The 243,793-nt window shown below is 32.1% G+C and overlaps 10 protein-coding genes, 1 long non-coding RNA gene and 1 other non-coding gene across 21 annotated transcripts; 9 read left to right on the top strand and 3 right to left on the bottom strand.

Annotated features, from left to right (window-relative positions):
- The first annotated feature begins 4,193 nt into the window (after positions 1-4,193).
- On the top strand, positions 4,194-51,444 carry LOC130903969 (probable G-protein coupled receptor 158). Of its 5 annotated transcripts, none has more exons than XM_057816436.1 (11): positions 4,194-4,389; positions 9,436-10,005; positions 15,634-15,767; positions 20,085-20,247; positions 22,388-22,456; positions 24,277-24,477; positions 28,335-28,550; positions 35,995-36,243; positions 40,572-40,790; positions 43,209-43,229; positions 48,050-51,444. In XM_057816436.1, exons 2-11 carry the CDS (start codon positions 9,478-9,480, stop codon positions 48,212-48,214), a joined length of 1,965 nt encoding a protein of 654 aa, XP_057672419.1. In that variant the 5' UTR covers positions 4,194-4,389; positions 9,436-9,477; the 3' UTR covers positions 48,215-51,444. The 5 variants fall into 5 exon arrangements, with proteins under 5 accessions (XP_057672419.1, XP_057672420.1, XP_057672417.1 ...); XM_057816434.1 differs by having other exon boundaries at positions 4,200-4,389; positions 35,995-36,270; XM_057816437.1 differs by lacking the exon at positions 43,209-43,229 and having other exon boundaries at positions 4,198-4,389.
- Positions 51,445-57,006: 5,562 nt separating this feature from the next.
- Positions 57,007-96,996, top strand: LOC130903971 (uncharacterized). Its single transcript, XM_057816439.1, has 5 exons — positions 57,007-57,271; positions 86,621-86,959; positions 90,945-91,203; positions 92,978-93,168; positions 94,944-96,996. Exons 1-5 carry the CDS (start codon positions 57,220-57,222, stop codon positions 95,210-95,212), a joined length of 1,110 nt encoding a protein of 369 aa, XP_057672422.1. The 5' UTR covers positions 57,007-57,219; the 3' UTR covers positions 95,213-96,996.
- Positions 96,997-98,879: 1,883 nt separating this feature from the next.
- Positions 98,880-108,622, bottom strand: LOC130903966 (transport and Golgi organization protein 6 homolog). The gene is made up of 5 exons (XM_057816428.1): positions 108,287-108,622; positions 105,994-107,981; positions 103,873-104,071; positions 101,550-101,701; positions 98,880-99,202 (listed from the first exon to the last, which is right to left on the bottom strand). Exons 1-5 carry the CDS (start codon positions 108,342-108,344, stop codon positions 98,906-98,908), a joined length of 2,694 nt encoding a protein of 897 aa, XP_057672411.1. The 5' UTR covers positions 108,345-108,622; the 3' UTR covers positions 98,880-98,905.
- A 93-nt stretch (positions 108,623-108,715) lies between these two features.
- LOC130890986 (U4 spliceosomal RNA) lies at positions 108,716-108,856 on the top strand. The gene has a single exon (XR_009058814.1). It is a non-coding gene; the product is annotated as a U4 spliceosomal RNA (small nuclear RNA).
- Positions 108,857-110,880: 2,024 nt separating this feature from the next.
- On the bottom strand, positions 110,881-112,555 carry LOC130903976 (NEDD8). Its single transcript, XM_057816443.1, has 3 exons — positions 112,412-112,555; positions 112,227-112,357; positions 110,881-111,081 (listed from the first exon to the last, which is right to left on the bottom strand). Exons 1-3 carry the CDS (start codon positions 112,427-112,429, stop codon positions 110,991-110,993), a joined length of 240 nt encoding a protein of 79 aa, XP_057672426.1. The 5' UTR covers positions 112,430-112,555; the 3' UTR covers positions 110,881-110,990.
- Positions 112,556-112,769: 214 nt separating this feature from the next.
- LOC130903974 (histone deacetylase complex subunit SAP18) lies at positions 112,770-113,531 on the top strand. The gene is made up of 2 exons (XM_057816442.1): positions 112,770-112,918; positions 112,976-113,531. The coding sequence occupies exons 1-2, from the start codon at positions 112,862-112,864 to the stop codon at positions 113,387-113,389; spliced, it is 471 nt and encodes a 156-aa protein (XP_057672425.1). The 5' UTR covers positions 112,770-112,861; the 3' UTR covers positions 113,390-113,531.
- A 43-nt stretch (positions 113,532-113,574) lies between these two features.
- LOC130903973 (ubiquitin-conjugating enzyme E2Q-like protein CG4502) lies at positions 113,575-122,913 on the bottom strand. Its single transcript, XM_057816441.1, has 2 exons — positions 122,564-122,913; positions 113,575-120,485 (listed from the first exon to the last, which is right to left on the bottom strand). The coding sequence occupies exon 2, from the start codon at positions 120,421-120,423 to the stop codon at positions 119,689-119,691; it is 735 nt and encodes a 244-aa protein (XP_057672424.1). The 5' UTR covers positions 120,424-120,485; positions 122,564-122,913; the 3' UTR covers positions 113,575-119,688.
- A 5,335-nt stretch (positions 122,914-128,248) lies between these two features.
- LOC130903972 (SPRY domain-containing SOCS box protein 3) lies at positions 128,249-134,987 on the top strand. Its single transcript, XM_057816440.1, has 4 exons — positions 128,249-128,400; positions 129,677-129,845; positions 129,900-130,062; positions 130,915-134,987. Exons 2-4 carry the CDS (start codon positions 129,732-129,734, stop codon positions 131,409-131,411), a joined length of 774 nt encoding a protein of 257 aa, XP_057672423.1. The 5' UTR covers positions 128,249-128,400; positions 129,677-129,731; the 3' UTR covers positions 131,412-134,987.
- A 1,112-nt stretch (positions 134,988-136,099) lies between these two features.
- Positions 136,100-137,384, top strand: LOC130903977 (uncharacterized). 2 transcript variants are annotated; one of them, XR_009060798.1, is made up of 3 exons: positions 136,100-136,587; positions 136,648-136,905; positions 137,240-137,384. It is a non-coding gene; the product is annotated as an uncharacterized LOC130903977 (long non-coding RNA). The 2 variants fall into 2 exon arrangements; XR_009060799.1 differs by having other exon boundaries at positions 136,106-136,587; positions 136,718-136,905.
- Positions 137,385-140,610: 3,226 nt separating this feature from the next.
- On the top strand, positions 140,611-181,634 carry LOC130903968 (venom dipeptidyl peptidase 4). 3 transcript variants are annotated; one of them, XM_057816431.1, is made up of 16 exons: positions 141,017-141,138; positions 142,176-142,579; positions 156,390-156,615; positions 166,434-166,525; positions 168,308-168,382; positions 170,267-170,507; positions 171,979-172,148; positions 172,427-172,521; positions 173,391-173,520; positions 174,160-174,392; positions 175,351-175,574; positions 176,424-176,607; positions 177,383-177,577; positions 177,710-177,870; positions 178,962-179,173; positions 180,278-181,634. In XM_057816431.1, exons 2-16 carry the CDS (start codon positions 142,487-142,489, stop codon positions 180,377-180,379), a joined length of 2,433 nt encoding a protein of 810 aa, XP_057672414.1. In that variant the 5' UTR covers positions 141,017-141,138; positions 142,176-142,486; the 3' UTR covers positions 180,380-181,634. The 3 variants fall into 3 exon arrangements, with proteins under 3 accessions (XP_057672416.1, XP_057672414.1, XP_057672415.1); XM_057816432.1 differs by having other exon boundaries at positions 141,058-141,138; positions 142,053-142,579; XM_057816433.1 differs by lacking the exons at positions 141,017-141,138; positions 142,176-142,579 and adding an exon at positions 140,611-140,808.
- A 1,028-nt stretch (positions 181,635-182,662) lies between these two features.
- LOC130903963 (uncharacterized protein C05D11.1-like) lies at positions 182,663-190,631 on the top strand. Its single transcript, XM_057816422.1, has 13 exons — positions 182,663-183,112; positions 183,310-183,551; positions 183,605-183,814; positions 184,080-184,202; positions 184,263-184,517; positions 184,759-185,025; positions 185,249-185,677; positions 186,276-186,693; positions 186,754-186,997; positions 187,415-187,598; positions 188,280-188,581; positions 190,255-190,407; positions 190,468-190,631. The coding sequence occupies exons 1-13, from the start codon at positions 182,941-182,943 to the stop codon at positions 190,526-190,528; spliced, it is 3,060 nt and encodes a 1,019-aa protein (XP_057672405.1). The 5' UTR covers positions 182,663-182,940; the 3' UTR covers positions 190,529-190,631.
- A 2,027-nt stretch (positions 190,632-192,658) lies between these two features.
- Positions 192,659-208,251, top strand: LOC130903964 (uncharacterized protein C05D11.1-like). Of its 3 annotated transcripts, none has more exons than XM_057816423.1 (14): positions 192,659-192,785; positions 192,976-193,140; positions 195,271-195,512; positions 198,112-198,321; positions 198,410-198,532; positions 199,652-199,906; positions 201,431-201,697; positions 201,750-202,178; positions 204,496-204,913; positions 205,448-205,691; positions 205,826-206,009; positions 206,418-206,719; positions 206,872-207,024; positions 208,082-208,251. In XM_057816423.1, the coding sequence occupies exons 2-14, from the start codon at positions 192,990-192,992 to the stop codon at positions 208,140-208,142; spliced, it is 3,039 nt and encodes a 1,012-aa protein (XP_057672406.1). In that variant the 5' UTR covers positions 192,659-192,785; positions 192,976-192,989; the 3' UTR covers positions 208,143-208,251. The 3 variants fall into 3 exon arrangements, with proteins under 3 accessions (XP_057672406.1, XP_057672407.1, XP_057672408.1); XM_057816424.1 differs by having other exon boundaries at positions 192,749-192,803; XM_057816425.1 differs by lacking the exons at positions 192,659-192,785; positions 192,976-193,140 and adding an exon at positions 193,996-194,176.
- Positions 208,252-243,793: the final 35,542 nt, after the last annotated feature.

Genomic DNA, 243,793 nt, shown 5'->3' with positions numbered 1-243,793 from the left:
ATTGGGAAAACGATGAAAAACTGATAGATAGTGTCAGGTACTTTCCATATTTTTATGACAAAAAGGACCCATACAGGAAATTTCTATTGGATTATCAGTCATTTGTAATTAACCATAATTTACTGGATAAAAAAATACCACCACTAAAGTTTAGCTTCATTTAGAGTACGTTTTTTAATTGATGATTATAAATAATAAAATTGCATATATTATTTATGTGTTCGTAAAATCTGATAAATCCATAAAAATCTTTCAAGCCCTCAAATCAATATCTAGTCATAAAACGACAATAAAAATTCATTAACTAAAGATATGATGCTTTATTTCTTTATTGTCCCTTATCGATCACAAATTATAAAAAAATATGGTTCGAATTTACCAGATAACATAATAAACAAAAAAAAAATTTTTGACTCATATTTTAGTAGATTTAACAGACATGTACGCACAGCTAGGTGTGAAAATTTTTGTTTGTAATAATAAACAATCCATGATCAAGAAATTTATAACATGTTGAGTATTCCCTAATCAATTTTAGAAACTATTTTCATTTTTCACACTTCTTAAAAAATTATAATTAACAATTCGAATTATTAGAAATTTAAATCTTCTTATTCAATCATTAATAAATATCTATTTTGATTTTCGAAGTGGGATTGTGGCAAAATTAAACACCAAAGTGTACTAAATTTAATATATTCCGAGCTTTTGAATACTTATGTATAACAATAATTGAATTTACTCACAATCATTAGATTTGCGGCGGTTTCAAACTGTGCTATTTCTGTAAAAAGCATTAAATTCAATATTCAAAATTAATCGATTGGAATATTCAAATCGTTATAAATTTTCATTGGTTAGATTATGAATGACGTTGAATTTTTATAGGTTAAGTCGTTGTAAGTGAAGTTGAACTTTATAGGTTAGGTGAGGTTAAATGGTTGTCAAACGCGTTGAATTGTTTTTTCAAAATTTAAAAGAACAGTATAGAATTTTGTCAATTCATTGAACCAGGTCATCTGAAACGAAAGATTTGCATCCTTGGCCCCCTCCATCATGCCAACTTTAAACTTTCAACACCATCACTCATGAAGTTTTCTCCATACACACGACTCATTCTCTGATTTATTTCTGCATCACTATGGCCTTCAGCCTATAGAAAACGAATCACACTTGGCGGACATGTTTACGTAGCTGTAGCACAACGCCGACTGACGCTTGAATGTCAACGATAGGGGAGTGAGTAGGACGAGAGCTTCGCAGTCGCCTACAGCGCAAGGATAATTGGATATATGTATCAAAATAAAAGATTTCGACTATTCACCTCTGAAATAATTTCGAAATTCAATATTTCGAAAATGTATTTCGCCGTTTTTTAAAGGAGAAAACAACTACTTTCCTGGCTAATGCCTCGACCTTTTTGTCGATATTAACATCCCCAATGGATCGCAATTGCAACGAAAGATTGTAGCTACTGACTAGTTTCGACGTTATTACGTCTTATCACAGTAGTTTAACAACCCTTCGTTCGGGCTTGAGACACGAACTGAAGATAACGTCAAAGAGCGTCGCTATTTGGTGTTAAACATTCCTCAACGAACGCTATTATATGTATTTGAAATCTAGAGATCAAACGTTCCAAAAAGCTCAATTTTAATATCAATTATAGTGAAAGATTTATTTAATTTGCGTTTATTGAGAAATGAAAGTTTATCAGACTAGTAAGACATGGATTTTATCAGGTAAAGGTAGAGTATATTTCATATTTGTAAATCAATTTTATATTATTATTTTAAATTAAATTAGATTCTCAAAAAACTATAAAGTTACGTTACTAAAGTTTAGATTATTTGTTCGAATGTCATTGCATTTCAGATTTGAGACATTACTTAATGTATTTCTATTGAGTTAATTGGGTTTTCCATTAAATCACTTGTTTGAGTAACAAGCTTCTTTAAAAAAAAGATAAAAAAGACGCTAATGTCCACTTCAGACAAGCAGCACGAGTATCCTTAGAATTATCCTTTTTATATACGACAATTACAAAAAAGAAACTTCTGTCATTACATTCACTGTACGACGACTGAAGCATTTTCCTCGTCTCTTCATGTGTAAATAGCCGTTGAAGTGAAAAATTTCTTGTTTCACAACAAAAAAACAACAACAACATCAAGGTATTTTAATTAATTTAAGCGAGCGTTTTCGAATCGAGATGGTTACTTAGTAAAAAACTAATCTCGAGTTTAACGTTATTACAAACAAGGGAGAATAAGTAAAATAGTATATCTTGTACGAGAGATAACATTATTTTAGGAAAAAAAACAGAATAAATAGCTTGCGGAATTCATATTTTGATAATGAAGCTGATACTTGTGGGATTGTGGCAATAAAATACCAAAGTGTACTCTTTGTTTGATAAATATTCACCACACAACAAATCATAGTTTCGCCCTAGGTGCTAATCAGTTTGGGTGTTTAATACACACTTCTCTGTGGGTGGAAATCTGGATTTCTACTTTGACTACAGCAGTAGTATATTTGGATGCGATTATCTAAAATATCAAAAGTGAGCTGCTCAAAGATAAGTCACTGTTACACCTTTTTGAACGCACCCTTGAAGCACAATTGAAAAAACTTGATTAGACGCTGACTGGCAGACTGGTCCTTCAACAATGTAAGACGGTAAGCACCAAAGAGGAGCTGCTTGACTAGAAATGTTTCATTAAACCCCCGGAGCAAAAAAAAAACAATTTCGTCAGTGGTGTCACTTTAGTTTTGTGCCACACAAATGTGTTTTGAGGATAAGACAATAAACTTACTGAGATATTGTAAAACATTGACCAAAATTCAGCGAGCGACTGACCGACGAAGTTTATTCACGACCACGTCGAAAGTCAAATATTGACTGGATTCAGACATCAGTGATTATCACCCCATCCCTCAAGAATCACTTGCAGGTTGCAAATGCTTCAAGATCGATGATGAATGCCAATCAATGGATTGGTGGGAGACTTCTTCGACTTAGGAATAGAAAATCTGGCTTGAAAATTTTGTTTAAAAAAATGGAAACTATGTTGAAAAATAGATAACAATGTGAGTTGTTTAACGATATTTAAATTACCATAAAGCAAGTTTCTATTTATGCGACTACAAGAAAAAATTGACAAATCGAAACGAAATCAATTCTGTGCCAACATATGAGGCATAATAATTGAAACAAATGCAGTAAAAGGAAATGCACGTATGGAAATTCTATCACTGTATATCGAAGTTTTATTTGTTTTATCAAAACCAATAGATTTCTGCTGACATATAATTTTTCATTAGTTGTAGTGTTTGTTTGATTTGAACATTCCAGTTCTCTTGTTCGTGTGTTAAAAATCCAGCTACACGGTGTTTTTTGGTTAATTGAGAAGCAGTTTCAGCTACATTGGTAATAATTTCAGTATTTCTTCAAATATTTCGCACGGTTTCTGAAGTTACTTTTACGTTTCGAGCTTCAACTAAACTCTTGTTGAAGCCTTTACATGTCTTCTTTATCAAGCTTGCAGTTTCAAAAATCTTTGTTGTTGTTGTCGACGGTCGATCTTGCACTGACCTTCTACCACATCTTCCGGTCTATTTACATCTCGCAACTACCCGGAACATTTGGTGGCACAGTCTGGGAATCGCCACTTGAAAGTTAAATGCACTTCCATGTAATCGGTCCAAAATAACGTTTTGTTCGAATATTTAGGAACCGTACTTCTCAGAGCGATTCCCACAGAGAGTAAGTGACTTCAAACTTTTCTGTGTCTATCGATATTAACCTGGATACATCGGTCCTTGAGAAAGCTACTAAGTCAGTCGATAAGTTAGGACGACAAACCGTACGAATTTGTTGTCGTGCCAAACCTTGTCAAAAGCCTTTGATATTTCAAATAATCAATTTAAAATGCGATTAAATTTTTTAAATGAATGTATATTAATATAAAGTCTGAATAATTTTCAACTAATTCTGTAACTAATCTGGAATCATTGTAACGGTGTAACTGGTAAAAAATTAAAGAAAATCTTAGACGTTATCCTGTCCTCTTTGGAAACTTTCGATGTTTTTCCGTTAATTGGCGTTTTCCCGCCGGTAACTATGACGACGCGAGGTCGATTTGCGCAGAGCTTTTCCATATCCGATCGCTTTCCCAGATGATCTCACCGCACACACTTCGAATTCAGATCACGAATACACCGCGTCGTTTGTTAGTTTTCCGTCAAACGTTATCACAGTATGATACTAACGTGAGTTTAAGTTCTAACGATGATTACGACGGGGAAATACATTGACGTTATGTGATGTTAGTGCGACAGTGAAAATCGAAAACTGTCGCTTTTCTCTTATTGGTTTCTCTTTAAGTGAGTACTAGTTTTTTTTAACCCCTTCTCCGAGATCTTTCGCCCTAGAACGTAGAACTTTAAAATAAACCGCGTATAAAACATGCTGGGAATTAATATCTCATTCAATATATTTAGATTATTTTGTAACTTGGATTATATACCGATTTAATCCGAAATGAATAGAAGGTAAACAGTTACGTTATTGAAGATGATAATTTCGTTTACGAAACGAGTGTGGTATATAATATCCGATTCTAGAAACTCGAATTAAAGCTGGGTGTTAGTTTTAAATAGACAAATCTTTCACTGTATACAATTTTTAAGGAGATACTTTTGTTTTTTCCAGCAAAATAAACTGAAAGTGTTAAGTTTATTTTCAATTAAATTGAATAATTACCTCGTTTAAATAAGTTGAAGTATCTATGAAATTTCATGGGCATAAAGCAATATTAAATCTTTTATTTGATTGCAATAAAGATGTTATTGAGTTTCCACGCACACATGACTTGAATTGCATTATTTTTTTCTTCTTCTTTTATAGTTGAAATCCGTTAAGGTCTTTACAATATTTTCAAGGCGATTGAACCGGATTATACTAAATTTAGAACATCAACTCGGGTTATTTTTGTTTTTAATACATAAATTTTTATTCATCCATATAGAAAATAAATTATGTTTGTTTTGATTATTTTGTGTTAACGTTTCTTATTTCTTAGAACCCTTTTAAATGTTTTTGTTGCTGAATTGATGGTTCAATCTTGGGTATCTTCTGATCAATACAACATGTAAAAAATTGAAGTCGATCTTTATGTAACTCAATGTTTGCTGCAGATCTATTAATCACACATCGATAGAATGTCCAGCCAATGTCTTCTTACCAACGGCGTCCCGTCAGGAATCCTGTTAGTCCTTACAAAGATTACCTTCTCTAGTTATAGCTGTACATTATCCTAGTGACTAGTTTTACCCCCATATACCTTACGGTGTATGATGAAAATTCCTTTTTAAATCAATTACGTATATTTTTGTATGGTGTTTTGACGCCATTAGTTTCAACAGCTTAGTTTTGACGTAATTTTTTTCTCAAAGCTTAACTTTTTCGGTAAAGTTTAGTTAATTGATTTGTTTAATAACCTAATTAACAAACAACCTGTGTTGTCTCAAACATTCGTTTTTTTACTGAACTTAATGTTGATTAATACTACTACATTTATTTGTTTGAGGAGCGTTTTGTTAACCTAGTTGTCGTCTTCAGAGAATAAGACTTTTTATTATAATGAGTTAATGATATTCATTAAACCGATAGGAATTTATTTTAATACATTGCGTATTCATGTCAATATAATTTGTTTCAATTTTATTTATGTCTATGTTTAACAATCGTTTTTTAATATAAAATAAAGATTGTATCTACCATAGAGCGATATATTGATATTTGCCGAGGAAGTCAATAAATCGTGGAGGTTTACAATTAGCAAATATATATTCAATATAATACAAGACTATTTCATTTTTCATATGTCGAACAGGAAAATAAAACATATATAGTATTCACGTAGATGATAAAGATTTTCACCAAATATGGAATTTCTATAAAAACTGTTTCAATACTTACATGACTTGGAGGGCTTTTACATCGTTTACAGAACATGAAAGCCTCATAAATACCGAAAAAATATGCTACAACTAATGGACAATGTTAATCAAAGGTAGGTAGATCAGCGCAATTCTTTTAAACATGGGGTATTTAGTTTCAAAATTTTCTCGAAAGCTTCATATTAGTATAAGCCATAGAAGACATTATACATTATCCGAATATTTCAAAAAACAATACAATTACAAGTGCCTTGTACTAATATTGATGCTGTTTACATAGGGCAGACATCTCAGTATTTAGAAAATAGATTAATAGGTCATCAATATGATAAAAAGAATAAAACTTCATTAACGGACCGTGAAAAATAAAAAAAGATTCAAAAATTCTTGGAACGGAATATAATACATGAAAAAGAGAATTTTTATAAATATCTCACAAAGAAAAAGCTATAAATGATAAAAAAGACCTTGATAACTTCAGTGGAATTCATAGTTCTATTTTGTAAATTCTAATAAAACTAAAAATAATTTAATTGATTACAGCTATATATTTGAGATGTAAGGACTAAGGAAAATTCATTTTTCTTGTCAGAACACAGTTTTAGTTTGATTTTATTCTTATTTTGAAATTCATGATTTAAGTGATCTATTGATTAATATAAATGTACAAATTGTCAGTGTCAATTTTAAAACAGAAGTGACCTAAAAACGAGAACATTTAGAAGCATTATTATATCAAAAGGTCTAAGAAATAAGAAACTTGTACTATTATCTGTACCTAAGGATGATTTACTAAATCTAAATACTTTTGAACCATATTTCGACAAATAAAAACCATAACGGATCCTCTATGATTCTTTGAAATAGGATTTACATCTAAAGTTCCTCCTGTTTTGCGCTGAGATCAGTTTCCAAAGAACTTAAATTATCCACCTCTTCAACAGTCTATTATGCCCTTATTGAGTCGCAGCAGGGTTCACTGCAGGGACTTCTTAAAAATTCATCTTTGAATCCGTCTGCCTAATTCGTAAGCACGTTTCTCCAATTTCAGAATTCCACTCCACGTTCAGAATTAGTTAAGGGCTCAATATTTTACAATACAAAAAATGCACAATCACTTGCCGATTGAAATCAAATCGATACCATCTTTTCCCGCGTTCCGCAATAATTTAAGGGCATATTTACTGGAAAGTCTATCTTTCATTACTCGAAACAGTGCAGGAAGTTTTTTGTCAGTTCCTTCCTTTGACTGTAAGAAAGAGTGCAATATTCGGCAAATAAGATGGGTGGTCCAACACTGGGATCTTGTAATTGGTTAGAAACAGATTTTGCACTATACTCACGTTAAAATTATCATGTAAAGTTCACCGCACAGATTATTTATCAAACTTTTTCGATATTTTCATCATTTCGTCCATCTTGAAAACGCCTAAGCCACCCAAAAACACGTGGTCCCGACAAACATTCATTACCACACACTTTCCATAAATTATAAGTTTCAGCTGCAATTTTTCCAAGCTCCAGCTCAATCACTTCGGGCAAAACATAAAATCGACGGCAACGGCTACACTGATTTGTCTATAAACACGGTCGACATTGCATTCGAAAGAGTACCCTTCAGCTTAAATAGCTGAAAGTCGTTAAAATGACGAAAGACCCTTCAAAGTACTGAAATATTGTTAAGGATTACTGCGATTTCCAAATATCTAGACAGTTATAAAATTTGCAGGGAAAAGAGATATAACTCAAAGGCGATAACTTGATTATAGACACAGATAATGTAATAGTGAGTGTAGGTTTAGTGGTAGTAGTAGAGCAAGAAGTTATAAAAGAAAATTAGTACGAGGAGGCTATTAACTCAATTCAGAATAATTTTCCTACATTTTCTCATCCTCCCTACTAACAAACATACATCCGGCGATAATTATATTGTTACCAATCCACGTGTATATTTAATTCAATTATCAGTTGATTTCCACGCATTTTTAACGCTGGAGGATTTTACTGTTATTATATTTGCAAATAGTATCGACAATAAGTTTACATTAGCTGATATTTTTCTATAAGTTTATTGGCATCGTAAAAATTCCTTTGATAAAGAGACTTTACCATTTTTTCATTCTGTTACCAATATATATATAAATAATAATATTTTATAGAAAAGGTGCACGAACGGGAAACGCGCGGTGATTGAATACTTGCGTTCAAAAGACTTGACCTTGACACAATTTCAAAAAAAATTGGGGAAATCTGCAGAATGCCATGATGGGAAGGTACCTGTGAGTTTAAATGTTGTAGAAAATTAGTTGAATTGGTGAAAAATTTCTAAGAAACAGTTCAATTTGGTGAAAATTTCTTTTTTTTTTATTTAATTTAATGTTTTGGTCAAAAATTAAATTTTTCATGACTGATATTGTCAAAAATTTGCCTTTTGGTAATGTCACAAATTTGTGTCCTTCTCATAGTCAAAATACCGATTTTCTATATTTAATTTGGTCAAAATCTCAGTTAATTCTATATAAATTGGTTTTATTTTATTAAAAATTTGTTCTATTCAGTCCATTTTTGCTTTACTAAGATGAAAGTATCCAAAATAAGATACTGAAGTTCAGTGTAGGCAAAATTCCCGGTCTCTTGTGTTTAATTTGTTCCAAAATGTGTTTTTCTGAGTTAAATTTAGTCAAACAATTTGCGAATTTAATTTACTATTCGTTAAGTGTAAGTGCTAAGTAATTTTTTTAGCCACATCTTTAGCAGCGTTATTTCAATTCAATCAAAAATTTGAAAGCTATAATACGTGAAGGCATTCCTGTTCAAAAAATTTGAGAGTCACTCATTCAACGTGGTCGACCGCAGTCACTACGATCGAAAATTTTGAAAATGTAAAGCTGTAATTTTGGTAGATTACCTACAAATGAAAAGAATTTGCACAATGCAACAACAGCTCGATTTAGTTGGGTTTACAGGTTTTTGAGAAAATCTGCGTGGTACACGATTTCATTAGTATAATGATGATATTTGGTGTAAATTATTGGTTAGTAAAATTTTTTCTTCACAAATATATTAGAGAATTGACGGAAAAATGTTTTAACTTGAAATGATTCTTAAAATTTGATTCTATGTAAATATTAAAATAACAGAAAAACAAAAGTTCCATATTACGATTTTTTATATTATTTTGAAAGAAAATTGGTACTTTTTAATGAATAAAGGGGTTAATTTCTAACGAAAACCCGGTACGAATTGCGGTGTATTCGCATAGGGTGGTAATAAAAAAATGTGTACAATGTTATTAATCATTACGGCTTCTTCAAAACGCTGATGGGTAATAAATCATTTTCCAACGTGTATAATTATGGAGGGTGTGGTATAAGGAACTCGAACTATTTGTTTTATGTTTCAAAAGCGTTTTCTTTCATGTAAATTTACTTGAATATCTAATTGATCGAACTGTAATTTTTGTTTCAGATGTTCTCTGGATTGATGAGTCACCTTTGAAATAATGACGGAATGAATGCAATCTTCTTCTACCTTCCGCTTTTTTTGATATCGGCTCGCGGCGAATATCCCAATAATCATGATCATTGCCAAAGCCGAATTCTTCCTAACCCAACCATTCCAACCCGACTGAACATAAACTTAAATTATCTTCTAGTAGATATAAATAAAAAGTTTGGGAAACTGAATAATATAACAGCGTTGTCTAGAGAAATCCTCCAGAACGATAAAGTACTGGGCGTTATTTTTTTCTCTAACGCGCATAATTTGTTGGCTTTAAACGTTTCGAAGAGACTGAAGATTTTCTATAATAGAACTGCAGAGACGGAAACATTTTGGGAATCCCTTAATGTTACGAAAAATGGATGGGGGAAGGCTTTTAAAGACTGTGATTTTTTGAAAACGTGGGTTTACCCGTTTACCTTAACAACTTTCAATACAACTATAGGGTTGTTTATACAAGTCGACTTAAATCAATGTGATGATGGACTCGCTGACATATTTAATGGTAGTCATAACTGTAATAGAGAAACAATGCTAGTAAGTACCGAAATTTTTGTCATTCTATACTTTTGTATCATCGGGCATAGAGCTGAAGTATATAAATCTTACTTAGTCGTAACAAACTGTTGTCTTTATTCCAACAAATCTTAAAATGTGTGGCTCAAATCGAATAGACCCCAAGTGCATTGTAATTCATAAATATACAAATTAAGTCGAAGAAAAAATACGTAATGTCAAGATTCCCAACAACTATAGGCAACACTGTACTAACTCAGTTGGTAAAATAAGGATGATTAGCGAAAATTTGAAGCGTTGTCTTTGAAATTGATTTTTATTTGAAATGAGGCGTTTGGTCAGCATTCGTTTTTATTATTTCGCTGATATATTGAGGGTAACTTCCCTTCCAAATTAGGTACTATCTAAACGTCAAGAAAAAATTGAACCATAAAATTTTCCACGTGTTAAACTAATATCCACGTTAGGTTTAGAAAATCAATTTTATTAGAGACAATCCAGATAACTTCTTGGGAGTCATAATTGGGGGTAAAGCAGCTACTATAGTCAAGAATATTTGTGAAAACTTCAGTCTACAGGCAATTTGTTATTTATGGAATACACACATATAACAAATATTCTTCACGATTCGTCGAAATTTTCCATCCCCATTCTGCATAAATGTGGTTGAATATCGTTGATCCTAGATTGTAATTTCGAATGACTCCATAGAAAGAAATCTAATTGTGTTAAATCCTGCGATCTAGGGGACCCAATTCTGATCACTGAAACGAGAAGCTACACGGCCTGGAAATACGGTAATTTTGGCAAAATCAGCCTCATTTTCGAAAAAGTATGATCCAATTATGCCTCAAGTCCAAAATGCACATCAAACAGTATTATCAGAATCCTAAAAACGGCGAATTTGACGATTAACAACGTTATTTTGCTTGAGAAGTCAGCTTGGTGATTAGGCTTCAGTTGTTATGTCAATTGCTGTTTCAATATTAATATTTGAAAGACTTCTTTTCGGTGAGTGGAGATTACGCATTGGTATAACAGCTCTTCCACTATTTAAACATGATATTGATGAAATGAATTACGTCTAGTAGGTGTACAGATGATATACCAGTTCTAATATGTCATTGATCGTCAATAGTATCCAAAATAAGTTTTTGATCTGGCATATTTATTCAAACAGAACGTTCTAGATTCACATTAGGCTCTTACAAACCTATCAAAGAACCTTTCTTGAGTACGGTGATGATTTTGCGCGATAGAGATTACGTGTTCCATAAGGAGATTTACCTTTATAGGAACGATTCTGTTTTGTGTTCCGATCGTTTCCGGGACGGTCTTTACTATCATTTAATATCATCTTAACACTTCCTAGAACAGTTTAGCTTAGAAGATTGGTAAAAACTAAGCCAGCTCTTGACTAATTTTGTAAATAGCACTGTTGAAATTACCTTCAGACTCTGAGGATGATAATTTGGTTATCGAAACGCATGTTGAGTAGTTTAAGTTGAAGAACTGCTGAGATAATAATTTATTTCGAAAATTTTGTTCCTACTTTGAACCCCAGTGACTCCTCAAAGTCCCAAAGTCTCGTGGATGATACCCTGTATATATATACTCGATGTAGTCGAATAGCCTATGGTACACTTCATAAATTTTAATTAGTTTTCTTATTATACAAAAGAATTCGGTGCTGTATAAATTAATTACTCTTATTTACATAAGAAAGGATGGTTTTATGGTCTCGTCGTACTAGTCTAACAAACCCCTTAACTGACTCTAACCTAACCTCAAATATGGAGATTAGTATCGATTTTTGTTTGGGTTCGTTTAATTGTTTTACATTCCCTCTGGATTGAGCGGAAAACTCGAAAATCCTTTAGAGAAAGAATTTTATTATAAAAGTACTACTAATCAAAGGAATAATCACATCTAAAAATATTTTATTCGTATCTTAAATCATTGTTTTACATTTATAGTAAAAAATGTAAAATCTAGAAAATTTTGATTCGGATAAAAGTTTACCTTTTGACTTTAATTAAATTCATAACGAAAACTGAAATAAAACCCACGCTTACATAAGAATAATGGTTTCAATTAGTTACGTACAAACAATTTTGAACACAAACACATTTCTTTGAAGCTTTCAAAGCAACGGTGTGATGATTTTGAAAATATATATTTAACGGAACCTACCTGTTAATAATCGCGCACGGATTTCCAAGTGTAATTAGCTGCAGTTATAAAATGCATACGAATATTTCACAATGATATGTAATTTTAGATTGCCCCATTCTATTTATAGACTTAAAACAAGCTGCAGATCCCAAAAACATTGATAGAGCTCACCAGAATGATGATGACTGAGTGTAAATCAGAGGGACTGCAAGCTGCTAGGTAAAGTTATTACTAAATACGTCCAAATATGAAGAACCTCTTGAAAATAGAATAGAAAATAGAAGATGAAGACACAGTTCATCAATGCACTTTACAGCGTTGATTTAATCGTTTTTATTGTGGAGATTTGAGGCTTCTAGTTCGTCCTCTACCTGGATGTGTTATTGAGGTTATAAGGAAAGCAGTTTTCCAACATCTTCCGATTTCTGAGCTGTTAGTTTTCTCTCCTGCGTTTCCTTATCTATGTCCTTTCTTCGGCTTCTTCGTGGTAGTCCTCTTCATCTTTTCTCTTTAAATATTGATCTTTCCAAACATCAGAAGCTCCATATACTGACGCTTCGAAATATGAAGATAATCGTTCAGTTGGATCGTCAGTGGTTGGGGCAACTGGCTACAGAAACTCTTGTCTACATAAAGAGTAGTTCTAAATCTGCTCTGGTTCACTGAGCGCTATAAAAAGATCTTTTCTATCTAACAGTGAATCTTGAGGGGCCCAAAATATTCTGATTTCCATCGTCTATAAATATCATATCAACAAAAATTAAACAAATTTAGATTGAACAAAATGAACGAGGATGTGTCTGAGCATTCCATAATTTCCGACCTCTAATTCTATGCAAAAATATTAGTAGACGTACTAAAATAAAAGTGTACAAAACAGCAATAACATCAACAGTAACATATAGAGAAGAAACGTTGAATCTAACAAAACCCGATGAGGAAAAACAAAAAATATATGGACGCTGAAATTAGAGAAATCTTAAATGAAACTATCACCAGATTTGTAAAATCGCAGCGAATACGATGCCTACTAGGACACAAAACGAATGAAAAATAATAGTTAAAGTTAAAAGAATAATAAAATGGAAACCCCGAGGAAGTTCAAAAAGCCAATGGGAAAGTTAAGTAGCAAGTGATGTCTTATATATCTAGGACTTTTTTATGTAACAATGAATCTTGAGGGCCCAAAACTAATTCGGCATAGTCATAACAACATTCTGATTTCTATAAATGTCACATCAACAAAAACACGCAGCACTTTTCATATTTCCATCTGTATATATTCGGATTGAATCGAAATAAAACTTTTGAAACTACAAATTTTACATAAATAATGAAATATGTCGAGGTTTTACTCCTTTTTAGTAATTTATTTTTACTGTAGAATTCTCGACAGTTTTAAGATTTCTTTATGAAAATTTATTCGTTATACCGACCCACAATAGCGGAAATACTTGGTTGGAAGATCTATATGCAGAAAAGTTGAAAAAATATACTTTCAGGTACGTTAGGTTATAACATCGAGCATCACGGTCTACTCGTTTATGAAACTTCAACTAAAACAACTCATAATTATACGGGAATATGTTTGATGGCATTTTCTAGTATCTGCTTTGGATTGAAACAATATTTATCAAATTTTTATTAATATATCAAATATCCAAAGAAACGTGGTGCTCTTAAAAAATCTGTACATCGTATAATAATAAATAATGTAATACTTAATAATGAGTGGTTTGCCGTTTGTTCGTTTGCATAAAAAAAAAGATGGAGAATTCATATCATGACCGATATTTTCTCTCTAGCCTACTTGAGAATTATTTATCGGTATATCCCTACAACCCGAGAGAATCGATCGATACGAGTAGCAGGTTTGAATAGATTCCTTTCTATTGTTTTCACACCTCTTTTGAAAATACCCAAGCGAAGCCGATAATTTTTCATACAAACAAAATTTAAATCATTTTGACAATAGCTATTTTCGGCGATAGGGAGTTTCATGGAAAATATCACAAATTTTCGATCATTTTTAAATTTTTGAATTCCTAAAAAGGTTTATCAACGCAATTTCTATAAACTTGATGAATGTTTTGGACTATCACCTCCAATACCTTGTTTTTATTTGCAGAAATATTTCTGAAAAAACAATTTTTTGATGTCTCATTTATCAGTGTTTATATTCACCAGGATTAATTTCGAAGATCATCTAGGAAAGATTCCTTATTGTAAAGGAGCCTAGGTGAAAACTATAGCTCACATTTTTCGCCTAGCTCAAACAAAAAGAAAAGACACAATAGGTAATTAAAGTCGCAGTGCTTATACAGATTTATTTCAATTCATTACCTACTTGCAGCAAAAAAAGTACGTCCAAAGCAAACGTTTTCGGTCTATTTATATAAATCTTCAAGTTAAATTCAATGTATAGTGTATTGGTTAGTGATTGTGACCAATTGTTGCATCTGCAGGCCAATTTCGTCTGGAATAGGCCTCTAGATCTGTTGTACAAGACTTTTCTTGGCACTCACTGAGATGTTCGGCGGTTTTTTAGAGCTAGCGCGTAAGCATACAAGCTCTTCTTCTTAGCTAATCTTTGCTTGATAAACCGCCATTTTGTACTAGTTGATAGAATGAGAAAGCAATATCTTGATGAGTTGATGGCTTCTCGAGAAACTTATGAAAGGCGTAGACTCTAGAAAAAGAGTTATACCGCGTTTTTTCATCATTTCTTTTCACTCCAGTGTGTCCGTCATATTATATTGACTTTTTTATAAAGCATATGAGAATCATCACATCCATGGACACCTTACATTATTTTAAAATACTCAGATGTCCATTAATGCTGCTGGAGTTCCTGTTCTGTTCTTTGTATGCTTTTATTGTCCACTTTACTGATTCACTTCCTATAAAAAATCTTCAGGTCTTCCTTTGCAGCTTATCTACGGTTGTTTTCCTAATTTTGGTTTTGTTCTTGATCATCGTATTAAACCTGCATAGCTTATGGGGTTAGTTCAATCCCGTTCATTTTGAGGGGTCTTGAATGTTGAGGGACCTATGCTATGTTAGATAATGACCTTGATGGATGTATCAGAGAAATAATTTACCCCACGTGTGAATATTGATATACCAATCTAATCTAACAGATCCGTACAACGATAATAAAGAGATTCAGCGTTGGACTGTCTTGTTAAAACTTCAATACGAATCGCGGTGCTGGGGATATACTTCCCTGTACTTAAAGAACGTAGAGGTCCACGTAGAAGATTTCCCATTGTGCATGTAAAGAAAAAAGCCGTGTGATCTCAACGTTCAGTTTGTAAACTCGAGTTTTTCTTTCAATTTTGATTCTTGTGTGAACATTTTGTTACGATTTTGGAGTTATAGAAGTGTGTTTAGCTCTGAAATACTGGAAGAGATCATTTATCAGAAATTGAGATTTGCATTAAGATTTTTCGAATCTTTTTGTTTATTTTTCAGTGTTTACGAAATGGACCTCCAATGGAAAAGAATGGAAATTATCGATGCGTTTGTCGAAAAGGATACTACAATCGCAGAGATAATTTTTCGTGGAATGGTGAAGATATAGAAATCAGAAGTATTGATATTCCTCGGTAAGTATAGTCACAATCACTGTTACATTGTTCTAATCGTTTGTTTTCCATAAGTTAATTATAAAAGTTTTCTTGAAAATCACGTCACATCCTTCGTGCAATAAAAACTATCACGAACTCATGGTTAGATGGATCGTTTTCTAATGTCCTTGGTACTATGGAAGTTAAGAATTATTAACAGGATTCCTTCTTGGGTACTGAGGCTAAATATCAATGAAAATATTGTCAATTGTTGTCAAGTAGATCTCTAATTTCCTTCCTTCCTTTAATTACCGAACCATCTTCAGATGAATTCCATTCTTTTGGTTTTCTTCGATCCTATTCCAGACTTATTGAAACTGTGCTTCTTTAGCGGTAACAATTTGTTGACTAAACACCATATTAATGTTCAATGTTTAAATTATATTCCTAAAATAGTTCAATTCATTTTGAGATATGAAGAAATCAGTGATGGCACTTCAAAATATTAGATTTGATAGAGAATGTACTTGAATATTGAAATTTTGCTTGGCTAATATAATTGAGAAAATCTGCAACACTTTGGATCATTTAGACTATCAATATCTCACAAAAGGCATATTACCATAGGAATAAATGTTTTTCTAAGCTTCGAAATCGAATTTACGAACGCATTTTCATGAATTATCACCTCCATTATTGTCAAATCTATTTTTAATTATCCACAGGAAGTGACCCTGAAACGTAATTACCTAAGGTCTCCGAGAAGCTTGCGGAAAACGATTATAACAACACATAATACACTATAAATAGCTGAATTTCGGAAAAAATATTCAAAATATTTTTCCTCTCTTAAATATTTCAACGGCTCTTTCAAGCGATAAAGAATTTATCGTGTTCAGCGACAAATATTGTAGACATGATTAATTATAAATTCTAGGTTTTTATTGGTCAAAATCTTTTTATTGCAATCCGTTGTAGTAGTATTATAAAATGAGCAATTAGTGGTCTTAATAGCTATTAAATGCAAATTTTTTATTAGTACATAAATCTCATTATAAAAACATCAATCGCTATAATTTAACAAACTAAAAATGAAATTAATCAGTCCATAAAATCATTTGTATTCTAGCGAATTCAATTATTTATATAATATTTTGATATAATCCACTACTGGGTTTTGATTTTGATTGTTTTTATTAGTACAACAGCTAGGGGGGTGGGTCTCGTAGACATCTCGTACTCCCCACAGTTTTATAATGTTTCCTGTTTTTTGACGAGCGAGTTTAATCGATTTTTCGAGCACAAATCTGGTCGGGTAATTTGTTATAGCTATAACTCTTAAATAAAGAGAGATATGAAAAAAAGTTACGGATAAAATAGTTTTGTTTTAAAAAGTTCTATATAAAAAGTATCCACAGTTTTTTGCGAAAAATCAATATTTAAAAAGTTATCGTCGATATAATGCAAAATTGACGTTTTGTCTCACTTCATCGGTTATTACTTGGTTCCTACATGATGTAAAAAGATTTAAAGCAGCTCATTTTCAACGCTAAAGCTTAAGCTTCAAAATGAGATGTAGTAGACCTTCTAAGTATCATCTATTCAAAAATTCCAGAAGTTTGAATGTACAAATTGTCATGAAAAAAGCACCGTTACTTGTTTATAAGGGTGTATAAGCATTTCTACCACTTCCAATTATGTTTTCGATCCTTTTAAACTGCGCGGTCAGAGACTGAAGTGCGCCTCCGCGATTACTTCTTTACAGCAAGTTTATGGTCTCCAAATAGATTAATAATAAAATATATTTAGTACTTCATTGTTTTCATAATCTGAGATAAATTATGAGGATTATGTTTTGGTGATGGTGAAGAATTGACTCCAAATAACCCTTAAATCGATAGCCGGAGTAATCCTTTGGGACAGAAAACACAGTTCCTATACTAGACATTCCTGAGGTCAGATATAGTTAGATGGATACGGACGAGAAGACGATGGAAGGCATACGTCGACAGAATGCATCCAAGAAGAAACCAACCACCAGAAGGTCAACAGGCAAACCTCTAAAGAGACGTACCGGAGCATTAATATAGAGATTGGAGAATTGAAGAATATAGAGCAAGCTCTAAAATAAGTGGAAATATTTTTTCTATTTTCTCAATTTGGTTAATCCATTGAATTCTACCTAATTCCAATATTTTCCGAGTCCTTTCCTAATTGATGTTTAATATATTTTCATTACAATTTGACTGTTTTTTAAAATTTCATTAATTATAGTTGTTTCATTATTTCTCTTTCATTTTCGTTTCCGTACTATTTTCATCAAATTCTTCATGTCAATTGCTTCAATCTAAGTACCGTGCTATCTCTAAATCACCCAGTTGTCTTTTATATGTTTTTTCTAAAATATATTAGATATATTACATTTTTCTTTTGGCCTAGGATCCTTAATATAGTTTAAAATGTGATAATTAGAATGTTTAAATTTAAATTTGAATTCGTAATTATCAAGATGTTGGGTATAATCGATGAGGTTGACAATTATGATGTATTCTAATAAATAGTTTCTGCTTTTCTATAGTTTTTGGGGGCTTCAATTAAAACGAATATATGGCACTGTAAATTCCAAATTACATATTATCTAATATAAATAAGAAAATGTGTAATAAAAATTATTTTATTCGATAAAATTCAGAATGGTAGAGCGGATAAAAATTTTTAGTTTATACGTAGTCATTATTGTCGTTTTTACCAGCTGATTTCGATGTAACTAGCTATAAAGACTAAATGTACGGAACATAATGGTTCTGTAAATACATTTATAATAACGTCGTTTTTTGTGACGTACGAGGCGGCGTTATTGGCATGTTGGGGGATGCTAAACATAATAGGGCTTCTTTTTTTCTTGTTTTTTTTACGGGGTTTTCCGATTATTGCACAATTTTTCACGTCAATATCAGTAATAAAATTTAAATATAAAGTATCCGGACGAAAAAAAGAAGAAGAATGTGCCATATTGCGATGAAAATGACAATTATGGACAAAACTACCAAAAATAAATTATTTGGAAATATAGATTCAATCTTCTAAATTATTCCAATTCTTCTTCATTAAATGAAAACATTTTATATCCAAATATTGTAAATTATTATCTTGTGTACAAAATAGAAGCACGAAGATAGAATTTTTGAATCTGTAAGTGAATATACTACGAGTTTATCTTCAAGCAAGGACCACTCTGGATCTTTTGACTGTATAACCATCAAATAGTGACCCCGTACGGAGAAAATAGTAACTAGAGTGTAACTTCACACAGTTCCACATGTCTTAGTATCCCAAGGTCCACGCGTACGGGTCCTACAACCCTTTGAAGTCCTACCTTTTGATCTAACGATATAATTTTCTAGTGAACTTGGGGCTCTAAGCTCGCAATGCTGAATAATGCATCCACCTGATGTACGGATGACTCCAGGTTGGCTGGAGGAATATCTGTAGATTTTCTTGGAAAATACACTACAAATCGATGTAATGTCATGTCATGTATGTTTTAAGCTTGTAATGCTACTTGTTTTGGTGCCCAGTCAATAAGGCAACGAACATAACAAAGAGACTATCAGATCTCTGAGAAGTCCGCTCGACAGACAGTCTAGATGGATAGGCGGTCTTTTAATTGGACATGGTCCTTCAAGACACTATCTGAAACTGTAGGCATCAGGAATACCGACGACTTTGTGTAGCTTCAAGTTTTGACCACCCATTTACTCAACTTTGACCTATGGAACTAACTCGAAGCTCAATACCAGTGTGTAATAGACATCGTGTCCTGATCATTTTATTCACTCTATAATTGATGTGCTTCGATTTCTATTTCTACGAGTAGATCCTAGCAAGTATTTCTATCATAATTTTATTTTCAAAATTCAATTTTCCAGCATTATAGGAAACTACATGGAATTAACTATTGAGATATTCCTTTTCGTTTGTTTCCTTACAAGGACTTTTCCAACAACTATTAGTGTAAGTTGTAAAGGACATAAATATTTCATTGGAATCTAAAACACCACAAAGAAAAGGACGTACATAGGATAAACATCTCAATATTTAGAAATTAGATAGAAAGATCATCAATACGATAAAGAATATAAAAACATTAGCAACTCACAAATCATCATACGTCCAATTTTAATAATTTGAAAATTTTTGAAATTATTTACGTCGAATCAAATTTTATAGGTCGAAACGTTAATTTTTATACATGTTTCAAAATTTCAAAAAACACCTGAAATCAAGACAATTTAGGAAGATATAAAAAGATCGAAGAAACGAGAAATTGAAAAAGTTTATCATCTATTGTTACAGATGTATACCGTGTCCTGAAGGATGTCAGTTCTGCGATCCATCCGGAGTTTGCGGAACTCGACAGGACGTTTATTTGAAAACCGTCATCTTGTGTATACAACTCATCTGCATGGCAATTACCGTCATTTTGGGCTTGATAGTGTTTAAGCAACGTAAAACGAAGGTAAAGGTTTGTTTTTGAACTTAATACGACGTATCTACATCAGTTTTAAAAGAAATAGAACTCACAGTTTATAGAAAATTGTACAATCTGAATAATAATTACAAATAATGTTTACATCAGATATTAACTATGTAATTGTTAGATATGTAATCATTTACAAAGATACAGCTTTACTTAATTCATTAGTAAGAAAATCTCATCAACAACTAACCTCGTATATCAATCAGTGATTCGATGCATTAACTAATAATCCTTCAATTATAATCTGCAAGACGTGTTCTAACAAATACAAGATGTAATTCAGCAACCTGGGGTGATTTTCTTTCGAATTTCATTCTTCGGTAGAACAAAAGGAATAAGTGAACGTCAGTCAATAAAGGATGTTTGTTCAGGATTATTTCTTGAGTGAGAGAAAGTACAGCGTAGAGAACAATTGTGTTTTGTTGATTATTCGTCCGAATATAAAGGCTATAGAGCTGAATTAATCATCATTTGCTGAAGTTTATGGTACGAAATAGTATTTTGTTTCATTAAGAGTAGTGATGAAGAAAGTCCAACAGAAAACGGATGTCTCAGAAAAGTTTATTTCACTTCACAGATTAAATATCTCCATTTTGTAAATACCAATTACATCGATGAGAACCAAAATTTTTTCTGGTGCAGCGGTTGAAATAAGAAAAAAGGTGCGACTAAGCAACAGTTACGGAATGGTCGATAAAAAAATGAAAATCCTGCTCTACCGATGAGTATTTCAAACTATATGCATGACAACAAAGAAGAGCCCATTAGATACAAATTGGAACTAGAAGGTCAAATAATACAACAGAGAATGAAATTGGAATTGACATAACCAGTCATGGGGATGTAGAAGACAAGTAGGCAGAGCAAATAAGGTGGATGTCTTCAGAACTTCAGAACATATAAGACAAGGAATAAAAGTACGAATTTACAAAGCAACAATCATATCTTTATATCGGAAATAATGCTGCAACATTATCTCTTGGAGATCACAAAAAAATCGGAAAGATCTAGGTGAAAACGTGGACGTGGATAACATTAATGGATGGCTATCAATAGAACTAACTTGTAAGTCGAAAGACAAACAATTGATTAGTAAAAATAGCTTGGAATAATCTCTAATTGGTGCAAGGGGTACGAAAGAGGTAAAGGGACAACTTAGATCCAGGATGAGGACAAATATAAAAGAAGGAATAGAAGATTATGGCGTATTATGGGAAAAATAAGAAATTTCAGTTTATATTTTTGGCGCCATGTTCGCCAATAGTCGTTATTACAATAACATCGATAGAGTTAACGATCCTGATTTATTTTGTTATGTTTGTGTTGAATGAATATTGAAAAATTAGCTTAGAATGATTACAAACACTGTGAGTTGTTTGTATTTTATTTTTTCGGTACCAAGATGAAGTGCTAGTGCCTCATAGTTTGTTCAACACGTGCAACAAGGGTTAATAGTGCCTATAGTATATAGCGTGGGAATCAACAATCGACATATTCTAATATTGCCTCAACAGAAAGAAGACCCTTCTAATTATTCAGAAAATGTTGCAATACCAGTTTCTCATCAGTTGGTGCAGCAATCTCAGTGGGAAGAAACTGAAACATTTACTTCTTATTAAGTAGATAATGACTTTGAGTACTGCAGGTAATCACCATTTCCACAGAATGACCTCATCAGAAACTTTCTAAGCAACGCGCTGAGTTGCAAGTGTCAATTATCGATAATCTTAACTGTCACTTAGACCAATTCCAACACAAATTAGAAAAACTAAGCAAAAAACGTTTTCACCAAGACACAAGAAGAATAGATACCAAGGAAAAGATAGCTGACTATTGCTATGGAATCGTAGGAGATTGTCCAAGGCAGTTTTATGCGGAAAAATAATACAAACGACAATTTCTTGATGTGCAACGTATCTCGAGAAACAGAATCAAGAGATTCTATGCTTACATGCTTACCAAAATGGTTACAAACCAGTGTAATTAGCTAGATTGTACTTTTCTTAAGGTAATGGAAATCATTTTCAGAATGTAAAAAAAGTTTACAATTCTCTAGTCAAAGTGGTATAAGAGATACACTCTGTATATACAAAATGTCTCATATAAATTTTATTTACAGGCTATTGCTTCTAGTATGTGGAAAATTCTAGAGACCATTCTATTGGGTATCTTCATATTATATGCAACGGTAAGTTGAATGGGTCTGAAAACGATGTCGCATTTGAATTTTTTAACGATTACGTCACCAGCGCCGATCGAGTTTCGCCCGCCAAACCACCCCACGTTGTTTTGTTTTACCAAGATGTCGAGGAGACAAAAATGTATCAATATCACTTTCACTGCACCATAATTCCAATAAAATCGCAGTTGAATCTGCTAATATATTTATTTAAACTTTAACATTTGGTATCTCATTATTAAGAGGTTCTGTGCACATAAAACTTCCTGTTTTTACCCCATGAAAGTCATTGTATCAATCTGTCTATTCTTGTGGTCTTTGGGGCAAGTTTCCTGAAGAACCCTTGCACAATTTCTATCCACAAATCAACTCTTTGTCATCAAAAGTCACTCTTGCCAATAGGATTTTGTTAAACAGGTCGCTCTCCTACACAAACGGCGCTGATGACGTAATACCTATTTGGAACGGATCTCGGATCTCCAGACTTCTAAACTTTGTAAGTTTATTAATACTAATTCTATCGTATCGTCATTGTGTTTGTATTCTCGTAGAATACAATTAAAATGACATTACATGAAGAATTTCTTTTCTACTTTATTAACAATAAATAATTTGAGATATTTGTCATCATTAAAATAAATCACCAGTCAGTTTTGATAATAAAAAATAATTTCCTCGCCTAAAACAATCAATTTTATCACCAGAACTAACTTTACTCAGATGAAAATTTTTAATCAAAATAAATTGTCAGATTTATAAACATCCAACTGCCATAAGAGATGTTTTCGACGAGGCAATTAACGGTTTCTATCTCTTTCCGTTCCAATCTGAAACTTCCGATCCTTAGAGACTGATACCAAAGAGCCTTTCGAGATACTGTTTTTTTCCTGCCGACTGCGCCAATCAAGAAGTGAGTCATTGTAAAAACGAGCGATGATGACTCACTAGATTTATGGTGTCGAGAAACTTCTTCGCACCGACAAAACGTATACGGTATAAGGAATTTGTTACAATCTGAGATATAAATAAACTTTATTTTTAATATTTATTAATATCGGGTTTGGAATATTACATAATGCGCCATGTATTTATATTTAAATAAAACTTTTAGTCCAGTCATTTTAGGATTTATTTGCAAAAAAATTCCTTGTGAACTGAATTTTTTTTTGGGCGAAAAATCGACATTGATGCACATCAATGCCCTCGGGAGATTGTCCTTCATATTATTCAAACTAGTTCTAGTACTCTAAACCTCACAAATACCGTGTACATCCTCAATAGGATCGTTGGGTTACAATTCCTTCCTGCGAAGTTTCTGCACGCCATCAGGACTTTTGTGGCTTCAGTGGTTATCATATTTGTTTCAGAGAAATTTCCTTTCTACTGTTAGTTCCAGATATTTCCCCTTTATTTTCCAGTCAATGTCTTGACCATTTTCTTTTGGTAGTTACCATCCAGTAGATGCTGCACGGAATAGTTCTGTGGTAGTTGAAGCAAGAATTAGCTGCAGCAAACCATATCAAGTTTCATTCTTTGCTATGGGATCCAAATAGTCCAATTTTCTTTTTTGGATGATATTATTGATCTCAAGTTGAGGCTTTATAGTTCTTATGAAGTATCAATCATTTAAATTATATAAATATCATAAAAGTCTTATAAAATTAACACGTTCGGATGTCAATGTCAATGTAACCTAACCTAACTTAATCTAACCAATCACGTATCTCAAATTTATGCCGATGAAGTTAAATTAAAAGGAATCAAAACTTAATTTACAATCGATATTTTTCTTTGAAATTGTGTATTATATATTTTGTATTGAATTTCAGGCGGTAGTTAAATCATTCGAGCCGTCCGTTGTGCAATGTCTTTTGGAACCGTGGGTTCGAGAAGTTGGTTTCATCATTTGTTACGGCGCTATCATTTTGAAATTATACCGACATCTGATAGAATTCCGAACGAGAAAAGCTCACAGATGGGTAGTCAAAGATACAGATCTACTCAAGTATCTTCTCATTATGAGCATGTCGGTAAGTCAAAATGCTTACAACTTTTAGGTTAGTTTAAATAGTATAACGTCAAATTTCAAAATAGAATCTTCATCCCAAAGAGAATGCAAGCAAGATCATAAGCGATTTTTCAAAAATCTAAGTATTGAATTCACTACAATGTGGTCGATAATCAAATCCAAACCAAAATAGGTTTTGGATCATAATTTAATTTACGTGTAGGTACCAGGCATTGAAAAATAACTTGGTGATAAACCAATTACTAGCGATACAAAGGTTAACTTCAAGGGCCGCTCCTGTCAGTGTTAGTTACTGAACCTCGACAAGAACAAACCACGTCATTTAGCTTGTGGTTGATAGTCATTAATAACAGACTATCTCGGAAATGCTATGGGAAAGTACATCTATATTTTTAATGGTAAGTTAGTAAACGTTATGTTAAAGAAAGAAAAACTGTTAAAGAAATGCAAGATATAGTTTTGATTGATCCATGCATATAAATTGAAGAGATTGTGGAAGTTATAGTTTTGTCTTGCAATTCAATGGTTTCAATTTTGTATAATCATTTGGGTATGAGAAAGCTTAACCTCAAGATATGTAAAGCGAAATGTTTTCCATTATTCAAGTGCAGTTTCGAAGAGTTTCTGTGGCATTTCGTCATCGTGACCAGACACTCTTTTGTTGAGTTCTGTATAATCCACATTGACTACATTTAGAAGCTCAGAACAAAAGAATGACAGCATTTAAACATGTGAAAATTTTTTGGTATCACAAGCGTGCACAGCAAGACAATAATATATCTTCTAATTCAGTCTTTAGAGAATATTTTTTGTTTTAAAACGTAAAGGAAAGATATTTCACCCTAATCATCTCAGATTTTTCAATGACATCGACAAATTTTAATGTTTCCAGAGTGATAAACAATTTCTTGAAACTAAGCACAAAATTTATGGAACTAAAAGAAAATTTTATTGGAAAAGAAAATAATTTTTAAATAAAATAACCTTTATTTCATTCAAAAAGTCATCTACCATAGATTAAAGTCTTCTGAAATAAATTTGAACGTAAATAAAAAATATCTAAATTAGTTTTTGATACAGAAAAAAAATGTGTATTTACTTATTGCAAAGTATACGACAGAATGAGATTTCTATCGATTTCCCGGTGGAACATGAAATTCTATGGAGAACGAAACGATGCTTTGTCGATTTGTTTCATGTTTGAAAGGTTTTGTTAGGTAAGAGATTGCATCACTGGCTCAACTTAACGTTATTGGATTCAACAATATTGTTTTTCATCGGGAGCAAATGAATTTGCAATAAAAAGTAACGTAAGATGGGAAAAACGGAAATATTAGACAAACACGACAATCGAACGCTGAGAAAAGGAAATAAATTACACTGAAATTTTGATGAGTTGGGATAATTGTATGAACAAGGTGACAACAAGTGAAACATAGAGAGGAATTGGATGTTTTTTGACTGATTACATACCATGTTATGCAAAAAACTAAATAAATAAGTTGTAGAAATATATCACAAATGAAAATATCGCAATTAGGTATTTCTAAGATACAAACTTCTCTTATATACAAAGTTTCAATGTGAGAATGGAAATATATCCAATAGAAAAGTGTTTTTAGGGTGATTTTCAATAAAAATAAAACCAAAATGAAGTGAAATATTGACTCTTATCTAAATTTAAATGCCTTCTAATCATCTTTTTAGACTTGAACGTTTCTTCTTAGTAATTGTTAATAAATATAATAAAATTTTGATATTTTCATTATTTAAATTAATGGGATTGAAATCGTGTTTTCATCCGAACAACTGTCAGAAGAAACAACAAAAAATTTGAGGCAGACTGATCAAAAGTAAGCATCGGCTGGGGTGGCCTCCAGTACCGTTCCCGAAGCAAATTTTTGGCTTTTTAAAATAGAAAAAAAGTGCAAACTCGACTCGATGATTCCCCTATCGTCAAAATTGTGATGGAATGTGATGACACGGTTATAAATCTATGACTTATTTGCAAACAAATACAGTCGTTCATGAATTGTATTAAATAGTCGCATAAAAATGGCCAAAAAGTACTTTTCATTCACCTTGACTTTAGACCCACTTTGACAGGGCTTCTTCGACTCATTTTTAGTTAGGTTAGATTCTTTAGATTGCTGAAAAATTCTTAATTGTTGATGAATATAGATCCTCTGCTACATTATTAAATATATCTATTGCAACCTCCAGTGTAAACAAAGAATTGAAATTATCGTTGAAAGAACGTCATCTCATACTTTAGCTTCAACTTTTTCTTGGATTTTAAACATTTTTTGCGAGTAGTTTTTCCTTTTTCTCACATTTCTTTCAATTTATTTACTACATCAGCCGGTTCATCTCTTCTTTAGACCTATTTCCATTATATTAATTTTCTGTGTCTCTTACAAATTTGCCTTCTTGTAATTTTTATAACAATCTTCGGTTTGGGGCAAGTAAGACGGTCCTTATGGTAATCACATACTAGCTGCCTCGACCTTAATAAACGAACATCGAGTTGATGTCAATAAAGTACTTATGGAAACGCTTTAATCCCGAAAGGTTACACCAAAAGCCCGCTTGTATCATCAAACTGTGATTAGTAAAAGAAAAAAGCTGGATGTTCGTAGATACTTTAGAACGTGAACTGTGGTTCTATAAATCTATTGTGGGAAGCATCATCACGTTCAAACTGGTAACCGAGGGCACAATCACTGACTAGACAAAAAGTACTCGGCAAATTACAAAGGCAGATAAGCGGACTATGCAGGTGGCAGATCCAATTGCAAACTGACGATTTTATAAATCTGCTTCGCATTTTCCGGTCACCTGGTCATAATACGCATAAATTAGATTAGTTAACAATATAGAGGGAGTTGTCCTCTCTATTAGAGCAGAGCTATTGTGAGATTTCCCGGTCAGTCAACAAACGATGGCAGTTGAGGATTAGATTGCTACAATAATCGACGATATGATTTGAGAAAGCTCTATGTTTCTCTTGAAAACTAGACGTAGTACTCAGAAAGATAGAGGGATTTTTTAAGACGTTTTTAGGTGTAGAAACGTCTTAAAACATATGTATATATAAATTTGAGATCTCGTATACACCCAACGGATCTATTGTGCGATATTGGATAACCCAATGTTTATCGCCGATCTGTTAATCCCACTCCTTTTGAGAAACCTATAATGTGGGATGGTTTCCAAGCGCTCCCAGGTGCAGTGCTCAGGAGTTTCTTAGTGTTTCAAACCAAACTTCTTCAGGTGTTTGTTGAAGTGACAGTGCCCCCATAGAACTCCTGTTAGTATCCGTAGATTGTTCTTACTTAGACTGATACGTTCAGCAGATTTACTCTGGTTATAGTTTCCTAGAAGAGTTTTTGCCTGTCTCGGCCCCTGTAGGTTGTCCCAATAATTGGTTTTCCTCCTATCTACCTTCTTTTCCCGTGCTTTTCCCATAGATCTGTAGTTGATACCGAATTAGGATTCGAGTCCCATGAAGGGTTATTTTATTTTTTTTTGCCTAGCTAGTTTTTCATGATATTGGAACTTAGAGCTCTAATTACTGCTTCAAACTGTTTGTCTCCGGGCCTTTTCAATCCTATTCCGTTTCCGACTGCTCAGTATTATAAGAAATCCTAATTCTTTACGTCTATACTGTGAAATCTTGAATCATTTTTTTTTTTTTCGGTTATGATTGATTTTCTTTGTATTGGAAGAGCTTTTCGAATAACGTTTTTAAAGCTCTAATTGTTCTATTTTTATCCTTTTTTAATAGATATTCGTGGCACGTTTTTCTCTAATTACTTCCACTACCGTAATCCTAATGATTATACTTTTTATTTCCAGGTTCTGGCATACATGGCCGCATACACGTCCATAACTCTCAACTTTATCCAAGAGAATTATAGTCTCCTGTTTCTAGGAAGGACTTTACATGGAGAGCGTTATTATGCTTGTAAGTCGCTGTGGTGGGATTACGTAACGGAAATCGGAGAACTGGTTATATTAATATTCGGTATACATCTCAGCTATGCCAGCAGAAATGCTAGAACTCAGTTTCACGTGAGTTTATTCCACTTTTATTACTTTATTTAACGTCATAAATATCTGCTAGACTGGAAAATATACTATAAAACGAATCAAAAGAACATATTTATTACTTTGCCACGTTTTTTATGAAATTTAGTTTAATAAACTCCTCAATTATTAGGTTAATTCAATTAGTATCGTATAGGTTATGTGAGGTTAGGTTAAAGATCACTACTACAAATTTGAAATCTTCTACTACGAGTTAATGAGTTGCTAAAAATAAATAAATGAATCAGAAATCATCTCGTGGCCGTCAAATAGTATCGTGAAATCAGAACTTTGAAAAAACGATCAATTATAAAAATATGATTCGATTGCTATTTGGAATATCAGGGAAACTCAACTGAAATATAGAAACGAAATTAAAAGTTTGTCGCAAATAATAGATTCATTCAAGGTTTTAAAAGAGGTGCTTGAAAACTAGTTTGAAACTTTTAGAAAGCTGATACAGCGATCCAAAGTAAAAGTTACAAATCAATGTGGAATTCAAGCTATAAATTTCTTTTGAATGTACGTACCACCACAAGATATTATTTTTGACGTTTTCAGTAATTCTGAATTCCATTTAGGCAGGGGGATTTCCAGCCAGAACGGTTTTCAATAGATTTTTTAATATTTCCATTAGATATTTCGAGCTTGCACGTGTCGGGAACGTTATCAATATCCTTTTCAATGGTAGGATTTATTATTATTATAACAATATTCAGATATTTGTTATAGGCGATTTTCCATTTATAAAAAACTAAAATTGTTTCTCAAAATAAATGATCCATATCTCCTCATCCTCGGCTCATTTTTTTTGGTCAGGTATTTTGACCTCCTCCTTAACTTTATCGTCTTATTTTTGAAGTCCTTCTCTATCATATGTGGTTTGTCCTATCTGTATTTACATATCCTTTATAATTGCAACCTTGTCTTTCGTTCAAACCCATTATGGGTTGTGCTTATACCATCAGTCCTCAGTTTCTACTTTATAGTATTTGCTAATGTTTCAGTGTTATATTGGACATACTTTATTATTTCTTTCTAGGTTCTTTCCCTACAAGTGCCTGCCATCTATGTGTTTAGTTAGTTCTTCATATTATTTACAGAGTCGACATCCGGGATCTACTTAATCTACTTAACCAAATGACTGTCTTTCCTCCTCAATTTTCGTCAAAGATATGTAAATATGTCTGCTCAGTGCTTGATCTAGCTACTTTCATGATTACGCCAGCTTAGAACATTGTCTTATTTATCTAGCTAAGATACAAAGTACCAAAAGGATCAGGCTCATTCCATGATGATAAACTTGCTCACTGTGTGGCAAGCATTTAATACCATAGCCTTCTGGATGTCGCCGCAAGTGATTAATCCGCGAACTTGACCAGTTTCTTCTGGTATTTGTTACGTCGACAAGAATTGACTCTTCTATCAACCACTTCAAACATCTCCTGCGGCTGATTGAAAAGACCGAGTTTGTTGGCCAGTTTCTGGTGAATGATGTTGTACACTTGATTATGCTCCTGCAGATAGACAGTACTAGCTAATATACTACAAGCAGGCTGTACATGTTGAGTGGTCTCAGATGTTTGCTGTCACTGCATTTGTCGGATTGAGTGTTCGGATTTTTAGTCACATTGATAATTTGATCTTGGATAGCCATCATGATGCCTTCGGTCTCTGGAAACAGATTGAGGTCTTGATGATGTTTACCATGCAATTATTTTTCAAATTTTGTGTTGAAATGCCTTCAATAACTTTTACAATTGATCAATTGATATTTTTATATTTGAAAAGATATTTTATACATCGCAGAAGTTTTATTTAACATGACAGTAATTGCCCGAGGAGTTACGAGCAAGGAAATTCTAATCGTCGGTCGTTCAGCAGTTTCTTTTGGATAGCTGAAGTCACGAGACTTCGCTAGTCAAGATCTCCGGTGGATTTTTCCCGAAACGAGGTCGATACGTGACTCGATTTCATAATTAGTAAGTGTTGAATCCTTTCTAATGTATGAATAAACGATTTTACGCTACTAGTCAAATATGGAATTTTATTATTAAAAATTTTGATTCAATAATTTTCGAATTCTTCTTTGATTAACTTTTTTAATCGAATTAATTTACCTTCTCTTGTATTCTCCTTCACTTCTATCTACTTCCAATTCAAATCTAGAAATTTTATTCGAGACGTGAAGCTCTTAGAAAGTTTCTTCATATAATTGATGGGGGTTTAATTTTACATTGATTTATCCATTTAAAATGTTCAAGATCATTATTAATGTGACGTTTACAAACAAGATGTCTTGAGAAAAAATCTCTAAGGGTGGAGAAATTAACAATTTGAAGCCATCTTGTCATTTTATGGCTTCTCAGTATTACTAGCCAACTCTAGACAATTGTGTCTTGTTGTGTTGATAAATCTTCTGTTGCGAAAGCAGTTTCTTTCGCTTTTGTTAACAAATCAGCATATCCGTTCTCCTATTAAATGTGTAAAGCCTTTGCGCTTGGATTTTTCTTGTGCTATTAGACCGTAAACGGAAGTAACTATTTAAACGTTTCGTTAACATCTTCAGAAGTGAAACGAATAATTTTTGTGACGATACATGTAAAATTCGTAATTCATTAAAATAAGTGATTTGGTATCGTTTACACGTGTTTCAATGTTTTTCAATGGTTTAAATAGCATTACATTGAGTATTAGAGCATTTGCTCAAGTGTAGGAGACAATGTCATGGGCTCTTCACCAAAACAATGCGCTAGCACATTCCGCATTGTCTGTTAAAACGTTTTCAATCATGTTTAGCATTCCATTGTTGGACTATACGCAATATTTGTCAGATTTGGCACCGTGTGACTACTATCTCCTTTCCAAAGTGACATATATCTCAAGAAGAATGAAGGAACATATCGAAGGTGAAGGTGAACTGTATTTCGAGCACACGAAGAAGCGCTTTTGTAACAAAAATTGTGTAGGCCAGTGTAATTTTAAAATATCAACCAGTATTATAATGTTTAGTGCAATGTTTTCATGTATATGTTCTTTTTAAATCCGTTCTAAATGAAGAGAATATAGCACAGGTAAAAGTAGGAGGTCGGATTCGTAAAAGGGAAAAAGTATGTTTACTGATACAAACTCGTCACACCATTCGCTGATTTGACAATTTCCCAATGAGGAAAGGGAGATATATGAGAGTGTCGTACACGGAAAATCTTTCGAAGTCAATTTTTCCAATAGGAAATTTAAAGTGCGCACCAAAAAGCACCGACGATCTTGTAAAATATCCCATAGAAAATTGTTCTCGCGATAAATTGGACTCTGAAGCTTGTAAATGTTTTATATTTGAATTCTCGTTTTTGATCTTCAAGTTTCTTGGTGTAATAAAAAAGAATTTAACGATATACGTGAAAATACTGCTCGTAAAATCTTTATGTTTGAGATACCCATAAAGAATAATTCAATTGTGGTTAAATTCTAGCCTATTTAATGAAGATTGGCAGCGTATTTATTTTATAAAAATATATAAATAAAAAACAGAATCCACGTTTGCTTAAATCTCTGTTAATTTAGGGAGTATAATTTGTAGATGATGACTACCGATTTTCAAATACAAATAATCGAAATGATGTGCAGCAAAGACCCAGGCTGCCATTTTTAGAAAGAAACCTGGCACTGAAGCTCGGGATTGAGTCCTGTCTTGACATTGTTAGGCGTCGAAGCTGGGAAAAATATGTCCTGGCATAGCCACGTAGCTGAATTAAATTCTAATTAGGCCCAGATTCATCCATCAACCAGAGTTGACCAGAAACTTTGACAGCTTAGTGTACAGAAGAAAAGTCGCTGATCATCCTCTTGTACCAGTTTTTTAGAAAAAAGATACAAGAAATTCTCGTATTACCTAAATATATTTCCATAATTATCTACATTATTTGATTGTTTAGTTTAAAACAGACACACAAAAGGTCAGACCATGTTCCAAAGTTTAAAGCATAGTTGTCATATCTAGTTTCTTTTCGTATTTAAACGTAATGTTCTATAGAAAACTTCTGTTTTAAAATTTGTCTATGGGCTAGATAGAATTGCAAAAAAGTTCATTACAACCTATTTTTATGGTATGTAGTTCAAATTTTTTGAGAAAAATTCAATCAACTTCTCTAATTTTCACTCAACCTCCCGAAAATTCAACTTGAAGTTCTGCCCGTTTCGAATCCGTGTCTTTTCCTTTGGTTTCTACTTTACGACATCTCGCCTAAGGGTAAGTGAGTTACCGAACTATCAGGATTAGTTTGAAATTATTTTGTAATACGTTTACATTCTCAATGGGATTGTATGCAATACCACATTTCCAGAGATAATCTCCAAAAGGAATTATGTAAGTTTAAATCGATTTTATTATATTTGCTACTACATTAAAATCAAGAGGAGGAAACAAGGAAATAGATGGACTGAACGGTGAAGATATTATTAAGTTTTATAGAATCTCAAACATCCGTACAAGTATAAGTACAAAATATCAATTCCAATGGTGAAATCAAGTGATTTGATCCAAAAAATATCACTGGATGGGTTCCCTTCCCTTTCCTTCCGGGTTAGCTACTTTTTATAAATGAGAAAATATTAAAAAGCAAAAATAGAGACTATATCGCATTTTTTACAGTTAGTTTGTTTAAGTAGATTTCTTTTTTTCACACCTTTCTTAATGTCAGATAAAAATTTGACATTTCGACCTGTTTCTGTCTCCATCAAAATATTATTTGACATGTTTGTCAATGTCAAGTAACATTTCACGTCAACGTCAATATTTGACATTATGTCAAGTAATGTCATGTAATATTGCCCAAAATTAACGTTTCGACATGCTTCCTGTGAGGAAATATCGCCGCTAGATCCCGTTTGAACAGGAGGAAAAAAGAGAAATGAAGAAATTGAGGAATTAGAAAATCGTTAGGGAAAAAAAGGATGAGCGAAATGAACTCACGCAGACAAGGTACGGTTAGATTAAATGGAGAGGGACATAACAAAGTTAAATCCAGTTGTTGATAGAAATATGTATTTAAGGATTATGATTAGTAAGAAAGACAGTAAAGAAGTAAAAGAGAGACAGTTATGAAGAAAATTAGTGGAAACACTGCATCTAATAGCACCATGATAAGAAAAGAGCTACAAGACTGATCCTCCATGATAAATAGATATTGGAATAATATATTTCGTCAGAATATCAATTTATATACATTCCGCCAATTCTTTAAATGTACTTTTAATTTTGATGGAAGCCAAGAGAACCAAAATTTGAAACTACTTTTAAAAAATTGGTGAAAGCCCGAAGTAAATTGGTAGGATCGAGTTGAATTTTTGATGAATGCGCCTGGTACTAGTCAAGTGAGTCGCTAATACCCAATTTCTCGTTTTGTAAGCTGATAAATCGGTTCAATCGGTTTCCATCATCTGCATTGGTGAAAAGCTTCGCAATTTATGGGATTAAATGGAAATGATGAATTAGTTTTTTAAAATAAATTGATTTTTGTATATCCATTTGAACGTTTATAGGAAGGAATTTAAAATTTAAGTGACAAAAGATAGGGAAAAGGTAATTCAATACTTTTATACCCAACTCGTTCTCTTAGTTCTCTCAACGTCGATCCGTCAAAAGGTAAACTACCAGATACGAGCGTGTAAAGGATAATGCCTAACGACTAATCGTCCACTTCAGGATCGTCGTATTTTTTACCCTGTAACGCGAAATTCAATTAATAAATTCATCAGAATTGGTGATTTTTTACATTTATGTATAGAAAAATAATACTTACTTGAAAAAGTTCGGAGGCTGCATACGGTGGACTCCCCCAAAAAGTATCTAATTTATTTCCAGGTGTAAATTCGTTAGAGAAACCGAAATCTGCAATTTTTATATTCATTTCACTATCCAATAATAAGTTTTCAGCCTTTAAATCTCTACAAATACATAAAAGGATAATTAGAATAACTAAAATTACTACAAATAATTCATAAAAAGTTCATTTTTTAAATGAATGAATAAATTTTTCTTAGTAAATATGCTTCAAAATGATGTAAAAGATTGTAATGTTTCTTACTCTCACATTCCAACAATACGTTATGATCTGTAACTACCCTTTTTATGTTTGTTTACAATAATGGGTAACTGATCCTTATAAATGGTCATCTACTTGACCTACCGGTATCAGTTAACCATCAATCGTCAACTGATATACATCTTCGTTAAAAACCAACAAGAATTGTACCTGAAAATGGACACAACAAGTTATAAAGCTGATCGAACGGTCGCTGAACATGAACATGAGTCAGTCTGCGGTTTCTAAAGTTTATCATCATTACCAAAAGACTAAGAAATATGAACTTCAATGATGTTCAAATCCAACAAGCGATCAGAGAAACGCGAGGAATAGCTGTGAGTGGTTGTAGAGTCGTAAGAAGATAGTTAACCTTGATCCAAAAAGGCCATCTAACATCCATCACCAATAAATGTAGAAACTCTTCACTTACAAAACTCGCTGTGTTACAAGAAAAGCAGCATTTTTGTTATTGATTATTCAGCTTACTCAAAGTGCAGCTTTCATCAGTTATTTTCTACAAAGCTCTTAGGGAAGTAAGAATCCAAACTTTAGTTTCTGTTGAAACCTTTTGAATATTTCCTTTTGGTCGATCTATAATGTCAAACTTTACGCGGTCTTGCTGAATCCCAAGTTTGAATTTCTGAAATCAAAATTGCACAAACAAATTCACTTCTAACCACAAACAGTTCGGAACTAACGGCATATGTTAAAACAGTTGAATTATAAAGAAAATCTGCCAAGAACTGAATACTTTTTGAGCTACCAAAATACTATAAATCGAATCTGTATCTTTCGACGTTTTTATTTAGGAATTTAATGGAAATGTTTCAAATTACTTTTGTGTTTGTTGAATTATAATGTAGTCGAAACGGTCTGGTGAAATATTTCGAGATGATAAATGTGATAAACACAAATAGACGTCGCAAAGTTTCTCATTTAGGTAGATATAAATTGGAGTGTCAGGCGACATCCATAATATTTAGGAACATTCACACTCAACCTCGCTATTTCAGCTCTTATTTTCATTATATACATCACTGGCTTTTTTTCCTACTTAACAGAAAATGATTTAATGGAATATTTCAGATGGTTATAGTGGTGTCCCAAGGAAAATTGCAACTGTTGTCTTCAATCTAAAGACTAGACTCTCGCAGATGAATATTGAACTTACAGTTTGTGTGATTATCGACACGGTAACTCTGTACTTCATAAGCAATACATCAAGGACTCGAGAAGATCTAGGGAAAGACTTTGTCCGGTGGTGGAGGCATCACAGGACACGCTCACATTGATTAAAGTTGATTTCTTATGTTTTTATTAATTAATTTATTGGTTTGTTACAGGAACGAACATTTTTATGCGCAGCAATAAGTTTGGAATTAGCTTCTAGTACATTATTCTACGTAGCTCGTATCCTTATCCTGCCCGGGCTTCATCCAGATTTAGTTCTAATAATATATTGTATAAGAACTCAAATATCTCAAACGATGGCGCTGTTATTGATTTTCGTCCCGAAATTCTGGTATCAACAGAAACAAGTTAGAAATTTAGCACAAGAATATTCATGTCGACTTCCTGTGGATGCATTCAAGGTGGGTACTGATATTAGACGTACCACGGTAAGTTGAGAATTAGACACACTTACTTTCTAAAGCTTTATTAATACATAGGAACTTAATCACAACGCTTGGTCGCAGCTTAGCCATCACACTATAGGAATCATTGATAGGTTGGACTTTAAAATCCTGGAACACCCCTCTACAACTCAGATTTGCTTTATATATACACGTTAGGGATGCGGTAGCAAACTAGCTTCTTGATCTGTCAAAAAGCTTTTACTAGAAAGGTATATGAAAACTTGTGGCATGACTAAGAGATGTCAGTATTGTTTTTACAACAATTTGCGGCGGAGTGCCATAATGCAAATCCAAAAAGATCAAGTGGATTCTCGACAATTTCAATGGGATATTTATCCCGTACAAGCCACCATTTTTGAGAAATGAGGACGATGATAATAATGAGTAGTAGAAGTGAAAAATTTGATTCCGAGTTAAGTTTTCCCTTTTGAAATAAATTCTAGTGCCTATATCTGAATTTGTGGAAGTTTTTCTATATTTTTTATCATTATTGAAAGTATTTCGTTCTAAACTTTCTCTGCATTTATATAATCTATATTTAATATTTATTTTTACTACATAAATCTCTTCGTAATCACTGTAGAAAAACAAAATTCATAATACTATTTCTGTTTTATATATTCATTGACGAATACGTAAAACTGCGCCAGTTTTTGAAATACGACCATATTTTTTCCACTTACTGTTTGTGGAAAACTAGTTATAGGTAACGTTATTATTCAAAAAAGTCCCGTCATGCTTCGGCTAGACTATAAAAGAGAAAAATATGTTATTTCGCTTAGATATTCAGCCAGATTTTCTCACGAGTTTCTGTATTATCTTCTGCATTTAATAAGTTTTGTTCTTTCAAGAAGTTTTTAATTAACATATTCAATTTATATAGTGTTTTCATTCAATGAAAACCAAATTTCTGTGTCTACATTAGAAAATAAAGTTACTTCTTAACCCATACTCTATTCTAATAATTGAAATCAGTTGAATTTCGATCTTTTTTGAAACCATAATTTTTCCACCACAACACTCAAGCTGTAACTTTCTCTTCTATGCTAAATACAAATATTTATTGTCAAATAGAAATTATTTCATTCTTTCCTTCATTTTGCTCCGTAGTGTATTTGTTTGTGCACCTCGCCTAAAACTGTTCCAGGTATCATTTTTAAGATACTCAATCTATTCCCGAACATTAAGTGGAACTTACGGCTCGGAGGAATCCTCGTAGTACGAAATATTTTAATGCTAATTCAAGATGTAATCGACTTTCAAGAAGAGTAAAATCAACACCCTGCATTATAAGCAACAAAGCTTGTGATTGGGTATGAAAAATCCAAGACCAAATCGAACAGCGGTGGTTTTACAAGGAATAGAAAATAATATTTTTCTTTGTCTACGTTTTTACCTAGAGCGCTTGGATTTTATCCCTTCAAACATCCTTGGAATCAGTTTCAAAAAACCACGATCTCAATCCATTACCGGAAACTATACAGGAGCCTTAGAAATCGCACAAAATTTTTATGTCAGCTTGGTTGCTTTAATACGTTGGTGTGGGGGTTGCCCATTCAATTTTTTGCATTCTATGATAAGAAAAAAAAGATTTCGGCATTAAACAGTTGAAAATCATATACTCACTATCTATATAATTTTTTGTAACGTTTTTCATATTTTTTGACACTCTATTCGAGGGATGAATTAATAAACACTGTCTCTTACGTTCTTAATTTATTTACACAGTATATAATACACTTAACTCATAATAATTCACTTATAAATAATTTCTACAAACTTTTAAAACACATAAAAACAACAAATACATGAATAGACTTTTCTAGAAATTATTTAGAAGAAATACTTTAAATAAACATCAAAGGCGCGTCCACCATGTATAAAAAGTAGATGAAAGGTGCGTTGCGAATTCGCCAAATTTTAAAATTCCATTGTATCTGGACAGGGCCGGCCTAAGGACTCATTTCACGAACTTATTCGTAACATTACTTCCTTTTATAGTTCCATTTAGGTTTTCCTGTTTATTTCTTTTTTGTCTATGGAAGATCTTAAGAATGCACGCAGTAGATATTATTTTATTTATTTCTGCGTCGACTGTTCTTTTTCTGTATATTGACAAGTCCACGTATTTAATCATTTCGACATGTTCCATGTTTCCTTTGTTTTGTTGCGTTCATCTGTTTAATCTCTTTCCCCATATATACCACTTTTGACTTTGACCAACATTAATCTTGATGTTATTTATTTCTCCCTTCTGCAAAGCAACATTCCGACAATTCTACAGGGTTGAAACCTATAATATCCCATTCTTATTTTCGATATTTACAATGAAAATTGAATTTTTGGAGCCATTGGCGATATTTATACTGAATACACTGTTTAGACCACCACTACACCAACACTCACAATTACACTGTCTGACGTGCGTTTCTATAACCAAGTTATCGTCTTCAGATACTAAAGGTAAACTAAAATCTACTAACTTACTTGTTTTATACTGAATTTTCTCATTAATGAACCTTCTCCCGTGGAAATTAATTCCAGCGGGATTGGGCAGACTAAGAGATCCGTTGTTGTCCGGTTTAAAGAACACATAGCTCATTTGAAATATGGACGGACCGGAAAATTTTTGTCTGAAATTCATAACGAGGTACGTTGGCTATCGAGAGGGAACGTTTTGAAACGTTTCGCGACGTTTTTCTGGAAATGAAAGCGTTTTTCCTTGAGAAAAGCTTTCATTATCCTGAACTAACATTAATAACATTAGAAAACAAGTTGCTCAGGATTCTGAAAGTAGTAGTAGTTTCCGAGCCTGTTGAAGCAACACCAACTCAAAAAAAAACGCGATAAAATATAGGGTGTTTCGTTTAAAATTCCAAAGTTGCAATTAAAGTTTGTTACAGGTTTTGAAAAAAGTTTGATACCCTGTACATACGACTGCTTCCAGAACAGTATATAAGCTTTAAAAAGGCCTTAACCTTTTAAGATATTCATGCGAGTTGTATTATACGTAATAATATTAACTTCAGACAACCAAGGATCGTAAAAAAAAACAACATAATGTCTCTTTGTGTCGAAATAATGTATAGTCGTCGCCTTATCTTGTGTGCGTGTTATAACGCAAGGTTCTTGAGCGTCTTAATGGGCCATTTGTGTCATAAAATCGGGATTCAGTCGAGAAGGGCACTAATCCCATATCTGGTATCTAATTTGTTTCGACTGAAATATATTTATTTCATCTTTATAACTAACAAAAGTCGCGTGGAAAGAAAAAACGCAACACGTTGTTATACATATTAGTATATTTGAGTATCAGATCATTTATAATCCGATTAACTTCGTGACTGATGAGCATCAGACATCTGAACGTTATGTTCTACTTTCGTTCAAGCCATAAACATATCAGTACAGTGCTGTATCAAACCAAAACATCGAAAATCGTAAGATATTTCATTATTTTAATTCAATAATTGAATTATATTTATTTGATATGTTAATAACAAAATACTTATATATAAACATCTTCAAATAACATTGCGAATACACTGTTAACACCAACACTCACAATTACACAGTCTGACGCGCGTTTCTATCACCAAGTTATCGTCTTCAGTGACTGAAGTTAAACTCAAAACCTAATAACTTGACTTACCTATTTAATACTAAATTTTCTCACCAATAAACCTTCTCCGGCGAAAATTAATTCCAACGGGAACATTCATGTTTATTATCTGACTACTAAACTAAAGAGTGGGCTGTAAGGAATTGGCCCTTCGTCCCTATTTAAGCTACTCTTTCATCTAGCAATTTCTATACTTTCAAATGCATCCAAAAATTTATTATTGGATACATTTTTAATAAATTTTCCGGTCCGTCCATATTTCAAATGAGCTATGTGCCCTTTAAACCGGACAACAACGGATCTCTTAGTCTGCCCAATATCGCTGCAATTAATTTTCGCGGGAGAAGGTTTATTGGTGGAAAAATTCAGTATAAAACAAGTAAGTCAAGTCATTAGATTTTAGTTTACCTTCAGACGTTAACTTGGTTATCGAAACGCGCGTCAGACAGTGTAATCGTGAGTGTTGGTGTAAACAGTGTGTTCAGTATGAATATCACCAACAGTTCCAGAAATTCCAACTTAGACCGATCACCTATTTTTGATTTGAGCTATAAAATTGATTTATAATATTAAAAATTGAGCGTCTTTGTTTTTCAGTGTAACCTATAGTGTAAATAAATATTTCCATCGAAGCAGATGGTCCATGATTTATTATTTTCAGGATGTGAATGCGCACGGTCCTCTAACGGGCAACAATAGCGATGTTGAAGTAGGAGAAGTAACCCTTGCCGATATGAGTCCCGACGATATAAGAGCCGAATTGAAGAGGCTCTATCTTCAATTGGAGATATTCAAAAGCAAAACTTTATGCAGGGATAATCCTCACATATCGAAGAGGCGCGGAGGAAGGAAAGCCCAGCATCGAAGATTCAGCCTACAGGTAAATATTTCTCAGAATTAAAAAAACGATTTGTCCTTTGAGAAAACAACCTGAAAGATCTTCGTTCCATAGAACGTCCAGGACCATCAACTACTACTATGCCCAAAATTAACAGTACTGAAACTAACTTGGCAGTGTCCCCATGTGCATGCTAACCAAGTTAACTATCTATCTATCAAATAAAACTTCAAAAATCGATTAGCAGGGCCCAATTTTTTGAAATGTTTTAATAATGATAGTTTGGAAATCGGGATAAAATATTGTACCAACGAAAAAGAAATAGGAATATCCGGGCCAATTAACAACAACAATAATCATGAATACGTTTTGAGCAGATCATACAAAATCCGGGAGAACAAGGTTCAAAAAGAACTTGGAATGAATTCTAAAGAAACTCTGTATATTTTCGTATGTGATTCATCAAGATTATCGCCCGAAGAGTATGAGATTGAGAACAAGCAAATTTCAATTGTGAATCGTCGCACTAACCGATTTGTAGAGACTTCTCCAGATCCGATGGGGCTCAATTCTCTTTGTTCGCTGCAAAAATTAGTGTCTGATATGCAATCACGTACTAGATACAAATACTAACAGGACGCGATATTTAATACTGTTTCAAACAGATTCATTGTACTGTTTATTATTAATCAAGAACACATTTTTGAGCAGATCATAGAAAATCCTGGAGAACAAGGTTCAAAAAGAACTTGGAATGAATTCTAAAGAAACTCCGTATATTTTCGTATGTGATTCAGGTAAATCAACAATTAACTTTCACAAAATTTTTCTACCTGTCATGACAACCATTCTAACTCACCACCAGGTGTTTATCCAAATGTAGAAGCATGCTCCTGACTGTAGGAACGTTGATCAAAACTACTCATAACCAAATACTTCGATGAGAGCTTGAGTTGAGTTAATTAGCCGCATGGGGATGGGTATAATCATAAAGTACTGCATACCTTTACTATGTAAAGCTTTTTGTTTTGAATATTCTCCCAAAACAAGATACGGGATTTTTCGGATTAATAATATTTGTTTAAACTTATCTTTCTTGGATAATCTCGGATGTCACCATTCTATAGACTTCGTTGTTTTGATTCTGGTATGTCCCACATGTTTCATCGGTTGTCACGGAATGAACCTGAAGAATCTCTGGATGGAACTATGTCAATTTTTTTGGAACCCAAAGATAACACAACTTTTAATTAGTTTGAACATTTCACCACCATTTTCTTCAAAACACTTGATCGATAAATTGGGAAAATTGTTCAGTTAATGACGAAATAGTAAAATAATGGAATCATTAGTGGCGGCCACTATTTGTCACATTGTTAACATTAAAAGGGCCATAATCCATTTTCCAACCGCCCCATCACTCTAGAATTATTGTATGCATCAATTTTATTTCGACCATAACTTTCTTAGTTTTTATGCTAGAGATTTGTACTAACCCTCATTTTAAAGCTTGCTAACAGTACTTTAGAAGCGATTACGTGCAATTACCTCGAAAAGTTGACCGTTTTCCCGTTATTTGACGTTGAATTTTAAAAAATTTTCGTTCGATAAAAATATTCAACCTTCAATTAATCATAACTCGGTTTGTATTATGCCTAAAGCAAATTTTAAAAAAACAATCTCTTCAGTTATTCATGAGAAGTCGATTAAAAACGTGTTTTTTTTTCAAGGAAAATCAAAGTTTTCAACTAAAAAACTATTGATTTTTCAAAAAAAAAGGCTAAAAACATTTTTTGCTTAAAATTTGATCCTATATCAATATCCGTGGTTATTTTCAGCATAAAAATGTTCACTCTCTCTTAGGACAAAACCACGCATTGGCGTGGGTGGATTTTGGTTTTTAAGGCATTCCCTACATGCTATCAAAATTTCATTTGAACATATGCAGGCCATGGACAGCCTGAACTACTAATCGCTAACAGCAATAAATCCAGACATATCTCGTACTTGTGTCCAAGAATTGAGTACATTTTAATCTCTTTATTGTAAAAGTATTGAGACTCTAGAAAAAAGTTTTGCAAGTAACGAAAAAACTGATAACCGGATAGATCTGCATCGATTGTGAAACACTTTTAAAAATATTAGTGGAAATGTTTTCAAAATGTCGACGGCGTACCAAATTACTGTACCAATACTAGTATGGTGATTTAATAAATGAAATATTTTATCTTCAACTCAAAAGTAGGTGAAACTATAATAAAGTTTTATTAAGACACTGCAAAGTTGCTCATAAAAGTCTTAAACTTTCTAATACTATGTGGAAAACTTCTCGAAAGTATCAGAAGTTAGGTAATGTTCTAGATCTTCCTGGAAAATATGTATTTACATTTATAAATATGAAAAATGTCTTGAAATAGAATTTTACTAATCAACTCACAATATTCACTTTTTTTCATGCAGAAAAAAGGAAGCAGAGAGAAGGTAAGTCGTCCTAGAATCATTTTTGGTGGATAGAACACAATTAAATAGAAATATTCACAGTATCAAATATAATGTGGAAACTAAAACGCATTTCTATAAACATAATAATGTAAAAATGGATTCGCGATTTGAATATTCAATATAAGGATAATATTTTGATTGTTGAAACTAATTTAAATTTATTATAGACATGCAAATATTTGATTTAACTGCGAAAACCGACAATCAGACAAGTTAAAGTTTCATTGAATGCTATTCATGTTTATTATGGTAGTCATATAATTATTCAAAATACTAGGGACTTGAATAACATTTACCTACTAGTCGAGGACTATTTTACGCATAAGCGTGCTAGCAATCAAGCTTGAGAGTAATAGATATATTAACATTATTATTAATTAATAAGATACTTTTTACATGAAATTATGGATAGATTTCTACGGTTTCTACAGCGCCATAAGTTATTATGTTGAGTGAAATTGACAGGCTACTATCAGAAATTGGTTACAGCCAGATGGATGTATAATATTATAGTTTATTCGTGACTGCTGCCAGAAAATTCAGAAATCAATACTTCAAGGGTAGTGCAGTATCAGAAATCGCGCTTTTTGGGGTACTTTCGAGAAAAATTTGCTGTACGAAGTACCTGGAGATAGTGGTAGCTGCTTGAAAAAGGCTAGTAGCAAACGTTTAAAGTTTGAGAACGCCACGTTTATTAGTATTTGTTTGGCAACCGTTCCATCTGCAAGCAAGGCCATGGCGTCGGTTTTTCGGGATAATTCTATCTTGAGAAAGGAAAAACTATCAACGGCGAGTATTATTGCAAAGTTTGAGAGAAGAAATCAAACAAAAACGGCCGCATTTGGCTAAGATGAAATGTTGTTTCATCATGACAATACACCAGCTCATACATCCGTTATTGCAATGGCCAAAATTATCGAATTATAGTTTGAATTACTACCTCGTGCATCCTATTCACCAGATTTAACCCCCTACGATTATTTTCTGTTCCCAGACTCGAAAAAATGGCTCGGGGGCAAATATTTTCCATAAATGAAGAGCTTGAAGATTCTTATTACAAATAGTGAATCGAATATCGCTGGTAAAAGTTTATGGAGTTGAAAGAAAATTACGTTGAAAAATATTTAGGTACTTCTGGGATCATCCTCATAGCGTAGGTTCCACCATCCTTATAGTGTGAATATTCTATGTCGGAATCCACCCTTTTCATAGATTTCATTTCAAGATCCTGAATTTGTAGTATTTTTAAAAAGAAGTTTGACGTTGTTGTTAGAACAAAAAAGATTTTTTCTATGTTGATAATTGAAAATTGATTAACATAATGTGTTTTTGAACTAAATAAGATACAAATTTAATGTGGTATCGTCAAGGACAATCGATATCTTTTTGGTAATTATTGCTTACGTACTTTAAAACAGTTTTAAAGTGCCTTGGGAGAAAAAAGATAATATTCACTAAACGTGTCATGAAAAAATAGGTTTCTAAGTACAAATTTTACCTAAACGAATGATATATAACGAATGTCAAATGTACAAGGCTTAAAATCGAGCCTAAAATTATGTACTCGTGCAGAAAAATTATAGAGTTTCATTTCTTTCCTAGAGTGATTTTGAGTAAGTGTTTTAATTGTTTAAAAACGAACAAACAACGTGATAAAGTTGAGAAACTAAATTTTAATAACGATTATATTTGATTTCCTTCCTACGTACGCCTCTGGTAACATTTTTAATAAAATTGCGTCCAAATAATGAACGATCAGATGATATTACATTGTAGAAATTACTATCAGGTTGAAAACAATTAGAAACTTGTTCTAAACTTGTAGTGACGTTTTAGTTGCTGTTTGGCCTACTTTATCCACACATTAAGTGTCAGATTTGCTACTCTTTATTATCTGTATCCATCGCACGACTTTTACCGGATGGCGGTGGCTACACGTTCAACCTACGGAGATTTTATCAACTCTATTTATATTCTCACGTAAGAATTGTTAATTCAATAAATTCAAATTCCAAAATTAACACCAATTTCTTGACATACTTAAGTACACCTGTACCTTTCGATATCATTGGGTGCTAAACAAGGAGTGTAGGGCGGATGAACCAACAATTCGTTGTTTTGACTGTCCAAAAACATTTTTGTTTAAGCTGATGTCGTGATGGAAACTGTTCCGACTAAGGAAGACAGAATGGCAACGATTTTTCTATCCTCTCGGTTTTACGTATTACATATATGTCGAATTGACCATTCTACGTTTAATAGAACGCTGGTGACTTGTCCAGTTATACCTAAAAAAAAACAGGCCACCATTTGCGATCTTTTAGATGTCTTTTGAAGTATCCCGATTAAATTTTTTCAGCATTTCTTTGCACCAATCGATACGAGTTTCTTTTTGACCGATTGGTCGAATCATGTGTAATCCAACTCGAACAAATATTTTTGACAGCCAAATGTTCGTGCAATAGTGAATGTATTCAAGTAGAATAAACCCCCAAGTATGCCTCAATCTCACGGTATCTCACATTACGATTAGGGATGAGTCGATTCTCGATACCGATTCTCGATACCACCGATTCTTGGTCATTGGTATCGATTTCGAGAATCGATCGAAAAAAATCGCGAAAATACCGATACCAGTAAATGGACGGAAAAATTAGTTTTTATTCCAGTTTATATTGTTATCAAAATGAAATTATCATATTTTGAAAAATCATTACGGTACATTATTTGATGTATTAAGAGTGGCTTTTATACATCAATGCTATCGGTATCAAGAATCGATAATTGAGAATCGATTTTTTAGGTATCGGTATCGAGAATCAAAAAATTTTGGTATCGACACATCACTAATTACGATATTGAAATATAAGTTTACGCACAGCATCGATGTTTTCTGGTACAACAACCGGATTTTAGATAAAAGTAAAATGGACTATTTAAAACTATTTAAAAATAAAACTGAGGAAAAATGTGCAGATTATAAATGAAAAAATACAAATACAAAGGGAAAAAAAACGTTGTAGTGTAAAATAATTCATTTCGAATACCATTTGAGGGTCTATAAGAAAAGTAAATGGTGAAAATATTTTTTGCTGAAATACGGAAATAAATATTTTGGTAACGTCACGGAATGCTTCAGAGTTTTGGAATTTCAAGGACATTCCAGTGTCCAATTTGATCCTTGGATGGTTTTAAAAAATCAAAATAGAATTCAACAGTATATTAAACGACTAATAGCGTTGAAGCGTTAATGTATTCTGTATGTATACGATCGACGGTGTTTTATACATTATCGTAACGCCTCAAGCAATCACTTTTTAGGTCCTTCTCATATTATAGAAGAGCTCCATTTATGTAACAGTATTACTGTCAGGAATTTCGATATAAAAACGTGTTAAATACGAATTTGCTTTTGAATACTTGCTTGAATGACTGAAAAAATACTAATTTTGTTAACCATAGATTAGATTGTTATTTATACGTTTGCTCCTCAATATGTGTCGATTTTATTTTAAAAATATTATAACCATCATAAAAGATTTAGTCGGAGCTCTCTCCATGGTCCCTCTTCAACTTTTCCATTCAAAATTGAAAAAATACCGAAAGAGATTCTAGGACTCACAAGAAAGCTCCATATTTCACAAGCTGGTACCGAGTTATACATCGAGGACAGCTTTAGAGATGGTTGAGGACCATTTGACAGAACAACAGCCACGACTAGAATGTATAGCCATCAATAATAACTCTTCGCGAAAAGAAAAGACTGTAAACTCTTTGGAGGTGGATGCTTGGTGCTAAGGCGTGTATGTGTGTTACCATCTGCGTTGGCGAGAACACCAGACCTCAACGAATCTCGCACAGATCTAGAGAGAAAAGAATGCGAACAACAAGACGCGATTCACGAAGAGGTCCTGTCGGAATTATAGGTAGAATGTCCTGTTTCACATCCACTTTGTCTATGGGTCAAGACCGTGTGTTTTACCATTTGCGTCCACGAGAAAAGAAGACGGAATCTCCCACAGAACTAGGATGAGACGAAAGAGACTACACGTGAAATAGAGGACGTGATTCATGATGATCTCCTGTCTAAATGATAGATGGAATGTCTCATTTCGCATCTATCCGCGGTCTTTGTCCAGAGGCATTCACGAAACCTTGAAAAATGTAAAACTACTCTTTATTGTTGAAACCAGAAGCTGCAGAAACTGCTGTCTTCTTTCAGGATTATCTTCTAATAATTCTTGAAGGACTGTAAGGATTAAATTAATATACTCTTATGACGCTTTCTATTTTTAATATCCTCAGATATTGTTTGATGATTTCAGATAAACGTTTTCCCTAAATTTTCTTTCTATTTTACCAACAGTTCTTTGGAGTATGGGAAATTTATTCTAAATAGCACTTCGTATACTTATTTTTGATGAAGAGTTTATTTCTTACGAACTAATTTGGTAGAAATTGTATTCCAAGTCAACTTTTCATAACGGACCAAGTTTTGTTATACGATTCCGAGTTTAGAGCAAGTTTAGAACCAATTCTACACTTTCTATGGTTAAAATAATAAACTCGTTTATCTATATACTATATAACCAGCTAACTAAAACCTAATGAGACATTGAATATATTCATATTAATGTCTTAATCAGTTTTTTCGTTTTTGAATGATTCTATTTAAACCATTCTCTGAATATTTCAGATTATTCGAAAATATGTCTTTGACTCATTTGTTTAAATAAAGTTTTCTCAATTTCAAAACAAAGTAAATGATTTTGAAATAAAAACTATGTCTATTTTTACAGAATTTGCATGGAAAACACAAAGAAAAAGATAAATACAAACAACAAGAAGAAATAACCGAAGCAGAACCATCCAGAACTCCTGAAGATTCGGTGTGTAGTAATGAAGGTCCCAGCGCTATTTACGCTGATTTACCATCTGTTACAACACACAGCGATCACAAATAATTTTAATTCTTGTTAACAATATATATATACAGAGTTTTTCTTATGTACCAATTTATGAATCTTCTTTTGTAATATCTTATCCATCCCAAATAGACCTACCAGCAATATTTCGGCTATTTTTCAACGTCATCAGAATTGAGCTCTTCGTTGTTACCAAAACTCTTGCCTAAGGATAGTAGGTGTTAATCTTTGAGGGCTGTAGGATGGATATAAGGCTGTAAGATTGAATATGAGAGACCTCCAAACACACAAAGTATGAGGTACCTTGACATTACTTAAACGAACGTTCAGTTACTACAAGGTGTTGTTATTTATGAGGCGCATGGTTTAATCGACTAGAATTACACGTTTTTGATTAATCATGGCTTACAAGTAATCTTATCACTTTTCTGGTTCAACATGTCACATTTTTTGTAATGTTTCACGCAATATTTTTTACATTCAATAACTGACCGAAACTCGCAGACTAAGAGAAAAGAGCATCTGGTATGAAACGAAAACTATTCAATTAATAAATCTATTACGGCTAATTACGTTCGATCCCTCGATAATTTTTTACGGACAAACCGTTAATATTATGAATCTCATTGTTTTTGTATAACCTTTATTAACATTTACATTATCTTTACAAATTTTTTGAAGTCAAAATATATTATAGAATAAAAGTTATGGTGGAAGGAAGACATCAAGTAAAAGAGCTGCTTGTCGGTGACCAAAATTGCGGCTATTCTGCTTATCCTAAAATTTCGAAAATTAACTTTTTTTATACACTTTTGAAAATTACATTCTATTTTTTCGCTAGTAGAAAAAAAACTATCGAAGCAATCATGATAATCCTAGTTCAATAGCTGGTTAATAACATATTAAAGATGCTGTATAAATTAATAACCCTCTGAAAAGTAATTTTTTCTTTAAATCGTCCTCGTATATGTAGCAGTGAGAATTTTTTTGTAGTTTCGCGCATACAAACTCAGCATTCTTAATCTAGTTGTATTCAGAGAGAAATCTGATTTGATTGACATTATTTTAGCTCAGAACTACCATCAGAGATTTTGATATCAGATTAGAATATACTCCTCCTTATAGAAAAGTTTTTGTTGCCTGAATACTCTGTATATCATATTTATAAAACCTAACGAAATAAAATTATTGTACCTGACTTATTTCTTATAATTTTTTTCTGAAAATTGAACTAATCGATATTTGTTTAGCCTAATATTTTGTATTTTTGTTAATTTCTAGTAAGGTAACAATAATAAAATCCCACTAAAGCTAATTTTTTAAGCAATGTTGCCGTTTTTATAAGTAGAACCATACTTTTTCGGAAACATTGTACGTCGCAAAATACTATGTATTAAATTCCAAGTTTTAAGTATCAAAATGGCTGTCGTTCAATAAAAAATAGTGCTACTAAGTTCGTCATCATCGACTATCTCGTTTTTTTAATTTATAATATTGAAAAAAAGATTCTATTCAATCCACAAATCTATGCCACAACAGAAGCCGGTTAGATGGTCGATGTCTGATGGCCACGGCGTTTCGTTTCATTAACGAAATTTTATTGACGTGTGTTATTCTGTTGAAAAAGGAATTGCAATTGTCAATTTAGATAAGGCAGTAAGATGATTTTTAGTACATCATCACCGTAACCTCGAATGAATACAAGTGATGATCAACTACCATAAAAGATAATGACCCAAACCATCACATCATCTTGCGCACATTTCTCTATACAACAAACCTAAACACCTCGCTCTTCACCTCTTCAAAGAAATAGCATTGCACAGAAGCCGTTCTTTGCACCAGCTCTAGCCTAGGAAACATGTCCTATAGTCAAAGAACGGCGTGAAAAGTAGTGTACGCATTTACCAAATGATTGATCAGCAATTTGAGGTCTGGTGGCAAAACCGTCGCTCAGAGTTAGTCGCTTTAAGCATTTTGTTACGTTAATCAGAAGTAGACAAACAAAATATCTGGACTATTCGGCTTCCATAGAAGGATGAAATATAGAAAAGTTGATTTTATGAAAATAGTGAAAGATAAAACGTTGAAAACACTGATTAACGAGTTGGTTATTTTGTGAATGTTTGTGAGACGTTGTAAAATTGTTTATAATTCCCGTTCTGCTTAAATTATTACTAAAAAGTCTGACAACGTTGTTTGAATGTGACCTCAAACTACTTGCATCAATTTTTCTAGTGTTATACGTTTTTTAAACTATTAAAGTTGATTAAAATCTTTCATACTTATTTGAATATTCGAAATTGCTTAAAATACGTTGATCATCTGGTATTTTTGCTTTCCCTTCAAACAATAACTTGATGGTAGATAAAATCGTAGTTTACTAATAAATTTTGAATAATAGTCACATCAAATCTTATACAAACATTTATGGTGTCACAAATTCTTCGCTATAATTTTTTCTTCATTCCGCTACCTCCTTCTCGTTCTCACTATTTCTGTTCTCTAGTCTTTAATTTCTTCTTCATTATATTTGATTCCCATATTCTTATTTTTCTTGGTTTCATTAGATCTTCATCTTTTGCTCTAAATCTTCTTGACAACTTCTTGTATCTAATTTTATTTTATTCAGTTTAATGTACAAAAGTCGCAGCCAGAGAATTTTATGTCAATTTCTTAGACACTTGTTAGTTTGGTTTTACTTTTATCTTTTAGTACTACATTCCATAGTACTTGCTGAGTTATCTATAAGTACTAGATCATAAGTTTCTTCTAGTACAATCCCGAATAATCGTAAAAAGTATTTTATCACATGGAAACTCTTTTATGGAAAATAATATCATTAATATGTCTTTTTTGTTGCTGTACCTTCTCAAGACACCGCTGGAAATGTTCAACACAAATATCTCTTTTTTTAAACTAATCCCGTGGAAAAACTTTCGAGGGATCAATTTCAAACTTCTGGGAGACGAAGTTATAACACCATTTCTATCATTACGTTTGAAACTAAGTTTGTTAACAAATACATCTGGTCTCAAAAAATTATTAAGCATGTCAGTTTATCAGTATTATTTCTCCTTTTGTTATTTCAAATGCTTTCAATTTCACAGTTGGAGAATCGAATGCTAAAACCAGTTCTGTGGCTTATAAAATGTGCAGTACAGAAGTGCTTTGTTAGTTGCCTATATTTTGACATTTTGGAAAAACAAGGACTTGACCCGTAGATGAAGTGGCAACGTGGCGTAATCTCACAAAAATAGGAAATAAAAGTATAAAAGAATATAAACAATAGGAAGGAACAAAGATAAAACGAGGTTATAATACAATTTTTATGATTACGTTTCTCGGAAAATGATTTCGACGATTTCCATTATATGATTTGACGACTTTTGAAACTGAGTTTGTTAAAAAATACTTCTGATATCAAGAAATTATTAAGCATGTCATTTTATCTATGTGCACTTTTATTAGGGGTTTTCAAAGCACCAAATACCACAGAAGGACGAAAGAAATTTAGGAAAGATACTGAAAAATAAAATTAATCTAAGAAAACTTGAAAATAAAATTTATATTGGAACGATTATCACAAAAATAGAAAATAAAAGTATAAAAGAATATAAAAAACAGCAAAACAAGAAGGAACAAAGATAAAATAAATGAAAATAGGTTATAGAAAAGTACTAATAAATGGAAAACTATTGAAGTGGGATAAACAGCAACGAGAAACTGGGTTTTTAAAAAAAGTTTTTCGTTCAGACAGTAACGACAAAAATCGTTATAAACATAAAACATAAAACAATAGACAAAGAAAAAAGATTCAGGGGTATGGCATATGTAAACATAGTTGAAAATATTGTACCAAACAAAAATATTGTCAATGAATTGAAAAAGTTCACTTCAAACTTTATTTTCATTTCAATGGAAGAAACAAAAAGTTACGATTTTATCTGCTATCAAGCCGAAATTGCTTTTAAAAGTTTTCCCAAATGCTTCTCGATGATAGCTTGAAAAAAAAATTAATCTTAAGCTTAGAAAATGTAGTTGCTTACTACGATTGTCCTAGCACTACTATTTGTTTTTGTAGAATAAGTTTTTTAAAAAAAATATGGGACCAAAATAGTCCTTTATTAAAATGAATGTTATCAATTTGAAAAAATGTGAATTTACGTAAAATAATTATCAAATATACTAAGTTTCCTACAAAATAATAAAATTAATTTTATTTATAAATGCCAAAGTTGTTAAAACGGTTAAAAAGAGGTTCACCGTTCAAACCTGTTCGTTCATATTTATTTTTTCTTCGAATTTAACTACAATTCACATTTTTTCGTGAATAAATCAAACTATTGAATAATATTAATTATGTTTGTAAATATTTGTAGCCCTTGTTGTTGTCCTTTTTATTAAAATAAATTATTAAAACAACTTAATGTCTTTATAATAAAAAATTTTCCATAAACTTTTCCCAGAAGATGATGAGACATAATGTCTGAAATAAGAAAGAGGAAGACTTATATTTTAGCTTCCAGTGTCCATCCCATCGTCTATACATAAAAGACATCGAACTTAACAACTTAAGAAACAATTCTTTTGATAGTAAATTAATTTAAGCTTTTCTGGTTGTCTCTCTTGGGTTCCTTAGCAACAACAAACCTTCTGTTTGTTTGGTTCTTTGCTATAAAAGGATGCGGAAACCATTTACTTTTTAAGTTTCTAGATTTTCTTCTATTTCATAACTACCAGTGCAATTAATAACATCATCTTCATTTGATAACATTGATAACAACTCGATGTTTCCTGTTTATGTCACGTCGCTGTTGCGCTTCCTTCTTTCGTTATCTGGATATGAATTAAAACTAACCTCAATCTTGTAATTTAGATCACACGATCACAAAACCATAGACAAATAAAATAACCAATCAGCTGATCGCATTCATCTATTGATCTACCAGGGTAAAAATTGTTAATATTGATAAACAATATAGTTCTGTGGTCAACCCTGAAAAATGTGTTTCATATACAAAAAAGAAGAAGAGAGCGGGAAGCAGAGTTGACAGACTGAAGGTGGTGTCGAAAGCATGGTCGACAGAGTGAATTAAGTTTTTAGTTATTATTATAAAGAATTATTGTAGTCATTTTGTTCCAATAAATAATTTTATTTAACACACTCTATACAACGCACATTTAAACCTAACAAAAATGATGTTGTCAAACGACTACGAACCGATTGAATCAGTTTCCGAACAGCAATGAACGTGATCCGTGTTAACTCGATCATAGTTTTCATATCATGAATGTAGTTAACTATAAAATAAAAGTATTCGCTACGAAGTTTATACAGTAACCAATTAACTACATTCAATAAATTATAACTTATGTTACTTGCTAAATGTACAAATAAACGTCAGTATTTTTAGTATTATATAACTTCTCATGCATGAAGATACCGTTAGTTCACAAGATGAGTTCTACTTTTGCAAATTGTTGCACTAACCAACTTACACGCTACTTATCTATAACTTATAATTAAACTGAATAGCGTATTGTAACGTTAATCGTTCAAACTAACGAACACCCACTCTTTCAATGTTGCTGCTTCGTCTACATCACATTATATCTGGGTTAATAGACCTTTCATGTTTTATACGAGGTCTGGGTATTAAATAACGAAACTGCGCGCCTAGAGGGCGCTCTGGACGGGCGGGGTATCCAGATATCTTGTCTATGTACGTCCCAAAACACTGTTGTTGACAATTCTCTATGTGGTAAGCGTGTTTTTGAGTAATGTAAGCGCCCAGGTAGTCCCGTGGCTGCTTTAACTCCGGAAACAGTGACCAAAATCAACCGAATTGTGCGTGCAGATCGTCGAATCAGCATCCAGATTATTGCCGAGGCTGTAAACGCCGATAAAGAATATATATTTAGATCTTTGACAAAGAAACTGCGCTATCACGCTTTTCAAATAAACTGCAATCATTTTCAACAGCATGTACAAATAGCTAAAAACATAAATCTTGACCTTGTTAGGAAGAAAACAGTTAAAATCTCGAAGGCGATGAAAAATATCATTCCCTATCATTACGAAGATTATCTTAGCGGACAGTTTATCCAAACCGATGGATGAGAAATAAATAATGACTTGTAAACTTTGATATTCACATTCAACTGAAATTCTGCAACGGTACATTCAGAGATGAGTTAAAAGGAACTCTTATTTTACGTTATTATTTGATATAACTGTTTATATAGGTATGCCAATAGTTTATCGGCGAACTTTTTTTAGTCATGGAGCCACTTAAAATATTGCATATGGTTTTTTTCTTGGAAAGTTATAGTGCAGTAAAACTTTAGTTCAGTTAAATTAGTTGATATTCTATTGTTACTTTAAGGACAGCTAAACTGCCGAGGCGAGGAATGCTTATTTTGGAACAGAAAATTAAAGAAGTTTACTCAGTTATGACATAACATTTTTTTTTGTGAAATATACATATCAAATATCCTCTTAAATTAAACATGTGAGTGGAAATTTATATGTATTGTATTATTTTTCCTCACAAAATTTGCCATATTACCAGAGGTGGTCATAATTTAGAGCCTGTCTACTTCGAAAAAATATTATCACAGAAAGTTTCTTGGGAATTTATTTATTAAAAATAAGCTTCATAATAGACGCCATTTCGAGACGGATATTGTACCAAAGATGTCGATTTATTACCAAAAACTCTAAATTTATCATATCCTCACCGGAAAAAGTCCATAGGTGTTAAATCGGGACTGCGTGTGGACCAATTTATGTCACCTCTCGCGGAGATGAATTTGCCAGGAAAAATTTCAACAAGCTCCTTCCTCCTGCTGGAACAATGTTCTTTGGTAATGACCATTAAAATTTTGCATTTCAAGCAGCACGAAGAAATCGTTTAACAATAAAAGATTCTTGCCGAAGAATCGGACACTGAAATTGTAAGGAAGATTTCTAGATTGAGAAAGATGTCTTTGGGGCCGTTATTTGTCACTATACCGTTTTTCTAAATTGTACAGGATAATAAAAAAAAAATTTTTGGACTTTTGAGCAACAAATATGTCTATAAGTTGGTCAATATTAATACATTTTCGAAACGTTACTTTCAATGCAGAAGATTGTCGAGTAATTCAGGTAATCGTGCAAAGATAGTTTCTTATCATCTAAAGGATCTTTCATCCGAAGCATCTGATACTGGAATTGTAAGGAAAATTTTCAATATAGTCTCTAGATTTGAAAAAAGGCCGTTATTTGTCACTATTAACTTCCATTTTCTTCGACAACTCTCGAATTTACGTCTGCCAATCGTTCTATTCAATCTTCTTTGCATTATTAATCTTTCTGTCGACAATAAACTTTCCATTGCTCAATAATTAAAGCAACAGTACTGCCATGTTGTAAGCATTTACTGGTTTGATTCAGTCTTTCAACCCAAAGGTTCCATAAAATTGTTCATAACTTTAGTTTAGTAAGATGCTAACTTTCTGCCAAGTAGTTCTGCTTCAACTGCAGTATCCCATCTATGTGCTGAAGCACAAAAAACAGCGTACACAAATTGAGCTAAATAAAACTTCAATTGTTTGCAACGTTATTGTCAACCAAGTTTAAAGTGCGCGGTACCTAGAATTCTTTTCTTAACCATTTCAACATTAAAATCATTAGTGAATAGAATCGATCTGGAGAGCCCGAAAATAACCGCTTCATGGCATTACAAGCTTCTAACACTTTAACAATAAAATTAAACAAGATTTAAGAAACAATACAGTAGAAACCTGAAGAAAGAAAACCAATCTGAGCAATGGATATCCTTGCTTGTTGGATCCTTCTACAGTACGCTTATAAATACAAGAGAGACAAATATTTTTACATTTACTCAAGGCCTGGATATAAAAATTTAATTATAGTATTGATACAATTTGTAAATATTCTTTGAAATAGCTCCATCTGGCATGAGGGTTCCTGAAAGACGTCAACGGGGATTCCATTTGTGACCTCTTTAGAACCGTCTCTAATGTTGTCCAGGGTCTTCAAATGTTTTTCTTCCAGCGATCTGTTAAGTCGAGGGAACAGAAAGAAATCTGGCGGGGCGAAGTCTGGGCTGTATGCCAGCTGGGGTATGACACAGATCTCGTTTTTTTCTTCGTTCGTAATCATTGTTTTAATCTTTATAGCACTGAGATATAAAATTTAAAAGTAATTATCAGAAATTGAGAATGTTTTCAACGTTCCTGTCGATATAGGAACGTCTTGTGCCACTTGTCGAGACAATCATCCTCAAAGGCGTCTTTAAGAATTCTTTCCACTGGTGTTTTCTTGAATCTCACGTGAAACTTGATTCGTTTTTCATCACCGCGTTCCACTGAGACATGAACCAATCCAAGCGTTTTCCAGAAGCTCGGAGCTCCTTCTAGCTCGATCCGCCAATACTTTTCACAAAAAGGACTGGAAGGACTGATAAGAAAAATAGGACATGGATCTAATAAAGATCCATGATTTTCTTGAAGACTTTTGAGGTGCTGCGATTCAACAATTCAAAATATTTTTATTATTAATAGTGCAGTTTCTGTAAATACTATTTTTTTCTTTATTTACTTTACTATATCTCCGAATTGATAAAATCGCTTACTACTGTATAATTATGTAATATAATAGCCTATAATTCACCAAAAAAAGTCAAGAGAAAAAAGGCACATGTACAAAAGGGTCGCTTTAATACGACTTTAATGCACGACACTGCAACGAGACTCAAGGAACATCGACCCCACCAGAACACAAGAAATGTTGTAAAATCCAACTGGGATCTCGTGTGCTCACAGTCAAATCCGATTCTACAACCGAGTTGTAAGGTACCATTGCGGTTAACCGAAGTACTTCGTTCGCACGGTTACGAATTATTTCGAATTTTAACAGAACGCGAATACCGTTTTTCTTCGTGTTTGGCCTGGTTTTTTTTTGCTATGAACAAACTGTGAATTGTACAACGTCTATTTTTCGATCTGGTTTTGATTTCAAAACTTTTGTTGAAATGTTTACAATGTTTTTAATTTGTTTATTGCTTGCTGTCGTCAATTCGTCTGGTAAGTATATTCGAGTTTTGTTATCAAATGTATATGTTGGCCGATATAAATCATTTGGAATATTTTTTACATACTTATCTTTTAAAAATGCGTTAAAAATTGAAATATATCCAAGGGATACAAAAATAAAGGTAAAACTTTCTATTTTTCATTTTGTTTATATTAGCCCGCGAAAATTTTATGTCGGCGACTTTCTTCCTAATTTAGAAGTGAAATTAGCTAAGTTGGTATCTAGAAGAACCGGATATTTATTCCATCAAAGAGTAGTAACATTAATACAAAATAAAAAATTGATTTCAAATGGGGCACGAATACGGATTTCCGTGGCGCTAGGATTTGGCTGTCATTTTATAAATCGAGAATAAAGAATAAAATTTCCTGGTATCGAAACCTAACCTTGCCCAAACCCAACGGGACTTCTTGCTTGATAAGCTACAAAAAGCATATTTCTACATTCAATTATCCATGAAATCTTCAAAATATCGCTCAATATTTTTCTTATTTTATAAACGGTACTAAAAAACAATTCTAAAAAAACTATTCATGTGTGATAATAGTTATATATAAATACCAATTTTGGTTCAGCAACCTGTACTTTTTAATATAAGAATATTAAGATAAATTATGTAAAAATTGAATAAAAAACTTTTTGTTTGTCAAATTACACTTAACTTATAATAATTTACTTATAAATAACACTTAAATAATTACTTTTATGAATTCCTTCTTTTTACTACGACTATTTATTTAAAACTAAACTTAATGCGTTCACACAAATCATTTATATACTTAAATAAAGTTCTACAAAGTTCTAGAACAAAATAAATAAATAAATAGACTTTCCTAGAAATCATTTAGAAGAAATACTGTAAATAAACCGCCTATTACTAATAAAATTATAGACGCCGCCTAAAAAGCGTCGCGCGAATTCGGCGAACATTCAAAATTCCATAGTAGCTCGATAGGGTCGGCGTAGGGAACCATTTTGCGAACTTGTTAGAAACACTATAAAGCGAATCTCGAACTAACGATAAAGTTTGATTGTAATTTCACGTGTCGATATTACGAAAACGAAGCGAGATATACAAAAATTTTAATCTTCATTTTGGCCTAATTGAGCTGAACTAATTGCCTTATTGCGGTGCCATGGAAATCGCATTCTCCCCTTAAATTTCTATTCCCATACAGCACTTCCGGACTACTTGTGTAATATTAGGCTGGTTGTAAACATGTTTTGGCTCAAAATTCGTTTCTCATCTCCATGAATCGTTGTTCATTGTGATGCCCCCTAGTAATGGACTAAATGCGACGCATATGGCGTGGTGGTCTCCCCATAGTTCTGTGAGAGATTCCTAGAGATCTCATCGTTTTGGAAAGGTTAGCTTCAGTGGTCTTAATCCCTTGGCGTCGCGAGATAATTCCACAGCTTTTTTCAATTTATAAATATCTTCCAATAAATTAATACGGTCAAATATCTTTATAAGATATCAAATCATCCAATTGTTACAGTTAGGAATATAAATTTAGAGCTACTTACATAATCTATTTCACCTACTCAACCAAAATGGTACCTCAAGTTAACACCAAGAGCAGTTTTAACACGATTGCCGATATAAATAAATACTCAACATTGTTTAGAGACTTTTTCTAAAATTACTAACTAACTTAGGCCTTTGGTAAGTTAAAATTGGTTATAGCGCATCTGAAAATACTGAAGATCGAATTCCAAGTATTTTTTTTATAATTCTCATATTTCATTTAAATGAAATAATTTGTTAGTATGTACGTTTCTTTTGCGATATACTAAAATCTATTAATGACGATTAAACAAACAAAACCACGTAAGATTAAATAAAACTGTGATTTTATTTGAAAAAGGAAGTTCCGAGACATAAAGGAATGTTATAGATAAAGTTGACTACCCTACGTGACCAAAGACATGTGTTTTTTGAAAATATTAGGCAACATTCTACTACTTGATAAATGATAAAAAGAATTTATAACAATTCCAATAAACTTCCATTCAAAAAGATATTTTATGTAATCATTTTATATAATCAGAAGTCAACAAGAATTGTTGAGACTCATATACTGATGTTAACTGCAATTAAGTTTAAAGGCCCGTTTACACGAGTTTCGTGAGCAAGTATTTAGTTAAGTGTTTAGTTAATTTTAGGCTGTGTGAACAGATAGTTTAGTGTTTGGTACCTGTACTGTACCGTGTCTGTTCACACGGCTTAAAATTAACTAAATACTTGCTCACTAAACTCGTGTAAACGGGTCTTAATTTAACGATATTTAGAGACACACTTCGATAACCAGTTGTCTTGTGAGATAAACAAAATACTCGGTAGATACTTTGGATTATTTTATCATGCTTAAACTCTCGGAGTCCCACTTTACAGATTTATACAGCCAGGCACTTCTTGACCAGCTTGATCACAAATTGTCGTGAGACAAACTTACAGTCGAAGCTACCACAAAATTGGCCAATGGAGGCCTCAAAGTTAAATTGATACTTCTCCAAGCACTAGTGGCAACTCGGTTCTCAGAAAATCGTATCCTGTTGATAGATTAGTCACCAGTTAACATTCAATCATGTTCTCGTGAAGCAGTTGAAGGGTAAAACAGACAGAAGGCCTCTAAATACACTTTAGCTTGTTTCTTACCAAGTTTTTGCACCCATCTCCTCAGACTAGTCAGAGATCTCATAGCTTTAGCATGAATTGGTTATGAACTCATTGAGGAATTTTGTTGATCCCTGTTTAACGATAGAATCAACACTTATTGCTAGGTCACATGGTGTAAAATCTGGTAAATAAAGTGAATTTGGAAGAATACGAAGACGTATGAATGACACCTTGTTCAATATCAATGTTTCTTCTGGAAATATGATCTAGTTAAGCGTTTATAGTAGCAGATTGATCATCCGGAATGATTTTAAATTCGTCTCAACTTAAAATAACCTAAACCATATGGCGCGACTTTACCAAAAATCGATACGCGCGAAATAAGTTGATTTATTGTTGTCTCAATTTATATACTTCTTCTCAAGCTCAAAATAATTGACAAATACTAGTGAAAATAATGTATAAATTGTAAAACACGATATATTTTGCAGATTTTCTTTCAAAACTTTTTTCTACGTGGTTTCTTCTTGATTCTAAATTACTATAACTATACTATACTATACAAATCGTTTATTAATGTCATTCAAGAGATTTAATATGATATTAGTATGAATATTTCACCTGAGATGTACCTAATGAACGCCAATGGTGAACTAACTAACATATCATTAGGTATTTCCTCTGTGGAAAGTTTTGTTTTCTTTTCAGTCGTTACTTTAACTCTAATGATACATTAAATAAGCAGTTGATTTTCTCTTTAGAATATTTTTTGTTCGTTCAATTTCTTCGTTATCTACATTATCCATTTTATTAAACAGAATATACAAATAATTAGGGAATTGAAAATATACGCCAAAAAGTAAATTGTACGACGTAAAAATTATTTTTTTTTCAATATTGCTTGTATTCTCATTTTGTAATGCAAATACTCAAATGATTTACTTATCAAAATACACATTTTTGGTATGAATTCACGAAATCTGTGCGGCCGTTGAAAAATTTAGTGAGGTTATGTACCGGTACTATTTTTATATTTTTAAACGCGAATAACTCGAAAACTAAGAGGAATTCCGTAAAAACTTTTCTAATAAAAATTGTAGAGCACAAAATTTTCTACAAAAATGGTCTGTAGTTATTTTTTCGTTGGAGGTACTATTTCTGAGTAAATCTTCCTCAACGCCTAAAGCCAGAGCATCCGTTCGCGAATTTAAACCAAGTGACGTTCCAGGCGTACATGGGAACTGTTCTAACTCTAGGAAAACTACTTCGTTTTCAAAAAATCAAAATGCATCATGATGGTTAAGATCTGTATTTTGTACTTGGGAAATTTTCGAAAATCTTGCGAGTTGAAGAGGTATATTGGCCACAAGTTCACATAAAACAACAATTTTATTACCAAAAGATTGGTACACTTTTCGACATAATCACCGAAGAGATTGAGACATTTATTATATCTGTGGACAAGCTTTTCAATTCCCCTTTTCAAAGAAAGTTACCGCCAAACAGACAAAAGACAAAACAGTGATGGTGAATCTGCTATTTTTTGTCAACTCGTTGAACCAAGTCATCCGAAACGACAGATTTACATCCTTGGACCCCTTTATCATGTCACCTTCACTAATGAAGTTTTCCCCATAGACACGATTCATTCTCCGATGGATTTCTGCTGCACTATAACCTTCAGCCTGTAGAAAACGAATCACACTTCGTAATTCATACTTGGCGGGAGCATCAATAACGGCGAACATGTTTACGTGGCTGTAGCACAACGCCGACTGACGCCTGAATGTCAACAATGTGTAGTACTAGAGTAGCGTTTGCACGGAGCGATCGGAGGTTGAAAAAAAAACGGCCCTCGTATTTCATCACTTGTCATATGAACAAATCCAACGAGAGATTTGTAGTTTGTGTTATTATCAATATTTTTATGTATATAACATACTTTGATTTATTTATCATTTCAATATTCACAGACTTATTAAAAGTTTTTTCTTCAGAAAAATATGGGTACTCATTTTGTGCTCTACAGTTTTGTCTCCGTCACTTTTTTTCGAATTCTACGTAGAACTTTGTAATACTTTATGTATCTTCATTGTAAAACGTTTTTCCCCTTTATAATTTAGTTTTTAATTGTACTCAAATTATATACATACATCACAAGATCCTCTTCAAGTTGTAGCCTTGTTTTTTTTTATTACAATAATAATATTTATAGGTATTATTCAAATGACGTGTCAAGGTTTTCACATTAAAAAAAAAAACGCAGCTATTAAGTAATGCAATGACGTCTGTATTTTGTTGACGATTAATAAAAATAATCACATAACAAGTTTTTGCTGAATAAATTTTAATTAAAATATTTTGTAGGCCAGTCCATTAATATCTCTATATCTACTTCGGGTTCCCTTCAAACGTTTCATCATAATTCAGATTTAGATTTCTGATCAAAATTTGATATTGGTATAAATAATTATTTTGCTTCGTTGGAATTTATTTTAGTCAACGTTTGAGACATATTCCTTCTTATACTATTAAAAACTCTAATTCAATTCTAAATACCATGTCGTATTGAGGTAAAATCAACGTTTTTTATAGATATCTAATTTCAATATTGGAATAACAACCAAGCTTTTGTGGTTGTCCTGTTGAACCAAAATCAAATCAAAGGTTCTCATTGACGTAAGAGATAAGTACAGAGGGTCTAATGTCGATTTTCATATTTCAAAATGTCTAGTCTAATATCTTGCTCTATGAACAGATTTTATGATAAACAAAAGTTTGAAGCAGTTGCGAAAGACAGTGCTTAACTGTAAACTACAAATAATAACCTGGTGGTATTGAAATCTTACCAGCAATTAGTCCAGACCTTGCACCGTCAGATTACGATTCGTTCAGATCCATGGTGAAGTTGCGGGTGGAAAAATTTGAATCCAAAGAAGATGTTAAAAATGGAGTGACAATTTTTTGTGTCCAAAGCCCATAGAATAGTTGGGCTTTCTTTTTCTATGACTATTTAATAAACAAAGTGGACATTTTTGAGACACTCTCTTCGAATCCTGACGCTTTTTACTGGAGCAATTTTTCCCTTTTAGCAGAGTGAAAATGATTATTAAGCCATAAGGTAAACTTATACCATAAGGACTTTTGTTGTTTGTTTATTTTCTCTAGAAACTACAATCCAATTAAAAAGGAGAATAATAGAAAATGAAACTGATAATAAAACTAACATAAGCAATTCTTATTATGAACACCAAACCATAAATGTCACTATAAATTCTCCAAACTATATATTAAACTAATCGTAATTTTTTTTCCATTCTCTTCAAGTTTCATTGTTCAATTAATTCAACTAACGACATTAGTATCGTTTGTATATTTTATTGTTTTTCCTAAATTACTCATACTAATGTCAAACTATTAAATCAAAGATAATTATTTTGCAAAATCCTCTAATCGTGAAAACGACAAGGAAAAGCAGTATAAAATTACATAATTGCGAGACATTAAATATTTTTACTCAATATTCCAACGGAATTATCTTGTTCGATAGCCAAACAGCGATTGGAACTTTGAGCTCCAATGTCTTGCCCTCCACGGGGCACTGTGGTCAATCTCTTTGTACATTTTTTCGTATTGTGAGACACTATGGAACTCCAGAGCATTACACCTGGTAACGTATGAATAATGGATGAAGATCTCTAGCAGCTAAATCCTTTCCACCTTCTGAACTATTAATACTGAGCATTCCGATACCGTAGCAAGAAAAGGAAATGCGCTAGATCCTTAGTACCACCTGCACCATGAAGTATTAACCGTGTTTCGTGTCTATCGTCGAAAATAAAATCGTTTTTTTCCGGAATTTCTTATATTTCTAATGTGTAATATCTACAGGTAGAAAATATTCAAAATCACTTCAACTTTATCAAAAAAAAAAGCTAATTTCTAATCGGTAGAAAGTCTTAAACTTAAAATTCTTAGTTTTGTAATAATAGACGATAAACGTCAATATTTACCTATAGAATTTGTGCAATATGAATCTAATTATACTCCTGTGAATTGTAAAGGTAATTTAAAAGTTCATATGAAACCTTTGGTGTTAACATTTCATTTAGATACTTTCGAAGCAACGAAAGAAAATAATACAATAGAAAATAAACCGGGCGTGCGCGCTAAATCGTGATCGTGGTTGTCGTGAAGATTAGACAACTCGTGACGGAAGATTATGCAGCTCGAGTATTTAATTATAAAATGAACCAAACCTAAATTAATCTTCTTCGGTATGGCACTTTGCTGTACATCCTTCAACTGAGCAGCAACAAATAATTTTGCACAAAATCTATTATTCCAATTTGATAAAAAATGGATAATTTAAACTAATTAGAAATTTTAGGTTGTAATTTTTCGATTTCCTAGCTTCACAAAGTAGATTAGGTACTAAATACCAGGCGATACTCTTAATGAATTCATCACGAGTTATATTATGTACTTGAACTACCTTTTCGTTTACCTGAAATATCCCAGTCACGAGTTTTAGCTCACCCAATAAAACAAACTATAGAATAAAACCCGTTCAAAGAGACATTTATTTATAAAAAAGATTTGGGAAACCTTCTAATCTTGGTGGCAAAACCCAGGATTATGAAAATATCAAACTTTTTCAAAACCAAAAATAAATGAAATTAATTGTTGATCTAATAGATTATTTTTATGGAGAAGCCATTAATAGTGCGTCAATATTTCTTTGAAATTAATTACCGGAGCTAGTTAGAGAGTTAATGATAATCCACAGTTGCCAGATCTATTTTATTTCACAGCATTTGAGTATATGATATGATTAAAGGACCGTGTAGAAGCTACATTACTTTCTGGTTTCCCTACTACTTAGTTAAGGTACTTCCTCTTTTTATTTACAATATCCATGTTAATAAATTATTGACTAGATTTTTGGTGATGGTATTCAAAACTTCTGGGTTAAATAATGAATTCCAACTAAATCTATCCAAAATTGGAAATACCCAATATCCTTTATAATCGATTGTAATAAATCTATTATTATAACTGCACGTGTACCTGGCTTAAATAAAAGTAAACCGTAAAATTTAGTTCGCAAAAGGTCAGTTTTGGGGTTGATAAGATTTATTGACGAATTTAACAATGACAGGGTTAAATATTTTAGGAGAAAAAGTGTTTTAAGGAGGAAGAATGTTTAACAAAAGGTATTATTCGGGTGTTAAACCTGGAATTTTTGAATGAAAAAAAGGTGTTTTTAACAATTTATGGTATGTATGTTACAGAATGTCTTTAATAATTTTATTGTACAGTCAACAGAATGAGACATGGTGAACTTCTCGATGCGTTACGTCGAGGTCTGGGCCAAAGAATTACGAGTCGTGCATTCATAAAATTTTCTAGAAAAAGCAATAATTAGTTTGTGTTCTCTTGATTAGAATTTTTTGCACTAAATTGCAATACATCAAAATTGATACACCACTCCTAAATGTTAGCTTTTACTAATAAAAAATGTGTTAAAGGCAAGAGGCAAGCTACAAGCTACTAAGTAATCAACTGGAAATTGTTTGGAATGGTACGATTGCTCCCTTAGGATTCATGAAGTATAATGAATGCTGTAAACCTGTTACAAAGTTTTATTTAATGCCAAGACATGTTTTTAATGAATTTACCAGTTAAATTTAACGTTCTTAAGCATTGGTGCAGTTTACAAGGAAAATAATTTCCCGCCAGTTCAGTGAAATATTAAAAATATGATTGGCAATATTATGAAATTATTCAAGTCAATAATAATAATAATAATATTCTGATATATTAAAAATAAAGTATAATGATGGTGTATATCCACCGCTTCGCCAAGTTTATTATGGAAACCATGATTTTTTTTTTTTGGTATTTCAAGCTAATAGAAAGTAAAATCTTTTCAAAGACAATAATAACAGTTAGATCAACTCAATAATAGCCGCCAAGCACAAAAAAGATCACAAAAACCCATTAAATACGTACAACTCCAACCTAATATTAATGACCAAGAAAACATTCTGATTCCAGCGTGACGTCATGAGCTATAAGTGTCAAATTTGAGCCGATAATTCAGCATAACGGTGTATGTGTACGATTAAGTTATCTTATACAGTGGAATGTCGATGACTGGAGGTGCAAAATGAAATTAATAATGTTTTACAGGGAATATGACACGTGCTAATAACTGGTTCTTATTCAACTGTGCTGAATTCTATCTGAAGATCATTTAATGTCGTTTGATCCATTTAAAGGATATACCTCAATTTCTATGCACGATATGTTCAGGGGTGTCCCCTGAATGTAAATCAAAGTGGGTGTCGTGGTTTTTGCTAAATATATAGTTGTTCACGATAAATTAAATATTGTGAAAAGTTTGGAGCGCTATAATTAACAACCTATGCGTTATACAAAAAAAAGTTTCAAATCAAAAAGATGGTAAAAATGATTATCTATAAAAATGATATCTACTATTTTTGTCGTACAATGCACGATTCGCGAGATATTCGCCCACTTGGATTTATATTCAGGAGAACCCCTGATTTCAAAAAAATTCCGTTCTCTAGTAACCGGTGCTTGGCCTATGAAATTGAAATGGAGATCCTGAAGCACGAAACAATAAATTGAATCTAATAAAGCACATTTGATTTGTTCACTTACAAATGATGACAAAACTTACGACGAACGAACAAACTTAATTTTTTTCTTTCGTCGTTTGTAAATTGAATAAAAAATTTTTTATACTTTGTATTTTCATTAATATTAATTCATACCTCTAATTAGTTGAACTACTCTTTAAAAATTTATGAATTCGATCTTTATTCAAATACTCAGTAAAAGCGAAAATTAAATATGAAAATTTATGTAATAAAATGGAAATTGTCTACACACATTGACCTAGATGATACAACCCGCTTCATTTTAATGAGATTTCACTCGTGTATTAAATATTTACGATACAAGGTTTTCGCGATGATTCGTTCAAAATTTTATGATAAAATAATGAATGAATTATATCCTGTAGGAAATAGGGGATAGGAGGAAAAATAATAAGAGATCAGAGGATTTCACGGAAAGGATAAACGTTTCTAGTTGAAAATGGGATGAAAAATTTCAATATTTTTTCAAAGAAACTGAACCTACACAACGTTAGTTGACTATGCCGAGCTACCAGCTTCACAGAACGCAATCAGGATTTTCTTTGTTGGTGTGCTAAGCTGCTTCGATTTCTTTGATATGTGAGAGTGTATCTGCCACATCTTCGTCTTATTTGGCGTATGTGTGCTGCCTTAACCATTAGACTATTCAGCTCGCCAGGTGTGGACAGATTATCGTTTTATTGAAGGAATTTCTTCGAAGAAATGTCTACCTGTATTAAGTATTTTCAAATGCAAGCTCACATGGAGTGGTTGCCACAACATCTCATGTATGAAATTCTCGGGAAATTAAAAAAAATAATAATTATTTTGCATATTTGTTCAGAGTGCACAATTTCATTACATTATCGACATATTTTCCTGATAACGAATAAGAAATTTTTCTGGATAACTTTCCTAACGTATAATTAAATAATTGTCACATCGAAAACTCCCGACAGAAAGTATCTACAAGACTTTTTATATAATCATATTTTGATCACAAACTTGTTGTTTTGAAAAACTATGTAGAACAATAACAATAAAAAGTCTGTCTTGAAACTTTTTCTTACTTGTTATTTATGTGTTGAAAACATTGCTTTGACCTTGACTTTGATCTACACAGGATTCGTTTTAATAGAGAAAGCATATGATTCATTCAAGAAAGTTTCCGGCGATCTAACACCATAAACAGAGAAATATAGAAATTGATTTATGACTCGGATTTAGAAAAACGTGAAAAAGTAATTTCTGTAACAATTACAACTCGTAGTTTAAATATATTGTGGACTGTATTCGTCAGTAAATGTACAGTTTGTAATAAGTAACTAGATATACACGGGGATCTAACATAAACTTTCATACAAATGCAATCCCATTCAGGGTGTTGAAACTATCTGTATATGGCAAAATACTTATAGTAAAATCATGAAAATTTCTACATATCGATTTTCGGATACGATCTTTTTAACTAAAATATTTTCGAAGATGGCCGACTTCCGGTTCTACCGGAAGTCGACTATAACTTTGTTATTTTGAATAGAACACCCTGTATATTATTACATTTTTGAAATTTACGTAAAATTTTAGTATACTTTTGTTAGAAAACTTTTTTGGAAAAATGCGTACTTTTTGAGTTATTAATTTTTTTGTAAAAAATTTGACATTTGCAGACCCTTATAAATTATTTTTTTACGATTATACCATTCAAGATATGAAAATGGTTTCTATTCAGTTGCTTTTAGAAAGGTTTAACGTATTTGAATATATGTTGAAAAACTTTACATTCTATACAGGGTGTGTAGAAAAAGTGTTCAAATTTTAACTTCATAAATATCAAATTTCTTTATTTTTTTAAACAGAACCACCCGGTTTTTCTATTTTAATGCATTCAGAGGTAGGAAATAAGTCAAATTCATGTATTTTTCCTATACCTGAACCTTACCGTTATCCAGATATTAAATGTTTTCAGTAAATTGTTAGAGATGCAAGTGTGTTCTAAACTTTATTTTGATACTTTAACTTTTGCTTCAAATGAATTAAAAGTAAATTTACTTAATCTTCGTTATTAAATTGAAAACGAGCAATTTTAACGATTTTCGAAAGTATCAACAATTGATTAATGACAGTTAAATAAGTGTCATTTATTACAAAGCCTACTAAAAGTATAAATAAAAATTAAAACTTGTTAAAAAATATAATAATAATTTAAAACCTCAAATATCTCGAAAACGACTAAAATATACATGAATTTGCCTTATTTTTTACCCCTGAATGCATTAAAATAGAAAACACCAGGTGGTTCTATTTAAAAAAATAAAGAAATTTGATATTTATGAAGTTAAACTTTAAACACTTTTTATACACACCCTGTATAAAATGAAAAATTTCTCATCATGGATTCAAATACGTCTGACCTTGCTTAAAGCAACCGAATAGAAACGTTTTTAATATTTTTAAGGGTATTCTCGTAAAAAGATAATTTATAAGGGTCTGCAACTGTCAAATTTTTTACAAAAATATTAATAACTCAAAAAGTATGCATTTTTCAAGAAAAGTTTTTCGACAAAAGTATACTAAAATTTTACATAGATTTCAAAAATGTATTAATATATAGGGTGTTATATTTAAAATAACAAAGTTACAGTCGACTTCTAGTAGAACCGGAAGTCGGCCATCTTTGAAAATATTTTAGTTAAAAAAATCGTATCCGAAAACCCAAGCGTAGAAGTTTTCATGATTTTACTATGAGTATTTTGCCATATACAGATAGTTTTAACTCGTGAAACACCCTGTATATCCCACTCATTTTATTAAATCACAAACATGGCTGAATTAAGAAGTAGTGGGGCCTGGAGCTAAAATCCACCAGGGCCCCAATTAAGAAAATCTAAAATATTAGTTTTAAATTGAATAGAAATTATGAGTGAAAATCAATTAAAATCTTATTTTCTTAAACTATATAAGATTTGATTTACAAAATTTATTTTTCAATTTATAAGCTCTTTAAAATTGAGAATGACCTTTATGCTTCACTATAGGTATCTGTAGAATCTGTAGAAATAGAAAGCCCCAGGACCTGGGTCTTCAGACACTACCCCCTAAATCCGACGCTGATTACAACCCATTATCTGAAATATAATTTATGTCTCTACGCAACATTGCAATTTTTAATTAGTTTATGGAATAATTATGAAGTTGTAATTAATTTAATTGTTGTTTAACACGAAAAAACTTGAAATTTCAACAAGTTATTGAATTAAATGTTTGAAATGACCTCTCCTGATTTGCGTATAATGATACAACCTACCCACCATTCGTAGTTCACGATACGTTCTAATTTTTTACCAAATAGGATTCGGCGAAACGCAAAATTACTTATTCGATTGCATCCTTCTTTTAAAATGTTTACAATTCCTTAATATCAACCTCCCATGAAGCAAGCTCGATATTGGGAACACAAACAACATTTTCTATATGGAGTAAAGTAAATAAAAACCGCTTTCCATAGAATCAACCACCATCCATCTTATGAATCAATGTATTGGAACAATGAAGGTAACTTTATAATTATTATAAAGGATCCAGCCAACAGAATCTGCATTTTGCACTAAACCCAGCGTCTTCAAGTGTCCATTGTTCTGTGGCTAATACCACATGTCTTAAGAAGGGTTTATCTGTCCATACTTTAGCATTGTGTCCCGGAATCCATTGGAGGTTAACTTTATTTTTCTTATCCAGCTCAATTAACATTCCTAAACTAGCTTGGTACTTATGGCATTAGACCGTGAGTGAGTTTAGTCGAAACAAACAAAAGATTTAGTGTATTTGATTCTAAAACTATTTGTAAACAATTTTTAGTCCTAATATATTTAAATAAACTTTTGTAAACGATTTTTTAGAAGATAATCTTTTAGTTTTTCATTCTTCAATGTGCATTTGTCGTATAAACATAGAAAAAATTGAATTGGAATTTCTGGAACCGCACTTGGTTTCGATAACCAAGTTATCGTCTTCAGATCTGAGACTAGAAAGAAATAAAACAAGTAGAGATAAGAATTAGCATGGATGCAACATGCAAAAAGGAAGAGAAAAACAAAAGTCGAGATGGTTGAGCTAGATGGAGATGGGTTTTGGTTGGAATTACCTCGGTCCATCCAAAACTGGAGTGCTGGTAAATAAGCTGAAGTTGTAAGAACCTATTTTACAAAAGGGCTCCACAAAGTTCTAAATAAAGGTCGTCGTGCGATTGATAATAACATCAATTAACACATAGAAAAATCCGGCGTTATTTCTTTTTTATTTTATTGTCTTATTGTGTTATTTATTTACCGATTTTCACACTTCGTTAATGATGCGTTATAGTTTTGTATATTATTACGTGACCCGTAGATTTATTGTTACAAATATACAGGAGCTTAATCATAAACGATATCTTCTCGACCTAACCATAATATTTACAATTTACATAAAAACTTTGACCTTATTTAGATAGGAATAAACTGAATCGAATAATGTTGATAAACAAAACGAGATTGAACGCAGATGTTTCGTTTCTTTTGATTGACATGTTTGTGTTTCGTTGTTGGGTTTTGATTATCACAAAAATGTGGACGATATCACGAATTGATATAATTAGATTATTGCTATTTTTTACTGGAGGCAAAATATGCTTTTTCATGCTTTTGTTCGAACTTTGTAGTGGATTGTAGTCACCTGTAGAGAGATACGTATTTTGCAGCCCATCGGTATATCATGTAAGCGATTTCGATCTCGATGTACAGCTCCCTTTATTGACCAAACTGTCGGCAACTTCGCGATTCTCTAAAACGTTCCTAGCAACATCCTAATAACTAAGTGATTCAACCTAAAAAATTATAAATGGCGTCCCAAAATTAACGCAAGGTTTGATTAAATAGAAAACAGTTTTTAGTCTTCTGGTTGTAAATTTTTATTGAACCAAAATTTCCCATGATTATTCGGCATAAATCTGACTGAATTTCGTTGATTCTACTCCTTCTTAAATGCACGCAAAGGCAAAAGGAATAAGGTAGTTGTAAGAGGAAAGACAAAAAAGAAATCAGCGGTACATAAATAGGAGAAAAGAAAACTCTTTTTTTCGAAAAAAAAACTGTATCATAATTCGAATCTCTTTTCGGTTGATTTCTTAATAACATTCAAATAAAATGAAGGGCACTGGGGGAAAACGGCGACAGTCCATCCGGACGAATTTGGAGAACTAGTTAGAAGGTAAAATTCAAAGAAAAAAGTCGCAAAAAATATGTTTGTTAAATAATTTGTTCATTATTACAAAAAATGAAAAAACAAATAAACTAGTGGCGTAACAGAAAAGAAAAAAAGTGGACTCATGCCACTTTTCCCCAGCATCAAACTAATCTGTTGGTGGGTCATCCACAAATTCGTCATCGCTCTGTTCTTGAGGTTGTTCAGCAAATGGTAATTGTTGAAAAAACAACCTGGCTTCTGCTGTCTCAAGGAATGATGTCAGATCTTGCAAATCCTTCCATTTGGGCATTTTAACAGGAATGGGACCTTGATAAAGGTTTTCTCTTCCGTTTTCTGGTTTCTTTCTTAGGCTCTTCTTAAGCAGTTTCAGGTCCAACTTAGAACTACTATAAAGGCCCATATAAGCGGGAATTCTCATGAGAAAACTTCAGCATCCTGATAGGCCGAGTTTGGGAGGGGCACTTCGTTGGATAAAGCGGCGAAAAAAACGTACTCCAATTTTGAAAATCAAAATTTTTGCTACAATCAATGACCTCGAATGGTGTAGGTTTCACACGGCAATTTCTTGATTCGTGTTTCCAGTCATCTGGTGCCTCAGTTTAAGCTTTTTGGTTTACCAAACCCTGTCTCCATCGCACTCGAGGTATGAATGTCCTCTGATCGGAAATATTACTTTCACAGTATCAAAACGATTTTTTTTGGTAACCAAGTAATGAAGGAATCGAATAACCGTAAAGTTTTTATTTTGTCCTGAGCACGGATCACAAAAAATTGCTGGTTCTTACTTACTTCCATGGAAAGGATCTTATAAAAGAAGTGATACAGATTTTGAATTTGACAAAATATGAATATTGAAACTAATGAAATTTAGTTGACGTTTCTAGTAAACATTATTGGTAGTGATGTTTGGACATGGCAAATTTTTTTCGAAATCCACGTTGATACTTTTCATAGTCAGAGACTTTGCGGCACTTTTGCGGTGTTTTCGCTCTTTTTCACGATTTTTTTTCGCCAAATTATCAGTTGCTTTCAAAAATTCTTCGAAAACTGTGTTGCGATCAGAATAGATTTTGACTATATTTTGATCTTCGGGCAGGTTATTTTTTTTTCGAGTTTTTCGCCCTTGAAGACTCCCAATGAACTCAATCACTTTCTGTTTTGTGTCCTCTGAAAGTCTGTGAGGTCGTGTGTTGTGTTTTCCACGCATATCGACAGGTGCTTTCCCAGTTAAAAGCAACGACTCCCTTACGTATCTAGCTCGACGCCCTGTGATTCCGTGTAAAGATAAGAAAACCTTCATACATACTGGAACACCACGAGTTATTCCATCTTCAATCAGTCGGACAGGATAACTAAATGAGGCATTATTAATCAGTAAGGTAAGTTGTTTGTTATTGTTACCTGGTTCGTTAAATTCCCGAAGGATTCTACGGCGTTCAGGTTCAGGAAAAACAGTAAAACAGCGAAAACGTTTACACAAACAGTCAGATCCAAGTTCATGGGTAATGGCACGCAAAATTTTCATTACATCTCGCCATCTACCTGTTTTTTGCGTTTCTTCGTTTCTCTGTTTGATGAACCGGCTTCATTTTCACTTGACAAATAAACTGGCTTAGCTAATAATATTGCCAAAATGTAATGCAACAACATTTGCAAACTAACGGCTGATGCAATAAAAACTAGCAGTGAACAGGACCCTTCAAATGTTTTGTGTTTCATCACGATAATTAAAAAATTAAGAAACTGTTGTTTGAAAATATTGTCGTTTCTAGTATTTACGATGTTTTGAATCAGAGACGTATTTTGACGAAAAAAAAATGTACGATTTTTTTTTATTTTGTTTGATCGGACTTTTCCAGCAATTTTATTTAATTACAGAAATTTACCTAACGGCATTTTATGAAGCATCGAGATGGAAATATTGTTGATCATTCTGTATTTTATTCCATGAGAAAAAAGAACGAAACAGTATTCAATAGTACAGTCAATTTAAAAAATTAACTGATTGTTTAAGAAGATTTTGTGAAAAAATTTCTATTGATGAGAATATCAATTGTAATATACCTTTCGTCTAAAATTAACTAACTGCAATTGGAGTTTATTGGCTGTAGACGTGAAGAAATAATTGTTTTGTATTATAGTTATTATTAACACGTTCACATTAACATTTATTTGTAAGAAAATTTTTTACATAGCTTTAACAACAGAACTTATTATATATCTCATTTCTTCCATTCGCTCAGTAGTCGGTTTGTCGGACAGCGTTGCCAGTTTTCATGAGTTTTGAATTAATTCTGGCGTGAACATACTCCCCGCGTTGAAAGCATAAGGATGGCTTTCAAAGGTCAACTGGAAGGGGGCAGATTTTTTGAAAGCTTCTTTTGATGATTTCTCCAGAGGGAGTTCTTATAGAAGCGACCCTAGCGATACCGTCAGGGCCTCTATGGAGCTTGCTGATTCTACCTAATAACCACTGAGTGGGCATAGTGTTCTCGCCTTTCACTAAAACGAGAGAATCTTCTACTAGATGGCCTTGGTTGGACTTCCATTTGGTGCGTCTTTGGAGCTCCGCAATGTACTCAGATTTCCATCTGTTCCAGAAGTGCTGTGCTAATTGTTGTACGAGCTGAAATCTGGAAAGTCGATTCATTTTTATGTCGGTGACATCTTGATCAGGTGCTGCAATTATTGGTCTTCCAATCAAGAAGTGAGCTGGGGTAAGAGGTCCAAAATCGTTGGGATCAGAGCTCAGTGGGCATAAAGGACGCGAATTCAAAATCGCCTCGATTTGTGCGAGAACTGTGGCAAATTCTTCAAATGATAAATGAACTTGGGTCAAAACGCGCCTTAAATGGTGCTTTACGCTTTTGACAGCTGCTTCCCACAAACCTCCGAAATGAGGAGAGTAGGGTGGTATAAACCTCCACTCTATATTCTGAGAGCTACATTTCTCGATTATAGTGTTGCTGCCATGTTTTAGAAAATCCTTTAGCTCTCGCTGTGCCCCGACGAAGCTTGTTCCATTGTCGGACAATATTTTTGATGGTTTGCCTCGTCTAGAGACAAAACGATATAGCGCTTGAATAAATGATTCTGAAGAAAGGCTAGAAATCAATTCCAAAGGGACTGCTTTAGTTGATAAACAAATAAATACGCCAATATAACATTTACTTAAACGACAACCTCTACCTTTCTTATCGTTAATCATAAATGGCCCCGCGTAATCAACTCCCACTATTGAAAATGCACTAGAAGGATTAGTTCTATCGCGCGGTAAGTTGGCCATAATTGGCTGTATGGTTTTAGCATTGAATTTGAAGCATTTCACACAATTCTTAACAGTCTTTCGTGCAAGATTTCTACCGGATATAACCCAGTAATTTTCTCTTATAGTGCTTAAGAGCAGCTGAGGGCCGCCATGCAATAGGCGTTCATGTTCTTGTAAAAATAGTAGCTTTGAAAAATGATGCTTTGAATTGATCAAAATTGGATGCCTTTTGTCAAAGGAGTAATTTGAATGTTTTAGTCGCCCTCCTACGCGTAGCAAACCATCGGGTTCTAGAAAGGGACTAAGACTTAATAGATTACTATGGGAGCTCAAAGGCTTGTTATTTTTCAATGTTTCAATTTCGGTAGAATACGATTGAGATTGACAAATTCGAATGAGACATTTTAGAGAATCACTTAACTCCTGTACTGTAAGAGAACCGCCTCTTCTGCGATTTCTCTGAAGACAATTATCCTTAAATCGTAAAATGTATGCCATTGTTCGTTGCATTCTTGAGAAATTTGAGAAACGTTCAAAGGGAAAACTCAGGGTAGGGGGCGCAACATTGGTCAGAAGACTGGATTTAAGTTCAGGTAAATCATGAACCACCTCCAGCTTGTCATTGGGCCAAAAACTTGGGTCCTTAGCTAGCCAAGTAGGGCCGCGCCACCACAAATCAGAGTTTAAAATTTGACTAGGATATATTCCCCTTGAAGCAATATCTGCTGGATTATCGTGGGTGGGGATGTGCCTCCAATCGGCGTGTTTAGTGAGAGACTGAATTTCTGCCACTCTATGGGCCGTGAATGTTTTTAGCAGATTCGGGCTTGTGCGTACCCAAGCTAGAGTTATAGTTGAGTCCGACCAAAGTGTGAAAGATTTGAATTGAATTTTCAAAGCAGTTTTAGCTTTATCTGTTAGGCGGGCTAGAAGCAATGCTGCGCATAATTCCAACCGCGGGATTGGTATTGTTTTTATAGGTGCCACCTTTGCCTTGGCGCATAACAGGGATACATGAACCTTTTGATCGGAATCAATACTTCTCAAATAAACACAGGCTCCGTAAGCCTTTTCCGAAGCGTCAGCGAAACCATGCAGTTGTAATTCAACAGCATTCTTGCAAATAGCTTGTCTGTTTAACTCAAGATCGTTCAAAATAAGAAGCTCCTTCTCCAACCTTACCCAATTTTCAGATATAGCTTTTGGAATAGCGTCATCCCAAGCTAATTTATTTTCCCATAATTTTTGCATTATCATTTTTGCGATAATAGTACATGGGCTTAGTAAACCAAGGATGTCGAATATTTTTGATATAGTAGATAAAATTGTGCGTTTTGTGACCTTTGTACCTATAGGATTGGTATGAATTTTATATTGAAGCTTATCGTTATTGCAAACCCATATCAAGCCTAATGTTTTTGTTTTGCCATCATGCGCAAATTCTAGTATATCGGATTTTAAATCATTTGAACTTATATTTTTGAGCGCGTTGGTGTCGTTAGAGCACCATTTTCGGAGTGCGAAACATCCCGATTTAAGAGTGTCACTTATCGCTTTACATATGTATTGCGCATGCTCAAGTGTAGGTGCACCTGTTAACAGGTCATCTACATAAAAGTCGTGCTTAATGATTTCGGCTATTTCCGGGTTCATTTCTTGAATATCCTCAGCGAGTTTAGCTAAACAGCGTATTGCAAGATAACTGGCAGAGGCTTGCCCGTATGTAACGGTATTTAGCTGGTAGACTTCCAGGTTATCACTCGGATTTTCGCGCCATACAATTTTTTGCAAATGCCTTTGCTCGGGCGTTATTGAAATTTGCCGGTACATTTTAACTATGTCTGCCGAAACTACATAGTTATATTTCCTAAACCTTAAGACTATTGATAGTAAATCGTCTTGTAAAACGGGTCCAATGACTTGAATATTGTTGAAGGATAGACCGTTGCTAGAGGGCGCTGATGCATCGAAAACTACCCGTAGTTTTGTGGTCAAACTCTCTTCTCTCAAAACTCCGTGATGCGGCATGAAATATTCGAAGCTTGAATCATTGCCGTTACAAATTGTCATATGGCCTAGCTCTTTATACTCGTTCATAAATTGTATATATCTGCTGTGCAGCATTGGATCTCTCCTGAATTTTCGTTCTAATGCATAGAAACGTTTTTCGGCTTGAGCTTTCGACTCACCTAAACTAGAAGGTTGTTGCTTCAAAGGTATAGTGACTGTAAAACGTCCGTTCGCGTCTCTGGTAGTAGTTTTGATGAAATTGTCCTCGCAAAATTGTTCATCTGGAGAAAGTTGTCGCGTGCTAGATATTTCCTCGATTTCCCAAAATTTGGCTATTGAATTTAATAATTCCTGGTTTATACTTAAATTACAAGAAGCCTTTTCAACGTTGTTAGTACTTATTTGCCCAGATACAACCCAACCTAGCACTGTATCAATTAATAGCGGCATATTTTTTCCTAACGAAATTTTGTTATTGCTTAAGATTGTCCAAAATAGGTCCGCGCCAATGAGCATGTCTACTGGTCCGGGAATATTGAATTGTGGATCAGCTAGCTTTAGATCACCTGGAATCGCCCAAGATTGCGTGTTGATTCGACAACACGGCATCACACTTGTAATCTCTTTTAGAATATAACAATTGCCATGCGCTTTAAAATTGGTATGTATAGATTTAAATGAAACCTTACACCTTTTACTGACCTTTGAAATATTGTTTGAAATTCCGAAAATTGAAAGATCTGTTTTATGTGTCGCAATATTCAAACGCTTTTGCAAATCCTCCGTTATGAAGGAAGTTTGAGAACCACAATCTAATAACGCTCTTGCTTTGTGAAAATTATTGAAATTGTCTGAAATGAGTAAACAGGCGGTAGATAATAGCACCTGCCCCGCCGCTGGTACCACTACGCCACTGCTTAGTGCTGCGGAACTTGAGCTCGCGTTGTCCGCTATCTCGAGTTTTTCATGCAAAATTGTATTGTGCCAAGCTTTACACACTTTGCAAGGCCCTAATTTACACTGTTTGACAGAGTGACCCGAACGCAAACAGTTATGGCAAAGATTTGATTTTTTGACAAAATCTTTTTTTTGTGTTATTGTTAATCCGAGAAACTCTGCACAACGATATATTGAATGCTCTTTCTTGCAATAGGAGCATGTATATGTACTTGAGGTCAATGACCTTACTCTACTTTGTTTATTGAATTTATTTTCCTCATTACTAAATTTTGAATCTGATTTATTTAAACTGAGACTGTTCTTTGATTCTAACATATTAAGAAAATTGGAACGTTTTTGTAAAAATTGTAGGAATTTATCTAACTTTGGCAATTCTTCCTGATCTCTATTTTCCCTTTCCCATTCAAGGTTTGAGCTAGTATCTAATTTATTAGTAATCCAAAAAATTAGTAGAGGATCCCAATTAGTTATATTTTGCCCCAATTGTTCAATAGATCCCAAATGTTTGTGAATATCGTCAGCTAAATTTTGTAGTTTTTCAGCTGTCGGTTTTTGTATATTTTCTAATGAAAAAATAGCTCTAATATGTTCATATATTAATTTTTTAGTATTGTCAAATCTTTTTGAAATTGTGGCCCATGCCACTTCATAATTGTCGGCCGTATATTTGATTTTGGAAATGGACGCCGCTGCTGTTCCTCCTAGTGCACTTCGCAAGTAATAAAATTTTTGAATATTATCTAATTTTTTACTATCATGAATAAGGCATTTATATGTGTCCCTGAATTCTAACCAATCTTCAAAGTTTCCACTGAATTTAGGAAGTGATATATCCGGAAGCTTTATACCCTCGTTTTTACAACAAGCTTTGTCTGAAATCACGCTAAGATTTGTATCATTATCGTGATTATTGTAGCTTTGTAAAATGTTTTTAGCAACAGCGATTGCATCATAATATGAATTTTCAAATCTCTCTCGTTCGATTAATTGCTCATCTAAATTTATATCATCCTGTAACTCTATTTCTAATTGATATGATTTGAATTCGTCAAGATAATTTTCGGCATCACGTAACCTATCTTTTAATTTTGTAACTTCTGTTTGGCTTAAATTAGATATAGTTGCAAATTCATTTACCGCTTTTGTGAAAATAGTTAACTGAGCTTTAATTAAACCTCTTTTCTTTATTAGTTTGCCAAGTTCTGCCATTTTATATTGTCAAATTGTTCAAGCACAAACAGAGAAGCTTTGAAATCGCAAATGGAAAGAAAAATTCGGAAATAAATAATTTGGAACAAACTCACTCTGATTTCGGTCGAACTGCCTGATTCTTGCAATTGAACTAGTCGGCCAGTTGAGTTGATGTCTGGTCGCCGTGATATTGTATCGACTACTTGTTTGGTCGATCACTTTGCACTCGTTGATAGTTGCTTGCAGCACGTGGTAAATTGTTTTTGGGTTATAGTTGTTAATAATATATTGTTTATTGCGAATTTTCACTGGTTTTGTTTATAATCCGGCTCGAAGGACCATGTTTTGTATTATAGTTATTATTAACACGTTCACATTAACATTTATTTGTAAGAAAATTTTTTACATAGCTTTAACAACAGAACTTATTATATATCTCATTTCTTCCATTCGCTCAGTAGTCGGTTTGTCGGACAGCGTTGCCAGTTTTCATGAGTTTTGAATTAATTCTGGCGTGAACAATAATGAATAAACCGTTTTCTTGAGGAATCTACAATTTGTACTCCTAATTAGAAATAACAGAAGTAATAAAAAAACGGTTTTATATTCATAAACTTATGTCTAGTCAACGTCTTTCAGTACTGATGCCTTCGATAAATGTAAGGTACTCAATTACGTTGTCAAACATCTCTTTTAGTGAAGTCATTGTATATATATATACATAAGACAATAGTTTTGGGCCTCTATTTCTGTGTACTTTCACTTTGCTCCAAATATTCATAATCCGAAATTTTCAGTTTACTAAATAGAAAAAAATACGATTAGTTTTTGGATCATAACTCCTTCAATTTTGATGATATCACAACTTTTAAAAAACCATTTTAAAGGTAATTTAAAGAGCTACAACTTTTTTCATTACAATATATAGTGAAAAACCTTTTATTTTAAAACGGTGAAGGGTCAAAGGGCTCGGAAGAGACTGTGATTGCGCTACCGCGCGCTTTTTAAACAATCATATTTCTGTCAATTTAATTTTTGTGTGACAGAAAAAAAAGCCAAATTTTTTGTGAGAAAAAGACCTAAATTTTTCATCATCAAACTTTTGTACGTATCTTTCATCATTTTTGAGATATTACGAAAAGAAGATGATTGTTTTAAAAATTCAAAATTTTTTTTTCTTAAAATCGTGATTTTTTCAAAAAAATATGTGTTCTAAAGCAGCCAAACTGCTATAATCTATCAAAATCTTTATATTAAAGTTAATTCTAAACGGAATACGATTACTTTTAATTTTAGTTGAAATGGCACTTATGAAACCCATTATTTTAAAAGAAAAAACCATTAGATGTTTCTCTTATTTGCATTACAGCTCATCCATTTTCCGTGCAAAAGACTTTTAACAGTACTCATTTTAAAGCTTGTTTCAAGCACTACAAAACCCTATTTCATTAGATTGCATAAAATGTATCTGCTCGCCGCTAGATGGCATTGAATACAACGATTACATTTCAGACAAAATAAAAAACGGTTTTGATATTTAATATCTCGCTTAATATTGCACTTAGAACACTTTATAAAAAACCGATTTGTTCAGTTTTTCACCTGCTACAATTTTTTCATCATATAATTTTCGTTAAAATGCATATTTTTGGAGAAATTTGCAAAAAACCGATGAAAAACGTGAACAAATTCCGAATTTTCAATTACCAATAACTTGAAAAGTATTGGGTTTTTTGAAAAACTTTATGAGACTTTTTTTTCTCAAAATTAGACCTTCTATCGATATACGAGGTTATTTTGAAAAAAATTTCACCACCGAAAAAGGGTGGCAACCACCTCCAAGGTGGATGCGGGGTGAGATGAGCTTAATTCTAAAATTTCATGCAAATCGGTTCACAGTAAAAAAAATCAGAGCAATGACTGCACTATTTTGAGGCCTCTCTTCTATTTATATCCAAAATATAACTCCAAATATGTTGAATCGATCCCTAAGAGATGCTGGGGGCTTCTGCTATCTCTTAGATGCGGACACAATGATTTTAGAGCACTAATTCCTCAACTTTTTTGATATTATAGTCGTTAAAAGAGGCGCGTGTGAGTTTTTTATGAAGTAAGTTCACAACCCTCACTGAATGCTTTACACCCCTCAAATACTAGTAGGTTCTCCAAAACATTATCAACAATTCAGCTGAAGACCACAAACTGACCGAGTTTTGGCGCTTAAACTATAAACGAATATCAAAAATGGTTGTACCAATTCAGTGAAAAAAAAGTTACCGATTCGCTTTACGCGTCCAGTTTAAATAAGGAAATTTTGTAAATATTTACATCGATACATCCGTATCATCACACCAACTTCGGAATGTTTAGAACTACTGCAACTACTGCTTCAAAATTCAAAATATTTAAACCACGATTTCTCTGGTATCATTGAGCAAAAACTGTAACCAACAAGAAATGAAATGTTTTTGTTTGATTCTCTACAACATTGAAGTGGAAAATAGGAAGACTTGATCTCTAGTTAAACTACAAATAGTGTTTTACCGATATCAAAATGAAGCATATCTACAAATAAGCTTTAAGAAGTGAAGAAACATTTATAATTGGATATAACTTTACAGTTTCCCAAATCCAAGTCATAGACAATCATCGCGCGAAAATGTTTTAATTCCATTTTTTAACCAAGATGAATGACAACACGTTCTGGGTACGTTCGTCATGTCAAATGTCAAACTTCATTTTGGCACTGTCAGATTTGACCTATTAACATCAGTGTTGTCATATCTCAAAATTTAATTATTCATTTCTAATACTAGAAATAAATTCTGTGGTTCTTTCTTCGTAGCTCTATTTTCTTTGAGTTATTTTATTGAATATTCCTTACTATTTGCATACCTTCATAACCTTTTCTTGTTACTGTCGCTCTTGATATATATACTATATTATAATATCCCTGCAATTTTTAATCTTTGGTTCGACGTATTATTTACTATGGTAGTATACAATAGACAATAGATTTGCTTGTTTTAGTATGTTCCAGTGTCATTTTGATAAAAAATATCTTTATCTCTGCAGTGATACATTTTTAGTTTTCCAAAATTTCTAAATTTGAATTTGAATTCTAATTTTTTTCTTAATAATGTGGAAACATCAGAAAATTGCTTTTGGAATAATCTTTTTTGATATGAAAAATCAACTACTGTTAACGAAGAAACTTTCAGACCTTATCATTCATTGTCTGTCGACAAAACGTAGTCTTCTAGTCTCCTACTAGATTATATATATTTTTTTTTTCAAAATGGGATCTGATATCGTACGAGACAACCGGAAATAAGTCTCAGGTAACATTATTGGGTTTTGAGAACAGTGCTCAGAGTATTTGTCTAAAGATTATCATAAAAATATGACAATTGACAATAGGATTAATTTTAAACAACTCTCACAAAGGTATGATTATAAAATAAAAAAGAAACAATCTTATATAGTTATTATGGGTACACAATAGTTAACGTACCGGAATGCTTTAAAATATACGAGGCATGTTCTTTAAGTAAGTACCGTTTTCAAGTACTGTACATTAATCTTCTTTTCGACGTTGTCATACCGTCCAACTACCATTATAATTTCGTGTTGACTACCACTATAACACAGCCGCTTTGTTATCCTTGTTGTTTCCGTAGCACTCACCGCCCAAAAGCTTTTACAAATAAAGGAACTTATAGTACCTACTGGACGCTAGATCAGCCCTATGGAGAAATTGAGTTGTTCTCTTCGGATTTCTCTTGAGCAGATAAAAAAATCGGTGTCACTAGAGAATTACAGCTAAATAATACTTTTATCCAACTTTTATTTTGGATAGAACGTCGAATTTTTCTGAATATGACATTTTCTTTATGTCCCAAAACTTGATTTTTCGGGATGACGATGTTAAATCTATAGACTATTAATTTTACGTAATAAAGGTAACTTTTTTTCATCAACTACAAAAATCACCGCCTTTTCCATCGTACAACAAAAGGAAAGTGAAAGTACTGCCCACACGTTTGGCCCACGGGTGATTTTTTTGGTACCCAACTTTTCTATCCTCTCTTTCGATAGTTTAAACGTTCGATATACTTGAGAAATTTGTTCAGATATAGACGAAGGGACGTTGTTAATGCTTTCCTTATCAATTGTGTTGATATAGATCTCACGATGATTGTCGATGGCTATTAGACCAGATGTAGGTACACCGACCATAAAAATGTAGACGCCAGATTTCAAAACATGCTTCGAATAATAGCCTTAATGTAACCAAATGAGAAAGTATCATATAATTAATGTGATATACGTTATATGCAACAATCGATCTTCTCCTGAGCACTTTATCTATGTATAAATGAGCTAGCGATTGTTTGGCGATAGAATGCAATGTCATTTGTCAATTTGCGACGCCGCCATTACAGCGTTATTTACGATAACGATGGTATGTTCCAACCTAACCTAAGTCGGAACCTAGTAACTTGAGATAAGTTAGGTTAGGTTATTAAATGACTGTCATTACTATTGTTATCGTGTCCTCTATGAAAATGTCAATATTTTCAGACGAAACATACAATAAAATACTCAGTGTCCATACTACACGAGGTTTTATAGTTTACTTAAATCATAGTTTAAAATACTATAGGATTTTTTTGGAAAATATAAACCGGGTTAAGGTACATCACTTATCAGCTGATTGTGGATCTTAGATTGTGGATTTAGAGTTTCCAAATGTTGGGTTCAATTGAAAATTCATAGTGGTCGAATCTATAATTTAGAAAATATAAGTTCTGATTTCTTCAAACGTCTATAACTCAGAAACGAGAGACCGAATGAACAAAATTTTTTGTAATTATTTAGTTTAGGTTGCATACGCCCTATTTCCTTCAAATTTTAGTAGGTTCTGGAGAAAATTATGCTGATTAATTATTATTCCTTCACATTCTTTTTCGATGATGAGAATTTAGATAGTTTAGGTAAGGTTAGGTTAGGTTAGGTTAGGTTAGGTTAGGTTAGGTTAGGTTAGGTTAGGTTAGGTTAGGTGAGGCTAATACTCAAAATATTGAGCGATTTTGGCGGGATGTTCGTGATAACATACCTCGTTATGAAAGAACAAAATCTCACCATCGTCAGTATTTTGGGGAATTTCTATTTAAAAGACATTATTCATATAAACAAATAGAATTGAAGCATTTATTGAAGAAATGTCACGAATGTATCCGATAGAAATTGATGATTATTTGTACGTGTAAATAAATGATTGTTAAAAATTGATTTGTGTCATTACATTAGTCGTAATTAATTATATTTAATGTTGAAGTATTTACAAAATATCAATTATTCAAGACATTTTCCAATGTTCAAACCATAAAAACTATATGAAGGAATGTTTTCAGCGCCCAACATATTTATATCTACTTTTTCAACATAAAAATCTGTATAATATACTAAAATTTCAAGTAAATCGGGCGTATGCAACCTAAACTAAGTAACCAAATTTTTTTATGTCACAGCAGTATTTTCACGTCATCTACTCATTCTCGGGACACTCTGTAGATACGATCGTGTTGAATAATGTTGCCAAATAATTCATATTTTAGTTATATCACTCTCAGCTTTTGAATATTTCCTTCGTTTTTCTTTAATTTTATAATCTGTTATAAAACTACTTCTTACTTTTGATTTTTTTTTTTACTTTTTTTCCTTTTGTCCGATGCTTTTCCAACAGCCCTCGTAATACACAAAATATCGATAGTTTCGTTTAATATATAATTTATTATAAAACAATATCATTTAAACAGTACGCCAGTGTATAAAATATGGTATTACTGACCCCAGTAATTAATCTTTAGTTAACGTTCAATTGTTTTATGTCAGCTTCATAAATAATTGATCTTAATTACTTTGTGATCTCTAAATATAATTTCTGGTATATCGAGCTTAAAATACACCAACGGTTAACGGCATTTGTTCATTTATAATTACCTGTGACGTTTTTCTTTTGCGTTACCTACAAAGTTAACTAACCATTTAATTAGCCACTCAAGATGAAGTCATTCAATTCGAGTTATTATGAACGTTATAATGTCAAACTTAGATTTTCTTGCATTCTCCATTCTAAAGTAGTCTTCATAAAGATTGCATCATTCATGAATGCGCGATACAAAATTCTTCAAAGCGATTTTAAACGTTTTTGAAAGAAGTGGATGGCCAATTCTCCACAACTATGAACGTTGATTGAACCAGAATTTAAATATTATCACGAATTCATATCTTTTTTGCGCAAATAGAGATAGTAGAGATAGAGAAACTTACCATGAACATTCTAATTCATTGATCTATATGAGTGATTGCTCTAAAAAACAAAAAATTCTTACATATACATTTTTATTTTCCACCTTTTGTACAGAACTGCAAAGTTAGGACACGCCTTAGCTACTAGTACTTTGTCATTAGTTTTTCTTGGTTCGTTGTACTGGTACGTTTACCACAATGGATAATATTGCTGGATCCCTGCAGCAGCTTTGTGTTGGATCGTGTCTATCCTCTCGCAATGGATCTCTTTCTACTCCTCTTGGTACACAACATTAATTTGTTAGGTTAGGTTAGGTTACTGAACATTAAATTGTTAACAAATATTTATTTCTTAATGCGATATAATCATTAGTACTTAATAGCGGCGCCAATTTAATTTATTTCGTCAATAAATCATATTGATATGCCATTTCAGATAGCGATAATAATTATTTATCAATATAATTTATTTATAAAACAAATAATAATACATACAATAAAACCACGATGTCTTCAGAGAATAAATAGTATTTTTCGTTGAGAAAACAAATCCTTTCGCTTTATTTCCATCGCTTTTTGAATTTATTCGCCCTCTTCATTTCCAGTGATGAAACTTCCACTTCCAGTAGCCAAACTTGGTTTGGCTACTGGACAAACTTGTATATTTGAACCTCTTGTAAGTACTGGACATCATATCTCATGCCAGGTATTTCCATTTATCTTTACTGTTTGGGTTTTGGGCTCATTCTTGGTGTAGCCTCACTAGTTCATGTAGGACACCCAAAAGACACCGTTTAACCGTTATACCTCTTATAACAAATCTGCTATAAGCAGATTCGGACTTCTGGGTTTTGTCTTGAGCGCCGATCGCTCTTCTTTGAACCGTTCAAACGTTGATTTCTCTCAACTTGTGAATGAGAGCATGCCATGAATTCACGGCTCTAATGTGAAACCGCCTTTACATATTCAGTTCCATTTCTGCTTTACTAAGTCGCTGTATTTGATAAGTTTATTTAAATCCCGCACCTAGTTTATGAATATAACTATTTTCTTTATATTCCAGATATAAAAAATCTAATGGGAGAACCGGATTATAGACGAGTTCGTTTGCATTGGGAAACCGATTCAACGGCATTAGCATCAGACGGTTTCAATGTCAGGTATTGCGAAATCCAAACCTGGGGTTCGCAACGGTGTAAAGTCCAAAACGTTCCCGATTTCTCCGAAAATAATTTGGATAAAGAGGAGGAGGTTAAAACGTTTAACGCGGATATAAAAGGGTTGAGAATGGCAACTACTTATTCGTTCGAAGTGAAAGTTGCTAAAGAAAAAGGTGAACGAGAAGATAGAGCTGATGGAGATGATAAAAATCAAAATATTATTGTGATACCTACCAAAGGATGTAAGTAAATTTCATATTTACTAATATTTGTAGTGCTAAACTAGTGTAATTAGACCTGACAACACTGCATTTTGATGGTGATTGGGATGGTGGGATGACTGACTTCAAGTATTTACGTATATACCAGAATATATGGCATTTCCCTCGTATACATTTACCGGCTGTGTATAAAATTTCGATTTTATTATGTTCAAATATGAAATTTTTATTTTAACATTTTTGTGTACTAGTGAAAGTTTTATTGTCACGGTTTCATAAATTTGGTTGTCGCCTAGTTTCAGGTCAGGCGTATGTTAAGAAAATGGTAGAAATTTTATATAAATACATATCTCATTGATAATTAAGTTTGTTATTTACTTTAATAATACGATTACTTTCATATTTTTAACAATTTCTGTTAGAAAAGATCTTTATTTGTAATGATAACAAACATAGAAATTAAAAAAAAATTAGTGATTTTGTAAATCTAATTTTGTACGATCAGGAGGCGAAAAATTCAATTCTACGAGGAAGGTCCCACTAGTACTACATCGATCAAGAAAGAAAACAAAAAAAATTTTGAAAAAAAAAACATATTTATTTTCCCTTTTAGCTCCTTACAATCCAATAAGTTCAGATCTGATCCTCACTTCTTCATTGTTGGAAAAATCTTTGACCACTGAGCCAGTTTTTCAAATCTGGGAACAGTTAATAATCCCAGAGAGCTATATCTGGCGATTAGGGTGCTTGAAGTAGCAATTCAAACTGTAACTCATTAATTTTGGCCATTGCAATAACAGGTATGTGAGCTGGTGCATTATCTTGATGAAACAACACTTTCTTCTTAACCAAATGCGGCCGTTTTTGCTTGATTTCTTCGCTCAAACGTTGCATTATACTCGTCGTTGATAGTTTTTCCTTTCTCAAGATAGAATTATCCCAAAAAACCAACGACATGACCTTACCTACAGATGGAACGGTCTTTGACTTCTTTGGAGCCGGTTCTCCCTTTTCAGTCCATTGTTTTGATCGTTCTTTTGTTTCGGGTATAAAGTGATGAACCCACTTTATGAAACTGCGTGGAGAATGTTACCAAACACTCGATGGAAACATCATCACGACGCTTTTCGTTCACTATTGATTTCTGCAAAACAACGTGGCGTTTTCAAACTTGGAACATATATTGTATAGATTGTGTACTTTCTAATATATTGGCAACTACCGCCATCTCTAGGTTACTCCAAATATTTCTGAAACGATCCTCGTATGGGGAATTTAGTTTAAAAGAAACTCCCAACTTTTCCCTGGTTTATTAATTGCGTAAACCACATTGCTTTCGAATTGTCGTCCGCCAAGTGATTCGTTCAATGAACCAAAGAAATAATAATCGCATGGCGATAAATCGGGACTATAAGAAGGATGTTCCCCAACCAAAGCGTTCAACGTTTGCATGATATTCGGTACGACGTTTTTTAGCAACAATATCGCACTACGGATTGCAATATCGCTTCGTTTTGATCTGTAGTCTATAAGTAAACTAAAAAGCGAGGCTACGCGGTGCCGGTTGTCCTCTACGCTTCCTAACAGACCAGTGAAGCATCCTGTGTAGGCATTTTTACGATCCTAAATTTTTCACGCGTTTATTCAAAAATGGTAGAACTTGAAGTGTTCACACAGTACAAGGTTGGTTTAAAACTAAAAGAGAACCTTTGGGTTATTGGCTTGACATTTTGTTCCTGCTCAAATGAGCTAGTAAGAGCTGGGGCGTGTTGTTTTTTTAGAAGCAACCATCGAAAACAATAACACTCCATACCCATGAAATTGTTTTCGTAAAATGAAAATACTTTTCATGAAATAGATATTCTTAAATTAATCTTCGACCTCAATTATAAATGATTCTTTTGTGTAATTTCTTTAATTATAATACTGGTTATTAAAACTTAAATATTAAAGAGTAGAAAGACATAATCATAAAATTTATAGTAGTGCATTAGTTTTGAACGGGAGTTTGTATTTAGTAATTTCTACCATATGTTTTATGTATTTATAAAACAGTTAGGTGTTATTGATTATAAATCAAATTAAATTCTACAATAACTACGTATTTAACGTCAAAATTAATGACATCGATAATCGTTAACGAAATGTATAATGGAATTAACCCAATTCGTTTGTTTTCGTTCAAATTAAGAACTAATTAATAACGGTTAATGTTAGAATAAAAAATAATAGATCTTCGGGTTACGTTTTTTCCTTTTTTTTAATTAAAATTTAGTTATTGTTGATATTTTTAACAAGTTTCTATTAGCTACAAATGTATTTATGGACTCTACCGGTCAATCAAAAGTTTTTGCCCACCCTATAGTTTACGTACTACATTTTCCCTTTTTTATAAATCCCTTCATCCACCCTTCATCCAAAACATCCCTAAACCATCAACGAGCTTCAGTCGTATTTTTATATTTATCATACAAATCCGGGTCTTTATTTGACCTTCATACAAACGTCAAACTTTTACTCATCACTCCATAAAACTCGCTCCAACTCTTCATACGTCCAATTTTTATGTTCATTATCCCTCTGGAAACTCAATATTCGACTCAAATTTCTGCCCAACGAGTGACTTTTCCAAGTTGGGAAATACTTACATCAATTCGGCATCGATTCGACTTAATACAACCCTCTGACTGTTTTACCCTTTCTCCAAGTAAACGATATAGACCACGTCCCAGGGAACGATGACCATCACTATTTCGGACTATGGGATATAAATTCATAAATTCTTAGACTTGGTCTTGGTCTTGCATACTTAGGGGTCTTGGGCTTGCTGCCTCGTATGTGGTCTTGGACTTGCACACTAGGTCTTGGTCTTTATCTTGCTCGTCTTTAGCTGGTGTTGGTCTTGGTCTTGCATCCTTAGGGGTCTTGGTCTTACAGCCTTATATGTGGTCTTGGACTTGCACACTAGGTCTTGGTCTTTATCTTGCTCGTCTTTAGCTGGTGTTAATCTTGGTCTTGCATGCTTAGGGGTCTTGGTATTGCAGCCTCATATGTGGTCTTGGACTTGCACAATAGGTCTTGGTCTTTATCTTGCTCGTCTTTAGCTGGTGTTGGTCTTGGTCTTGCATGCTTAGGGGTCTTGGTATTGCAGCCTCATATGTGGTCTTGGACTTGCACAATAGGTCTTGGTCTTGGTCTTGCTCGTCTTTAGCTGGTGTTGGTTTTGGTCTCGCACTTTTTGTGTATTATTATGCACATAGAATCACTTTTAGATCAGACATAAAATTCAGGGGGGACAATACCTCGTTGGATTCTTTTAACAGCCTAAATTCATCTATGAACTGTAGTGCTCAAATATTCGTTCTATATTGCATCGAACTCAAATCTGCCTACTCAGTGTATCCCAAAGATGTAAGATTGGTTTGATATCGGAAGTGAATACTGGCTAATTCATACGACCAATTTCAATCTTTTCAAAAACAATGTTAACACAATGGAAAGTGACCCCATGAATGCCTCAATGCTAGAGTTAGTCAACCTACTCTCTACAGAGATCGGTGACGTGTTTCTGGTAGTTGGAATGAGCAGATATCACACCAATCGCGAAAATTGAATCTTAGAAATTTGAAAGGCATCCAATGTTTGCTCCTCAATTTATTACACTCCTGCTCAACGTCAATCGGAGGAATCGTACGTAAATATGGATTTTGCTCCAAATTATAGCCTCTAGATGAAGTTGCTTCATACATATTCATTTCCTTTTTGATAATTTAGAACAATTTGTTTTCTTTGAAGGTATCTGTTACTGGTGACAGTCTTTTCATATTGGTTTTTATTTCAAGCTAGAGTTTTTCTTTTAATGCTACTCATTTTGCATTCCAGCAAATATTTCAGTTGTTTGCTTCGACTTTGGACCTTGGAATCAATTCTTTAGGATTATGAATACCACCTGGTAAAGATACTATAATTAATACTATCAATATCAACGTTTTTTATTTGTTTTTAGTTTCTGCCAAAGCGACGCAATGTCTACCTCACGCTAGTGAAATTGAAGTTTCAACGGGACCTTTCTTCGGAGGCAGAATCGCTGTAGAGGCGGCTGACGGGGAAAGATGCGCCATCGACGGCGAACCAGACAGCCCCCGAGACGTATATACCTTAAGAATAAACCACACAGAATGCGGTAGTCAGGTCAACGATACCACTGTTGCCACTTTTGTTTTGGTACAGGAAAATTTACCAATTTTGACGCACAGTACCAGGAGGTAAGTCGTAACTTAATTGAGTGCCTGAAATAGTTAAAATACATCGGTAGGTTTCTTGAAGAGGGTGCTTTGGGAATACGATGTATCAAATTTAAAAAATTGCCAACCTAGGTCTTAAAGAAAAGTGATATCCACCTTTCAAAAGTTCCATAATTATCAGAAAAAATTATTTCTAAACACTAGGGCGGTTTGAAGTTTGTATATCTTGAAACGCAATCTCAAGATTTAGAAAATTTCCAAGAAAATAGCTCTATGTAGAGAGTTTACACCAGAGGGGATTTGTTAAGGGGTTTTGAGACCGAAATATATGTTTCAAATGGATTACAATTGTAATAAATTCTGTAAACATCACTGGTAACGTCAATCAATCTATAACTGTTTATGTGGTCATTTCATTGCGAAATTCGACGTTCCGATGCATGGCATATAAATAATTAATTATTTATCTTTATTATGTACAGCGCATCATTATATGCAAATACGGTATTTTCAGAAACCACCGGAAATTCTTTTCATTAACTCGTTTTATTGTTCATCGACCAATCCGACTCTCGGTTCGGTTCGTGACCCAGCTCCACATCCATTCGATTTTTGTAAATGTTTTAAATTAAATAAAGGGATAGAGGTTTTTGTCAATATAAATGATGTACATTCACCTTTTAGATATCCAATTAAGACACAATTTCTATCTCTTCAAATAAGTGTATTCTTCTAAATTTAATTTTAATATCAATATAATTCGTTGTATTTATAATTTCAAGCTCAATTGAAAACAAATATGTTTTTAAAATGGTTCTCACTCCTTAAATTGGTTATTATGAAAGTTGATAATTACCATGTTTGGTTGCTATTCAAATTGTTGTGAATTTTTATAGGTTAGATTAGGTTAAGTCGTTATGCATAAAGTTTATTGGTTAGATTATGAATGACATTCAATTCTTATAGGTTAGATTAGGTTAGGTCCTAAATGGAGTTGAATTTTATAGGTTATTTAGAGTTATAGGTTAAGTACGGTTACTGATAGCGTTGAATTTTTTATAGAATTACTTTCTTCAGAGCAATATATGTTTTTTTCTAAAAATAGGCGTTTCGAAAGTGGTATACCATCGTTTTTAAGTTTTTTTTTGACATTTGCGTCCCTATCAAAAACAATTCCATAGTTGTAAAAAGAATATTTTAAGTAAAAATAATATTTGATTATTCAAATATGTTAATTGCTAAGCCAACAGCATGAACATTGTGATGATATTCTATATTTTATGAAATAGAAACAACTGTCATCAACATTTTAACAAAGCGTATTTCATTATATATTATTACGAACAATCGTCGACATGGGCCGTGGAATCGGTCCTGTTCGGTTGTGATCTAAAATGTGGCGAATCGTTTTGATATTTCTCGGCGCTTTTGATGTGTATTTTTTATAAACAGCATAAACAAGCTGTTTCTGTTGTATTTTTTGACTCTGGTTTCTAGAAAGGTATTTTTATTTGTTTGTTTTGGTATCTTCACATTCTAGAATTTTAGAAATGTTATTTCTAATATAAAATCGAGCATGTTTAGCGACGTTAGTTTGTTTATAATTAAAAGTCATAGTGAACGGAACGATAATAGAAAAGTGACCGATAGAAATCGTGTAAATAAATTAAAAAAAAAAAACATGACAATAGTAAAAATATTGAAATTAAATTTTCAGTGCCTATATACAGGGTGATCTTGTATATGTAAAGGCAACCTATACATACGTATACAAATAACTTAATATTTGTTTCAGATTTTTGGTTTTGTGCTCGTATCAACCAGAAACTCTAACAGTTCGTGCCGGTATCAACCTTCCGAACGGTGCACATCATCATCAAGGTGGACGGGGACAAGCGCACATCCAAGCCCATTACGAAGATGGAGACAACAACTTAGGAAGACGATCGAGAACTGGTCGTGTGATGCAAAAACCGGAAGCGTTAGGTAAGAAATATATAAATTTATGTACAATAAAACTTGAATCGTTTAGCGTTATTATATGGTCGGGTTGTATACTAAAATACAAGGTGCATCACATAAAAACTTGTAAAAACATTGATTTACAAAAAATTCAATTACCGTTATAATTGATGTGTGGTTGTTGCGTTCAAAACTGTCTTGTCCGTTATTATTATCAAACTTCTTTAACCACAACATCCCTCCAGTAGCGCAAAAAGATTATATGAAGTTGCATAGTTTATTTTAGTTTGTCTCTTTTTCAATATTTCGTTAAGTTAATATCAAAATACAAATTTTGTGTAATCATATCAAATTCAAGTCAAACAAAACAAACTACTCTGGGTCAAAAATCAAAATGGTACATTTCTATTTTAAAGTGAGGTATATTCTTCACTATTTTCGTTTATCTATGAAAATTATCGTTTTCTCTATGAAATAGTTAAATAGCGTATCCCGGCAAATCAATATATTCTAGGTGTAAAATCGAATGATATTCTTCAAAAGTACCAAAGGTTAACTGCTAATTACGAAGTAGTACTAATATTTACTGAAAACTTCTTAAAAAAAAACATAGAAATAACTGAGGGATTATTGAATAATAACCAAAAGATAATTACGAGTTAAGAAAAAAGCAATTAGTCAGCCATATTTGAATAAGCACGGAATAGACAAACGGAGCGTGACGTCACAGCCGCCATGTTGTTATAGTTCACTTTCCAAACAAAGTTTGTGGGGTAGTGTGTGTTCTTTAAAGTTATTTGAAAAATGTTTGAGTATTTTTGCAAAATTTATCGAAGTAAATACGAAAAAATCACAAAATAAACATACATCCGATCCTCAATGCAGTTAAAATTTTGTGATACCTGACCTGCGCTAACAATGGCGGTGTGTGACGTCACAACTCCTGTAGTCTGTCATATTTATCTAAAAATGGCGGCTAATTACGAAGTATTAATAAGTATTTACCTAATGTTTAATTAAAAAAAAACATAGAAATAACTGAGGGTTTATTTCTTAAACTTGAGTTATCTGGAGAATAACATTTATCTATCGAAAAATAATTACGAGTAAAGAAAAGTAGGGATCAGTCAACAATAATCACGGAATTATATTTATCTGAAAATATCTGTTCCTTGTCTTAGTCTTTACATATTATTCCTCTCTTTAATGTCAGTTTTTCTATGAACAAATGACGAATGTCATTTAGACTGTATTTGTATGTAGAAGAATAATCAAAAACAATGCGAAACCTTACTCAAACCCTCTATTATACTTTGTCTATGGAAAAAACTCTAAGTTAGGTATATTTAAATAAATAAATATATGATAATAAATGATTTCGAAATTTAATACTTCGAAAATGTATTTTGTCGTTTTTAAAAGGAGAAAACAACTACTTTCCTGGCTAATGCCTCGACGAATATTGAATTACAACCTCTCTGAAGGTCAATCAACCTTTTTGTCGATACTAACATCCCCAATGGCTCGCAATTGAAGACCAGCAGAATACATTTTCGAAGTATTAAAGTTCGAAATTCCCTCAAAAGTGAATAGTAGAAAAATGTTAATATCGACAAAAAGATGTAATTCAATATTCGTCGAGGCATTAGCCAAGAAAGTAGTTGTTTTCTCCTATGAAGAACTGCAGAATTCATTTTTGAAATATTGAATTTCGAAATTGGAAACAATTGCATCATCAAAGTTTGGAATTACTTACCAGAATTGTGTTATCGAATTCAATACTTCCCTTTTTGTTACAGTGAAAGAAGAAACTACAGCCGAACTAAAAGAACCAATATCTTACAAAAATAACTTCGTACCCATATTCGTAATAACTATGTTAGTTATAGCTGGAGTGATAGGAATAGTAGCTATAGCACTCAAGATCGTCGGTAAAAAAATAACTAAAGAATTTGACAATGTATCGATTGCCTCGGATCTATCGACAAGTAGTTGCAGTACCATTACGGACGTCGAAGCAGCTTGTGATAATAATAAAGAAGAAAAGAAATTACCTAATTTTATCTAATAACTAAAAGGTATTAATTTGATAAGAAAAATGCCGATACGAAATAATTTATTACAAAAATATCTTCTCACATACGGTACTTTCTTTAATAGAATTTAGAGGTTATGTCAAACCAAACTGTTATTTAAAAATTGACAGAACGGCATATAATTGAAGTTGTTGTATGAGAAGAGAGAGATAGGACAACGGTTTACCTCTTTCTATTGGCTATTTAAATTTTTGACGTCATGACGATCCAATCAGAACAGAGGAAAATAGAAATTGGTGTGCGAATGTTCTTTCTCTTTCTATTATCAGTGCAGGTCTACTTGAACAAACTCTATCTTTAATAATAACTCTATGAAAAATTCTCATCTCCGCGAAAATATAATTTTATTAATATGACATTTAAACAAAGTTCATATCTACGTATAAAATTGATACTATACAGGGAATAATAACGATAATACAGGGTGGAAATATGTTATGAAAAACACTTAGATTCTTCGGAAAATACAAGACATATATCTGATTGGTATGTGTTATAATATAAATCAAAATCTGCTTTGGATAACTGTTATTACGAAAAACTAACAGGTATAAATGAAAATTCCATAGAGCTTATATAGAAAGAGGGATATATGAGTTGTGTTGTACTATTGGAAAAGAGAGAAAGAGCATCAGTTTATCTACCTCTCTCTATTCGCCATTGAAATTTTGACCTCATGGCGATCCAATTAGAAATTAGAATAGAGAGAAACAAAAAGTGTTGTACTGACGTTCTTTCTCACTCTATCAGCAGTTCGGACTTACTTGAATAAACTCTCTCTATCCTTTATATTAACTCTATGAAAAATTCTCATCCCTCTTTGTTGGCCACTCGCTTAATAGTGATTTTAACAAAAAAATGTAATTGTGATAGAACTTTAATTAATGAATGCAGATTTAATTTTGTAATAAAAACATTGTACCAGAAGCAATATAAGAAAATAGTTGTTGGTATTAGATACAATGATAATGTACGAGGGTTGTCCATAAAATAAGATTCCCAAGGAACTGCGGACGCTAGTTAGGCGGGATTGGCAAGAACTTTGTGCAGCTTGATTCATTTTTATGTCTTCCGTTGAACATTGATTCCCAACTGTGTGAGATGTAAGGGGAAAAGTCTATGAGTGTGTAACTTGTGCGCAAATGGGCAGATTTGAATTTAATACCATCTCACACCACCCTTACAGCTCAGACTTGACCCCCAGTGATTACCATCTCTTCTCTGAGTTAAAGAAAAAGCATTGGAAAATAGAGGAAATCCGAGTTTTTCAAACTCGTTTTATTTAATGCCAATAAACGTGTTTTTCATTGTGAAAATTGTGGAATTTTATTTAATCGACAAGCCTCGTAGGAATAGAAGAATGAGTTTAGATGAATGCGCATCCAAAGTCAATTAGATTCCAAGTGTATCTAATCAAAACATCGAGGTGAATCGATAAATCAAAATAAACTTAACGCAAACTTTTAAATTGATAATTCTTTATTGTTTGAAAAACGTACAATGTTTTTATAAACAATAAAAAAAATATTTACTACCAATTTTAGGTACTTAACTTAAGACTATTGCATATTAACTGTGATATACTAGGTGTTGGATCGCACTGGATACTTTGGTTTTAAAAGTACGTACTGTTTTAAACACCGGGTATAGTATGCAATTGATATAATATATGTATTTATTTTGTATATTAAGATAGTTTAGGTAACGATCTTTTTTACGGATCTAAAGACTTAAATAAATATTTTTCTAATTAAAACCGTTGTTTTATTATGATGCACGAATGTCAACTGTCATTTGGGATGTACTACAACTACAGTTAATCGATTCTTCTGTTTTCATCATGGAATATAGAATCGTCCGATATTGTTGACGTTAGTCTTTTATCGGCTGAAGTACCAGTCCATGTAACTGTATGATATAAAGCCAAGACAAAACTTCTTTTTAAATTACTTTTTGACATTAGCAAATGTCAATTAAAAAAAGAAGAATGAACAACTATCAACCTCAATGTAATAAACAATTGTTCTAATCACTTTACATTAACATCATAATTGATAAGATAAGAGTTAATTATAAGAGAAGAATCATAGATCAACCCCATTCTATATTGAACATTGAAAGTTCAGGAATATCTATTTCTGTGATTTAATGACGTTTTTACTTTTATAAATGCTTAATTAAAAGAGAAGAATGAGAGATAACTGCGATAATCATTAAATTGGAAAAAAAATACGACGAATATTTTATTGATATTATTGATGTTTATAACCGCTCAATTGAGGTTGAAAAAAGAGCATGTATAAACCAATACGCAAAGACAAGTTTATTGTTTGAATGACTTGAATTTTCATAACGGCGAAAATCAAATTTAAGTAAAGAAGAATCAAAGATCAACTTCATTCTATCGAACACTGAACATTAAGAAATATATATTTCTATGACTTAGTGACGTTTTTACTTGTTATAATCGATTAATGTAGAGAAAAGAAAAATTATTTTTTGATGTTATGATGTGTCAATTAAGAAATAAGTGTGAAATTACAACTATTAACCTCAACAAAAACTTGATGTTTAATGAATTTATATTAAAAAATTTTACAATTGATGAGATGAGAATTAAAAAAGAAGAATCACAGATTAACTTCATTGTATCGAACAATATTTCTATGACTTAGTGATGTTTTATCTTGTTGTTGATGAGAAAATAAGAAAGACAGATAACTGTGAAACTTATAATATTGAAAAATAAAAGATTAAAACAAGTATTTTATTGATATTATTGATCAACTTTAATGTAATAACAAAAACGTCTTCTATTTTAACGAATTCATATTAACAATGGATAAAACTTTATTAAAAAAGAAGAATAAAAGATTAACTTCATTATATTGAGCATAGAACAATATATCTATGACTTAATGACGTTTTAACTTGGTTAATAAGAAGAATGACAGATAACTGTGAAACTTATAAAATTGAAAAAAAAAAGATTAAAACAAGTATTTTATTGATGTTATCGTCTTTTGCCAAGACAAATTTTATTTTTCATAATTTTTTGATGTTATGATATGTCAATTAAAAAAACAAGAATGAAATTACAACTATCAACCTCAACAAAAACTTCTTGTTTCAATGACTTTATATTAAAAAATTTTACAATTGATGAGATGAGTATTAAAAAAGAAGAATCACAGATCAACTTCATTGTATCAAACAATATTTCTATGATTTAGTGACGTTTTATCTTGTTGTAATCGGTTAATGAGAAAAGAAGAATGACAGGTAACTGTGAAACTTATAATATTGAAAAATAAAAGATTAAAACAAGTATTCTATTGATATTATCGATCAACTATCAATTTTATTGTAATAACAAAAACATCTTCTATTTTAATGAATTCATATTAACAATGGATAAAACTTTATTAAAAAAGAAGAATAAAAGATTAACTTCATTATATTGAACATCAAGAAATATCTATTTCTATGACTTTCCGACGTTTTCACTTTTTATAATCGATTAATCGAAAAAGAAGAATGACAGATCAATAGTAAACTTTCATTTAGTAATTTCTTGAGTTTTCAGGAGTATTTATTTGTTATGGTATTGGGACTATTAGGTAAAATGAATAAAATCAGTTTATTAAGCATAAATGTTTATTTCATCATTTTAACATAACGATTTTTTTATCAATATTCAATTTTGGAGTAGGAAATACAAAATTTTTCATGCTCTCGTTCAATTCCTCTAACGCAAGTTGTGCCTGCAGCCTCATAACGTCGTCTTTATCATTATTATAAATTTGCTTCAAAGTCCTGTAAACTGGTAAAATGTCTTCTTTGAAAAAAACGATTATATCTTGATCTAATCCGACAAATAACTGTCTTATTACGGTCACAGCCGCTCGACGAGCTTGAGGTGATTTATCAGTAGATATTATCGCATGTACACAAACTAATACCTAAAAAAATTGTTAAAAAATTTTGTCTTTATTTTAGGTCTTTTTTGATTGAAAATTGGTCTCGCTCATTTTCAATTAGAAGAGACTTAAAATTCTGACGATTTATCAACAGAAACATATAAAAAGGCTTTATAACTTTTTTTTGATTTTTACACTGTTTTCTCATAATTTCTTTATCCCAAAATAGACTTAAAATCTTGACGATTTATCAACAAAAATGTATAAAAAAGTTTTTATTGGTTTTTTCGATTTTTACACTGTTTTTTAGTAATTTTCTGTTTTGCAAGACGATTAATCAAAAAAATCGAAAAACTTTTATTACTTTTACCGATTTATACAATGTTTTTTCGTAATTTCTTCATTTTCCAAGAAGATTAATCAACAATTAAAAAAAAATTATGACGCTTTTCGATTTTTGTTTTCTCGTAACTGTTTTTTTAATTATTATCGTTTTTTAATTCTAATATTTACTATCTAATCGATTTAGTTTGCCCCCTTTTTACAATTTCCTGAAAATTTTTTTATTAATTTGACTGATTCCTTTATTAGCGCCCTTACTGTATATTTATTTTTTTTTTTCGTTTTTTTAATATTTATTTCCAAATTTCCTATAATTTTGCTGATTGTTATAATTCAATGGTTATCATTACTTTCTTTCGGTTTTACACAGTGTTTTCGTATTTCTTTATTTTCATCATATTTTTCGAGATTTTCGATATTTACTTTTCCATTTTCGAATTTTTTGTTTTATATTATACTCGATCTATCGAAGTAAAAAGTATTTATATATACTTAGAAGCATGATTTGAATTAATATAATTGTTATAACAGTAACAATGTAAATATAATTGAAGAAAAAACTTGAAGAGAAGAATTGGAATTCTTCACAACTAGCAGCTGTGACCAAACATAAAAACTCATCCGAACACGATACGTTTTTCAACAGAATAAACATCAAAATCAGTATTTGATCTGATAAAAATCACGTTTTACAACCAAATTCAATTTATTTTTTGTCAATTAAACAACCGCAATGATTCAATTCCATACAATAAACAGATAATTAGTTGACAAAAACTGACACTATATTGTCGTTTGGAACCACACGTAATACAAACTCAATAAGTCGTGTGACTAACTAAGAAAAACAAGATTTTTTACGAAAAATCGATTTTATTCATTCTCGACGTCGTGCTCGTAGAAGGATTTTTCTTTCGCTTCAAAATAGGCTTCAGTTTCATCGATTGCTTCTTCATTTGAGCTGAATTTCTTACCGAATAGCCAGTAGTCACTGGGGGCCAGATCTAGACTAAACAGAAGCAATTCCTTCAATTCAAACATCGGCTTATGAATCGGTGCCTTGTCTTGATGAATCATTGGTTTTTTCTTCGACATATGAGGGATTTTTTCCTTGATTTTTGCATTAAAACGATCTAGATCCATTTAATATTCGCTATTGATTGTCTCTCCCTTTTGGAGATGAACAATATTCCATGCGCATCCCAAAAAACCTTCCAGCTGACGGTTGTACCTTTGGACGTGGTTCACAGTTCAGATGATGATCGTTTTGATTCCGGAGTGAAGTGATTGATACCTTAACGACCTGAGCGATCTCACGTAATTTCAAATTACGATTGGATATAACCAATTTGTGGACTGTTCCCTTCAATTGGACCACCAGAACGTCCATCATTATCGGTGCCTGTACGATCGCGTTTAAATTCAGCAAACCAATAATTAATGGTTCCTTTCGATGGAGAAGAGTCCCGACAACACTTTTAAAGTCATTTCTGAGCTGGTACGATACTTTTTTTCATCAAGAAGCAATGATAAATTAACACACGAAATTGTTTTGAAAATAACTAAAGTAACTTCACTTAAACGGCCGTCACTTTTTTCTGACTAATCGAAATAGTGTTGGTACTTCATAAAAGTCATTTGGATTTGACAATGACAGCGCCATCTGTGTGTCAGTCACGCGAATTATTGAGCGATGGTATGTAAGCGTTAGGGTACTATGAAAAACATTGAGTGATGAGTTTCGAAATTTGACATAATGTACAATTTACAGAATAAACCATTAGAAGAATTGCTGATCAAAAAGCATGAGCTTCACATTGGTTAACCTTTTCACGAGACGGAGCAGTTTCAGGATGATATTTAGCTAACTTTTCCTCGTTTTCTCTATTTTTTTTTACCATCTACTAAATTCAGTAACTCGTAAGTAACACAGCGGTATTAATTTTTTAATCGATTAGTAAATAATTTGTTTTAAGGGGTTTTGGGGCTAGTAGGTACAATTTAATCTCAAATATCATATAATGTAAAAAGATCTGGCGCAATTTACCTCGGTAAATATTGATCCTAATTTATATCCAAGCACCCTACATATTTCACCCAAATTAGATAAACTGGAGGATCTTATCAAATCGTCATCGTCCTTGGCCCCTATTAAAAACGTGTTGAGTAGCAATGGCTTGTATTGTGGTGCCATTTCACCTGAGGTAATAAAAAATTAAATATAATTATTTGTTTGTATTCTATTGATAATTATAATCACGTATTTAACCTTGGTATCTGAGTGATTCAAAAACTAAAGTCCCAATCAGTAGCGGCGTTCTTATTAGTGAATTCTCTAAATCTTCATGTTGGCAACACTTACATGGAACGCAGTATTCAATCCGTTCGATCGGAGCAGTGTTGCCACCTCAATTTTAATAATGGGGGATGTTACTAAAGCCAAAAAGGGCTAAGGCAACATTTTGTTCTAATACATAGTTTTTAATTTGAATCGCAATCAAACTAAATCGATGCAGTTCGTTGGGATGAGTGCAACGCAAAATTTTTCGCACTGAATCATTAAACAATGATTTCACTTACTGTAAAAAGTGCTAGATCTAACCCCCAAAGGGGTTAAGTGGCAATATTGGATCGGGAAACTGCATTTTACCGGGAATCCCCAATCACGGAGACTTACTCAGCAACTTTGTCAATTCAAAACGAAATTGCTGAAAACATGATAACCTTACAAAAGAGACCGCTGATAGAAAGACCAGAAAAGCAAAATTTTATTAATTCTATCAAATGAACGGTTATTTTTTGATAATAAAGTACTTGTCCCAATCGTAAAACCCAATCGTATCAATTGAATAGCTTGTGCTTTTTACTTCAATATCAAAGAGAAGACGAAGAGATTAAGACGTAGGGTTTCTTTTATAACCTCAAAGTGTTGACGTCTGTCAATATAATAACGTCATAAAATATGACCAGTCAAAGTCAAGGCTAAGCTGACAATCTCAACGCGCATAGCAATTATGGAACAAACGTGGGGTCTTCTGGAGCTAGGGATGAAAATAAATGCAACAACAAACCGTACCTACGCGTCAATACAATATTCCGTCCAAATCGGTGATTTGGGAGAGATACAAGGTCTAAAACTAGACTTGTTATACGCCGAAACTAATTTCAAATACTAATACTACTCAAAATATGAGATCCTGTCTTTGCAATGACAACCAATAGGTTATGCTATGTATGGTCGGTTATGCTGTTCGGAGAAGAGAGCCTCTTAAGGCCAGGACGATCGACCAATTGGATGCATACGAAATGTGTCTTCACTGGACATGTTTCAAACGAGAATGTACCATGAAGAAAGTCAATTATTAACTACCGTAAAATGTCGGAAAGACACCATATTTTGAGAGGTAATAAATATCGTCTAATCAGATCATAATAAAAGGGTAAAAGGGATGGAAAGTAACAGTCGTGGCTCAAAAATCCTCGAGACTGAGCCGGGATAATAAGGGCTAGTAAACTTTTTCGCTTGGCTCTGCCAAGGTGATCATAAACGTCAATAAGACTGGACAAGGTTCATGAAAGAAGAATAACTTAACTCACAATATATCCTCAGTGTATTGACACTCTAAATCACATCAAATATACCTACTTAAATGATTGATTTTAATAAAATAGCCTTAAAAGTCCTTTTTATTTATTAAGCGGCGAAGATTGAACAATTTAAAGATAAACAATGACGAATATGCACTTAGGGGATACTCCTCAATTATATGTTACATACATCTGCAAATCGTTCTGATTTTCTTTCAACTCGAGCCAAATCCAACAAAAATTGTTGGCGCATGAAACAAATCGTTGCCTGTTTTATCTGAATAACTAGACATGTCGCCACCGTTTCATTAGAGCAAGGAAGAACGCTCAATTCTGAATGGTACACCATCATTTGTTTGCCAGAAGTGGTCGAAACAATCAGGGAAACCAATCGAATCATTCTCCACAACTACAACGCGAGCTTCTACACATCAGTTCAAAAAAAAAACGATTTTGAACAGTGAAAACATCGAATCGATGGGTCATCCACCGTACAGTCATTGTTTGGCACCCTTATTTTGTGTTAACGTGTATTAACGTGTTTCTAAATCTGAGGAAGCCATTGATTCAATGAAATCGTACGTTTTGAAGGTTAGAACGCATGCAAAAATTTATTGATCTTAATTGAGACGATTTTGAGAAACTATAAAACCATATACAAATATAAATATTTGTTTTTTTTTTGACTGTATGCAAATTTAAGTAACAGACCTCGTAAATTTTCTGTTTTTATAATTATTTGAACCGTGAAAAAAAAATAAGATGAAATATACTTCACTTACCCAATACTTTAGTAACTTTCACTAAAACTTCGCCTAATTTCATCCTAACTTCCGAATAATCTACATTATCTTTCCTAGTTGTATCTAAATACTCTTCACACAACAAATTTAAAATTTTATTAGGAAAAATATCCGCCATCGCCGCTAGTCCATTTATAGCATTTAAATAAATAAAAGAATCCTTATCTGTTATATTTTGCTAAAAATCGTATTTGGAAATTAATCAAACACTATACGGGAAAAAACGTCACTACGTTACGGTACTGACATTATTCATTTTCTCTCTCGTTCGAGACACTTTATCTACACTGCGCATGCTTCATGCGCGCAGAAATAACTGAAACGCTTAAAGCATTCTCAAGCACGCGCAGTATAGATAAAGTGTCTGGAACGAGAGAGAAAATGAATAATGTCAGTACAGTAACGTAGTGACGTTTTTTCCCATACCAACTGTCCATATAGGAGTATTACATATATGGATAAAAGTCCCTAAATTCGTTCAGTTGGCGCAACTGCTTATATGTCAATAGATTCTACGATAATTTAAACAAAAATATATATATAGCCTGAAAAAGTTTGCTTTTTTATGCAGAAGAATGGTTAAACAACATTTTAGTAACTTCATAGTTTAAATTTTTGTTTAAAAAAATTGAAACAAATCAATTTATATAGGTATAATTTTTTATCAGCTTTTTATATAATATGAAATTGCAAAATCCAGTACAACATCGTAAATCCGATCAGATTTTTCTGTATTTTAGGAACATTCAAATGCATTTATGGTAGCGCCATCTATCACGCTAACGAGAAATCATATCGCATTACCTAATAATGTAAACAGGGAGAGATATACATAAAATATAATAAAATCCCGTTTAATACTGCACAAAAACACATTTATAACATAATAATAATAAAAAAAATTAATACTTTATAAAAAACAGTTAAAATAACATTGATAACAGTAATAATAAAGAAATATGGTCTCGCCATCTAGTGTCAAATAGTGAAGCTAAAAATTACGATACGAAGGAATCAGTCCGGATTTTAGATATCCCGCGTTTTAGAAGTTGTTCAACAAAAAAAGTTTCCATTACTACATTTTCTTTCATGTTATTAAGAACTCCAAATGTAGTTTTCCCATTATATTTTTCGTTGTATTGACGTTCGATGTCCTTGATGAAAACATTGTCCTTATTCTTCTGGATGTACTACTAAATAATAAATGCCAAAAAGAAAAGGGAATCGAATGAAGAATTGCCAAAAGTAACAGCCTTAGAAGAATATTAACATCGAAAGAGATATTCAGATCTACGAATTTATAAGACAATGTTTTAACCCATCCTAACATACGCTTTTGAAACTTGGATAATGACGAATAAAACGTAAATAGAAATCGGAAATTTGGAAGAAAAAAATAATAAAAATTTTTGGAGGAAATCAGACAGTTAGAATGGGAAAGAAGATCAAATCATGAAATTTATACACTCACTGTATTATTTATTAATCACATTTTTACATTTAGTATTTACTTACTTAAGCCCCTCGTATTTTCGAAGCATTGAATCGTTCATCAATAGAGATAATCATAAATGTGGATGCTATAGGCAAATTGCTGGAATCAGCCTTAACAAACCCGGGCTCTAATCACGTTGGTATTATTTATTTTTAAAGAAAAATGATTTATTTATATATATAATTAATAAATAAAAACTTACAACAACACACGCTACGTTACAGGTAGCTATAACCTCGTGATCAAGCAGACGACTGTTCAATGGTTTTATTAGATCTATGACGTCACAAATGAAAACCAATGAGAATCTTTGATTCTTTGAATTTGAAATTTTTGCGATTTTCAATTATATATTTAGATATTACTTTTTCATTTTTTATTAAATATTTCACTTAATGATATTATTTCATATCAAGAACTTATAAAATAAACAGAAAAATACTTTCTACTATCAGTAGATGCTGGATGACAGTTCCGCCATCTTATTTTTTTTGCGATATTTTTAACTTTTAAATTTATTATTTATTATCATAACTAGCACAAAAGCAAACTTTTTAAGGATCACAAAAGAAATTTTAGAACAAGGATAATTTTTTTTGTATTACCTGTAGAATGTTGAGAACAAACTGTTTTCTCTCCAAAACCTCCTTATCCTTCTTTTCTATCAGTTTGGTTAAAGTTAACAAACCATGTCCTCTGGTAGGTAACAGACAATCACAAATATCATCGATAGCTTTATCTAATTCTGATCCGTCTTCAGGTTTCTCAATTTTATTTCCTTCCAAGCATTCCAATATGTTTTTAACCAAATATTTCGTTTCGAAATCTTCAGATTCATCACGAATTAATTTCAACGGTTCCAATAATTCTTTGAAATATTTCTTATTATCTTTTGAACAATTTGATAGTAAATTATCGAGGATCATGAGAATTGTAAACATTGATTCGGATCGTACTTCTAAAGTTCTTTTAATATATTTTACAATACCAGTAGGGTTTTCGTTTAATTCTTTTCGTATGCATTTTTCTGCTGCTAATTCAGCTAATAATTTATAAACAACTATTTTTCTTTCTAAATTAATATTTGTTATAGATTCTTCTAGTACTAAAAGATCTTTACTAGATTGTTGGAAATATTTTTTTTCGTTTGTAATACAATTTAGGAGGTACCAGAAATATTTGATTAATAATTTAGGTTTAGATTTTAGTAATTTGTACATTCCTTCACAATTATCTACGGATGAATATTTAATTGATTGTTCATATGATTTGATTTTAATTTTATTTATTTCAACTTCAATTAATATATCGTTTCTTATAGGTGAAATTTCATTTGATTGTAAATCAAATAAAAAAATATCGAATATATTATTATCTAGTTGTACTTCTATAAAAAACAATAACAGATCTCTTAAATCATTATTCACAGTTTTAAATATTGAATTTAATGTTAATATATAAAATTTAAAAGTGACATTAATAATTGGTTGAAGTAAATTAGCAGGTAAAATTAATTCTTCTGTATTATTGTCTATAAAAAGAGCATGTAACATCCTTGATGTAAATTCAACTTTTTCTGTTACATCTTCCTGACAAAATTTATGAGATTTATATGTAAAATGTAAAAAATTAGCAATGATATTTTTAACAAAAACTTTCTTACATAATTCTGGATTTTTTTTATAAAAAGTTTTTGTACAATAAGCGAAAATCGTTTCCATAAAAGATTTGTTAATTGATTGCTTGTGTAATAAACCAATCAACTGTTTACATATATTTTCTTCAAAATCTGGGAATTTTTCACAACTAATTATAAGTTTTGAAAAAACTTCTAATATTTTCCAATTTTGAGTGTTATTATCACAATCTCCGAAAAGAGATGTTACCACAGTCTCAATTCCATCTTTAGATCGAAGGATGTTAGTAAGATCTTGAGATATTTGTTTTTTAAACCACAGTGGGGAATTTTTATGTAAACATAACATATTTTCTTTAACGAAAATATGTGGGTGAATAGTTTGTTTTAAATAATCCAAAATATTCTTAAATAACTGTTGCTCTAACAATAACTTTTCATATATTTCTTGATTTATTTCGTCACCATCAGGTTTCTTTAACAGACAATAAGAAATCTGATATAAAGCTACTAGAATTTCTTTAAGGTTCTCCGGTAATATTACAAACCTCAAAAATGGTACTTTAAGATATTCTGTCAAGCCAAAAGTTGTACATTTCAACACATTATAATCCCAATAAATATCTTCAGATACAAAATATTCAGATTTCATTTTAAACGGTAAATTCGGTTGTAGTTTTGTACATATTCCAACTATAACTAGATTTTGTATAAAAATTTTTAAATCTTTAGTTTCTTGTACACTCAGAAAAATATCACCAGAACTTTCTGATTCTCTCGATAATAATTTCAATATATAAAAACCTAAGCAAATATAGTTCCATTCTAAATTCACGTTTTTTGAAAAATTCAACTTAGTTATATCTGATATACTGCCTAATATATATTCATGAGTTGTTTGTAGTTTTTCGTAGACTTCTTTTAGTCGAGTATCAAGGAAAGATGTATAACTAATCCCTAAAATAAATAGAAATGTGTCACATTTAATTGATACAAAATTATTTGGTGTAAATTTAAGAAGTATTTTTCAATTTTTATGAAAACAATTATAATGTGAAATAGTTTAGAAACAAAAAACTATTTACAAGAATAAAAAAAAGCATTCAAAGTTAATTAAATCAGAAAAAGTAATACAAGTTGATAGTCCCTCTTTACTAAATAAATGCTTATATTATCGTCTTAAGATATGTAATTATAAACATAAACAAATAATGTTAGGTTAGTTTTTAAATGTAATCGATCATTTGGATATGACGATCTACCTTTTGCATTTTCCAAATTTAATATTCTTAAGCACTTGATTAACTTATTTTTTTCCATATTTTAATAAAAACAATTATTTAAAACACACTTTTAACTTTAACTTTCACACTTAACCTGACACTAATCAAAATGTTTAACCTTTAAAAATCTAGTATTGCGATGAACATTTTACCTACAGATTTCAATGTAATAGTTAAATTTGAACTTATCAAAATATGTCTTAACTATTAGTTAATATGTGTAATAATTAGTAACAAAAGTTAATATTAAAATTTGTTTGAATATATGAAAATAGAAGTCGCAGCAAGTATGAATTACAACCTAGTTACAAAAGCTTCGACTATTCTATCGTAGATGACGCCACATATATATATCACTTATACGTTTTGATCTTACTGTCTCATACTGGATATGAATTTCAATACTTCAGCTTTGCGCAGTGGCGATATCGTAACCAATGAGGTTTATCCGAGGTGCGATTATTGCTAGTTGAAAACTTTAACCAATACCCCGCCATGTGCACGTGAAATACCGTGCGCAACGGCAATTTTTGAAAACTCCTGCGGGAGTTCGTAAAATAATAAAAACACAACTATAAACGAATTATCAATTGTAACCGTGAACGCTTGCTTATAATTTGTTATGTTATTTTCTTGGATTGTCAAATTTAGAGGACATTTCTTTGAAACTAATTATTTAGAAAATTTGTTTTAACGTTACAGAAGTGTCATTGAGTAGATAGTGTTCAAGTTAATTTACAGCCCGTTATACTCGTGTGTTTCATTGATAAAATATTTGCTAGTATTTATCAGTTTTCGTTGAACGATATGGAGGAATCTGGAACTTCATAAAATTATTAGTATATTAACTATTTACAAAAATTCTAACAAATAAACTTCCAGAAGAATTTATTTTATATACATATATGTATTTCCCATTGAATTAATATTAATGATATTTCTATATTATGCTGTAAAACAACTTGTATAACGTGTTGCCGACATTTAGGGACCTTTTGATTCGCAATCATAACATTTTGCAAGCATTGGAAACAAAGGCAAGCGGATCAACACGTGTAGCAAGTACGAGTGGTGACTCTCGTGTCACACTATCTTACACGTGCTATACGTGTCCCAATTTGCACCTTGCCTTAAACATAGCTTTGTGGGTACACACGTGCATCTGTAAGTTTTGTGGACAGTTAGTATGGGAAAAAAACGACTCCTCGTTACGGTACCGACAATATTAATTTTCTCTCTCGTTCCAGACACTTTATCTGCACTGCGCATGCTTGAGAATGCGTATAACCGAGCTGGACATTAGGAGGATAGAGAAATCGTTGCCATTCTGTCTTCCTTAGCCGGAACAGCTTCCACTTATAGAAACTGTCCATATAGAAGTATTACATATATGCTTTTATCACGAGTTGGATATTTTATAAACTAACCGGTAAATCTGATAAATATGAAATAATTCGGTGGTGATAATTAACGGTAATTTTACATAATCACAGAATTTATTACTTTTACCATAACATGTTACAAAAAACTCCATTAAGTACTGAATTTTTTGCTAATCGATCAGCTTTTTCATTACCATTTATTCCAATATGTCGTTTAATCCAAATGGAACTCATATTTAATAATATAGTTTTGGTCAAACTTGATTTTGGTATTAAAATAGAACTTGTATGTTCATGGGTTAAAACTAAGTTACTGCGAGACATTCTTATGGATAGGAGCAGGCAGGTGACTAACAGGGCCGATAATGTGTAAGTAAGATGATTGCAGGATTCATACTTGGAAGACCATCGTGCTCCATTTGATACTCTCAACTGTAAATGACCTTTGAAAAGTGAACCAGACACTTTGGCTTGAATCTTTTGACGTTACTAAGCAAATTAAGAGTCTTATCCAAGTGTTTGAACCTCGCAGGTGCGAGTGGTGGGATTTTATAGATGATGTTGTTTACAGTTTGTTCCTTCTTATTCCTATTTATTGTGGACATGGCGTTTTATATGACCATGTTGAATTTTGTGTCTCTTTAAGAGTTTAGATGTTTATTAAGAGAACCAGTGAATTTCTTGATACCAATTTGATGAGCTCACTATTTCTTGTAGTATTTTTTACATTCCAACACAAACCTAGAGTACACCATTTCAGCTGTTACAGCAGCTCTAAGCAGATTGAGATGTCGATTGAGTATTGCACGTCCATCACAGATATTAATGAGGCTTAGAATATGGTAGCATGTTTCGCATGCTTATTTTGGGGTGTCCTTCAAGGAAGCTTGTTTTGGTCAACCCATTCATCCCGAAGCCATCTATCTACCTTTGATTGCAGGATTGTTTTTATTAAATATCACAATTATTATTACCGTTGCTTTTGTATAGATCACTACCTTATGGTACAAAATTATCATGTTCTTACACAATCTTTTTGAAATGAGACTGCATAAATTCGTTTTCTCAATATTATGAAAACCCATTAATAAATTGTACCACAAAATCGATTTTGTAAAATCTATTGTCAACTTTTGGATAAATCATTACCTGAAACAAAAACTTGTAGAATCAATCGAAAATGAAAATCAATTAAAAATAAAAAATGCTTTATTCATCAATTTGTAATATTTTTTCACTTATCAAGTACGAATTAAAGTATAATTTAAAGAATCCTAGTAAACTTTTATGTATACACATAATTATACAGGCTTGCCACCGCGAAGTGCCAAAACTAAATGCAGCACTGAACCTCCTTGTACTTTATAATCTTGTGCAGTTTTTTCATCATTCCTGAAACAAATAATTTTCATTTTAATATAAATCTTTACAGAAACAGCACGAGAGAGGCTCTAAACTGATTAACTCTCTTAGTTCTCTATATTGTGACAACAAACGATAGTAATGAAAACATGTCAATGAATATTTTAATATCTGTAATGGATACTGTTATAATAAAGCTAAAAAAACGATGTTCCAGGTGTTTAACTTTCCTCTGTAGACACCTTTATAGATTATATTGAACACACACAAATAAATCAAACTAGGAGAGCATACAAATACCCCTGGAGCAGAATTGCAAACTATTAAAGAAATTTGGCACCAATTCACTTAAAAGCTTATCTTCTTGATCCAGCAGCACAAAATTGTAAACTTAAATCCCTATAAATGAATTTATATTATTTTATGAATTATGAATTTATAAATGCATTTACTGTAATTTTTGCTCAATCATTCAGAAAAAGGTTTTTTTTTATTGAATTATCAATGAAATATTCGAATTATTGCTTAATATATTTTTTATTCTATAAACAGTACCAAATAATACACAATTCCTTCCAGACAACATTTCTATATTTATATAAAAATATTATTTATGATGAGAGTTGGCTAAAGGCCAATTTGCTTCCACAATCTGTTTTTTTTTAATTAAAGTATTGAAATATTAGGATAAATTATGTAGAATCTACATAAAATACTATGTGTTTGTTTAATAACATGATAAGTATCAAAAAATTTTCATTTTTAACAATACAAAAGGCATTCTATAATTGAATCTTGAATTTATTTTTGATTATAACTTCTAGGACCGATATTTCTAAATTGAAGTGAAACATTGGAAAATTTCATTGAGTTCTGTTTTATTTTGGCTTTACTAAGCTAAAACAGTCATCAGATGACGACGCCGTGGAAATCATACTCTCCCTAAATTTAACATAGTATTAATAGAAAATTAATAGTTCAGAGGCTGAATTTATGAAATCTGAGTTTTTATGTAAAATACAAATTATTTCTACAGAAACTATATACTCATTGCTAGGTAAAAAATCCTTGATGAAGCTCTAACTATAACAGAAGCTACATAATTATTAATAATCTAGATTTGTATTTAGAAAAGTGAAAATTGACGATTTTTTAAATAATAATTGTTTACATACATTTGCTTTCCTGAAAATATAAGCCGCTGTTGTTGAGGTGGTATTCCTTCTTTTTCTTCAACTCTTTCCTTTATTCGTTCAACTTTATCTGTAGGTTCTATATCAATTTCGATTTCTTTTCCGGTGAGAGTCTAAAAAATTTTTTTTTACCTAAAAATCGCTTTGTATATATATTGACAAGTTACCTTAACTTTTATTAGCATTTTGATAAATTATATAATTATATAGATATAAAAGTAAATATAAATTTGTATTAGTTTAATTGGATTTCGGATTATTTTCCAAAATCTAAATTGGCATTGAACCTTTTTAGCCAGTAATTTGACAGTGACTTATTTGACATTTGACAGAAGAATATTGGCAATTACATGATATTATATTTAGGAATTTATACATATAATAAACAGTCCTATCCATAAATTTATTATAATAAATATTTGTTTACATGTACATTATTTAACTTATTCGTTTTAAGGTTAATATTTAGATGTGTTAGCCAAAGTGGTTGACAAATTTGTACAACATTTCCAAAGTGAGGCAGTTTTTCTTATAAAAAAGAAGAAGAAAATTCACTGAAAATTTGTGTTTATGAAACTTATTGCTAACTATAGTTTTAATTTATTATTATCTGGATAATGGCTACACAGACAGTAGTTGTAGAAGAAAAAAATGATGCGATTGATAGGCAAAAAGTATTAACTATATTTTATATTCTATTACTGTATATACTTGAAAAATTTGCATTTCAGGTATGTCCATTTTTACTAAGAGTGTTTGTTTCCTCGAATGGTTCACATCATAAACCTTCAGATTATAGTAAGGGAAATACTCCTCAAAATGAACTTCAAATTTATACTTGGAAAGATGCAACTTTACATGAACTTACTCAATTAGTGAAAGAAGTGAATCCGGAAGCTAGAAGGAAGGGTACCAAATTCAGCTTCGCTTTTGTATATCCAGACTTGAGACAACCTGTATATAGAATTCGAGAAATCGGAAATACAATGACGGGAGTAAAAGGACCTGACGATTTGAAAACTTTAGGTTTACTAAGGTTGAACATTGGGGATTACCTAGATATAGCTATAACAGCTCCAGATACTTGGAATTCGGGAAGAAAAGGATACTCGAATAATTATAATAATAGGTCAAGGCCATATTAATTGTGAAATATGTTTCTTTTGTCAACTTTCCACTTGATAATTATAAGTTTTTCTTGAGTGATTATAATACATTTTTTTTGTATTGATTTATAGTGTTTATATAAAAATCCTGTATTTATTTGAAAATATCGAAAAAAAGAATAGTGGTTTGAAAATTGTGATTCTTCAAGAATAAAAGTATCAGGTTAGTAAAAACATTTATTCATAACATTGATGACATCAATATATTAACAAATTTTCACGTTTTTTTCTGAAAAATACTAACAAAATTATGATTTACAAAATATATTTATGTCGGAAGACAAAATTTATATAACAATTAAACTTATAAATGAAATAACAAACAGTAAAATATCTTTAATTGCATAGAAAAGTATAATACTGCAAATGGACTAAGTTGGGCAGTTAAAACTGTGGTGTATGCTCGAGTTTTTGATTATTTTGACTTGCTCCTACAATATTTTATGAAACACAGGTTTGAACTAATCATTTTTAAATTATAAAAAATATTTCAACTGCCCTACAAATACAATAATATACACTAATTTCTAAAACTGAAAGTATCTCTATAAATACGGGTACTGCGTAATGTAGACTTTGTTTAAAAGTATTTAAAGAGGTGAACCTTGTGTATCCAAATCGTTTTAATTATGGATATCATATTTTGAGTCTGAATCTTGACTATACTGAGTGAAAAAGTTGATACATCCACATACATTTTTTCCTAATTACATCTGGTATTTGGTTTGGTTAGAATGAATCGAGAGGAAATGTTACTGTGGTGGCTGCAGCGATTTTTGACCCGAAAACTTTGAAAAATTTTGTTCATGTGCACTAAAAACACGTGGAAATTATTTTCAGAATGTTAGGTCCACTACTAGAGGTCGTATCTGCAGATATGAAATTAAATAAGCTAAATTTTTCGAAATTTACCAAATTAAGTAGTAATTTATGAACAATAATCAACTTCCTCTATAATTTCTGTGCATTTTTTATTCAGCAAGCTTTAGTATATCTTTTCAAATATGAAGTAGGAGAGAGTGGGAACCTTATTATAATAAAATGCCTGTAAGCCCGATTGTTATAACCTTTTCTTCAAACGCCTATTGGGCTGGTTCGCTCAAACGGAAATTAGAAATTTATTCTGGATGGAAAGTTCTTACATTGGCTAAGTTAGGTTAGGTCATTAAATAAACCATGTAACTTATCTAACAGTTATCAACTTAGATAACTAGCTACGTAAATAGTGGCTCCCTAGGTGTTCAAATTATTATCCATCATTTTCTCTATATGAAATCAGACGCCGATGAGTGGATAAGACAGATCAACTCTTGTCGTGGATCTATTGGTGTAAACGAGAGCTTTTATTCGCCCCAACAAACAAGAAGTTAGGTCTGGAGATCTGGGTGGCCCAATAGGGTACGTTTGATCTAAAAAATGGCAAACATAGCAACCATCATGTCGTAAGAACATGTCACGACGAATGACAAAGGGTATGTCTTCTAAAAGGAGTGGCAATTCGTTTCTGTGAATGTATTTTTGCCCATTAAAACTATGTCATTCGAAAAAAATGGCCGCTTAGAATTCCCCACTATATATTTACGATCAACGACCCTGATGTTGGATTTCCTGGATCCAACGAGAATTGTAAGATCTGTTAGATGGTTCATTTAATTATTTATTCCCATTGTTAGTAATATAAGCTTTACGTTTCCCTGTCTTAATGTTAATTTAGTTTACTTTCAAAAGACATACTCAAACTTTTATGTTTCAAATTTACAAGAAAAATCACAATATTTAAAATATATAAAACATATGAAACAACGCCTTCTAGAATTTAAGTAACATCAAGTTTATAAAAATTCTTGAAACTGTAATATAATCCATTGCCCACCCGGTACTGTCAGCTCTAGAAATTAATGAACATAACTCCGAACTACCTTATATAAAAGCTGAAAAGCTAAACAACTATCTAAAGATTTATATATAAAATATATACTGAGCAATTTTTAAAAATTGAACATTACAATGAAGATAACATTTGAAATACACAGTATTAAACATTTGATTAAAAATTATAAACATCTAGACTTGATTTTTTTCCAGCAAATACCAAATTATTAGACACATTTTTTTAATAATAAAAATACACTACTAATGCGGTGTATACACGACGTGTGGCTATTAAATAACGAGACTAGCGCTGTTATAGAAAAACTACGCATGCGTTAAAGATTAACGACCGTCAGCTGTTTACCTTGAAGCGTACTCTTGAATGCGATCTCTACCGTGTTTGTATATAAACCAGCGTAGTCGTAATCGTCGTTTGTTTTTTTGTTTTGCCGTTAAAATAAATCAACTGATTGTTGTGAAATTTCTCATGAAACTTGAAAAAACTTATAATTTATTGAAACAAGTATATAAAAATGAATGTTTGTCGCGTCGATGGGTTTTTGACTGGTTTTCAAGATGGCCGAGAATACGTTGAAGACAATCTTATTCGATCTGACTGTGGGTTAAGTTTGCCTGCGATTGTTGAATCTATAGAAATTGACAAAAAATGTGTTACATGAAAATTGTGTGCAGAACTAATACCTTGAATAACAAGAAGCTCGCGAAGATGTTTGTGTTGACATTTTGAATGTGATTGAAAATGACTAAAACTTATTAGAAAAGGTAAAGAATCAAATCTGCGTGAGGGACATATGTTGAAGGTGATAATAAATAAATATACATAATATTGAGATGAAATATTTTATATCACCAGTCTAGTTATTTAATAACCACACCTCGTACAGTATGTTCACAACATTAGTGATTTCTAGTAATTAGAATATACTTTTTTCACTGAAATACATTTTTATTGGGATTTGAAATCGAATCGATTTGAAATAATCGATATATTTTGAAGTCCTAAAAGACTAGGTTCGATTTTCATTTGAAGGTACTGATTTGACACGAAACGGTAAATATAGATCCTTGTTCCGTGCATTGACGTCAAAGACTCTTCTACAAAAAAATAAGACGATCTACTTTCATTAACCCCACACAATCTAATTGTATGACGTCACAAATCACAACAAACGTGTAGCCATCTTATGAAAGCTTTCATCTTGGTAAAGTTAATATTTCTCAATGTTTAATTTTTTTGGTTCGTTTTTCCAAAGTTAAGAAGGTATTATAAAGTAAAGTTTACACTGAAGAAACTTTTTTACTATCAAGTGAGATAATGTCGTGTAATTTGTGACGTCAGAAGACAATCTGACAGAGAACATATTTTCACAGGTGAAACATTATATAGGCATTGTCGGGTATAAAAAAACAATTTTACGAAGCGAAAAAACAAACAAATATTCTAAACTACTTTTAGGAGCCGAACCTCACATTTTTCCCTAACTTAAAAAATGTAAAGTAGATCTGTCATGAATATCACGGAACGAGGGTTTACATTCACTGCTGCGTCTACATTTACCGCGTTTTGTGAGCTGATTTCATTGTTGCCAGATTTATTTGAGTCAAATTGAGAATGAATTAGTATTAGTATTTACTAAATATTCATCATGAATGTACAATGTGTCGAATATCCAAACTGGAATTGTATTAAATGATGATAAATAAAAATATTCTTCTTCGATGCTTGAGTTTTTCATTTACCAAAACATTAAGAATTGAGTTTACATTTTAAAACCTTTCGGGTAAGTAATATAATTAGTTCTTTTTACAATGTTTTTTTGAGCCTTAAATTGTTATCTAAAATCTACTTTTGACACATACACGGAACGGATTTGTTATTGAGATCAGTCATCCATATATAACAATTACGTATCTGTGAAATATTTTTTTTTTTCAAATTTGAATAGCGTAGGGAGTCATATCTTTCCAAATTTTTTTTTCATTTAGTTATAGTTTTAAGTTTTCTCCCAACTCTATTCCTTTAACTAAGTACCCAAGTACGCAGCTTGTCCAGGAGTGGATGAAAATGCACACAGCGCTTCTAGGAACGGTAATGCCTCGAAGTATGTTGGAAGCTATGCTGTCATCGGTCCTTCTTGCGAGGTACCTAGTGCCTTACGGCGGTTCCGCAGGTTTAGTTCAGAAAACTTGAATCTTGGTCGACCAACCTCTGCCTAAGTCGATGAAATTCTCAAAAAAATGCGAGATATTTCATCTCGTGACATCGCTATAGTTAGTTTTGAACCTGCGGTGTTTTTACCTGTGAATCTTTGCCTAAACGCTTAAGAAGTAATTCTACAGTAATGGAAATGTTATTTTACCAGAAAACTGACCAATTCTAATACTCGAAATTACCTTATCTTAAATCAATAAGGAAGAAAAACCAGTAAAAACGTGTTAAAAATTCAATTAATAATTAATTTAAAAATTTTTCAGTAGAAACATTACATTTCACAGTCGTAATCATTTTATTTGGATAATATTAAAATTGTTTTATACATAGTGTCTCACATTGTTTAATACACGATTTAACATGTTTAAAAAGTTGCAAGACAAATTGTATATATCATTAAAATACACTTAAAATTACGGAACAACTGCCAAAGTAATAATTTTGATTATTTATGAATATTCAAAGAAAGAAACTTCATCTGCTTTTACGTATTTTGGATTCAAATGGAGTTATTTAATATTTTTAGGTTGGTTTTTTTATATATGGTATCAAACATAGGAAGATATAAACCACAAATCATCTATTTTATAGTCGGTTTATGCAAATTACACAAGTTAAATTTTTATTTTAGATGCGGACGTTTGTCTTTGGTTACTGATAAACTGGTTCACACAATAAGGTCCTTACATACTTTTTTATACCTTAACTACGTCTAGTATATCGTTCTTAATTACACACTATTTTTTAATTTTTTTTAAACAGTATATCAGTTCACAAAAAAGAAATGAATAAATTTAAATACCTAAATGACGCGCCAAAACGTATTTGTTGTCACATGACTGAATGTGACGTAGAAAGTAAGTAAACAGCACTGAAAGATGATACAAATGTTTTAACATCAATAGCTTCAATCAAAACATAACCTTCAAAGCTATCATCTTTATGACTATATTTTAATAAAGTTCAAGCAAACAAATTTGATAATGACGTTACTATAAGAAAGTCTAATTAGTAGTACTTACTTATCTGCTTTTACCCCACGTATTTCAGCCAATGTATCTATTTTAGGTCGATAAATCCTTTCTCGGCTATCATTTCAACTAGAATAGTCTTTGAAACCCTTACATAAACACAAATCGCACTAAACAACCAATTACCTCCACTCAGAACAACAGAATGGCGTTTGAGGCGACACGCGGCGACCACGTTTCAGTATTTACTTACTTTTTACGTCACAACCGCAGTAACCAATAGAAACATCTTTTCTGTCACTTGTTATTATCCAAATTATCATTAATTACTGATATTTTGAAATTTTCAGTCACGTTAGGCCTCAAGATTCTTACTTACCAACACAAAAACAAGGTTTTCTTTCTTGGATTGTCATAGGGATGAAATTGGGGTATCTTACGATACCCCAGATATTAAACGACAATCAATGACATCGTCTTCAATGTAAGTTAAGCCTAAGCGAATTTTAACACATCGAAAACTCATTTACCCCATTTTTCGGGACTGTAGAGACATTTTGCTAATTAATTTTTTACCACGAGGCAAAACAATCAATGCACAAAACTCATACAGGTTATCCTACCGACTTTCATTTTTTTCAACCTTTAAAATCTTTCCTTGGTTGCCAACACTCAAGAAGGCATACAAAAAATTGTTCAATAAATAGTTTTTCTGTACATGTAGACGTTTTTTATACAACCAAACGGAACTTACTTCGTAGATATACCTCGTATTTCTAAATATGATCATCTTAAAATTCCAATAAACAATATAAATTTGAAAATTTATAAGTCCTGAGTAGTTCTGAATTACAGTGAAATAATATTTAAATTTCGCGCTATTGAAAACATTAAAAATCGGCAAAATTTTTTGACGTATGTCAAATTAGTAATAGAGATTTCTCCACACAGATGGCGTCAATTAAATCAAAATAAATAACATCAGGTTATCGATGGTCTACACCAACTGTGTTTCTATGAATTCTATGACAAACCAACCAGATTTGATTCTTATTCTAGCTGTAACTAGTATTGTTACTTTAATAGAAAGATTGTATGATATAGCTAGAATCAGATTTCGTTTTATAAATAATTGTATACAGCGACAGTTGTTCCGACAAAAACATGTCATGTGAATATATAAATACTGTCATTTGAGCTAATCAGCCATCAGATAAACTCGGTGTAACCCAACCGTACTTGTCGTGCGTTTTAACCAAAGATCTGAAACTTTCCTCCGCAGTGCGCCTACTGAACACTTTTTGGCCTTTATTTTTTCTTTGTATTCGTCCTTGTCCTTTAACCACACTAGCTGCAAATTGCATTATAACAGCTTCTACTGTGTAAGCGCTCGCCCAACCCCTAGGAGTTAGGAGTTCCATACAAATAGCTCCTCCTTCCATTACAAAACCTTTTTCTATTCTCGGGGAGATAACGCGCATAAATGGCGGAGCAAATGGGAAATTTTCAGGAAACACTAGATGAAGAAGGATGTACGTTACTCCCAGCTCATGCATATCGTTGCCTAGTTCACTATCATTGTCTATTTTATACAGTTTCACGTGCCACTCAAATAAATTATCTTCTACTAATTCCACGGTAAACACTGGATCCGGTTTGGAATTTTGGAACCTTTGGAGATCTCTTAATTCTTTCATCAGTCTTTTTGCTCGGACTGTCTTGGCGTGGTTTTCATCTTTTTTGGTTTTGGAGGTGAAAGCTGGGCTACTTTGTGAGCTATCGGCGGGGGCTACGCTATCTCGACAACCGCGTAAGAGACGTCGAGCTGGAGAACCAGTACCTGACGTACTAGGTTTACTGGGACCCTCGCCTTCTTTTGCAGATGATTTGAAAATTTTACGAAATATGTTGGTAACTTTTTCTTTTGGACGACTCATTTTGTTGCCTGGATATTTATTCCGGCGCAACAAACATCACAAGTACGTTTGATATCGAGAATCTAGAAAACATCAAAACATCAACATAGTTAAGTCTTGACTTGACCCTCTGGTTAAGATCAACTTAACATGGAATAACTTGAAGACGTAGTACTAAAGATAAAATGATTTCATTGTATGAACCTTCTACAAGAGATATGAACATCATACAAGAAAATTGGACTACGCGAAACATTAATATATAAAAAAAATTAAGAAACACTTCCGATTTTTGTAATACGAGGATATTTTGATATCTAGTTAGCCTAGACCAGTTCGATGCATAAACAAAATATTACGTTACCATAGCAACGAACAATAACTTATTAGAAGTGTAAGTGTAAAGTTTGACGTCAAAAAAGTAAACCAGAGTTACGCAATAAATTAAAAGAAAAAAGATGTCCACCGAAATTGTGAATATCGAAAAATTGGAGTATGGAGCCATCATCAAGTACCTGTATTTAAAAAAGTTAAGAGGTAAGCAGATTCACGAAGATATGCTTAAGACACTTGGTGATCAATGTCCTTCTTATGCGACCGTGTAAAATTGGACTGCAAGCTTTAAAAGAGGTAAATTTTCCATTGAACATGATGACCGATCGGGAAGGCCAGTTTCTGTGTCAGTCCCCGAAAATATCGATTCAGTTCATGACATAATTTTATCAGACTGTCGAATTGGGCTAAAATGGATATTTGAAGCACTGAATATTTCATCATATAGTTCACGTCAATTTGGAAATGAGAAAAATTGCTGCAAAATGGATCCCCAAATGTTTGAATTTTGACCAAAACCGTACAAGTGTAGAAGCATCGATCTGTGCTCGATTTGAAAATGATGTAGACTTCTTAAACCGAATTGTTACTATGGATGAGACTTGGGTACATTTCTACGATCCAGAAACAAAGCAACAATCGATGGAATGGCGATACTCTGGTTCTCCAAGACCTAAGAAGTTTCGTGTCCAAAAATCTGCTGGAGAAGTTCTTGGTTCAGTTTTTTGGGATTGCCATGGAGTAATCATGATTGATCTTTTGGATAAGGGTAGAACAATAACTGTAGATTATTATTCGTCATTACTGATCATTCTACGGGAAAAAATTAAAGAGAAAAGACGCGGAAAGCTATCTAAAGGTGTTTTGTTTTTGCAGGACAATACCTCTGCACACAAATCTCATGTTGCCATGCAAAAAATTAGTGATTTAGGATTTGAATTACTAGAACACCCTCCTTATTCACCAGATTTGGCTTCGTCCGACTATCATCTCTTTCCTCAACTGAAAAAAAGGTTAAGAAGGTCGTAAATTTCCTTGAAACGAGGAAGTAATAAAATTTGTGAAGGTCTGGTTTGCAGAGCAAGAAGAAACATTTTTTTTGAAAGGTCTAAAGACGTTGCAAGTTCGCTGTAAAAAATGTATCCAATTAAGAGGAGAATATGTTGAGTAATAAAATATTTCGACATTGAAATTTTGTTTGGTTCTATAGTAGGCTAAGAATTTTTCAATATATCCAAGACCAGTTAAATACTTGATAATTTGTAAATATTAATTTAAAATGTTTATTATTAGTTTCACATTTGATTTTCTTTGTATTGTACTTGTATATTGATACATTTAATTATTTTGAATATTCATTTTGGTAAAAAATGTAGTACCAAGGAAAGTAGAAACAATCCTAACAATAAAACTATTTTAAATTTCTTTAAATGTCCAAGTTTTTCTTGAAAAATCGTTTTCATAAAGACCGGAATAGGTGGAAACGTCAATTTTCACCTGTTTTTGTAGCAAATTTTCTTTCAAAGAGACTTAAAATTAAGACTATTTATCAAATAAAAATATTTATTTATAGAAAAATGCATTAAACCTGAAAAAATTGGAAAGCTGCGATGAGAAAAAAGAAAATGATTTGGATATAATTTCAATAAACAATATGTCGAGTAAATATATAACAAATTTGTTTAAATGAGTACAGGGTATGTATGAATTCGAAAAAAAAGTCAAACGGGGCGTACCTCATGTCACAAAAATACGGAAAATCGCTTTTTCAGTATTTCAAGTCAAAAACACTATATAAAATTGATAAAAAAAGTAAAAACAAACTCACCAATGTTTACAATTAAATCCATTGATAAAATAATCCTTTTTGACAAGTCAAGAATCCAGTAGTTGAAAATTAAACTGCAAGGAGGCACGAATCGATGTCCGGCGACTGATCTTTGGACGTCGACGACGTCGAGATGCCGGAAAATAATGGCGTCGCGTATCAGTTAACAAAAAAAAAATCTACTCTATATAATATACTAGTGATATTATATTTAGTCAATATCGAGCTACTTTTATATATAAACAAGAAATGTTATTGACTTAAGGCAAGAAGATAATTTTATTTTTAATAAAACAAGACGGGAGATTGATGTAATGCGCATGTGACGGTATCGTACTACGAATATTACTGGAAATTTATTATGATTAGCCGAATCAATGTTTTCAAACAGATCAAAGTTTAGACTTTGCGATACGGAACTATCTTTTGAGCATGACTTGTAACGTATAATTTATTACAATCGAAACTAATTTTAAAACCACTGCATCGATTGCAGAACAAACATTTAATTTGCTTTTAATACGTTTTAGGTATTATATAAATACTGATTTATCCATACTTTTACGGATATATTATAGTAGTAAGAAGTTAACTTTATCCTCAACTGGACACACTCATTAGAACGAGGTTTACACATTGTAACCTTATATTTCCGCTCTAAACTTTTCCTCAATGTGTGATATTCGGTCCTAAATGGGGCGCCAATTTGTAACTTCTAAATAATCTTCCTCGCGAATCTTTTTCACTTTGGGAACACGTCTTCCAAGACGAGGTATTCGCTGTGATGGAATGCTCTAGACTAGTGCTGGAGTGTGAAGGAGTCCTTCAAAATCCAGCTCGTTTGGGTGCGCGGCCACTCGGGCAACAAAGGCAACGACGAAGCGGACTCACTCGCTAGACTGTGATCGGCGTACCCACCAATGGGCCCAGAACCAATGGCCAAAAGCGTTGTCATCACGTCTCTCAACAGCCTTCTCGCAAGGTGGGCTCTGCAGTGATGGATGGTGACGTCTGGCATGAGCCAAACGAAGGCTCAAATAGGCGCGAAATTAGACTAGTGGCCTGATTACTAACAGGGCATTGCCATCTAAGACGTCACCTTCACACCATGGGCATCACGGATGATCCGGTGAATGGAGGAGGACTAAACTGCCAACCACGTTATCTGTAAGTGTCCTGCATTCATAAGGGCGCGGTTTAAACTCCACAACCTGCTAAACGACATCAAAGGGTTCAAGCCAAAGCGTTTGATCTGCTTCTAAAAGGACATCGAACTTTGGTAACGTCAAGTGGGGCTTATCTGAAGGCCTATGGGTTCAACGGCTTTACAGCCGCCCTCACCTACGAACTATGATCTAACTATACTCTTCCTCAAGAGATGAACCAAAGTTTAAAATAAGGGAGATGAAAAAACCACCATGAACTGTCCTGGAAAGTAAACACACAAATCTCTTCATATTCTTACATTCCGAAATGAACCTTTCAAAGAACGATGCTTTCATACCACTCCGTTATCTCATCCCTTGATGTCGGCTGTCTTTTTGTTGCTCGTTCACCTTCCTACTTACCATGTGATCAAATTTCAGCCGGATTGAACGAAAATTAAACTGTAATTTCACTAAAAATTTTATTATAACCTTCAAAAAAGCCAATAGAAGGCTTAAACAATATTTCCACATACTTGTTCAAGCCTCGGATGGGATGGCCTTAAGTACTCCAAGCGAATTACTTTTTTTGCTTTGCTGACGAGTTTTTCAAAGTTTTTGAACGAATTAAAAGTCACAGAAGTTATTGTGGTAACAAATCCGGTCATTGCTTTACGTAGATGCCTCAAAACGATCAATTAGTACGAATAATTGACCGTTCGACCCTATGGAACGAATTAATGATAAATGACGCCAAGTTAATGTTAAAAAATGACCATTACCTTTATATTTATGAAGCGCCATATTTTGCAAATTATTCTCTTGGAACGAGTTTAGCTTCTTACTCAAAACATGTTTAACGACGTGACTGTGATTGACATTGATTCTTATTGGACTCATTTCTACTGAAAACCGAGTAAAAATCTTTCTACTCGAAATCCTATCAATCTAGACAAATAAACAAGTACTCTAATTGATGGCCCCTTTTTTGTTATCGTCACTGCTGGTCGTGATTGTCACCCTTGAATTCTTAGTCCCTCAGGTGCTTTAGTTACACGTTGGAATGGGTCCTCGGCTCTTTAAATCTTTTGGAGGTGTTGTTCATGATCACACAAATATATGTATGATAAACTAAGGGATTTATCTCAATAAGATTGAGTTTTTGCAACTTTCAACGGTTACTGGTTCTAGTGATGATCTCTGCTAACCCAGCAGCTGTGGAGCTGCGGAAAACGAGAAAAGTAAATGCAGGGGGATAACTAAGGAGGGAATAAGTAGAAATGGAACAGATCTGAGTAAAAACAAGTCTTAGATATATGAAAACTGAATTTTCTTAATTTGATTAATCTCTGATTAATATTTAAAAAAAATTCTTCTCCCTTCCAAAAACCTATTTAACACTTTTACGTACTTTGCTGCATGATTCATTATTAATTTTTTTAATGCGGCACGAACTGTATAAACTAAACATAAATTCACCCTCTTTTAATTAGGGAGGCCCCAACATTCTGAGTCAGCCTATGCGGTGTCTTGCACCCCTTTCTATATATTCACCCCCTAGATCAAGATAATGTAAATCCATTAAGTCTTTCATACTATAAAAACCAATACTGGAGGGAAGATTCGTAAAAATGCGTAATTGTGAAATTCTTTTATTGTTTGAAAAAATTATGCTTCATGTGTACAGTTAAATTCTAATTTTCAACTCGTTTATTCCAAAAAATGTGAATGTTTCAGTAACTAGATAGTAAATTTGCGCTTTCACATTCAATTTATAAAAAAAAAATGTTTTGTTTGATGTTCAACAGAAATTGAATAAGAATTTAATCAGAACAACCTGATAATATTCGAATTTACAACAAAAATTGACAGCATTTTAACAATCAGAGATTTTTATCGTTTATTTATTATTTTTTCCGTAGTTAAAAGAAAATTAAAGAACAAATAACGAATATTTTCCCTTGTAAATTATAGTCCATACTTTAATTAATTTTTGAGGTTAAAGTGAACTTCTTTCATTTATCTATTAGGAACAAAAATTACACAACCATTTTGAGTAAATGTGTAAAGTGAAAAAAAGAAGAAGAAAAATTCGAATTATAACCTTATATATCTTTGGATTGTTTAAGTTTATATTGTTTTGTAGTACTAAAGCATAAATAACAAATTAAACTTTTTGTCTTTGATTCTTGTTACAAAAAAATTGAATTTCAGTCTCTTGAAGGAAATAAAAAAATACAGAAGGTGTCTTAAAGTAATGAAAAGTTTGTTTCGCTTCTTTTAAATCATTCTCTTTTTGTTTATTGAAATCGTTTTGTTATTTTTCCGTAGATTTATGGCGAAGAAATTCCTGCGAGGGAGAAAAATTTGAATCCAAAAGAAATGTTGCAAATACAGAGCCAGAAGGTTTTTGTTATGATTATTTAATAAACAAAATAAACATTGCACATCTTCTATATTATAAATTCAAAACGGTTTATATAGTTTTAATAAAATTTGACATATAAACATATTAATATTTTGAGAAAATGTCATATAATTTTTTTACTTTCTGTGGTATTTTCGGTAATACAGATCGTAGAAATAGCCTATTATTTCACTAGTAAAATAATGAACGCTCATTATTGAACTAGTAATAAAATAATGAGAAACGATGGTCAACGTCCTTATTATGGGCGTTGTAGTAGGCAGAAACTGTCATTTAATTTGTTGTTTGTCAGTTTTGGAAGGTATATTGTAAAAATGTACCTCCACTTAAAGAAAAAATAGTATATGTCAATCGGAGCAGAATATATGTTTGCAAACGCTTCGATAGTGCTAGAATCTGGACTCAAAATCTTATGCGAAAATAGGAAATCAAACTGTAACCTTTGAAAAATTTCTCCTGTACCTTCAAGGTTATTTTTTATCGTATAAAATAAAGTTAATCAAAGCGGATACACATTTTTTTACAATGTAAGATTAGAAAAAAACTTTCGTCACATTGTAGTTACTTAATATTATCTGTATTGGGGTCAACGCACCCTAATTTAAGAGTGAATCGACACACTTTCGTTTCATCCACCATATCAACCCTCCGTGCGCACTTTTCTTTCTCTACGACGCTGACGTCGACTAACTATTCCAGTGAAGTACTGAATAGAGAAAATTTAGCAAAAAACTTGATTTTTATAAGGTATTTGCGATATAAAATATTTTGTACAACTACTAAAATCGATTTTCATCGCTTAGATATTCGAATAATCAAAATCCAATCTACTAGTGTGAATTTTAAGATAATTTAACTGTTCCATCACAACTTTGGTTTGCTTTTAATCCTTCAAGAATCAAATTACCGGTTTAAACACTCGAATCGGGTAACTCCATCGCCAAAAAACCTGGTGTAGCTACCTCGAATCTTTAGAAGAAACTACCACGCTTTCTTTGAGGATTTTCTTATGAAATCCACATTGGTTTTGTTACCATTCGATACACACTTAACAACCATATTAAAAGCATGCCAAACTAAACACATTTCCATCAAGTTTAATTCTTGTTGAATGCAGAAAATCCAGAAATTAGGGCTATCGACACAAACTAGTAATGATTTGTTACTAGCAAAATCCAGATCGAGGTATAAACTTTTTATGTTATGGCGAGATCTCAAAAAAGTTAAAACTGTAAGTGTTGATATTCTCCTAGTTTATTTCGTCGATAAAACCAAGAACATGAAATCTTCCACGTTATGGAGTCAGTTCTCAATGCTAAAGAGGTTTTTAGTTATAAAAAAATTGCTGGCAACACAAAATATCCAAAATCTGCTTTATGAAACGTGAGTCTGTGGGCTATAGACCAAAAAAGTCCATGGAACCACATTTTTATGCGAAGCTTCAGAAGAAGTTAGATGATTTCGAAGATACCATTGATGATCTACGGACTAAAAATATGAATGGCAGAAGATTATTTATTGCATGCTGAAATCGTAGGTGTAACGCTTAACACGTTGTGTACCATACAATCAGCGCTGTCTCGAAACTCGTTGCAAGAAACCTGAAACTAATGAATCCTGAAGAATGCGTTCTTCGGCTAACATGTTGGTGAGAAGCGGTTTTGATTTGCTCACTCTGAAAACGTTCTTCCAACGTAGCAAAAGGATATATAGTAGAATCGATACAAAGAAAAATAGAAGTAGCTGAAAAAATTGTTTTTACCTTCAGGAAAATCAAAACATCTGCTTCAACATCTTTAATTCTAAAGAAATAAATACGGAGGGGACTAAACTATTACTATTATTAACGACGATACTAATTTTTAGAGGTACTGCGACCTTGTAGGAGCGTTTCCTGGTGATGTTTAATTATATTCACTATGTATCAACAAATAGTCGTTTTCTCATCAAATTTTTCTAGTAACTTGTGCAGAATATTTTGATGAAAGTACGTCAATGTAAGTATAAAAAATTTGGGTGTAATTTATCTATCATATATTTTTGATTTTCCCCATACGTCCACCTACAATCCGCCGCTGATAAATCCACCCCTCCATGCGCGTTGAGACGTCCGTCGCCGCGACGTCATCTACAAAATACTTCAATGAAAATTGTTGTATCGCCAGTAGAGTGAAGAAAATAAAAACGGTGCTGTGAATAATAATAAAAATAAATATGACAAGTGTACAACCAAATAAAAGCGAAAAAGAATTCATAATTCAACGGTAAGTAAATTATTTTATCATTTTTATTCGAATCATTTTATCAGGAAATTAAAATCGATAAAAGCGGCCATAATCACCTGCTACGTATCTAGGTACTTGTTGTATACTTGGGTTTAGATTAACAACATTTGGAATAGTTTGAATTGCGTTAAATCAAATTTTGTATTAGATCCAGGTGGTAACGCAATATTTTTTTTTAAAGTGAACCTTTCAAAAATAACTTCCAGTATATAGTTAGATTCAAGTTATATCTACCATAAAATAGATTAAAATCTATACTTGAGGATATTAAATTTTCAGACTATCGATTTTTATAGCCAACAAATGTATTAAGTTAATACAAAAACACTTACACTGATTAAAAAACGGCCAAATATTCATATAACTTTTTATTGTTGTTTTTTTTGGTGTTAGTTTGACTTTTATTATTTTATCTTCCACTATATCAGCTCTATTCTATTTATTTATTTTTAAAAACAACAAATTAAAAGCGGCGAACTTTCAAAACACAGCTTATGGCTACCAATGTTGATTTTATTGATAGAATCATTTTTGGAACGATTCTTTCGGAATTTGTTCAATCTGGAGGGTGGTATAGATAAACGGGAAGATGAGGCATGTATTTTTCGAGAAAAAAAACTCGTTTTTTGCACATAGGTTCCTAAAAAGTTCAGTATTTCCTAGTAAAACTCGCGATCATGTTAAAATTCATTCTTTATTGGTAATTCACACACAAAGTAAAAAACAAAAAAGGATAATTATAATATTGATTGAAATTTTAATGGTACTTTTTGTCCCAAAGTCCATGCAAAAATGAAGACCGAGAAAAAGACCGAAGAACTTGATGGTATTGAACATCAGATTCATAGTGAATTTTTTGCGTGGGAAAACATTTAAATCCAAAGCAGATATTGAAAAAATGGATTGCTACAATTTAGTACAGAAAATGGTGCCAAATAACTAACTGAACATCGGATTGAAAACATAGAATACTTCAAATATTAGATATTTTCTTGTTTAATTATTTAAAAAACATTTAAGTGGACATTATTTATAAAATACTTTCAGTCCTATTAGATTTATGTGGTGCTTTCCGAACGCCTGTAGTTGATTTAACAAACTTTGTTTTCGAGTGTAACAAAATTAAATTGAACCAAAATTACTTTGTAGTAACAACCAACAACCAACGGACTTCAATCCTCTTGTCCAAAATCTGTAAAGCTCTACATCTGTAATGATCTATACTAAAAATCCAACTTGTTACTGATATTTTTAGTGTGGAAGGTCTTCTTCAAGCATGGAATCCAGCGTCGGAATAGCATTCGGCCGAGATGTCTTCTACCGCTGGAGAAGACGTCGAAGATATGGGATCAGCGGATCCGAATCCACTTCGTAACGGTTGCGACGACATCTGGACTTGGGATAGAAGAGAAAAAAGCCCCGAAGTAAGTAAAAGTGGATAATTAATCGTTGAACTGAAACTAAAAACGATCCGTTAGGTAAGACTACATGGACCAGGCCTTCGTATCGCTCATTTTCATCCCAATTGGAGTAGTGGTACGGCTGGAGTGAGAGGCACCAAGGTACTTAACAACGGACGCTATTTCTGGGAATTACATCTGTCGAGAAGAATTTTCGGTACCAGTATGATGTTCGGAATAGGTGAGGTCATACCACTCAAATTTCCTTATTTCTTTCCATTGCTTTACGTAGTGAACAAGACATTCTTGGTACCTATATTCATATGATACCATCATAATTCTTTTGTCTCTATACAAACACAAAATGTTATCCTCAAAATTTCAATCTATGTGTCAAGACAATGGAGTCAAGCGCGAGGAACCAAGTTAGATAATAAGGTCTATAATAGAGGTCCTGGTGTCGCCTCAATGGACACCTGAAGATGCCATATTTAGAATCCAGCGTGGAGGTTCTGTTGTGCAGAGGACGAAATCTCTATCCACATTGTTTCGAAATGTAAAACACTAAAAAACTCCAGAGGACTACAGAGCGTATGAAAACCAAGCAATTTAACACTTCATTGTTCGAAGCAAGTGCACAAATTCAACCTTACAATCCTGTTTCTATGGTAAAGGACTAATTCGAAAAGTTAATCCAGCTACTTCTTCACTGCCACTGCCCTAATGGAAAGGTTAAAAACCGTACCTAAGTAGATTGGATGTTTGGATTTTTTTCCATTGTACATCTAAGGAAAACTTTGGTAAATAAGTTTGTGTCAGAATACAGAGGATTGGATCAACTAACATAGGATTAGTCGGAGTTAAAACATCAACTATCCTGTGCAACTTCATCTTGTCCACCAAGTGGCTGGTGATTGAATGAACTTATATTACTTTGACGCAAGTTTCGTATTTGTCTTTTATACTGCGACACTCCAAACCGGCTCTTGGAGTTATACTTTCAGACTAAGGGATTCAACCGATGATTTGTAATATCAATTTTGAATACGATCATTGTTAATTGTTCATATTTTTTAATAAATAATATGTTTAGGTACAAAAAAGGCACGGCTACACGCAGATTCATTCACCAATCTTCTAGGAAAAGATAACCAAGGTTGGGGATTATCCCACAAAGGTCTTCTATGGCATAGCGGTAGATGGACACATTACACCAAGCCTTTCCGAGAGAACGTTCCCACGAAAATAGGTATTCTCTTTGATGGGATAGCAGGCACAGTAACTTATTATAAAGACGAAAAATGCCTCGGTATCGCCTTCAGAGGTCTAAACGAAATAAAAGAACCGCTTTACCCGGTAATTTGTTCAACGGCAGCAAAGACTGAAATGCTTCTAGATTCTATGAAACGGGACTTTGTCAATCTACAAGATCGATGTAGAGCTGTTATAATTAAGCGAGTTAAGAATAAAGAAGATTTGGAAAAATTATTTTTACCACCGCAGGTCAGACGATATCTTTCTGAAGGTATTCCAGAGATTGCGCAACCGTTCAAACCAGTTAATATAAATAAGGAAGATACTGATCTTTAATTTTATTTCCCATTGACGATTTAGTTAATTCAACGACTGTAATTTATCTTTTTCATTCGACGATAGCCTTTTATTAACACCAAAAATGAGTTTCCTTTAAAGTAATTTAAAACACACGGTGGTTCCGCTGTCAAATACTGCACTTTTGGTTGATGGTTCGCCGTTCAAAAATGTCATGTCCGATGGGAGCCCTTCAGGAGACATTATTTGAAGATTTTGTGAAAATTAGATTTGTCTTAACTGATTAATGTTGATTCGGGGAATCGAAATTTGATATCACTGATGATAATCAGTAAAATCGTCGATTAACACAACTGCCGTATTCCTCAGACACCCAATTGATAGCTCAAATTATGAAAGGAGCCTTCACGTGGTTTTTCGGTGACTTCCAATGTGATTTTGGAATCTATTTCGTTGAAGCTCGGGTTTATTCACCAAAAAAGATTTTGGAATGCTATTGAGTGATCTAATCTGCATAATTCAAGTTAAGAACGTAATTTTTTTCTTTAGAAAGCGTTTCTTCAATGAGCTGCAATTCCTGAACCTTCAGTAATATTTATACTGAATCACTACTACACCGGTGATTCCCAATGTGGTGCAGGTGTTATCCAGGAGGCTCTTCAATAGAAGTTTTCTTGAATTTCCATAGTCAGATCTCACAATTGTATTGTCTAACGAACTTTTCGATAACCAAGTTTTTATCTTCAGTGGTAGAAGTGTCTTGTTTATGATTATAATGGGATTATCGACGTTATTTTTGCTCTAAGTGAAAAAAAAAGTAGAGGACGGTATTTTTTTGAAACCCGGGTTGAAATTCCAAGTTCAAACTATTTTCTTTGCACATTTTGGTGCTTCTAATTTTGTTACCGATGTAGAACCTTTGGCTGTGTTGCTTCTTTTTCCAATTTTGATTTATTTTTAACTCAAATGACATCATTTTCGTTGAATGAATCTGGGTATCGAGGAAATAGACTTTCTAAACTTAAAAATTAGAAGTTAGGATAGACTACGCTCAGGGGTGTCATCAAATAGTCAATTTTTAGTCGGCACCAATAGTATCTTGAAATAAGAAGGCGCTCAGGAAGCCTAATTTGTGTATTCTGTGATATCTTCAACTTCAATTTCCATACAATCGTTTGCTTGTTCTTTTACAATGAAAAATCTCCGGCCAGTTTGGATGTGTGTACCATGACGAAAAACAGAGATGCTTCATAAGTCTCAATAAGAAGACTCAAAATAACATAATAGTGAAGTTTACAAGACGAGATATGTCTATGGAGTGTGTACAGCCATAGATAAAACAGTAAAGGGTTTGAGCTGATTGTTTTTTTTTCATACTATTAAAATAATTTTGTTCCTTTGGTATTTTTTTGTTACCACATTTACTTTTTTCTCGTTGGGGGTTTTAATATTTGAAACAAAAATTTTAAATATACATTTTTCGAATTTATATTCAATTTGGAAACACTCAATATTGTAGTGATGTAAAAGGCTATCTAAGTTGTACTTGTTTTCGTCAAATATGTTTATGCAATGATATTATCGTATTAAGGTTATTTTTTGTGTTATATTTGAAGGCTTTCGTATAGAAAAAAACCATGAATGTTGAAGAAATTGTTTTTAGAGAAAAATGAGACTAAGGAATGCTGATATATTTAGGAACTTAAGATAAATCGTATCAGAACATTCGATTTTCAGTCACGATAGAACATACTTGTTAATGTTTTCACAATTTTTAATACCTTGACTACCAATATCCATCGTTTCCTTCTTTCGCCTTCTGTTATGGCCTACTCAATGTAAGGAATGGTCTTAAAACATTGCAGAACATATTATCTTCAGGCCAGAAGCCCCACGGTACTAGATATGGTGAGTTTTAACAGACAAAAATACTTTAATCATCCAAAAACTTGCATTTGAATAGCAAATATTGACCCGGTGCGTTTTTCAGTTGTCTTTAATGGAAGATTTGTTCATAAACTTTCGAATCCTTTATTGAATTCGTAGTTTGTGCTATTAAAATGAGGTAATATCTCTTTTTGACGTCGAAGGACGTTTCATTTCTTGTCCTAAATCTGAATGACTTATTTCGTTCTTAGAATCGTTCATGAAAATCTTCAAATTCACAACATTATCGTTATGAACTTTACGCGAACTTCTGATGATGATTTGTTCAAGATCCATATTTCACGACACCTTTTAATTTGATCTTACACCGTATATTTAAGCGGAATATTCGTAATCATTGTTGATATCCATACTGAATACCAGCACTCACTATAAAACTGTCTAATACGTAATAATTGTGAGTGTTGGAGTAGTGGTAGTGTAATTCGGATCGTGTGATAGGCCCTTTATATTTAATGTGAGAAATTGATTTCGTTTTGTATTGATGGTTTTAAAAATAGTGAAGACTTCCTTGAATATTGAAATTTTTGTTCTATGAGTGGATGAGATGGTCCCAAAAGAACCTAACCCAACAAAGAAAACACAAAAATTTTGAAAAAAAATATATTCATTTTCCTTTTAGCTCCATACACTTTTCCCATCGATGTTCAATAAGTTCGATACTCTTTTTATAATAAGAATCGTCAAGGTCTTCAAAATAGTCATTAACTACCGAAATCACATCTCCCTTTGACCACCGAATTATTTATTCAAGTCTAGGTACAGAAAATAATCCGAGGGAAACAAATCTGGCGAATAGGGTGCATGATGTAGCATTTCAAACTTTAATTCATTCATTTTGGTCGTGCTGGTCTTCACAAGTCGTACGTCCTCGTTTAAACTTATCTACCCAATATTTTATTGTTGTTTACAAATTCGCTGATAGCTAACAAACAAATTATAAACAACGTGACGTCTTCAAACTGTATAGAATGTGTTCTTTCTAATATATTGTTATATTTCAAGCAACTACCGCCATCTCTAGGTCAAGTCAGGTACTTCTGGGACCTTCCTCGTTTATTCAATTAATTTTAAACTGAAATGTTTCTTATACATTTTAAGAAATGATATTTATTTGTAATATGAAGAATATATTATTCTAATTATTATTATTTCATTAACAAACGATATTTGTATAAACTCTGAACAGGAAATGATAGCCAGTGGTGAAATGTTACCTTAACCTCACATTTGTAAAATACTAATATATAAAATTTGTGTGCCGCCCTGTATTTATATAATTATAGGATGGTTAAACATGATTCAATTTTAAGATACTTGTACTTACATTTGCACAAAGTGTGTATTTTTGGCCAATTTGTGCAATAGAAATTGTAAATAGAATATTTGATGTCTGATACGTCTAAAGCTAAATAAATTAAGTCTTTTAACATAATATTATCAATCATATAAACTTTATATAACAAGGCAAACTTTTAATTTATATTCTTTGATTTAATTTGAGAAAATATTGATTTTTGTTCACCCAGTACACGATTATCTATGGATAATATCTTTTGAGCTAAATTAAACGTATTAGAATCAATTGATAATTGTTTAAACTCACACTGTATATAGAAATTTTAGTTGGAATGGCTTGTGAAATATATATATATATATATATATATATATATATATATATATATATATATATATATATATATATATATATATATATATATATATATATATATATATATATAATCATCTTGTACGTACGAGTGGAATTCTACATATGTACTTAATCATATTAAGAATCTGAATGAAAACTATTGTGTTATTTTTTAATAAAATTATACTTTTTTATTTTGTTATTCAATATATTGAATCGTCACTTAATCTGTTTATCAATTAACCTCCTACCTTTCCTTCCCTGGTACATATTTTACCTTTGATTTACTATCAAGCATTGTATCTACATCATCTTCGTCAAAGATATATTTTTTTTTTTATTAGCATTCATTCTATTCTGAACCTGAATACTGGCAGCTTTGTCGTAAGTTTCCACTGATCAACAAAGATTATATACACGGATAGATCTTTGACGACAAAGTTCGATACTAGCGACATCTCTCGGACTGGCTCTGTACCAAGAAAAAAGATTTCTACTGAAATACAAAATAGTATAATAAAACTTGAAACCGAAGATGTCAGCACTTACAATATAAGTTGGTAAATATATTTGCGCACGCACTATCCACTTTGGTAGTGGAACAAGTACAAATACAAGGCGTTTCTTTCTCTATGAACCTATTTAATGTTATATTAGAAATAGTAGCAGTAGATCAATTATCTAAGAATAACCATAAAATCTACAAACCTTGAATGTAGCACCGCTATCCAAAATACTGGGACCAAATATTCAACATAAATATGAAGTTTTGTTGAATCTTGCTGCTATTTCATTTTAAAGGTTAGGTCGTTATGAATGAAAATTAATTTTATAGGTTAGATAAGGTAATAAGGTTAGCAACGTTTATTTTTCTATATAATTTGTATCTCCCAAATCTAAAAAGTATGCATTGATTACACTAATTAGGAGCAATGTGCGTTCTTTCAAAAATCAGGCATTTTTGTGATTGTTTTCAGTTGTCAAAACATTGACAGATTCATAAATTCATAGAATGAGATCCGAAACTTCGTATGAACTGGTGTTCAAGTAATGATTGTATGCTGTGTTGCCTATGTACGTCAGTGTGAGTGGTGTGGAAAATATTGATTATCAAATATCGAAGGATGTGGTTAGTCAGCCACAAAAAAGGTTATGCAAATCTGATAAGCCCTTTTTTATGTGAGAGAAGAGAAGTATTATTCATTAAAATTCGGTACCTTCTGCTAACTAAGATTTAACTGATGATGTTTTTCTAACTATTACATTTATTTATTATATTATTATATTTTTGGTAACCATGTAACGTTCACAATCGCCAGGTTGCTTCATTATATTCGACGGTTGATGAAAGATCAGGGCTTCTTCCAAATAAGCTGGTACTTGATGAAACTCTAACTTTGATTGTTAATTTTTTATGGAGGATGTGAGGTTAATTAAAAATTGAACTGCTTGAACTTTGGTTAGCGAAAGAACGTGTAGGATTCCGTTTAAAAAAGTATGTACTGATTGAAGTTTGAATTTCTCTTTTAGCATTACTTGGATATTGAATCAGATAATCATCAATTTGTAATGTGGATTCTTTGTCTTATGTGAAGAAACTAATGCTGTCCTATTTAGGTATAAACATAGAAAACAAATTACTCAGAAAAAAACAACACCAAGTACAAACTGTTTTAGGGGGTCATCCCATGTGATGGGCTCAAAAAATCGATTTTTTTCTCATAAATTACTTTCTTAACATGTTTAGAATACGGTAGTAAAGTGATTTTTGAAAATTCCAAGTCGTTTTAAAGATACAGCAGGTAGAAGAAAGAGCTGTTCGGAGCGCTGAGCTGGCAGTTGGGGTCCAGGCTTTATACGTGGCCCCCCTTTTATACATGCTTGAACAGAAATTTCTATAGTTATTAAATATGGACCAGGCATCGCCGATTGATGGTAATTTGAGATTTTCATAGTTTTAATTGGACTTGAAACTTTTTTTTCTTCTCAAAACTGTGTTTTTCAAAGTTTCCTCCATCATATCTCAAAAACGGCTTGACCGAATGACTTGAAATTTATAGGACACACTCAGCACATGTAAACGCATGGAATGAACTATTACCAATCGAAAATTTCGATTTTTTATAGCAAAAAACTTTAAAAAAACGCAAAATTCGCAAATTTTATTTCAAATGTCTACTAAAAGTTCAATTTTTTGTATATACATTTGATAATAGTCCATTCCGTGCATTTAGGCTTACAGATTAGAACGCCTTGTTTTTTTTTTCAGATAAGCTAATCAGCCGGAATCGTGGTGGAAGTGCGAACGAGGGGGTGTTCAGAACGCTGTAACTCAAGTTCTACACAATATTTTTAGCTTAAAATTTATATTTATACTGTCGAAATATATGTTAATAAATGATAATAAACTTAAAGGTCTATCTATTTACTGGTCGTAGAAAAAAAAGTCTAAAAAATATGCCGTCACATGGGATGACCCCCTTAAATATGTAGGAGTTTGTTAACCAGTTAATTGTAATAATAAAATGTTACGGTTTTCAATGAATTAGATGAATTGGTTTCGTAATTATTTAAGAGAAATATAGAGAATTGGAAACTGATGGTATTTCAAAATGTTATTCATTAGTATATTGACAATATCTCAGAAACGAAGTCGATTTAATTTTGGAACTCTCGACTGAAACCAAACTAAAACTGAAGTAGAAGATAAAATAATAAGACTGCGTGATGGAAAAGCAAGCCTCTAAAGAAGATGGGATGTAGACTGAGCTATGAATATAACGAGGAAAACAAATTTGTGTTGATAAGTGTCAGTTCCTCCGTAAATCTTGTTGAAGTTTAAAAATTTGGTGGCAGTAATATTGATTCTATTCTAATACCTAGTATACCTAGTGATGAATTTTGGTTGATCCTTATTGTAAATTCCTTGTAAGAAATGAAAAATTTCTCCTGAACATCGGGCATCCTGAACTTACTTTCTAACCTAGATAGGATTTGCCTTTCCCTTAAATAAAAGTGACAGGGGCTTAGGATGAGGTATTTTCTGTTTTTTTTTTGTTCCATTATTTATTATTAGAACCAGTTTTTTCTGGTTCCGGTTTGATTCAGGCTTTTAACGTGAAAATTATTAGCGTTAATTAGATGTTTATCCTTGTCAAAAACTGGTATTAGTATTCAGATAAATGGTTTGACCTTGAACGGTGCTTGTGTTGGGTTGGTTGCCAGCCCTCTGATGAGTAACAGAATTAACTTATGTCCTTATGTGTTTTCCAAAACTTTTCTGACGTCCTTTTTGTTAACTGTAATAATCCAGAAATCCATTCTTTTTTACTCGAAGCTAGACGATTAGCAAGTAGATGGCACACCTGATTCGTAAAAAGTATAGAGGTAAGCCCTTCGATATTTGGTATTTTGATATCCGGCCCATCTAGCGTCTTGGTTTTGAAAAAAATCAATTTTTCATAAAGAAACGTTGATTGGATTTAAATAGTTCGATGTCTTTTGCAGGAAAAAGTCGACAAAGCATAAGTTAATGATATTTAAATATATGATATAATAAAATAAAACACACCTTCTTGAAGGCTTTTCATACAGTAGTTTCAAAAAATAGCGTCCTCATGAACGATATCCAAAAATATTTCTCACGAGAAGTCATATTCCGACATTTCCTACGCAATCGCCATCTTGTATTGATGGAAATATAAGTCGTCATGGAGGATTCTTCTCAAGGAGTGATTGCAAAGTCTAAGGGCTGATCTTAGTATTGAGGCACTCACTATCTCAATGTTCTCAAGTGATCTAATGAACCGAGGGACTCTAATAAACGCTTCTTACTGCTCAAACGCATCATAGCGGACTGAATTGTGTCTGGACAACGCTTTATAACCTCATTTCTCGAACGAGACCTCTAGCGGTCCTTTACGAAATCAATTAATTGAATAACGCGCACTTATAAATATAGTTGTTGTTGTATAGTGTTTTCTAATGAATAGCTTGTCATTTAGTACGACATCTTGTTTAATTTGTAAATTTATTTAATACGATACAATGTTGAACATATAAACCGTAGAATATTGAATTAATTAACAATGATTACGATGTTAATTAACCACATAATTCATATCGGTATCATTGAAATACCACAGAGAAAGTTCCGATTTGGTACGTTTTCTTCAGTACCACCATTATTCACGATTGTTACAAACGATCGTACGGCGATCGTTTTTGTTTTGTTTAGAAGTAAGAGGAAGTTTGTGGTGAATATGAACAAAATCAATGTGAGGAATTATAAATATTCTCGTATAATCGCGGATTCTGAAAATGTCGGAATGTTAACTACAACTTTGTTTCAGCAAAACGATTGCGTAGAGGTATGAACTTAATCATTTTATTAAATCTGTTTTTGATTGTTTGGATATTACGAATAGTTTTCAAATTCTAATTCTAGCTAAAATTGCGACCAAAACACTTTGTATAAATAAATAGAATTTCATTCGATCAAAAAGGTCAAAAAAGGTTAATTGGTTTTGTCTATTTGGTTCATAAAGATTTTATTCCGTTAGATTCGATTCATATAAACATTCTATCTATATAGATATCATTTGAATCGATACGATTCGTCATCATTCGATTTATATAGATTCGATTCATGTAGATTAAGAGATCCGATCTATATAAATTAACTGGTCGTATATAAATTTGATTAAAATGGATTTACACTTAATCGATTCATCAATTCATATGTATCAGATTCGTACAGATCAATTCACATATAATCGATTCAAATAAATTTGACAATTGATTCTATTGATGTCAAATCGATTGATATAGATTTGCTTCAAACGAATTCGATTCGTATTGATTCGATTTATATAGATATTCGATTCAATCCATATAGATTTGGATGTAAAAAACCCCTGTTGCTTTGCTTTGTCGATCTCAAGAAAGAATTTGATAGAGTTCAAATAACTGATTTGATAGGGGTTTACCTAACTGTGAACGACAACCCCATTCACCGGTGTATACTTAGGAGTCGTGATGACGAGCGCCAAAAACTTGAAAACATTGAGAACTATAGAAGGAGTGAGCCTTAGAACGATGGAAGATCGATGATCTAAATGGTCCAATTTCAAGGAGACCTTCCGGTCTACCTCCTAAGAGATAGCACGAAATCTGGACACCTAGTACTCAAGAGACTCAAGAAACAAGACTTAGTCTTAAGAAAAGAGAAATAAGATAGATTTGGTTCATATAGATTTGATAATCGATTCTATTCATGATATTTCGAAACAGTCGTTTATACGAATGATGAATGATAAAAATCAGTGTCAAACAAATATTTGCTATACATGTACTGATGACACTACTGTTTTCACACCTCTTGAATGACATTTTTTGGTGTATTTGATGTATATTTAAGATTAATTTGAAGCGCCGGCAACGTGGCTAAATTTACAAGCTGGATATTGATATAGGAGAAAAAATTAAGTAGTTTGATTACTTATCGACCGCTTTTTTACATTTTTCAAAGGTGTCAAGTATGTAAAAGACATTTTGGCGCCTAGAATCGTTGAATGAATTATGTTTATTGCGACAATATTCGAAAAAAATTCATTGATGGTTAGACGATGATTTTTTCACATTCAGTCCTTATATATAACCCATTATCTACGCTAATGTTAATTTGCTTTCGGCTTTCGAGGATAGACAATAATATAAAAGTTATAAAGTAGATAAAAATGTATTTTTGTAAAAGTTTGGCGAATAACAAGTAAAAAAGTTTGTTTAATGGAACTTAGACAAATAGAAATTGTAAATAATGAACCGAATTTTGTACAGGTAACATATTATTCTTTGTTTATTCAATAATTTGTTTTAAACATAATAATAAGTTTATTTATCTTCGAGAAATAAGTTTTTCTTGTGTAAGTTTTAAACGATTATTATTTTCAAACTATAAATATTTTAATGAGATAGACAGTAAGTTAATGACCATAAATTTTAGATAAGAAAGTCGATATAGCCACAAACTCATTTACATGTAGATAATAATTTAAAAAACAAATACTGAAACAACACGCTTTATTAGAAAATCGAACGTGAATTGAAAAATATCCGTTGCGGTGGTTTTTGTAATAAAATCAACAACGAAAAACTGCTATCATAAACGTGGGATGCTTTTCAAGTTTTGTCCTCAAAAAATTTTGCTAATTATCTAGGTTACACCCCTCCGATTTCGTTAGAATTTTAGTATGTTATAAAGAAAATTACGCCCTGTATACATAGGGCGCGGAAATTATCCTTTCAGGTACGTTTAAACAATCAAATATTTAAATTAATCGTTTAAACCTAACCTAACCTAACCTACATTCTTCTCTACAAAAAGAAATCCAATTACAAGCGGGGACTGCTGTTATCGAAAACTCTTCCATGGTTTTTTCTTGATGAGGTGTGAACTGTATGTAGAATCATCGCTTATTTTATTTATTGGATTTCATTTTGTAGAGAAGTATGTAGGTTAGGTTATGTGAAAAATTGAATGAACCAAGTTATCGGTTTTATCTTTTACAAATTTTTTTACGAAATTTGATCTTTATGTCTCAAATACACTGTTATTCATTTATTTTGGAATATTTATTTTGTAACCTTATTTTGACTGAATATCTGATGGTGTGAAACAATTTTACTATCACTATGGTAAATTTTCTCACAAAAGACAAAAATAAAAACGAAAAAAGGTTAGGTTAGGTTTCAACGATTAATTCATCATTGAATCATTGAAAAATCATAACAATTATTTGATTCTTTCAACGCAAAAACGTACCTGAAAGGATGATTTCCGCGCCCTATGTATATAGGGCATAATTTTCTTTATAACATACTGAACTGTTCTTGAAACTCTGAGCTCCAGCGCTTTTTTGAAAATTTGTCTCTTGGTTTGAGTTCTGGTACACTCCACAATGAAGCCCGTTTTTGTAATCACTTTCCGAAAAGAAAGATTCTTCGAAATAAATTTTTAAGTACAGTTTTCAGGGACGAATCGAGGAATTTATCATTTTTCGATTTTTTTACATTTTAATCAGTTAAAAATCATCGGATGGGTTCAATCATCATGAAAAGTTTGTCTATGTATTTGTTTCGAAAAAAAAAAATTGATAAATAATTAATATTTTCCCGTGTAATCAATTTCGCAATCGAACTTGAAGTATTTCATAATTGAATTTCGTTCTATAATTGGAATATTGAACGACAATTAATTATTAAAACGAAACCAATGGTTTTTAAAGAGAGAATAAAACCCCACCTGAGTGTCCAACAATAACTGTTCGCTGCAGTTCTGCTTCCACCGAAGTCTCAACATTCTCATTCTCACTCTCGCGGTCGTTCTACATTTACATTCAAATTTTCGTCAACAACAACGAGACCGCGAGTCAGGGATAAAAAATTATTTTTCTATTTCATTATTTCCATTATTTTTAGTATAGTTTTGTGAAAGTGTGTTTATATATTAATAAAAATGACAGATGGAACTATTAACAGAAATATTAGCAGTGATATTAATCCCACTGTAAATGGTAGTTCGAATTTGGAAATCGCGCAAAGTAACCAGGTTAGTTTATTAAATATTCCATCAACTATTAATGTCGATTCAATCAAAAACTATCGAGGAATTGTGAATACTTTAAAGACTCAACTGTTCAAAGTGGATGTTTCTATTTCGAAAAATACTTGGGTTTTATTTAAATGTCTATATAATTATAAAATAATCATAACTGACCTTCGAATGCTATTCAAAGTACCCTTGGATAAAATGAAAACTTAATTTTTAAAAAAATTATAATGTGTGTGTTTATTTTCACACACACATTTGATAACTTATTTGAGAAACATTTTTTTCTGTTTACTCTTAGTCCAGATCAAAAATAGATGCTAAGAAATGTAATTCATCATTATTTTAAACAAACGATTTTATGTAAACAATGCATCCAAGAAGTTTTAAAGTACAATGTGATGTTTCGAAAGCCAGATGAATCACTGTAGATCAAATTAGATCTATTTCGAAAAAAATACACATCTGACGTAAAATAATCCACTTGGGTTTCAATTGAATTACTATATTATTGTACAATAATCATAATTGTCCTTCGAGAGCTATTCAAAGTATACTTCTAGACGATACAAATGTTTGTGTTTGGTTTTTTATTTGAGAACTCATTTTGGAAGCTATTTTTTGCACTCATTCAATGAATCCCAAGGAATTTTTGGTATATATTGTTTTCTAAAATTTTTTCCAGTTATCAGGAGTAGATGTTAAGTCTTAAGAACTTTTTGCACTCGAGTACAACATAAATTAATTACAAAGTGTGATTTATAAATACAAATTCCCGTTGTCGCGTTCAAGGTCTTGCCTAGCTCGCGCTGGAAGATATTCGAAGCTTGTGTTCGAGCGCTTAGCCAATGAACACAGGTATCCAAGTCATATGACCACCCACGCATGCGTAGTAGTAATAAGTTTTCTTACTAACCAAAAAACGTTTTCAAGAAAAAGTACAAAAATAAAAAAGAAAAAGAAAACGAGATTTTTCTAGTCAATTGAATCTCCAGCGACAAAGGAAAAGGTCAAAAAAACCGTTTTTTTGCAAAAATCTCGTTTCTTAAGGCTTCTAAACTATTTAGATTCAGTATAAACAATATAGAAAATTAAATACATATTGTTTTATCCGTAATAACCTTGAAGTTAATGTTTTCCACTCATCAAAAATATATTTCATTAATAACACTTAGATTTATTTGTGTACTTTAAATGTTGTTAACTGGAATATTGAAAGTAGATTTTAATTATAAACTAATAAAGAAGAAAAAACGTCAAAATTACAGTTGCATTTTATACAACGATTTGTATGTGAATAGGTTTTACAAAAAGTATTAAAAAGACAGGTATAAACGTTGTCATCATTGTGTTTAAACACTTATCATCATCAAGGGTTTTTACTTTCAAATATTCATCGGAGTCGTTTAGATATAGTGAAGAAATGCCGTAATTACACTGATACCAGTAGCCACAAGATAAATAAGATTTTAATCCTCAAAATCTCATAGTTGCATAATATTGATTAAGGCATTGCCTAATCAAGTTTTAACTTGATAATATATAAAGTTGCCGCAATTGTTAATGGAAAATTGAATAAATGCACAGATTTATTGAGCTTCGTTGAATTTAGTGTCACCGTTCTTAGTTTCGACAAGACGCATACTCCATTTTCGGTGTTTGTATAAAACCGTTTTTCTTATGAAGTACTTGAAGTAGTTGATTCGAATTCGGGAGAACTTAGATAATATTTAATCCATACACGCGTAGAAATAACCCCTTTTGTATACGATGCAATCTAACCATTTCAGAGGGGATAAATCACAACAATATAATCTTGTTTTAGATAATTGGATCCAAATAAATATTGATTCTAATAAAATTCCTAATTCTAATGTTTAATGTCTAATGTTTAAAACGTGTAGATGACGAAACTTTTGATAGAGTATGTGATATAAAATTAACGAATCTTCAAAAATTATCTACTTATTAATACTTGGTTTGTATCTTATTATATTAAAATATATATAAATACTACAACTGGGCGAACTAAAATCAACCCAATTCAATAGTAGGAATTTCTACCTAAACAAACATCAACCACAACAAACTTTCTCGCTGTTTAATTAAGAAGTTTTTTTAATGTATTTTTCGCTTTTCAAAAAAGTTTAATAATAAATGGTGGTTTTATTCAAACTTTTGAAAGATTACTATAGTTCAACATTTTCTTAACCTAAATCCCATTATGACAGAAGATCTGTCATTTGTCATACTTTCAATAGTAGTTTCTATGATTACACTAAGAATTTCGCGTTCTTTTCTCTCAAAAACCATTTAATGTATAAAAAATTTCTTAAACGAAATTTGTTGGAAATATAAATCTCTTCAATATTTAAAATAGTATTGAAGCAAAAAATCGACTTTTGTGACATTTGACATTGAATATCTTTAGACGTGAACAGATATTTCATGAGATTTTTGAGATAAACCCAATCAAATAGTAGGAATTTCTATCTAAACAAACATCAACATTAACAAACTTTCTCGCTGTTTGATTTAGAAATTTTTTAAATGTATTTTTCGATTATTCAAAAAAGTTAAATAATAAATGGTGGCTTAATTCAAACTTTTGAAAGATTACTAGAGTTCAACATTTTCTTAACCTAAAGCTTTTCCCATTCTGACAGAAGATCTGTCATTTGTCAAACCTTAATAGTAGTTTCTATGATTACACATACTAAGAATTTCGCGTTCTTTTCTCTCAAAAACCATTTAATGTATAAAAAATTTCTTAAACGAAATTTGTCGGAAATATTAACCTCTTCAATATTTAAAATAGTATTGAAGCAAAAAATCGACTTTTGTGACATTTGACATTGAATATCTTTAGACGTGAACAGATATTTCATGAGATTTTTGAGGTAAAAATGAAAGTCTTAAGTATTTTTAGGTCATCATTTCGCATTCAGTAGTCGACCTTTGTGTTAACATTGCTTTCTTCACTTTGCTTCGTTATTTGTTTGTGAGTAAATCTCGCGACACAATTTTCACTTTATTTTACTTACACACCTCAAACTTAACTTCTATGCGATCTTCCAAAATCATCCTATGGACTTAAATGCAATTTTTTCCCACGCAAGAATTTCCCCACGTATATTAATATATAGTGATCTGACAGTACAAGGTCCGGACTTAATGCTGGATGTAGTAGGTGTTCAATACCACCGATTCATTGGATATTATTGCGAGTAACTTTCACAATATTTGGTTTAGCGTTGTCTTGTTATGAAAGATTAATTATACCTGGATAGTTCTCCTTTAAATCCTTTTGAAATACACTAAACCTTCATAGCTCTACAAGACACACAAAAAAACTTTTTTCTTGGATCGACGTCTGTTTGAGACGGGTTCTGGTAATCATCATTTATTCAGCCATTGATTTTGCATGTTCTAGTTGCTTAGATAACTACATTTTTCATTGCAAATAACAATGCATCTAATAAAACGATGATGTTTCGACTGCATCGCTACTCGACGTTTTTTACTTATTAAGCCTTTTACGTTTCATGCGTGACATATATCAATGATATATAACCATAATATTATAGTTTATTATACCATTCTGACATAAAGTGTCTAATAATTTGACTTTAGTTGATGGGCTGTAGATTCTTTTTTGTCCGCGTACAATATTAGCCTACAATGAAGCTTTTTCGAGTCTGTCGGTTTTTTTCTCAATTCATATATTGCCACGTGGATATTAAGTAATATTCCGGATTTTTTTTGAATAAATTCAATTAATAAGATTTAAAAAAGTTGCAAGGTATCGTGTACATCTATATATTCATATTTAATATATTATATAACGTTGTAGATTAGTGAAAATTGATGATAAATTATGCAATTTTAATAATACAGAATCGTAAATAAATTTTCTATTAGCGTAAAAGTCTAATTCAATTTATTTAATTGACTAATTGAAGGAAACAATTGGTTATTGAATATTTTCATAATTGATAGTTGAATTGATACTGAGTTACATCTATTTATACAAAAATCAGCTGTGATTATAGATGAAAATAAGAGAAAATTTGGAAAACTGGAAAGTTTTATGTTATTCTATATCTCTGTTAATCTTTATCCTCATGAATACAGTTCCGTAATATAATAATTATGGTGAAAAAAATCGTATTTAAAATTTTCTCTAATCGCCCCTACTTTTAACGGATGCAGTAGTAATTTGTTGAATATAAATACAAAAGCAGTTGGCCTAAAAAGAGCATTTCATTCTCTTCTTATCTATATCTAAACATACCAGTATAAAAGCTGACGTGTAGTACAAAATTTATAAAAATTATATTACAGTGGCGTATCTGCGAGGAGTTTGTCCTTTTTCAAATTTGAGTTTTTAAAAAGTTCAGTTGATGAGGAAAAAATAAAAACACAGTATTTTTTTTTGAAATATATAAATAAATAAATAAATAAAAACGTCGTAAGAAATAAAAAAGAGAATTTTGAGAAATTGTTTATAAAGAAAAATGAACTTTTACTATTCAACAAAAATAAAGTTTTATTTACTAACGAATATAACCCTAAAAATGGATTGTCTGAAGTAGTTTTAGGTTATTTGTAGCTCGTAGCTTGTACTATTTTTATATGGTATTCTACAACAATCTTATTGATATATGGACTGTTATTAATACAATTAATGGCGCAAGAGGTACCACAAGACCTCAAAGAACTTCTGTATGGTATTCTACAACAATCTCATTGATGTATGGACTCTTATTAATACAATTAATGAAGCGAGAGGTACCGCAAGATCTCAAAGAACTTCTGTATGGTATTCTACAACAATCTTATTGATATATGGACTGTTATTAATATAATTAAAGACGCAAGAGGTACCACACGACCTCAAAGAACTTCTGTATGATATTCTACAACAATCTCATTGATATATGGACTCTTATTAATACAATTAATGGCGCAATAGGTACCACACGACCTCAAAGAACTTCTGTATGATATTCTACAACAATCTTATTGATGTATGGACTGTTATTAATACAATTAATGAAGTGAGAGGTACCACAAGATCTCAAAGAACTTCTGTATGATATTCTACAACAATCTCATTGATGTATGGACTCTTATTAATACAATTAATGAAGCGAGAGGTACCGCAAGATCTCAAAGAACTTCTGTATGGTATTCTACAACAATCTTATTGATGTATGGACTGTTATTAATACAATTAATGAAGTGAGAGGTACCACAAGATCTCAAAGAACTTCTGTATGATATTCTATAACAATCTCATTGATGTATGGACTCTTATTAATACAATTAATGGCGCAAGAGGTACCACAAGACCTCAAAGAACATCTGTATGATATTCTACAACAATCTTATTGATGTATGGACTGTTATTAATACAATTAATGGCGCAAGAGGTACCACAAGATTTCAAAAAATATCTGTATGATATTCTACAACAATCTCATTGATGTATGGACTCTTATTAATACAATTAATGTCGCGAGAGGTACCACAAGACCTCAAAGAACTTCTGTATGGTATTCTACAACAATCTTATTGATGTATGGACTGTTATTAATACAATTAATGGCGCAAGAGGTACCACACGACCTCAAAGAACTTCTGTATGATATTCTACAACAATCTCATTGATGCACGGACTCTTATTAATACAATTAATGTCGCGAGAGGTACCACAAGACCTCAAAGAACTTCTGTATGGTATTCTACAACAATCTTATTGATATATGGACTGTTATTAATATAATTAATGGCGCAAGAGGTACCACAAGACCTCAAAGAACATCTGTATGATATTCTACAACAATCTTATTGATGTATGGACTGTTATTAATACAATTAATGGCGCAAGAGGTACCACAAGATTTCAAAAAATATCTGTATGATATTCTACAACAATCTCATTGATGTATGGACTCTTATTAATACAATTAATGTCGCGAGAGGTACCACAAGACCTCAAAGAACTTCTGTATGGTATTCTACAACAATCTTATTGATATATGGACTGTTATTTTTACATTAGCATAAAGTTGGCGACAATGAAATAAGAAGTATCACATCTTTAATAATATCATATCTTGAATAATTTCTTCCAATGCATCGAAACACGTTTGTAGTATTAATTAACACAAGGTTTGATTGCGTAAATATCAAAATTGAACCACGTAAAACAAGTTTTGCGAGATTTTTGACGAATTAAACTCGATTGAAATCATTTGTTGATTTGTTATGTAACACTAATTAGCGAATAAATTATCGGGTATGGAAATTGCTTTGATTGTTAACGTTCGACATTCAAAATTCAAAATATATATATAATATATATGTTGAAGCTATAAAAATTATGAATGCTCATTAACATTAAACATCTATGATTACATAAGTGCATTGTATAATGTATTGGAATTGTAGAAAATTGTTCGAATAACAAAATACCAACGTAATATTCCCTGTTGCGTTTAACTTTATCATAATATAGGATGTCCCCAATTAAAAATTTATATATATACAGACGGAAATTGAAACATTATGAGTTTCAATAATGTTATGACAAAATTCTTAAGGATAGATCAAAAAATTGTTACAATATAAAGTAAGGTAATGTAATCTCTGAAATAAGTCGGATCAAGGAAGAATGGTGGATGATAGCGCACGCAAATTGCAGAATGAGCAGGTACGTTATCCTTGCAACAGGACCTAGTGCCCAGTTTTGCTAAATTATGGTCGATTACCCTGGATGCGTTGCAGCAACTGTTTCCAAACTTCCTTTTAGGATGTTCAGGATTTGACCTTTTGAAACGAACTCCTCAAAGATGCGATCAGCTTTGTGTTGACCTTGAACTTCTGACGGCTATCCAATGATCGCCTGTGACGTTCTTATAAACATCTTTTGAATCGTCTCGAGCTTTTTTTGAGCGATTGTCAAATTATACGGTACTCAAAGAGAACAAATCTTTATGATATCCAAATGATCATGCAATATGGAATGTATGCAATGGAACTAATGCCCAAGTATGCCTTAATCTCACGATATGTCTCATGACGATATCAGTTTACGATATCGATGTTTTCTTGTACAACAGCCTATTTTGGACGACCTTCACGAAATTTATCATGTAGCAAAGGACGACAACGATTTAATTCGGAAAACTAGCGAAACACGTGGTTCGAATGGTGGTTCATCACCAAATGTCGAAGCGAGTTGATCGGCAAACTGCTTTTGGTTTAATCCACATTGAAAGTCATAGATAATCGTATGACAATACGTTCTAAGTACGTTCACCATTACAAATGTCAAACATTATGATGACAATGTCAGATTTGACATATTCACGTCAGTGTTGCCATATCTTAAAACTTAAATAGCAGTCCGTCGTACAACATAACATAGTCTTCTTCTTTTTTATAATTTCCGTGGTATTATCTAAGTAGTAAATTTTTCAACAGTTATAACATATAGTATTTGTCTTTAAAACGTTCTATTTCATTCACTATTCTTATTAATCTTATTATCTACTGCAATACGATTATTTATAGAAAGATTTTCTAGCGTGTGGCTTTAATTTTATTAAAAACACACTTCCTTTATCACTAATCGCTATTTTAGTACGTTTACTTTGCTAATAAAAGATTTATCTTTTCTTTTTTCCCACGTATACGATAATTAAGGCCACACAGTGAAGGTAAAGACAAGTTTCTCGCATACTACTCGTTTTTTATTTCTACAAGATTCGAGTAGATAATATAAGCATAAACAGTGGGAATACCATTAGTCATAAACGAGTAGTTTAAACACCATGAAATTTGTACAAATTTACTATAAAAAAGTAACATGAATATTGAAACTTCAACATGCCTAAACCACAAGTTATACCCGCTCCAGACACAATCTTTATGTATTCAATTGTTCACTACGTCTCCTACAAAAACGGACGTGATTCAAGTGACAAGTTTTCTTCTTCAGATATCCTCTAGAAGTGGCAATCATCAATATTTTTTTAGTTATTATCTGATTCCACGTGTCATTCACTTCATTTTCATTTTCACTTTGACACGTTTCCGAAAAACCGACACGAAACGAATCGATTGTGGATCCAAGTGCACCCTCCATACTCTCGAACTGGGCTTTAGCTACATTCTAATGTATAATATACTTTTTGTTTATATGTGTCTATTACTTATGTTAACTTCATTCTAATTCTGAATTGTTTATGTCATCTTCACCTTCATCGATAGTATCTTCATCTAGATCCACATATTCTGCTTTTCCTTCACTACATGTTCGATAAATTTTATCCACAACTGCGAGGTTATTCCCTATCTGTTTGTTATTCATGATTTTTGCTCAATCAAAATATTAGAAAACGATTAATTTTGGTATTTAAAGATGCTAGTACAAAATTTGTTATATTGAGGACCAAATGTCGTGAACCTGGACAGCGTTTCCTCAATAATTATAAAGAATTTATATAAATCAAGGACAATTTCCTTGAAAAACATACTACGGATCGCAATAGAATTCAACAATTTTTATTTGAAATCAGACAAAGTTGAAATTCGCTTAGAACCAGAAGGTTTTAACTACAACTACCCCAACACTCACACTTATACTGTTTGACGGGCGTTTCGATAACCAACTTATCGTCCTCAGAGACTCTAGCTTCATATAGGGCAATACTATTTAGAAAGTAATTGCCAATATTAAAAAATCGATTGGTTGAAAACTTCTGGAACCATCGTGTACGCGAGGAAGTCATACTTTTTTATTTAAATTACTTATAGGTTAATCTGCTATTCGAGCATAATAAATTCCTCATTTTTAGCTCGTAGCTCGTCTTTTCGAGCTACATACCAGGGTGTATTTAATTTATTTAAAATTCCAATTATATAAACTGCTTCGAAGGTTTCACTGCGTCGTGTACAAGCCGAAGGTAGATAATCGCAGTTGCTTCGACGACAATATAAATAACAAAGTAAAACAAGGTGGAAAACGTAATTGGTATTCTATTAATGAGTAATAGCTATCATTATTCACTCATACTAGTTATGTATAAGTTCATCCTCACTAAATCATCCTGTATACGTACATAACAGCGTATTTTAGTCGAAAAAAAAATTGAGGTCACTGTGAAAACGACAATTGTATATATGAACCCTTTTATCGTTTATAATGTTTGAATGAAACAATTAGAAAAATGATTTAAACGACTGTGGTAATAAATATTCAATTTTCTTCATTATAAATTAGTCACTTTTCATTTCCGTGTCGTTATTGCCGTATAATTTGGAAGATTATGGAAATTATATCATGCTTTTCACATTGAATAATAAATTAATCTACAGCTCAATTTCGAAACAATTCATTATTTTCCCAACAATGTATTTTAGATAAAAATCCCGCAATGGGATTTTTTATTATCATTATTTTTAATTTCAAAGTCTTTCAATGATGTATTCAAAAATAAAAAATTATTCAATTGATTCAGAAAATGTTTTTATTATAAACAAACTGTTTAAAGTTTTCCATATAAGTTTCCAGTTAATGAAGTTAATCAAAACATCCTGTACAGATACAATTTTAATGATTATTCTGGTTATTTTTTATCTTTAAGAATCAACTTTTGATATAACTAAACTGGTATTCATGTTGTTTACCCTGATGATCGAGAAGCTAACGTACTTTCACTATTCATTTTTGTAACCTTTTACTCGTTGATTTATCTTCAATAATTACAAGCGTTGTATGTTTATTACCGGATATTAAATAAAGACATTTTGAAAAGGTTTTATTCAATACTACTTGTTACCAACCGTCTAACTAACGCCCTCTATGAGAGTCAGACATAAAAACAAATTCATTGCTTCCTAAACATATAAAATTTCAATACCAGTTGTTGCGGCAAAATCGTAAAAAATGAATATTTTTTACCGAGCAAACCCCAAATATTTTTCAGTTTTCTATCTATCCTTATTATGAAACACCCTCTACCAGTCCAAATTATGAGCCTCTCAATACCTCATTCTTTCACCGTGGTTTCTTTTGGTCTCTTTCACACATTTTTATACCTTTCAGTTTCTAATATTCTGGTCAATGTTCTGTTTATGTTTATCTTTTATTCCATATATCTTAAATATTTAGTTTTCTCTTACTTGGTCTTCCCATTTGATCTTGATTGCCTACTTAGTTTACCTTTAATTGGTTTCCAATTCGCATTTTTTTTTATTTCTGTCGTCTGTCGTATTTCTGTTAATTTTTAACCTGGTTTATTTATTTATTGATATTTCATATGGTTTTCGAATAGAGGGCGCTTAAAAGGTATACTGTGGTACTGATGACAGTTAAGCTAGTTACGCCACTGAACCATAAAAGTTAGTAATTATATGTTTTATTGATCTCACTGTATATGTCCGTGTTTCTAGCGTGTTAAATTAAAGTTTGAATATTAAAACACGGTATTCAACAAGAATATTAAATTTAATTTGAATACTTTTGATCCTTTTATAAATGATACATGTTTATATTGTTGTATGATGTACAACTAAAAATAGTTATACGAAAAGGTAAATAGTCTATTCAACGTTAATAATGAAAGTTGTTATTCTGTTAGATTGTAACTGAATACTCTTTGTTATTGTTTATGGTAAGATTGGTATAGTGGAAACCTTTAAAAATGATAAAAGGTGATATAAAAACAATGGCAAAATGAAATCCAAATCTGTACTTTCTGATTTTAATAAATACCTAAAAACTGTACAATTGATTAAATAAATTCGCACGCGACTTGCGTTTTTTTGTCTTTTGTGAGAAAATTTACCATGGTGATAGTAAAATTGTTTCACACCATCAGATATTAAGCCAAAATAAGATTACAAAATAAATGAATAACAGTGTATTTGAGACATAAAGATCAAATTTCGTAAAAAACATTTGTAAAAGATAATTGTAGAAAACCGAAAACTTGGTTTATTCAATTTTTCACATAACCTAACCTAACTTTTGATGGCTTGTGAAAAAAGTGTAAATACAAAAGTTGTAGCTACAACTTTTGTATTTAACTTTTTTCTAGTTTTATGGGACATCGAAATAAACCGTTTTTACCCTCAAAAACTCACTTCCTTTCCCTTCCCGACCTCAGATACCCGGTAAATTATTTTATATTTCATTTTATATATATATATTAAATACTGGAGTGAAAGTAAATTCACATAACCTCCTTGACCGCTGATTTCAAATGTAAAGGTTTAACAATATACTTGAATTAATTAAAAAAATAAACTAGTCTTCTGAATAATGAATATCATTTGCTAGTTCCGTTTAAAAAAAGACTTGTATTCAATAAGAAAAGTCGTAATTGATACATTAAACATCTTTGATGGTGTTTCGTAGAGTTTAGAAGGTAAAGCAGTCTCAAGAAAAAACTTAACCTCATTTTATACCATAACAAAAATAGCGAAGAAACAGTTCAAAGGCCTAGGACCTCATCTTCTCTGTAATGATGAAATTACATTTCTGTTAATCAGATTTGATTTTAAATCGTATTAGGTTACTGGTATCATCTACTGTTGACATAAGGTTCGTTCCAATCCATCAAAAAACTGTCTTAGATACGGTGACGATTCTGCGCAATCGAAATAACGTATTCAACCCGAGCAGTTACCAATCATCTTTTCAATACTTGGTTGATAGCAAGTACGTTTACAAGAACCGTGCATACCCGAAGATTGCGCAGAAAAAATCATTTAAACGCTTCCAATTAGATATGTGTTTCCATTTATTCTTTTTAGTATTTACCTCATACGTGGTGTTTATTTCGTTTATTTCTAATCCTATCGCTAATTATAAGAGTTGAGGTAAAAAGATTTTTGACTTTTTGAGTTGTGTATTTTGAGATTTGTCATGATTATAATTCTAATACTTTTTAAGTTGTGGTATGTGTCTTTTCGATTAATTAGATTCTAAATATTTGTGAGAACAATTAATTAATTATATGTAACAACAAGTTATACCGTTTCAAATGATTCGAATATATGTTTTTCAGTCGTCTTTGCCTGTTCTAACAAAATGATTTCGTGATGCGGTAATTCATAACTCATTCTTATCACGATTTTATTTGTTAATGTACAGTTTATATGTATGAACAATTATGCAAGTAAAAGTTTTACTTCAGCTAATTGAAGAAAACATTATATAATTACGGTGTAGAAATGAATTTAAATCGCATTTTAATCACGATTTCTGTATATATAATTCACCTTTACCCGTTCTATGTAATAATTGTTAATATTCAACTGTATCATTTTTTGTTGATTAAAAGTTAGATCTCAACGAAAAAAGGACAAAATACAGAGTAAATTCTCTAATCGGCTTTACCTACATAACCTAACAGTTTTGACTGTCTTTCTGTCTATTATTTTATCATTGTAAATTGTCTGGTGAATCCTCCTCCGTAAACTAAAGTTCTTTTCTACCCATTGTCCTTTTTAGTTGATTATTCAACACCGCGCGAAGAATACCATACAAGAAAAGCATTCACGAAGATTGTATACCTTTTCCTTTTGATATTAATTCACCTTCGAAGTCAAGAGGTAGTCATTTCTTTATCTGCCAAGCGAGCCTTATCTTGTAATGGCGTGACCTTGATAGTTTTCATAATAGAAATACATTTTCTGAGCTTCCTATCGTCTTAGGACATTTGGTCATTGTCTTAGTACTTTCCCAGGTTAACTTGATGGATGTACTGTACATAGCACAGTAAATTCTTTGACTGATTTATACGATCGATTGAAGACAGTTATTATTATCGAAAACTGGGTGTTTTAACAGAAAATGTAGGTTGGACTACTTTTCAAATAGGCGGAAAAGTATATAGAATGTGTATTTACACGTGTTTTAGTAGTTGTTCTGAATTTACTTATCTTAAACAGTTCACGTAGCCACAGAAATTCGAGTATATACATAAGAAAACGAAAGTAGGTCAAACCAAGGTTACTAGAATAATAGAAGGTTTGTGACATGCGCATGTTTTTGTAAACAAACGATCAGCTGCTAGAACACCAGCTACGTCATTATGTTTACATTTTTGTTTTGTTTATATTTTTATGTCAAACAGAACTTCACTAACATTATGTTCGAGTTATGAGGATGTGTGTTATTTCTTGCTGATCTGGCTATACAAACGAATATATTTCTAATTGAAGAATTTATTAAGCTATGAAGAACCGGTGGCGTCACTTGTCTACTGCGCATCTCGTTATTGTCACCTTATATTATTCTAGTAACCTTGAGTCAAACGAAACTGATTCTTATTCAACGACAGGATAAGAATATAAATTGTATTTAAGGTGATATCACGTGTTGAAATGATCGTATGTGATAATTGACACTTTATAATTACTTGCAAAAATTCTAACAAATTCACAATAATTAATTAACGTTCAGCGTTATCTCACAGTAGCTTTTCTAGGTTATATTCACAAAAATATTTTGGACTACGTGAATAGTTTATATTTTGGTAAAATTCTGGTCAAATTTTGAATTATAATTTACCGTCTACAATCGGAGAGTTTTCAAGCTGTACTTAATGTTTTGCGGATGCCCTTTTTCTGTTTTCCAATATTTATATGTCGCTTTCTCGAACTTTAACTCAAATTTTTTCGCTTTTTTTATGTAAACGAATACACGACTTTCGTTTTTATAATTTTTCATTTACTCATTTCTGCTATAAAGTTATCGAATTCCTTAAATTGCTTGTTTCCTTCCTTGCAGGATTTAATTATTTCAAAAGGAAGGCCGAAAAAGAGAAAATGGCTAGTAACTGGCGTTATAGTATTAGTAGCAGTGGGTTTGGTAATCGCTGCGATTATCTTGTTATCAAAAGGAGATGATGCCCATCACAAGGGAGCAGTGGCGGCGACGGCGGCAGCGCTTAACTTAGAAGACTATCTTAACGGTAGATTCCAAGCCAGATCGTTTAATGCTACATGGACTTCGAGTAAGTATTTAATGGCGATCCTGTTCATTTATCGTATGGTGTTTAGATCCCTTATAAAAATTGGGGTAAATTTTTTTGATGCATTATACCGAGACATGTCCCAATCTAATACCATTAACATAACTGACAAATATGTGGGTTTTAAAATGTACTTTTGGGACATCAAAGTGTTTTATCTATCTAGAAACCTTCTTTGAACTTAAAAATAGTGTTTGCGACATCGATGAGAAGAGGTTAACGTAACCATTTGGACATTGACGTAAAAAATATAACCTCAAAATGTAAAACTCTTTTCCCAGAACTGCTGGGTTGATTTTAATACTTTCTTTATAGAAGTTTATCTTTTATTTTATGCCGAATAAATAAAAATATGAATCATTGCAGTAGAAATAGTAAAAATTTCATAAAATTTTTCTTTTCAACATTGGATCTTATTTCATTATTAATGTTAACCAAAATGCAGTAGCGTGCATGTATAATGGATACATTTCGATTTCAACCTTTGAATATTCAATTATATTTTTATGATTTTAAGTTCGTTCCGCGATAAGGAACATTTTATACAGTGAATTAACATAATTACCAAAAAATAATATATGCAAATGCTATTCCAAATTTAACATAAAACAATATATCATGTCAAAATGATGAAAAGCCATTGTAAATTTTAGTCTGCAACGATTTATATTTATAAAGCACGATTTAGTTCTACTTAGGTGTTTAATGAAGTAATTCTCGGTGTTTAAACCATTCAGTCTGAAACGCAACATGTACTAAATACAATTATTATAAGTTTATGGTCTTGATTGAAAAATTGAGCATGAAAACTATGGCATTGGATTTTTCAATATGAACTTTTAGCTTTGTCAACAAAAAACAATCAATTCTTTTCAATTCTAACATCTTTTTATTTGTTTTTGTTGATAAATCGTCCTGATTTTTTATTCCTCCTATAAATGAAAAAGTGAAATATTCATTGCAGAAAAATTAGCAAAGCAAAATACATATCGATACATTTGGATGGTAGGAAACTCCAAGTTAATGTAGTATTGAAGTAGATGAATGAAAAAAGGGAAAAAGAATAGAAAAGATAAAGGAAAAATTACAAAAATTCAAGGTTATACATAACGATAAACAGGGCAAGAGAAGCATTGCAAACTATTGACGAACTTCATAATTAAAAGGGAGAAATCAAAAAAGTGGAAAAGCTTAGAATGTATAACAAAAGTATTGGAGAAATCCACAGCTTCTTTAAAAGAGTGGAGTCAAATTCATTGCAGTATGATGAAAATTGAAAATTCATAGAATTAAAGTCGATAAAGCAATAAAAAGAAAAATGGAGATTGAGATAATGCAGGAGAAATCCAGATTTTTTGAAAATTAAAGTCAAATACATTGCAGAATGATAAAAACAGCAAGAAAAGCAACGAAACTAGTGGTGAATTTGAGGATTTATCGAATTAAAGAGGATTGATCAGAAAAATGTTGTTTTGAGATGAAGAAAACGTTAAAAAAATTCCATTTTTGACTTTGAAAGTAGAGTTGAATTCAATGCAAATGATGAAAAGAACAAAAACAGTGTTAAAACTATTATCAATTTAAGAAATTATAGAATTAAAATAGGTGAATCAACAAAAAGAGATTTGGAGATTGAGAAAACCTTAACTACATCCATAGTTTCTTCAAAACTAGAGACAAATTAATAACAGAATGAAAAAAACCTCAAGAAAAGCATTCAAATTGGTAAAAAACTTGAGGATTTATTGAACTAAAGAGGATTAATCAGAAAAAAGTTGTTTTGAGATGAAGAAAACGTTAAAAAAATTCCATTTTTGACTTTGAAAGTAGAGTTGAATTCATTGCAAATGACGAAAAGAATAAAAACAGTGATAAAACTATTGATAAACTTAAGAAGTTATAGATCTAAAATAGATTTATCAACAAAAAGAGATTTGTAGATTGAGAAAACCTTAACTACATCCATAGTTTCTTCAAAACTAGAGACAAATCCATAACAGAATGAAGAAAACCTCAAGAAAAGCATTCAAATTGGTAAAAAACTTGAGGATATATTGAACTAACGAGGATTAATCAGAAAAAAGTTTCTTTGAGATGAAGAAAACGTTAAAAAAATTCCATTTTTGGCTTTGAAAGTAGAGTTGAATACATTGCAAATGACGAAAAGAACAAAAACAGTGTTAAAACTATTATCAATTTAAGAAATTATAGAATTAAAATAGATGAATCAACAAAAAGAGATTTGGAGATTGGGAGAACGTTAAATAAATCCATAGTTTCTTCGAAACTAGAGACAAATCCATTACAGAATGAAGAAAACCTCAAGAAAAGCAACGAAACTGGTGAAAAACTTGAGGATTTATTGAACTAAAGAGGATTAATCAGAAAAAAGTTGTTTTGAGATGAAGAAAACGTTAAAAAAATTCCATTTTTGACTTTGAAAGTAGAGTTGAATACATTGCAAATGACGAAAAGAACAAAAACAGTGTTAAAACTATTGATAAACTTAAGAAGTTATAGATCTAAAATAGATTTATCAACAAAAAGAGATTTGTAGATTGAGAAAACCTTAACTACATCCATAGTTTCTTCAAAACTAGAGACAAATCCATAACAGAATGAAGAAAACCTCAAGAAAAGCATTCAAATTGGTAAAAAACTTGAGGATTTATTGAACTAAAGAGGATTAATCAGAAAAAAGTTTCTTTGAGATGAAGAAAACGTTGAAAAAATTCCATTTTTGGCTTTGAAAGTAGAGTTGAAATCATTGCAAATGACGAAAAGAATAAAAACAGTGTTAAAACTATTGATAAACTTAAGAAGTTATAGATCTAAAATAGATTTATCAACAAAAAGAGATTTGTAGATTGAGAAAACCTTAACTACATCCATAGTTTCTTCAAAACTAGAGACAAATCCATAACAGAATGAAGAAAACCTCAAGAAAAGCATTCAAATTGGTAAAAAACTTGAGGATTTATTGAACTAAAGAGGATTAATCAGAAAAAAGTTTCTTTGAGATGAAGAAAACGTTGAAAAAATTCCATTTTTGGCTTTGAAAGTAGAGTTGTAATCATTGCAAATGACGAAAAGAATAAAAACAGTGTTAAAACTATTGATAAACTTAAGAAGTTATAGATCTAAAATAGATTTATCAACAAAAAGAGATTTGTAGATTGAGAAAACCTTAACTACATCCATAGTTTCTTCAAAACTAGAGACAAATCCATAACAGAATGAAGAAAACCTCAAGAAAAGCATTCAAATTGGTAAAAAACTTGAGGATTTATTGAACTAAAGAGGATTAATCAGAAAAAAGTTGTTTTGAGATGAAGAAAACGTTAAAAAAATTCCATTTTTGACTTTGAAAGTAGAGTTGAATACATTGCAAATGACGAAAAGAACAAAAACAGTGTTAAAACTATTATCAATTTAAGAAATTATAGAATTAAAATAGATGAATCAACAAAAAGAGATTTGGAGATTGGGAGAACGTTAAATAAATCCATAGTTTCTTCGAAACTAGAGACAAATCCATTACAGAATGAAGAAAACCTCAAGAAAAGCAACGAAACTGGTGAAAAACTTGAGGATTTATTGAACTAAAGAGGATTAATCAGAAAAAAGTTGTTTTGAGATGAAGAAAACGTTAAAAAAATTCCATTTTTGACTTTGAAAGTAGAGTTGAATTCATTGCAAATGACGAAAAGAATAAAAACAGTGTTAAAACTATTGATAAACTTAAGAAGTTATAGATCTAAAATAGATTTATCAACAAAAAGAGATTTGTAGATTGAGAAAACCTTAACTACATCCATAGTTTCTTCAAAACTAGAGACAAATCCATAACAGAATGAAGAAAACCTCAAGAAAAGCATTCAAATTGGTAAAAAACTTGAGGATTTATTGAACTAAAGAGGATTAATCAGAAAAAAGTTTCTTTGAGATGAAGAAAACGTTGAAAAAATTCCATTTTTGGCTTTGAAAGTAGAGTTGAAATCATTGCAAATGACGAAAAGAATAAAAACAGTGTTAAAACTATTGATAAACTTAAGAAGTTATAGATCTAAAATAGATTTATCAACAAAAAGAGATTTGTAGATTGAGAAAACCTTAACTACATCCATAGTTTCTTCGAAACTAGAGACAAATCCATTACAGAATGAAGAAAACCTCAAGAAAAGCAACGAAACTGGTGAAAAACTTGAGGATTTATTGAACTAAAGAGGATTAATCAGAAAAAAGTTGTTTTGAGATGAAGAAAACGTTAAAAAAATTCCATTTTTGACTTTGAAAGTAGAGTTGAATTCATTGCAAATGACGAAAAGAATAAAAACAGTGTTAAAACTATTGATAAACTTAAGAAGTTATAGATCTAAAATAGATTAATCAACAAAAAGAGATTTGGAGATTGGGAGAACGTTAAATAAATCCATAGTTTCTTCAAAACTAGAGACAAATCCATAACAGAATGAAGAAAACCTCAAGAAAAGCAACGAAACTGGTGAAAAACTTGAGGATTTATTGAACTAAAGAGGATTAATCAGAAAAAAGTTGTTTTGAGATGAAGAAAACGTTAAAAAAATTCCATTTTTGACTTTGAAAGTAGAGTTGAATTCATTGCAAATGACGAAAAGAATAAAAACAGTGTTAAAACTATTGATAAACTTAAGAAGTTATAGATCTAAAATAGATTAATCAACAAAAAGAGATTTGGAGATTGGGAGAACGTTAAATAAATCCATAGTTTCTTCAAAACTAGAGACAAATCCATAACAGAATGAAGAAAACCTCAAGAAAAGCAACGAAACTGGTGAAAAACTTGAGGATTTATTGAACTAAAGAGGATTAATCAGAAAAAAGTTGTTTTGAGATGAAGAAAACGTTAAAAAAATTCCATTTTTGACTTTGAAAGTAGAGTTGAATTCATTGCAAATGACGAAAAGAATAAAAACAGTGTTAAAACTATTGATAAACTTAAGAAGTTATAGATCTAAAATAGATTAATCAACAAAAAGAGATTTGTAGATTGAGAAAACCTTAACTACATCCATAGTTTCTTCAAAACTAGAGACAAATCCATCACAGAATGATGTAGAGAATAAGAAAAGCATTGGAATTATTGGCAAACTTGAGGATTTATTGAGATTGAGATTGACTTATTAAAAGGAGATTAAAATTCATTGTAGATAGCAAGAAAACTGTAGGCGATGTAGAAAATTTTTGAGATTAAAGTAGATGAATCAGAAAAATGAAAAGGTTCCGAAATAAAGAAGAAGTTAGAATTAATCCAGAGGTTTTTTTTTAAATAGTATATATAGATTTTGAACAAACGTATGTTTAGAAGGGAGAAAATGAAAAATTTATAAATCAAATGGATGTTTTATTATTGCTTTCATATTTCTGATTTCCTTATCTATTACTCGGCATGTGGTTTCAGAATAACAGTATAATTTATCTTATATTATCTCATATTTAGGTTTTCTTCGTTGAATGGAAAGATATCGATTAAACAGAACTAAAAATGGACCTAATCATATATTTATACGTAATCTTACGTTGATTATAATTATTTATTAGTCAGAAGAAGAATATACAAAACGAAAAGTGAAATTAACAGGTCACGCGATCTCCCAAACGTTGTTAAAATAACACACGAAAAAAGTTAAAAAGGATAATCACGAAACCTTGAAAGCACATCTTCATTGATTAATACGGTTAGAACAAGGAAGTAGTGCCGCAATTTTTGTATCGCAGGAAGAAAATTCAGTTTCAACTATCAAATCAAAAAAATCCTTAGTCAAAGAGTGGATATACTTCACATTAAACCCTCGTGGGTTAATGTGATTGTGGATTGATTCGTCAGCTTACTCATTTTATACTGTGGTTAGTTTTAAGTAATTCAAACCTCCTGGTGATGTTTTGATGATTCTTACTCAACACACTAACACATATTGTCAGACGCACGTTTCTATAATCAATTTATCGTCTTCAGAGATTGACGGTATTAGAAATCGAGCTTCTTGTGATCTAGTTCCCGATACAACCACTGATTTCTGATATCAATTTTCTTAACGATAACCTCTACCTCCTTCACGTAACTTCTACACCCATGAATTTAAAAGACCTTGAAGGTACAAATTTAGTAAGTATGTGGAATTATTTATATTTGGATTCCTTCCAAACTATCAACGGGTGATTTACGATTAGGCGCAATTTGATTATGGAGAAAATGGTGAAATTTCAGTTAAGGTGAAAAAATAAAACAGATAGCTCTGATAGAAATTTGATTAATTGTTTAACCAAAAGTAATTACATATCTCTGTAGTTGTGCAAGATGATTGCAATAAAAATGACACGAGACCAGCAAAATTGCAAGATCTTATAGGACTCGATCCTGAGCTTAATCTGCTCCTGATCCTGAACGAGATATACTACGTCTAGGTATGTTTAAGACTCCTCAACGAGACAGAATTCGCCGATATAATCATGCTGAGAAAATACGGAAAGTATCCCACTTTTCTACATAATTATAAGCTCTGAGTTTGCTACCAACCATGAGCAAAAACGTCGAGAAAATAATATTGATGATAAACAAACAAAAGCTCTATCGAAGAAACAGTTTGGTTTTAAGAAAGGACATAACAGCTTGAGACGATTCAAGAATTCTACAGAAGTAAATTCCCTCGAAACAAACAAAGCATTCTATGGAATATAGCAAATATATTGACTATAAAAAAGCTTTTAACTGTGTGTCACACATCCTAAAATCAACGCACAAGATCTAAAGATCATAACTTTACTGGCACCAAACAGCAACAGTCAAAATTGAAGGGTCCACATCAGAAGAGATAGCAATGGGAAAAGGCGTGCGACAAGGATTTGTATTATCTCCCCTACTGTTCAACCTCTACTCTGACCATCTTCGTTAAACAGATGATACCGTGGTAGTGTCCAGTAGCCTCTCAGAACGTCAATCTCTTATTGACGTAATTGAGAAATTCGGCCTTTATATGAATACGTTCAAGATCAAACTATTGGTATTCTAAAAAATACAAAATAACGTCACCATAAGACTCCATGAAGAGATCATTGAACAAGTGTCATCACTAAGATACCTGGGCACGTTGTTCTTCCAGCAATACGACCCAAAACTCGAAATCAGATCGAGAATTGAGCAAGCGCCTAAAACTCTCAACAACATTCTGGCAAATCGCAACCTCAGCCTTGAACTCCGGAGCAGAATGCTTCGCTGTTACATCTTTCCTGTTGTTCTTTTGTACGGATGCGAAAGTTGGACCATGGATGCGGCCACTGAGAAGAAAATTGATGCGTTCGAAATGTACACCTACAGGTAAATGCTGCGGATGTCTTTGTTGGAACATAAGACAAATATAGAGGTGCTACAGCAAATGGGTAACTTCTCACGACAATCGAGGAGAGAATGATAATAGAAGGGAAGATCAAAGGAAAACAGTCGGCCGTAGACAAAATTCATGGCTGAAAGACTCGAACAAACGTCTACAGAAATTTTCAGAGCTGCGGTTTCTCGTGCGGCAATAGCCATATGGATGGTCAACCTCCGTAGGGAGACGGCGTCGTAAGAAGAAGAAGAAGTTGTTCTATCAAGAAAGAGAAAGAAGAAAGAAGAAGTATAATGTCGTAAGACAGCAAGAAAATAGAAACCAAATACGTGGAGACCACTAGACAGACCATCATGGTATGAGACGTGAAGCATATCGTTTGTAGATGATATTAAGAGGAAGTTAAATATTCGGGATTGACTATTGAAAGGAAAAGAAGAAGAAGCAGGATACATGAAACCCCTCATAACAGTTCTGAACAACTTCCTCAAAGAAAGAGAACAATGCTGTACAATATTTACACGACGGACAACGTAATGCGTGAAAAAAATCACGATAAGGCTCCTAAATTTCGATAACGAAAAACATATAAGAACAGTGTCAAAAACCGAGGCCTTCCACTACAAGAAAAGAAGAAGCCAGCAGCCCGACGAAGTAATAAACGATGTAGAAATCTAGTGATAAAATAAATCAAATAACAAGATCTCACTTTTAACGAAAGTCATGGATAAAGTGAAACAAGCAAAGGAAAGATTCCGCGGATTTATTGGTACGAAAAGCAAATTGAAAGTACACACAAAACTCTGCTTAAAATGTTAGATCAACAACACCGTATAATAGATATAAACCTTGGCATTGTTAACGAAATCTGCATATTAATATCAAATAATGGAATATAAAATCCCTCGTAAATAGTTAGATCGGTTATTTCCGCGAAAATGGGCCATTGAGAACGTTTTTACATGAATTATTTACGAGATGGCGCGCGAGGGCGGCAAGTGTCGTGCACCTGCCAATTGAACCGTAATATGAGGCAGAAAAATTAATGAATATTTCATGTGTTTTAATTTCATACCCTTGTATTGACATAAAAAGATGACATATTTTTTTGCAAGTAAAGTATAACCGATTAATCAAAGTAATGAATAAGGTACCGGAATTATTTATATATAATAATCTTTATTTTCATTCCAACAATATTTTAGCGACGTGCCCGTAAAAAAACATAGAGATATCACAGATAGATAGCCCACTGTGTAAGTGGGAATCTCGATGAGATAGAAAGAGACGGAGAATCAGACAATACACTTGATTCTATATGTTTTTGTAAACTTCTGACTCTATGTCTCTCGTGCTCGTGAACGACTGTCATTAATTCAAATTGTTGTGGTTTTTACGATGTTGCCACTGTTTATATAGCAGCTGGTCGTGAAACCAGAAATCTGTCAGATCAATTCACGGTGCAACAAGGATCAAATACGAGGTCTGGATGTTAAACAACGAGACTGCGCGCCAAGGTCACCCTGTGATTTTTTCACCAGGAAACAGTGACCAAAATCAACCAAATTGTGCGTGCAAATCGTCGAATTAGCGTCCGGATGATTACCGAAGGTGTAAACACCGATAAAGAAACGGTTAAAAAAATTTTACACATCATAAAAGTCTGTGCGAAGCTGCTGCCAGAAAATCTGACTTCTCACCAAAAGCACTTGCGTCAATGGGTCAGTTCAGATTTCCTTGAAAGGTTAGAGATCCTGGACTGATAAAAAACGTTACGATATTGAAACAAAACGACAATTGATGCATTGGAAGACGCCTGAATCAAAAAGCAAGGATGTCCAAATCAAAATTCCATGCAAGGTTAAACGTTTTTTTGACAATAACGGTATCGTTGGGTTCCAGAGTGTCGGACTGTCAACCAGACTTACTATTTGTCAGTTTTGGCAACACTGCGAGAACAACGCACTTGCCCATAGCACGCGCTATCTGTGAAGCATTATTTGGCCAGTAAGCGCACTCCAGTGCTCGAACACCCGCCGTACTTACCACATTTGGTACCGTGCGACTTGCGTCTGTGCGAAGTTGGTGCCAAAAAATCTTACTCCTGACCAAAAGCTCTTGCGTCCTTGGAAGGTTAGAAAAAGATCTGCTTTGGAAGGGACCCGATTTGAGTCGATGGAAGCAGTAAAGCAAAAAACGGCAGAGCTCCTGATGGCCCTCACCAAAGAAGACTTCCAGCACTGCTTCGATCAATGGAAAAAACGTATGGAAAAGTGTGTGGCGAAGGAAAGGGAATAATTTTTATAATAAAACCAATTTTTCGTAATCAGTCTCGTTATTCAATAGCCAGACCTCGTAGTCTTTTGACTATTTACTTGTAGTTTCCAGAAAAATATATGAAACAATTGATTGATTAACCAATTAATAATTTTACAGATGACGAACTTATTTATAGTAGAAAAGGCGATGTTTTACTTCTTAATCTTCGAGATAATACTACAAAAGTACTTCTTCCAGCAAACGATAATGTAAGTTTTTCTTTTCAATTGATTGAAACCAAGTATTCAACTAAAAATTCTTTAAACAATGTGTCAACGTCGTATATCATCGCGAATCAAATATTAAATTTATGTTTAAAATGTTTTTACATATAAATATTAGTAAAATGTTTCCAAAATACTATACGAATTAGAGAATATACTGCCTAATTAAATAGAATATTATTAGTCCAGGAGCTGTCTAACCAACAAGCCCCCTCATGTAATTTTTTTATGAAAAACTATCAGAGTTGAAACCGCGAGTTTAGTGTTGATTTGCAAGGTCGGAAAAACTTAAAAATGGATTAATCTTTTTCTCCTATGATATAGAATAGTTTGCCGGGAATGTATTTGACAAAAAATTTCGTTCTCTTTTAAAACAAACCAATTTTTTTCCGACAAACCAATATTCTCGATAAATAGAATTACAATCATCAATAAATTCACTTCAAAACTAATGTTTTTTGTAAAAATACTGTTGTTCTATACCTTTTAATTCAATTTCAAATATAACCTGTCGTTTTGAACCAATATATTCTCGAAGAGGACGTAAAAAAGAACAAAATAAAAAACTATGCCACGTAGAGAAAATTCTCTTCCTCAAAACACCTGATTCTCTCGGTTTGTGTAAAGTTTCTCCAAAAGAAAATGAAATCAAATACACTCCACATCCGTGATTCCCAAAGTGGTCCACGGGATACTCGACGTTGAGCGAGGAAAAAAAATGGGAATCCACAATCCATGAAAATTTATTTGGTTTCGATAGTGAACAACTAGAATGTAGGTTACAACGCGCCGAGACTTGCCGTTGCCGCGCTGGCCGCTATCCCGTCCGCAAGCTAGTTCAGATATTCAAATAAAAAATCCATGAGGAGCTGAAAATGACATTTAAAAAAGGGTATCAATAATTTTTACTGCAGGCTGAAATACTCGCAAAATATCACGGACTGTAGGGAATTGTGCAAAAGCTTCTGATCGTGTTTTTCTTGTCATATCTAATCGAAAAAAGTTTTAATGTCATTACAAATTTATTAACAACAAAAATGGATCAGAACGGGAAGCCAAATATTGACATTGCTGTCAATCTATCAAATACACCCTCTCATTGAAATCATATTTTTTTGTAATTACCATTGTAGAAGTTACATTACGTCATAACTGTTTAATTTTGTTTATATTACTAGTGTTATAACAATAATAATAATTGATATAATTGAATAAATACTTAGAAAATGTACTGAATGTTATTTACCACTCATAACGGGTAGTTTCACAAAAACAAATTCGAGAGAATTGATTGGTTCTCGTGCTGTGAGTCACTGTAGATTTCAAAGTAGTAGTTTGGATGGAGTCACTTTCCGATTGGCCAACTTTGCTTTTTTCGATATCCACTCACAGCACAATTAATTAAAAATTTGTTTAGTTGATTTTTTTATCAAATAATTAACCCTATTCAGCGATTAATTCTAACATTTCTTTCTGAAAACTGTTAATTCGTTGTTGAAACTCAGCCGCGACGCAAGTTTCTAGAAGATCCACCGGAAACATCAAAATTTTGAAAGTTAAAAAACCGAAAAGTTTGGGAATCGATGGTCTAGTGTCTAGACAAACCATTTAATACAATTGGTGACATACATTAATCTATTTTTTTGACAGCTCTGGATTATAAGTTCTATTGAATAGGTTTCACTGTTTTAAACTAAACTTTATTTAATTTATTTTTTATAAGCATATATGTTTTTTATAAAGTTAATACCTATTTTTATCTTGCAGCTATTGACATCAGCTTTCGATTTTCGACTATCTGCAGATGGTTTGTATCTATTAGTAGCTTTGAATTACCAAAAGGTAAATATTTAACATTACTATCGACTTTACAAGAATTGTTTTACACGTTTGATTCGGTTAAATCATACGATACTGTAAATTTTTGTAAGCTGAATCAAGTCTATTTGAAGAAGAAGAAAGTGTTGTTTCATCAAGACAATAGATAGCATACGAAGATGATGAAACTATGGTAGCAAATTGGCAGAAGGAATTAATAAAGGCGATCGACAGATTAGAAGAAGAAGCAAGCGATTACGCAGTGGAAATAAATGCAGAAAAAAACAAAATATATACGAAAATAAGAGGAAAATCAGAAGAGAGAGCGAACCGACTGAAAAAACAACCAGAAACAGGAAAAGGCTATCAAGCCTACGGAAGAAACGACAACCAAATAAAATAAAAGACTAGTAATGACGTATGCGATGGAAACAACAATAATCAACGAAAGGGAAGATGAAGAACTTGGAAGAAAGAGAAATGAAAGCGAAGTAAAATTAAGAAATAAGGAAAGAGGGAAAGACTCAAAAGTGCATATAATGACAAGAGAACCAACTGAAATGATAAAAAGAATAACTGAATGGATCCCAAGGAGAAGGGGCAAGCCGAGAAAGATGAAATAGAAGGGGACTTGATATAGAAAACTGGAGAGCAAAATGCCGGAACGGAAAGGAATGGAAAATAATAACAAAAGCAGCTAAAAACAAACGATAAACTATAAAGAAAAACATAAAATAGAAAACGAGGAGTAATCCACCTCAAAAAAGGATTGATGATGAAAACAATTATAACCTGAAATTATATTGGACTTGAAAATATTTTCTCAATGTCTAATTTAAAAATAACGGTTCGTGTTTCTCGCAAATAAACATTGTAAAAAAAAAAGGTTATAAAGTAATAAATCTACTTGTCAACATAAAAAAAATTACAGATAAAATCTAAATGCTTAATTTATATTTGTTCAGCGAGTAATATATTTAATTAAGGTCACTGTTGAAATATCTGAATCGGGTTAAACGTAAAACAATTTATATTTATGTCGCATCAATTACAAAGCTTTATTATTAATAATGAAAGCAATAATAATAAGTATATATGTTACAGGAAAAGTGGATTCTCCGGTAAGAGTTGACTCTTCCTAGGTAAAGTCGACTCTTACTGGATTTTTTAGTAAAAGTTGATTAAAAGGGAAAAGTGATCAATTTCGAACAACATTTACTAGACAGAGTTGACTAGACCTAGGGAGAGTATACTCTTGAATCGGCCTTGAGTTGGTAAAAGTTGACTTTTTGCAAGGGGAAAAACGATTTGGCCTTGGTAAAGTCGACTCTTACTGATATTTTCGAGAAAAATTGATTAAACGGAAACAGTGATATTTTAATCAAGAAGATAGTGAAAGTTGACTTTCCGTTAGAAAAAACAGTCTTCCTAATAAATAAATAAAAAACAAATAAAAAAGCCAAAACTCCTAAACTAACCTAACCTCAAATTCGGAGAATCACGACACACATTAGGTAGATAACTTTACAACTTTAAACTACTTCGTTTACTGGGTTATTAATGAAGTTTTATAACAAACTGCAACTAATTATTGAAATGTAAACATTTACTGAATCCAGTAAACAACTAGAGCTGCAATAAATATAAACAAAACAAAGATATGCGCGCGCAGTTGTATGAGAAGAGCAACATCTCGGAATAATAAACTTTTACTAAACCACAGTAGGTATAGTTAACTCTTCCTAGGTAAAGTTAATCTGTTTATTCTCATCCAACTTATACTAAAACTTTTAGTAAGAGTTAACTTCCTAGGCAGAGTCAATTCTCCCTAACAAACTACTTTTCCTGTAGGTAACATATATAACTTTTTTATAGCTTATAACTATTTATAGCAAATTTCTTTTTCAGTTGTATAGACATAGTTATATTGCCATTTATGTGATTGTCGATTTGAATACAGGCGATAAAATCGAATTGATACCAGGTGGAAAACCGGCACAGCTTGTCGTTTGGTCACCGATTGGTAATTCGTTAGTTTACGTTGCAGAAAATAATATTTTTTATAAAAAAACAGTGAGGGATACAGCAATAGCGATAACAAAGACTGCGGGATACGTTTCTAATGGTGTTCCAGATTGGGTAAACGAAGGTAAGTGTTACCATAATGGTTACATTCAATATTTATTTGTATATAACAACAATTCAGGGGCAAATTTAATAGCTTTCTATTAGTATTGACAATGACACCTATTTCGTTTAACACGCTTGGTTTCACCATGATGAAATTACATAAATTTCTGTTTTTTTCTGCATGTCTTTGAAGAATGTGCAATTTGTCGTCTCATGCATATTTATTTATTGCTAAGCACGCTTTGTAAAGTAAAAATAAATATTTCTCGGCATATGAATGAAATTACCGATGAGAAAATTAATGTCACTATGATAAAAACGTGAAGGGTGTTTTTTAGGACGTTCTTAAACTAACTCTGCGTTTTGTAGCCAATAGATTTGATTCCTAGTCTGGAAATTAGACTGTCCAAATGATGTTTTCGACTACTGGGACTTTGTTTTCATTATTTCTTTCTTCTTCTTCAACGTATTGTAGTTTACAATCATCCTTGCCATGTTGATGTCCCCAAATCCATCCATCTTTTTGGAGGTCTTCCTAAATGTCGTCTCGAGCTATCTTTGCTAATATTTCTCTGGTCATCCTGTCCAGTCGCAGTATTTTCATTTCTGTTGTTCGAATGATGTTTTTAGATCTTTTCACATACTGGAATTATTCCAGATAATGTCCCGGAGTGCGCCTAATATTCGGCAGGCTTAGTTTGCTTCATTTATTCTGTTCTGGTCTGCGCTGATTTGTGTACCTAGGTAGTCAAATGACATTACCTCTTCTATGGTTTTATTTTCTAGTGCGAGTTTGCACCCCATTGGTTTTTTAGAGATGACAAGGGTTTTAGTTGTAAGTGAATGTCCTCTTGCAGCAAGAGGATTCCTTCCTCATCCTTTAAAAAGCACGAAATGGACCTCTGCGGGAAGATGGACGATATGGTGGGTGTCTCTAATCAATTATATATTTTCCATGACCTTTCGCCATCATTCTTTCAGCTACATGATTCCACGCTCATAATATTCCTGGTCCTTATCAGCTAAAAACTTAACCGGGTGCCATCGAAGGTCATCGTCAGTTGTGAAAGTTTGATTATTCGGCAAACTTCGATTCGAAATAAATGATAATCAGATCAAGAATGTATGGGGGATGTGGCTCCAATAGTTTCCCATAAGTTACAAAAGAAGTTTGAGGCCTCGCATTTTCCGATTTGACAATTCCTGCCGTTTTTCTTTGATTGCTTCATCCAGTTTTGGGAATTATTGATAGTAAGCATCAGAATTAATCGTTTGATTCATTGTGAGCAACTTAAAAAACCTTCGCAATCCCACCAAATTGACGATATGAGTTTTTTTTTGGTCGATGTGGTTTGTGCTGGTTCATCGTGCTTCCTCCTCGATCGAACTATGTTGCCATACAGGATCCATATATATATAATGAATAAAAAATACTTTATATCTAAATTGAATGTTCCAAATTAAGTAAACTAATGTAAGATGTATTTCAGAGGAAGTGTTAAGTTCAAATACAGCCCTATGGTTTTCTCCAGATGGAAAAAAATTGGCCTATGCAAGGTATAATGATACTGAAGTGCCACTTATGGTGATACCAGTATATGGAGAACCTGGAAGCCTCATTTTCCAATATCCCAGAGCAAATGTTATCAAATATCCCAAAGTAAGTACAATATATTATTTCTATATTGTTATTACATCATTTATTTTATGACAGCGATTTATATAATTCTATTTTTATCAGTATTGATGGTGTTAACCAATCAAAAACGATTACACTGTCTCTTCAGTCTCTGAAGATGATAACTTGGTTATCGAAACGTTTTTCAGACAGTGTAATTGTGAGTGTTGGTGTAAACAGTATAAATTGCTTTGGGGTTTTTAATGTAATTATGTAAAAATTGAAAATTTGATTTGCCAATTTGTTTTTCATTATTTTAGAGTGGTACTAGTAATCCAGTGGTTACTCTCCATTATGTTGATTTAGAAAATCCAAGCATCGAATACCAACTCAAAATATCAGTTGATTATAAAGAGTAAGTTTGTTGTCTTCAATATTAATTACAATATTTGTACAATGATACACTGAAAATTTACACTGAAGATAAGTATTAATTCAAACAATTCAAGAGTGTATATCCATTTTAACAGATTTTTAATAACGAGAATGGTTACGAAAAAGGATTTTATTATAAAAATAATTTTACATTCCCTTCAATATAAGTCCTTCCCCTTATCACACATCTTTCCATAAGTTTTTTCCGTTGATCGAAGCATAGCTGGTTAGTGTCTTTGCCGTTTTTTGCTTTATCGCTTCCATCGACTCAAATCGGGTCCCTTCCAAAGCAGATCTTTTTCTAACCTTCCAAGGACGCAAGAGCTTTTGGTCAGGAGTCAGAATTTTTGCCAATAACTTTGCACAGACTTTTGTCATGTGTAATTCCTCGTGTAAATTTTTTCTTCATAGGCGTTTACAGCATCGGCAATCATCCGGATACTCATTCCACGATGTGCACGCACAATTTGGTTTGATTTTGGTCACTGTTTTCGGAGTTAAAACAGTCGCAGGTCGACCTTGTCGCTGGTCATCCTCAGTGCTGTCTCGGCCCTAACTAAAACGCCTACACTACTCAAAACCATTTTTTAATCACATCTTCAATCTTTCCGCTATTTATTTTATCATATTTCGTGTATCCATTGTCTTCTTTGCTTTGTCCTGAGTTTTCTCTCATTCTCATTGTATGTTCATACTTCATTTTTGATTCTGAACCATTTCCCTTTTCTTCATATTTTTTTTTTCAAATGTTTCGTTATAGTTTTCTCTGTGGCATATGTTATAGTAGGGATAGTTATGTCATTCTTTATTAAATTGCATCAAAAAATCAAAAAAAAATGTTTATTTCAGCCAAGGAATTCTATCTGCTGTAAAATGGGCTACAGACGAAGTTGTCACAGCCATTTGGTTGAATAGAGTACAAAATAAAGCTGCAGTTACTGCTTACGACACTAGAACCATGCTTTCATCACCGAAAATAGTCAGTAATCACATTTTCAGAATTTATTTAAATAGATACTCATTTGTTTACTATACAGGATGTCCCACTATCTGTATATAGCAACATACTCATAGTAAAATCATGAAAATTTCTCCGTTTGGGTTTTAGGATACGATCTTTTTAACCAAAATATTTTCAAAGATGGCCGACTTCCGGTAAAACCGGAAGTCTACTATAACTTTGTTATTTTAAATGGAACACACTGTATTTTAGTTTACTTTTGTCTGAAAACTTTTTATACACACCTTGTATAAAATGAAAAATATTTCAAAATAGATTCAAATACGTCTGATCTTGATAAGAGCAACCGAACACAAACCATTTTCATATCTTTAAGGGTATCCTCGTAAAAAAATAATTTATAAGGGTCTGCAAGGGTGAAATTTTTTACAAATAAATTAATAACTCAAAAATTATGCATTTTTCGAAAAAAGTTTTTAGACAGAATTTTACGTAGATTTCAAAAAAAAAATTTATTATACAAGGTGTACCATTTAAAATAAAGTTACAGTCGACTTTATTGTACTATAAGTATTTTGCCATATACAGATAGTTTTAACTCGTCGTGGGACACCCTGTATACAGTCAGGTTTTTCTTGTAATGATATTTTTTTACAGATCGCAAATTTGGCATCTAAAAACGGTTGGTTAGAATTGTTTACGCCACCAATATTTTCTAAAGACGGGTCCAAACTAATTTTGATCCTTTCCCAGGATCAAGGAGAAAATGCGGGAGGATATAGACATATAGTTTTGTTTAATCGTACTGAAAATGCCGAAGGGCAACCACTTACACTTGGTAAATTTGTTGTTACAACCATAGTCGGATGGAATCACGAAAACAATTTGATGTAAGTACACTTTCATTCTTTTTTTTTCAAAGTTGATAATTTATAAACTATTTTCAAGATGAAACTATAATTGGTGCATTCTACTAATTGTTCACGACGTCTAAATCTTTTTTTGGGCATTCCACATTGTCACTTTGGCGAGACGAGAACCTAACCTAACCTAACCTAGCTCCTTATCAAGAGATGGGTCGAAGTGAGCTTTGAAAGAGTTACCGAAATTTTCAAAACTCAAGCAACGCAGATTGCAATATTATAAGTACTTTTGAAGCTTTCTTGTGAGGTACCATCAAATTACTTAACCACTTCACTAAAAATTCAATGATTTACAATTTCAGAAAGGCTATCCACATAAGAACGCAGAGCACGACCTTTATCTAGCTACTCCACGGTCAAAATTAGTTAACGGCTCAATATTTTACAATTAAAAAAATGCACAATCACTTGTCAATTGAAAAATTAATATTAATTATATTGATACTAAGCTCCAGATAATACATTTTAGAAAAAATACGGTTTAAACGCCTTTTTTTTAAACCTTATGTTTCTTTATTTCTATGAAGATTTTCCCGCTCTTGCTTTTCGGAATAGATTGTCCTGTATTCAGCAATCAATGATCTGGCCAGATCTGGCAACCCTGGTGTTGACGTGACATACCGCAGGTCAGGGATCACTTTCCAAATAAAGTTGTAACTGCGTTGATGATCGTATATATGTTTAGTGATTTGTGATAATTTATTTGATAAAATTTGCAGAAAAATACCATCTGGTACAAAATACAACACCATGTTATACAACAGTAAAGTAAATACTTTTTAAATAACTTTAAAGAAAACCTAACCTAACCTCACAAACGTTGTTTAGAAAGTAAACTATAAAAATATGACGATTGTTACTTAACGCTCTGTTTGTCTATTTTGTATTTGACTGTAATTTGGTTCATTTATATTTTTTTTTTCAGTTATTATCTAGCAAATACAGAATCGGATTCTTCAGTGCAACATTTATATACTGTATCTCCTGAAACGAAGAATGTTAATTGTCTTTCTTGCGATTTGAAATCGAGTCATAATTCATCAATACCTTGTGCTTATAACTTGGCAGAGTTCAGTGGAAACGGTTCATATTATGTTTTCACTTGCGCAGGACCGGATGTACCCCACATTTCAATTTATGATAAAGATGGTAGTGTATAAATTTTCAACTATTTTGTAATTTTATATACAATAATGTTCTTTAATTGAAGTATTTTCACTATTATTGAGATATAGAGTATCAAAGTTATCGTATTAAAAATAATAATGTTCGAAGCTGTTACTGTATGTTAAGTCGTTTCGGAACTTTGAGAATTTAATAGTTGACAGAGCACTCCTTACTGAATCGAAATAGTTTTAGTATAAAGCTCAGTATTTGGTGATTTCTAAGATTGAAAATAAATTAGGTATTATCATATTTTTGTGGTTATTTCTACACTGTTTCCTTTCTTATACGTTTGAACCAATTTTCTAAAAACTGTCTCCATTACGACTAAGATACTTCTGTCATTTGAACACAAAATTACTACTGGTACTAAAAATAATTAACCATGTAGTTTGTTCTTGATACAGAAACAAAAAGAAGTCATTTGGTGTCAAATCAGGAGTGTATGATGTTTGGCCCATCGAATTGTCCTAATGCTGCAGATTCATGATTCGTCACTTGCGCAAAAGTCTTTGATGTACCTTTACCAATATTTGGGTTATAAGGAATCCATCGAGAACAAACTTTCTATGGAAAAATGACTGGGCCTCAACAGATTACATCCTTGAGTGAACGTAGACCACGTTTGATTTAATTATTTCAGTACTCTAGGATGGTACATCCTGGGTTTATAATAAATACATTCTTGTTATAATCCACGTCTATTGTGTTAATTCATTTTTCTACTATGCTGTTCAATTAACTACAAAAGCAACTCTAATTGCACTAAAATGATAAAATGTTCTTGTTAAGGTTATGTTCAACAGTTAATAACAAATTATATTTTTTATTTAGGAAAAATGGTGACTGTATGGACTGATAATAAGGAATTGGCGAATTTTTTGAAAAATAAACAACTGCCGGTTCTTAAAAAACTATCATTTGATGTCGCAGGTGGATTTAAAGCAAACGTTTTATTGCGACTTCCACCAAATATGGATACCAGTGGACAAGTGAAATATCCCATGTTGGTGAATGTGTAAGTAAATAAATGTGTTGATTGTTAATAAATCCGACTAGAATATTCATTTTTGTGACACTAAAGGTATTTTTCTTTAATAGAACTTCCTAAACTTTTCTCCTAGTAGACTTGGTTTCTGTGAAACAAAATGGGAACCATGGAAAGTTACTTAGAACCCTTCGACTTTCCTGTAGACTATTTTGAGAATCACTGCTATATCCTCATCCGCTTTTGTCGCCAGATTTAGCACCATGCTACTTCTAGTTGTTTTTAAAAATGAAAATTGTAGTGAACAGTAAACTTTTTAACATCATTCTAACGTTGAAAAGACCAAGACAATGTAGATGGAAGCCATTCAAATGGAAACATTACAAAAATGCTTCTATTCATTGCTAGCCAAGGGTGGTACTTCCAAGGACATTTGTTACCTTTTTGCTTGTTTTTAAATAAATATTTTTGATCAAATCTTGTATATACAGCAGCAACCTGTTGGAACATTTAAAATTCCATAAGGATATAGGAATAAATATTGAGACTGGTATTGAAAAAAAAATGAAACAATTATCGTTTCAATCGATTGAAAAATCAGGAAGTCCAGAACCCTACTAACAATATTGTGACGGAGACACAGCCGCACGCCATTTGACGACTCTGGTCATAAGTTAATGTAGGGAAAACTATAAAAAAATTAGTGGATGGTTCCATCAATTGGACTATGTTCTAGATGTTTTTGGGACCAGTTGACATTCTGAAAGGCATAATGCCACTTTCTATTTAATTATTTTTTTCTCAGATATGGTGGACCTGATACATATCAAGTAGTAGACAAATTTTTATTAGATTGGGGTAGTTATTTGGCGGCCAATAAAAGTATTATTTACGCAGCTATTGATGGTAGAGGTTCGGGTTTAAGAGGTGATAAAATCATGTTTGCAGGATACCGAAATTTGGGAACAGTAGAGGTGGCAGATCAAATAAACGTTACCAAGTAAGTAACCCTTTCTCGGCTACTTTGAATTTGTAGTAAAAAGAAAATTTAATTTTCTTTTTATAATTTTCTTTATCACAAATGAAAACAAGAATAATATTTATATGAAATTTACAATTATCTAACTTTTAGACTTCTTCAAAAAACACTACCTTATGTAGATGCTTCGAGATCTGCAATTTGGGGTTGGAGTTATGGAGGTTATGCTTCGGGTATGGCTTTAGCTGAAGATACTGAAGGAGTTTTTAAATGTGGTATATCAGTAGCACCGGTAACGGATTGGACTTTGTATGGTAAATAATTTATCACATCCACTAACCGAAATCTTTTAAAATTTTAATTTACAAGAGATGTAACTGTAGATATTTCAACGAAAGATATGTGAGAATAAATAGTAGAGAAATAATTTTAAATTTTGTGTCACAAATACTCCTTCTCAAGTACTGTTATCTTATTTTCATCAATTTGAGGTTATGTTGTCGACAGTGATTTTTTTCTCAATCAATATTTTGTTTATTTTAATTTTTAGAAGTAATTAATAGTGCTATAAACATGTTTTCTATTCTTCTTCTTGTAACAGGTCACTCGGCTTGTTAGGGTTTTTCTTCAAACATTTTCAATATTCCTTTATTCCCGTATTGTGGCACAGTAGTCACTAACATTCTAGTTTTTGAAGAAATCAATTTGCTATAGATCTCCCATTTCATTATAGAAATTGAATAAAATCTCGGATTGTGTTCTAAATTGTCCTCTACCTATCTACACTTCAGTATTAAAATCAAAGTAAATATCTGATATTATTTTTTATATTCACTTGTTAGTTTTTTATTATTGCGCTTAAAATTATCTATAATTTGCTAAAATTTGCTTAAAACTAAAGAAATGTTTGTGAGTACAATAATAAAAAACTAACAAGTGAATATAAAAAATAATATCAGAAATTTACTTTGATTTTAATACTGAAGTGTAGCTAGATAGAGGACGATTTAGAATACATTCCGAGATTTTATTGATTTTCTCGAATGGAGTGAAAGGTTTGATTTAATAAATCAAAAGTGACTACTGCGCCACAATAAGTGAATAAATTTCTCAGTGTAACAATCTTTTAGATTATTTTCCTTAGATTTATGAAGTAGAATGATTTTTAAATGACAAATACCTTCATATCATATTCACATTATTTGTATATAATTATTTCTGATCCACTGTACTTCTCACTTATCAAAATTTACTTAATAATATTTCTGTTAGGTATATCTCCTTTCCAATCCGCTTTCCATCATTTTCGTTTCAACTTGGTTCTTTCTTTTCAGTATTTAAATTGAAACAGCTTTTATTTTATTCTTCCAATCCTTCTTTTGTTGTCTCAAACATCTTTTTGCAGATTCCATATACACAGAAAGGTTCATGGGTCTTCCTACGGTGTCGGATAATTTAGAAGCTTATCAAAAAGCTCAATTGTTGAAAAATTACGAAGGTATTAGAAATAAAGAATATTTTTTGATTCATGGAACTCATGACGATAACGTTCATTATCAACAATCTATGTTATGGTCGAAGGTGCTTGAATTGAAGGACATATTATTTCGACAACAGGTTAGTAGTAAATAATTTTTGTACTCAAAACTATTACATATATAGTTCATTATCTAAGGAAGTTTCGATAATTTTATATTAAAAAAACAGATACTAGCAAAAAATACACCAAGAAAAATGTTCACGTTTTTATACCATATAAAGATTTGTCAAATAGAATGAGGTTCCATAAGATTGTTCATATTTTTTACAACACTCAATATAAGAAGTAAAATTCTATATTTGAAAAATCTTCAAAAACATTTCTATGGAAACGAGGAATATATTTAATTAAAACAATGAAGTTTCTGTTAACTTCCAGAAGTGATTAGAGGTTCTGAATACTTCTGATCATTTGAGTGTATTTTGATCTTGACTTACCCCCGTATGGGGAAAACGAGCATGCAATACTCATATATAAATTACCTTTAGATATCAAAATGAATTTACTACAAAGACTAATATCAACTAGATAGATATCTAATAAACAAAATTCTCAACCGAGATCCCCAGATCTCAATCATTGTGTTTTATTTTTAAGGATACATAAAAATTAAAGATTTTAGAGTAGCTAAAGGCACTAGTAGGAGTGTTTCAACAGGATGATGAACCTCTTCATTTTACAAGACTTAATTTTTTTAGTTTTTCCTTCTTTCTCCTCCTGTATTTTTAAGCAGATGAATAAGTATAATGGGACCTGTTGATTAATATCCACCGAAATCTCCAGATCTTAATCATTGTGCTTTATTTTTAAGGATACATGAAAATTAAATTTTGTAGATTAGCTAAAAGCACGAATAAAAAATTAAATTATTAATTTATTATTAAGTTATTAATTAAATAACATTATAATGACAATTTGCTTGATTGAAATCATTAAATTCAATTATTTGTTTTCCAAATTTTGTTAGTTTTTATCTTCCTATAATTTATAATTAATAAAAATTTAATAATTTAATAATTATTTACAATTTTACACAATATTTAAAAATAATAATCAAAATGACGGTTGACAATGATGATATATTTCAATTTCATTCCATACTCATTCTGGAGATGCTTTTAAAGTTATACAAAAAATTATCAAGAGATGAAAAGTTATTCTAATATTTTAATTATTTTTAGAGTTATCCGGACGAAGATCACAGTTTAGGCTCCGTCCGACCGCATCTCTACCATTCATTGGAAAATTTCTTAGACGAATGTTTTATCAAAAATGAAAATTAAATTTTACATTCTACTTAAAGAACGATATCAACGACTGCGATTTTTATTACTTGAACTAGTCAAAATACGAAAAGAGAATTCTGTTGTCGGCCATCGCTGTGATTAAATGGAAAAAATGTAATCGGACAGAATCAAAGATTATATGAAATTTAAAGGGTTAGAATATGAAATAAACAATACAATAAACGTGTGAAGATATGAAAGGTTTGAGAACAAACTATTAAATAATATTTTTGGATAAAAATAAATGTTTTTTTTTAATTTTTCGTCTATTAGTCCATAACAATTATTTTTTATAAAACTTGTGCTGTTAGAAGTATTTCTCTCTTCAATATTATACCCTTGCCTTTCAACTTTCGTAGTATTTGTCCCTTGGAGCAGTAGTAATTTGTTGGTGTACGAATTTTCAACTACTTTTTCTTTAAACCGTTGAAGAGTATCCCTATGATTATAGTTTGTGTACGAAACCCATGGGTTCGACCACTGAACATACCCTTGCTCATGAGCTTAGCACACAATAATCAATTGGAACAAACTTCGATAAGTTTTGTGTCAAATGTCAAATTTGAATACATGTCACAAATTATTTGTTTATTATTATCCTTTGTTTAGGTTATAATTAATCAATATCAACCATATTTATTTAAATAATTATTATTAGGTTTCCCAAATGTTATTAAAAATCGGACCAAATCACAGAATTTACTTATATATTTGATGTAACTTTAAATTTACCAACGACACTTCTTTGTATTAAAACACTTGATAGTTTTTTGTATATTATGAATAAAGTTCCGAAAAGATCAAACCCCTATTTTTCTGAGATTGATGCCAAAACTTATCCTTGTTAGAGAATATAATCCCTAAAAGGATTTTTACTGATAAAGCTTCATTTACCATCCATGCATAAAAGTTGAAACAATTTTATTCAATATCTCCATAAATATTGGTTTTAGACAAAAAAGTTTCATACAAAATGTGAAGCTCATAAACCTATTCCTTTGGCTATTATCCAAAATATCTTGGCAGGAGTCTACTGGAACCTCCTCTAGGTGTGTAAGCTTTTTAATGGGTTCCATTTTTTGTCTGAAATTTTCATTTTTCAAATCAATATTTTCAGAAATAATGATTAAAATTGTTATAACTTTAAAGAGGGTTAGATTATATTTTCAGAACTACACCCAATTTTATTATAATTATTGTCTCTGCGTTATTGTGATCAAATAAATCTCTGTTGATATTTAATGTTTATAAAGTTGTTTTATTTCACCTTTTCTAAATAAAAACTGTTTTAACCATAAGATATAGAGAAAACAATAAATTAACCTGTTCCACATTGAAACTTGTAATTATACTAGTTTTCATTGTGTGATAGAATACAGCCAGTTCAAATTTGCATTTAATATAATTATCCGAAGCTATGCAAATTTTCTTTAAAAAATAATAATCAGCATAACAATCTATTGATTTATATGGATACCAGCATCATGTTCATAAAGACATACCTCAGTTTCGGAAGCACCAATGGACAGCATTCAAATATTCTAAACCAAATTATTTTATAGTAATTCTAATAAACAACCTCAAAAAGTCTTTGCAGTTTTTATAAGAGCTTTTGAGTATATCTCTGCGTTTAAAATGCGTATCTCTGGGCATGCATAGTTTGAGTAGTCCAGCAAAAAATGTTACTTTTAGTGATTCAAAGTGATTCAATCCAATATACTTCCCAAAAATTACAAATATAGACGTTATTAATTAATAAGTATTAATCAAACGTAACTTTTCACTTTTTTTTTAAATGATCTAATTTGAAGAAACTAAAAGTCTCTATTTCCATGAATGAGGAACAGAATAAACTACTCGTTCAACATTACTAATACTGTTAGGAACACGTCGAAATATGTCTCTTGATATTTGTATATTCTATACAAATAACCTGAATGAGGTCGCAAAGTGTCCACTCGCGAAAAAATATTTTTTTAAGACTCAAAAGCAAAGGTACTGAGATACAGATAATAGGTTAGTTTTCTCTTTCTCACACATGTATTTTTATTTGAAGTTTACTTCTTTGATGTCACTAATAATTTTAGCCATCTGTTGTCGATATTGTGAACATTATCGATATGTGAAAAATTCTTTAGCAGATTCCTACAATTTTCCAATACGCGTATAAAAGCAAAGTTGCCAGATATAAATTTTGACTGAATATCTTATTATTATGATATTTGTATATTCTTTGAAAGTCTCTTGAAAATAAATAATAGAAATGTTTTAAAGTTAGTTCAATCACAGGTAAACTGCCTGTTCTTCAACATCTCTCAACACACAAATGAAATTTGACAAGCCATTTTGTTGGAGATGCTGTCACTAGCCAGCTGACTTAAGTGATCCAATATAGCTGTCATCTATATTTATTCGTACAACAGTGCAAATTTTGAATTTAAGTTAACATAGTGCTTAAAGTTAAAAAATCAAACTTGTAGTGCTGTTTATTTGTGAAGATTTTTAATTCACACTCATCAATTCCATTAATATAGAGTTACTTCTTGAATTGTACGAATATGCCACCGGTTGATAACACTCCAACTATAAATATGAGAAATTTTGAACTTTTATATTCTTTACAAGCCTACAACAGGATTCCTGTTTCGGAATATGTATCAAAAGAAACAGGAATTACCGTAGTTATAGCAGAAGTGGAAGGACCTATTGTAAATGGTTACTTTTGTTTAGGTATGCGAAATCGATTTTTAATTATTTATAATTTTGAAAAAAATTGAGTTGTTTTATTTTTAAATGTAATTTAGCTGATACATTTAGAAATTTAAAAATAGATTAGAAGGTGAATAACATGCTATTGTGATTATTTTATCTATATTTTGGAAATAATTTTCTCATAATTTATAATTGTAATGATTAATTATTCATAGCAACTGAAGCTTTCGATGATGATGGCTTACCACATACTTTGGAGCATCTTATATTTTTGGGAAGTGAAGATTACCCCTATAAAGGTGTATTAGATTTATTGGCAAATAGATGCTTGGCTTCTGGTACAAATGCTTGGACTGATACAGACCATACTTGTTATACTATGGAAACAGCTGGGAGTGAAGGCTTTTTATCATTATTGCCCATATATTTAGAGCATATTTTATATCCTACTTTACATGTATGTTCTTTTTTATATAATTGGAACACTTTTATTATGGTTTTCATTTGAAGGATGAAGCGTTTGTTACTGAAGTCCACCATATCACCCCAGAAGGTACTAATGCTGGTGTAGTGTATTGTGAAATGCAGGGCAGGGAAAATTCTGCCGAGAGCCGAATGTACTTGACTGTTGCTAGGAATATTTATCCTGGAAAATGTGGATATTCATCAGAAACTGGAGGAATTATGAAAAATTTAAGAGAATCTACAAATAATGTGAAAGTAGGATTTAATCAACAATGTATTTCTTAATTTATTTTTCTTGGTAAATAGATTTTATTTTAGGTCTCTTTTGATAGAAAATTACTTTGAAAACACAGGAAAAAATTTCATGTTTGGACCTGTTTCTGTCTTTAACAAAATATTTTGATTAATAATCAATTTTTATGTCTTTTTAAACCAATTTGTATCAAAAGAGATCTGGAATCAAGACGATTTATCAAAAAAATTCTAAGGTCTAAGAAGTTGCAACCATTTTTTTTTCTAGGTAAAAAATTTCCACAAGGAATTTTATCGCCCTGAAAATTTAAAAATTGTTATAACTGGACAAGTAAAACCCAATGAAGTGTTTAAAGCTCTGGAAAAATTAGAAACTAAAATTATATCTAAGGTATAATATAATTTTAAAGATGTAACAAAATTTTTATGTTTTTTTTAAATTTATTTTTAGGGACCAAGAGGACCTTTTCAACGACCATGGCAGTCTCCAGTACCTCCATTAACTGAACCAAAGGATATTGTAGTAAAATATCCTTCAGATGAGGAGAAAAATGGTTTATTCTGTTTTGCTTGGAGAGGTGCTTCTTGTGTTACTTCTTTATACATTGTTCAAGCTACGCAATTATTATTAAAATATTTGACTGAATATTCTGTGTCACCTCTACCAAAGCAGTTTGTCGAGATTGAAGACCCGTATGCCAGTAAGGTAAGTTCGCACAGGATAGTCTGAAATTTTTTCTCGAGCTACTGTAGTTTGCAACAAATCTATGATTTATATCCGAAAAGTGGAAATGGAAATAGATAGAAAAATCAATTTTTTCTCTGTTTTAAGGACCTATTTAAAACCAAAAGAGATCAAAAATGAAGGGAATTTAGCTATAATTTATTCAATATCATGATCTATCAAAAATAGTCCATTTGAACTACTAGTTTGTCATTATTTATAGGTATCGTACACTGTTATGGAAAATTCAGAAATTTGTTTTTCTATCCTGCTTGAGGACGTTCCTATTGAAAAGTTGTCAGAGGTAGGGCCACAATTGAAAGAAGCATTGAAAAATATCATAAAAAATAAAAATATAGATATGGTTCAACTACATAGTATTATCAACAAATATAAATTGGAAAGTTTGAGCAGTTTGGAAAATTCTCCACATTACACCATTGCATTTATGATTCTTGGACATATGTTGTATGGACACACCAAAGAAGATGTAAGTTTATTAGTTATGTGACTTTATTTAAAAAAAAAATGGATTTTAAGTTTTCAAATATTCACAAACCTTAAGCAGGTGTTGTACAATCATTTATTATTTATTTTTTTGCTTACAAGATAAAAATTTATTGTTTTAGTACTTATCTTTTTATTTATATGTTAATAGTATCGGATAGTATCGAATTACATTAATCTTCTATATATATTTTTTATAATTTCAGTTAGAGCAACGTATAAACCCTCTCACAGATATATCAAAACTTTTAGAAGAACCTCAATCTTTCTGGTTAGATCTTTTGGATAAATATCTTGTTAAAAACAGACAATATGTGTCTCTTCAATGTCACCCTAGTATAGAAGAACAACAAACAATGTCAAATAAAGAAAAAGAAAGAATAGAACAACAGATACAAACCCTTACGGAAACTGGTTTGAAGATGAAGGGTGAAATTTTGGCAAAAGCTATTGAACATAACGAAAGAGAACCTCCTCAAGATATGCTTACCTCTGTACCGATTCCTAGTTTAAATTCAATTAAATTTCACAATATTGAAAGGTTTAGTAGTGATTCGAAGTCGTTTCATAAGATTGATCTGAGTAATACACCGGTTTTTACTTATTTTGATCATCTGAAGACAAATTTTGTTTATGTGAGTATATATTATGTTTCTTTAATTTTTTTTTTCATGTATTATAACAATTTAGTTCAATAGCTTTCCATATGTATTTGTAAAAAATTTGTTTAATACCAAAAGTTAAGGTTTTTTCATACAATTGAATAATAAGTCCCCAATTTGATACTTAGAGGCTATCAGAAATCATATTTTTATACTTTTCTCTTGAGGTGTCATCTTTTAAGCAACTGCTTATAAATTTTGAATCAATTTCGTCCTACTGTGTGTTTGTTATTATTTTTCAAAGTGAACAAGAGTTCATTTGTTTAAAACGAATATAAACATTAGGTTTTAACAGTAAAAAATATTATATAGACAAAGTTTTGTCTTTAATTGTATTGTGGTGCCTTTTTTCCAGGAAAATAAACATCTGGAAATTCAATTAAAAATAGTTCATTTGGACTACTAATTTAAATTTAAAACTCAGAAATTCGTTTTTATTTTGATAAACACCAAATCGTTCTGAAACGTCAATTTTTTGTCTATCTAAAGGACTAATTTTCAATCAGAAGAGACCAAAAGTGAAAACATCTCAGCTATGAAAGCTTTTACCAAATTTACCAATTTTTTTTAGATTTTCGCCGCACTGGATACTTCTAAAGTGCCTTCCGATCTAAAAATATATCTTCCCCTTCTTCTGGAATCTATCCTCGAATTACCTCTAGAACGCGATGGATTAATAATTCCTTATGAAACCGTCGTGGCCCAATTAAACGACGATACCGTTAACGCCGCTACATCTCTAGGTCTCAGTAAAAGCGGATTGTTCACGTGCGGATGTTATTCCACAACGGCAACGGTCGTTTTACAAGTCGAGGCGGCCAAATACGAAATCGGTCTGAGATGGTTAAGGGAAATTCTATACAAAACTATATTTACAGTTGATAGATTGAAAGTAATCGCCAATAAGATAAATAATTCTGTGGCGCAGTATAAACGTAAAGGTAGAAGCATGGTTTCGTATATAATGAGAGGTTTATGTTTTTCAGAAGGTGAGTTAATACTTCGATAAGCTGTTATAAATTTACTTTCAATATGCATTCATTTCGTAGATAGCAATTATTTGAAAAATGGTGTGCTGCAGCAAAATAAATTTTTGGATTATGTTCTTTCCAAACTGGATGGTGATTCCTCTAAAGAGATTTTAGAAAATTTGGAAAAAGTGAGAAGTATTATAACAGATCCATCGAATATGGTATTGTACTTAGCTGGAAACTTGGAACTTTTGAAAAATCCAACACTACCACTTAATAATTTTTTTCCTTCAGATCTTAACGTTATACAGAAACAACAAAAGTGAGTTATTTTATTGACTAAAATCATTTCATCTTAAAAAGTTGTTTTACCAGCTACCAGGTTAATGTTCTTTTATTTATCATTTATTGCCTCTATGTTTCCCTTGTTTCCATTTCTTCCACTGACTTATTCTACCACCTTCCTCTATTCCCCTAAATTTTCTTTTGTTTTCGTACTGAGCTTCTTCATTCAATTATTAGCTAAAGGAAGCACGAATAGTTTCGACGACAGGTTCCAACAGGACGTGACACACTTGAAGAGACACCTCGAGAAAACTGGTGGAAAAAGGTGTTTGTAGCGAACTCTTCTACTATCTTGTTATTTTGTTGGTTTGACTCCATTTTCACTCAGTTGCTTAACCAGCAACTGAAGAATTTATTGAAATTATTATTATTGGAAAATATATTTTTATTTTAGATTATTTGTTACACCAGACAGTAAATTATTAAAAGAGATCGATGATCCCAAACAGGGTTGTATTGTAGGAATGGGGTGTTTAGAATCGTCATTTTTTCTACAGTCAACTAACAGCATATCATCTTATGATAATCCAGATTTACCAGCTCTGATGTTATACTTGCAATATTTAACCCAATGTGAGGTAACTAATTCGACTTATTACATATATTTTTATTTATTAATTTTGCATTTATCCTCGATTCACAATTATCATATTATTCATTGTGATCCTAACAAGGATATTGCAACGAATTTATTAAATTATGGTATTTTGATTGTTTCTTTAAAAGTTTCCAAAATTTTAAACTAATCTAACGTTCTGAGGTAGTCGAAAAACGATTTAAAAGATTCTGTTACATCCTTACTTAGTGATCCTGGCAAGGATATTAGTTACAATTCATAAAATCAGTGTATAGGCAACTGTTTTTCACAAATGTGCAAAATGTTCAATTTATACAATCGTTTAAAGAGAGTAAAACAATAGATTCATTATATTACTCTATCCTGATGATCCTAGCAAGGATAGTACTACGAATTTATTAAATTATTGCATTGTTATCGTTCAAAGCATTATAACAAAGTTTTGAATCGTAAAATGTTGATTTGTAGAAATTAGAAAGTATATATATTAAATAAATTGAATATATATAAAAAGTTTGTTTGGTGATTATACTAATTATATATCACATTAATCTTTAAAAAAATCTAATCATACCAATAAGATTTAACAAGACGCAATTATAGTTATTTATGCCCTTGTTACATATTTTATGTTCAATTTATATCCGTTCTACACAATTAATCGTTCCTCGATCATTTTTAGGGTCCTCTGTGGAAGCAAATCCGTGGCAAAGGTTTTGCTTACGGTTATTCGATGATGATTAAAGTAACCGAAGGTTTATTGCATTTAGTATTTTACAGAGCCACTAACGTAGTGGCTGCTTATAAGGAAACCAAAGAGATAGTTTCCAAACAGCTATCGAATAAACAATGGGATGAATCTTTATTAGATTCCGCCAAAAGTTCGATTATTTTCGAAATTATCGACAAAGAAAAGACCACCGGCGACGTTGTGGATTTATCTTTCACTACTTATTTTAATAAAGTCGATTATAAATACAATAGGTGAGAAATTTTTATTTTATATACCACATCTTTAGATTTAATTACTAAAGATGATAACGTTGTTTTTGAAAAGTGCGTCAGGTAGTGTAAATTTGAATTTGATATACCAGTAGTAGTAAACAGTGTATTCAACATCTATACCTTGTCTCCAATATCAGTACTAGCTCCAAGGAGATTAGATCTTGTATCTAGAGTTTTATCATCATTTCCATTGCATCTACAGTTAATTACTATTGAAATTAATCCCACCAGATGCTCTTTAAGAAAGCTAGTGAGAAGGTATAGCTTTAGATCTATTTTTTTTTATGGATTTAGTGGTATCAAAGATCCGAGAGTCCTGTTGTACTTTCTGATTTGTGTGACACTTCCTTATCAATTTTGAGTAGATGACATGATACCCCCCTTGTTTTTATTGCTGTTCAGCTATCAGAATTAATCAATATGTCACATGTTTTATAAAATCTAACTCGGTTTTCGCTCCAATTGAAATGCCCGCCAAAATCATTCGGAAACCTCCTACGTTATCTTTTATCCAACGTTGCACGAATCTTTCTCTAGGTGTTCCATTTGTAATGTATCTTTTGGCTAACAAATGATGGTTGACTATATTCTCAGTATTAAAACTACTTTGGAAAAAACTGTTTTTCAAGCAATAAAATAATTAGTTAAACTTGGTTTCAAGAACCTCGTATCTGTTTACAAACCGCTTTTAAATATCAAAATCCTGTTTTACACGATATAAAATGAAAGTAATTTGATACGTTAATGGAACTAAGGGACACTTGGAATCACTTAACTATGACGTTGGTTCCTATTAGGATTGGTCAATGTACGATTAATCTTAACGAATGCAATAATACTTGTAGTTAGGTAACTGAATTTATGATTCTTCACAGGCACATTAATATAAAGATGAAAATTGAGTAATCCGAGACGATACGTTAATGGAGGGTAAAATAAGGGACACTTTGTAACACTTGACTAGATGATTAACAGATTCTAATGGTCCCCATCCTTTACTTTACTAATTTGCAGCCAGTGTCTGGCGATTTTGGCTCAAGGCTAGCTGATTGTCCACAGACTCCTGGCGTTTCTCTGAGCTCCTGTTGGACATACACATCAGTGAGGATCTGATTTCTCAGCGATGATAATAAATCGGTTATCTCTCTAGGATGTACACGTTTTTCTACCGGAACCGCGTCTGCTATGAAAGTTACCAGTTTCTTGGTAATGACGGTAAACTCTGAAAACAGCAGACTCATGTGCATAGCACTGGTCACTTGTCACAATGGGTGACGTTTGAGCAACTTTATCACTTGTTGTGTCCATTTTCAGGTAGAATATTTGTTTGTTATTAACGAAGTTGTGTATTGGTTGACGTTTGACAGACATCTACTCAGGTAGATAACCATTTATAAGGGTGATTTACCTCTAATTAGCACAATATCGTGTTCAGATTTATTTTCCAGTGTCTTGGCATTGCAGGGATTTCATGTAAGACGTTTTTTTGCTCGCGAGTGTATTTTAAACAGAGTTTGACTTCAAATCAAGCAAATCACCACGATAAAAAACTTTACATTTTTAATGCTCATCTGATTATTGTTCTTGTAGTTTTATAAATTGGTAAAACCTTGTATACTTTATTTTTTTTAATATTTTCTTTATCATTTCAGGACTCTTTTGGAAACAATAAATAAAGTAACGCCCGAAGACTTGAATAGAGTAGGGGATAAATATGTCGCTTCTTTGTTTGATCCGAAACAAGTCAAGACTGCCATAGTTACAGATCCAACGAAACTAGATGAAATTTCTGATGGGTTTAAGAAGTAAATAACCACGAAATGTCGTAGTATATTTTTATATTTTAATAATTATTTTTATTTCAGATTGGATTTCGATTTGAAATGTTATGCTTCGCTGGAAGAAAGTTTTTTAAATAAAATTTAAAATCTACGCGTACAATCGATATATGATATTCTTAGTATATATTTACATTTATGCAAAAGGCTTTAAAGTATATTTTATTAAAAATAACGATTTATGTATAATATTTTTCCAGTTTTTCTATACTATACCTAAATACCTATCCAAATCCAAACAAAAAATTTATTAATTGGATATTTCGGTGTAGTTATTGTAAATTGTTGATTATAATTCGTTATAAGTAATAACTCATATACTCGAAATAATATTTGTGCTTCAAAATTTTGAAGTATTCTAGAAATTCCTTTGTCAAACTCTTTATTGTAGTTCGAAGACGTTCTTTCTTCTACATCTTCTTGAAACTCTACCAAATACCATTGTATCTTCACGTATAGCTTTTAGTACCCAACATAGATGAAGATACCAATTAAGATCACTTAAAATCTAACTGGAGGCCACGCAAATTTATTATGCAAATAATTTTAAGACTTTCTTTTTCCTTACTGTATCAGATCTTCTTTTTCCTTATGTCTTTTATCACTTTTCTTATTATGCTTTTTGGTGTTTGCCTTTTTGTGTGTCTGTACCAGTTTACATTTTTTAACCATTTTTCTTTTTTGTTTCCTATTTAAGCTTCTTATACTTCTCATACTCTGTGTCTTCTCTTATAAACATTTCTCTTATTTATTTAAATCCAACAGATTTTACATGTTTTGTTATATTGTTTTATCGATTCTTTTATTTTCATTATTATCATTTTATGTCCAATATTTTCTCAAGACAGGCTCAATCTACATAACAATTATCAATTTAAATAAAAAAATCTTTTGTAAAAATCAACCGATTTGATTTTTATCGGTTTATTTATAAATAATATCGTTTCTCTTTGACATTTTATTAAAAGACATCTGATTAGTGTTATTATTAATTATCACTAAACACCCACAGTATTTTTTCCATTATTATTATTTGTATAGATTAGATAATAACGATTTTATCATTGAATTTTTGAACAAAAACAATTTTTTTTTAATTACTTCGATCACCTCCAAACAAGAGAGTAAAATAATGAATCATAAGACGCACGACCAATGGCCCGACTAATAATTTTTTAAATTCTTTATTTGTAAATTATCGAAAACTTCAATTATTCAAGAACAGATCTTCTTCAGATTCTGAGTTTTTCTAAATCATACCTAATGACATTAAATAATTTCTCACACTTTTATTTTGCTTGATTTTGAAATAAAAAATGAATGTTTGAGGTTATAAAAATCCCTAAAAGTACCCCTTAAAATACAACATCACTAAAAACATCCCACCCCACAGCTTCTTTCCCCTTAAATTTGAGGGAAAACCCCTAAGTTGGGAACCTCGATGAAAATTGATTATCTAAGCTAAACATCCTGTATAATTTAACGTGAGACAATCTTTATATGAAAATATCTTCAATAGTAGATGAAAATTGACTTCCTGTGTTAGACATCCTATATAATTCATCATGTAACAATCCAAATATGAAAATATCTCCAACAAAAGAAGAAAATTAGATTGTCTAAGTTAAACATCCTGTATAACTTAACGTGAGATAATCTTTATATGGAAGTATCTTCAACAATAGCTGAAAATTGACTCTTGTGTTGAACATTCTGTACAATTTAATCTGAGACATACTTTATATCAAAATATTCTTAATAATAGATGAAAATTGACTTTCTGTGTTAGACATCCTGCGTAATTTAATATGAGACAATCTATATATGGAAATATCTTCATCAAAAAATGAAAATCGATTTCCTGTATTCAAAATCATTTATTATGAGAGGATCTATATAAAAAAATATCTTAAATACTCGATGACAGTTTATGGCATGTGTGAGACATTCTGCATAAAGCATTATGAAACATATTTGGTGGTGTTCATCAGGAGGTCGCGTCTGAGGTGGCTGGGACATGTGAAGAAGATGCCTGGAGGACGGTGACTGAGAGGAAGACCGCACCCTTGTTATCAAAGGACATGTTAAAGAAAAAAAAGAAAATCATGAGACTTTAAATCACACTTAAACTGAATACTTTTCTTTTATATACTTAACCCTGTATAATTATTATTTAAAAATCTTGATTGATAACGAATTAATCTTCCACCTTTGTTAATTGAAAACTAACTAGTAAGCTTGACGTAGTAAATTTATTGATCCGTTTCCGTAGATTTTCAGTTGAAAAAAAAAATAAAACGATAGGATCAGTTCGAGTGGTAAGCGCGAATGAATTGGTAGCAGTAGTAAGTAGCTCAGTTACGGTAAACTCCTCAAATAAATAAGTAAAAAATTTACTTACACTTTCAAATTCTCACATAATATTTTGAAACAATATTTTCACAAATACAATATATATAGGGTGAATGTATACTATTAAAAATATAAAAATGTCCTTGAAAAATTATTTCGGTATCTAATCAACAAATGTTACAGATTATTAATTCGACATGCCTGAAAAACTGAATAAGTTCGAATTAGGTTATTCGCTGAAAGCATTTGGCAAAATTCCAGTATGCGAATACGTTTCTAGAAAAACAGGACTCACGGTTGTTATTGCTGAAGTGGAAGGACCAATTGTCACAGGACATTTTTGTTTAGGTAAATATTTCATCAATTATTCAAGGATATTGAGTTCTAATCAAATATATACTTTGTATACTGCATCCATTGTGATACTTTTGTTTATACAGGGTGGTTCAATAATAATGGGAAATATTTTAATGTAATCTTTCAACCTAAAATATTCGAATAAAATGAAACTTCCTAGTGAATTACGGGATGTTCTAATAAAAATTTTAAGCGTACGTATTCTACACCACAATCACTTAACTCCTGTTACAGGACGTACAGTAAAATCGCTAAATATGATAAGGTTACTTTACATTACTAATGAATAACCCTGTAAGAAATTATTTGAATTGAGCTTTAGGTTGGGTTTTATATATTTATTTTTATACTAGGTGATTCAATAATAAAACTATCACTTCATACAGAATTATTTTGTGTTTTATTTGGTAAAATTCTCATTACTATTTATTTAATATTTCGAAAAACATTTTATTACATTAATTAAAGATTAACGTCTCTAGTTACTCTAAAATTTCATCTAAAACTTCTTCTTTTTTTATCATTATTTAAACTAAAGATTTAACAATCATAGATCTAAACTTGTAAGCAATTCAGTGTACTCTGATTTACACTATTTGACATAATGGCGGTAATGAATAATGTTAAATCAACTGACTAAACTTAAAGGCCTACTATACTTTCTATATTATATTCACCAATATCCTGCCTAATCCTTTTGGTTGTAACTAAAAATGTTAATGAAAAAGTGTTCAGAAGGAAGTACAGTACATACATTTTCACCTAAAAATGGCAAGGATACGTCATATTACAAATAGAACACCCTGTTATAAACTTCATTTTATTTAAGTTGAGATTTAGGTTGAATTTTATTATTTTGAGGTTAAGAAACAATAAAAGCCTTTTGTTAATGAATGACCTTGGATTTATTAACAATTTCCTACCTTTTTATTAGATTGTAAAAAGCTAGTTTATAATTATTTGAATGCTGTATGGTGATCAAAAATCGTACACTAAATATGGCAAGGATGCATAACATTACAAATATGTAAGAAACTTTTTATCATTTTAGTTGAGATTTATATTGAATTTTTTTATTCTGAAGTCAAGATTCAATAAAAGCCTTTCGTTAATGAATGACCTTCAATTTATTAACAATCTGCTACATTTTTATTAGATTTCAAAAGACTAATCTATTTTTATATGTTTAAAATCTTGAATGGTGTTTCTTGTTGAAAATTGGAAACAATTTATAATAAATTCGGGGCATAAGTAATAATCTTCATTTAAATAAAATATAAAAGTGAAATTTGAACATTGATCAAATCGATTAGTATTATTTATTTTTTATAAATCGTCTTGATTTTAGTTTTATTTTGATTGTGATAAAAATCACTTTTATACCCTGATATGATTTTGGTTCGAATCTAAAATTTATTAACAAAAACATGTCAAAGAAGTTCAAAAATTAAATATTCATGGTCGATAATAAACATTTTTGAAATATTTAGATATGAAATACAAGAAAAAATTCTTTTTTGATGTAATTAAGATAATAATAATAAACATGATGTTTTTGAAAAAGCGTGAAAAGCAAAAAGTTTTTATTACAAAATATGGGAATTGAAATTTCCAATAGAATTGATATTTGCGATAAACAATTCAAAATAAAAAATACAAAAATGTGATTTTCCATTTTTTTTTTATTTTTAACCATATTTACAAAGCCTAATAGATGTTAGTTATTTTTTTTTATGATGTTTTGTCTTGATTTTAGTTCTCTTTTCTTAGAAAACTGATTTTTATGAAAAGAGATCTAAAATCAAAACAAAAAATCACGAAAAACATATGAAAAGGTCTAAGAAGGAAAAAGTTGAGGAAAATTATATTTTTTTATTGTTTCAAAGTTGCTACAACAATTTATAAATTGTCTGTGGCTTCTTTAATTGAGTGTTGTCTGTTTTTAAATTAGATGACCTTGCAAATTATGACTAATTTTGAAAAATTTAACTACTGCTATTATTAAAAAGGTCAATTTATATGTAATCTTAGCGATTCACTTCAATGAAAGAATATTCTTAAGCAATATAAATCAAAAATGGAAACTAAAATGATGAATACTTGAGTTTAATTTTTTTCTAGCAACCGAAACGTTCGATGATGATGGGTTACCACACACTTTGGAACACTTGATTTTTCTGGGAAGTTTACACTATCCATATAAGGGAGTGTTGGATCTATTGGCAAACAGATGTCTGGCTTCCGGTACGAATGCTTTTACTCAAACGGACCATACTTGTTATACTATGGAAACAGCTGGGAGCGATGGTTTCCTGGCACTTCTTCCCATATATCTGGAACACATTCTTTATCCTACTCTGAAGGTAAACGAATTGTCAAATTTTTGATATTACTACAGGGTATGGCACCTACTTTTGAAATAGATTTCTTATTAATGCGGACGCGTTGGAAACTTGATCGTCGTTGTGGTAAAAGAATTTTTCCTAAGTAATACCGGTACTTACGAGATGTACTTTTCTCCAAATGAAATTGCTACAAAACAAACTACAGCAATAGTCACTATTAAGTGTATTTTTCGTTTCTAAATAGCCTTGCTAATCCTATGTTCATTTCTAATGGTCCAGTTCACTCAAATGCTCTTGGTGTATAGAGATGAATCCAGGTTTCATCCATGGTCACAAATCAAAGCACAAAAATTGTTTTTAGTTTACCTAAACAGCTCTAAACAGCCATCTAAATGGCCAATTCGTTGTTCGTTTTGTTCCATCGTGTGGAAACTTGATATCAATTTGCAAAGAAGTATTTTCATGCTCGAGTTTTCATGTCCAATGATTTTATTGAACGATTTTCCTCGATTTTCCGATGTAACCGCTTCTTGGTCTTCTTGCTTTAATAGAGGGATGAAGAAAAGAGTCAAAAACATTGTTTTCAATCAAAGTCTTCATCTCGACGATATTTTCCCGTTTAAAAAACAATGAAACAGGGATTGAACACAAAATGTGACAGTTGTCATTTGATTAATTCAAGTGATTTTTATTGATCGATGCAACTATTTAATTTGTACTACTTAACATTTGCAGATCTTAGTTTTGTTCGCGGGACTGATTCCGAATCGGTTTAGGGACCGATCGCATGCGCATTTTCAAAATTGCGGAGGGGAAATGGACAATTTTGAAAATGCGCATGCGATCGGTCCCTAAACCGATTCGGAATCAGTCCTGCGAACAAATTTTTCAAAACAACCGTTGACAATAAACATGTTACATTTTTGTTGATTAAAGTTTATCTTGTTAGCTTACTATCTTAATCCGGAAAACTCGAACGGATATTCCTAATATTTCACGACCTTTGTTGAGATTTAATCTCGTTTATACTTATAAATTTTTCATATTTTCACGATTCGAAATTGTTTACAAATACTTTAATTACAGCATATTAATCAGAATTAACTTTATACATAATGTCTCGACTCATATCTTATTGTATATTTATAAAATTAAAACCCGTATAAAGTCTCTTCCAAATGATGGTTAATATTGGATAATTTTTTGGTCTATATGCCTTACGTGACATTGAATTCTATCACGAGCCAGTCATCGGTTTACTATCCTTTTCGATTTGTAATTGGAAGCCGTTGATCGGTTTTGGCATTTTTACCCTCATCAGCGTAAAGTTTACATATACAGAGTGTACCGTACAAAACAGTCCACCCCCTATGTTTATCAGATTTTAAGGAGACGTTGAAATGGTACCATAGAACAGGCTAAGGCCCACAAAAAACTGTAGCATCTGCGAAAAAGAATAAGAACATTAAATTTCAATTTCAAACCCTTCACTTATTTTATTTTTAAATAAGAGATATACCATGTTTGGGCGTCATTATACAAGGATGGTCCCAACAAAGAAAATTTCTCCTTTTTGCACCATACACTTTTTCCAGCGATGTTTAATGAGTTCGATACCCTTTTTATAATAAGAATCTTCAAGCTCCTCAACAAAACCATTAATTACCGACATCATCTTTTCATTATTAGAAAGTCTTTGACCACCAAGTCATTTTTTCAAGTCTGGGAACAGAAACTAATGCGAGGGGGCTAAATCCGGCGATAGGGTTGCTTGAGGTAGCAATTCAAACTTTAATTCGATTATTTTGACTATTGCAATAACGGATTTGTGAGCTGGTGCTAAGTCTTGATGAACCAACACTTTCTTCTTAGCCAAATGCTGCCGCTTTTGCTCGATTTCCTCGTTCAATCGTTGCAATAAGTTCGCAAAACACTCGCCGTTAATAGTTTTTCCTTCCCATCCCAAAAAATCGACGCCTGCAGACGGAACCTTCTATGAAACCGGTTTCTTGTTGTTGTTATGTGGAGTAATGGATCCATGTTTTATACAGAGCTATGAAACGGCGCAAAACACGGCACCCATCTTGCGCACAGGTTTCTAGTGTCCAAATTTTCAGTTAATGTGATGTAACGCACTTTTCGAAATGCCTAAAATGTCTGCTAACTCGCGCACTTTCAGTCGACGATCATCCAGTGGATTCTCTTCAACATTTCTGGAGTCGACACCTCATTTGGTCGATCAGTGCGATGCTGGTGTTCGTAGTTCGTTTAAAATCAGAGTAGAATCTAGTTCAGGTTGTTGGGCTAAAGCGTTTCAAATTGTATCACATAACCCTCAAAAATTGGGTAGCAACGGCATAGAGCAGAGAAAACTGGAAGCATTTGGAGGAGACCTATGTCCAGCGGTGGACGAGATAAGGCTGAATGATGATGATGATGAATCCTCAAAATCCAATGAATATAATGTCAATTATCAGAATAGACTGTTTTTTGTGTGGCCCGCGCTGTATTTATATTACCTCTGATTTGAACAAAAGAAGCTTCAAGACATATTTCTGTAGAAAGAGTTTTCATGTCGAGGGTGATTTTTATGTATAAGTTTAATTTTTTATTTCAGGATGAAGCTTATGTAACAGAAGTTCATCATATTACAGGAGACGGTAACGATGCCGGTGTTGTTTACTGTGAGATGCAAGGTAGAGAAAATTCCGCCGAATCCAGATTACAAACAGAAGTCTTGAGATACATTTACCCCGGACGTTGTGGATATTCCTCAGAAGTTGGTGGAAGAATGAAAAATCTAAGAGAATCTACTTCTAATGAAAAGGTAATTAAATTTTCTATTTTATTAAATTATGTACCCAATCAAATGCTGTATTATATTTTATATTAATAATAAAATTTTCTATTTCAAGTGTAGGGCATTCCACAAGGCTTTTTACCGACCAGAAAATCTTAAAATTATCATATGCGGAAAGGTTGAAGCACAAGATGTTTTTGACTCTCTAACTAATCTAGAAGAACTGATTCTTTCAAAGGTAATAACCCAATTAATTCAATAACCCATCTAACCTAGTTGTTGTACCAAATGTAAGGTTTCTAGTGAGCTACAGCCTCGAAGGATAACAGTTCCTCCACTCTTAAACCCGCCCATCAACGCGCATTGCTCTTGACAAAAGTTATCGCCCGCTGAGATTCACCAGCAACTGTCTGAGGTTAATGATAAAGACTGCATGACGTCCCTAAATGGTGTAGGGCTTTGGTTAAGAAGTTCTGGAAGAAAAATGGAGTGGAAGACCGCTGGTTGTAGATACGAATCTCCAAAAACTGCTCAAAGATCAGAAGGTCACTATCCGCGAACATCCAGAAGATTCCTGAAGCTTCCTATGGTACAATTGAAAAAATTAACAAAAATGTTGGGTTATCTTGGATCCTCCGGATACAAGAAGCAACGCTTTGACTGTACTGGTAAGTTTCTTCAACAAATTGAGGAGTACACAACAAGAAGTTGGACGTTTCATTCCATCCGATCTCGTCAGTGATTCACCGCCATCAAAGAAATTAAAACAGACGCAGTGGGTAGGAAAGGTTATGGCAACTGAGCTTTGGGGATTCTCCTCATTGATTTCATACAATTTCTACCGACGCTCAACTTCATAGATATTGTGAAACATTGACCGAACTTCGAAGAGTAATCTAGAATCGTCAGAGAGGACGATTGACGGCACTTGTGGTACTTCTTCGCGACATCGCTCAACACCAAGTCGTTCGTTAACTATAGGAGAAGTAGACTTTTATGCCTCATCAGCTCGGATTCAGCTCGATTTTCATTTCCTCTCCAAGCTTAAAAAATATTAAGAGCGTGGATAAAATTCGAGTAGAAGAGTAGGCACGCGCTTCCTCAACGGATTGGCGGCGATTTCTTCGACTACAAAAGCTGAGGCATCGACTTTAAAAGTGTGTCAAAGAAAATAGGCAACGGTGGAAGTTTTTCAATGAATACAAATAAATATGGGAACTTCACCTTTGGTACACTTTTGGTACGACCTAATTTATTGATTTTTGCAAGTTATAATTGATTAGCCAAACTAATTTTATGTTATCTTGATATTTAACACAATTCGACATAAATAATACCAAAGAAATTATATGTTTAGGGAAAATTTGATCCATTCGAACGTCCTTGGCAAACTCCAATTCCCCCTGTTCCCGAATCGAAAGATATGGTAGTTAAATATCCATCCGACGAAGAAACTAACGGAATGTTCTGTGCTGCATTCAGAGGACCATCTTTGGTTGATGATTATTATACAGTCGAAGCGGTTCTAATATTGTTGGAATATTTGTCTACGTACGCAACTTCACCATTAAATAAAATGTTTGTCGAAATTGACGATCCAGACGCAAGTGCGGTAAGTATATGTTTCTGCTACCAACAACTTATCGACTCAACTCCAGTTTACCTTCAGTCTCTGTAGACGATATTTTGGTTATCGAAACGCGCCTCAGACAGTGTAATTGTGAATATGCTGGTGTAGGAATAGTGTAAATAGTGTGTTCAGTCCTTTCCAAATACTCGATGAGGAATATTTCGTCTAGTATGGTCGCTTCTGGTGGATGTCACCAGGTCCAGTCCACTTGGATCTTCGCCAGAGTGATTCAATTATATAGTGGTGGATACATGATCACATATCGAAGCAAAAAATGTTTTTTATCCATTTAAACATCTCCTAATATCCCTCTAAATCATGTGAACGTTGTTATTTCTGTTTCATCTTTAGGAAGTGAAGATAAACTAAATTCAGTCTCTGAAGACGATAATTTTGGTTATCGAAACACGCCTCAGACAGCCTCATTGTGAGTATGCTAGTTTACAGTCCTTTCTAAATACCCTTAGAGAAATATGCCGTCCGTTATGGTCGCTTCTGATGGATGTCACCAGGTCCAGTCCACTTGGATTTTTGCTAGTGTTATAGAGGTACATAGTGGTAAATCTATGGACACATTTTGACGCAAATAAATGTTTTTAGTTTACCTACAAATATTCTTCTAAATCATCCAAATGTTATCATTTTTCTTCCATCTTCAGGAAGTGAAAATAAACTAAATTCAGTCTATGAAGACAGTAACTGTGTCTGACAATGTAATTGTGAGTTTTGGTGTAGTGGCAAGATAAACAGTGTATTCAGAATTTAGAAATCAAGTTTTCTACTTGAAATTTTGACATAACAATCCCTAGAAGATTCTTAAAGTTCGGTAGAACTTTTTCTAAACATTTAGAGAACACTCCAGATAGTTCCTCAGCTATATAATCATTAAGACGAAGGCCACAATACAATTAAAATAAGAAGAAGGTTATCTTGTAACTTGCTGAACTTGTTTACCAGCAAAATAGCCACCGAAAGGAAATAATAAACTCAGTAGCTCACTACGTCTATTATACCTCCAAAAGATGTTTGGTGCGCCAAGAATGAAGTCCCTGAAGACGATAATTAGTTTTTCCAAACGCGTCTTAGACGATGCGATTGTAGGTGTTCAAAATTCAGTAGAACTGTTCTGCGTTCCAAATCTATCTCTTCTGATTAGTGTTTCCAGAAACTTACTAAGCGAGTTCAGTCTACTTGTGTTGAGGTCGTTCTTCGGGGACAAAATTCACCTTGGTAAGCTTCCAGTTTGTTGTTTTGTCTTGATCTAGTTGATCTAGTTTAGTTCTCAATTTGCTAGTATCTTTATACTGTCTAGTCCTGGTGCTTTGTCATTTTGGATACTTCTAGCTACGTTGACCATTTTTTGATTAGTAAAAAGTTCAATGTTACTAATCTTGGTCATTTTTCTGTTTTGGTTAGAAACAGTTTTATAATAATTTCCTTCTTTTGGACAATCGTAATCACTACAAAATTGTTGTTCTCCATATTAATTATAGAAATTATTTTTAGGCTGGAACAGACGTGGGTAGATACTCAGAAATATGCTTGTATGTAATACTACAGGATGTCCCAGTTGATAAATTACCTACAATCGGACATAAACTGAAGGAACTGTTTATGAATATAGTCAAAGAAAAGGACATCGATATGATACAGATCCGCAACATTTTAGAAAAAAATAAACAGTCGAATTTGAGCGAGCTGGAAAGCTCAGCTCATAAACTAGTTCCAACAACAGTAATTGAGTACATGCTCTACGGAAGATCTATCGAAGACGTAAGTTATTTAAAGTGAGGTTATGTTATTTTCTCTTATTTACAATTTGCAGTTGGTGCAACGTTTCAATCCTTTAGATATAATAAATAAAATGTTGGACGAACCGAAATCTTTCTGGTTGGAAATTTTCGATAAATATTTCGTGAGTAATCAACAAGCCGTGTTTATACAATGCACCCCTTCGATTGAGGTACAACAACAAATGGCTAAAGAAGAAAAAGAAAGAATAGAACGTCAGATCGAGACGTTAAAACCGCGGGGGTTGTTGGAGAAGAAAAAACTTTTGGAAGAAGCGATAACTCATAACGAGAGACCGCCACCTCAGGAAATGCTCACATCTGTACCGATTCCCGGATTGGAATCGATAAAATTCCACAGTATCGAGAGATTTAATAGCGATTCGGAATCGAAAGAAAAAATCGATTTGTCGAACACTCCAGTTTTTACTTATTTCGATAATTTGGAAAGCAATTTCGTTTTTGTAAGTATATTTATTTCAAATTAAATATTTTATCTAAATTTCATTGATTATTGTGTGTACCAGGGTTATATGAAAAGTTTACGATCTTAATTGAGGATTGAAAAAATTTTCGAATTAGGAAAATATATATTTTTGTAATTTTTTGTTGTATGGAAATTGTCTCGATTTTAATAATTTTTTTTCATTTTCGTTTTTACTGCGGATTTATGAAAATTACGTGAATAAGAAAAATAATCAATTTCAGAGCTTTCAATGTTCATGTAATTGTTGATAAATTTTTTACAGGTTATCAAATGAAGATTTTATATTTTTTTGGTTGATTAATACAAAAAATCCTACGAGCTAAAAAATATACATTTAAAAATGTTGATTTTTCAAGAAATCTAGAACAATCTTAATTTTCCTTGTTTTTTCATCAAAAAATTCACATTTCCTGACATATTATCGTTTATTTTCTTATCTATAAAGAGAAAAGAAACAAATTACAGAAAATTTTATGAAAATTATGATTCTTCTTCTTGTTTTTACAGCTTGAATAAATGAGAATTCCTCTCAAAACCTACATTTTCTTACATATTATCATTTTTTTTGATCTTTTACAAATTGTTGATTTTTCATGTTTTTACAACTTAAAATTTTTTGTAAATAATCTAATGAAGTTTTTACATATTTTTTCTTTGTCCATAGAGAAAAAAATTTGGAAAAACTCTACAAAAATCTTAATTTCCCTTGTTTTTCATCAAGAAATTGACATTTCCTCGCATATTATCGTTTTTTTTCTTATCTATAACGAAAAAAGAAACAAATTACAGAAAATTATATTATAAATAAATTATGGTTTTTCGTATTTTTACTGCTTGAAAAAATAAAACCTCTCAAAACCTACATTTTCTTACATGTTATCGTTTTTTTCATTCTTTTCTTAATCTATACACAAAAATTCAGGAAAACTTCACGAAATTATTGATTTTTCATGTTTTTAAAGCCAAATTTGAAAAAATTGTACAAAAATGTTTTTACGTTTTTATGTTTTTAAAACTTAAAATAATAACAATTCCTCTCAACATTGTCATCTTCTCCAATATTATCGTTTGTACTTTTTGCAACTAATGTAATGAATTTTTTTTAGATTTTTTTCTTAGTCTACACAGAAAAATTCGAAAAAACTAAAAGAATTTTGATTCTTCATGTTTTTATATCATAAAATAATGGCTCAAAATTGACTTTCTCTCACATATTATTATTTGTATTTTTTACAAGTGATCGAAACAAGTTTTTTTGTAGTTTTTTCTGTATAAAAAAAATTGAAAAATATATATACAAAAATATTGATATTTCATGCTTAAAAGACTTTCAATTCTAAAAATTTATCTCTTCTCACATATATTTATATATTTTTTCCTCAGTCTATACAAAAAACCAAAGTGTTTGTTTTTTATGTTTTTACAGTTTAAAATAACAAAAATCCTTTTCAAAATTGATATTTCCTCACATATTATCGTTTGTTGTTTTAAAAGTAATCGAATTGGAGTTTTTATATATAATTTTTCCGAATCTATACCAAGAAAACAATTAAATTGATAAAATTATACAAAATTTCCATTTTCCCCGCTTAAAATAATAAAACTTCCTATCAAAAATGATCTTTTTGAAATGATGATTTTTTGGAAGTAATCGAATCAAGTTTTTTTATAGTTTGTTCTTGGTCTATACAAAAAAAACAAAATTAAAAAAAAAACTGTACGAAAATGTTTGTTTTTAAGGTTTTTACAGTTTGAAATAATAACACTTCCTTTCATAATTGTAATCTATTCCAAAATCATCATTTGTATTTTTATTATAATTAATCTAATGAGGTTTGTGGATAATTTTTTATTAATCTATTTAAAAAATTCGAAAAAACTAAACAAAATGTGCTGATTCTTCATGTTTTAGCACCTTAAAATAATGAAACTTCTCAAAGTTGACATCCTCTTACATAATATAGTTTAAACTCCTTTTTAAGTAAACAAATGAAGTTTCCCCATATTTTGTTCTTAGTATATACAAAAAACACAAAAATCATAATATCATAATCATAATAAACAACTTAAAATTTAAAAAAAATTCTCTCAAAATTGACAAAATGTCTCTAGTTCAAGTCTAATATAAAAAAATTATACCTAACCTCAAATATTAGTCCAAGTCAAGTTTAATGTGAAAAAAATTCACATAATCTCAAATATTAGTCCAAGTTCAAGTCTAATGTGAAAAAAATATACATAACCTCAAATATTAGTCGCAAATTAAAACGAATCTCATAAAATTTTCGATTCAGATCATCGTAACGTTGGATACTACCGGCGTACCGTCGGAATTGAAAAAATACATCCGCCTTTTTCTCAAAAGTTTAACCGAACTACCAATCGAACGAGACGGAATATTAATATCGTACGAAGACGTAGAAACTCAAATAAGCAACGATACAATCGGAGTAATGTCCAGTTTGGGTATTCAAGGATCCGACGATTTTAGCGCCGGATCTTATTCTTCGATCGCTTCCATCACAATGCAAGTCGAAGCATCCAAATACGAAATAGGTTTTAAATGGATGAGCGATTTGTTGTACAAGACCGTTTTCACGCCAGAAAGATTGAATATTATCGTTAATAAAATTAATAATTCTGTCGCAACGTTCAAAAGGGATGCGACCAATGTCGTTTCATATATTATGAACGGACTAAGATTCCAACCTGGTAAGTTAACGTTTATTGTAGTTTTTCATATAGTTAACAATTTGCTTAGTACAAATGAAGAAGTTCGTATAAAATAATCAAAACTTTCCTCGAATTATTGCATTGGAACTGTCTTGCAGGATCCTGTCTTGGTCTTAAGAGAATGTTGGTTTTGGTCTAGTAAATGTGGTCTAGATCTTGTAGTCTGTAAAGTGGTCTTGTTCTTCCAGGATCCAGTCTTGGTATCAAGACTTCTTCTCTAATGTCTTTTTGTCTTTTGATTCTTATTGTATTTTGTGGTGTACTTCTCTTGTGTGTCCTGTGTTACTATTCAAACATCTGCCAACTATTTTGTTTCCTATTCATTCCTATAATTTGATTTTCTTTTCTTACTCTGTTCACTATCATCGCCTTGCTTTTCCATCTTTTGTGGTATTTACTGTATCTAACGTTATGTATCAATTCCGTTTCGATAACCAAGTTATCATCTTCAGGGACCTTCAATTCGAAGACACATGTCGGTGTAAAGACAAACATTTTGTAATTTTTTTCCAGATAGCAACATTATCCAGACTGGTGTATTACAACAATATAAATTACTAACAGAAGTACAGTCGAAACTTGAATGTGGTGATACTGAAGAACTGATTGGGAATCTTGAGAAGGTTCGAAAAATTTTAAGCGATCCTTCTAATGTTGTCGTATACGTTTCTGGAAATTTGAATCTTCTAAATAATCCTGTGAGACCTATTAGTGAATTTATACCACCAGGAACAGCTGATATTGTAAAACAATACAAGTTAGTATGACATTCAGATATTTTTTTATTTGATCCGAAGCTATATGAAATTCTTCGCGCCAATTCTAGAATAGGATAACTTTGTAATTACTCAGGCAATAGTTGAAATGAGAAGATTATTTTTTTTGTTTTAGATTGAGTGTCACACCAGATTACGATCTACTGAAAAAGTTGAAAGGCTCTAACCAAGGTTGTGTTGTTGGAATTGGATCTTTGGAATCGTCAAACTTTTTCCAAACGGCACCTAGCATACATTCCAAGAATGATCCAGATTTGGCCGCCTTACGTGTGTTTATTAATTATTTGGCACAACTTGAGGTACAAAAAATATCTCATATCCATTCTTTTCCTTCCCCAGATCTCTTTCACGTCATTTTGAGACTTTTCAGTTCCTTTTTATCCACATTTCCTACTGTTCCCGATCCTGTTCTATCCAACTTTTCCTGGGTATTCTTTCCTTTGCTACTTCATTCATTTGTCGCGTTGTTTTTTTCTCTTCCTCTTTTCTGTGCTATTTGTTGTAGCCAATTTTTCCTGGTTCTTCCTCTTCGTCTTTCCTTGTGCCTCTTCTCCTGACTGTTCTTGTTAGGCTCTTTTGGATCTCAATACATCCGCCAACCATTTTGTTTCCACTTCAATCCTATAATTACAACGGTTACCCATCCCAGCTGCTATTATTATACTCTGTGTCTTTCTGTTCATCACCTAAGTTTCTATTTATTTTAGGGTCCGCTATGGAAACAGATCCGTGGAAAAGGCTTCGCTTACAGTTACTCAATTTTATGCGTAACCTGTGAAGGTTTAATTTATCTATCATTCGATAGAGCTACCAACGTGGTTGGAGCTTACAAAGAAACTAAAGCAATTGTTGATAAACAGTTAGAAACTAAAGTGTGGGACGAGGCGTTATTGGAATCGGCAAAAAGTAGTTTGATGTTCGAAATTATAAATTTGGAGAAAACACTTTCGGATGTCACTGACGTATCGTTTAGGGCGAATTTCGATGAAGTGGATTATGATTTTAATCAGTACGTAGAGCGTTCAAAAAGTTATGAGATGTCAATTAATACACACCAATAACATTCAAAATTAAACCATTTGGTCCTTCGAGCCGGATATTAACTAGCGGCTCGAAGAACCAGATCATTTAATTGTGTTTTATGGTATTTTAATTTTTCAGGAAATTTTTGAAGGCGATTAAAGATGTAACGTGCGATGATTTAAATAGAGTTGGGGAACAATATATGGCTTCGTTATTTGATCCGAAACAGGCTAGGACTGCCATCGTTACTGATCCAGCTAAATTAGAAGAAATAGCTGAGGGTTTTAAAGAGTGAGTTTCTTTTATAAAATTTATCAAAAGTGGAAATTTTTCCCTCCTAATACTAAATAATCCCAGGTGTACTATTTTCTATATTTTTTTTTGCAATTTGCAATCGATTCCTCTCTCTATATACTCTATTAAAAATATTGTAACAAGGTTAGTTCAGTTATTCTTCTTTATTTTCCTGCTGGGCCTTTGTCTACATGGATAGACAGTTATTGGATGTTTTGGAGTATATTAGAAGTTTCTAAAATGTTCTAGAACTATTCTGAAGAGCTGATAAGAAGATTCTAGGTTCTCTGATTGGCTATTGGAGCATCTTACAACAGATGAGATAAAATTTTTTTGTTATTTATATGTATGATTTTACCAATCAAGGATTAACAGGAATCAATTTTTATAATTTAAAATTTAGACGTTATCTTTATTTTCGAGGAGGATAACAGTAAATTTATATTCGATTGAAAACATTAAGGAATAATGTAACAAGGCTATGTTGTTCTTCTTTCCTATATAACCGGGCCTTTGTCTATATGGTTAAGCAGTTATTGGATGTTTTGGAGTGTATTAGAAGTTTCTAAAATGTTCTATAACTATTATTTAGAGCTTATGAAAATATTCTAGGTTCTCTGATTGGCTATTGGAGCATCTTACAACAAAAGAGATCAAAATCTTTTGTTATTTTTGTGTAATTAACATCCGATGGTACAATTTCACTGTCATAGTTGATAAATTGCTTTCTAACTGTTATAAAAGTGAACAATTCAAGATTTATTAAAAGTTTTTGTTAAAAAGGAGAATAAAATTGAATCGTCGGGCTCAATAGTGTCACATACTATCAAAACAAAATGTTATAAAAGGTTATTCTTCTTCTATCTGTTACTTGGCCTTTTTCTATTTGTTTATGCAGTTACAGAATATGCTAAAAATGATCTAGAACTGGAACTAGAATATTCCAAGACGTGTGGATCATAAAATAAATTTCATTATACAGTATGTGTTGAATAATGATTAGTATTTTGATGATAACTCGCTATTTTGCTACGTATTTATTTTATATTTTTAGGTTAGGTCTTCTATTGGATGTTTACAATTCACTCGAAGACAGTTTTTTGAATGAATTGTAATAACCGGGTATATAAAGAAAATAATTGAGGAAATGGAAAATATATTTTATTATTAAACGCTTTGTTAAACTTTTTAGCGAATTAAATATATATCTCATTTGTTTGGACAGTGTTTTTTTTATTTTATCCTTACCATACATAAGCAACCTTTTCCTTTTATCACTAACAGAATAAATATATTGACGATGAAATTTACTTAAATGTATACTATTTTCTATTCCTTTGTTATTTCATTCATTTCCCCTCTATTTCTCTTTTGTGTGCTACTTTTTCTGCGTCTTCTTTTCGGTTTCTTATAAGGCTCTATTGGCCTTTTCTTTTTGTGTCCATACCGGTTCAAATATCTTACTATTTTCAATTTTTTGGCCATTTAATTGATTTGTCCCTCTATTTATCTTTTCTGTGTTAGGTACTTGTTATAATCACCTTCTTCCGGATCTTCTTTTCGGTCTTTTTTTTTGGATTACGAACTCTTCCAAATTTCTTTCCATCAATCGCGGTAAACTTCAAACCATTTTCTGATGTTGAGACGTACATTCGCTGGGTAGATGTTCTGCTGTCTCTATGGCTTGCTAACAGAATCTATAGTTGTCGTTCTTGTCATCCCTACCATCTTAAGGTGACATTTTACCTATTAGAAGACCGGTCACCAGTTTTGGGTATCTCATGAAGTTCATCAGACTACTAGATGATATATTTGTCAATCTGTTGGTTAGTTTTAAACTTGTTGAGCTTGTTTATATGACAACTGAAGAGGTTAAAATATTTTTCTACTGTCTGCTTCTTCTTTGCCTGATTGGGGTTACTGGCCTCAAGGCCACTTGGCTAACAACATAATGTAAATGTCTTTCTGGTGAGTTGGTTTCAACAGTTTGAAAACCAGAGTGACACATGGAAATTGATACAAAACAACTAGAAAATACTCAATTCACCATCAAAAATTTCATTTTGAACATACTGGTACCACTATACTAACAAGATAATCCTTCAGGGTCTGAAGACGATAACTTGGTTATCGAAACGCACGTCAGACAGCGTAATTGTGAGTGTTGGTGTAGTGGTAGTGTAAATATCACCAACGGTACCTTATCTTCTTTAAAATGACAGAAACAAACCAATTTTCATGCATTTTGAGAATAAATTTTAAAATTTTAATACGAGTTCCTGAGTCCCAAATGGTTCAATTTGTTCCATAGTTTTAAGTTACGTGCATTTTTAGTTATTTAGTTTTGGTCTTGTCAAAAGATAAAAAAGAAGAAGATATGACAGTGATAAAGAATATGGTAGCTTGTAAACCTTATAATGAAAGTTCTAATAAACAAAACTGCTAGTAGATGAATAAAGTTTCAATAAACCATATAAAAACCATAAATTTAACAACATACAACGAAGCATGGTGTCAAAAGTGAAGTCGAAATGTGCATTTTTATTTATTTAGTTTTGGTCCTGTCACAAGATAAAAAAGAAGTAGATATGACAGTGATAAAGAATATGGTAGCTTGTAAACCTGATAATGAAAGTACAATTATAGACCGCATTGTGTTACTAATGTTGGAAGAAAGCCAAATTTTATCCTTTATATGCTACTTCTTTCCTTTCTGATTGCCTAGAAGGGTAGAAAATGATTGGTTATTAAAAAAATCTGGATAAAATGTAGGTAACCCTCTTCAAGGGGTGGCTTTCGCTCTTAAATTGAAGATACAATAATCGTGAAAAGTTTGAAATGTGGGATTGTGTCTATAAACACTTCTAAGTCTATTCTATCTATTTACTTCGAAAATGAACATTTTTAACGAAGTTTTATTTAAATAATACCCGGTATAAGTACTTGAAATATGCAGTGCACGTATTTTACACCATCTGCAGGATTCACCGAGAAAATTTCTCGATATTATCGAGTAAAAGAACGATCGAAGGTACCCGTCGCGATAATTAAACGGAAATGAGTACCCGGGCGACTTCCTAAGCGATTAACGATTACGTAATCTCTCAAGAAACGGCTGCTCTGATTGCCTAGGGCAGCGCGAACCGATTCCTTTTCTGTATGTAACGAGGAAATATTTATGAATGTTGGTTATTAGGTAAATGAGAATAATTGCGAATTTTTGTTTTAATAATTCAAGAAAGGTGTGGCGAGTTTTATGGTAGTACAGTGTAAACACAAAGGCGGTTTAATGACAGAGTGGACACAGAAAGATTAAACATTACAGAAATGCAAAAAAACCGCGTAAAAATGAAACTATACAAAACAATGATTCTAAAAATAGATTTTTTCAATTTCTTCGTCAAATTTTCATGCAATACAAGAAAATATGAATCACCGGGCAATACTTCACGTTTTTACCGAGATCTTTACTTCACTTTTCTACTTTGACTGTCTTGAAATAGGGAAAATAAAAAATATTCTATATAACAAATCCAAAAAGACAGGTTATAACATAAATAACAAAATGCTACGAATTAAAAGAAGTGCAATACCGAACTAAATACCAAGTGATAATAAATCATCCCTTAAATGGAGAAGAGAAAATGAAAGAGTGGAAGAAAAATGGAAGAGACTTAAAAAGCTACCAAAGAGACATGAGGAGTATCAAAAATATCTAAACATAACAAAAACGTAAAGAGTACCGAGTGGTAGATGGAGCAGCTGAGAAAATTAACAAAAGATAAAAAAAAATAAATGAATGAAATACTTATATACAAAATATGAAGAAGATAATGAAGAATATAAATCAATAAGGAAATGCGTATAAAGTAAACTGAAAAGAGAGAAAGGAAAATCATGAATAAATTTCGGAGAATAACTATAGAGAAACAGATAAACTTATCATGTAAAGAGGCTATTTTGATAGCTAGGAACAGAAGGAAACGCAGAGATCTCGTCAAAATCATCGAATGAAACCCCCAAAACGACGCATGATGATAATAACCACATCGTTTTATCACAATTGGGAGTTACGATGAAGAAATAAAAAAGGGTGAAGGGAATAAAAGAAAATTGATGATGCTGACGAATGCTTACCAAAAATAGAAAAAAAAAATAATCATAAATAGAATGGGAATGAGATTACGCAGGAAAATACAAAATAAAAAGTAGATAAAATGATGAATGAAACATAAAGAAGAGAATTTATAAAGCATAAAGCAAACGTTCTAACCCAAAGTAGCATGTACAATTATAGAAGAAGACCAAGAAAAGCTTGGATTGAAAATGTGGAAGAAGAAGCGGAAACAAAGAGAATGAGAAGGAATGAAAGATAAAACAGAAATTCATGAAGAAAAAAGTCATAGCTGCCAATCAAAAAGCTTATACACCTTTTGGTAATTGGCTTGGTAATGAATGAAAAAAGAAGAATGAAACTAATCTATCTGTTAGATTTATTAGAAACAAGGCGGAAACTAATAATACACTGAGGTCACTTCAGAAATTACGAATAATTCAGAAATTGAAAATAATTTTAGCGCCAATATTGATAGGGATTAGTGGGCGTTGAAGCAAATTTTTTCCGACACTTGACAGCTGTCATTCGATGTATTAGAGTACGACTTTGATGAAAAACCTAACAATTGCAAAGTGTAGTGAATTAACAGGCCCTTAATGCATTTACATCCGATTGTTGTCGCAAGAATTGTTGCGCTGTTACAAGATGGTCGGGGGCAACGTGAAACTGCAAGAATTGTTGGTGCTAGTCTTTGTGGTGTGCAAAAGGTGTACCAGCACTTTCTGGAGATTGGAGAGACAGTTGGAAGAAGTGAGAAATGTCAACGTTAAAAAAATACTTCATGCTGCTGGACTGTCATGCAGAAGAATGGCTATAGGTCCTCCATTGCAACGCCAGCATCGGACCGCAATATTGACATTTGCCAAAGATCAAGTTCGTTGGAATAATGATGACTGGAGCTGGGTATTGTTCTCAGATGAGTCGCGTTTTTGCCTCACTAGATGAGATGGACGTCGACGAATGTGGAGAAGACCTGAGGAAAGATATGCTGAAGTTTGCATTGATGAGCGTCATCCATTTGGCGGTGGGTCAGTTAGGTTTTGGACGTGAATCACTGCACAAGCTCGTACAGAGCTGGTCTTCATAGAAAATGGCTCCCTAACCTCTCACAGGTACATTACGGAGGTGCTAGAAGACCATGTTATGCCTTTCATGGTGACTATGGGGGAACGTGGCATTTTTATGCAATATAATGCGAGACCACATACAGCCAGAATTGTCAGGGAGTATCTGGATGAGGTAGAAATTAGGCCAGCCCACAGCCCAGACATGAATCCCATAGAACATGTCTGGAACGAGTTGAGATGACTGATCCGCAGGCACACATCATCACCAAGAACTGCCAAGGAGCTGTGAAGATTCCTGTTGCAGGAATGGGATAACATCGACCAGAATGTGATCCGCAACTTAATTCAAAGTATGCCGCGCCGACTTCAAGCAGTCATCAATGCAAGAGGAGGGAATATACGTTATTGGTGTCAAGTTTTTTTATTTTGTTCGTTCCATCCCTAACAACATAATGTCGAATTTCGCTTTTTCAGAATTAATCATCAAATCCAAGAAAAAAATGCATTTTTCTTTAGTATAGAGTATCATATTCAGCTTACAAAAGTTTGCGAATACTATCTGAAAACGTAAAATTTCAAAGAACATGAAAATTCTAAGGTGACCTCAATTTTTTGCTCGCCAGTGTATATAACGAAAATATTGTGACTTGACCTCGTATATGCATATCGAACGATGTGTCACGAAATGAAAAGTAAACATGTGAAACCAGTCAACGTTTTATAATTTGTATGTTCAAGAACGAAACGAAAAATTCATTAATTAATTCCCAATATGATAATTGCTGTTTGTTATTCGTATTTTTCTGCCGGACTTGCAATCAACATCATTTTCATTTTATAATTTATGTTGCACCTTCGTTTCGCATACGAGTACATTTAATTTAAATAATTAAAAAGCCGAAGAAATTGTTAAACTTTCTTTCTATAAATATCATCCTCGAGGCTACTTATTCGCAACGTTTTGTCATCGAATTAATGAAAAAGGCCAAGTTTTTGCTGGAATTTTCTAATTTTCATTTTGTTCGTTGACTGTTATCTGTTCTTCTGGACAGCGAAGTTGATTTATTACGATATTAATGAATTGTGAACTGGTTTGCCCCGTGGTATTACGGATATTACCGGTTACGCGTCTGCGTTAATAACTTTATAATAATAAATATCAGGGATTTCATTCAACTAAAGCATAAATATCAAAACTTATTATCCGGAGGTAGTATATAAAAGATGACGAACAGTATCCAATTTTTTTCGAACATGTGAAAAATATAATTGGGTGATTATTTACTGAATTGCATGATGATTACCCACTAAATACGAAATTATTTTCGTGAGTTTGTGTCTGCTATCTTAATTAAATTATTCCCGGTGGACGTGCCGCAGAAAAATAATATCAGATAGGAGATTAAAAAAATAATCAGTTTATTAAGAGATTCTTATCTTTTCGTATTTGTTCATAGAATTACTTTCTTATCAGGATCTAGATAGTGGGAAAATTTAGATTAACGGAGCAGTCTATTGGCCTTTTTCAAAGTAAAAATAAAAAAGAATAAGACGAATTTGAATATTTATTCGATGATTTTCATTGACATTTACTCCACTTGTCAATTCGGTCGAAAACTGTCACAGGTAACCAAGTACAGAAGTAACAAACTTAAAAATAATGAAATAACTGAAATTCATTCCGTAAAATCGGTTGCTCGGTTTTGTGCTTTACAATGTTTAGTTTCCAGTTAACATTTCTTTAATTATTTCAATTTCCTAATTCAGTGTTTTTGATTTAAAAATTGCACATCACATCCTAAATTTCTCTGGCTGAATTTACCATCGCCCGAATCTACTTAGTATCTGGCCGAATTTACTACTACTTGCAATTTTATTTCAATGATGGTACGTCCTTATTCTTCTAGTCTTCATAGATTCCAAAATAGATTCAAATTTATCGAAAAGTTAGTAGATTCAGCTCACGTTTTATTAAAAGGCGAAATTAAATCATCTAGATACAGATTTTTACAAACAATAAATCAACAGTGACGTAACAAATCACAGTTGTCAAATGTTATAAACAATTTTCACGTTAAAAAGACGATTTTTACTGATTTTTACAATATAACAAATAAAAAGCTTGACATAAGTATGGTTAATGAACAGGGAAATCAAGTCTGGGAAGTTGGTAACACTTCACGATGTTGTCAAATCAATATTTGTATCTGATGACGTTTCCATAAGAGACTGTTATTCTACAAGGCTCCATACTAGCCCCCCTTTTGATCTACATCATTTATATGCGTGATATCCCGGTACCTCGACACTTCTTAGAAACAATGGGGATGATACACAATCTCCTGACGCTATTCTAAAATTGGTACAGGGGTTGGAGGGAGACACCCAATTCTTAAACAACAAAAGCCATAGTTTTCAACTATCCTAACAACCGGAGCGTAATTTCCACTTGTTACTTCGTGGAGAACATTTCGAGCTCCGCGGAGAAGCCCTCTATTTGGTACAAAACTCAAAGATACTCCGAAAATTGTACGGAGATTAGTCAGTATCATCGAAGCACTTGGAGGAAAGTCCTACTGATCTTTGTCCCACGAGCAGTTGATCCTCAGGTACTGCCAATACAAGAGTCGATTCAGCTTCATTAACACCGTTGAATTCCGAGTTGTCTAAATGATCTACTATCAAGACACGTGATTCCAGCATCAAATCAAACGATTCCACTGCTAAATACACGCTTATTAGTACCTGGATTACCACTAGATTTCCTTTTAACTCGAGAGGAGTCTTATCCCCCGCTTCGGCTGCTAGCGACAGCCTATGAATATGGTTATCATTAGAAGGGAAGGTTTGCATCAGTTTGTTTGTCTGAGCGAAACATGGATACTTAAAGTTGGTACAGTCGGAAGCTACAAGATGTCCTACAATTATGTTATTAATTTTGATAATGATGATGATGATGTTAATGAAGATTCCCTAATAGAGTAACCAATTATTGATAGTTTTATTTATAACAATTTGTCTATTGAAGATATTATCCACTATTCGTATAGTGAAGTTTTTCTTGGTAAATTGTTAAATGTGTGTACTTATACAAGGTTTTATTAACGACCTTGAAATTTTATTTGACGAAGAAGTTATCGCCTATTCTGATAAGAAAGACGTCAACTATAATTTGGATGTTTTAAAATCAGAAATGATAATGCAATTGTTTCTTTTCAAACATCCCTTATACAAAGTGTATAAATACGATGTAGAGGATAATTTTTTTGTTAAATCTTAATTTGTTATATAAATATTTATCGATGGTTGTTTCCGTACGAGTTCTCAAGCGATCACGTAAAATTCCATTGGTATGTCACACCATAGAGAACCGTCTGTTCGCAGAAAATTTCTGCTTATGATAAATAAAAAGTTGTGACGATTTTCTCGAGAGTAAACAAAAACGATAATAGAATTCTTTAAATGTCATTTTATGACTTACTCGTTGTCGATATGACATCAATATATTGAGAGATGCTGTTCAAAAAAGCGACCACCAGTTGTAAAATAAAATAATAAGCAATAAAATGGTTCCGATCGCCGTGATAAGGCATCGAAGAAAAAGTGGTCTGAAACTGCTTGTGCTTGTAAAGCTTATACAAACGTTGAATATATATGGAGTTTAATGCGTTCTGCTCGGAAATTTTAAACTTAACTGAAATAGTATCTCGCTCGCGCGTAGCTTTATGCATTGGTGTTCTCTAAACAAATCATTATCATTATATCCAATTTTTTTGTTTTTAAATCAAATATTCCCAAATACATCTATCAGAAGTTTCAAAACACTACGTGAAAAACTACAACTGAAGACGATTACTCGGTTATCGAAACGCGCGTCAGGCAGTATAACTATCAGTGTTGATCTGGTGATGATCATCCTCAATGGCTCTATAAATAAAATTGCTGCTAGTGCTGTTTCAGTTCTAATATGAAATTTTCTATCGTTTATACGGAAAAGCTAGCAACTTTTGGAGGGAAGACCGTTTTTCCCACGTTACCGAGCACGTCCACAGGTTGCGCATAGTGGAGGTCAAGAGAAAGGAGTTTAATATTAAGACAGAAATCGTAGAGATTGTCCTTGATTAAGTTGAAAAGGAAGAGAATACGGAATCAGTTTCCAATGATGAGCAAAATAGATGGTGCCCTGCAGCATCAGGTTCATCTGGGAAGATCCATGACACCAGCAGCTGCACACTTAGTGCCGGAGTGATTTCGAGGACCAAGGGGGACCAAGAAGATTAGCCTAAGGACGTAGACGAAGCTCAGAAGCTCAGAAGATTCGTAGTTTGTTGTTATATGATATTTCGCTAGTTTGATTGGAGCAGTTTTTCCTTTGGTACTAAAAATTCAGTATCTTAGATACTTAGATATTGACAACGTAGATTGAAGGGTTTTCTATGTGTATTAGATTAAATCATTAGAATTTTATGTCAAGCTACGTCTCTGAAGGTAAATTTCATGGGCTCCTTTACATTTTCTGATTTATTGGATTATGTTAAGACGATATATTTTGCATCGATCGATAGCAAGACGAGTTTATAAATATGAGTTACATATATCGATATTCAACGTTTCTAAATTATTCATTTTCTTCGACAGATAAGAGACTCGATCAAGAAAAATCTGTTATAAAATATACGTTTAATCAAAGAACAAGTATTTTTTCTCTTTTCAAGGAATATATCAATTGCTAATTGGTGATTATGTCTACTTACGGTCAATTATATACTTCAGTAGTAATTTTATAATGTATGAACAAAAAACGTCGCTCTCGGCTGGAAAAAAAAACCACCCGTTACTTTTGATTTTTAAGGTGTACATAGCTTGAAGTTGAAACGAGTTACTATAAATTTTCTAAATAAGTAATCTCAATATGGCTACATATCCATCACCTGCCAGATCTTTTCAAGTAATTCATTCAGTAAATATGAAAATTAAGACATTATTTCACTCGAAATGTACAATTTTCTGCTCCTTGGTATTACGTACGGTTTGTCATCTTCATTTATCAACTGGATTAGCAGCTTTTTTAGAGACCGATCCATGCAGGTCGCTATCGATGGACACACTTCAGAAAGAAGTCAACGCTGGTGACCCCAAGGAAGCATCTTGTCACCTACTTTCTATAAATCAAAGATTTACTTGAAAAAGTTGAAAACCCAAATCCGTAGGTAATAACAGATCATCATCATCAATACTTAGATATTGGAAATATTCTAGAGTGGGGTAGAAGCTATATGATTGAGTAAAGGTACTGCAACTTAGTATTTGGACCTATCTGTACATCAAAGATCACCATCACCGCAAATTCGCTTGTTATATGTCCTGGAATAGCCACGTAGTAGCTTCACTAAAACTTTGAGTTCTTTTTAAGACCAAAAATGCCCCACATCAGCTTCTAGTCCTCTAGAAGACGTAGATTCGTCAATCTTTGAAGTATTACTCGCACATTTGGAGCTCGGTTCCCGAGTATACCTTGAGGATGCTCGACTCAATACAGAAGAGAGGAATTCGACTTATAGACGATCCAGAGTTGACTAGAAACTCAGAAAGTCTAGAACATAGAAGAAAGATCGCTGAGCTGACTGTGTTTTACCGATACCACCATGGTAGATGCTCTTTCGAGTTATCTAATCTAATCCCACATAGAGCAGTTTTGGCAAGACCTATTCGACAAGCAGGCGTGGCTCATGAACACCTGCCTGCACACGCTTACAGAATGTCAATTTATTTGGAATCCTCCTTCTTTTGAAGAAGTTTATCCTGTGGAATTAGTTACCAAGACACGTCTCTCCCGAATAACCTACATAAGTTCAAGATCACCTCTTGTGCTCGCTTTATACATAAAAAAATTACATTCTTCTCTTTACTGTGCTTAGTTATTTGTTTGATTGTTCATTTGAGTTAATCTGCAATCTCCTGACTTTGATTCCTTTTCAAACTTGAAACACTCACTTAAAATGTTGTTTTTCTCTCTCTTACTTTAACCTCAATAATTGATAAAAATCAATATTTGTGGCACATATACATACTTTTGAGGATTATTATTGATACTTTTACATAAGACACTCTAAATATGTTATATGTTTATGATTATTTTTACTTCTGTACTTTTATTTTCCACTGAAATGACAAATATTTCACAATAAACAATAATAGGATAGCTTACTTTCAAAAATGTTGCTCTCAATTTAAATATTCTTGGCTCAAAATCAAAACAATCCGACCTTACTATCCGCCGAGGTACCAGCTCGGTTTTGCGCACTTTCAAGCGTGCGCACTATAGATAAAGTGTCTCGAACGAGAGAGACAATGAATATTGTCGGCACCGTACGTAGGGACGTTTTTTCCCATACCAACTGTCCATATAAGAGTATTACATATATATGTAAAAGGCGAATTAAATTTATTTAACCGTGTTGATGAAAGTTTAAAAAATCACTTCAATCACATGTACTAACAAATATCCAAGCACGAGCCGCAGGACTGAGTCAGTCCGAAACATTCGTTCCATTCCATTATAATAGCATGTTGCCAAATATCTCTCAATAATACTTTCTCAATGTACGTTTAGCAAAAGCAATATTTCAAATTTTAATACTAGTTTAAACCGTCGTCTGTAACGGAAATAATTATTGTGTTTTAAATATAACCTAAAACGTACTGAATTTGAATTTGAAAGCAGAATTAATAATTTTAATACTTAAACACAATTCGAAGTTTTGAGATGTGGCAACACTGATATGAATATGTCAAATCTGACATCATAAAGTTTGACATTTTCAATGGTGAACGTACTCAGAACGTGGTGTGATACGAGACCTATTTGAGTTGTTTACAAATACTTGGAACTTTCGTCTTGGTCAAAAAATGAAATTAAGTGGCAAACTTTTTCGTACGATGATTTTCTATGACTTTCGATGGGAGTCAGTTTTTTCAGAATTCACATTTGAGTAGCTGTATCATGGAACACAACTACTTTCGTGTCACTTTTGATGGCACCTGAGCCACGTCGCCTTTTTTAATGTTTCATTGAAAGAAGATAAAAACATTTTAGACTATGGCGGTTTTGAGTGGAAGTACAGTCCATGTTTCCTTGTACATGTTTCCTTTACCCCTTTACCCCTCAAACTTAATGAGGAAGACTATGAAAGGGATTAATATCTGGTACAAAATATAGTTTCAAAGAAGTGCTTCCGTAGTATTCGTATTTTATATTCAATTAATCAAGTATATTATGTTCCAGACACGGTAACAAATAAACAATTCATTTGTGACATATTTCAAATTTGACAATTGACACAAAAATGTTTTCGTGTTTGTTTACATGTTCCGTGAAGATGTTTACGAACGTAGAAATATAAGCAACTCCCAATACCCATAAAAATGTTTCTTAATGGATGATAAAATTTTAAAAGTTTATTTAATTGAATGAAATACAAAATTATTCTATTTTTTCTATAAATCTGAGCTTTATTTCTATTAGAAAAGAGATATTAACCTAAAAATATAAAATTATAAACAACTATTGTCATTTATATGAATAAATAAGCATGGTTGCCGAATTTTTTAGGTTAATTAACTGTAACGGAATTTTAGTTAGACAATGTTCAATAAATATTATGAATTAAGTTCTTGATAGATTTATTGGTAAACAAAAAACAATTATTAATCGTCAGAGAGGATGCAAAATATTCATATAATGTCACCGTATAATTTTTGTTATGAAAATAGAGGAAGTGATAAATATAATCTTTTAATTAAGAAGTATAGAATTTATTTTACTCACTTTGACAACGCTGTCCTATCAAATAACCACGGGACAATGGAACTTGAACCCCGCGACTCGCCGTGTCCAAGCCACCTGTTTGTACTCGTATGTGAACGAATAAAAGGCAGGTGCGTGTTACCACTTGCTCTTTATCCTCGTTGCCACAAGGAAAACATTAAAAATCACTTGCATGTGTAATTACAGACATCTCCACCGATTTTATATATGGAAGAAGTTTAAAGAAGCAGAAAAATAGAAATGAATTCTATAACAGCAACAATAATTCGGTTGAATACATTGAGTATAATATTTCTAATTACGAGGCTTATTTTTGAAGAATATGAATTGTATGAAAAACTAAAGAGCATGGTTGAATTTCCAAAAAAAGGAAACCCACCGAATGGCTCTAAATTTTTACTCTATTACATACTAGATGATTGTGTCTAGAAAAATTTTTAGCGTTTGGCATGGCAAAGTGATGAAAAGTAGTTTTTCCTAGCCTAACCTTACCTAACCACGTTTTTTTAACTACTTATATTCAGATTTTGTATGACACAAAAAACTCCGCAAAATAATGATTCTTTTATTATGGTTCAATTGTAGCTTCTAAGAATAATTCATTTTTTATTATGAAAACCATACTAGTAGGGGTAAGACAAAAAGATAAATGATAAGATCGTCAATTTCAATATCAATCCATATATACGAGGATGTATTGATATCTAGTTAGACCAGTTCCATGCATAAACAAAATATTGCGTTACCATAGCAACGAATAATAAATTATTAGAAGTGTAAGTGTAAAGTTTGACGTCTAAAAAAGTGAATCAGAGTTACGCAATAAACTAAAAGAAAAAATATATCCACCGAAATTGTGAAGATCGAAAAATTGGAGTATCGAGCCGTCAACAAGTACTTACCTGTATTTAAAAGGGTTAAGAAGTAAGCAGATTTACAAAGATATGCTTAATACCACCCTTGGTGATCAATGTCGTTCGTATGCGACCGTGAAAATTGGACTGCAAGCTTCAAAAGAGGTAAATTTTCCATTGAAGATGATGACCGATCGGGAAGGCCAGTTTCTGTGTTAGTCTCCGAAAATATCGATGATGACGATTTTATCAGACCGTCGAATTGGGCTGAAACGGTTATTTGAAGCACTGAATATTTCATACGAACGAATTCATCATATACTTCACGTCAATTTGGACACGAGTAAAATTGCTGCAATGTTTGAATGTTGACCAAAAGCGTGCAAGGGTAGAAACATCGCGTTCGATCTGTGCTCGATTTGAAAACGACGTAGATTTCTTAAACCGAATTGTTACTATGGATGAGATTTGAGTACATTTCTACGATCCAGAAACAAAGCAACAATCGATGGAATCGCGACACTCTGGTTCTCCAAGTCCTAAGAAGAAGAAGTGTCCAAAAATCTGCTGGAAAAGTTCTGGCTTCAGTTTTTTGGGATTGCCATGTAGTAATCATGATTGATTTTTTGGATAAGGGTACTGACTGACAAAGCTATCCAAAGGTGTTTTGTTTTAGCAGTACAACGCCCCTGCACACATATGTGATGTTGCCATGCAAAAAATTCTTGATTTAGGGTTTGAATTACTAGAACACCCTCCTTATTCACCAGATTTGGCTCCGTCCGACTATCATCTCTCTCCTCAAGTGAAAAAAAGCTTAAAAGGTCGTAAATTTTCTTCCAAACGAGGAGGTAATAAAAGCTGTGGAGGTCTGGTTTGCAGAGAAAGAAGAAATATTTTTTTGAAAGCGCTAGAGAAATTTTATTTGGTTCTATAATAGGTTAAGAATTTTTCAATATATCCTCGTATATATATATATTTTTTTCTTGGCTTCAAAACTATAGAAAAAATGATTAAAAAAAATTTTTCACCCCCTCCCCTTGCAATACTCTAAAAATCCTTCTAGATACAATCATCTAGTGTGTGTGTAAAAATTTGAGGCCAATTGGTGGGTCTTATTAACATTAAGTTTTAAACACAGTCGTGGTGGCAGCTTTATGAACCAATTCGTAAGCTTCGGTAGGCATCTCGGGGTCAAAGTTTACATACAGAAAATTTAGAACTGTTGTCTCAAAATATATCGTGGGTCTACAACTGACAAAGTCAAAAGTTGGAATGAAATTACAGCTATAAAACAGATACTACTCTTGCGTTAGTGTCTTTTTCTTCTTTTTTTGAAAAAATGTATAAATTGATTGTTATTTACTTACCCTGACACAAAACTGAATTAATTAGAATTCTAGTACACACTGGTGTACAATGGTGGATTATTTCATGGTCCACCTCCACCATAAACTCGTAGAGCAGATAACGTTAATTTCTTTCCAATTTGACACAATATTTTTTGAAATTTTAGCTCCGTTCTTTTCAAAGAGATTTTTTTCAGTATTAAACTGCTAATTTTAATAAATTGGAGATATAGAAAATGTGGGATTGTTTTTAAGATGTAGTTTTCTGGTGTCTTTTTCATTGAACAAAATGTGATTTTTAGATTTTATCACCATATTCAATAACTAAATCGATTATATTAAACTAAAGTGATAAATTCGAATCATCAACAATAAATAATAAGTGAATAATGTCTGTTTACTCATTGTTTATATCATTAATATATTGTTGTCTAATAATTCTCTAAAAATGAAAATAAATTATTCTCATTTTGAGATACAAAACTTGTTATAATAAGATTATTGATCATATCGGTTGGATATGAATGCAATTTTTATTGCTTGAAGTTGTCCCTACGTCCTTTTTTTTTCTAAAAACCGAAAACTGTGTACTTTGAGCAAAATGTCGGTCATTATCTTTTGTTTAAGATCCTACTATTACTACTACTGTCGCAACTCAAATCCAAGTTGATTTTTGGCCTAGCCAACAAGTTGCCTCCATAATTTTCTAATCTTCAGCCATGTCTACTTCTCCACCAAGTCTCTTTACATCTTCATCCACTTGGTCATTCTATCTTGCTCTTGGTTTTCCCAGCGGGAGCCTCTCTTCTGGTTGATTTCTCCATTACCTTCTTGTTATTGTCTCTTCATCCCTTTTTCTTACATGACTCAGCCTCCTAAATCTTCTACTTTTTAACCTAACCTAACCTAACCTAACCTAACCTAACCTAACCTAACCTAACCTAACCTAACCTAACCTAACCTAACCTAACCTAACCTAACACAACCACAACATCTGGTACAGCTCCCTGATTTCTCTGTTTTTCAGTATACTCCTCCTACGAAAACTGACCCTTACATCCTCATTAATATTATCAAATGTTATTAACTTCTTTTGGGTGTGTTTTGTTAGTGTTTACACCTCAACTCCATACAATAAAACTGGCTGTATTATGATTGTGTATATACTTATTTTCGTATTTTTTGACAGCATTTCAAGAACATATTTTTTCAAAATTATTGTAGGACAAACTGTTTCTTCTCGTAAAGGACCCTGTATATTTATTCCAATACCATTTGGTATACCTGCTTCTGTATCTACATCTTGAACCCTTTCGTTTTCTATTTGAGTTTAATATCCCAATATCCCGATAATTTTCATAGAAAAGGTTTTTCTTTTTCGTTCACTATCCCTTTTGCTTAGATCCTACAAATTACATTTTTTATGTGACTGTGGAAATATTAATTATAGACATCTGCAAACCCGTGCCCAAGGGTGTCGGTCGTGTGCCGAGATATAACCAGTGACGTACCGTCAATTAGATTGCCGGCGAGAATATTCAAAAATTTAAAACATTTAACCTTGAAAAACTAACATAAATCCTAATGGTTAGCTTAGGTTAGGTTAGGTAAGGTTATGTTAGGTTAGGTTAGGTTAGGTTAGGTTAGGTTAGTTTAGGTTAGGTTAGGTTAGGTTAGGTTAGGTTAGGTTAGATTCGGTAATTTGTATTATTTGTAATCAAATGTAAACAAACATTCATTTTTGGGGGATATTAGTTTATATCTACGGTTACTTCTTAAGTACTACCATTTATTGTTTGTTTTATATTTCGTTTATTAGTTATTATAGCGTAGTAGTCACTATGAGTTTGTAGTCACTTCAAATATATAAGAGAAATCAATTTGTCGATTTCCCTCTGATATTTTAACAAGGGTCGTGAAGCCGGTTCTGTCTGGATATAATGGAATTATAAAATTTGACAAATTCGTGGAGTGTTTCATAAGCTTTTTATGAACAGCGGCAAGATGTTATTTTTTTAAAACTATTTTTAGGTATTTTTATTTATTTGTTTGTCTGTTTATTTTCTAGAATTTTTAAGAATTTAGTTTTGGGTATATAGAAAAGTTATAATAAGAATCATCAAGTTCCTTCAAATAGACATTAACTTCTGACATCACTTCTTCATTTATGGAAAGTTTGGGAACAGAAAATAATCTCAGGGGGCTGAATCTGGCGAATAGGATGCATGAGGTAGCAATTCGAACTTTAGACCATTAATGTTGGCTCTTTGCCAGTACTGCATCTTTATCATGTTGATGTTTTGAAATTATCAATGGACTTTATGATTTCCTCCATTACTTAATAATATCAATTATTCATAAAAATTAATTTATGTATGATCCTTTGATTAAAAATATTGGCGCGCTCCTAAAAGTACCGTAAGCTATTAGAGACCCAAATCATTTGAAATAAAAAATAATAACCCCGGAAGAGATCGTCTACTGAAAAAATAGCAACCAAAAAAATGATAATTATGTGTTTCAAAAGGGTTGTTCAACTTATTAGTAGAGGAGATATAACGGGATTATGCACACGCGACATCTAATCAACAAAAAATGATTAATTTTAGCGAAGATAGCGACGTTGCCAAATAGAAATATTCAATAAATATATTGAATCTATATTTTTATAGGAAATGTGTACAGCTTTAGTGTTTTAAGATGTAATTGGAGTTGTTAACAAAAATTGAAGTTTATACGTTTCAAGTATATGTTTCAAGTTTGAAGACTCCACGTTGTTTAGTATTTGTTTGGCAGCCATCAATATTTGAAGGGCATTAGCCCAACCAATATGAAAGATTCTACTCTGGGTGAGACTACTTCTTCGTTATAAACAGTAAAGTATGTGGTAGCATCATAATAGTCGACCGAATGAGGTGACGACTCCAGAAATGTTGATGATACTGGATGATCTTACTGGGTACCGCGTAGGGTCCTTCAATTCATATCTGAAACAAAAAATTAATCAAAACGTTCGACTAAAAAGGGAGAACTAGCTCAAAAAAAGGCAAAGACCGTTCCATCTGTAGGCAAGGTCCTGACGACGGTCAAGACTTTCACATTGATATCTTTACCATTTTTGGTCATACAAAAAAATATCTATTCCATCGCTGTTTTCGTAATATTATTTATCAGATATTGTAAGTACTTTTTAGTTTTATTCCATGGTACTTTTAGCAACTTATCATGTTCCGGTACCTGCTTTACTTATTGTTATCTTCTTTTTTTTTTTATTAATTTTTCTTTTGTTCATACAGAAGCTTTTCAAAGTATTCTCACCACTTTTATATAACTTGTTCTTTCTCTATGCTTACCATGTCTTGTTTGTCTTTCATTTTCTCTGGGTTTGTTTTTTTTGTTCCCTTATCTCCTCATTATACTAAAGGAAAACTAATTATCTCCGTGTGCTGTTGTCAGTTTTACTGTCCGAAGTATTTTCATGTTTTTTTGACTTTAATTCTTTCTAATTTATATTTCTTATAATTTTCTTGATTTTTTTTTCATTTATATGTGTGTTCTTTTTATATTTCTGTATAACTCGAGGGATGAAATCTGTTCGAATTCATATTCAACAAGGTAAAAAAGATGAATATCAACTCAAATTTAACGTGAAAAAGTTTATTAAACGAAAATATATACAAAACATTATTTTGGCAACATTGCATCGCCAATATTTCGGCTTCGACGTTAAGAGAGAAATAAATCTTCAACGTCGAATGAGAATAATGATACATATAGAGCAGGTGTTCAGCCTATCTCACATAAGTATGCTTTCTCTTTTCAAGGCAGTTGGTAGCAGTAGCTCGTGCCATTCCTCAACCGCATCCACCAATTTTGAATACTTTGAGTTAGTTTCACAAATTATTCGATTAAATATATCATCTCGAGTTAGTTTATTATTGAAAAGATCGATATTCAATAGTCCCCATTCCCCAATAACAAATTTAACAAAGAGTTCATTATATCGAGTCCCTGAGTTAACCGAAGCATCATTAACGAACGTTAAGTGGGTCCTTTAGTTTCTCAGATCGAAAAAATCGATTTTTTTTTCATTAATCACGACTACAGTTGGTGCAAATGACGCAGAGATGAATTTCTCAAAACTTTTGGAAAAAACTATATTTATTTTTCAACGTTACCTTCTTTCAGCTCCATAAACTTTTCCCAGCGATGTTCAATAATTTCGATAGTCTTTTTATAATAACTTCCTCAAAATCATCATTTACATCATCTCTTCATTGTTGGAAAATCTTTGACTACCGAACCATTTATTCAAGTCTATGATTAGAAAATAATCCAAAGGGACTAAATCTTGCGAATGGGTTGCAATTCAAACTTTAATCTATTCATTTTGACCATTGCAATAACGGATTTGTGAGCTGGTGCTTTGTCTTGGTGAAACAACATTCTCTTCTCAACCAAATGCTTGATTTCTTCACTCAAACTTTGTAATAAGTTTGCACGATACTCGCCGTTAATAGTTTTTTCTTTTTCAAGATAGTCAATGGAAAATTATTTCACGCGTATCCCAAAAAACCGTCGCTATGACTTTGCCTCCAAATGGAACGGTCTTCGATTCCTTCATAGCTGGTTCTCCATTTTCAGTCCGTTGTTTTAATTTCTTTTCGTTTCAGTGTGAATGTGAAGTGATGGATATACGTTTTATCGCATTTATTTCTGTGAAACATTGCCAAACACTTGTTGGAAACATTTTTACGACTCTGTTTTTTTTAGTGAACAACCGCGGCATTCATAATGCGCGCAGCTTTTTTATGTTCAAATTTTCAGTTAAAATGTGATGTAACGCAATTTGAAATGTGTACTATGTCTGCTAGCTCGCGCACTTTCAATCGACGATCATCCAGTGGATTTTCTTTAACATTTATGTATAGTGATATTTTTCAAGCAACTGCCGCCATCTCTACGTCAATCCAGGTACTTCTGGGACCACCCTCGTATAACATGATGATCAAGAATGGTAAGCATTATAATAAAAATTCGATTTCGTTCAAATAAAGCAACTAAAATGACAAAATTGAACGACATCTTAGCTCATAAATGCAGAATGCGTCGACCTTTCAAAGACAGTTACTTGGAAAAACCATAGTTTTGTAAAAACTATTGAAACTAATAATGGAAGTCATCGGTTTCCTCATTACAAATAGAAACTTTTTTCCTTACGCTAGCAACTTATTCGTTATCTATACATCTTTGACGAAAAATAACTTATTTTCAAGATTTGCAAAAAATGCTTCATGTGATTGCATTCGTTGAAAGTTGAAAAGAGACATTTGTAATGTTTAAATGAGTAACTGAGGATTTTTAATTTAAATTTTACATAACTAAGTATTACTGTTTGTTTTACGATAATGAAAAATCTTAATGAAATGGACCTCACAGTAGGAACTAAAAGAATGTAACAAGAAAAAATTAAGTGCACGAAAAGGTAATCTGAACAGTAAAAATGCAGTCGATTAATCCATACGAAATTTATCATTTTCGAATAATTAATCTCCATATTCTTTTAACCCGAATCCGAAACTTCATCGATACGTTGAGAAACATGATAAATTTTTTATTTTTAACAAAGAAATCCCACACAGAACGAAAATATATGTGGAAAAAGTTATTTGTAGTGAGTAGTCAATTTTTAGAAAGTATTATGATTAGAAAGTAGGAATGATTATTTCAATTTTTTTACGCTATGGCTTCGGAGGTATACATCTATCTGATGATCAATATTTTCGATTCTTTCAACTTTTGAATTGCTATTATCTTATTGACGTGAACAATTTATTTCAAAAAAGAATTACAGCGGCCAATTTACGAGAAAATATCGACAGTTTCTCTTTAAAAAATATCCGTTATCATCTCACGATAGCGAACTCAATTCACGGTAATCACTTATCATTTACGGAGATACTCGATGGACTCGATGGCATACAAATCACACCAATCAGCCCCTTTTTGTGGATTTATTAGATACTGAACCATCATTCGTGGGTCTTAACTATTAACACTTGAAATAGTCAGTAAAGTTCAGCGTTTGTATTGATTGAATCTTGTCTGTCGTCCGTCCGTGTTTGGTATAATCGTGGTTGAACACAAACCTACCCTCATATATGCAAGCGGTATTTTTGTGCGAAGATAGTTGGAACAAACTTTCTTCAAACGCGAACAGTTTATAGAATTGAATCGGCCTCTGTAAACCGACTAATTTATAACAAAGCAGGCCTTAAGGTAGTCACGCACTTGTCGTGATCACTCGGAGTGTTCGCAACGAACGGATCGGATTTATTTCGACGGCTGCGCACACAGGTAAGTAAGCTGTCGCTACGGAAGTCTGGTACGTTTGGTTTTTGACTCCGTTTATTATAATACTTGTTGCTTACACAATTTTTTTAGAGACGACTCATGCCACTGGACTGAATCAGATCTGCAGGTTTTTCTTTCAAGTATTGAAGGTTTTGGTAGTATGAAAAGTAATTAGGGCTCCTAAAGGATCAGAACCTCACAAGGTACACTTGAAGGATCCTTCCAATAACTTGTGTCAAAAATATAACTTATTATTATGATCCAGATGTTAATAGTTTCATCACAAGCCATATCAATGGAATACCTCCAGAAAAACTCTCATTAGGATGTAAATAAAAAACTTCTAAATACATAACACGCATCCTATAAACATATTTTGTAGAATTTTCCGTTTGAATTGAAAGACTCATCGCACAAATTCGAATTTTTTGTTTATGTGTTGGTTGAGTAGTAAGTGGCAACAGATCTGTTGGAACCGAATATGGTTCGGCTCCAAATACTCAACAGCGGCAATTTTTGCCATCATTCACTCGGTACTTTGATGGAAAATATCATGGTAATGGACAACCATCGTTTTTGAATACATTGTATAATGATTTTTGATACAAGCACCTGCGCGTCAACTGAATAATTTGTTTAAAAATATTCTTTATTCCAATTTCACAAAATGAAAATATGATAATCGGGAATAATAATAAAAATAATAATACCGGAAGCGATTTTACTTAACCCCATGTATCTGTGTATTTAAACACGATTTTAAAATCTCCTACATGCGCGATTATGTAGGTTAAGTCGAACATTACAATTTACCAAAATTATGCACCTGCTCGAGCGCCTTTAGATCGATACTTTCTACATATATGTTTTATTACTCATTTAAACAAGAAATATCATAATTATTGTGCGGAAAATCGGAAACTGCTAGTAGTTCATTTGAAAATCACGAGCCCGAGGATAGAAACATTTTATTTTATAAATCGCACTATATAGGATGTCTCAAAATTGATCTTTATAATAAGCCATCTTTGAAGGGTTAACAGATGAGCTGAAACGTTCGAAATCTATAAGAATTTTATTTTAGAGTGACTCACAGAATTTCTAGATACCGTTTTTATAATAAGATTTGTCTTAAGCATCAAAATAGGCTTTAATTTATGTGATAACCTCTTCATCGGCACACAAGTTTTATACAGCGAACGTTTTCTTGAGGTTTGAAAACTGGAAAAAGTCGGTGGGGATTGGATCTGCTGAATATGGTGGACGCGGGGATAATTCAAATCCAAATTCATGCAATTTTGTCATCGTTGTAATTGGTTTATGACTTTTTTTCTATAATTTTTTGTTTAAAACACTCCTATAGACGATAATTGAAGATAGTCGATGGATATTATACTATGCGAATCCCTGTTTATTGATGTCATAGTCTTGCCAAACGACTTTTCCACTCTTTGGGGTCGATTCATCACGTGCAATCCACTCTAATGACTATCGATTGGACTCCGCTTAGAAATGATGGTCATGGTCACATATCGACGAAAAGAAAAAATTCGGGATATTTAAGTACCAAGCTTTGCTCAAAATCATCTTATCCATTAATGGATGTTCGCGACCACATTTTTCATGGCTTCTCTATCTCTAGCGGTATGGATCAATGTCTGAATATCTTGTATACCCGTCCACTGCCTCACGTTCCGTAACCATGACATCCTCTTCCGTCCCAATCCTCTCTTACCTTCAATCTTGCCCTCGACTATCAGCTGAAGGAATTGATATTTATGGCCTCGCATTATATGGCCAAGATATGCAATCTTTCGTTTCTTCACGATGTTAAAGAGTTCACGGTCTTTATTGATACGCCTGAGAATATCCTCATTCCTCACTTTGGCAGTCCATGGTATCTTCAGGATTCTACGATATACCCACATTTCGAATGCCTCTAATTTGTGGATGTTTTTCACCTTAAGGGTAAAAATCATCAATTCACACAAGGATAAATAGTAAACAGAAGTTTGTATTCTTCGATAAGCGTGGTTACGACCTAAGAAGAAAATAAAAAAATTGTAGAAACAAAATATATTTGCTTTTCAGCCAAATCTACTTTCTCCAGCTTTGACCAATAAGTCCTTTAGGCGTGTTGTCTTTTTGATATCTTTTTTGATAATAACCGACCACATATCGGGATCACGTGTTTATTTATATATATTTTGTTATTTTTGCTGTGTTGTCGTTCCAGTTATTGAATAGTAACAACAACAATTTTCTTTTTGGAACAGAATACAGCTGACACAATTACTGAAGCAAATACGGCCGTTTTTGCTCGATGTTTTCGTTCAAACAAATAATACAAGCCCTGAATAGATTTCACTTTCCAAGATCTTTCCTTCGATTCCTTTTGTCTCACTTTTATGATCAATAGTTACGATTTGTCTATTTTTTTAATGTCTACACTTAACGTGCCTGTTATCTCTTCCTTTTTATTCCGTTTTTAGGGTAACTGAAGACTGAGTTATCCAATGTTACATAGGAAATGCTTTTTAACTTAACAATTGTCTCGTCGTATTTACTCAAACTCACTCAAAGACACATGACTATTGAATGGATGAAATTTTCGCGAGTTAGTTTCTTGAGGGACACCGGGTATAGGGTCCTTATAATGAGACGTATAACAGACGCAACATGTGGGAACCGAGGCACACGCCCAGGTAAACGTAATCCTTTATTCACTTCTGCGGCTTGTATGAGATTTCGACCGTGCGATAACAAAGAAAATCGGTTTAATGAAACAGGACAACAGCAACAAAAATACGGTACTCTATATTATTTGAATTTTATGAAATAATTTTCTACATTTAAAAAATTTCAAGTGATCTGGAAATGATAGTTCGAAAGGTTTCTTCAGAAATAAAATCCAACATAAATTATTTCTGCGCCATCGGTACCTTTTTTTGTAATAAAATATATAGGGATACAAAAATGTTTATCGCTAAATCGAGGCCATTACATCGCAAGTCTGCAAAAGTTGGTTGAGGGGGTTTCACTAGAGGTTGAGCCAATGCCTTGGGACTGGTTTCAATGCGGCGAGAATAGTTCTAGGAGAAGTGACATTCTTTTTTAACTTCTTGAGACTCTTTTCAACACTAAATTTGAAGGTCACAAGCAATAACGCTTTCGAGTACATACCATGAAGCATTTACAACAATTTTAAATACTGTTAACTGAAATCTTTCTACAATTGCTATATTTAAGTTGGATTTTGGTGGTGGTTTTTAGGGTTTTATAGTTTTATCCTCATATGTTTTAGATTCAGTTTTAATTTCAGGATTTTTTTCTGAGCTAAGCGTTTTTTTTATGGATTACTGACAGTTTTCAATTCCTCGATAACTTAATTTCGTGAAGGTGGGGACATGTTATATAGCTATGTTTGTGAAAATAGATTGGGTAGGTGCATTTGAACATTTAGAGTGTACGCCACTGGTACACACAAATGGACAACAGCGTTGAGTTGAACTGGACCGGTTCGTGTAAAACCATCAACAAAACGGACAGTTTGAGCCATGCTTAACTTAATTGATTGAGATTAAACTCTTAATTTCAGCAAAATGCGAAATATCTCAAAAATGATAGAATCAAAGTAGATGAAACCTCATTCAAAGTTGACCTAATTTTCCATTTGTAAAACAAAAATTTGATTAAATATAGGACGTATCATGTATGTTTGAAAATGTTGGTAACGGTATGAGAAAAAAATCACCCTATATACACTCGCGATCCAAAATAACGCACAACCCCGATTTCTGAAAATATTTTTTTGTTTGATAAATTTAAATTAATATTGTTATTGTTTAACTTCTTTTCAATCATTTTGGCGCAACAATAAGAAATGTGTAGTGATTTTAATTGGTTTTTAATGAGTGAAAAAATAAAAATATTGCAATAAAACCAAATTTTCTTAAGTAAAACTTGCATTCTAATTGCTAGTAGCGTGTATTTCCGCTTCTGCATGTAATTGTTGCTAACATTCTCCTGGGCATGCTTTCAATTAGATGCTGTATCACTTCTTGAGGTATGTTATCCCATTGCTCTAATGCCGCCTGCTCAAGCTCATTTAAATTTTGAGGAGATGGATTTCGACGACGAATGCGGCGTTTTAAAATGTCCCACACATGCTCGATAGGATTCAGATCTTGGTGTCCAGTCCACGGTATGAATTCCTACTCCGTTTAGGTAATTCAGAACATCTGCCTTAACGAGTGGTCCAGCATTTTCATGCATTAATCGATAATCATCACCAATAGATGACCCAAACGGAACGACGTGATTTTCAAGAATGTCAGTTATGTATCTTGCTGCGTCTAGGAAAAGACACTAATTCTGTGCGGGCATCAAAACAAATTCCTCCCCAAAACATGATAGACCCTCCCGTCTTCGAATTTGATTACGTCCTTTTGGATCTCTTAGACTGTTCCTTGTCTGATCAGTAAATAAAATTTGGCACCAATTTTTTAAATTCCAATCTAAAAGTTGCCTTGCAAATCTTAATCTAGCAACACGATGCTGCCTGGTTAGCAAAGGTGCCTGCTGTGTAGACCAGCATTCTGATGATGTCTTCTTATTGATCAATCAGAAATATTTACATTTCGGACTTGTCGTGAAAGGCTGTTGAGCTCGACACTTGTCTTAATGGATTTAATTGCAAGAAACGGTCATCTCGAGGAGTTAAAACTGAAGGACGTCCTCATCCAGGCCTCCTAAAATGCGAACCGGTATTTCGAAATCTTTGCATCAATCTGCCAATGGTTGTGTGGTGTACGCCAAACAGATTTGACACTTCACGATGAATTTCTTCCTGTTCAACTAACTCGGCTATTCTTTCAGCTTCGCGTTTACTTAACTCCCTAACTCTATTCATTTTTTGTTTAACTAGTTTCGACTTTAACAACTTTGATTGACTTAAATTACTGCTGTCCACAAGATGGTACAACAATAGAATGAAAGAAAAATGCATAAAATTAAAATTTTGAAAAACCATAAAAACAATTACTTGCTGATAAGAAATTTTGCTACATTTTATCGCTAACATTTAAGATACTTCAACTTTTTGTTATAAGAAATTAACATTTTAGGTTTCGATATTGAAATAAAGGGTGATGCGTTATTTATGGCCACGAGTTTATATATATAAAAAAAAAAGAAACGAAAAACAGAGACGCAATTGTTACCTTAGATGTAATAACTACATTTTAAGAAAACAGCGCGTAATTGCGAACGAATAGTTTGCACAAAACCTCGGACTGTGATTGGACGTGCTCGCTTAGCGATGGTTCCATGAAATCATGTCCTTAGCTGATAATGAGTCTAATTAGTGGTCTCTGAGATTGTCGCAATGGGCGCTATTTTCCATATACAAGATGCCGCGTGTCTTCACGCATCAAATTAAACGATATATTCCTGATTAGGTACGTTACCCAGTACCGATAATGAACTTTGATATCGCCACCACGACCGACACGGTACATTTTTCGCTGCTTCTTTGTTAGAGATGGAATCGATCGTGTCAAATAAGTGGAATGGGATTCCCGTTGGGTATCGTTGTCGCTGTTATTATAGTATTTATCACGTTTTCTATTAGAGGTGGGTATTTACTATTTTCTAATATTCATAGTGACACAAAAGGATTTGATTTAACATTTTGTCTTGACAAGTGGCACTATCTTGTATGAAATATTGTTTTTAAAAAGTTTCAAGCACTAGTTTTTTCGTCACGCAGATTTTCGTAGATAATCCTTAACAATTTTAAAATTACAAACAGTATATGTTGACTTATAAGCACTGCTCTGTTGAAATTTCAAATGCGACTTCGTTGGCCAAAACTTTATAGTTAATTTTTTTATTTATATTGGGTGTTCATGCCTAAACCGGACGTTCAAAACGTTCAACTTGTACAGCCAAGTTAAGGTACGTGGTTAATTAAACAATATACATCTGTTCAACAGAACATCTTACGTAGAACATGTATTGTGATGCAGCTTGTTCAAAATTACCTTTATTATAGTTAAGAGGTGATAAACTGAAAATCCGACTTCTTACTAGCAGCTCAAAACCAAAAGATGTCGGAGGAATTTTAGTTAACGTATTTTTTACTATTTTCGAACAATAGATAAATCCAAATATTGATATAGTCTTCTAAATCAATAATTCATGAAAAAGTAACAGTTACTTCTCTATGAAACATCTCTACATCGAACTTTGTAATTTTTTCATTTACTTTTATCGTTCTTCGTGAGCGCGGTGACAGACGAAGAACAAGAATAAGAAGAAAACCAAGACGTGATGCCTTGGACGAGTCGGGTCTCTTTGGTAGTCACATCCTACCAGGAAACGACGAAAAACTACTTATATTTCTTTTCGTTTCCATCAATTTCATTCACTCAGGTATTTAGCGTTATTTAAGAATATTCGTTATCGAACAAAATGATATACGAGGTCTGGCTAATAAATAACGAGACTGGTTACGAAAAAGGGTTTTGTTATAAAAACTATACTACATTCGAATGCTCCCCTTCAATATACACCATTCAATACTTTTTTTCCATTGATCGATACAGCTGGAAGTCTTCTTTGGTGTGGACCTTTAGGAGCTCTGCCTTTCTTTGCTTCACGACTTCCATCGACCCAAATCTGGTCCCTTTCAAAGCAGATCTTTTTCTAACCTTTCAAGGAAATCTGAGCAGACCCGTTGACGCAACAGCTTTTGGTCAGAAGTCAAATTTTTTGGCAATAACTTCAAACAGACTTTTGTCATGTGTACATTCCTCGTGTAAAATTTTTCTTCATCGGCGTTTAAAGTCTCTGCAATCATCTGGATGCTGATTCGACGATCTGCACGAACAATATGGTGAATTTTGTTCAGTGTTTCCGGAGTTAAAACAGTCACTGGGCGACCTGGACGCTGGTCAGTCACAAAAACATGGGTATCTCTATTGATTCTCCCGCTAAGTGCGAATTGCGAGCTGTTATTCGTTTCTTGTAGGCAGAAGGCAACATTGAAGCGGAAATTCATCGAAGAATGAATCAAGTGTATATTGACACTTTCATGAATGATGTAGTTGAGGTTTAGGACGCAGATCTGTTGCTACAGACCACAATGTTCAGCGAGTTCATATTGTGAAATTTTGTAATGCTTTTGGAGAGATATTAAAACGAATGCCAGTCCATACAGCGCTTGTGTAAGTCAATGACTCCTTTGGCAATTCTAATTTTCGATACCCTCCATAGAGTTCTGACCTAGCAGCGAGCAGTTCTGAACGGAAGCAGTGGCGCTCCTAACTAAAGTGGAGCTCAAAGAAACCGTCACAAATTTCAATTATTGAATGCTACGTTCTATGAATTGTGTATTGCAATACTTAATCAAAGATACAGACTGTATTATATCTTACTTTTGGTAATGAAATATTTTTTAGACGACGCCATCTGGCCATCTGAGAGTTGTTCTGTATTTATTTACATACCGAAAGTTGCGTTCTGCAAAACACTTTCGGGACGCTCTGGAGTAGACAACTTCAACTTAACCTTAAATGTGACACTAGCCACTTCATTGTTGACAGTTGACAGTTGACAGTAAATTTTTAATTTTCTCAAATAATTTGTTTTATTCGCCAGAAAAAGGCGGTAAATCTGAAATCTTGGTTTTTAAGTAAATAAAATATACATTTTATATGGTCCATGGGTAGTAAGTTGACTTACAAAAAGTCTTCAAGGGCAATCCATATCTTTTTATAAGTCACGTCCTTCAAAACAGAATTAAAATCCTTTTGTTCAATATAGTGAAGAGAAAAAACATTTTTGATGTTTTACACTTTTGTTTCACACTAATAAAAAATTAATTTCAAGGAAAACAACTCTTGAAATATTTAGAAAACGTATTTTTCATGAAAATAAAAGTCGACTGTAGGTTCTATTACGGAAATGAAACAAATCATTTAGGATTTCACATTTATTGATTCTAATTTACAAACACACCGTTAATGAAATGGACATGGTATTAGTTAAGATATTTGAGACAACTTGTAAAGCCTCTTTACCTAAAAAATAATCACTTTTAAATGGATTATGACACCTCGAGGGATGTAATCCAGTGCAGACTACGCCCGATTATTGATATTATTTTAAATAAATCCATTTTTGAGAGAAATTACAATCGTTGTAAAAAATCAGATATGGATAGTTAAATATTAAGAAACAATTGGCTAAAATGAATGATAAGTACACAATCTCATTATGATATAATCAAAACTAAAATTGAATTTACATTTTTAAGATATAAAGGCCGCTTGACATGATGCAAGGCAATTTCTTGCAAGATCAATATAGACCAATATTGCATCGTGGTTGTCACTAATAAAAAATTCCATAAGTAAAAATAAACAATTTCCTAACTGATACAAGTGATACAAAATAATTTATAATTATTCCGAGTACTTTCTACAATTCAAACAGTTGTACTGATCTTTTGGTTAAGACAGTGTAGAGGACAGAAAGTGTCTATTGGTGGAAAAAGGAAAAAAGTTAGCGATTATTCTAAGCGTCAAAAACTTTGCAGAAAATAAGGGATAACTTACAAATTTAAAAATAGACATGAAGTTGTATTCAAAAAAGATGTTAGAGAATGTTCTGCTTGATTTTTTCACCCAAACTTTGCAATAATACTTTGTTTTCGGTGTAAAGTGAAATACTAAACAACGTGGCGTCTTCAAACTTGAAGTAACTACCACCATCTCTAAGTCAGTCCAGATATTTCTGGGACCATCCACGTAATTCGTAATATTGACTTATGAGTTTCGAGTAAACGATTTGCTTTGAAGGTCTTGGAGAGACACACTGTACAGGTTCTCTTTGTATTCATAAGCTCAACCGCGTAATGAATCAATTTTAGTAACGGACAGTTTAAAAAAAGTAGAATTTTTATTTTTCTGGACGACGCCACAACCACAATACCATACTTATAATATCCATTGAAAGTGACATTTGTATTATAATTTTTCACATCCGTTATAATTAATTTCAATAGAAAGCAAATGACTAAATTTGAAACGAATTACAATATTGAATATATCGGAGAATCTTCGAAACGAACATAAATCATATTGGGAATAATGCGACATATAAATGCTTCATTGTTATTACATAAGTTTATGTTAATGAGTGGCATTAAATGCGATACACAATCGAAATAGCAGTCATGAGAAGACCATTTGTCATCGGGAATTTTTTTTTCTCGTTCAGTCAGATATGTTACAACCATATTCTATAACTATAAGTAGCTGATAGTTAATAATGATGTACGAAAACCGAACGGTCGTACAAGTCATTTTAATGATTTGTTTATGCAAGAAATAATTAGAGTTTTGAATATTTAGTTTCTATTTCAAAACGAGAACGGTACAACAAAGTATTAACAAACTGTATACGGTTGGTTTTACATATTATTAACATTATGTTTCTTCTTGAAATAATTACTTATTTGAAAATCTATTTTTTCTTTCAGTTTAACGTGCCTCGACACCGCTGGTCATTGGCACACAAAAACAATCATAAGTTAAATACAGGACTGTTACAAAATCTATTACAATGCATAAATTAAATTATATTTTCTTATACAGCTTGGTGGCATGTTTTTCCTTATTTCCGTCGGGCATTTAAGTGTGTCTCCTTGAGGTTGGTTTTTATATCAAACTGTTGATACGCGGTAGAATATTCTCTGCAGTCGATGAGGATGTGCTTAACAGTCACAGGAACTTGACAAGGACGACTCTCTGACGACATCAAATAGCCGTGAGTAATTTTCGTGTGGTTGATGCGAAGTCTTCTTATTGTCACAACTTCTCTCCTATTCAAAAATAGGAGTAGTCCTGTAGTACTCTTGCTCCATGTATCGCGCCAAGATTTTTTAATGAGGTGTTTGAAGTTAATCTTCAAATCATTGGCCAGCTGAACTGGGATTTCAGGATGATTCTTTGTGGCTTCTTTGGCGATCGGCACATTCGTTTCCAGCAATTCCAGTGTGCGATGGAAGCCGGATGAGAGAGACTGTTTTGGAATACTGGATGATCGGTGAATATGGTTGCGATTGACTGTATGGATGAAAGAGAGTCAGTACATGTTTATGGGGAGAAGAAATATATTTGAAGGCTTGAAGGATACTGTATAGTTCACCAGTGTAAACACTACACGTCGAGGGTAAGCGGAAAGAACTTATGAGTTCGTGGTTTGTAGTGACTGCGCAACCCACACCGGATTCAGCTTTGGAGGCATCCGTATAGAGAATATATTGTATATTAAGATGTGGAATTTAACCATTTAAATACGAGAGAGAATATGATTACAAATCTATAGGTGGAGTAGGTGAGTTAAAGAAATCTAACAAATCAAGTACGGCTTAGTAAATGTGGAAAAGCCTTATAGCAAATATTTTGGATTTTCAATGCTCTTTCTGAAAATCCAAACCCCGAATTTTCCGGTTGATTCGATAAAAAGATATTAATTGAAACCGTGGTTGCAAATTCAAATTAGAAAATATTTTTTATTTCCGGCCCAAAGTGTCCTTTGGTAAAACTAAAAATACTTATCAAATACTCCTAATTCTCTCGTTTCAAAAATATTTTCTTTTTTGTCTAAAGTCTTAGGGAAACCTGAGAAAAAAATTAACTAATCTTTCCGGATTATTACGCACAGGCCTGTGAGTTGGCTGTGCGCAGAACTTGATGATGTTTGATGTTTGAATCAATTGAAATCGTTCTATTTATTAATTAAGTAACGTAATTACGGTAATAAATGGATCTCTCAAAAGTCGCATGTTTTCTAATACACTTACAATGTTTAATTAACTAACATTTTGATTTTATTTCATTTGTATTTTTAGCAATAGGTTGTTGTTTTAATATTAGGTTATTAATATTTTTCTCTTCGCATTTATTAAAAAGTGATTCAGTTCTTTCTCGACATTTTTCCTCAAATTTTTGAAAAAAAAATAATGGGAATTAATTCAGTTATTTTAATTGTTACGTTTTTCAAGTCATTAAGTCAATAAATCTAGTTAAAACTTGATTTTGATATTCAAAATATTTTGATAAAGCCTTAAAGAAAAGTCAAATTTTATCTTTTATTTTGAATTTTAAAACAGAAGAGACCTAAAATCAAGAACATTTAGATGCATTAAAATCTTCTTCATGAATCACTCTATCTATGAGAACTTCGTGAAAATACCGAACCGCAGAGGCAATACAGGTCTTTATTTGATAATATGTGGTTATTTCCACTAATTCACCAAGAAGCCCTGTCAAATCATACATCTATATCTTTCTCTTGAATCACTCTATCTATTTGTGAAAACTGCGTGAAAATCTGTCCAGTAGTTTTTGAGTAAATCAAGAATATACAAAACTACAAAAGCAGCAGGGGTTTTTGTGTTATAATATACGGTAATTTCCACCACTTTACCTAAAAATCTTGACATATATATCTAAAATCTTCCTTTTGAATCACTCTATCTATTGGTGACAACCGCGTGAAAATCTGTCCAGTAGTTTTTGAGTTAATCAAGAATATACAAAACTACCAAAACAGCAGGGGTCTTTGTGTTATAATATACGGTAATTTCTACCACTTTACCTAAAAATCTTGACATATATATCTAAAATCTTCCTTTTGAATCACTCTATCTATTTGTGAAAACTGCGTGAAAATCTGTCCAGTAGTTTTTGAGTAAATCAAGAATATACAAAACTACAAAAGCAGCAGGGGTTTTTGTGTTATAATATACGGTAATTTCCACCACTTTACCTAAAAATCTTGACATATATATCTAAAATCTTCCTCTTGAATCACTCTATCTATTGGTGACAACCGCGTGAAAATCTGTCCAGTAGTTTTTGAGTTAATCAAGAATATACAAAACTACAAAAGCAGTAGGGGTCTTTGTGTTATAATATACGGTAATTTCCACCACTTTACCTAAAAATCTTGACATATATATCTAAAATCTTCCTTTTGAATCACTCTATCTATTTGTGAAAACTGCGTGAAAATCTGTCCAGTAGTTTTTGAGTAAATCAAGAATATACAAAACTACAAAAGCAGCAGGGGTTTTTGTGTTATAATATACGGTAATTTCCACCACTTTACCTAAAAATCTTGACATATATATCTAAAATCTTCCTCTTGAATCACTCTATCTATTGGTGACAACCGCGTGAAAATCTGTCCAGTAGTTTTTGAGTTAATCAAGAATATACAAAACTACAAAAGCAGTAGGGGTCTTTGTGTTATAATATACGGTAATTTCCACCACTTTACCTAAAAATCTTGACATATATATCTAAAATCTTCCTTTTGAATCACTCTATCTATTTGTGAAAACTGCGTGAAAATCTGTCCAGTAGTTTTTGAGTTATTCAAGAATATACAAAACTACAAAAGCAGTAGGGGTCTTTGTGTTATAATATACGGTAATTTCCACCATTTTACCTAAAAATCTTGACATATATATCTAAAATCTTCCTTTTGAATCACTCTATCTATTTGTGAAAACTGCGTGAAAATCTGTCCAGTAGTTTTTGAGTTATTCAAGAATATACAAAACTACAAAAGCAGTAGGGGTCTTTGTGTTATAATATACGGTAATTTCCACCATTTTACCTAAAAATCTTGACATATATATCTAAAATCTTCCTCTTGAATCACTCTATCTATTTGTGAAAACTGCGTGAAAATCTGTCCAGTAGTTTTTGAGTTATTCAAGAATATACAAAACTACAAAAGCAGTAGGGGTCTTTGTGTTATAATATACGGTAATTTCCACCATTTTACCTAAAAATCTTGACATATATATCTAAAATCTTCCTCTTGAATCACTCTATCTATTTGTGAAAACTGCGTGAAAATCTGTCCAGTAGTTTTTGAGTTATTCAAGAATATACAAAACTACAAAAGCAGTAGGGGTCTTTGTGTTATAATATACGGTAATTTCCACCATTTTACCTAAAAATCTTGACATATATATCTAAAATCTTCCTCTTGAATCACTCTATCTATTTGTGAAAACTGCGTGAAAATCTGTCCAGTAGTTTTTGAGTTATTCAAGAATATACAAAACTACCAAAACAGCAGGGGTCTTTGTGTTATAATATACGGTAATTTCTACCACTTTACCTAAAAATCTTGACATATATATCTAAAATCTTCCTTTTGAATCACTCTATCTATTTGTGAAAACTGCGTGAAAATCTGTCCAGTAGTTTTTGAGTTAATCAATAATATACAAAACTACAAAAGCAGCAGGGGTCTTTGTGTTATAATATACGGTAATTTCCACCACTTTACCTAAAAATCTTGACATATATATCTAAAATCTTCCTTTTGAATCACTCTATCTATTTGTGAAAACTGCGTGAAAATCTGTCCAGTAGTTTTTGAGTTATTCAAGAATATACAAAACTACAAAAGCAGCAGGGGTCTTTGTGTTATAATATACGGTAATTTCTACCACTTTACCTAAAAATCTTGACATATATATTTAAAATCTTCCTTTTGAATCACTCTATCTATTAGTGAAAACCGCGTGAAAATCTGTCAAGTAGTTTTTGAGTTAATCAAGAATATACAAAACTACAAAAGCAGCAGGGGTCTTTGTGTTATAATATACGGTAATTTCCACCACTTTACCTAAAAATCTTGACATATATATCTAAAATCTTCCTTTTGAATCACTCTATCTATTTGTGAAAACTGCGTGAAAATCTGTCCAGTAGTTTTTGAGTTATTCAAGAATATACAAAACTACAAAAGCAGCAGGGGTCTTTGTGTTATAATATACGGTAATTTCTACCACTTTACCTAAAAATCTTGACATATATATTTAAAATCTTCCTTTTGAATCACTCTATCTATTAGTGAAAACCGCGTGAAAATCTGTCAAGTAGTTTTTGAGTTAATCAAGAATATACAAAACTACAAAAGCAGCAGGGGTCTTTGTGTTATAATATACGGTAATTTCCACCACTTTACCTAAAAATCTTGACATATATATCTAAAATCTTCCTATTGAATCACTGTATCTATTGGTGACAACCGCGTGAAAATCTGTCCAGTAGTTTTTGAGTTAATCAAGAACATACAAAACTACAAAAGCAGTAGGGGTCTTTGTGTTATAATATACGGTAATTTCCACCACTTTACCTAAAAATCTTGACATATATATCTAAAATCTTCCTATTGAATCACTCTATCTATTGGTGACAACCGCGTGAAAATCTGTCCAGTAGTTTTTGAGTTAATCAAGAATATACAAAACTACAAAAGCAGTAGGGGTCTTTGTGTTATAATATACGGTAATTTCCACCACTTTACCTAAAAATCTTGACATATATATCTAAAATCTTCCTTTTGAATCACTCTATCTATTGGTGAAAACCGCGTGAAAATCTGTCCAGTAGTTTTTGAGTTAATCAAGAATATACAAAACTACCAAAACAGCAGGGGTCTTTGTGTTATAATATACGATAATTTCTACCACTTTACCTAAAAATCTTGACATATATATCTAAAATCTTCCTTTTGAATCACTCTATCTATTTGTGAAAACTGCGTGAAAATCTGTCCAGTAGTTTTTGAGTTAATCAATAATATACAAAACTACAAAAGCAGCAGGGGTCTTTGTGTTATAATATACGGTAATTTCCACCACTTTACCTAAAAATCTTGACATATATATCTAAAATCTTCCTTTTGAATCACTCTATCTATTAGTGAAAACCGCGTGAAAATCTGTCAAGTAGTTTTTGAGTTAATCAAGAATATACAAAACTACCAAAACAGCAGGGGTCTTTGTGTTATAATATACGGTAATTTCTACCACTTTACCTAAAAATCTTGACATATATATCTAAAATCTTCCTTTTGAATCACTCTATCTATTGGTGAAAACTGCGTGAAAATCTGTCCAGTAGTTTTTGAGTAAATCAAGAATATACAAAACTACAAAAGCAGCAGGGGTTTTTGTGTTATAATTTACGATAATTTCCACCTCTTTACCTAAAAAACTAAACATAAACTATTTTTCAGCCTATCACAATTATATATATACAAAATTAAAAATGAATCTTTAGCTATAAGAATAATAACATCTATAGATTTAGTTG

Source organism: Diorhabda carinulata, chromosome 2 (genome assembly GCF_026250575.1).
Source record: "Diorhabda carinulata isolate Delta chromosome 2, icDioCari1.1, whole genome shotgun sequence".
Lineage (NCBI taxonomy): Eukaryota > Metazoa > Arthropoda > Insecta > Coleoptera > Chrysomelidae > Diorhabda > Diorhabda carinulata.
This window is presented reverse-complemented; position numbering and strand designations above follow the sequence as displayed.

Excerpts from the sequence above, each read along its gene's own strand:
- LOC130903968 (XM_057816431.1), top strand. The coding sequence starts at position 142,487 with ATGACAGATGGAACTATTAACAGAAATATTAGCAGTGATATTAATCCC. Across the intron at positions 173,521-174,159 it reads TGCTTTCATCACCGAAAATA|ATCGCAAATTTGGCATCTAA; the intron begins GTCAGTAATCAC and ends ATTTTTTTACAG. Across the intron at positions 174,393-175,350 it reads AATCACGAAAACAATTTGAT|TTATTATCTAGCAAATACAG; the intron begins GTAAGTACACTT and ends TTTTTTTTTCAG.
- LOC130903966 (XM_057816428.1), bottom strand. The coding sequence starts at position 108,344 with ATGGAAAAAAATAAGTTAATCAAGTGCTTAAGAATATTAAATTTGGAA. Across the intron at positions 107,982-108,286 it reads AAATTTGGAAAATGCAAAAG|GGATTAGTTATACATCTTTC; the intron begins GTAGATCGTCAT and ends TATTTATTTTAG. Across the intron at positions 99,203-101,549 it reads TAGGATCAATATTTACCGAG|GTATTAGTTTGTGTACATGC; the intron begins GTAAATTGCGCC and ends CAATTTTTTTAG.
- LOC130903969 (XM_057816434.1), top strand. The coding sequence starts at position 9,478 with ATGAATGCAATCTTCTTCTACCTTCCGCTTTTTTTGATATCGGCTCGC. Across the intron at positions 20,248-22,387 it reads TTAAGCAACGTAAAACGAAG|GCTATTGCTTCTAGTATGTG; the intron begins GTAAAGGTTTGT and ends TTTTATTTACAG. Across the intron at positions 24,478-28,334 it reads TTCTCATTATGAGCATGTCG|GTTCTGGCATACATGGCCGC; the intron begins GTAAGTCAAAAT and ends TTTTATTTCCAG.
- LOC130903976 (XM_057816443.1), bottom strand. Across the intron at positions 111,082-112,226 it reads ATATTTTCAGGAAAGCAAAT|GAATGATGAAAAAACTGCAC; the intron begins GTATGTAAACAA and ends TATTTGTTTCAG.
- LOC130903972 (XM_057816440.1), top strand. The coding sequence starts at position 129,732 with ATGTCTTCTACCGCTGGAGAAGACGTCGAAGATATGGGATCAGCGGAT. Across the intron at positions 129,846-129,899 it reads GAAGAGAAAAAAGCCCCGAA|GTAAGACTACATGGACCAGG; the intron begins GTAAGTAAAAGT and ends ACGATCCGTTAG. Across the intron at positions 130,063-130,914 it reads CAGTATGATGTTCGGAATAG|GTACAAAAAAGGCACGGCTA; the intron begins GTGAGGTCATAC and ends TAATATGTTTAG.
- LOC130903971 (XM_057816439.1), top strand. The coding sequence starts at position 57,220 with ATGTTTACAATGTTTTTAATTTGTTTATTGCTTGCTGTCGTCAATTCG. Across the intron at positions 57,272-86,620 it reads TGCTGTCGTCAATTCGTCTG|ATATAAAAAATCTAATGGGA; the intron begins GTAAGTATATTC and ends TTTATATTCCAG. Across the intron at positions 86,960-90,944 it reads TGTGATACCTACCAAAGGAT|TTTCTGCCAAAGCGACGCAA; the intron begins GTAAGTAAATTT and ends ATTTGTTTTTAG.
- LOC130903973 (XM_057816441.1), bottom strand. The coding sequence starts at position 120,423 with ATGAGTCGTCCAAAAGAAAAAGTTACCAACATATTTCGTAAAATTTTC.
- LOC130903974 (XM_057816442.1), top strand. The coding sequence starts at position 112,862 with ATGGCTACACAGACAGTAGTTGTAGAAGAAAAAAATGATGCGATTGAT. Across the intron at positions 112,919-112,975 it reads ATGCGATTGATAGGCAAAAA|GTATGTCCATTTTTACTAAG; the intron begins GTATTAACTATA and ends TTTGCATTTCAG.
- LOC130903963 (XM_057816422.1), top strand. The coding sequence starts at position 182,941 with ATGCCACCGGTTGATAACACTCCAACTATAAATATGAGAAATTTTGAA. Across the intron at positions 184,203-184,262 it reads AAACTAAAATTATATCTAAG|GGACCAAGAGGACCTTTTCA; the intron begins GTATAATATAAT and ends ATTTATTTTTAG. Across the intron at positions 187,599-188,279 it reads AATATTTAACCCAATGTGAG|GGTCCTCTGTGGAAGCAAAT; the intron begins GTAACTAATTCG and ends GATCATTTTTAG.
- LOC130903964 (XM_057816423.1), top strand. The coding sequence starts at position 192,990 with ATGCCTGAAAAACTGAATAAGTTCGAATTAGGTTATTCGCTGAAAGCA. Across the intron at positions 199,907-201,430 it reads ACGATCCAGACGCAAGTGCG|GCTGGAACAGACGTGGGTAG; the intron begins GTAAGTATATGT and ends AATTATTTTTAG. Across the intron at positions 206,010-206,417 it reads ATTATTTGGCACAACTTGAG|GGTCCGCTATGGAAACAGAT; the intron begins GTACAAAAAATA and ends TATTTATTTTAG.